The following is a 288,358-nucleotide window of genomic DNA, read 5'->3' as shown; positions in this document are numbered from 1 at the left end:
CCCTTTCTGGGTAGCTGGCACCACTCTGTGGCAGAATCTCAAGCAACACTTATAGGGCAATATATATATGGGCATGTTGTAGGTAAGGGGGTCTCAGCAGCCTTTATTAGTGTCCATCAGCGTATTTGTGCCCAGTGCGGACAGCCTACTTGTGTCTTGCGTTGTAAAGGTACGGAGGTCATTAATAGGTTTAGGGCTGTTTGCTGCACTAGGACTTTGTAGCTTTGTTCAGTTGTGTGCTTCCTGCAGCGTTACCTTTTTTTAGCTGCAAAACAAAACACTTTCTCCTTTCTCAGTGTCAATGTCTGGTTTGATATTTAAGTGGCAGCGCCTTGTTAAAAGACAGGGTAGTGGGGGGTACGTGAGCTAGTATGTATGTTCATGTGCAGCATTCTGCACAATAAAATAAGCATTGTTCTTTGTGTGCTGTGCAGTAAGATTCAGTGTTATCTGGACTGGTGCTGTGCATGTGTAGATTTAGTTGCAGTGTAGCTACAGGAAAATTGTAGCTCTGTGTTGTATAATAGAAGGTAACAGATCTAGTATCATCCTGATTCTTGGTACAGCTTAAAGTAAATAAACGCACCTGCGGTGTAATGTAAGCCCCCTTAGGCCATGTGCAGCATTAGGCCAGCTCCCTGCGGGTTCTTGGAAAGCTGCTTGCTGTAGGAGTATTAGGGCCCCCTCATCTCCTCGCCATATTTTGTGGAGAGGTCCCCGCCAGGGTAGTGAAATGTGTTACACATTCCAATAACGATGGAAAGATTTCAAAGGCAAACTTGCATTTTGCCTATGGAGCCTTCCGATGATAACTCAACATTTTCCGGACTTTTGTTGTAATTTGATTTGAAGTAGGAAAAGCTGTGCAGAATTGTAGACAATCACATTCACATTTGAAGCAATTGAATGTGCCTTCTGTCTTTTTTTGTTTGTTAATTGACAGTTATGTCTACTGTTGATGGTGATGTTCACATGTGAAGCAATTGAATTTGCCTTCTGTGGGTTTTCAGATTGCTTAGGTGCAACATTTCCAGAGTTTCAGGTTACTCTACAATTTACACACTACAGTAACTGTTGAACATATCAAATGCAGTATAATTTGGGACCGTTTTTAATGTGTTTAAATAGTTCAAGACCACACGTTCACAATTGCTTTATAAACCTCCTTCCTTTTTCAAATTTGCTCTGAAATGCACAATTTGCCACTGTATTCCTCAAAATTTTCTCTGGGGGAGAAACCCCAAACACCCTTTCTGTTGGTCATCCTTGCGCGCTTCGCAAGCTTGCGATGTAAGACTCAAACGCAACATTTTTTACTCCCTGCCACTTTCAAATGTCACCAGCCGCCACTGCTTTGAGATATATAGCGATTTTGTAGGTGCCAGCATGTATCTCATTAGCTCTCCTCCAGTCGCAGAAGCTCTACTTCCAAAATTAAAACTGTGCCCCGAACCAAAGAAGGATATAACATGTTCGCCATGTTGACCACTCAACTTCCAGCACACAGGCAAGTCATAGAGAGTTGCCTCTACACTCATGGAACACACCGAGGTCATGTGTGGTCATCCTGTGGGCTTTCTCAATACGAATCTATGAAAAGTGTGGTGCAGTATGACAAATAAGGCATGCATGATATGACACCCCAAATAAGCACTGAGAATACTATTCCACACTTCTAAAAGAACGAAAAAAGGGGAAACATACCACTGCACAACTTAGCACGTTATTCGTTCGTCGTCACTAAGCAACCCGAATTGACACTATCAAATGCTGAAGCACCCACACACCAGCAGTCTTGCGTTATGTCCCTGTTCATTATTAATTGTACACGTCAGTCAGCGACGATTTACAGCATGGGCAAAGGGGGCTATTGCCTTAGCACCACATTCCAACGTCCCTTCTGCTGAATTTTCATTGTTGCGCCAAGAATGGCAGCTCTGATGTGGGGTTTATTTTTTATTATGAATATCCAGCAATTAAAGCTCCAACTTCAAGCGCTGTGTGCCTGTCTGTGTTTTATTTTGAACTGGAATTCCACCTAAAATATTTCTTTTGCAAGACAAAAAATATAGCTCCCAAACTGTTTCATCAATGCTTGCTCACGTTTGGTGCCTTTTTGGCAACAAACAGAGACACTGGGCAGCTTCAGCTTTCAGCTGTTTTTGTATTTAACCACTACTCAAAGTTATAAAAAAATGTTTTACTATTATTTGACATCAAGATAGCTTGAATTAGCTGGAACACATAACAAATGCAAATTTGTTTCCAACAGTGGGTGGGCCCAGCAATATGACTTGCCCCTCCCCACATAACATGTTAGGATGGCGCTGACTTCAGTCTGGCATTCAGTGTCAGGACAGGGAGTGGGGAAGGAGGAGGTACCACCGAGGGGTTCAGAGGCACACAGCACCCCACCTTCTCAGCCTCCTCCTTGGCCTGCAGCATCCATAAACTAGGCAGTGCCTTATATTTAACGAAGCAAATGTTCATTTCCCGACAACCTTCTGTTTTAATGGTATGGGCGGTATGCATGGAACTATTGACTATTCCCTTCCCTTAAATGCGGACATCGTGGCTGTAAACGAACAGGTCGATTTATGTAAGAGTGTTTATTCTGCCCAAGCCCTGTCTTAGCAAAGTTAAGACATTATTTACACAGAGGCTTAAGCGCAGGCGGCAGCCGCGTGCTCCCCACGTGTCGGTGACAATAAAGCCCTATTTCGAAGCGAGGCGCGCGGAGCTCTGCTAATTACCTCTGTGTGCGGATGGCTTAGCTCACGAGGGTTTAGGGTCTGGTCTGTTAGGGGGCTTCTAACGACGTGGCGTGTCAAGCAGTAAAGAAGATTGTGCCAGAAGGTTCCAGAAAAGCCACATTCCCCTTAATCTGGCTTTTGTTTCCCATCGTTACAGAAAACACAAAGATCCCCGACCGCTGGTTCCATGTACCCCTAGTTCTAAGCCATTACACTTAGTATCAAAACATAATAAAACCGAGCACAAATGCTTGCTTATGCACACACTTCTCATTTACACGCTTAAACAATCATTGGCAAAGCTAATAGAGCTATCTACTTGCTATTTAAAATTGTATATTTATTGTCGATAGATATATCTATTGCATAAACACTTCAATGAGTGATCCACATTATGCAAAGAACTACCACGTTTGATCTAGGGCCTGCATTATGCAACCGGTGACCACCATCATTGCTTCATTCCTACGCCCACTATCAAATCCTTCCACCTGACTGACATGTTAGGACTGTGTCGTGGAAACTCAGGTAATCCCACTCAGAAACCGAAGAGAGCTCTCAGCTTAGTACTAAACAATTGGCTTTGAGATGTAACTAGTCCAAAGAAGAAATCCTTTCATGTGAAGACTGAAACAAATATCAACCTACAGCCATCTGACCCAACAAGTAAAGTCGTGCACCACCTGCGAACTCAAGAGCATCATGGACTTCAACCTATCCATAGTTTCTGAAGTAAAGCATGTAATGTAAATCATCTTCTACATTATGCATACCCTACTGCAAATTATTCCACAATGGGGATGCTGCAGAAGCGCCAAGCTACAACCTTCTTTGGCCTGTCAAGACTAGACTATGTAGATGAACATGGGGAATATACTCTCTGATGATGCCAGAACTCAAAAGAGTCCTTAACGCCATGGGAAAATAACTTCTACCCATCTACCTATGTGACCACCTCTCAACAGTCTAGGGATGTCTTCTGGGAAAGATAAGGAATACTTAAGAAAATCTGAAATTCAGGAGTGCTCTGAATCCATGGCTCATCTCAAGATGAGTCAACAAAGACTAGACTGAGCAATGTTACATTCTAAAAAGACAAGAAAAGACAGAACCCAATATGATTCTGGCCCAACACAGTAAAACATCACCCTAAGGACAGGAGGCACAACCACATGTGTAACTATCTCTCACTCTCCTTTGCTACACTTGACACCATAACTCTTCCACAAAGATGAAACTCTATTGCAGCATATTTCTCTATCCTTACACTAGCTATTTATAGCGATAAGCCTATGTGTCCCGCCTTTCACATCTTTCACTTACCTACACACCAAGACACTTCATAAAAAGAAGACAAAAGCTCAACTGTGGCTCTCACACACAACATGAAAAAACTGTTGACGAAAACCACATGACAAGCATGCACGTCCGCCAACTAAACACTCCCAAAGAGCAACGTGCTGCTCTTCTAGAAATTAACTTCATTTTAAGTACAATCATACTGCATAATACAGTACATGCCAGCTTGTCAGTATGAATACATGGAAGAGCATGGATGCACCTTGCAGAACACATGGAATAACACTACTAAGCAACCGAAGATCAATGGAAAAGTCTGCCATTTTCATAACTAGCGAAACTAGGGACACAGGAGCAATAGCTTTTACATTGAGTGTGACTTTAATCTCACCATTATGCAATGAGTACTTCTAGGTGTCATCCTTTTATGCCATGATACACAACATTCCTCTCTCAAAGAATGTACCACCAGAGTCAGGAGCCAGACTATTGAATCTTGGCATACGCCAACCTGCGAAACAGAGATCCATAAGATATGCAACCTCACTAAGTACTACGGTACAAGTGATATCAAGTGAATCTTCCAGATGTGTGTAAGGTGTTTAATGGCAAATGAAAACAGCATGTGGCAAGTCACTTCAGTCTGCCGAGGTTCTGACTTAGTGGCACAACAGCAGCTAGGGAGAATGTTATGGCAGACATATTGTCATAATATCATAAGCTACATGCCTGAGAACTTGTTGTAGGGGAAAATAAATCGTCACATAAGACCTGTTGCTTGATTAAAAGGATATTTAATAAGAGCTACAGAGATAAGCTGATGTTCCCATAAAAGCTAACAGGAAAACTGATCTGACAAACAGCATACATGGAATACAAGTGACGCAAGAATCTAAATGGGACATTCACATTAAAGGGAAAGACCCTACACAGGTGATAAGTGAATACAACATATCCTCTTCCCTTCACTCTTTAAGAAAACAATTTTATGTACAACCTAATAAAATAAAGATGATAAAACAAATAAATTACATATCAATATAATACAACAACAAAAAACAAAGTCCTTAACAAATAAGAACATCATGGATAGTCACACAAGTAATCTTTTAAATAACCAGGAGGACGCCTGCATCTCTGGTTAAAATGATCTCTATTTGGATGTTCTCCGTTAAATAAGGTGACAAAACCATTATGAACAGATTTAACTTTAAATGGGCCCCTGAACTTTGTCAAACCACACCCGATGCGTCCCGGTTTAACCTTCACTAAATCATTTACCGATATTTTGCTAATCCTTTCTTTGTTACCTTCCACTAACGCACTATCATTTCTTAAATTCGCCAATCCAATGCAATCCTTCATCCATGTCGGCATGAGTTTAGTACCAGCAGAACGTCCTCTCATCATCCTGGAGGGAACTTTCCCCGAAATACTATTCTCAGTGGTGCGGTAAGCCTACACCAATTCCACTACCAGTCGACACAGCCATTTGTATTGTACCTTTCGCCATTCGATTTGCCCTCTCCACAATACCATTCCCTTGTGGGTTATACAAAGAAGTCCTACAATGAACAACTCCACAATACCTCAAATACTTGACCATCTTATCAGATGTCAATTGTGTTCCATTGTCCGTTATCAGCTTCACTGGGAAACCCTCTTCCCTACAAATTTCTGACATCAACCTAATGGTACACCTGGTAGTTATCTCTCTACAAAACTTCACAGTCAACCACTTTGAGGTAACATCGATCATCACAAGTGCAAATTTCAAATCTAAACCTAATCCATTAAACGGTCCTATAAAATCCATACACACCGTATGCCAAGCTATTCCTGGATCATCTATCTTCCCAAATGTAGCCTGACTACTACCCACTTTCAACCTTTTCTCACTTTCGAAACACTCGAAACACCTTTCAACCCACTCTGTAATCTGTTGATCCATTGCCGGCCACCAAAAATACTCCCTCACACTCTTTTTTGTAAGGGACTGACCAAGGTGCCCTTCATGTGCTAACTTGAACAGGGCAAATCTTAAGTCCTGTGGCGGAACAAACTTATCTTCCTTCATCACAATATTTTCATCTTTATCTAAAATTGACAGGTCATCCAAGACCTTCAAGTATGGCCTAACAGCAACTGGAAGCGTGCTCTCACGCCTCGTGCCCTTAACAATCAATTCTTTTACACACCTCATAGACTCATCTTTTGCCATACCCTCATTCCACTGTGTCCTCCCTATTGCACCACGACATAACTCCACAATCTCGTCAGCAGCTGCAACAGATCCCTCACATTGAGATAACTCCACACTAGATTTATCTACCTCATACCACGGCAATGGTAGCTTAGACAAACCATCCACTTGTGCATTCTTCCATCCAGGAACATAATCAATCTTATAAATAAATTCCTGCATCCTTGCTGCCAATCTTGCCAACCTCGCAGAACCTTTCCCTGCACCACCCGGTGACAAAATCCTCAATAAAGGTTTATGGTCAGTTTGAAGTTTGAATTGAAAACCCCATAAGTACATTCTGAAGTACTCGCAACCCCAGGCAGCTGCCAATGCCTCCCTTTCAATTATTGAATATTTCCGCTCAGAACTAGTAAGAGATCTCGATGCAAATGCTACTGTCTTAATCTCAGTGCCATGTTCTTGTGCTAACACTGCCCCTATACCGACTGCACTAGCATCCACAGTCAGTACTGATTTCAATTTTGTATCAAACGGAGTAAGAATGTTTGCTTCACATATCTCACGCTTAATATCCTGGAAAACCTTTACTTGCTCCTCTTCCCACTGGAACTTGCAACCCCTTCTTAACAATTTCCTAATACCCTCAGTTTTGTCTGCAAAGTTACGTACAAATTTTGCGTAATATTCTATCAGACCCAAGAACGATCTTAATTGGTCTCTATGAACAGGTGTAGGAGCCTTTCTTATGGATTCCAATAAATCTCTCTTTGGTCTTACACCATCTTCTGAAAGAGTGTAACCCAGGTATTCCACCTCCCTCACACCAAATACACATTTTTCTTTCCTCAAGGTTAATCCTGCACTCAAGATCATATTGTGATGCTCCATTGTTTCCCCAAACAACAAAACATTGTCCTGAAAATACACAACATTGTCCAACCCCTTCAATACTGTACCCATCATACGCTGGAAAACTCCTGCGGCAGACGCCAATCCAAATGACATCCGCCTAAATTGGAACACGCCTTCAGGAGTTATAAATGCAGTCAACTGTTTTGATTCTTCATGCAAGCTGATCTGATGGTGCGCACTGCGTAAGTCTAATTTCGTAAAGAACTTTCCCCCCTTTAACATCAAAACCAATTTGTTGATATTCGGTAACGGAAAGTTATCTACAATTATATTCTGATTAAGCGTGCGTAAATCCACACAGAATCTGTATTTTATGTCTGATTTGGTCGTGATAACCCCTGGCGAAATCCAGTTCAATGTTTCAATTTGTTCGATCTCACCTTGCTCTAACATCTCACACAACATCTTCTTCACTTCTACTCTTGCTATTATGGGTACTTTCCTCGCCTTGTGTTGCATTGGGACTGCATCCGGTTTGAGGACAATTTTGTGCACATACTCCTTCAATTCACCAATCTCCTCCTTGAATAAACTAGTCATTCCTTCCACATTTGACTCAGTTGTCATCTCACTCACCACCATAACCTTGTCTTTTGCCCTGGGATTAATTGTAATGTGTAAGTCGTACTGATGACCCCACCCCAAAATCGGTGGTCCTGATTGAGCTACATATACCTTCCCCTTCAGTACTCTTCCTTTACAAACAATGTCTGCTAACATATATCCAATTATATCTATTCTCTCTCCTTGGTAACCACTTGAATTTATGTCTTTTGGTTCCAAAATTATATCTGGCCAATTCCGCTTAAACAAGTACTCTGGAATAATTGTCCAAAATGAACCCGAATCGACCATCAACTCAGTATCCTTCCCATTGATAACAAACATAGCACTTGGTCTCTTCCTCCTCCCTGGCTCCATTTCCGACTCCTCATCACCTATGCACAATATTTTTTTCTTACCCTCAACACTGCACTCTGAGACTTCACTCACACCCTCTCCTTGAACAACAGCTATTTTCGTTTTACCACTAGACTTACACATTTTATAGAAGTGGCCTTTCTTTCCACATTTCTTGCATTCCTTGTCAATAGCAAAACATTTCTTATAATCAGCTGTGTGATATGTGCTTCCACACCTAGTGCACATTCTTCCCATACTTCTATACTGATCTGAGTTATTGAATACACTATATTTCTTACCACTTTTCTCACCCTTTTCACCGCTCTTTTTACTATCTACAATGGCTACCTCTTCTTCATTTTCCACACAAGACACATTCTCTTTCACCTTCTCCTTCCTTTCCATCTTCCTCATGCATGCATCGGACTCTTCCACCACCTTTGCTATTTCTATCGCACTTTTTAGAGAAGGGTTCTTTGCCGCCCACAGTTTCTCCTGCATCTTCTTATTTCTGCATTGTACTATCAGCTGGTCCCTAATCATCTCATCTCTAATTGTCCCAAAGTTACATTTTATCGACAGCTCTCTCAAACGTGTCACAAATTGGTCAACCATTTCATCTTGTCTCTGTGGGTGTGTATAAAATGTGGGTCTTGCCATAACAATATTCACCTCCTTTGAATACTGTTTTTTTAGTCTTGCCTTTGCTTCAAGGCATACATTCGAGATATTTCTCCCTTCAGCATTCGTGCCTGTAGGTAAAAACTTAAATGCGTGCTGCCCCTCTTTCCCTAACGTGCTCAACAATAATGCCTTTTTCCTTGCTGCGCTGAAGTTTTTCCCATCCAAGGCTTCTATGTAATTTTCGAATATCTCAATCCATTCGTCCCACTCTATCGGCGGATCTCCACTCTGTTGTAGGAATAATGGAGGTGTAATTACATTGAGATTCTCCATTTTGTTCTATTTTCCCTTAATAGTCTTAAAATACAACGAGTTCAATGTTCTAGTCGTGTTACATCAACTTCTCTCGCATTAGTTGATTCTTTGTATTTTCAGATATCTCATTTGCTTACTGCCCGTTACAATATCCTGAATACAAATTGTTCACTGCGCTTTATAATATCGTGAAAGCAAAGCTAAGTTCTCCACACACCGTCAGTCTTACCGATCTCACACCGCTGTTTTTATCCAACCTTTCCTCTTGATTCCTCTTCAAGTAGCCTTCCGTTGCTTTCTTTTTTTCTGCACCTCGGACTCGATCCAGCGTCGCCTAGCAACCCTTTGTTATTTCAATATGGCTGCCACGTTGTGCGTAACACGTCAATCTGTAAACTCTGCTTAACGTTGTCTTCGTCACTTCGCTACTTCCGACCCTGCTCAGTGACGCTCTCACCTTCTACAATGGCGCTGTTGGGTTCTACTCTTCGTCGCTGTCCTCACGCTCGAGAACACGTCTATGCCCCAACCGACTCCTAAGGTAGCATCTTCTGAATCTTTCAAAAGTAAACACCTGACTCCCACATTATGCTTCAATTACAAATAATGCTTTTAAAGTGAGTCACTTTTCTCTTCACAAGTACCTTAAGCTTTTGGCACGCATTTTCTTTTCTTCAATTTCGTCAATTTCTAAACATCCGTTTTCGATTATTTCTTCCTTTGAAGTATAATGTCTTTCACTCGTGTGCCTTAATTTCCTTTCAGACACTTCTCTTCTCTTTTCATCATACACCAAGCATTTCCTTACTCTCCCTTCTTTTTTTTCAATTTTCACGCTTTGTTCCATCAGCTGGTTTTCTTTTAACACACTCTGTGCTCAATTTCCCTGTTAGCCATCGTCGCCATGTGTTGTAGGGGAAGATAAATCGTCACATAAGACCTGTTGCTTGATTAAAAGGATATTTAATAAGAGCTACAGAGATAAGCTGATGTTCCCATAAAAGCTAACAGGAAAACTGATCTGACAAACAGCATACATGGAATACAAGTGACGCAAGAATCTAAATGGAACATTCATATTAAAGGGAAAGACCCTACACAGGTGATAAGTGAATACAACAGAACTCATAACTCTAAATACTACGCTTTCCCCTTACTACTCCCAGGAAACAGATACAAGGGTGGCTCCTCCACAATGGTGGAGCATTGCCCCACTGTCTCAGATCCAGCAAGTGAAACTAAAGTGATATCTTAGTATTGTTTTATTTTTCATTTGCTGGCTCTGAGTTTGCTTGTGTAGCGAGGGGCGGCCAAGAGCATGGGAGGGGTGAGGAGGAGTGCTATGTGCACTAATAACACCACATGTGTGTTTGGCCAGCCCTCTCAGGCCGGCCAAACACACATTCCCACTTAGCTTTCTCCAGTCTGGCTGCATTGAGCGACTGGGTTGGAAAAACCTCACAGACTCCCTTTCCTGAGCAGATTGTCTTTTCAGCCCACTCAGGCCAATCCCCCCACTGCTCAAATATGAGAGCAATGTGGGGATTGGATGGGAGTCTGATGCCTTCTCAGGGACTGCAGGAACTGCAGCAGAGGAGCTTGAGGCAGACGGCAGCACAAGGTAAGTGTTGATTTTTATCATTAACCCCATCCCCCCACCACACACTCCCTCCCTGCTGGCCCGAATCACCCCCTCCGTGCTTCCCGCTGCCCCCCGTTTCCCCCTGCACCTGCCCTGACGGTATTTTATTGTGTCAGTCACCACTGACCAAATAACAGAATTCAGAAAGGCATTTCACACAAAAATTGAAAAATAACTATCAATAAGCTTAAGCAGTATACAGTGCAGCTGGAACAGTCTTACTGCAACACCACCATATTTTCTTCTCCATCCTCACCTCCAACACTCTTACCATCCCTATATTTCAAACACTCAATCAATCAGGGGATTTATCAAGCGCACTACTCACTCGTAAGGGTCTCAAGGCACTGGGGGTTTTGGCAGGCGGTGTTTCGGGCAGCTCCGAGGTCATCCGAAGAGCCAGGTCTTAAGGTCTTCTCTGATGGCTTGGAGGTTGGGCCTTCGTCTGATTCTGAGGGGGAGTTTGTTCCAGATCTTTCATTTTTTTCAGTCTTCACTTATTCCACCCAAAACCTTAATCTACGTTAATAATTGTTCATTTTGCAGATAAGTCTCAGCTCAAGGAAGACTAAGAATCCCTTTCTCACTTTTCCAAGTTTCTGTATCGCACACTGTATCCCACCTGGAAATCTTTACACTTAGCACTCACTCGTCAATCACATTAATTGTATTTCTGTTTCTTGCTCATGAATTTACTTCTATTCTCACCAGTCTCATCAAAGCCTCCAAGCTTCAGAAAAGCTCAATTTAATTCTATCCGTTCTCTCTCTTATCAAACACAAAGGATCTCACCTTTAGAATGTTCTGTGGTCCTGTGTCACACCTCACACTGGCAATCAACTTAGTTTGCTAACTGCAACCTGCACTTGATAACTCTGCTCATCTGTTCCACTAGCCAGTTTCCCCAGGGGGTTATACAAGGCTGTTGTTGAGGCCTAATAGCTCTGTACCTGACATTCATCAACCAAGCACTACTGCACTCTAATATCAGTTTTTAATTCTTCATTATAAGCTTCACTGCAGAAACACCTCCACAAAATCCTCTCACTCTACCACAATTTACTTCGAACACAAACTCCTTCTTTGTCTATCTAGAAGATATCTACCAATCCAAAACAATCTGACTTTTTTCATCCAGTATCTCTACTGGATCCATCATAACCACATCGATTTTGCAACACAGTTTCTCGAGTTGTCAACGTGTTTTATCACTACAATTGCATGCAACATATTCCATCACCTTCAGCTCTGCATCAGTGTCTTCCCATGGACACCAACATAATTCTCTCAGCCTCCTGATTGTGACTTTCCGGGTAAGATTTCTGCATGCATCTCACTACAGTTAGGAATGCAAGCTTGTAATAAAGCCATACTTCCTAAATAACATCACTGAACATGTCCTTGACTACATTTAACTGTCAGACTCCCCGCACTCTTAGCTCCAATCCTAAACTAACCACATCCCCACTTTACCTAATTTTCCTGCCTACCTGTAAAGCCATTTGTGGTATTCTGCTTTACAGATAGCCACCTCTGGGCTTTACAAGAGCGGCCTAATTATATTTGTTCACTAATTCTTCTGCCTTTTTTTTAATCTGTCCTTCTCAAGTGCACTCAGTACACCTAATAGATGCTCTTTCCTGCACTCAATCTACTACAAAAATGTTTTCCTGAAGGCTGATAAACCAACAAATCATCCTAGGCATACTCAAACTGGAGACCTTAATGGTAAATAAATGGTTTACAAATTATTGTCGTTGTATCTGTGGAAATGCATATAGTCCTAAAACATGGTTAATGCTTCTTACTCTATAACAGATCACACTTTTTCCATCTCTTTGAGTGTCAGCAATTTAAAGGAAATTATTATCTCCCCAACGTGGTGGACCTGGCTATACCCTGTACCAAAATATGCACACTAGGATCAAATTCACAGAGACAACTGTCAACAGACTATATATAGATCAAAAAGTATTCAAGCATTGGCTCCAATGTTCTCCCTTTGGTATTGTCAAAGTCTTTCTGACACTCTATACTTTTCTTAAACCTAAACAATTTCTTCAAAAATGCTTTCCAATGAGTAGTTTTGCCAGCAAATTCTTCACAAAATTAATAACGCCACTCACCAATTTCTTTCTTAGCTTTATACCCAGTTCATTAAACATATGACATAAATAAAACACACTCATCTGTTAGTACAACAACCCAATTTTTTAAAAGCCAAGTGAATGTGAGCATCCTGTTCTTCGGTCACACAAATACATTATAATACATTTAAATACTGTGGCTGAAAGACAAAATGGCATTCACTGAACTTGATAGATGGGATTGAGGGGATTCAGCTTTCAGCTTTCTTTCCACTTGGAAAATCTTACTCATTCTCACCTAGGTCTAGTAGCAGGTCTAGGTAATACCATAACCCTTAGTACATTGGAATATTGCAATGGCCAATATGGTGGTCTTCTAGAAAAACAACTTTTTTCTCAAATACAAGGAAGGCCAGCCTAAGACCCCCTCACCCAGATCTTCAAAATTACTGCCTTTCAAATAATGTTTAAAAGCTTTGTTTGACTCACAGAGGCATTAGGTGAAAAAACCCTTAATATGGTAAACAACACAAATGGCATTTGACAGCTGGCAAGGACATCATTGACTTTCTCATCATTAACCTGCACATGAAATGATCATTACTGGTTTTGCCATCATCCATCTGCACAGGAAGTGTCATCACTGGCTGGCCACCAAAACTGTCTTCACTTAATGGCAGCCACAGTGTGGATGCACTGCTGGTGCACCAAAGGCATGCAAAAGGCAAGCCCGTTTGCACCTATTGACCTCCCACCCACACCCTGCACCAGGACCCAACATCAGCCATCACTGCTGTCACTCCTCGCAGCCCAACCCTCAAGATGCATTCTTCTGCACCTACTGTCATTTCACATGCACCCTACTGTACCCACCTCACTCACCCCTGCACTTCACATACCCAAGACACTCAACACACATGACCACACACCCATTATCCCGACTATGCCGCACACCGCCCTGTCCTGCATACTCCTCCACACACCCTCCTACACTAAACATGGCACTTACATTTGGGATCTGCTACATGACTGCTCACTGGACCTGCTCTTCCTGACCAAAACCTAACTGACTACTGCGTCAGTTCCTTTCATTGCCACTGCAAACCCCCTAGATATAAGTTCACAAGACAGGGCAGGACAAACAGACCCAGAGGTGGATTGGCTATCATCTTCAAATAATTAATCCAATGCTCCAACATATTAGAAAGCATTACCAGAAACATAAAACGCTTTACCTTCAAACTCCTAAGGACTGCCAACTACACCCTGAGACACGACCTTGTCTTCCGCCTGCCAGGACCATGCGTCAACTTAGCAGAATAATCACAAACATAATCTCGCTGGTGATCATGGACTCCAGCACCTTCATCCTTCTCAGTGACCTCAACTTTGGGGAGTGGATGTGGCCTTATGGCCAGAGCTGCTGACTTTGGAGTTGGGGAACCAGGTTCAAGCCTCGGTGTCTGCTCAGCATCCTGTGATTCTGGGCAATTCACTTAATCTCCCAGTGCCTAGCAAAAATGATTGCGTCCTTATGTAACTTAACTGGTGCTCATATAAAGCATTCTAATACCTTCAGGTTGAGTTTGCGCAATATAAGTCTGCAAAAAAAAACACCTGAAAGACCTGGCCAATCAAAACACGACCATCCTCCTCTAGGATCTGTTCAACCTCAGACTCTCCCAGTGAGTGGAAGTCCCCAAACACAACACCAGACATCTACTGGATTCCATCTTCACCAGCTTCAGCAAAATCATAGTAGACAAGCCCACACTGATTGCCTGGTCTGACCACTCCCATGCCAACTTCAGCATACCCATTCCAAACCAACACAAAACACCATAGCCAAATCTTCATGAAAGGACTGTAACATGATGTCAAAAGCATTTCAACTTCCAAACTTCTACACCACCAGCCTAGACACAATAACCACCTCCCCAAATCTATCTGCAATGCCTGGATCACTGCCTGCACAGGCACCCGGGCTCCTCTCAAAGCCAACAAACCCACAAGAACCAACCCTCAAGCAAGCTGGCTCAAGAAAGACATCAGGATCACTACACACCACAGCAAGCAACTTGAATGCAGATGGAGACAAAATCTGGATGACACCAACAAGTCTGCCTTAGACGCTACTATCACAAAATGCTCCACACTCACAGACAGCATCGAAAGCAGCACCAACAGCGCCAAGGAAATCTTGCCATAGTAAAAGACTTAATAACACCACTAGAAAGCTCCACCAGTCAACCCCCTACCAGGACCTCTGCATCCAACTGTCCCTATTCTTTAGCAGCAAGATCACTAGCATCGATGACCGTTTCGAGCCCCAATCAGACCTTTCCACGTGTGCACATGTGACCCTCGGTCTAGGTCCACTCTCTCCCCACAGCTCCGCTGTGCCGTCTCTTGCTTCCAGACCCGACCTCCTCCTTGGGAGGTTCGAGGCTGCTGCCTGCTCCTGCGCCTGCTGCATGCTGCATGCTGCAACTGGGACCAGACTGCCTGCAACCACCGTAACCGCTCTCAGCCATTTTTTTTCTTAATTTTTTTCCTGTTGTGCCACTGTTATTGTGCCCATCTGTGTCTTGCTCTAATTCCACCACTGTTTTTATTTTCTCATGCCTGCCTGTTCCTTTTGTCATTTGCCACTGCTGCCCCTGTGGCCCCTCCCCCTCCAGAATTCCCCCGCTCCCACCTCCCAGCCTCTCCTCCCTCCCACCTACCCTGCCGAAGGCATGCCAAAGACAAGCCCGTCTGTGCCCGTCCGTGTCCTGACCGCAGCCAGCACCAGGAACCCTGGACCTCCCTCTACCCATCGCTATGACACCACCACCCTCCTCACACTCAACCCTGGAAGACTTAGAGAATGCCGTTTAGAAAGACTGGACTGCACACACCGGGTTACGTGTACTTTTGCTCTGAAATAAGCTAGACGTTGTATTATATTATATTAAATTTCCAGAGAAGCCTTATTTGATGTTATTCTTTTTTTTATTTTTATTCAGAAATTCTATTTTTTTCTCTTTTTTCTTTTTTTCTCAGTACAAAAAGAGGTGCGTTGATATATTTACATTCATTTTGATATTTCAAACACACATTTACTTCATGGATATATGATTTTTTTTAAAAAGAAGACATTTCAGACATGATATGACAACTAATATGACTATTTACAATAATTAACCAATTATGATTTCCATATATAAATACAGCAAATATTCCTTTCCAACGCGTTTCGGCTAGTCGCCTCCCTCAGGAAATCTGTATTTTCAATTATTGCAAGACCTTCATACTACAATAATAAGAAATAATAGTTTAGTGCTTCATCCGCAGACTGTTAGTCTGCTAACAACGTCCAACAATTGCTTTTCCTATTATTTAATCGCATTTTATCTCTCAATTATTTACATTTCCTACTATACAGAGGCCTTCACCTGCTGTGCTAAATTGCACTTCATACATTTGTGTTTTTTTTGGTCCATAAAATTATACAGTTATTAACAATTTATACAATTTTCTCATCCTTGTTATATACATATATACAATATTTACACCAATTTCATAATCTGTCATACTTATAATGCTTGCAGATGGGAGCTTAAATTGGGTAAGGGACATAGTTCTTATTCTATGAGACTATGGTAGGGGAGGGATTTAAGTCTTTGCAAATCAAGGGAGAGACATATACATAGAGAGGAGCCAAGAATTGTCGTGTTCTTGTTCATAGGTTAGCTGACACCGACATATCTTAAGGATATAAATCCTGTAGGTGTCATAACTGCAATCTTTCTGATAACCATCTTATGCCCAAAATGCTTTTTGCGTTTAGGATGTGCCAATTGGCACATATGCATTGCCTAATTCTTTCATTAATCATAGTATGTTTAGTTATGAATATTAGTTGGGAAATGCTTTTTACTTCTTTTGGTCGGAGCAAGCTCTGACGATCATAAAAACGTGCCCGTTTGTAAGAATCTCTAATTATTTTTTTGGGATATCCTCTGGACTCAAACTTAGCTCTCATGTTTGTTGCTTTGGTATCATAATCTAGAATGCTGGTACAGTTACGCCTGAGTCTTAAAAACTCTCCAAATGGCACACTATTTTTCTGTGTATGCGGGTGATAACTATCATAATGGAGAAGTGTGTTTCTCGCAGTTGGTTTGACAAACAAGTCAACAACTAGATGGCCCTCTTGATGTTTAATTACTACATCAAGATAGTTGACTTGTTCCCTGTCCATAGTATGTGTAAATCTGATGTTGTTATCACATGCATTTATCCATAAAAGAAAGTCTTCCAACGTGTCCTCATTATCTGTCCAGATAAAGAACACGTCGTCTATATATCTAGACCAATTAACAACAGTTTCAAAAAAAGGCGCAATTTCATTAAATACAAACTGATTTTCGAAGTATGACATGTATATATTTGCAATAGTGGGGGCACAAGAAGCCCCCATACTGACTCCTTGTTGTTGTTTATATACTGTGCCATTAAATTCAAAAACATTTTCATTTAAGACAATTTTAAGGCATTCTAGAACAAATACCGTGGGACATTGAATTTTATATTTTTGGATAAACCAATGTGTCGCATGTAATGCTCCCATAATCGGAATATTGCTGTACAATGCCTCAATATCCATTGTAACCAGAATTTGAGATGTATTGCAATACTGCATATTCTCCACCAGGTTTATAATTTGCCTTGTATCTTGTACATAACCTGGGATCTGTGACACATGTGGACACAAAATTGCGTCTATATATTTTGCCAAAGGTTCTGTCACTGAGCCAATGGTAGTCACAATTGGTCTCAGTGGAGGGTCTTCAGTGTTTTTATGTATCTTTGGTATGCCATAGATACTTGGCAGTTTGGGATTGGCTACATTAAGGTATTCACATTCTTTTTTGCATATTTCTCCATCTCTGAGCGCCTTATTTGTTAGCTTTCTAATTTTAGTTTTTGTCTGAGTGGTAGGGTCATTGGTTAAAGGAGCATAAAAACGATTATCTTGTAACATCTCTTCCATCTTTGACACATATTGTGTTGTTTCATACACTACGATACCACCTCCTTTGTCACATGTTTTGACAGTAATACTTTTGTTCTCTTTAATCACATTCATGGCTTTATATTCCTCATTTGTTAAGTTGAACGGGGTTTTAGATACATATTTTGTAATGTTAGTGAATTTCTCATTCATAACCTGTTCAAATATCGCCACTTGAGGTGGTACTTGGTCAAGGGTAGGAGTGAATATTGATTGCGGCCTTAATCCTGATAGGTTAGTTTCCTCTATTCTTTCTTCTTTATTGTTAAAGAAGAATCTTAACCTTATTTTTCTTAGAAAGGTCTGCAGGTCTCTAAAAAGATCAAATTTATTCAAACCTGAATGTGGGGCGAACGATAAGCCTTTTGCTAAGACTGAGATGGTATCTGATGATAGTGTATGATTTGTCAAATTGAATATGGGTAACTGATTTAATTCCTCCAATACCGGTTGTTTCTTGTTTCCAGATATTGGTCGTAGCCCATCTGTTGATGTGCTGGGTACTGATAATCCTGTTGTGGAGGACCTTGGAACCGGTGTTGGTTTTGAGGCCTCCAGTTGGTGCGTCTCGATGGGCGCTGACCTAAAAAAGGACGTCTTCCCTGATATCTGGGATTTGGTCTACCACGTTGGTATCCTCCATCATATTGAGCTCCTTCACTGTCAGACCCAGAAGATTCTGAGAATGTGTTAACCTTTTTTCCATATCTATTATGCCTGTTATCCCAATTGTCCACTCCATCTTCATTGCCGGCATAATAGTTGTCAGAAAGATAAGGATATGTTGTCTCTTTTTTAAAAAACTTTATATCTTTCTGTAATTTGTCTGTTTTTCTTTTTACTAGGTAGTCTGTATAGGAATTGAGATCTTTTTCTATTTCATCTAGTGTCTTTTTTACATCCTCCACTATACCAGACGTCTTGATCTTATCTTCTAATTCCGCAATTTCCTTAGCTAGTTCTTCCAGAATACCTTTTGATGTTTCAACTATTAACATCATGTAGTCCCTGGAGCACCGGTTAGATATTAAAGACCAGCGCTCCAGGAACTCTTTGATGTGTGCAAAAAGACCTGGGATATTTCGTACTCTTAAACCTTGTGGTATTACTCCGGCCTTCAAATACTGGAGCATGAAATGGCCATGTTGTTCAATCCTTTTGAGTTTTTTTCTTAGTCCGAGTAATGTATTAACATCCTGATTTTTATCTTGGCCTGATGTTGTAGATTCTCCAAACGAGACTGAACTTCCCACCATATTAGCATATTGTTCGTCAGTAAAACCAAACGTGGATAGTTTGGCCATGTTACACAAATTATGTTTATAACTAAAAGAAAGATGAGATTCCTATTAAAAAATAAGTTATATTATTTTGTACACAAATGTTAGATTGCAACCAGCCCTGCAGGCAAGACCAGCTAGTAAGCAGGGAGATTCAATGTGAAAAAGTGCACATCTTTTTTGACAATTGTCAAAAAAGAGATTGCGCTGATGTATCTATATTTGACCCCTCACAGACCTGCCGCGAGTATAGTTATTTAGAAAATTTGGGGCCCCTGCCTTAACGGATAAACCCTAGCAAGGTGGAATACTGTTTAGAAAGACTGGACTGCACACACCGGGTTACGTGTACTTTTGCTCTGAAATAAGCTAGACGTTGTATTATATTATATTAAATTTCCAGAGAAGCCTTATTTGATGTTATTCTTTTTTTTTTTTTTATTCAGAAATTCTATTTTTTTCTCTTTTTTCTTTTTTTCTCAGTACAAAAAGAGGTGCATTGATATATTTACATTCATTTTGATATTTCTTAGACTTAGAGAATGCCAACAGACCTCGCCGAACATGACTCATGGGCAGTTCTCATGCCTCCACTGCCGCCAGCCCCTCACCGCCACCTGGCCTCCAATCTGCTGATGCCAACACCTGTGACACCCTAAAATGCATTCTCCTCAATGTACGCTCTGGAAATCTGGAACCTACTCGACTCTTTCTCGCCCAACATCGCATTTTTCACAGAGACCTGGACCAATGCATCCTCCGCCCCGACTTCAGCACCGCCATCCCAGGCGGATACAAGATCCTGAGGAAAGACCCCCCAACCACCTAGGAGGGGGCCTCGCCATCGCTCACAAGAGCACCCTCTCAAGCAAAACCTTCCCCTCCGCCGAACACCTGCACTTCCATATCCAGACCAACTCCAAAGCCACACTCCGCGGAACCATCGTCTACAGACCCCTTGGCCCCCGAACACATTTCACCACCTCCATCACTGACTTCATTGCTCCCCAGGGCATCGCCTCAACAAATTACATACTCATTGGAGACCTAAACTCCCACCTCCACAACCCCAACTCCACTATCCTTCATGACAACCTCGCCAGCATCGGACTTAAACAACTCGTCAACACACCGACCCACAGAGCAGGACACACCCTCAACCCCATTTTTGTGGCAGAAAACAGCGTCCAATTCAGCCACACAACACAGCCGCCATGAACATACCACCACTGCGTACACTTAGCCATCAACAAACCCAAGGCACCCAAACCAGCCCCACGGCCACCACGAAGGAACTGGCGCAAGGTTACCGACAAGCAACATCACTCCACCCTCACCCGAGACAGCCACACCTGGGCACCCGACGCAAATGACACATCCAGAGAACTCCATACCTGGATCTCCAACTGTGCAGTCGAGCTCTCCCGCTACGCAACCCCGACAGAAAGACGCCTAGTTCCTCACCGCTCTCCAAGAAGCCAGACGCACCTGTAGATGCCTGGAGAAGAACTGGAGAAACACCAAGACAACCGAAAACCACACTACCTACAAGGACGCCACGACAGTCTACCACAACCAGATCAGAGCCACCAAGAGGAACTTCATCCACAACAAAATCCTGGTCAACTTCACCAACTCCAAGGAACTGTTCAGTGTCATTCAAGAATTCACCAAACCACGCAGCGAAGCCACAGACATCACCCCATCCCAAGATCTCTGCGACAAGCTTGGAACCTATTTCCACCTCAATATCAAAAACCTCTTCGACAACTTAATCGACCATCAACCAGGCGCCACAAATGGCCCCCGCCCCCCAGAAACACCACCCAGTCCACCATCTCCAATTGGACAGTGATCACGGCCGAAGACACCGCCTCTACCATGAAAAGCATCCAGTTGGGGGCCCCCACCAACCCCTGCCCCCCTCACATCTACCACAGAGCCATGGCTGCCATCGCACTCGAACTACAATGCACCATAAACACCACCTTCAAAACAGGCATCTTCCCAGATGACTGGAAGTGCGCAGAAGTCAGACCCCTGCTCAAGAAGCCAACAGCTGACCCCACTGACCTAAAAAATTATAGACCCATCTCGCTCCTCCCCTTCGCAGCCAACGTTGCAGAGAAAACAGTAAACAGGAAACTCACACGATTCATTGAAGAGAACGCCATCCTAGACCCATCCCAATCTGGATTCCGAAACAACCACAGCACAGAGACTGCCCTACTCACGGCCACAGACAACATCTGCACACTCCTGGACAAAGGGCACTCCACAGCCCTCATCCTACCTGACCTATCATCGGCCTTCGACACCGTCTCCCACCGCACACTAGTCGCCAGATTACATGACGCAGGCATACAAGGAACAGCCCTGGACTGGATCAGATCATTCCTCACCGGGAGAAACCAAAGGATTACACTCCCACCCTTCCTCTCCGACCCCACAAAAATCACCTGCGGAGTCCCACAGGGCACATCACTGGGCCTCACCCTGTTCAACATCTACATGGCCCCCCTCGCAGCCATCTTCCGACAACATGGCCTCAACATCGTATCCTATGCCGACGACACCCAGCTCATCCTCTCCTTCACCAAAGATCCCACCATTGCCTAACTCATCTACAGCTGCCTGAAGCTCAACGCTGATAAGACAGAAGTCCTTGTCCTTGGTACCACCTCTTCTGCATGGGACAGCACCTGGTGGACGACTGCCCTCAGAAGCCCACCTACCCCCTTAGACCACTCCAAGAACCTTGGCATCATACTCGACTCATCACTCACCATAAATGACAGGTCAACGCCGTCACCTCCAGCTGCTTCAACACTCTCCGCATCCTCCACAAGACTTTCAAGTGGATTCCCCCTGAGTCAAGGAAGACAGTCACCTACGCACTCATCACCAGCAGACTTGACTATGGAAACGCACTGTACACCGGCATCAACAAGTCCCTACTCCACAAACCCCAGACAATACAGAACACCGCCACAAGGCTCGCCTTGGCATCCCCGACCTGAACACATCAGCCAACACCTATTAAGTCTCCACTTGCTCCCCGTGGAGAAAAGAGTCACTTTCAAAATCCTTACTCACACCTAAAAATGTCTACACAACAATGGACCCAAATACCTCAATGACAGAATCAACTTCCACGTACCCAAAAAAACCTCTGATATTCCAAACTCGCACTGGCCGAAACCTCACGCACCCACAGAGCCAGAGCAGGCGGAAGATCCTTCTCTCACATTGCAGCCTAGACCTGGAATGAGCTACTATCAGACATCAGATGCACTCCCTCCCTGAATACCTTCAGGAAGATCCTCAAGACCTGGCTCTTTGGCTAAACAGATGTGTGGACCCCCCTCAGCACCTTGAGACCCTCACGGGCGAGTAGCGCGCTTACAATTCCCTGATTGATTGCAGCCCTCCTGCCCATCTGAGCCAAAACCCAGAGGACTGCCCTGACAACCTGTTCCACCACCCCCCTAAGCCCATACAGTCGATGCACTCTGGAGCACCATTGAACCAATGCCCTCACCACGTCTTCATCAAAGTACTGGACCCTATCAGCACAGCCCTCACCCCGCTCCTGAATGACTCAATCATCACAGCCACCTACCTGGATGCCCAACACCATGCCACAGGGCTCCACCTCCTCAAGAAACCCTCAGTAGATCTGAAGACGCTAGCCAACTACCAGCCTTTCTCCTGACTACTCTACCCAGATAAATTAATGGAAACAATGATAAGCAAACCCCTAGCTACCCACCCACCTTAACAACAACCACCTACTTGATGCCACTCAATTGGGATTCAGGCCCAACTACAATACAGAGTCTCCCTTCATCAATGCCATGGATGACATTCAGATGACCATATACAGAGGCTACACTGGGGCCCTCACCCTACTGGACCTTTCTACAGCCTTCAACAACATCTTCCAGTACATCCTTATCCAATGATTGCATGAAACCAGCATCCAAGGACCTGCCCCTCTCTGGATTTGTACCTTCCTTCAGCCTGGCCCCCTTCATTTCAGATGGCGCTAACCTCATCTCCAGAGTTCCACAAGGATAGTCACTCAGTGCCAACCTGTTCAATGCCTGCATGACTTCTCTCACCAGCATCACCTGTGTCCAAAAAATCAACATCCTATCCCATACTGATGACGCCCAGTTCATATTCTCCCACTCTGATAAGATGGTAAATACCCAGACCAATTTCTCAGCCTGCAAGACCATGTCACAACCATGATTTGTAAGCTCTCCAAACCCATTCATAAAAGCTCATATGTGTCTTATGAGCAGAAAGCCGCTTCCCAGAGTAACCATAATTGGACCTTGAAAGGGAGTGCATGGAGTCGTGAGTTTATGGTTCTCAATATCAGATGTCTTCATGAGGCTGAGTTAGAGTGCTAGTGACCAGGAAAGCATTTAAAGTGAGCTGCGAGTAAACCTCAAAACAACACTATGCTACTGTAAAATACCAGATTGTGAATGGGGAGACATATAGAAATGGTTGCACACGATTTGAAAATCCAAGCAACCATCTTGGATCACTGGCCTATAAATACCATGCCTTAAAAGCCACACCATTGCTGGGCAACGGTGCACCTGTCTAGTCAAGAATTACTGCGGAAACATGTACTTACCTGAATCTTCAGCAAAGTCATTGTAGTGGGAGAAATCCTCAAACACTCCCTGCTATACAAATCCTGAAAGATAAGAGAGAAGAATTCAAGGTAAGTAACATTTTCTTCCCAAACTGTAAAGAATAACATGGCATTCAACACATTTTAAAGTCAAACGTCTTTTACAAAAACAATTCAACAGATACAGCAAATTTAATTTGTTTGGAAAGCAAAAAAACTTTGAGGATAAGATTATTAAAGACAATTAATCTCAAATCTAAAAACTCAGCATGTACTCAAAAATACTGTGAGGTAAATGTAGAGTAAGAAATTCAATGTATGAGTGACAAGAAAGAACATTCCTCTCAAGTAAGTTGAGTCAAAACTTCAAGGCAATGTTCTCTTTCAACAACACAATAGACTCAAAAGAGAGAGTGTGAGACCTAGAGGGCAGAGGAACTGAACAATACTAAGAAAGGTTGAAGATTTAGAAATAGGTCTCACAGTGCCTTGAGTGGCTTGAAAGGGGTAGGCTTGATGTTTGTATTCCTTGAGAACTAAATCTTGGATATAATCTTTTTGAACTACTTAAGATAGCTGCAGCGTTCAGAAAGTTCATGCAAGTTGTATAGATAGAGGCGCCTGCCAGTATGAATCAATACCTCAAGCAAGTTTTATTCTTTCTGTTTCTCTTCCAATTTCCCTCGTCCCTTCAGTTTTCCCCTTGAGCGAATGGCTATGTTCATTCTCTCAGTGGAACATAGTAGGGCATTGGGGTCAAGGCAAAGTGTATCGCCCCTGTGGGGTCAGACTAACGTTAGTCAAAGATTCAGTGTTGTAAGTTCAATCTGAAAGGTTATTGCCGTGGCAGACTAAATTCACGAGATGGATGAAAACCAGTGGCGTCAACACAGACAAGAAGGATGTAATAATCTTCAGCAAAGATACTTTGCACTGGGACTCCACCTGGTGGTCCACTGAACTCAGCCCACACCCCTCCCAGCAACCCATGCCAAGAACTTCAGAATAGTAATTAAGACCAACTCACCATGACCATCCAGTTTCCATCTTCTGCTTCCACACACTCAAGATGCTTAAGAAGATCTTCAAATGGCTACCAAACAACACTCCCAGAAAAGTCACCCATGCCCTCATCACTAGTAAGCTGGCCTCTGGCAACTCACTCTATGCTGGAATCAATGCTCAACTGAGCAGGAGACTTTAGACTATGCAAAACTGAGCAGCCAGGCTCACCCACTTTCTCCCACCCACTTTCTCCTACCCTGCTTCACATCACCCCACACCTCAAAGAGCTTTCCTTGCTCCCAATCCACCAACGATCACTCTTTAAACTGGTCGTGCACACATACAAAGCCTTACACAACATTGGCCCCAACATCCTCAACAAATGCCCATACTTCTACTAACCTACCAGACACCTCCGCTCACCCGGACTCCTACTCACAGACACCACCCGAATACCTAAAATCAGATTTGACAATCGTGCATTATCCTACCTCACTCTCAAAACCTGGAATTACCTGCCCATGTACATTAGAGCTTCCCTTCAGTTGTTAATTTCTGCATCCACGCCAAGATACCCTGCCGGGTTATATGTGCTCTATACAAATGTATAAAACATAACTAGCCCTTACACCTAGCCTCAAAAGGGTTTCAGTTCCAGCAAGCTAAACAAAACCTCTACAAGATACAGCAAAATAATCAGTATTATTGGTAACCACAAGTCACAGAACTATGAGCCTGGAAACCTCTAGAAGCTACCCTCAAAAGAATAATCTCAAATTCAGAAAGGAGACAAAGATATATTTTATGTGATGATGTCTACTAAATATAAAAGGATGTAATATATATATCCAGGTCAAGATATTATGACACCCAATTGAAGTTATCCTTGCATAGTAATCGCACAATTATGACTTTTCCCGAACCTTGAGGCTTTCTCATAGTACTGTACCGTTATAGAAACCCCTTATTGAATAAGGTAACATAAGATACTTTATAGTATAGATGTTTTATTAAATGCCTAAAGATGATGATGTTGGGCAGTGCAAAGCAGTATTTTTGAGGAAGAGTTTTTTTACTGCTATTCAATAAGTCATACATCATGGTGGCTATGTATGCAAAAGCAAGGTGATTTCCCTGAATATCATTATTAAAACCAAAAACTGTTAAACACATTTTCCTCTGTGTAACACTGTGGTATAATAAAGGAAAGACAACCATTCAGGTCTGCTCTGAGTTTATCACAATTTAAGGCAGATTAAATTCAACAGTAAGCTTAGTTTTAGTGGTAAAAGCGGTAATTTCTTGATTCTGCCATAGTAAAATTGTAGTATAATAATTTAGTTGGTACATCACACCTATCTTTTTAACCTGTGACAATGTAAGAGAAGGCCAAAGAACGATATTATGTGAAGTTGGACTAATGACATATGCCACATTCGAAGTGTCATATACCAAGAGAATGTAGTAGTCTTCAACTTTTCCATTTACTTGTTCCCTATACTTTACAACAGGGAGATTTCTATCCCGACTGAAGATTCTCCCACTTGTAAAATGCAGAGAAAAGCAAAAACATTTACTAAACCTGAAAACAAAATTGTTAAAATATTTTTATATTTTAGAAATATTATTTTAAATATTTTTCATATCATTATTTTGAAAGTAGAACTAAAAAGACAATGCTACAGCACTAGTAATTTATTTTTGAATTACAAATGGAATTATTTTAAATACATTAAATCAAATTAAAATTATTTTTCTGAAGTTTAAATTCAAAAATAAATTTTCACGCAAAGTAAAAGAAATATGTGTTTATTTTGCATTAATAATGACTAAAAGTGTTGTATGGAACTAACTAATTGATAATCTAATTATATAGTATGATAGTAGTCTAAATGTAATCTTCAGTTTGTTTTTACTAAAAAAAAATATATTTTATAATTATATAATAAATATGTATAATTTTTTATAACTTTTACATTAAATTATATTTATTTATATTTTGAACTATTTATATTAATTTAAATAATTTTGCATTATTTCCTATGGTGATTTATATTAAGTCCGTACCTCCATTTATTTCTATGGGAGGCTGTTGCACTGCTTCCTGTGGTTGGTCATGTGTTGTGCTGGTCAGACTTCAGTTCTGAGATGGATTAATTTATTACAGTTTTCGGGTCCGTTTTGACTGTAGCAGTTTTACAAGGGCAGTTTGTAAACAGCAATAGTGAACTTGCTCTTTTGAGCGTTGGTGCATGTCCTGCCCTAACACCTGCCCTAAACCACCATTAATCCCTCCTTACTCCTTTCTAAACATCTCCCCTTTGGTACAAAGTGCCTGATTTAGATCTTGGTGGATGGGTTATTCCGTCACACCGGTGACAGATATCCGGTCTGCCGAAATATAAATGTCACTATATCCTATGGGATTTATATTTCAGCGAAAACGATATCCGTCACCGTTGTGATGGAGTAATCCATCCGCCAAGATCTAAATAAGGCCCTAAGTCTTCCCCATTTTCCAGACACTCCCTTTTGTCTCTCTCACATTTACCACTAAAATCTATACTTACATCTGCAGAGACTCATCAGGCCAGGAGAAGATCTCAGCACAGAAAATGATAGGGAGGCGGAGACAGAAACTCCACAGGTAGGTTTGTGAATAGAATTGTGTAGAACGTGTGTAGTACTATTTATTGTACTATTGTACTGCTATAAAAAGTACTACAAAATGCAGTGGATAGTCCCCAAAGTTATTGGAGAGACATTTTCATAAAAGAGCACTTTATCACTCAATCAGAGATCTATCAAATGGGAAGGCCTGTAGCACTGCATGTTCGCGTTGTGCCTTGCACTTTCTGTATTGATGAATAAATCACACAACAATGAAGGATCAAAGTGGTAGGACACAAAGAAGGCAAACTTCATATAGTACTGTGCTGGCAGTCGTTGTTCACTTTCATTGAATATTTTATGCCAATTCCACACCAAATCACATTGAACAAGTAAACTTCCAAAATGTGCATTGGTGTTTGTGAATGAAACACGGAACCCCTTGCAAAGTGCAACCATTATTTAATTAACCGATTTAAGCTCACTGAAATGCACATTAAATCAGTTCAAGCTGTTTGATGTTCAACTATATTGAAGCATGGAAGGCTACGGAAGAGATGAAGGAGCGAGGTTTTGCAGTAAACATTGAGATTCTGTTTTGCAAACAAATACCTCACCAACGGCCACATGCATCAATGTTGCCGTTTGTGAATCCTTAATTGCGAAAATTAAGGAAACGCAATTAAGGATTCGCAAACGGCAATGCATGAATAATTCGCATTTTTTTTGCGATTCGGTATTTTTCCTTAATTGCGAATCACAATTTGCGAATCGCAATTAAGGAAAACCCTTCCCATTGATTCCTATGGGCCAAGAGGCCCATAGGAATCAATGGGAAGGCATTTACAATTTGCGATTTTCAATTTGCGAATCGTAAATTGAAAATGCAACTTCAAGGGTGCGGGGGGGGGTCCAAAGAACCCCTCCCTGCACCCTTGAAATTAAACTTAAGTGCAATTTACACACACACATGTCCCAAGGACATGTGTGTGTGTAAAATGCAACTTTCAAAAATGCATTTTTGTGCATGTTTGACGGTTTTCGGTAAATTAGCACGAGGTTCAACCTCATGCTAATTTACCACTTCCAAATTGCTAATTCGCAATTTAAAAATGATCATGCATTGCATTTCAGAAATCTGAAATTGCGATTTCTGAAATGCAATCGCAATTTTAGAAATCGAAACAGGATTGCGATTCCTAAAATTGCGAAATACATGATGCATTCCAATTTTGATAATTGCATTCGCAAACGGCCGAAAATTGCGATTCGCACCGTTCGCGAATGCAATTATCGTTGATGCATGTGCCTGTATATACTTAAATAAGAAATTGATAAAGGCGTCCTAAATGTCATCGTTTTGCACAATATACCCTTTCATGACAATGTTTCCGTTAAAGAGTGTTAATACTTCTCTTTTGGGAGAGAGAACTCTTACAACATTGCCCTTTTTGTTTAAGAAGTAGCGAAGGTGTTCACTACGGCTGTGTTATTTAGTACTAGCATATTGGAATAAGGTGTTCAACCGCCTAAAATGAAAACTAAGTTGAGTATTCTTATGTTTCTGTTTCAAATTTCCACTACCAAAATTACTCCAATTCAAAGAAATGCTTCATGTGAAGAGTAGTAGGTCTATACATTTTCTGCTTTCTTCTTGTAATTATTTTATGTCCATCATTTGCTTATAGGTGTGTGTGCCCTGTTCACTTGAGAGGTTAGCAGAAGATTATTCTTTTTAACAAGATGCTAAAGCAGTAAGGGTGAAAATCTTATTAAAAAGATATACCACAACACCTCGAACACATTTTAACCACAAAAACAAGAGTAATTGCCTCGTTGTGACTCACATGTGCACAAAACGGCCATCATTAGACATATGATTCTCAGATGTTGAAACACGAAGTGAGACAGTAACCAACTAATAAGCCACCTTGGGCATTGCTGGTGCTTCCTTCTGTTCGGATGGAGGATTTGGGCAATCATTACATTGGAAGTGATGGCAGATGAGGACACAGAACCCTTGGAGTGACGCAGCTAACATGTCAATTCTTGCATTATGACCTTGGCCGCTGTACCTCATTAATAAGCATTCTGTCAATTATTGCCTTCAGCGTGGCTTCATTAGTACTAAGCTAAAACTGCCCACGTTTGCAGTTTGTGGATTGTCTCACAAAATGTGTATTTGGGATGCAAATGAAAATAATTTATATGCATTCTATAAAAACAGCAAAGTTGTTGATCCCACTATATATGCAGATCCATAATGCCATGTCTTTCTGCCTCCACCTTATAATATACAATTATCCCTTAGGGTAACCTTTGTAACGCTGACTTACCTTAGTATTGCAATTATTGTTCCAACCAGTGATTCACTACCAAAATTCTGGCAGAGATTTGGACTTTTCATGCACATTCTTTTTGAAGGAGATGTTCTCCCTTGCTACATTTGTCTGGACACATAACTGCAATCCAATGTCACTGTTTCAAGCAGACAAGAAGAGAAAAAAAAGTGAATTAGTTGCTTCACGGCATATAGTTTGACAAATGCACAACCGTCTAATATATTTCATTTTAGCTCGCTGCCTTAGAAAAGAGATTGTTATAAAAAGCCCCATTCTGACTGCCTAGTTTATGACTTGATTCATGAAGCGTCAATTAAGAAACACTGAACATAGAAGTCGAATAGAAAAATGTTTGTACTCTTCAATTGTGAATGCAAAATACACATTTTATTTTCCTCCCTTTCAAATTAAATGCAAAACACACATTTTCCTTTCCTTAGTGTAAATAAAGGATGCAAACGGGAACATGTTTTAATGCTAAGCACAATGAACCCGACTCACAGAGGTACATTTCCACATGTAGACCTACTCAGGTGTGGATCAACACCTACACCCAGGTGTTACTCTTCACTATTTTCCAATTTACCATTTGTAAGTGGTGATTTTCGCCTTATGAGTGCAAAGTTACTACAACTATATTTTCCCCTATTAGTGAAGAACTCCACCACTGAGGTGGAGATCTCCCTATTTGAAAGTATGGAGAAATGTAATAAAATGTATTCATTTTAAATATATCTATCCATATCTGTATATGTAGATACAGATATATCCATAGACATAGAGCAAGAGGATTCACATTAACACCTCAAAATTAAATCTATATCAAATTATAAAATAATTTAATATATTAATTTAATTATAAATATCACATTAAAACAAAAGGTTAAAAAATACCCACCCTCACTAACATTTTACATTTTTATCTAATTTGTGCTAACCATAGTTAAAAGTTATGTATGTAAATCCTTTTTATATTTTTAAAAATAAATGAAAAGGCTTAATTTAATGTTTTCATTTTTGGATGAAATAAACTCTATTCTTAAATTTGACAAAAAAGTCAAATAAATCATTAATTATATTTACTTTGATATCCCACATACACATGTATGCACACACACACACACACTCAGGTATAATTTAAATGTTAAAGTGATTTAACTTAATGTAATTTTAATTCCTATGGGGTGTTAGTTTAATTCTCTGCCACCACTTTTTGTTATGGGAGTGTGTGTTGCAGTGGCAGTGGTTGACTAACTCAAAGGCTGAGGTGGAGTACATTTAAGTCTGTTTTGACTATTCAAGCTGTAGTAACTTTAGAAAGGTGCAAAGTCCTCATTACGTTTTGCTTTAAACTGCCCATTTTTTGAGTAATTATTCCCCATTCTTTCACCACGCCCCAAGCCCCACTATAATTTACTACAAAATAGTACAGCTAGGTGTGCGGAGATCTCCTCCACCAGATAGACATATTCGAACAAAAACGACAGGAGAGGTGAAGGTGGAGATCTCCTTGTGAATTGCATTTCGTAGTAAATAAGTAGTATTAAAAATATATAATTTGTGGATTGGGCCCAATGTTTCCTTGCTCATTTAAATGCACAACATATCCTAATTCTAAACACGATATCAATGCAAAATCTTAGAATGTGCCTCTTCTTAAAATTTGCCTTTCTTCTCTATTATTTGCCCATCACCTCAATTTAGTTAAAAACCTCCTTTATCCACAGATATCTTGTGCCTCCCTCTACTTATTGTTACTTGAGTATTGGCAGCGCATGTGAAATTTGTACCCCCCCATGTTCCCACTCTCAGTTGTTTATTATACAACTGTTGTAACTTTATTTTCATCAAGTTGCCATATCAATGAAAGATGGCGGCATCTGATTTTCAGGATGTCCAAATTTGATAATTTTATTAAACGAACATGAAAAGAAGTAATCTGCAGTGTCAGTACGTCTGCTGAAAATCTGGCATGAACTGGCCATTCTAGACCAATGTTGGAACCCATTGATGTAGGGCATCCGTTTTGTGTTGGAAATGTCGCACAGCCTCACTAGAATGGATAACAAACAGGTTGCTTTCTGATTATACAATGTTAGGCGTCAGGCTGGACTAACTATTTGCATGGTTTCATGAGGACATTTTGTTCCATCCAATTGCAAGTCTTTCAGCAGGCATATAAATTATATGCAGAAGTGCCGTTTGGAAAACCTGAAATTCAGGTTCACTGAATTTGGACGTCCAGTGTCACTCAGGGGCTATGGTTTGAAGGGTGCAGGTCTGATGTTGTGGTTGCCTCTTTGGTTCGATGGATTATAGTGAACTGGAATTGTTTCTTCTTCTGAGCCGGCTGTTCAAAAGAGACAAGTATTCAAACAATTGTTTATCCTGTGTATTAACACTGGATATGGTACCAGAAAATGATGTATTTCCTGTTGCTTTATGTAATTTCCTGTTGATACTAGATGTGTTTATTGGCTGGTATAGCTGTGGAAATATATGCAGTTCTGTGGGTAACAAAAAATAATTGGAATGGATACATTTCCAGGTGCTGTGGTCAAATTTACCAGACAGTATTGATACTTCTGGGAGCAATTCTACCAGCCTTAATTACCACCTCACTCCTAACTGGACCATAACTGGCAACCTAACTTAATCTTTGCATTAATGAAACCAAGAACAGTCATATTTACTGTTTGACTATTTGGTAACACTATTTTGGTCTAAAGCTCAATACTCTTTCACTGTACAACAATAAGGACCATATAACTAAGCCAGAGTGTGGTGCTTGCATTAATATAAGCAAGTTGGGAGTTTCAGTGCAGAAAAAACACAGATCCCATGCATCAACCCTGCAAAGTGATCTGCAATGTTTAATCAAAGTTACACATTTTATTTAAATAACACAAGCCCAGAGCAAGCGCAAAAATCATGGCTAACTTCATCAGTAAAATATAAAGAAGCTGAAGACAATACTCCTCACATTGAGCAGCAGCAGTAGTGATTGCTATTCTGTGACAGTCTACACCTATGTCAACATCATAAAAGAAAACAGATAAACGAGATGATTTCCAGACACAGGGTTACACACCATGATCCAAGAGATGAAGACATCATCACATTTTACAAGCTTAATTAAGATATGATAATTGCTGTGTTGGACATAAACGGGACACACTTTAGAGCCCACTATTCTCGGATCATATGCCATGCCACCTCATGAGAAGCTCTTGGCAGTACTACACCTACTTGTTTCTGGGTCATTGCTTATCTCATGTGCCTAAGTAGCAGGCATATCAAATAATGCAATCTGTATTTCTGCAATCTGTTCTGGGGCCATACTGAAAATAACAACATAGCCCCTCTGTTTCGAAATACCTGTACATGGACAGGCACAGGTTAAGCAAGGATTGTATCAACTAGTTTAATTTCAAAATGAACTAAATGAAGTGGATTGAACCAGTGTAAATGTATGCTCACCAACAGCCACTGCTCACCTCTATAGCAATTGCAAGTACACCTGCATGATTAATGTGCAGGACATAGAAAAATTCCAGCTCCTGTTTCACCAATGTTGTCGCAAAGTACTTTGGGAGTGCTCATGACTCCAACATCTTCTGCCACTTCACCATGAATCATCAGTTTAAGAGCAGGATTTTGTAGAGATAACCTACTGCTTGGGAAGTCTACAAGGTATCTCTAATGTTTCCGTGATGTAATGTTACATATGAGTGTTAAAATGATACTCATTCAAAACAGTACCATATAAAGCCATGCTTTGTGTGGCTTTCATGATTAGTTGTGCGTTAAATGTCTTTGGTTAATTGTGTTCCATTTCAGAGAGGACCTGGCTCGGCTGTTTGGACTGAACTGTTTCCATTGGGGCAGGACTAACACTGATGTGCATATGACTGGGTCTATTCTAAAATGACATGGTGGGCAAAAGAATAACAGGTTAGAATGCTAGCCCAAGTGGTTAGACTAATTATTAACCTTCCTTCCATCACCTTTTAAGTGTATGTTTACTCATGTTGTACACATAAATAGTTTTTAAATTGCACAAGTATTCAATGCATGTTTAACAAGCATGATCAACTTATAATATGCTAAAAAAATAACCATCATTTTTATAAAATTATAAACACTTGTGTTCATTTTTCTTTAAACACAGTATTTAAAATATTATTTATTATGCTCTTATTCACACACTGTGATTGTTTAATCCTATTTGTAAAGTATTTCTTTAAAAGTACAATTCCTACATTTTTATTGTTAACAATGTTTTAAAACAAAATTGAATCCTGACCATACTTTACTCTTAATTTTATGGTTTCCTATGTAACAATTTATTGTAGTTTAAGTACCATGATCGTAATCAATATTATTGATTTACAATGACAGCACTTAATTATACATATAAATCTGGACACCTGGTATTTTACATGTTTTGTCTTTCAAAAAAGTATCATCCATTAAATAAATTGTATGTTGCATTATGTACTGCATGTAAGCTACATAAAACTAAACATCTTCATAGAAATGGTCAAACTTTAAAAAAATCATATTCTGTTTAGAGTCAATATTAATTTTGAACATAATTGAATTTATCTATTTACTAGACATTATTTTATCATGTTTAATATATACTATTCATCATGTCATTTTGAAATTAATTTATCACAATCAGTACCAATTAATAAAATATAACTCAATTTTAACAATAGGTGACTAGGGCTGTGCCCTTCGCTCATTGATCATGATGCCATTTCGTAATTCAAAGACTTCTTCACAGGTGAACTGCAATTTTTCTCATAAAACAAGATCCTTCTTAGAAATACCATTTGGAATATTTAAAGTCTTGTTTTTCTTGCCTTGAAATTGCCTGCAAGATGATTGTAGGGGAAGCAATACTACACAACATTGGCTGTGCAAGGGTCATCATTTTGTATGATAGTTGGCTTATTGATATGGTTGCAGTGTAATAGGGAAAGGATTGTACTAAATACAAATTGGTTTATTACACTTTTTAAAGGATTCATTTTTTGTAAAAACATTTTATATGTAACATTACATTTTAATGATACCTTTTTGACAAAAAGGATAATTCAAATAAAAGTATAAATAAATATTGGTGCATGCCCTCTATCAAACAAACAACACCCTAATACAACATTTTTTGAACTTACTAATGATATTACAAAAACAAAGGTATCCAATGGTATATATGCTGCAGGGAAAGAGAATGATCATTCCAGCTCCAAATACAAATGAGAAGTGAACAAGAGGTGGACAAAGCACTGGAAGTAACCTGCTGGACATGAAGTTGGAGTCTCTGGAGCACTTTCTCCTTATTGGAAAAAAGTAAAATTAAAAAGGGCTCCTCACACAAAAAACCAACATGAACGGTCCATTTGAGAAGTTTTTTAACTCCAAATTGTATTTTTAAGGAGATTTAGTCGCTTCTCGAGAAAAGAATCTTCTCTAGGCTCAACCGTGCATGCTTACGACAAGTGCCTGGGGGTTCGCTGGATCGGCCTAATGATGTGCTAGTGGCTGCAAAATCTTGTGTGAGCTCACAGGCGTCTTGAGAATCTCGTAGGTGTTCGCAAGCGCTCCTCTAGCCTCATTGCACTCCAAATGTGCACTAAATGATGTTACAAGCGCACCAATGAAACTAAAAGTCCACTTAATTGCAGAGTTTATCTGTAACTCCGCTGAATGCAGAGTTGCTGAATTCACCAAGGTCCGTGAACAGAGCATAGTTTTATGAAGAGGCCAACTTTTAATCCTACAATGGACTCTTTATGGCATAGTTGCCATAAAAGATATAAAATGTATGCACGTCTGTCAAACAGTGTTTGGACAAAATATTCGTTAAAAAATATAAGGAGGCAGAAATATTGGAAAATAAATATTGTGATACACAAATATTGTGATGCACAGATACTGTTGACAAGAAAATTGTTTTGGAGGTAAGTAATATCATTTTAAATATTATTGAAATTACAATTATCGTTTTCCATAATATAGTGTTTAAAAATCTCGCTTTTTAAATAATTTTAATGTATTTTAGATGATATATTACTTTGTGTGTGTTACTATTGTTTATCTAAAGGTTACGTTTTTAGAAATAGCTTGTAATTTTAAGTCATTTAGAAAGTTTTTATGTCATTTTTTTATAGTCATTTATAGTGTCTTAGCAGGTTGTTGGGGTTTTAGGGTGAAAGGGAGGGAATTAATTAGTTATTAATCATAAACTATTTAATACATTGTATTTAATTATATGGCTGATATTCATTATGTAAATTTCAGGACTTGGCCCTTTTTGACTAAAGTTCCCTAAACTTTTAGCTTTCCCCCAGACCTTTTTTCTGACATGGTGTTGCCAACTTAGATGCTTTGGGTACTTTGCCACTGCTGATAAGTGTCAAAGTGCAGGTGTTCCCTGAGTAAAGTATAATGGTAATTGATTGTCCATTATTGGTGTGGTTGCTTTACGAGTAAAGTCCCTAGTTAAGTGCACTATGTATGCCAGGGCTGGTAATACAAATGCTACTAGTGGGCCTGCAGCACTAATTGTGCCACCCAAACCAGTAGCCTTGAAGAGGCAACTCAGGGCTGCCATTGCAGTGCCTGCGCACGGTTTGTAAAACTGCCATGTTGTTGTGACAAGTGCACCCACTTGACAGACCTTACCTTTCCCTCTCTATGGACAACAGACTCCCCTATGGTAGGTCCAAGGTACCCCCTGGGCAGGTTGAAGTGCAAGTGAAAGGTAGGACATGTACTGACAGTGAAATAATCTCCATTTTATTTTTCACTTGAAAGGCCATCTTGCCCATAGGACAGAATGGGGAGGCTGTGTAATATGTTTTCCAGCCTATCCAAAGGCTTAAGATGGAGAGGTGAAGTTTAGTATGCCTCAACTCACAATGTAATAACACATCTTTCTATGTAGGTAGTTTTTGCATTATGTGTTTATAAGCCACTCTTCTAGAAGTGGCTGGGTTTTTGTGCTCTAACATTTCTGTGTGTCTCTCCCTAGTTGTGGATTGACTGTCTGGATTTAAAAGCGATAGGATTTTGGGAAAGTCTTGACTCAGGGCAGGAGGTGAGACAGCAACAGTCTGACCTGCATCTGGAGTGTAGGGGGAGGAATAGCCCTTAGAGGTGAAGGGGCCTCGGTTGCAGCCGTAAAACAATTGCCCCATCTCCTGCTGAGTGACTGAGAATCCAGACCCTCACCAATCAAAGGAAGAAGGTGTCACTGGCAGGGATGCACCCAGAACTGGTTTGAACAGGGGTCAGTGCCCCCCTGAACACAAAGACTTCAAAGCCATTGAGGGGTATAACTATGAGAGCTGAAGCCCCTAAACTTTGGAGAATGGCTTGATCAAGTTTGAACAAGACTGCAGCTACTTCGTGGGCAAGAGGAACCTTTTCCAAGGAAGAAACAACTGAAGAGACTGAAGGAAAGGACTGATCCTTGCTGTGTGATCTGGGGCTGGCCTGCAGTTTGCTGTTTAACCACAAAGAGGCTAAAGGGACTTTGCTGTGCTGTGTCCCCCTGCTTGAAAGGACTTTGCTGTGGTATGTCCTGAGGTAACGTATCCCCAAGGGCCCGAGGTGAGCTAGTTCCCTGTTGTGGAAACATAGGAACACAAACGTTTCCAAGAGAGTCTCAGCATTGCTGTGTGTGTGTGTTTTTTGCAGCCTGAGACCCTCATAAGGTGTGCCATGTGATTGTGGACACCTGGAGTCCAAGCAAAGCTCAGGAACACTGTGTGCGAGTGCTTTTTTGCAGCCTGAAGTCTTCGTGAGGATCGTCCTGTTAACGTGTGTACCGTAATCCAAGTGAGTCTCAGCGATACTGTGTACGTGTGCTTTGTTCAGCCTGAGACCTTCCTGAGGATTGCCTTGTTAACGTGCACACCCGGAATCCAAGTGAGTCTCAGCGACGATGGGTGCGTGTGCTTGGTGCAGCCTGACACCTTCGTGAGGATTGCCTTGTTATCGTGCACCCGGAATCCAAGTGAGTCTCAGCGAAGCTGTGTGCGTGTGCTTGGTGCAGCCTGAGACCTTCGTGAGGATTGCCTTGTTATCGTGCACCCAGAGCTAAAGTGAGTCTCTGCAACGCTGTGTGCGTGTTCCTTGTGCAGCCTGAGACCTTCGTGAGGAGTGCCCTTGATCGTGCATCCGAAGCTCAAGGGAGTCTTAGCGACACTGTGCGTCTGTGCCCTGTGGCAGCCTGAGTTCTTCATAGCAGTAGCGGCACGGACCGGCATCCCCGCTGTTGCCAATTGACAAAGTTTGCATCGGAGGCCCAAGTCACTGGAGGAGGAGAGGGAAGTCACACCCCCAGGTATCGTGTGTCGACGCCTGGGGCGGGGGGCAGGTCGGGAGGGAGACGCTCTCGGCCTCTCTTTCTCATTCTGGCAGCACGAGCCTCTGCTTCGGCTTGTATCGCGGCCCGTACTGGCCAAGGGAGTGGCAGTACTGGGACTGGAGTGCATAGCTGTACTTTTTGTTGTACCATATCCATGTTGGGGACATCTCTAGAACTACTGGCGAACTTCGTGAAACTCACTTGTTTTCCTGGGGGCGTTTAAAACCCTGAGCCCGCTTTTTCACCGGACCCGCTGCCCTTTGTTGCTGTGCCCGCTCACCCCCCGCCGCCGCAACTCCACAAACATCAGTGCGGCCGCTGTGTGGGGGAGAGCTCGTGGGGCAGAAAACTACAATCCCCAGCAGCACTTGCGGCCGGAAGCCGCATACGGGGAAATCGCGCCAGAAGGTGCATAAATCTCCGCATCATTCCTCGTGTCGCGGGAGCGCGCGGGAGCGTCCCGGGCAAAGGGCGGGCCGTCTGAGGCAGTCTGAGGTCGACAGAGGCAGGGCTGGGCCACCCCACTGATACCTACCATGGGTAAGAGAAAGCAGTTATTCCGGGGAGTACATGAAGGTAAAAATGCAAAGATACCTAGGAAATCTGAATCAGTAATTTCATACTTGACCTCAGCTGTGGGGGTTTTAACCAAAGAAATCGTGAGTGCTGAGAAAGAACTAGGGTTGGGTCCTGTTGACATTGAGCCAGCACTAGAAACAGACCACAGCCCGAGTGTCCCGTTGGAACCAACAATCGTGATTTTAAAACCCCCCTCTATAGTTGAGTCCTCGAATGTCCCTCTAAGATCTCCACACCCTCCCCTTCTCCAAGAGGACACATCCCTATTGGTTTCACCACCAAAGCACACGCGCAAGTGTAGGTCAATGATAAAACCATCTAGGAGGAAAAATGCAACGGGTAAGGCTTTAAATCCGGACGCCAGCATAAGGGACCACGTTTGCAAAATTGTCGAGAACTTATTTTCATCAAGACTTGAACCCGCACTGGTGGCCATTGCGAAAGACATTGTGGACACATTGAAAGTATGTGTAGCGGGACTATTGAGCAAATGTGAAAAAATTGATGCTTTTTTTAAACAACAGTCAGGTCAAAAGGGGATTTTGGTCCACTCTCAAAACTTAATCACTAATGTGCCCACGGTCAATATGATGAATAAGGCCCCAGAAGCCTTAAGGGATAGAAGCCCGGTAATAGTGGGACCCCGGGGTGGGTGGGGACCCATGAGGGTTGGCAGAGTGCATATTAACCCTGGAGATAGTAACTGGATAAATAATAGTTTAGACGGTCTCAGGCCGGTTCCTTATAGGGACAGTTATCTGGAGTTGCCCCCGGAGGCTGCCCCGTTAGTGGCTGTCTTTACAGGAGTCCCCCTAGTAAGGGCTGGCTTAAATGAAACAACCCATGACCTCATGTTATTGGCTAAGCAATGGTGTTCTCAGTTTAGTAGCGGAGGAACAGACATCACGAGTACTGTCATCATGGCAAGGAGGGTTAGTTGGGTTGGGCGATGTTTAAAATCTATTCCAGGGGACTGCGTGGTGGTAAATTTTAACAACCAGGCCAGTGCTGAGAGATTGTTCTGGGATGCCTCAGTCCTGACGAACAAGGGCATTAGACCACTCCCCCTTGGGATTTTTTATCCACCAATTAGGCCAGCCAGGATAATAGGTAAGCCTCTGGTGTCACATTGGGAAGATCCCCCTTGTAGCAGTCAGCGGACGGTATCTCACCAGGCTAATACTATCTCACAGCAAAGGACCACACAGGAGCTGTCACGATGGGTGGAAAGGGGTCCCTCTAGCAATTCCCCAGTCCTTCAGCATGGTGGGTTACCCACAGTAGAGATAGGTCTATCTAAACGTTTCTCTCCCCTGTCCCCTATGGAGTCGAACGATTGACTACCTTCCAGACTGGCAGTAGAGAGGGCGGAGGTAGGAGACCCTTATGTAAATTTTTGACCTGGAATGTGGCGGTTATTAGATCTAAAGGCACAGATCCTATCTGGCTGGAGTATATTAGGCAGCACGATATTCTTGCCCTCCAGGAAACCTGGGACATTTCGCCCGGTTTTTTACTGGACGGTTACCTTAGTTTCTCCACACCAGCTGTTCCTGGGACAGCGGGAAGACCCAAAGGGGGTTTGCTTGTCCTTTTTTCGCTTAATTTGGCAGGTGTTTTTAAAAAACTTGAAACTGATTCAAAGAACTTCCTAATAATTGAATGGATTGTCTCTGATCAGCAGAAATTTTTACTAATTAACTTTTATAACTCTAGGGATGGCTCATTTCAAAACGAGCACCTTAGTGCTTTGGACCTTTTTTTGTCAGCCTACAATCAGTAGCAGTCTTCCGCCCCATAGGTGGTACTTCTGGGAGATTTTAATATACACCCTTGTTCGTGGGACTGTTATAGTGACGAGCATGGAGGGTCACCCGGCGAGGGGGTTCCCCATTTCGAGCATAGCAAAGAGGGAGAGGCCCTTGAGGCTCTCCTCTCCAACATGAATTTATTTGTACCAGCTATTGGTGAGGGAGAGGAGAGAGCCCCTACCTTTCTAGGGCGAGGTGCAAACTCAGTTATCGATTATATCTTCTTATCCCCTGTTGTTCTGGCCAAAACAATAGCCCATAGAGTAGTCACTTCAACTTTCAGCGACCACAACCCGGGTTTGCTGGAGGTCGATCTTGATGTCCTTAGGGAGCAAAATGATTCAACAAGGGGAGGGGCGCCTAGGTACCTATCGACCACTGACCAGGGGAGACGGATTAAATGGAATAGGGTCGTCCCTGAAGCTTTTTTCGAGGACCTCGCAACTAAAACTGAGGCCAACTTGGCTATCTGCTTGGATGGAACTGCTGCAGGAGCCCACGTTGTGGAAGCTTATGTAACGGTGTGCAAGCAGATTGCCAAAGATCTAGAGGTTGGCGTTAGTACACAATCGAGGAGGACCTTTAAATGGTTCGATAATAACTGTTCAAAGACTCATGGCGCCTTACTCAAGGCACTTTAAAACAGGCAGAGGAATAGAGCCCTAATAGCCCACCTCCGTAAGGAGTACAAAACTGCCATTGGCTCACGCAAACGCCACATTAAGGAGGAGGCTTGGGAAAATCTACAATCCGCTGACGTGATAAGGGACAGCAGGAAATTCTGGGCCATTGCTAATCAGCCGTTCTTCTCGGAACAGGAGAACCTAGATACGGATTGCATGATCCCTGATGATAGCTGGCTCCAACATTTCAAGAGCATTTATGACATAGATCAGAGGGGATCAACGCCCGCCCTCACAGCTACAGCACAGCATGCTATGCCGCTCAGGTTCTACTTGGCCGAGGTAGAAAGGGCGATCAGAGAGACAACTAGACATAAGGCTCCAGGACCGGACGGGGTACCCGCAGATTTGTATATCATGTATCCACAGTTTTGGGCAAAGATTTTGACCAATGTGTTTAATGCGGTACCAACAGCTGGTTTTCCATCCTCTTGGTCCTCTTCTGTGATAGTCCCTATTTTTAAGAAGGGGAATAGAGTGGACCCCTCCTGTTATAAGCCGATCTCATTGCTAGACTCTGCCGTTAAAATCTTGGGCAGAGTCATTCTTCAGAGAGTGGGGGATTGGCTTACAGACAGGGGGGTGCTCTCTAACCTCCAGTATGGTTTTAGAGAACATAGAGGCACCATGGACCAATGTTTAAATCTACACCTCATCATAAGCAAATACGCAGTCGCCAGGGAGGGATTTTTATATTTGGGTTTCATGGACCTATCTTCGGCATTTGATTTAGTTACCCGTTCAAAATTATGGTTTATTTTGCTTGAGATCGGTTTAGATGCATCTTTGGTAAATTATTTAAGTGATCTTCACCAGGAACTCTCTGCCTCTGTTAGGGTCATGAGGGAAGGCCGGTGTACTGGGCAATTCAGATCCAGAAGGGGGGGTCAGACAAGGCTGCATACTGGCCCCTCTTCTTTTTATGATCTACATTAACGCCCTCGAAAAATCTCTGGGCTTGGCTACACTGGACACTCCGCATATAGGGGGATTGGGTATCCCGGTCCTCCTGTTCGCAAATGACGCCGTTCTACTTGCGCGCACGGGCCTGGGCTTACAGAGGCTGTTGGACCACTTTGGCAGCTTCATGGAGGCCCTGGACTTGAAAGTTAACATCTCAAAATCCCATGTAATGGTGGCCGGCGCACGGAGTAAGAACACGAAGGTTAAAACCTTCAGGTGCAATGGCAAGGAACTGACGAGGGTGCCTTTCTTCTCCTTCCTGGGAGTCCTCTTTGATGAGAAGGGTAATTGGGGTCCCCAGATGAAGCTAAAGAGCAATGTAGTAGTAAGATCTACAACGGCTCTCCTGAATTTCTCTAAGAGATTGGGAGCTAGACCCATGGAGGCCATGCTAAAGATCTATAAATCCAAGTGCTTGGGGATCGCTTCTTATGGTGCGGCTATTTGGGGCTATGTAGCTCCGAACAAAACACAAATTGCTGAAAACAGGTTTCTTAGATCTCTCCTGTCACTACCGCACTCGTCTCCTACATTCTCAATACACTCTGAAGTAGGCCTGGGTTATGTTACGGATCACCTAAAAATGGCTCCGCTGATTTGTTGGGCAAAAACTTGGCTGAACGAAGAGATTACACTTAACCACCTGGTCTTAAAGGATTGTGTAGCCCTTGAGAAGGCAGATAGGGTCCCATGGTTGGTGTATGTTAGAGCGGCATGCGCCAGGCTGGGTCGGCCAGAATTGTTTTCATCGCCACAGGGCATTACGAAGGAGGATATAGGGTGGATCAAACACAACTTTCGTAATATGTTGGAGGCGGAAAGGGAGGAGCAGGAGCTGAGAAAACCAGTGGTGAGAAGCATTTATTGTCTATCAATTTCCCCATTTATTGAACCGTATCTGAAGTGTGTCACAAGCCCTTCCACCACTTCTTATTGGTCAGATTTCGGTTCAATCTTATTTACCTTACGTTGGGTACATTTTCTAAATGGGGGAAACCTGAAGATGCAGCTCCATGTTCTTGTGATAATTTTTCCACACAGGACACACTTCATTTGGTAATGTTCTGTGAGCATTATTGAAACGCGCGTAAAAAAAATGTAAATCCAATCTTGCGCGAGGCTGGATTTGTACAAGTAAGGCCTGCTCTCACGTATTTACAAATGCTTAGTTCTGTCCAGGTCATTTATAGTGTGGCCAGCTTTTTGGCGGCCGCGGCCCGGGTAAACAAAAGAAGACTCCTTTAAATATAATTATCCATTGGGTTCAAAAGGGGATGATGATTTTATCTGGAATTACCCAATGATGCACTTTATATTAGATACATTAACCGCTGGTTAAGGGATTTTTTATACTGTATATGATGTATTTAATGAATTTCAGACCGTGTACATATGAATTGTAATAATCGAATGCTCATTTTATTCTTTTATATTTTTTAATGCGTGGAGGTACATGTTCCTTGTATTGTCTTTTATGATTTTAATTAATCGAAATAAAGAATTTTTGACTGACTGACAGAGGCTAACTGTGAGTCAGCACGAGTGGTGGAGAGACCGCCTAAAGCACCTTGATCGGGACTGGAGTGTATTACACATTGCATTGTTTCTGCATAACGAACTACCTGATTAGTGTATTACACATTGCACTGTTTCTGCATAACGAACTACCTGATTAGTGTATTACGCATTGAATTGTTTCTGCATAACGAACTACCTGATTAGTGAACCACACATGGTATTATTTCTGCATAACGAACTACCTGATTGTCGTATGGCGCATTGAATTGTTTCCGCATAATGAACTTCCTGATTAGTGTATTACGCATTGCAGTATTCCTGCATATCTATCTACCTGATTTGTGTATTACGCATTGCATTATTTCGGCATAATGAAGCACCTGGTTGTTGTGTTACGCATTGCATTATTCCTACATTGCAAAGTGCCTGATTGTTGCGTTGCGAACTGCATAACCTGGTATTAGGACTACAGTGGAATGTTTAGAAACTCTAGACCTCTGAGGCGGAAGCCGGAGGTGTTCTAACTCGCATTTTTTTAAAAACTGTTTGATTTGTGTTGTATTCTTATTTTAAAACTTTGCACCTTACCCAGAGCTTTTCTCTGTCTTTTACCGCCAAGCAGGCACCCCACAAACAGCGGATCTAGCGCTGCTCTGTGGGAAAGATCACACGGCCGCCATCGCTGCGGAAACGCGAGGCCACGCCCACCCATCAGGCCACGCCCACCCTCTAACCTATGAAAGACGCTGACTGCTAGCGCGTCCATTAGAAACTCTAGACCTCTGAGGCGGAAGCCGGAGGTGTTCTAACTCGCATTTTTAAAAAAAACATGTTTGATTTGTGTTGTATTCTTATTTTAAAACTTTGCACCTTACCCAGAGCTTTTCTCTGTCTTTTACCGCCAAGCAGGCACCCCACAATCTAGCGCTGCTCTGTGGGAAAGATCACACGGCCGCCATCGCTGCGGAAATGCGAGGCCACGCCCACCCGTCAGGCCACGCCCACCCTCTAACCTATGAAAGACGCTGACTGCTAGCGCGTCCATTAGAAACTCTAGACCTCTGAGGCGGAAGCCAGAGGTGTTCTAACTCGCATTTTTTAAAAAACTGTTTGATTTGTGTTGTATTCTTATTTTAAAACTTTGCACCTTACCCAGAGCTTTTCTCTGTCTTTTACCGCCAAGCAGGCACCCCACAATCTAGCGCTGCTCTGTGGGAAAGATCACACGGCCGCCATCGCTGCGGAAACGCGAGGCCACGCCCACCCTCTAACCTATGAAAGACGCTGACTGCTAGCACGTCCATTAGAAACTCTAGACCTCTGAGGGGGAAGCCGGAGGTGTTCTAACTCGCATTTTTAAAAAAACTGTTTGATTTGTGTTGTATTCTTATTTTAAAACTTTGCACCTTACCCAGAGCTTTTCTCTGTCTTTTACCGCCAAGCAGGCACCCCACAATCTAGCCCTGCTCTGTGGGAAAGATCACACGGCCGCCATCGCTGCGGAAACGCGAGGCCACGCCCACCCGTCAGGCCACGCCCACCCTCTAACCTATGAAAGACGCTGACTGCTAGCGCGTCCATTAGAAACTCTAGACCTCTGAGGCGGAAGCCGGAGGTGTTCTAACTCGCATTTTTTTTAAAACTGTTTGATTTGTGTTGTATTCTTATTTTAAAACTTTGCACCTTACCCAGAGCTTTTCTCTGTCTTTTACCGCCAAGCAGGCACCCCACAAACAGCGGATCTAGCGCTGCTCTGTGGGAAAGATCACACGGCCGCCATCGCTGCGGAAACGCGAGGCCACGCCCACCCATCAGGCCACACCCACCCCCTCTCTCCCTAAATGTGCCTCCCACGCAAGCGCAGCGGACGAGCGCAGCGGGAGCGCCGTTTGCGCGCCGAAGGCGCGCCTAAGGCAAGCCCGTCTGTGCCCGTCCGCGCCTGGCCCGTACCTAGGGCCAGCCCCCCTGCCTGTCCGGCTGTCTCTGGCCACACGTGCTGGACCAGATCCCAGCTTCTCCTCCTAAAACCCATTACTTGCCCTTCCACTACACGATGTAGCCCCGATTACTTGGAGGATGCCTCTTTCCACTGCCTTCAATGTAATTTTATGCTCCCGCCTTTGAGCCTTCGCCCCTCTCCCTGCCTCAGCCTGCCGAAACGCCTGTCCCACCCCCTGACGCTGAAAGCAGGTCTGGTTAACTGCCGTTCTTTGCCCCGCCATGCCAACGAGATATGGACGTCAATAATCTCTGACGCCTGGGATATCCTGTTCCTTACCGAGTCTTGGCTCACAGATACCTCCACTCCTGATATCTATCTTGCTACCCCGCCGGGCTATATCTTAAAGGGCATCAATCGTGCAGGGGGCAAATCAGGAGGTGGTCTGGCCATCATCCTAAAATCCCACCTCAATTTGTCCATCACCAAATTGACGAACATCGGGATGATTGAAGCTATGTACTTCACTATCTCGGATACCACGGCAGTAATTTTGCCGGGTACATTAGTTTACAACCCTCCTACTGCCTCAACTCTTTCTCTAACGGCACTTACCCACCTGTTGGCGGATCTCTCCCTCAAACACCAACATTTCCTGGCGCTAGGAGACTTCAACCTCCACGTGGATAATTCTCTCTGCTCGAAAGCTAACAACCTGCTAGAAACAATGCAGAGTCTGAACTTACTTCAGTTAGTCAAAGGCCCTACACACACAGCTGGGCACACCCTTGATCTAATCTTTGCTAACTTCTCAAACATCACAGTCTTTCCTTCCCTCCCTCTCACCTGGTCTGACCATCATCTTGTCCCTTTTAATCTTGAGCTAAGTTCGAAACCCGCCCCTTCTGTCCTCAGGAAAGAGCTGGGGAGAAAGTGGCATAAAGTCACCTGTGCCTCCTTGGACCCCTTATTCTACTTTCAATCGGACCCTCTTTCCAGTGATATTGATGGAAATGTTTCCAAACTCAATTCTGCATTGCTCCGTGCCATCGACTCCATCGCCCCTCTCAAATCCATATCCTCCGCTAGAACCCGCCCCTCTGCCCCTTGGTTCTCTACTACCCTCCGCGAGGAAAAAAGCAGATGCAAACTACTTGAACGCAAGTGGCAGCAGAACTACGACCCTGAAGCCAAAGCTATCTACAAAACCGCTCTGAAAAAATTTCTTAAACAAAAAAAAGCCACCATGAGAGATTACTTCTCATTACAAATTTCCAACGCTAAAAACTCCTCAAAAACCCTCTTTAATATTGTCAAAGAATTTATTAATCCCCCCGCTAGGGCCACGCAGACCCCCTCCAGCCAGGCACTATGCGATGGACTCTCGAACTACTTCCTTGAAAAAATTAACAAAATATGTACCTCATTCCCTACTGAGGTATCCCCCTTGATTCCCCATGTAAGGGCCCCGGAATCCGCCTCCCTGCAGTCCTATAACGAGCTGACTCTTGAGACCACATTCAGGCTATTCACCCAATGCAGATCTGGTTCCCCTTCCGACCCAATCCCTGCTAAGATCATGGGTGACCTAGCCCCCTCACTGGCCAACCCCTTTCTATCCATCTGGAATGCCTCCCTCCATCATGGCATCTTCCCAACTACGTGGAAGGAAGCACTGCTGGTCCCCATTTTGAAAAAGCCTGATGCCGATCCTACTGAATTCTCCAATTATCGCCCCATCTCCCTCCTCCCCAAACCCGCAAAAATCTTGGAAAAGGCCGTGCAGCTGCAACTAACAGAGCATCTGGAAGACAACTCCCTGCTACACGATTCCCAATCCGGATTTAGAGCAGGTTTCAGCACTGAGACTGCTCTTCTGGAAGTGGCTGAGACTATTCGTGAGTGTGTGGATAAGGGCGAGGAGGCCATGCTGGTCCTCCTCGACCTATCCGCCGCGTTTGATACGGTCTCCCACAAAATCCTACTAAACCGTCTCAAGCAGGTCGGAATCGGTGGCTCCGCACTTGCCTGGATTGAATCCTTTCTTACTGGCAGAACTCAGAAGGTGATGCTTAAGCCGTTTAAATCAGAGGGTAAACCCCTGCTGTGTGGTGTTCCGCAGGGCTCTGCCCTGAGCCCTCTGTTTTTTAACGTTTATCTCGCACCCTTGGCCGCAGTGGTGGAGTCTTGTGGAGTCAGAGTGGTCTCTTACGCTGATGATACTCAGCTGATCTTCTCCTTTAGAGACCACTCGGACTCCACCTTTGCCAACTTCCGCCAATGTCTGGACAACATCTGTGACTGGATGACCAACAATCACCTAAGACTGAATGCTGACAAGACAGAAGTCCTGTTTTTTAACCAGAAAAACCCTATTTCCCCCACCCTGTGGTGGCCCACAGCACTTGACCCTTCGCCCAACCCTGTCCAATCAGCACGTAACCTGGGCTATCAGTTCGATGACTCACTTTCATGCAAAGCACAAGTCAATAAGGTCACCTCTGCCTGCTTCACGAAGCTGCGCATGATCAAGAAGATCTTTCCCTACCTCCCCTTGGACGCCCGCCGAACTATCACTCAGGCCCTCATTACTTCTCACCTAGATTACGCCAACAGCTTATACGCCGGCGCACCTCAATATCTGATCGATCGGCTTCAGATCGTTCAGAATGCGGCGGCTAGGCTGATCGGAAATATCCCCTACCGTCAGTCAGTTGCCGCCTATCGCAAAGAGCTCCACTGGCTTCCCATTGCAAGCCGCATTCAATTTAAGATCCTTACCCTCGCCTTCTGAGCTATTAACGGCCTTGGACCTAGTTACCTAAAAAAGCGAGTGTCAATATCTCAATCTGTCAGATCACTTAGATCTAACAACTTACGCCTTCTGATTGCACCTCGCTTTCGACGTTCCAGAATGGGCGGCAGAGGGTTCAGCGTAATCACTGCTAAACTATGGAACTGCCTCCCAATCGACCTCAGGTTCTGCCCGTCTGAATCCATCTTCCGTGCTAAATTAAAAACCTGGCTGTTCTCCAGATTATGATTTCTGTCTGGTAACAAGCTTATTCCACCCCTCCTCCCTTGAGGTTCTGTTTCTAGCGCCGGGACACCCCTCCGGGGGTAGCTGCGCGCTGTATAAACTACTTAAATAAAATAAAAATAGAAGTGCTCATTAATATCCCTAGAACTGACAAGGGCTGGCCCGCCTAACAACCACCCAGGAGGAATATTACACATACTCATATGTTGGATTTATATTGTGTGGTCTTATCGTATATGTATACTTGTTTTTATAAAACTTGTGTGGAGTTCATTTGTGGTGTCATCATTGGGTTGTTGTGATCATGGTTGCAAATACTTTACACATTTGCCTTGAAGATAAGCCTGCCTGCTCGTGCCAAGCTACCAAGGGGGTGAGCAGGGGCTATCTCAAAAGGTGTCCTTCCTTTCCCTGACGTGGAAACGAGGGTCCGTATTTGACCTAAGGTACCTACCTCAGCCAACCAGGGATCCCAGGTCTAACATAAATTATGTAATATTGATATCTTTTCATTATATGTTATTTGTGGGATGTTAGGTTTTTAGGGGTATATGGTGGGAAATTATTTAAGTCATAATTAATTAGAAATTCATTATTAATTGTTAAATCAAAACTTAAATTCTTTTAATTATTTAAATTATGGAAAACGTATGTATTTTAGTTGTGGGCTGCTAGATTTGTAGGGGTCTAGGCTGGGACGGCAATTGGGTAAAAATTAATCAACAATTAATTATTATTTAATTATTTAATTCATTTAAAATACAAAAAATATGCAATTGCACATTTTGAACTATATTTTTGGTGTGGGCTGTTAGGTTTGTACGGGTAAAGGATGGGAAATTAATTAATTAATTAATAATTGAATAACAATTAATGAATAATTGATATGTAATGTGTTTGAAGTGAAGTACTTTCCCTCCTTTTTTTAGACTGCAGTAGGAAGAGTAAAATTAACCTCTTTGGAATTCAACACTTTCCCTTTTGTTGCACTCTTTGGAGTGGAAATAGTAAATCTCACCCTTCCAACATCCAGCGCTTTTCCCACTGTTTCACTGACTGGAGTGGGAATAGTAATTTACCCCTCCAAAGTCCAATACTGCCCTTACTAATGCACTGTTTGGAATGGGAATAGTACATTTAGCCCCCCCCCCCTATAATTCAACTTTTTACCCCTCTAAAGGCTAGCACTTACCCTACTGTTGTGCTGTTTGGAGTGGCAATCGACGTTTTCACTCCTCCGAAATCCAACATTTTATCTGATGTTGAACAGACTGGAGTGGGAATAGTAAATTTTACCCCTAAAAAGTTCAACACTTTCCCTACTGTTGCACAGACTAAAGTGGGAATAGTAAATTTTACTCCTCTGAAATCCATTGTTTCCCTATTGTTGGCCTATTTTCAGTGAGAATATTAATTGTAACCCATCCAAAGTTCAACATTTTTCCTACTGTTGTTTTGTTGGGAGTGGTAATAGTAAATTTTAGCCCTCGAAGTCCAACACTTTCCCTACCATTGCATAAACTAGAGTGGGAATAGTATATGTAATATTCTTAGACTCCAGTAGTTTTCATACTGTTGGTTAAATAGTTCACAGGATTAATTGTTTTACTCTTTTATATTTTACATTATTTGTAAATGTATTTTAATGTTTATACAAATGTTTGTACATTTGTAATCTTCAATTTGTAATGTTTTATTTATTATTATTTTTAAATATTTTTATGGCTTCATTGTGTATGTATATATATATATATGAGTGTGTATACATATATATATATATAGATATATATATACAAATATATATATAATATACATATATATATATACATACATAGATAGATAGATAGATAGATAGATAGATAGATAGATAGATAGATAGATAGATAGATAGATAGATAGATAGATAGATAGATAGATAGATAGATAGATAGATAGATAAACGCACAGTTTCCTCAAACATAGATACGCTCAGACACTTCTACAGTTGCATAGTCACGGATGGCTTCTCCCACCACCCATAGTAAAATAAGAAAATTAAACATTAAATTGGGTCAATCAACACATTGCCTTTGCAAATATGTTAAAAATGAGCTCCATATTGTCATTATCTGTAAAATATAAGAGTCTAAGCAACTGGAGGCACTAATACTGAATACAATTGTTTCCTGTACCTTGTGTGCATTCAAGACTTATCCATGTAATTGTATAATGGTTATGATTCATAATTCATTGAAATTCAATAGTTAAAAAAGCAATGGTTAACAAAACATTAACAATACAATACGTAAGAATCGGCAGACAATATGTAAAAGTATACAGAACTGTACCTGCTGTGTGCCCACAACTGTGTTTGTTTGCAGGTTACACCCTGGAAACTATACCGCTAGTTCTGCTGATAGCTGGCTTTGGTGATATTAACATGAGCCGTCATATTGGATGTAGTACAAGTGTTTCACCGGTGGAGAAATATATAATAGTACAGACACTCTATATACTGTCAGTGAGAATGAATGCCTCCCCATTGAAGCTCCTTGATCACAAGTCTTTGCCACCATTACTACTGGCTAATAGTCAAACCCATGTGGGCAGAGCAACTGGCTAACAATCTAGCCCAAGTAGGCAAAACGAAAAAGGTCTCTGACAAATGTCACTCTTTCATAAATGAATCAATTACGAAACACATGATCTAAGTCCAAGAATGCGATTTTAGTCTCTCCAGATCAAATTGGAGCATGCCGTGATATCACTAAGGTTTACTGTAGAAAAGGCCCAACAGGGCATGTTGGGTCGCTAGCCAGAGAAACTCTCAAAACCTTTAAAATTCCATGATTGTTGAAAACGCTTGCTTTGGCAAAGTGCCATGACTGAAGTGAAAAAAGAATATATAGTGATTAAAAGGTTAATTAAAAAACACTCAAGAAGCTTACAGGTGGAAAACATTCAGTAATAAACCAATTTAAAAATATCCATTAATTTAAGAGCACTGTAATTTCTTCCTCTGAGTTCAGGCCTTGAAGAGTTACAGCATCAAAATCCAAAATGTACCTGGATTCAAGTTTGCACTGTGCATTTTATCTGTCATGCCTCTTGCTATTGGGCCTGAAAGTATCTATTACCACAAAGCAGAGTAGATTGTCATTGCTGAAGTGAGTGTTGGTAAAATGCCTGGCTACAGGGTATTGATGGTCATTGTGTCTTATCGCTCTCAAGTGTTGTAGTATATGTTCCTTAGCTTTGTGTATAGTGCTCCCTATGTACAATAAATTGCAGGGGCAGATGAGACAATATACACAGAAGTAGGTATTACAAGTAGTGCACTTTATGATATCCAATTGCCTGGATGTATTGGGAATATGGGGATTGGAGTCACTGTTGCTGTTAATGCATGCCTTACAGTTCTTACAAACAGACGGAACCACCCGCTGTATTCTGGGCATGGTGTCAGTAATGAGATTCTGGCTTAAGGTATCTTTCAGTGAGTGGTTGCATCCGAATGTGATTTGAGGTGAGTTAGCCACAAATGTGTTGAGTGTGTCATCTGTTTGATAGCACATGCTAATGTTTAGAGCTAATTCTCCTCACATTGTGTGCTTGATTTGAAAAAGTAGTGATACATCTCACAGGGCTCTACGCACTACTAGGGGGTTTTGCACTAGGACATAACAGACTCTGTCTCCTAACTTGATCTACCCTCATTTTGGCTAGTCTGACAATCATGGCTGGGAATCTCTTTCTATGAACCAAGTTTGCAGTACTTTGGTCTCTAGTTCAAAGGCGTGGGTGCACTGAAATTACTCTTTGCTTTCAAGAGCTCACCATAAAGTATGCTGTGGACTAGATTTGTAGGATGTGTGCTGGTTGCAAAAAGGAGACCATTGCCGGCTCCAAGCTTGCGAAACAGTTTGGTTTCTAATCTACCCTTCGCTACAAAGACCTCCACATCTAGTCATTCAACACTTTTCTTACTTATGTTACCTGTGTAGTGTAAGTTATAGTCCTTGGTATTAAGGTTCTCAATCACAAGGTTTGAAGTTTTGATTTGTTCAGCATTATGTCCATCATTGTCCGTTTTTTCCTTTGTTGCTCTAAGTGGGAAGAGTATGGCCATATGTTGGCCCAGTGGTCACTGTGCCACTGTCGGGAGCCTGCGATTAATTTTTTTAAATAATTTAGGTGGGGTGTGCGACCCCATCGCGATTTCCGCCAAAATTATTTTAAAAATGCTTTTTTGGGCCCTGAGGGTCCTTGTAGGACCCCTGAGCAGGCCTAGGGGGACAGGGTGTTTCTACTCTGCCCCCTTTTATTGTTTTTTAACCTCTTTTTTCTGTTTTCTTGTGACTCGGTTCTACTGAGTCACAAGATGGTTGCCAACACTTCCTGGTTTGGAGTGTTGGCAGCCAATCAGCAGTCAGCTCGTGCTCGGGAGAAGTCGCAACTCCTCCTTGGTGCTCATATATCGATATTTTTTATTTTTTATTTTCTCAGGAACTACTGAACGGATTTACACCATATAAAAAAAGGGCCCTTTCTGAACCAAGGGCTACCTTTTTGCCAAATTTGGTGTAATTCCGTTCAGCAGTTCGGGCTGTAGCCTGTTCCAATTTTTCCAAAGGAAATTAACATAGGGAAAACGCATTTTGGGACCCCCCTTTTTTCTCGGCCCCCGCTTGACGAATCACCCCGAAACTTCCAAAATAGGAGCTGGCCAGAGCGGGCCATTAATTTCGAAAGTTTCGCAAAGATTCGTCAACCGGCACCAAAGATATTGGGAAAAGAAAAAACGCTATTTGAATAGAAACGAGATCCTAACTATAACTAACTACTGGCTACCGCCAGTAGGTGATATATATATGTATATACTTTTTCACAGAATTCTCCTCCCTACCCACCAACACAGTGGCACAGCATACATTCTCACCATCCAGGAGATATTATGCAATTTCCAATTTTATTATGTGTTCAACAATGTGTATAGGGAGTTACCCTTTCTGGCAGGAAAAGGATTGGGTCAACAATCTAACAAAAAGAGGGTTCCTTCTCCTGGGAGTAAATAATGCTTAAGATCCCAACTGGGGGATGATTTGCAATAAAGGAATGGGTTGCAGTGTTACGCTGATTACCAAATTTACATCTCAATATGTATGGACCATAAAGATATCATTAAAACCATGAGGCATACTTGTTAGTTAAAACATTTTCATACATTTATTAGAATAAGTAATCTTAGGTAGTAGTATGTACAAATCATATACACAATTTTAATCACACATTTAAAAAAGGTTTTCCAAGGAATAATTAAAAAACATTTAAAACTTCACTAATTTGGTACTTAAACATAAACATTACATAATCATATTCATAAAACAAAAAATTGTTACAAGAGCGAAATTGTCGACGCGGCGTTTCGGTGCTTTTTTTCTATTCTGCACCTTCTTCAAGGACTCGTTCACAGCTTAATATTTTCCAGGTTTAGTCTTTCCTGGTTTCGTTGTTATAGGTATTTCTGAGCACGTATCCCTCTGCTCATGTTGCTTTCATTCTTTACTACTTGTTTCTGTGATGTGTTGAAAAACTTTCCTCGGGTTTTGAAGAAAATGGATCAACTTCAATCCGATCCTATTTCCTTGATCGTTGTAGTAGTAGGGGGGACGCCTCTGGGAGCTACCTTATGCTATTCCGTCCACCACTTTCACTCTGTGTAGACAGGAATCTTTTAAGCGGTTAACTCTTGCATGTATTCATCATGGAATCAAGGGTCACTTTCTTTAAGCTTTTTTTAAAATTTAGCTGTTCACTTTATAGCTTTATAGCTTGGGAGGAAGAGGACGCCACGCAGATCAGCTACCAGCTATAAAGTGAAGAGCTAAATTTAGAAAAAGCTTAAAGAAAGTGACCCTTGATTCCATGATGAATATATATATATATATATATATATATATATATATATATATATATATATATATATATATATAGAGAGAGAGAGAGAGAGAGAGAGAGAGAGAGAGAGTGACATAAGTAATATTATTTATTTTACTTTATGTTAATTGTAATAATATTTTACATTAGAACAAATGTATACATATATATATTTTCATAATAATACATTTAAAATGTAAAACAATTAAGATAGTGTAAAATAAATATTTTAACTATTATATGTATATTTTCATAGTAAAACATTGAAAATATAGATATAATATAATGTAAAATAAATATTTGTATTGATTGTGTTAAACAATAGGTATATATTTTTTATAAATATAAACATATATATGTGTTTGTGTGTTTATATAAGTTCACATTTATGTATACTATTTAAAATTAGTGACATGTATTTAATTTACATTCTATCACAATTATATATTAATGTATTCAACATTTACTACTTTAAACGCTATATTTAAAAATCCATAGTTTGCTCTATTTGTGGGCAACATTAGTGTCAATTATATTTTTTCTGATATATTTTTCCTTTTCAATATAAGTATAGGATTATGAAGTTTTGGTACACAATATTTTTGGCACAATGCTTTTGTCAACGATATGTTTTACCACAATATTGTGTTAGTGATCCCTGTCAAACATCCAGATTTCTCAGATTATTTAAACAGTGAGCCTTTCACCATAAGGTAGATGACGTTAGGTACCAATTGTAAAAAAGGGTGAGTTGGAACTGTGTTGTGTTTTCAAATTAACAAATACGAAATTATATTACTTTGCTTCTATCATTTCACATTTAATTATTTTAGACCATCTTTCACCCATTGCCATTGCCAACAGTCACTGTAACTTTGTATTTCATTTCGTGTTTTCTCTACAAGTAGTAATAGATCAAAGGTCATTTTTATTTTATGAGTTCTTAAACAGAAAGTTGTTCACTTGTATACTCGGAAACCATCTGAAAGCACCGACTCTCTAACACTATGCAATTAACAGGCAAATATTTGTTCTTGCCTGATCCCAAAAGACAAGCATTCATATCCTGATCATTGATAGCAGAGAAAAACATTAAGGGCCACATTACGAGTGGCCCGTAAAAATCCACTTTATTTCTCTGTCCTGGAATTACCTTTACCCAGAGTCCCAATAATATTTGGGCTGGAGAAATAACCGAGATTATAAGATTTTGGCGAATAATGTGGAAATCATTGTTTTTGCCCTGAATCATTCATGTTTTTCCCTGATGTTTTTCATGAAGATTTCATAGATGGGGCTGGGGGTAATGCCATTCAAATATTAAGCTTTTGCTCCCAATACTGTAATTATCAGTGTTCATCTTTTTGGAGACTGCAGTAAGGGACAGATGTAAGACCGTTTTTTTGCGGTTGGAAATGGAAAATTGACCCATTTGCACTCGCAAAAAAGGGTAGTGCTATTTACAAACACTATTATGCGAGTCTGTGACTTGAAAAATAGTCTTTGTGTGTCACTATTAGGAAGGGGCATGCCAAGGGTGTCCCTAATAGCGAGTGAGACTGATATGTACCATTGTTTTGGGACCACAATTGGGGGTGCAAAACACTCGCAGTTTACCGCCTACTTCAAGTAGGTGGTAAGCAACTCGCAAATGGGAGGGGTCCCCAGGCGACCCCTGCCCCTTTGTGAATGTATGCAAAAATATTTTTTAAGAGGAGGCAGTAGTTCTAAGGACTAATGCATAAGCTTAAAAAATTAAACAGAAACGTTTAATTTTTCTTTTTTAAATGCATCCCGTTTTCCTTTAAGGAAAAGGGGATGCATTCTTTTTTTTAAAACCTGCTTTATGAGAAAGCAGTCACAGACATGGTGGTCTGCTGACCCCAGCAGGCCACCATCCCTGCGAGTGCTGCCCATTCCTAATGCTGATTATTGATGAGGCAGATCATTTACGACCCCATTAGGAATCCAAACAGTGTCTGAGACACTGTTGTACATTCCATTTTGCAAGCTACTAATTGCATGTCGCAAAATGTGACAATTTGCTTCTCGCAAAAGGGAATGGTCGTACATCTGGCCCTAAGTTTCTTAATGTAGGCACATTTCTGACTGTCAGGAATCACTTATGTCCTTTATGTAATGTTTCTCCTTCTGGGAGTTTTGGTCTTTCTATAGATCCTGAGAAAGTTGAATGATGATGAACAGGGTGTCTCATTCAGAGAAAGGAAACATGAATGAATGAATGAAAACATTTGTAGACCGCAGCTTTCCCTCCGGGGAGCATGATGGTGCTAATGTGGAAAAATGAGATAGGAGAGCAGCTGAGCGTTCTACCAAATCAAACGAGTGAAAACACTAGGTTTTCTGGGGCTACAAAGATCCAGGTTTTCAGGAGTTTCTTAAAAATAGATTCTGACTGAGAGAGTCGTAGATGGGTAGGTAAAGAGTTCCATGCTTTAGTCCCTAGGTCTGCCATCAATTTGCCCCCTCTGGATGCTAAATAAAAGCTGGGTGGAAGTTTTCCGATGATGATCTTAGTAGGCGCTGAGTCACATACGGTTTGATTCTGGTTCTGAGGGATTTAGGTCCTGATGACTTGAAGGTGGTGTGTGAAGCGAGCAACATTGAACCACATCGACCATGATGCATGAGGTTATTCAGCTGTGACGTGTCAGCATTGTGCTCCAAATCCCTTTGACTGTTTAAGATGGCTCCCGTGGGCCGTGAGCTGACGAGCTCTGTGAGCACCTGCGCGCTGAGAGTGGCACTAACCCTGAGGAAACTGCGGCAGCACGTCCAGCGACCTATGAACATTTTCCCCACTGATGAAAGAGGAATCTAGAAACACGTGTCTGGGGATACACTTGAACAGAATACTGGTACTGGCACTGGCCAACAAACTGTGAGAACTGTGTGTGAAGCGAGCAACATTGAACCACATCGACCATGATGCATGAGGTTATTCAGCTGTGACGTGTCAGCAGGGTGCTCCAAATCCCTTTGACTGTTTAAGATGGCTCCCGTGGGCCGTGAGCTGACGAGCTCTGTGAGCACCTGCACGCTGAGAGTGGCACTAACCCTGAGGAAACTGCGGCAGCACGTCCAGCGACCTATGAAAATTTTCCCCACTGATGAAAGAGGAATCTAGAAACACGTGTCTGGGGATACACTTGAAAAGAATACTAGTACTGGCACTGGCCAACAAACTGTGAGAACTGTGTGTGAAGCGAGCAACATTGAACCACATCGACCATGATGCATGAGGTTATTCAGCTGTGACGTGTCAGCAGGGTGCTCCAAATCCCTTTGACTGTTTAAGATGGCTCCCGTGGGCCGTGAGCTGACGAGCTCTGTGAGCACCTGCGCGCTGAGAGTGGCACTAACCCTGAGGAAACTGTGGCAGCACGTCCAGCGACCTATGAACATTTTCCCCACTGATGAAAGAGGAATCTAGAAGCACGTGTCTGTGGATACACTTGAAAAGAATACTGGTACTGGCACTGGCCAACAAACTGTGAGAACTGTGTGTGAAGCGAGCAACATTGAACCACATCGACCATGATGCATGAGGTTATTCAGCTGTGACGTGTCAGCAGGGTGCTCCAAATCCCTTTGACTGTTTAAGATGGCTCCCGTGGGCCGTGAGGTGACGAGCTCTGTGAGCACCTGCGCGCTGAGAGTGGCACTAACCCTGAGGAAACTGCGGCAGCACGTCCAGCGACCTATGAACATTTTCCCCACTGATGAAAGAGGAATCTAGAAACACGTGTCTGGGGATACACTTGAAAAGAACACTGGTACTGGCACTGGCCAACAAACTGTGAGAACTGTGTGTGAAGCGAGCAACATTGAACCACATCGACCATGATGCATGAGGTTATTCAGCTGTGACGTGTCAGCAGGGTGCTCCAAATCCCTTTGACTGTTTAAGATGGCTCCCGTGGGCCGTGAGCTGACGAGCTCTGTGAGCACCTGCGCGCTGAGAGTGGCACTAACCCTGAGGAAACTGCGGCAGCACGTCCAGCGACCTATGAACATTTTCCCCACTGATGAGGAATCTAGAAACACGTGTCTGGGGATACACTTGAAAAGAATACTGGTACTGGCACTGGCCAACAAACTGTGAGAACTGTGTGTGAAGCGAGCAACATTGAACCACATCGACCATGATGCATGAGGTTATTCAGCTGTGACGTGTCAGCAGGGTGCTCCAAATCCCTTTGACTGTTTAAGATGGCTCCCGTGGGCCGTGAGCTGACGAGCTCTGTGAGCATCTGCGCGCTGAGAGTGGCACTAACCCTGAGGAAACTGCGGCAGCACGTCCAGCGACCTATGAACATTTTCCCCACTGATGAAAGAGGAATCTAGAAACACGTGTCTGGAGATACACTTGAAAAGAATACTGGTACTGGCACTGGCCAACAAACTGTGAGAACTGTGTGTGAAGCGAGCAACATTGAACCACATCGACCATGATGCATGAGGTTATTCAGCTGTGACGTGTCAGCAGGGTGCTCCAAATCCCTTTGACTGTTTAAGATGGCTCCCGTGGGCCGTGAGCTGACGAGCTCTGTGAGCACCTGCGCGCTGAGAGTGGCACTAACCCTGAGGAAACTGCGGCAGCACGTCCAGCGACCTATGAACATTTTCCCCACTGATGAAAGAGGAATCTAGAAACACGTGTCTGGGGATACACTTGAAAAGAATACTGGTACTGGCACTGGCCAACAAACTGTGAGAACTGTGTGTGAAGCGAGCAACATTGAACCACATCGACCATGATGCATGAGGTTATTCAGCTGTGACGTGTCAGCAGGGTGCTCCAAATCCCTTTGACTGTTTAAGATGGCTCCCGTGGGCCGTGAGCTGACGAGCTCTGTGAGCACCTGCGCGCTGAGAGTGGCACTAACCCTGAGGAAACTGCGGCAGCACGTCCAGTGACCTATGAACATTTTCCCCACTGATGAAAGAGGAATCTAGAAGCACGTGTCTGTGGATACACTTGAAAAGAATACTGGTACTGGCACTGGCCAACAAACTGTGAGAACTGTGTGTGAAGCGAGCAACATTGAACCACATCGACCATGATGCATGAGGTTATTCAGCTGTGACGTGTCAGCAGGGTGCTCCAAATCCCTTTGACTGTTTAAGATGGCTCCCGTGGGCCGTGAGCTGACGAGCTCTGTGAGCACCTGCGCGCTGAGAGTGGCACTAACCCTGAGGAAACTGCGGCAGCACGTCCAGCGACCTATGAACATTTTCCCCACTGATGAAAGAGGAATCTAGAAGCACGTGTCTGTGGATACACTTGAAAAGAATACTGGTACTGGCACTGGCCATCAAACTGTGAGAACTGTGTGTGAAGCGAGCAACATTGAACCACATCGACCATGATGCATGAGGTTATTCAGCTGTGACGTGTCAGCAGGGTGCTCCAAATTCCTTTGACTGTTTAAGATGGCTCCCGTGGGCCGTGAGCTGACGAGCTCTGTGAGCACCTGCGCGCTGAGAGTGGCACTAACCCTGAGGAAACTGCGGCAGCACGTCCAGCGACCTATGAACATTTTCCCCACTGATGAAAGAGGAATCTAGAAACACGTGTCTGGGGATACACTTGAAAAGAATACTGGTACTGGCACTGGCCAACAAACTGTGAGAACTGTGTGTGAAGCGAGCAACATTGAACCACATCGACCATGATGCATGAGGTTATTCAGCTGTGACGTGTCAGCAGGGTGCTCCAAATCCCTTTGACTGTTTAAGATGGCTCCCGTGGGCCGTGAGCTGACGAGCTCTGTGAGCACCTGCGCGCTGAGAGTGGCACTAACCCTGAGGAAACTGCGGCAGCACGTCCAGCGACCTATGAACATTTTCCCCACTGATGAGGAATCTAGAAGCACGTGTCTGTGGATACACTTGAAAAGAATACTGGTACTGGCACTGGCCAACAAACTGTGAGAACTGTGTGTGAAGCGAGCAACATTGAACCACATCGACCATGATGCATGAGGTTATTCAGCTGTGACGTGTCAGCAGGGTGTTCCAAATCCCTTTGACTGTTTAAGATGGCTCCCGTGGGCCGTGAGCTGACGAGCTCTCTGAGCACCTGCGCGCTGAGAGTGGCACTAACCCTGAGGAAACTGCGGCAGCACGTCCAGCGACCTATGACCATTTTCCCCACTGATGAAAGAGGAATCTAGAAGCACGTGTCTGTGGATACACTTGAAAAGAATACTGGTACTGGCACTGGCAAACAAACTGTGAGAACTGTGTGTGAAGCGAGCAACATTGAACCACATCGACCATGATGCATGAGGTTATTCAGCTGTGACGTGTCAGCAGGGTGCTCCAAATCCCTTTGACTGTTTAAGATGGCTCCCGTGGGCCGTGAGCTGATGAGCTCTGTGAGCACCTGCGCGCTGAGAGTGGCACTAACCCTGAGGAAACTGCGGCAGCACGTCCAGCGACCTATGAACATTTTCCCCACTGATGAAAGAGGAATCTAGAAACACGTGTCTGGGGATACACTTGAAAAGAATACTGGTACTGGCACTGGCCAACAAACTGTGAGAACTGTGTGTGAAGCGAGCAACATTGAACCACATCGACCATGATGCATGAGGTTATTCAGCTGTGACGTGTCAGCAGGGTGCTCCAAATCCCTTTGACTGTTTAAGATGGCTCCCGTGGGCCGTGAGCTGATGAGCTCTGTGAGCACCTGCGCGCTGAGAGTGGCACTAACCCTGAGGAAACTGCGGCAGCACGTCCAGCGACCTATGAACATTTTCCCCACTGATGAAAGAGGAATCTAGAAACACGTGTCTGGGGATACACTTGAAAAGAATACTGGTACTGGCACTGGCCAACAAACTGTGAGAACTGTGTGTGAAGCGAGCAACATTGAACCACATCGACCATGATGCATGAGGTTATTCAGCTGTGACGTGTCAGAAGGGTGCTCCAAATCCCTTTGACTGTTTAAGATGGCTTCCGTGGGCCGTGAGCTGACGAGCTCTGTGAGCACCTGCTCGCTGAGAGTGGCACTAACCCTGAGGAAACTGCGGCAGCACGTCCAGCGACCTATGAACATTTTCCCCACTGATGAAAGAGGAATCTAGAAACACGTGTCTGGGGATACACTTGAAAAGAATACTGGTACTGGCACTGGCCAACAAACTGTGAGAACTGTGTGTGAAGCGAGCAACATTGATCCACATCGACCATGATGCATGAGGTTATTCAGCTGTGACGTGTCAGCAGGGTGCTCCAAATCCCTTTGACTGTTTAAGATGGCTCCCGTGGGCCGTGAGCTGACGAGCTCTGTGAGCACCTGCGCGCTGAGAGTGGCACTAACCCTGAGGAAACTGCGGCAGCACGTCCAGCGACCTATGAACATTTTCCCCACTGATGAAAGAGGAATCTAGAAACACGTGTCTGGGGATACACTTGAAAAGAATACTGGTACTGGCACTGGCCAACAAACTGTGAGAACTGTGTGTGAAGCGAGCAACATTGAACCACATCGACCATGATGCAAGAGGTTATTCAGCTGTGACGTGTCAGCAGGGTGCTCCAAATCCCTTTGACTGTTTAAGATGGCTCCCGTGGGCCGTGAGCTGACGAGCTCTGTGAGCACCTGCGCGCTGAGAGTGGCACTAACCCTGAGGAAACTGCGGCAGCACGTCCAGCGACCTATGAACATTTTCCCCACTGATGAAAGAGGAATCTAGAAACACGTGTCTGGGGATACACTTGAAAAGAATACTGGTACTGGCACTGGCCAACAAACTGTGAGAACTGTGTGTGAAGCGAGCAACATTGAACCACATCGACCATGATGCATGAGGTTATTCAGCTGTGACGTGTCAGCAGGGTGCTCCAAATCTGTAGGAGAGTAGGGTCTGCAATCCTATGATCACCCAGATTTTTGCTTTTTGCTGCACTGGTTTACGACTTTCCCTGGCTGTGGGCCTGCTAATCAGACCCACAGCCTAGCTGTTCTCTCTATCCAAATTGTACTCAGGTACTGAATTGGCCCTGGGCCCTCTCCAAGTCCCTGTACCCAGGGCTGAGGTGCACCCAGAAGTCTCCCAGGGGCTGAAGCATGTATTGTGCCACCCCTGGATTGACTAACTAAAACTGACACAACTGGCTGCACGACAGCTGGGGCAAGGTGGTGTACTCACCCTTTGCTTTAGATATAGTATACCTATATCTAACCCTAAATTGGACACACAGATCTCCTATCAGTCACTCCTATGGCAGGCCTTAACAATCCTGAAGGCAGAGTGCTTGGAATCGTGTGAGATGGTGCTCTGGCATGAGCTGAGCCTGTCTGCGGCTTTCGGGAACCATCCCTTAGCCGTTTCCATGATATCGCATACCATATACTCTTAAGTGCATTATAATCCTCGCGGTTATGTGCCAACTCTGGTATCGCTTTATCAAAACATGTCGAGTAAGGTGTCATACGAATTGGAATACTAACCCCTCGCCAATTCTGGCGACGGGGTTAGCATTCCACCCTTCTAGAGGGACACGACATGTATGTAACCCCTAACCCCGGTTAAAGTCAGACAGAGCCTTAGCATCCACAAAATGGATGCTGCCACCGAGACACAAGTCTGCCCTCCTGCTGCTGGGAGTCCTCCCAGAGCAGGAGATAAGGACAAAGGGTTTCCTGCCAGGGGCGGTGCCAGCACCGTCCCAGACAGGGTTTTGTGTATTGTAGGTAGGCAGGGCTTTAGAGGAAGGTGACTGCACGTGGCACCCCGGTGCTCACTGTGCATAGGCTGGCTGGAACCAGTTCCAGGGTCACTCCAGACCCTGTGCTGGGGAAAAGCCCGCCAAGGAAGTGGGTGTAACCACCCCCCTCCTAGTCCCACCCATAGGGCAGGACTTAGTCGTGTGCCAGCCCCTTTTTACAGGATAAAGGTAGAGACTGGCCCCCTTCCAAATCAGATCATCTTTGAATCCTGAAACTACTTTCTGCGAAAGGAACTCAAGACTTCTTCCTAAGATTTCTCCCTTGTGACTAAGGAGTAGTCACCCTGCATCCGCAGGCACCATCTAAGAACACTGCGGTCTGCTGCAAGTCCTTCCTCCGGAATCCGACTGCCCAGCTCGACGAGAACCGGCTTCCCTGGCACCTCTGACCTCTACCCACCTCTACAGCCCAGCTGAGAACCGTGGGTGCGACGAGACCTCAAGGGACCGGCCATCTGCAAGACTGCACGACTTCTTTCCAGCAAGCCCGCCGAGTGAATTCCTGGTGAGTGCTTTGGGGTCCGAGAAGCCCCCACCCTGAGCAGCTCCAGCACCGAAGAGCAGCCCCCCAGCATCTCCACGATCTGCGTGGGGCCCTTCTGCTTTTTACTGCTCACCGCGTTGTTTGGCTACTAGCCCGCTGGCTTGTGGCCTTCCTGACGACGCCCGACGACATTTCTGCTGCTGGTCTGGTTGCTCCAGACTGGCCCTTGCTTCCCTCCATCGGAGAAGTACCCTGGACCCTCCTGGTCCACTCAAGACGCCATTTTAGGTCCACCGCGTGGGCCTTGCATTTGCCAAGACTTGTTGCCCAATCCTGGGTCCAGCGACATCGACAGCAAGAACCTTCGTGGGACAGCTCGCACCTCCATCCTGGTCGCCGACAACGCCTCCTGGTCCGAGAGACTGCAGAGCCCAGCAGCGCCCACTCACCTGACTGCGGTGACTTCGCCCGGTGCCATCCTGGTGCCCACTTAATCACTGGCTAGTGATTCAAGAACTTGGTCCCCTCTGCTTTCAGGTTTTCTTCTTCCTTGATCCAGGCTTGGATCCATCGAACTTTTCTTCACTGGTCGCCTGCCAGCAACTTCTTCCTTCCAGGCTCCTGGTCCGGCAACGAGATCCCCGACGTCTTTTCAGACCTATGCAGCTGCAGCCCCTGGGCTAGGTAACTTCGGCACTTCGGTGTCCCAGCATAGCCTCACTATCCTAGGGTCAGGATCCACTGTCGTTTTCTTCCTACCAGGTCGGGTTCGCCCGTGAACACTAACTTTGCCTTTACTAGCCTCCATAGACTTTGTCCCGCATCCCGCGTGAGAGTGCACACTCTGCACCCGAGTCCCCTGGGTCTCCTAGTAGTAATCTAACGATTCCCTAGTCCAGTCCTAGCGATTCCAAAGCCTATTAGAACTGTTACTTACCTGCTAGTAATTCGCATTCCACTTTTAAAGTATATGGTTTTTCGTGCCCCTCGGGCATTTGTGTATAACGTGCTAACTTAAGTATTTTCGTAAGAGTTTTGTTGTGTGCCTAGCACCCTGTCCTCATAAAGAGTACAGGGTTGTTGTGATTCTAATAAATACACTGTTTATTTTCATAACACTTGTGTGGTGTCCTTTCACTGGGTGTTCAAGGGGTAATGTGATGGTAAAACAGCTGGCTTAACACGCCCTCTAGAGTCTTAGCCTTAGACTGCTCGTATCCATGCTACTAGGATAGCTGGTCTATAAGGTTGACTTACAACCAATCATCAATAAGGGTTGTTTGGACTGATATATAGTGATCACTAGAATAGTGAACACTGCACATCAGGCCAACTTCTCACATTGGTGGCAGCGGTGGGATTTGAGCTTGCTGTTGTTTTACCACACATGCCCTAAGAATATCTTGTGAAAGATCACATAAGTACTAAAGGTACATATAACTTAGCTTAGAATACTCTGAGTTCTACTGAACCAGCTGTTGTAGCTCCTAGGGCCTAGCACACCCTAAACTACAACTCTAGCAAGGGATCAGTAGGCAAACATATAGTGTAGGTAAGTGCACCACTTACACCTCACTAGAAAAGCATGTCGACTCAGGGGGACTCTACTGAGACTCCCCTGGTCAGTGTTGACCCTCCACAGGTCACTTCAAGATATGCAGCTCTCAGTTTTCAGGAGATGAGACAAATCTGTGTCTCCAGGAAACTGAAGCAGGGGTCTAACCCCACCACTCCCTTTCTGATAGGTCTCTTAGAGACATATGATGCCAGAAAGCTTTCTCAGTTACATGAGAACATGCCAGCCTTAGAGGGAACCTCTGGGGATCCAGATCTCCACAACACTGATTCAGCAGTTGAGGAGGAGGATCAGGAGGTACTCTCTGGGGATGAGGTAGACAAGGGTCTTGAGGTAGTCAGAAGGCTAACTAGGACCAACTTAGACTTACTTGGGCCTGGATCTGGGGGACCCCCAGTACTAACCCGAAGTGGGCCTAACCTTGGAGTTAGGAGAGATAGATCTCTTTCTAGGGACTCCAATAGATCTCTGCACTCTAATGCCTCTTCTCAGGGGAGAAGGAATCCTCCACAGAGGAGAGTTACTTCCCCTCAGAGAAGGGAGCATGAGGCTAGGATGAGACAAGCTGAACTGAGGATTGAAAGGGAAGAAATTGCCCTGGCCAAAGAGAAGCTTGCCCTGGCAAGAGAGCAGCAGATGAGTGGGCTAGCTCCCACTGGTGGCAGCAATCTCCCAAGAGATAGAGAGAAGGGTTTAGATACTAAACACCTGACTAAAATAGTGCCCCCCTTTAAGCAAGGGGATGATATCCAGAAATGGATGGCTGCTCTGGAGAGGGCCTGCACTGTGCAGGGCATTCCCCAGAGTCAGTGGGCAGCTATACTGTGGCTCTCCTTTGATGGTAAAGGTAGAGATAAGCTCCTCACTACAAGAGTGGAGGATGCTAACAATTACCAGGTCCTGAAGAATACACTGGTTGATGGGTTTGGTTTAACCACTGAGCAGTACAGGTTGCTGTTCAGAGACACCCAGAAAACTCAGTCTCAGGACTGGTCTGATTTTGTGGATTGTGCCACTAAGGCTTTGGAGGGCTGGTTGCTGGGTAGCAAGGTTACAGATTACACAGGATTGTATAATCTAATGATGAGAGAACAAATTTTGAACAATTGTCAGAACCAGTTGCTGCACCAGCACCTTGTTGATTCAGATCTGACCTCTCCCCAAGAATTGGGAAAGAAGGCAGACAAATGGGTCAGGACAAGGATCAAGCAGAACCAGAACCAGAACCAGGGTGGTCAGAAGAAAGCAGACCAGAAGGGTAATGTTAAGAATGAGCAAAATGACCAGAAGTCTTCACCAGGTCCCCAACAAACCAAAGAGGGTGGGGGTCAGGCTTCCCAGAAGAAGAAGACTCAAGAAGGCCAGTCAAAAAGGTGGTGCCAGTACTGCAAAAGTAAATCTCACTGGTTTAGTGAGTGCACCAAAAGAGGAGGACAAACTCCTGCCACTACAGCTCCTAAAGCAACTGCACCCCCTAGTACAGTCAGTAGTGGTAGTGTCACTCCCAAGGCATTAGTTGGGTTAACCTTGGGTACTGAGGGGTCTGACAACTTAGTTGGCACACTCACTCAGGCTGTCCTTGTCTGTACAGGGGATATGGATATGTCCCCTGAAATAAGTCCCAATACTTTGGGCAAATACAGGCAGACACCTTTGATTAATGGCAAAATGGCTCAGGCCTATAGGGACACTTGTGCCAGTGTCACCATGGTGACACCTAACTTTGTGGACCCTGGACAGATCATGCCAGGTACTGATTTCCTGGTGACCAATGCCAGCAATGTCACTACTAGTCATAGTGTGGCAATTGTGGCTTTCTCCTGGGGTGGAGTGAAGGGACAAAAGAAAGTTGTAGTCAGTTCAGACCTCCCAGTTGATTGTTTGTTGGGCAATGATTTGGAGTCATCGCAATGGTCAGAAGTGGAGCAGAGGACTCACATGGAGATGTTAGGCTTGCCAGCACATGTGCTTGCTGTGACTAGGTCACAGGCCAGAAGATGCCCCACTGAACAGGTGCTGGATCCTGAAATTATGGACCAGACACCTCCCAAGAAGAAGAGCAGTAAGGGTAAGGCTTTGCCTTCCCCCTTGCCCCAGGTTGAGGATCAAGTCTCTGAGGAGGCTGATCTAGAAGAGCTGAGGGAAACTGAGCCTAATGAGCTTGAACTTGATCAAGTTGAGTTTCTGGGCTCAGGGGGACCCTCCAGAGCAGACCTGGGGAAGGAACAGTTGAGCTGCCCTTCCCTTGAACCCCTCAGACAGCAGGCTGCTGCTGAGGCTGCAGGGAATGCCACAGGTGCCCACAGGGTATACTGGGAAGATGGACTCCTGTACTCTGAGTCAAGAGACCCCAAGCCTGGTGCAACCAGGAGGCTGGTCATCCCCTTGTCTCTGAGAGGTTTCCTTCTCACCTTGGCCCATGAGATTCCCCTTGCAGGTCATTTAGGTCAGACAAAGACTTGGGACAGGCTTGTCTCACACTTTCACTGGCCCCACATGAATGAGAATACCAAGGAGTTTTGTCGCTCATGTGTCACTTGCCAAGCCAGTGGTAAGTCAGGTGGCACAACAAAGGCCCCCCTCATACCACTACCTGTGGTGGGGGTTCCCTTTGAAAGAGTGGGGATTGACATTGTTGGTCCAATGGAACCCCAGACAGCATCAGGACACAAGTTTATACTGGTGGTGGTGGACCATGCCACCAGGTATCCTGAGGCTATTCCCCTTAGGACCACTACAGCCCCTGTAGTGGCAAGAGCCCTAGTTGGAGTGTTCTCCAGAGTGGGTTTCCCTAAGGAAGTCGTTTCTGACAGAGGTACAAACTTCATGTCAGAATATCTGACTGCCATGTGGAAAGAGTGTGGTGTGAACTACAAGTTCACCACACCCTATCATCCACAATGCAATGGGCTTGTTGAGAGATTCAACAGGACCCTGAAAGGGATGATTCATGGACTACCTGAAACTCTTAGGAGAAGATGGGATGTCCTGATCCCCTGATCCCCTGCCTCTTGTTTGCTTACAGAGAGGTCCCACAGAAGGGGGTTGGCTACAGCCCTTTTGAGCTTCTGTATGGGCATCCTGTAAGAGGACCCCTGTGTTTGGTGAAGGAAGGATGGGAGAGACCTCTCAAAAAGCCTGCAACCAACATAGTGGACTATGTACTTGGTCTCCGCTCCAGGATGGCTGAGTATATGGAGAAGGCATCTAAAAACCTTGAGGCCAGCCAGGAACTTCAAAAAGCTTGGCATGACCAAAAGGCTGTACTGACTGTGTACCAGCCAGGACAGAAGGTGTGGGTGCTGGAGCCAGTGGCCCCAGCAGCTCTGAAAGACAAATGGTCTGGGCCCCACACCATCATTGAGCAAAAGGGAGAGGTTACCTACTTGGTGGACCTTGGAACTCCCAGGAGCCCTCTCAGAGTGCTCCATGTTAACAGGCTCAAGGCATATGTTGACAGGAAGGACATGAGCTTGCTCATGGCCACAGATGAGGGACAGGAGGAAGAGAGTGACCCTCTCCCAGACCTGCTCACTCAGAATCCTGATGATGGATCAGTTGATGGTGTTGTCTTTTGTGGCAGCCTCACTGAACATCAGCAACAGGATTGCAGGCAAGTCTTGCAATCCTTCAGACATATGTTCTCTCTGACACCCAGCCAAACTGATTGGTGTACCCATGATGTTGACACTGGAGACAGTCTGCCTGTCAAGAGTAAAATCTACAGACAGCCTGATCATGTTAGAGACTGCATCAAAACTGAAGTGCAGAAAATGTTGGAGCTGGGAGTCATTGAGCCCTCAGATAGCCCTTGGGCTAGCCCAGTAGTTCTAGTGCCAAAGCCTCACACCCAGGGTGGTAAGAGAGAGATGAGGTTTTGCGTAGACTACAGAGGCCTCAATGCAGTCACTAAGACTGATGCCCACCCAATACCAAGAGCAGATGAGCTTATAGATAGATTGGCTTCTGCCAACTTCTTAAGCACATTTGATTTGACAGCTGGGTATTGGCAAATCAGGTTAGCTGAGGAAGCCAAACCTAAGACAGCATTTTCTACCCCTGGAGGGCATTATCAATTTGTGGTAATGCCCTTTGGACTGAAAAATGCACCTGCCACCTTCCAAAGGTTGGTGAATCAAGTCCTCACTGGGCTGGATGACTTCTGTGCAGCTTATCTTGACGATATTGCTGTCTTTAGCTCCACCTGGGAGGATCACCTGGTCCACCTGAGGAAAGTGTTAGAGGCCCTGCAAAAGGCAGGCCTCACTATCAAGGCCACAAAGTGCCAGATAGGGCAGTCACAGGTTGTATACCTGGGCCACCTTGTAGGTGGAGGCCAGGTTCAGCCACTGGAGAGTAAGATACAGGCCATCAAGGACTGGACTCCTCCAATCACCCAGACTCAGGTTCGAGCTTTCTTGGGCCTGACTGGGTACTATAGGAAGTTTGTCAGAAATTATGGGTCCATAGTGACCCCCCTTAATGACCTGACAAGCAAGAAGATACCAAAGAAAGTTCAGTGGACAGCAAGCTGTCAGAAAGCATTCAATGACCTAAAGCAGGCCATGTGCACAGCACCTATCCTCAAGAGTCCAGATTACTCCAAGCCATTCATTGTCCAAACAGATGCTTCTGAGTTGGGTGTGGGAGCTGTTCTGTCTCAACTGAATTTTGATGGTAATGATCAGCCTATTGCTTTCATTAGTAGAAGGTTGACACCCAGAGAGAAAAATTGGTCAGCTATTGAGAGGGAGGCCTTTGCTGTGGTCTGGGCCCTGAAGAAGCTGAGGGCCTACTTGTTTGGCACTCACTTCACCATTCAGACAGACCATAAGCCCCTCTTGTGGCTAAATCAGATGAAGGGTGAAAACCCCAAACTGCTTAGGTGGTCCATTTCCCTACAGGGGATGGATTTTACAGTGGAGCATAGACCTGGGACTGATCACAGCAATGCTGATGGGCTCTCCAAGTATTTCCACTTAGAGCAAGAAGACTCACCTGGTCAAGGTTAGTTTATTGTCCCAAAGTTTGGGGGGGGTCATGTAGGAGAGTAGGGTCTGCAATCCTATGATCACCCAGATTTTTGCTTTTTGCTGCACTGGTTTACGACTTTCCCTGGCTGTGGGCCTGCTAATCAGACCCACAGCCTAGCTGTTCTCTCTATCCAAATTGTACTCAGGTACTGAATTGGCCCTGGGCCCTCTCCAAGTCCCTGTACCCAGGGCTGAGGTGCACCCAGAAGTCTCCCAGGGGCTGAAGCATGTATTGTGCCACCCCTGGATTGACTAACTAAAACTGACACAACTGGCTGCACGACAGCTGGGGCAAGGTGGTGTACTCACCCTTTGCTTTAGATATAGTATACCTATATCTAACCCTAAAATGGACACACAGATCTCCTATCAGTCACTCCTATGGCAGGCCTTAACAATCCTGAAGGCAGAGTGCTTGGAATCGTGTGAGATGGTGCTCTGGCATGAGCTGAGCCTGTCTGCGGCTTTCGGGAACCATACCTTAGCCGTTTCCATGATATCGCATACCATATACTCTTAAGTGCATTATAATCCTCGCGGTTATGTGCCAACTCTGGTATCGCTTTATCAAAACATGTCGAGTAAGGTGTCATACGAATTGGAATACTAACCCCTCGCCAATTCTGGCGACGGGGTTAGCATTCCACCCTTCTAGAGGGACACGACATGTATGTAACCCCTAACCCCGGTTAAAGTCAGACAGAGCCTTAACATCCACAAAACGGATGCTGCCACCGAGACACAAGTCTGCCCTCCTGCTGCTGGGAGTCCTCCCAGAGCAGGAGATAAGGACAAAGGGTTTCCTGCCAGGGGCGGTGCCAGCACCGTCCCAGACAGGGTTTTGTGTATTGTAGGTAGGCAGGGCTTTAGAGGAAGGTGACTGCACGTGGCACCCCGGTGCTCACTGTGCATAGGCTGGCTGGAACCAGTTCCAGGGTCACTCCAGACCCTGTGCTGGGGAAAAGCCCGCCAAGGAAGTGGGTGTAACCACCCCCCTCCTAGTCCCACCCATAGGGCAGGACTTAGTCGCGTGCCAGCCCCTTTTTACAGGATAAAGGTAGAGACTGGCCCCCTTCCAAATCAGATCATCTTTGAATCCTGAAACTACTTTCTGCGAAAGGAACTCAAGACTTCTTCCTAAGATTTCTCCCTTGTGACTAAGGAGTAGTCACCCTGCATCCGCAGGCACCATCTAAGAACACTGCGGTCTGCTGCAAGTCCTTCCTCCGGAATCCGACTGCCCAGCTCGACGAGAACCGGCTTCCCTGGCACCTCTGACCTCTACCCACCTCTACAGCCCAGCTGAGAACCGTGGGTGCGACGAGACCTCAAGGGACCGGCCATCTGCAAGACTGCACGACTTCTTTCCAGCAAGCCCGCCGAGTGAATTCCTGGTGAGTGCTTTGGGGTCCGAGAAGCCCCCACCCTGAGCAGCTCCAGCACCGAAGAGCAGCCCCCCAGCATCTCCACGATCTGCGTGGGGCCCTTCTGCTTTTTACTGCTCACCGCGTTGTTTGGCTACTAGCCCGCTGGCTTGTGGCCTTCCTGACGACGCCCGACGACATTTCTGCTGCTGGTCTGGTTGCTCCAGACTGGCCCTTGCTTCCCTCCATCGGAGAAGTACCCTGGACCCTCCTGGTCCACTCAAGACGCCATTTTAGGTCCACCGCGTGGGCCTTGCATTTGCCAAGACTTGTTGCCCAATCCTGGGTCCAGCGACGTCGACAGCAAGAACCTTCGTGGGACAGCTCGCACCTCCATCCTGGTCGCCGACAACGCCTCCTGGTCCGAGAGACTGCAGAGCCCAGCAGCGCCCACTCACCTGACTGCGGTGACTTCGCCAGGTGCCATCCTGGTGCCCACTTAATCACTGGCTAGTGATTCAAGAACTTGGTCCCCTCTGCTTTCAGGTTTTCTTCTTCCTTGATCCAGGCTTGGATCCATCGAACTTTTCTTCACTGGTCGCCTGCCAGCAACTTCTTCCTTCCAGGCTCCTGGTCCGGCAACGAGATCCCCGACGTCTTTTCAGACCTATGCAGCTGCAGCCCCTGGGCTAGGTAACTTCGGCACTTCGGTGTCCCAGCATAGCCTCACTATCCTAGGGTCAGGATCCACTGTCGTTTTCTTCCTACCAGGTCGGGTTCGCCCGTGAACACTAACTTTGCCTTTACTAGCCTCCATAGACTTTGTCCCGCATCCCGCGTGAGAGTGCACACTCTGCACCCGAGTCCCCTGGGTCTCCTAGTAGTAATCTAATGATTCCCTAGTCCAGTCCTAGCGATTCCAAAGCCTATTAGAACTGTTACTTACCTGCTAGTAATTCGCATTCCACTTTTAAAGTATATGGTTTTTCGTGCCCCTCGGGCATTTGTGTATAACGTGCTAACTTAAGTATTTTCGTAAGAGTTTTGTTGTGTGCCTAGCACCCTGTCCTCATAAAGAGTACAGGGTTGTTGTGATTCTAATAAATACACTGTTTATTTTCATAACACTTGTGTGGTGTCCTTTCACTGGGTGTTCAAGGGGTAATGTGATGGTAAAACAGCTGGCTTAACACGCCCTCTAGAGTCTTAGCCTTAGACTGCTCGTATCCATGCTACTAGGATAGCTGGTCTATAAGGTTGACTTACAACCAATCATCAATAAGGGTTGTTTGGACTGATATATAGTGATCACTAGAATAGTGAACACTGCACATCAGGCCAACTTCTCACAAAATCCCTTTGACTTGAAGGTTCTGTAAGTGATTACCAAGATCTTAAAGGGAATCCTTTTGTGTACTTGGCAGTCAGTGTAGGAATTTCAGAGCTGCTGACGCTGAAGTCCCTCGAGGCAATTTTAGTACCAGAAGGACTGCTGTGTGTTGTACTATCTGTAAATCTATCAGGACAGCCTTATAGGAGCCTGCGTACAAGTTGTTGCAGTAATCTAGATGGGACAGGATTAGGGCTACTGCAAGTGTCTTTCTAGCTGCACTTGGTGACAGATCGGAAAACTTTTAAAGAAACTTTATCAGGTGGAAATATGTGCCGGCTGCAGCGAGAGCTTGTTGATGGAAGGATAGTGAGGTATTGAATTTTATGGCACTTTATGTTATGCACATTTGTATTGCGCACAGCTGCCCCAGCTAAGGGGCGTCCTGGCGCATGGCAGGCAATGTGCAACAGTTAGCAGAAACACAACACAGATAAAAAAGAATTTATTTAAAAAGGAAAGTTTTCGGGGGCGTGGCTAGCAGCCAACATGGCGACAGCTTAGTTTGAGAGCTCCTTCGGGCACTGCGAAATAATCATTAATCCGGCACATAAATCCGGGTCAGCAACCGCCTAAAGCGGCGGCGGTCGGGTCCGGGGTCGGAGCGGATCCACCAGGTGAAATTCTGGAGGCCGCCGAGGTACGGAACCCGCCGGACCAAATCCTGACATGAGAGACCTGTTGCCGGAGGAGAAGCACCGGCCTTGCGTGCCCCACGAGCCCCGGCGGAAGTGGGACCGGACCGGCTTGAGGACGGGGACGCTGCCCGGAGACCCGCTGGGGACTCGCACTCAGCGAAAACTGCCACCGGAGCAGCGGAGGTGCCATCTGCCCAGTACCGGGGTACAGTAAACCCCACTCCGCCTGCTGGTGTTGGCGTGGGGCGGCGGCAGGGAAAAGAAATCCACGGGGGTGAAGGAGAGCCGAGAGGGCCACGAGACGCGGAGAGGCGGTGAGCCCCCCCCCCCCCCCCTCCGGCCACATTGTGCGGGACGTCTGCGGGACCCGGCAGGAGAGCCTCACCTGACTTAGCCTCCCGTGCATCTGCTTGTGCGGGCGGGCGGTGAGCCGACAGCAAAGGAGTCTGGTGCCCCCGGGGGACGGCTCATAAACCCATTGTACCGCGTATGACAGCGGTGCATACAAACAGCGCCCAACGACCCTGGCACACTGGCAGATGGACTGGCGGTCCTGACCCGCTCCTGATACTGCGGCCTCACAGTGGGGGGCACCCTGCTGGGCCCTTGCCCTCCTTTCTAACCGCGACGCTCTATTCGCGCGTTGAGGAGCCTGAGTGTATCTAGTGTGGTGCTCGGCCTGGCTGCGTGCGGCCTGGGCCCTTGCCGGCTCTACCAACGTGCCACCCACTGCGGTGTTTGCGATTACCACCCTCCTGTACACGGCACGACCTCTGCCTGCCAGCAACGCGGTATTCTGCCCACCGGACATAGTGGATGAGGACAGCGAAGCCTTTCAGACGGCAAGAACACTCGGACGCACGGATGCCCGCCGGTGATATCCTGCACTAAAGTGCTTGCGCTGAGGGGACTGGAATATATTGTCGGACTGCACCCCCGCCGGCGGCCCCCTGACGTACATATCGGGAGGAGAAACGCTACCCTTCAGTGATCCGCAGCGGGCGAGGAGGAGGACCCGAAATCCTCGAGTCTCGACGCCATGGCGGGCAAGGGCACCAGGAGTGGGTCTACTACGCAGGTCAGACTGGAAAAATTTGCTTACAGCCAACACGGGCAGGCTCAGCACGGTGGGCGCAACTCCACGGGGGCCACCCCGGCGACGGAAGGGTCCGCGAAAATAACGTTGGAGGACATTATGAACACCCTTACGGAGGTCAAGGCAACTGTGGGCTCCATTTCCTCTGAAGTCACGCTCCTACGTGCAGACTTTCACAAAATGGCTGAAAGAGTGTCCCAGGTGGAGGTAGTCACGAAATCACTGATAGAAGACACGTCCGAACTTCAGATTGCCATGGAACACATGGGCAAAGTCACCAAACTCCTGCAAGACAAGTTGGACGACCAAGAAGGGCGTTCACGAAGAAATAACGTGCGTATCCTTGGTCTTCCGGAATCAGAAGGGAAGGGGGCCATGGACCTCTACGTCGAAGACCTCATCAAGAACAAGCTGAAACCTAAAGGACTATCCCACTTTTTTTCGGTGGAAAGAGCACACAGGGTTCCGGGCGGGCCCCCTAAGCAGGGGGCGACGCCGAGGCCTGTGTTGGCGAGACTCTTCAATTTTAGAGACAGGGATGCGGTCCTGCAAGCAGCGAGGGTCTCCCCGTCTGTTAAGATTCAGAATGCGACATTATCCTTCTTTCCGGACTACACGGCGGAGGTGGCCAGACGCCGCAAATCGTTCACGGAGGTGAAGAAAGCACTGCGGGACAGAGAATTGCCGTATTCCATGCTGTTCCCCGCCAAGCTACGGGTAGTGGCTGATGGAAAGACGTGGTTCTTCGATAAGCCGGAGACTGCTCACGACTGGCTGGAGGGCTGGCGACAGGTGGGACAGCGTCATCGTCCACGCAAAGATCGGACTATTCATCGGAACGTCACGCCATTGGAAGACAAGACCGACCCCCCGCCTCACCGCGAGGACACGGCAGCAATGGAGTCCGACTCGACACAAGATCCGCTGACCCAGGGCGACCAACACTGATCTGGAGATTGTCTGTGCAGGAGATGGCCTGGGGATGCCGCGTAGGACCTTGGACTTACTGCCGCTGAGTAAGGTGGACACACTTAGTGCCTGAGGGGGCCTCACCAACCCCACGAGCAAGTAAGATAGTTGGGGAAGGACTAAAGCACTCTGCGAAGTTGGGGATACGGGCGGGTTTCGGTCCGTGGAGCAGGGGAGCAGGGAGGGGGGATGGGGTTAATGTTTTACTGTTTACATTTTTTATATTGTTCATCACTCACCTCGCACATTCTGATACCACCCTAGGCCATGGCATGCTCCTCGTTCTCATCACGCTGGTCACCGACACATTGCTAACAACAATCTCGCAACGATCTCATGGCTAACTTACTTCAGACTCCACCCGCTGGGAATGCCACGGTAACGGTGGGAGTGCCCCCTCTGCGCATGCTCACATGGAACGTCAGGGGGTTGGGTGACAAAATAAAGAGGGGCCTGGTACTGCAGGCTATTAAGCGGCGGAGCCCAGATGTGGTTCTGCTCCAGGAAACGCACCTTACGGGGGCGACATGCAAAGCGCTTGATCGACGCGGATACAAGATGGCGACACATGCAGATTTTACTTCAGGATCCAGGGGAAATGGGATACTACTGAAAAAGTCATCACCCTTTATACTCACACACCATGCGACAGACGACCGGGGATGCTTCGCAGCGATACATGGCCAATGGGAGGGTAGACCGCTTAATGTGGTATCAGTATACATTCCCCCGGCACTACACTCCGTGACATTGCCTGCACTGGGTAAATTCCTGCTGGACCTCCCTGAGGGTGACACGATCATTGGGGGGGATCTGAATGCCGTCGTAGACCCTGCGTTAGACGCCTTTCCCACTAGGACCCGCTCAAGGGGACTTTCACCTCTTCCTGAGTTTTTAGATGCATTGGGCATTGTGGATGTATGGCGACATTTACACCCCACAGCGACTCAGTACACCTTTTACTCCGCAGTCCACAATAGCCTATCTCGCATTGACTACTTCCTGTTCCTGGGGGGGGGGTTGGGCACGGTTGACACGATCGAAATTTTACCCAGGGGCGTATCTGACCACTCACCAGTCACGCTCACCCTTACTACTGGAGAACAGAAATGCGCAAGGCTCTACCCCATTTATCCGAATTATCTGAAGGTCCCTAAATTGAGACGGAAATTGAAATTAGCGACGACACAATACTTTGCGGAGAATAGTGGCTCGGTGACCTCCCCGTCGATTCTATGGGAGGCCTACAAGGCCGTCCTGCGAGGGGCAGCGATAGCAGCCATTACGGGACACAAGCGTGATTCCCGGAAGGAGCTCACAGAGCTCCAATTGGCACTCCACGTTGCCAACACGGCGCACATGGCGAACCCTTCCCCGGAGGCGACACACGCGTTAAAGTTGCGGCAACAGCAGTACCAGACCCACCTGAGAACGACCGAACAGGGCTACTTAGCGAACACTAAACATAGAATTTATGAAGTAGGCGACAAGGCAGGGAAGATGCTGGCATGGTTAGATAGGAGGGAGGGAGGCGCGAGAGGAATTCAGAGACTCATTAATACTGACGGCCAGGTACTAACACACCCAGAGGACATGGCGCAGGCTTTGGCATGTCACTTTCACACCATATACACACCAGAGCATGTTGTCACTGCTCAAATGGCGGCGGCGGCGCTGGTGGACATTCCCCTCCCCGGCATACCGCCAGAGGCTGCACAGGAGTTAGAGGCAGACCCTTCAGAAGAGGAAATCCAATTGGCGATACATTCACTACAATCAGGCAAGGCACTGGGTCCTAACGGGCTTCCGGTGGAATGGTATAAATCGATGGCCTCGGAACTTAGTGGTCCCCTGCTGGCCATGTATCTGGACAGTAGGGAACGGGCCGAACTGCCACTGGATCAACGCACGGCCACGATCGTAGCTATACCTAAACCAGGTAAACCCCCGGAAGACTGTGCCTCATATCGCCCGATCTCATTATTAAATGTGGAAGCCAAAATACTGGCTAAACTTCTGGCCACCCGCCTGATGCCACACCTGAGTGCCCTGATCCATCCCGACCAATCAGGCTTTCTACCCCATAGGAGCACGGCACTGAACCTCAGGAGAGTTCATGGGGTAATGGCGAGATCACACCTTCTCACTGAGAGGGCAGTGATCCTTTCCCTAGATGCGAAAATGGCTTTCGACCTAGTGGAATGGGAGTACCTCTTCGAGGTGCTCGCACATATGGGCTTTGGGTCAAAATTTATCGCCTGGATACGTCTACTTTATACTAACCCAGTGGCGCAAGTGGTGTCTAATGGTCACGTCTCGCCGGCGTTCCCGTTGAGCAGAGGTACCAGGCAGGGGTGCCCTTTGTCACCCCTGCTTTTCGCATTGGTACTCGAGCCTTTAGCTCTCCTGCACAGACACACACCCTTGTTTCGAGGCATTCAATGGGAGGAGGGGTGGGAAGACAAGGTCTCCCTATATGCCGACGATATGCTCATTTACATGGTCGACCCTGATAACGGCATCCCAGCCCTTCTGGACATTTGCAACACACATGGGGCGACTTCGGGCTATACCCTTAATTGGTCGAAATCAGTGATCTACCTCTTGAAGGGACCGGCGCCGAGACTGCCGGTCGATTGCCCTTTAGCAGAACCGGTGACCTCCTTCAGGTACCTGGGCATTGTCATTGTACATTCTGAAACAGATTTCTTCGCTAGCAACCTAAAACCGCCTCTGGACCGCCTTGCGAGCTGATGTTAAGCACTGGGCAACCCTGCCCCTCACCCTCTTGGGACGCGCAGCCTTATTCAAGATGATGGCACTCCCCAGATTTCTGTATGTACTGGAAAACACCCCGCATCTTGTCCCTCCGCGATACTTCACACAGATCGCGGCATTGGTCTCCGCTCTCCTCTGGAGCAATGGTACGGCGCGAATAGCCTACGACAAATTGGTAAAAAGTTGGTATGAGGGGGGAATCGCACTTCCCAACATTCAGGTGTATTACTGGGCGGCTCAGCTTAAAATAATTAACCAGTGGGTTCACGCCCCGAGAAACGACCCAGCGTACAGGGCTGATTGGGCACAATTAGGAGCAGACTCCATGTTGTCGGTACTGTATAATAAACCAAGGCTTAAACATCTGCACGGCCCGACACGACACACAGCAGCCCTCTGGCATACAGCACAGGCACGACTGGGCTAGACAGGCAGAATTACCAAAATGACGCCACTGTGGGACACGAAGTCATTGGGGAACCTTAGAACATGCAAGGGATTCACACAGTGGGACCTCATAGGTATCTCCACGGTGGGGGACCTTTGGGACAATGACACAGTGATACCATTCTCGCAACTTCAACAGCAATATGATCTCAGACCCACTGAAACGTTTCGCTATGTCCAAATTAGACACGCACTGCTACAAGCGGTCCCGCAGGGCACTGCACTGCCGGACTCCTCGCCACTTGAGGACAGGCTATTAACAGAATATATGCAGCAGAGCGCCACGTCCCTCACCTACAAAAAGCTAATCAACAACTTAAAAGACCCCACGACAAAACTTAAGGAACGCTGGGAGGGTGAGATAGGTATGATGGATGAATCGGAGTGGAATGAGGCCTTGGCTTCTCCAAGGGAAATAGGCATTTCGGCCAAATTTAGACTGGTGCAACTAAAAATCTTGCATCGCATCTACTACACCAGGACACTACTCCACAAAATACACAGAGCGCCCACTCCCTTTTGCTTGAGGGGTTGCGGGGAGTAGGGAACACTGTTCCACACACTCTGGGACTGCCCGAAAATACGGGGATACTGGACACGGGTAATGCGCACCATATCCCAGACACTTCGGGTTTCCACTGTGACAGACCCGCGTAAGTGCCTTCTAAACATTTGGGACCCCAATGACCTGAACAGATATGGCATCATCTGGGCCACACTTGCCATGACAGTAGCGAAACGTGATATTGCACAGAAGTGGGGGGCTCCGGACGTGCCCACAGTGGAAGGTTGGGCTGAACACATGGACGTCCTAATGGTCACGGAAAGAGCTGTGTATGTCCTTCGAGCAGCCCCCAGGAAATGGAACAAGGTGTGGACAGACTGGAATGTTTACAGGGGGGAAATCTGTGAGCCCTTGCCGGAGGATGATGACCTAGATTCTGAGGAGGAGGGGGAGTGATAGATGAGACTAGAGATTTATGCTTTTCAGTACTAATTGTACCGGCGTGATGGGAGGATGGCACTGAGTTCAGACACAAGGGCAAAGAAGCGTGATTGGCTGAGGAGAAGTATGCGACCTAATTAGAAGTGATGAAACTAAGTTGGGATATGGGGGGGGATATGTTTCTTGAAAGTTACTAGACAATTTCATAGGTTGGGCATCGTGACACTGCTACGTGACAAGTTAAGCACTATTGGTAATATATATTGATGTACGGAACTCCATCGGCGAGGATTGGGCAGACAGATTAAGATTGTGTTGTAACGAGATTGCTACCGCCAATGGTTCCAGGTTGATGTTATGCAAACGTAAATGTGACAAATGTATGCATCATTCTCACTGATTGCACCACCTTTATGTTAATAAAAGATTTATAAAAAAAAAAAAAGGAAAGTTTTCAATGCTTTGCGGAAGGCCAAAAGGTCATCCAATAGCCGCAAGTCCGCTGGGAGGGAATTCCAAAGTTCAGCCGCCCTGACCCGGAAAGAGCGACCACCAACCCGACACAGCCTGTATCGGGGGACCACAGCGAGCGCTTGACTTCCCGATCTCAGAGCGCGGGAAGGAACATACCACGACAGGAGATCAGCAAGAATTGGCGGACCTACTCCCCTCAAGATCTTAAACGCCAAGCACAACACCTTAAACTGGATGCGTGATTTGATGGGGAGCCAGTGCAGAGATCTCAAGACTCCCGAGACAGAACTCGTTCGGGGTAGGCCAACAATGGCTCTCGCCGCGGCATTCTGCGCTTTACCAATTATGACATTTATTGCCTGTTCATGAGTTTAAGTGTTATTTATTACATATGATAAATGACGATACCACGAGGTATATTATTTATTGGGTGTGATAAATAGCACCTATTGTGAGTTTGTGGGGAGTAACATGCAGATTTTGGTGCTTAACGCACCAAAATGTACTTGAGACAGTAAATGCTATATTCTTTTCCCCGTTAAATTTTGGCAGGTTCAACCTGCTGAAATGTTACAAATGTTGAGGTACTTAATGCATGCGATAGCTATCAGATGACTTTAAACTTGTACTTCTGACCCATGCGTAAACAGGTGTTAACGACCCATTCGTAATCAGCCCTTAGTCACCGTTGGTAAAGATTGCTGAGTAAACAGAATATGTACCTGTTTCAATGCTAAGAACACCCTGCACATTGGTCAAAAACTTTTGCATGTGATTTCTCATTATTTAGCAAAGAGCTATAAACCAGATGCAAAAGAGACAACTGATTCTCGGCACCATTTATATTTGTAAAAGGGTATCTTTACATTGATTACAGTAGAATGTTTTGCATAGTTCCTCAGAAAATGATGATTTAGATTTCAAGTGTTGATTAGACGTTTAATTATAAATGCTTGAAATTTCAGAGAATTGGGGCAATCCATGTAACATAGGCAATGTGATCAGTCATATGGCAACAAAGGTTTGGGAAGAAGCTTGATCTGTGATTATGTCATGAACTATCAAAACTCTCAGGGCACACCAGTCACTGGGAGGTTCCTGGTGCTCAAGAATTCAGATTTTGGAAAAAATAAGAAGTCAGATTGGTGCTCACAGCTATTCTGCTGTATCTTATTTAAATAAAGTACAAATCGTGCTAAGATCATGGAGCCAATAAGCAACATATGCGTGTAAAGTTTATGTGCAAGAAAGTTTTTGAGTGAGGTAGATCGGTAATGTCTTTGTACTATGAAGAAGGCTCATTACATTAAAGGGTCTATAACACAGTTCTGTCTAAGCTTGCATGTTATTCAGTTTATGGGCAGCTCTGCAACCAGTAGACTCTTGCATGTAAGACACTAACTAAACCAACGCTATGGCTATCCCTTGGGCTTCAGTGAGGCACCATTAACAGGCAGTTGCCCGGTCTATCGTCACCTACTGAGCTCCTTATATTGCTCTACTAGATGTCTTTGTTCCTCAAAGCGTCACCGTGCCCAGGTTCCGATAGTTAAGTAGGACAAGGCTGGTGGACATTCATTCAAATACCTGCCTACGTATTCGTGGAACTTCCTTCCTCCCCAGTTGCAATCCTTCCTTAAGAAAATGGGATTTTGCAAACTTCTTAAAACGAGGCTCTTTTAAAAATAAGTTTGAAAATGTGCTTTTTATATATGTTTATTTTTGGTGAGGTGCCATAAGTCTATTTTCTGCTGGTTCTTTTAGCACTGTGAAACACTGGTTAAGGTAGCCATGCTCTTTGTACATCCTATATATAGAAACAAATAGGCGCAGATATCCTCTCTCTTGAATCAATTCACAAACACTGAAAATAAACTAAATATAGTTTCAAGAGGGCAGATTGTCTAATACTCCCACTTGTGGCCATAGATCAAACTGCACATAATCAGTTGAGCTATGTAGCTACTCACCACCAGATAAAACAGAAATTATTAATCTCAACTTGCTTCATATAACCTAAAGCATTCAGTAGTGAAATCAAATTCATTTTGGGTCACTGACCCTCCAGCAAATCCACTCATCACTTTAAGGTCTTTAATCTAAAACAGACCCTGGTGAATGTGAGGAGAGAATGATTAGCTTGAATCACAAGAATCCTCATTATATATCAGATTACATCACTAAAGCCCATCCGAAGGTCTGAAATATCAATAGAATGGAATACATTACGCAGATGAAATGGCAATGTGAGCTGTCATCTAAAATAAAGGAAGGCTTTAGAGCAGTGGGCCTGGTGCGGCTGCACTGGCGTGCTGACCTGTGGAGGGGACACTGTGTTTAAAAATAGCTTATGATTGGAGAGACGAGAGGCACTTTTGCCCTGTGGTAGTGAGAGAATCCGAGGAGGCAGTCATGGGGTGTGAGGGTGGCAAAAATGATTGTCGCACCCGGCGCCAGCAGAGCTAAAGCCCGCCCTGTCTAAAACAATAAATAAATGAAATCTATTTCTGTAATTCGCGATCAGGAGAAAACATATGTGCTTATATACTTGATCTGACTTCCAGTGCCAAAAAAAGTGCTTACTGTCAAATCACTTAACAAGTCCCACCATCTGTGACAAAAGACAGAAAAACAAACACCATCCGCAGAGCGCATATATATTAGCAACCTTGTTCAAATCAAAACCATTTAATCCAAAAACCTCAAACTGACTGCATCAAATATTAATTTCACATATATACTGCTAAACTGAAAGTCAGCAAATGCCCATTGCATTGAAATCTTTAACCTCATAACTGACCATGATCTTAACTCAATCTTCTTCATAGAATCAAGGTTAAACAATCATTCCAGTTCCCTCCTAGAACCACCAAGATACACAATCATACTACAAAATCTTCATCAGCTGCTCACCCTTTCCATTCATACAGTTTGCAAAATGCTTGACCTCATATTTGACAACTCCTACACCACCTGCTGCCATCCTTGTGTTGCCATAGATTGGTTTGACCAGTTTGCTGCCCCAGTTCACATTCACACTCATTCTGACTCCAAATCCTAAAAACTCATAAAAACCAGGACATTCATTTCTGCTCAGAATAAGCTTTCCCTTTCTGCTCTCCAAGAGTACAGCTCTCCCAAACCCACATGTGATCTGTCCATGAATGTCGAAGAGGCGATTTTTTAATAAGAGGGAATCCTTTCAACAACAGGGGATTACTTGGATCACTGACAACTTAATAAATCTTGCCCAGACCAAGTCAACCATGGTTCTCACAATCAATACCCTAACAAAAACACTATATGGAAAACAGAAAATTAATACAGAACAAAACTACTCCAACTACTCTCTAAGCTAAGGAAACTATGAAAATATAAACTAAGCATTTGCACCTCAATGTCCACCTACATTCAAGGGAAAATATGGTCCTCCCCCAATGTCACATGCTTGCAGTTCTCACAGTCTCTTCCCAAACGTAGATCACCTCATAAAAATGAGAAACGTGAAAAATGCCTTAGTAATTTCACAGAGAAAATTTGAATGATAGGGTATAACTTTAAGGAGACCATTTCACTGGGACTCTTTCTATTCCAACACAGCAGAAGAGCTTGCACAGTCAAAGGCCTAAGACCTGCAAATACCTGCAAAGATCTAAGACTTGCAAACTACTTCTCCAATACAGTACTATCCAACATAATCAAGACAATTTTTACATTATTCAAGACATACGGCTTGGTCTGATAAAGGCTTCCCAAGAATAAGGCACGTTCCCAATTTCTTCAGAAATAGACACATCACACACATAATGAAAAATATAATTTGTGATCCCACCTAAATGTCAATATATGGCCTGGAACACAACCTTCCAAAGCTAGAGAGAGCTACTGAAAAACATTTACTGTCCAATTAAACAATTTCATTTCCGAAGAACACCTATTGGCCAGGTATCAATCAGGAGTTAGTGCTGGTGTCAGCATCAAGACATGCTGTGCACCACATTCTCAACACATGTAAGTCATGCTTAATTGTGCTGCTTAACCTTTTGGAAGACTTTGATGCTACAGATCACAGAAGACTTCTGCAGACACCCCAACATCACATTCATTTTCAGCATAAGGTCCTAGCTAGTTAAAATTCTTCCTGAGCAATAGATCTCAACTGGTGAAGATGGAAGCTCACACTTCCTTCACCACCAAAAAGATATGAGACGCTTCTGAGGTGTCAATTCTAACACACATTATTAAGTCTGTTCAGGGAGCCGCTAAGTTTGATCTTAAATAACTCTTATAAAGCCCTGCACCAACAAGCTGATTACACCCAACCATATTTAAAAAGATAGACAATAGTTAATATTGACTCCCTAAGCCACTGTCTCTAATACAAACACGAATTTGAGAGAATTTCCTTCATCTGAATCCACAGAAAACAAAATGCCTTCTTCTCTCAAAATCTCTCAAGAGAAACTTTGACTTCAATTTTTACGCCCCCTTAACGCTGGAGAGTTTTTCAGCAACATCAGCCCCAAGTGCCAGATCCTTAGGCCTCACCTTACACTCAACTCTCTGATTTGTAACATAGCAATAAGGTGGCAAAAGCAGGTAACTCTCATCTCCATACCCTGTAACCAGTGGTGTAGCTGGGGGGGTGGGGGGGGCGAGGTGGTGGTACGCCCCGGCGGCACTCTTTTTTGGAGCAACTGAGTTGAGCAAGTTGTGCCTGTCGACTACCACCATCCCCTGATAATGAGTTGGCCATCGGCCGCCAACCCCCCCCCAACAAGGAGTGCATCTGCCACAACCCCCCTCGGTGGCAGTAGGTCTAAATACGCCACTGCCTGCAACCCTGAAGAAAAGTCATCAACTTATCTCCCCAGACCATATTAAGACAGCCCTTTTCTTGCTAGTCAGTTTGAGACGAGACTTCAGAAACTCCATGTTAGATTGAGCATGATCAACATTGAATTCTATCCTTGAAGGTGTATCACACACTACTGCTAGGCAGGTTAGTCTGACAGCAAAAGTAACCAGATGATCCCATGTTACTCCACCTGCATTGGCTCTGCATTCCAACTAAGGCTGGGTGAATAATTCTGTTCTGCCGTAGAAATGAGTGGAATTTTGGTGACACCATGTTACTCTTCTAACGTAGAGCTCTGGCCAAATTACGCTAATTGCTGTGTGGCAGAAGTTCTTCTTATGCGTGGGTCCAGGATGGTAAGTTGGTGAGTGTGAGCGAGATTTGGCGCTCCCTAGCATGATTTCCAGCTGTTAGGAGGACACCTGGCAAGGTTTTTCTAATGCAGGCTTTTGCGACCGTTTGCGGTCAGACTGCTGCCAGTCAAATAGAAAATCTATTCGAGTGGCATCAAAATCAACTTGAGTAGCTGCACCCTCGGGCGCTCTGCATGGTGCCATTTGTGCAGATTTTTCAGTGTGGAACGTGTTTCCAGTGCTAAAAAATAGTGCAGCACAGTGTGACTTTTTTCACCTATTGGCAGAACACTGCGAAACTCGCTGACTTTCTATGTAACTCTGCAGAATTCCACAAGTTCCACCTACCCCTAATTACAACCAGAATCAATTTAAAATCGGCTGAATTGTGCATACCTATTATCTTTGCCAATTCAAGGGACTTAAGCCCAGAAGTCTTTACCCCTGTTTTCAGAACATTGACACCGTTTGCCACCTTTAAGAAATGACACGAAGGTCTTGTCTTCAGCCAGTCCTTCCTTAAGTAAGTCAGAAAATGATTTTTATACTCTACAGCAAATATGAAATTATTCCAACATGTTCTTGTTATAAACACTTAAATGCCCTTACCATATGCTCAAAGACGGCCTACATAAAGATTCACTTTAGACACTGTAGAGTCTCTAAACTGGCTATATAGAGATCCAAGAAATCAGGCACCATATTACATTAACATAAAGAATATGGGCCTGATTTAGAGTTTGGAAGATATAATACTCCATTACAAACATGACAGATATCTCATCCGCTATCTTAGAAGTGCATTTAATCCTTTTTTTTTAAATATTTTATTGAATTTTATTAGGTACCTGGTACAGATCATTAAATACAGTATACAATAAGCATAAAACCACTATACATGTATCAAATCGTTAAAAAAATCATTACAGATGTAGGAGATACAGATAAAAAAACAGATATGGATTATATAATATTTCAAGGATTACAGATAGTATAGCAATGAGGCTAAAGGCAAGAGTCTCTCCAGGTTTTTAGCGGGGCCCATAGTTTTAAACCTAATTCTCTAGTTCTTCTACCTCTTCCCCTGTAGAGGGCAGACTCTATATTATGAATCCCTAACAGGCGAGAGAGCCACATCTGGAAGGACGGGGCCGCAATATCCTTCCAACCTGCTGCCAGAATAATCTGGAGTATAGCCACAGAGATAAATACAAACGCTTCTTCGTCCTTATTCAGATTGCTCTGAGAGAATCCGGATGATGGGGCAAGATGGCAGCTGCTTAGCAGGCTGACAGCCGAGCTAGTGGCAGTGGCGTCAGGCTCGAGTACATGACCCGAACGATAGCCGAGCCGAGCCGAGCGCACATGATGGAGTAGTTCTACGGATGGAGGACTTTTGATTTATGATGATCGTGCCCTGATTGTGCAGCACCTACCCCCGTGTCCGTCTCCTCTTGCCTGCTCTCATCTCGTCTCACCGATCACCGCTCACCGCTCACCGCTCATCACTTAGCGGTCATTGCTCCGCATCATTGTGTATCTTAACTCTTCGCTCCTCATTGTTCACAGCTTGTTCACTGCTTGTCTCTCTTCCGCTCCCAATTGCTCCTGATGCTCCTGATGCTTGTAGGAGCGAGGCAGTTATTTTGACAGAGACTCTGGAAGGTTTGCTTCACGGCGGCTGTCACTCGCACGCTCGATCGTCTGGTGCTGGCCGGCGTGATTGGCAGCGGAGGCGGCAGAGGCGAGGAGGCAACAGAGATGCCTCCAAAAGTGTTATCAGCAGCGGCTTCAAGGGCGGCAGCGGCAGCCCGCAAGGCCCGTGTGGAGGGGGCAGTGGAGGCAGCGGTGTTTGCTGGAAGTCCCTCACCGCGATCACCGCGATCAGGAAGGATGCTCTCCACGGATCCTGATCAAGATCCAGTTCTACTGACACCGCCAGTGCCACCTAGAAGAGGGAGGGGCGGAGCCTCATCCAAGGATCGGCCAGCAGGACCCTGAGGAGTTGAAATCCTGCAGAGGACGAGGGCATCCAAAGATCCTGCAAAGAACACGAAATCTGGGCAGGACAGTGGCGCTGGCGCTGAGATTAATGAGGACATCCCCCCGAGTGATGAGGTAAGCCAGGCTGCCATGAAGGGGGCTCTTCTCCAAGGCGATGTTGGTCTCTCCCCCACCCCCTTCTCCCTATCCCTACCTCTGTGACTCCAGTGACTCCAGTGACTGTCCCCAGTAAGGAATCCGAAAGGCCCACTCAACTGAGTAGTTTGTCCACCTCAGCAGGGTTTTCAAATGAAGGCAGTATGGAGGGAGAGGAGAGGAGGGTAAGGAGTGTGAGGGGGACATTGGCCGGACCTCTGTGAATGCTGCACAAGGCAGACCAGGGGGGTGGACTACTGGACATTTCCAGCCCAAAAACTCAGATAACCCTGGGAAATCCGATAAATCCCCGCTACCGGCCTCCACCAGGTGCAACTAGACCCGGTAATGACCACAGCATCCAAATCGGCCCATCATTGGGATGAGCGAAGGAATAAGAATAAGGATAGGGGTAAACTGGAGCAAGAGGAGCCAGAGGAGGGAAAAGAGGAGAAGGAGCCTAGTCACTATTTTTATTTTCTATCTGAAGGAGCTGAAAGGTCTGATGATAGAATAAGCACATTGCAAGGGGGAAGTAGTTTAGATTCAAATGGACAAGACAGCAATGACGAAACCCCTAAAACAGCTGTAAAATCTGCACAGAATGGGCTGCAGAACAGGGGGCTTTTACCAAGGGCAGAAGAGAGTTGTCCCAGGATAATTGTCCAGCTACCCCCATGCTAAGAGCTAAAGAGGTACATTTAGCAGAGGAAGGCGTACCATCGACACTAGACGTAATACATCAGGCCATTTGGCCCGTAGAGAAGAAACTAGGCAAGATAGCTGGAAGACACAAGCTGGGATGAGAAAAATGCAGGGCGTTGTAAGCAAGCTGTCAAAGGCATTTTCAAATATGGGTGATAGAGTTTCGAATCTGGAGGAAAGATTGTTGCAACAGAAGCTGATGTGTCCAAGGCCACATATATGGCAGAGGCACATTCCGCACAGATTAGAGACATCCAGTGGAAACTCGAAGAGTCCGAAAACAGGCAGAGACTTAATAATCTTCGAGTAGTAGGAGTACAGGAAGGTCTCGAAGGATCTGACGCTAGGCGATATGCAATTGATCTCTTCAAAGGGGCCTTTCCTGAATTGTCAGAATGGAATTGGGCAGCTGAGATCCAAAGGGCACACCGCATTCCGCTGAAACTTCGAACACCGGCTAAGGTCGGGGATAGACCTCGGGCCCTACTCATCTTTTTTGGGAACTTTCTCTTGCGGCAGGCGATCTATGAAAAGGCAAGACCGGACGCCAAAAGATCAAGCGGAGGGGTCTCATTCTTTGTCCGCCCTGACTTTTGTCATGTAACAGTGGAGAGACGCTGGCGGCTAAGACAGCTCATCAAACCATTCCAGGACAAGAAAATACAGGTGTTTTTGGTCAATCCAGCGCAATTGAAAGTAATAAATAATGGATCTGTTCTATATTTCGCATCAGAGATCAAGGCTAAAGAATATCTGGACAAATTGGACAAATAAAGAGGTAGTCCTATCATAAGTCCTGTAAAAAAAGTAGTGATCAGAGGGCACATGCATCATTCGTTTTTGCATTCGCAAACGGTGCGATTTGCAGAAATCGGCCGTTTGCGAATGCAAAATTGAATTTTGGGATGCATCAATGTTAAAGTCCAATTCGCAAATTAAGGAATCGCAATATTGTTTGCGATTTCTAAATTAAATCGCAAAAAATAAGGAATCGCAATTTCAATACAAAAAAGTGCATGCATGAAAAATCGCAATTTGCGATTTTCTTAGAAATCGCAAATTGCAATTCTTATTTTTAGAAGAGGTCTGAGCTGGTGGTATTTTTTTTTTCTAACAGTGAATCAGGTGAAAGGGATTAGAAAGGCATATAAGGGGAACACCAATTCATCTTACATACATTCACTATGGCTGCAGTCGTTGTAGTTGCACGTAGGATGAGGTTGAGAGCTGCTGCTAGGAGGAGTGAAATAATTTTTAGATTGCGCATAACTTTATTAGGGCAGACAGAGCCTGAGATATATGATAAGTATAGGCTCAATGGTGATTCTATTTTATAGTTGATTGCAGATTTGGACCCAATTTTGCAGAAGCAGACACGTAGCACCCAAGTCATTCCTACTCATGTTCAGGTACTTTGTTCGCTCCACCTTCTTGCCTCGGGGTCTTTCCAGGGTGTCATAGTAATTGCTGGTGGGGTCTCCCAGAGTTCACTGTCTAGGTTTTTTAATACTTTTCTAGATGCTATGTTGCAAAGGATAAGGTATTACATTACTTTCCCTACAACTGCGCAGGAATCGCTTCAAACCAAGTTAGACTTCTACAACTTGACACATTTCCCACATGTCATAGGCTGCATAGATGGCACACATATTCCTATTTGTCCTGCTTCTGACAATGAGTACATTTTCCGCAATCGGAAATGTTACCATTCTCTCAACATTCAAGCTATATGTAACTCCAAAACTATTATCACTGATCTAGTTGCTAGCTTCCCTGGAAGTGCCCATGACTCCTACATTTTTAGACACAGTGCTATTCATGGTAGACTGCTGGCTGGAGAATTTGGGGATGGTTATTTGCTTGGTAAGTGATTTTTATTGAAATAAATTTAAGTAGTGAAATAATACTTTCCATTAACACTAATAGCTTGTATTCCACCTTTTCATGTACTGTAGGTGATAGTGCTTATGGTGTCAGATCATCCATACTCACACCCTATCTGACTCCTACTACTCGCAAAGAGCAACAGTACAACCATGCCCATATTTCAACACACAATGTCATTGAAAGAACTTTTGGAGTTATGAAATCTAGATTTCGCATACTACATAAAACAGGAGGTGCCTTACAATATCGCCCTGAAGTTTGCTGTAAGATTGTTGCAACATGTGCCATGCTGCACAACGTAGCAACTAAGAGAGGACTTGAATTGGATTTTGAGGATGTCTTGCAAAACAATGACAACCAACCCCAACAGCCCCAAGCCAGAATACATGGACCAGACGCTGCAGAGGGATGGAGAAGGAGGGCAGAGATCACACAACATTACTTTTAACACAGGTATGACACTTACAATGCTTATATTTTGGTGACATGTTCTGTTTATTAAGGTTAATTTGAAATTAATTGAAAAAAAAATGTAGACATCATAATGGCTCTTGGATAAAGTAAAGTTACATGTATTGAGTTATTGTAAACTTTTGAAAAGCATAAATCTTATGATGACAAATGTATCATGTCACTTTTGGAAACATGCTATTTCCTTCTACCTCTCACCCCTAAGGCTTTACTTGTGACATTGGCAGTGGCCTTGGTCATGCTGGTTCCTTTGCCACTTTTCCTATTGCTGCGACTACTACTCCCTTGCTCTGCTATATCTGCCCCACCATAATTGACCTCCCCTTCCACAGGCATTTCACTATTTCTCACAACTTGCATGTTATTTGTTAAAGTCATAAGTGAGGACATTCCTCTGGAAACATCATCACAGCACTTTCTCAGGCCCTTCTGCATGGCAACTACATTCTTGATAAGCTGCGCTGTGCTCATGCACATTCTATTCATTGCCCTACTACATGATTGCATAGAGATGAATGACCGATTTGACCTTTTTGACTGTAATAAATATTGTGCCTGCATTGTTGCACACATGGAATCCATGGAAGCTACTATTCGGTCCAGTTTTTGAGAGGACACCATATGTGCATTTTCCATGAGTGCAGATATTTGTGATAAACTTCTACTAATGACACTGAAATCAACACTCATGTTACTCATTTTTCTTTTAATGACCCTAATGTCTTTTCCTTGCACACGCTGAATTTTTAAAAGCTTCAATTCTACCACACTGGCACTGGTGTCATCATCATTATTTGATCTGCGCTGCCCATGACGTGTCCTGCGCCTAAATAATTGCTGCAGTCTATGACGCCTGCCAAGCTGTCTTTGCGGAGGAGCAGGGTTTTCTGGAGTATCTTGGACTTGAATAATATCATTTTGTGGTACATCGCTGTCTGACTCTGGAAGTTGACGTACTCTGTGACGTGGATTACTTCTCTGGACTGTTGGTGAGGATGCTTCAGAATGATTTTCAACTGAATTAAGCAAATCCTCAGTAAAACACTCAGCAAAGTCAATGAAATGTGTGTCCAGGTCTGCATCTATGGTTAAAAGAGTGCAAAAATGTGGTTACTATGTGTGAAATGTACTTTATGTTGCATTAAATAAAGTACTTCATTTGTATATTCAATACATGTTTACAGCCTACTTTGGTTGCCTATTACTACATTTATTTTTTTGTTTTTAAAAAACACAATTAACAAATGTTTTCTGCATATGTCAAGAAGAAACTACAAGTACCATGATGCATTGCAGCTACTATGAAAAGTAGTATTGCACACACATCCATAGGTAAAACATTGAAGCAGATGGTGAAACAAACCAACATCACTTATGATGTAGTTTGGAATGGCCAGCAGAGACCAACATTACATCTAAAAACACAGAAAGCATCTTTACCTTGAGAAGTTCCTGGTAGCTCTGATGTGTCAATGTCTATTAATCCAATCACCGCTTCTGTGGAAAGGGTTCCTTCAACAAGGTCCTCAAGGGGTGTAGTTGGCTGGTCTTTGGGAGGTCCTCCACCAGTCCTTCTGGCAGTCTTAATGCGGGTCGCAATTCTTTCTTTTGTGCGACTGCGCAGATCATACCATCTTTTTTGCAGGTTGGTGATGTCTCTGTGTGCTACGCCTACTGCATTAACCTTGGCTTGTATTGCCAGCCAAAGTTTCCTTTTCACCCCTTCAGGCACCTTAAGGGACTGTTTGCCAAACAACTGAACCTGTCTCCCTGTGACCTCTTCTATTGGAATCTCTAACTCCTGGTCACTACATTTCACTTTTCTTTTCCATGCATGCTGCTCTTTAGACAAATTTTCTGGATCCATTACTTCAGAAGTAAACACAGGCTCCTCCACTACCAACAGGCGCAGCTCCAACTGCCAGAAGTCTCTCCTGCAGTTCAAATGCTGAATCAGGTGCATTTGATTGCTTCACTAGCTTCCTGGCAGTAATTGTATTGAGATGCATCATGTGTGCGATCTCGCTATTTGCAAATTCGCAAAAATGCGAATTCGCAAATAAGAATTCGGATTTTTATACGATTCGGTAAAAATTGCGATTTTTACCGAATCGCATAAAAAATGCGAAAAAAATGATGCATTCCATTTTGCGATTCCTTATTTGCGATTCCCTAAATTTTGCAAATAAAGAATCGCAAAATGTACCGATGATGCATGTGGCCGCAGGTCTCAGGGCTTTTTTTTTTTTTGGTTCTTTAGTGCAATGAGCAATGCACGATGACTCTTTTGTTCTGGTAGGCATTGGTGGGGGATGAGGGATGGTGGTGGGGGGGACATGAGGGGATGAGGGGATGAGAAATTAGGTTTATGTCTGTATATTTATAATACTTGTAGCAAGTCACGGGATCAGGTGGGGACAAGGGAGCAGAACCGCCTATTCAGTAGATATCTGCGTAGAGTTCTCTCTTTTTGGTTAGGCTTGTCAATGTTTCTCACTGTCTTTGATAAGTAAGGGTCTTGGTAGGATGATTTATGCAAGTCGAGTTAGCCACTGCCCACTATCTCAGCATTCATCACATGCTCGGACCACCGTCTGAACATCCCAGTGGGGTGGAAGGGTGTCGTAAGGTAGGGATGATGTGTGGGGTTGGGGGTGGGGGAGGGTTTGAGGGGGGTGGACAGTCCAATGAAGGGGAGAAAAAAGTGTACCTGGTACGTTGGTTTGTATTTTTTGACCGCTATGCCTTTAGTTTCAGCATTATACAGTTTTGTAAGGAGGAGCATGTTGGTTATTCGTGTACTAAGTAGCAATGGGGAAGCTTAAGATATGCTCTATCAATGTGGGAGGGCTGAACGATTGGTCCAAAAGGCAAAGATTGGGATATCTAGCAAAAATGAATCAGTTAGACCTAATTTGTTTACAAGAAACACACTTACCGTGGGCCAAAAAACATCTATTAAGTTTTAAAGGCTTTGATCTGTTGGTATGCCCCTCTCAGACATCTACTATAAGGGGGTGGCTATACTGGGGGAATCATGTCTGGGGGGATTGATCGTTCCCTAGCAGATCCTGGGGGCGTTGGGCAATTGCCAAATTAAAGATCGGGATTACGCTGTGTGCAATCTATGGATCTAATCAAGATGACCCGGAAATATTTAATAATTTGGAAATAGAATTAGCGAATTGGGCTTCTCCTATGATTTGCTGCGGAGATTTTAATATCTCTGCTGATCTCGGTGGTGGGGACGGGACAAGTAGGTATAAGGGTAGCAAGCCCGGGGTCTACAAAGCCCTGTGTTCCCTGATTGGGTCGTACAGTCTAATAGATGTTTGGGGACACAAAGAGCAACTTGACCCAGGGTATATATATTTCTCACACCCGCATAAGAAATATTCGAAACTTGATTATTTTCTAATCTCATCGTCAGAAGTGTCGGGTGTGGATTAAAAAACTTCCTAAACTTATTTCGGACCACAACCCCCTCGTCTTAATCTACGATGTTGAGAAAGCCCCAAAAATTAGATCCAGATAGACATTCGAGAGAAGACTTTTGGCCAATCCCAAATTCATAGAGCACTTGAAAGAATGGGTTGTAGAGTTCTTCGATGCAAACAGGTTTAGTGCCTCCCGTAATTGCGTCTGGGACGCCTTTAAATCAAGTCTTAGGGGGGAGACATATAGCTTTTCTGCTAGGCAGAGGAAAACTGACCGTGAAGAACATGATGAACTCGTCAGGCAGCTAATGAAGGCTGCAGAGCAACTTAGTGAAATTAGATGTGGAAATGAGACCGTTCAAAGTGTACATAAAATTATGACCATTAAGGCTGACCTGAACAAATGGATTCCTCAGAGACATGCAGACGAATATCATGTGCATAGGGGTGGAATGTATGAAACAGGGGAGTTTATAGAACCCAAAACAATAGAGGAAGTGCAGAGGTGTTGACAGAATCACCCTCCAAACTGATTTACATAAACAAAGAGATTCTATCAATGTGTGGTGATATACTTGTTTTATTTGTTTTTTGGTGGTGAAAAAATCGTGAAAATACTCTCTCTTAGGGTGGTAAAGATGAGAGCGCAATGTGCTTTTTAAAATACCCCTCACACACTAAAAAAATCCAGTAGTGTCATGCTTCATCATTGGGGTCTTCCCGTCCCTCTACGGGGCGGGGCGTGCTACGACCTGACCGGCTACGCGGGAGCACTAATATGGTGACAGGACTATGTGATGGTGCAAGGTGGGTGGTGTCAGTGAAGTGTAGGGACCTAACAATGTGTGGGAATACAAAAGTTAAAAATCCTCTGGCTAGTGGAAAAAAACAATTTATTCACTTCCCTAGCTGGGGACGTTAAGAAGGGGGTTTTGGGGTTGAGCCGATCGCTACAACCTGGTCTACATGTTTCGTAGGCAGTCCCCTACTGCCTACTCATCAGGACCTTCTACTGGTCCCTACTGGAACTAAGCTCAGTTGCTAAGTGTTGTCAGCCTGTCTTCCTACAAACTAGCAGTAAAAATCCACTGTTAGTTTATGCTTCAGGGCATGAGCTGGCCCCAGGGAAGCAAAAAATAAAAAAAGAAGATGACCTGAATGTGGTCTCTGTAAAGAAAATAGGAAAAAAGAAAAACACAGATATTTACATTTGTAGCTGTGGTTTTTGCGCTTTCGTCATTGTTTGCGCCACAATTCCACTCATCATGTCCATTCACCCATTACACAAAGAATAAACTTAAGACTTTATGGACAGAGTGATGGTTCAATCTGCCATCCCCTGGCTGTCCGTGAGTAACGCCGAACAGAGGAGAAAAAACACACAGATGTTCATAATAGTAGCTGTGGTTTATCTCTGCGCTTTCATTATTATCTGCGCCACAATTCCGCTCATCATATTTCATTTGCCCATTGCCTAACGCCAAAACTCAAGACTTTATGGACAGAGTGATGGTTCAATCTGCCATCCCCTGCCTGTTCGTGAAAATCACCGAACATTGTGGTGCCCCTTGTAATTAGGGCTGTTTCAATCTCCACACACACACACTCTCATGACTCAATGCATACAGCGACATCTCACAGGGTTAAAAACGAGGAACCCGATTTCTCGTACTGGTCTTAAAATTAGTCATTGATTCAATAAAAGCCCCCAGAAAACGGGGCACACCCCTACTTATGAATGATTAATGATACATACTGCTGTGGCAAGCGTGATATGCCCCATGAGCTGACAATCGGTAGGAAATCACCGCGGCGCTCTGAAAGAAAGAGAACCACGCCCTTAGCGTTTTAAACCAACACACTCTGCGAGGAGTGAAAATCATATCTCAAAACCCACTTGTTTTGAGACCTTGGGTAAAAGTCTTTAACTTACATTGTCCGCATAGTCCCTAAGTCTTACTTCTACCCGTGTTGCCGCTCTGCAGAATGCTCGCGTGTGGGGAGCCGGGGATCATTTAAGCTTCACTGCGCGCTGGTGACGGTCTCCCAAACCACTAGCGCGCTACCCAAAATGGCCGCCCGTAATGGAACGCCGGAGTGCATATTACGGAAGTCTTCCTTCCATTTCCATTATTACTCGAATTTGGCCAGCACTTTGCGAATCCTTAAGCAATAATTATTATTGATGGGATCGCTTTTATAAATTATGACAATGATGATTCTACAGCCATTTGAATTGTGTGAAGGCCATATTAATGTAAATTGGTCGAATTATTAAAGACCTGGATTGAGATATTGGTACGCTTTGCCAAATGCGGGGAACAGGTACAATTAGTAGATGGACTTCAGCCCTAAATGTTTTTGCAGGTTTTTCCCGGGATTGGAGAAAACATGATTGGGTATACAGGCTGAACAGCGGAGTTGGCTGATAGCATGGGCTATGGAAGACATAGTTATTCTGGGGTTTGAAGTGTGACCACTGTGAGGGTGTTGTACATAGTGGTCAAACCGCAGTTACGCTGTGTTTCAAAAGGGGTGGTCTCCGCATGTAAGAAGTTCTAGTGACATTGTGGGACCTATGTTTTCAAATTGGCCACGGATAGGGGTGGTGCCTCAGGGAGGGTGGGGGTTACTTAGGGGTACGGGAGTTCTATAACTGACCCCATGGAATTTCATCGTTCAACCCATGTTTGTTGGACTGGACACGAAAAACCCATCTCTGTTCCTTTTCCAAGAGATGTTTTTCGTTGTCAATCTGTTCAATTACAGTCCACAGTATGTCTTCAGGTTTGTGACCACTCTCTAAGAAATGGTTTGTTAGTTTGGTGCTGGACTTTTTGCACTTGATTGTGCTTTTGTGTTCACCTATTCTCAACTTCACCGCCCTGCTCGTCATGCCGATGTATTCGAGTTTGCAGGGACAGGTGATGAGATACACAACATTGGAACTATTACAGTTACTGAATGTTCTTTGTTCCCATGTTGTCCCGTTGTTGAAGGTCAGTTTCTTGCTTTTTCTGGTCAGACAGCATACCTTGCATCCGCCGCACGGGTAGTGCCCTTGTACAAAGTTTGGATTGCCAATGTTGTTCACCTTGTTGGCCTTGGGTCTGGTGTGTACCAATATGTCCCTGACACTCTGTGCTCTTTTGTGCGAGAACATAGGTTTTGGAATTTCCAGACCCCCACTATTAAGAATCTTCCAATTCTTGTTAATAATTTTACTCACTTGGTCAGAGTTGGTGTTATACGTGGTCACACATATTGGTCTCCGCTCTTCCACTTTTTTTACTTTTTCTTCCAGGAGGCTCTCTCTACAATTGTTCCTTGCTCTCTTGTAGGCTTGATCAATGATCTTTGGGGGGTAATTCCTCATTTGCAACTTTTTCCGCAGGTCTTCTGACTGAGATTTAAAATTGGCAACTTCCGTACAGTTCCTACGGAGTCGCAAGAACTGGCCGTAGGGTAGGTTGTCCCTCAAGTGTCTCGGATGAAAGCTCTGATACATCAAGAGACAGTTTTTGGAGGTGCTCTTAAAATGGGTTGTTGTCATCAATCTGCCATTTTTAGGGAAGATGTTCAGATCCAGGAATACCAGATTGGTTTTTGTTGTGACGCTGGTAAATTTGAGGAATTCATCCTGATAGTTGAGCCATGTCAGGAACTGTTGGGCGCTCTTATCATCTCCATCCCAGATGATAAGGATGTCATCAATGTACCTCTTCCAGGTCAAGATCTTTTGCCGGAATGGGTTGCTGATGCTCAGTATCTTCGTTTCCTCCAGGTGGTGAACATAGAGACCAGCTATGCTTGGAGCAAATGTGCTTCCCATGCTGGTCCCATGCTTTTGGAGGTACAGAGTGCCGTTGTACTCAAAGAAATTCTCCTTGAGGGCCAAAGCACAGCATTCCATCACCACGTTTCGTGGGGTTTGGTACTCCCAATCGTCTGCGAAGAGGACATCTTCAATTATTGCCAGTGTTTCGTTATGAGGCAAGCTCGTATATAAGCTTTCCACATCACAGCTAATTAATAGCTGTGTATTGGGGTCAAATGACACCTCCTCGAGCAGATTAAGCACATCCTTTGTGTCTCTGAGGTATGTTGATGTGCTTTGTACCATGGGTCTTAGGAATGCGTCCGCAAACCTAGAGACTGGTTCGAGGACTGACCCAATCCCCGATACAATCGGTCTTCCCGGTGGATTCTCAAGGTCCTTGTGGATCTTGGGTAAGATGTACAGGTAAGGGATCCTTGGGTTTTTTTGACACAAAAATTCCCCTTCTTTATTGGTAATCCAGTCGTGCGACAGTGCCTCCTCTACCATTGTAACAATGTCTCTTGATGTATCAGAGCTTTCATCCGAGACACTTGAGGGACAACCTACCCTACGGCCAGTTCTTGCGACTCCGTAGGAACTGTACGGAAGTTGCCAATTTTAAATCTCAGTCAGAAGACCTGCGGAAAAAGTTGCAAATGAGGAATTACCCCCCAAAGATCATTGATCAAGCCTACAAGAGAGCAAGGAATAATTGTAGAGAGAGCCTCCTGGAAGAAAAAGTAAAAAAAGTGGAAGAGCGGAGACCAATATGTGTGACCACGTATAACACCAACTCTGACCAAGTGAGTAAAATTATTAACAAGAATTGGAAGATTCTTAATAGTGGGGTCTGGAAATTCCAAAACCTATGTTCTCGCACAAAAGAGCACAGAGTGTCAGGGACATATTGGTACACACCAGACCCAAGGCCAACAAGGTGAACAACATTGGCAATCCAAACTTTGTACAAGGGCACTACCCGTGCGGCGGATGCAAGGTATGCTGTCTGACCAGAAAAAGCAAGAAACTGACCTTCAACAACGGGACAACATGGGAACAAAGAACATTCAGTAACTGTAATAGTTCCAATGTTGTGTATCTCATCACCTGTCCCTGCAAACTCGAATACATCGGCATGACGAGCAGGGCGGTGAAGTTGAGAATAGGTGAACACAAAAGCACAATCAAGTGCAAAAAGTCCAGCACCAAACTAACAAACCATTTCTTAGAGAGTGGTCACAAACCTGAAGACATACTGTGGACTGTAATTGAACAGATTGACAACGAAAAACATCTCTTGGAAAAGGAACAGAGATGGGTTTTTCGTGTCCAGTCCAACAAACATGGGTTGAACGATGAAATTCCATGGGGTCAGTTATAGAACTCCCGTACCCCTAAGTAACCCCCACCCTCCCTGAGGCACCACCCCTATCCGTGGCCAATTTGAAAACATAGGTCCCACAATGTCACTAGAACTTCTTACATGCGGAGACCACCCCTTTTGAAACACAGCGTAACTGCGGTTTGACCACTATGTACAACACCCTCACAGTGGTCACACTTCAAACCCCAGAATAACTATGTCTTCCATAGCCCATGCTATCAGCCAACTCCGCTGTTCAGCCTGTATACCCAATCATGTTTTCTCCAATCCCGGGAAAAACCTGCAAAAACATTTAGGGCTGAAGTCCATCTACTAATTGTACCTGTTCCCCGCATTTGGCAAAGCGTACCAATATCTCAATCCAGGTCTTTAATAATTCGACCAATTTACATTAATATGGCCTTCACACAATTCAAATGGCTGTAGAATCATCATTGTCATAATTTATAAAAGCGATCCCATCAATAATAATTATTGCTTAAGGATTCGCAAAGTGCTGGCCAAATTCGAGTAATAATGGAAATGGAAGGAAGACTTCCGTAATATGCACTCCGGCGTTCCATTACGGGCGGCCATTTTGGGTAGCGCGCTAGTGTTTTGGGAGACCGTCACCAGCGCGCAGTGAAGCTTAAATGATCCCCGGCTCCCCACACGCGAGCATTCTGCAGAGCGGCAACACGGGTAGAAGTAAGACTTAGGGACTATGCGGACAATGTAAGTTATAGACTTTTACCCAAGGTCTCAAAACAAGTGGGTTTTGAGATATGATTTTCACTCCTCGCAGAGTGTGTTGGTTTAAAACGCTAAGGGCGTGGTTCTCTTTCTTTCAGAGCGCCGCGGTGATTTCCTACCGATTGTCAGCTCATGGGGCATCTCACGCTTGCCACAGCAGTATGTATCATTAATCATTCATAAGTAGGGGTGTGCCCCGTTTTCTGGGGGCTTTTATTGAATCAATGACTAATTTTAAGACCAGTACGAGAAATCGGGTTCCTCGTTTTTAACCCTGTGAGATGTCGCTGTATGCATTGAGTCATGAGAGTGTGTGTGTGTGGAGATTGAAACAGCCCTAATTACAAGGGGCACCACAATGTTCGGTGATTTTCACGAACAGGCAGGGGATGGCAGATTGAACCATCACTCTGTCCATAAAGTCTTGAGTTTTGGCTTTAGGCAATGGGCAAATGAAATATGATGAGCGGAATTGTGGCGCAGATAATAATGAAAGCGCAGAGATAAACCACAGCTACTATTATGAACATCTGTGTGTTTTTTCTCCTCTGTTCGGCGTTACTCACGGACAGCCAGGGGATGGCAGATTGAACCATCACTCTGTCCATAAAGTCTTAAGTTTATTCTTTGTGTAATGGGTGAATGGACATGATGAGTGGAATTGTGGCGCAAACAATGACGAAAGCGCAAAAACCACAGCTACAAATGTAAATATCTGTGTTTTTCTTTTTTCCTATTTTCTTTACAAAGACCACATTCAGGTCATCTTCTTTTTTTATTTTTTGCTTCCCTGGGGCCAGCTCATGCCCTGAAGCATAAACTAACAGTGGATTTTTACTGCTAGTTTGTAGGAAGACAGGCTGACAACACTTAGCAACTGAGCTTAGTTCCAGTAGGGACCAGTAGAAGGTCCTGATGAGTAGGCAGTAGGGGACTGCCTACGAAACATGTAGACCAGGTTGTAGCGATCGGCTCAACCCCAAAACCCCCTTCTTAACGTCCCCAGCTAGGGAAGTGAATAAATTGTTTTTTTCCACTAGCCAGAGGATTTTTAACTTTTGTATTCCCACACATTGTTAGGTCCCTACACTTCACTGACACCACCCACCTTGCACCATCACATAGTCCTGTCACCATATTAGTGCTCCCGCGTAGCCGGTCAGATCGTAGCACGCCCCGCCCCGTAGAGGGACGGGAAGACCCCAATGATGAAGCATGACACTACTGGATTTTTTTCGTGTGTGAGGGGTATTTTAAAAAGCACATTGCGCTCTCATCTTTACCACCCTAAGAGAGAGTATTTTCACGATTTTTTCACCACCAAAAAACAAATAAAACAAGTATATCACCACACATTGATAGAGTTTATAGAACCAGCTGATATCCGCAGGGTGTTTAAATATTTCTATCAGCATTTGTATACCGAGGAGGATAGGCCTGCATTGGGTGGACGGGATGGCTTGATAGGATGAGGGGAAGATGATTTTGGCCATAAACTATAAGAACAAGATAAATTAATGCTCGAGTCTGACATGACTAGGAGCGAATTGGAAAGGGAAGGCTACAGGGCCAGATAATATTCCTATTGAGGTATACAAGTGCCTGCAGGATATTTTGACGCCATTTATGTTGGATCTATTCAATGGCGTAATCTGCTCTGGAGCTGTGCCGCGCTCCTGGAAAAGTACAAATATTGTTGTTTTTCATAAAAAGGGCAAGGTCATGGAAGATCCAGGCTCCTATCGCCCAATATCCCTCATAAACGCAGACACTAAAATCTATTCGAAGGTCTTGGCCAAGAGGTTGGGGGGATCATTGGCAGTCTAGTCTCGCCATGGCAGCACGGGTTTGTACAGGGTTTCGACACCACTGATCACATCAGGCGGGCGATCGTGTTATTCGACGCCCAGGCTGCCGTGGGGGGACGGATTGCAATGATCCTCCTCAACGCGGAAAAGGCCTTCGATCGGGTCACCTGGAGCTATCTATGGGGGATATTGGAGTGGAGGGGCTTTGGACCCAATATCTTGAGGGCTATAAGGGCCATGTATGTCAATCTAGTAGCAAGAGTCCAATTAATGGGAGACAGCTCTGAGGAGATAATCATATCGCGGGGGACTCGACAGGGATGTCCCTGCTCCCCGATGCTATTTGCTTTATACATAGACCCGTTGGTTAGGAAGATTTTAGGCTGTGAGATTATTAATCCTGTGGTGTGAAAGGGGTTTGAAACCAAGCTTATGGCGTATGCAGATGATCTTGCAATAACAACGCCAGACCCAGAGCAGGCTATGGCGGCCCTTGTAGAGATCACCTCGTATTTTGGTCAATATTCAGGATACCATCTCAATGAATCGAAAACCCAGATAATCTGTTCGAACAATATACAAAAGAAGGATGGCAGATATATGGAATCAGCAGTCTTTTTGGGGGTTAGGATAAACTCCAAGGTAGATTCAATTGTTAATGATAACCACTTGCCGGTACTAAAGACCATCGCGGCAGAGCTAAAAAGAATCAACGGTGTACATCTTTCTTTAATAGGAAGAGTTAACGTCATTAAGACGACCATGTTCCCCAAGCTACTGTACCTCTTTTGTACCATTCCCTTGGTTGTCGGTGAGGAAGTGCTAAGGTCTTTAGAAGCAGCCTTTGCGAATTTCATCTCGCAATACGGCAAAATTAGACGGTCTATGAAATATCTATCACAACCATTGGACAATGGGGGGCTAGCGGCTCCTAATATAAGATTTTATATTTTGAGCTGTCTCTTTATCCAGATGGCTATTTTATTAGATGGCACTCAAAATACATCTGTTCATCCATTAGGGGTAAAATACCCACCCTCCATTTTTTAGTTGCTTTTAGGCAAGGAAACTACCAGTGTACTTTTACGCAAAATGGATAAGCGTTATTATAACAAAAAACAATATAAGTTATTGGAAAGTGTTTGGCAGGTTTGGAAGGGTATACAGAAGCTTCTGGGAATTCCCAAAATTAATTATTATACCGCACTTTGGAATTCTAGCTGGTTTCCGTATTTGAGTATTGATAGTCTTTGGGGTTTGTGGGAGGGACAAGGAATCAGAAGAGTTGGAGACTTGTATTCTGGCGATAGAATGCTGAGCTTTAATGAAATTCTGAGGAAATATCAAATCCCCCCTGCACAAGGATTTAAATTTCTGCAGTTACAACAAACACTACGGTATCTAGGATTAGGACACCTATCTCTCCAGGGGGTAAAAACATCGTGGTGGAATATATTAGAGGTGGGGGGGGCAAAATTAATCCTATATATAAAGTTCTAATCTCAACCCTACAGAATGATATTAATAAAATGGAATCAGCTTGGATGGCCAAACTAGGGGATCCTGCGGTTGATCTAGTAATGACGCTGGATTTGGCCGGGAAATGGTTCCGCTCTACGAATTTGAAAGCCCAGCATTATAAGACGATATTCAACCTATATTTTACCCCTGCTAAGCTATTTGGGTGGGGTAAGAGGGAAGATTATAAATGTCCTAGATGTACTGAGGAAGCAGCTGATTCAGTCCACATGTTTTATTTTTGTCATAAGCTATCAGAGATTCACATTAATATCCAGAAATTTCGGGAGGAGCTGCTAGGTATAGGGATCAGCCTATCCCCTATGCTAATGATTCTTGGTTTTGACAGTAAATTAAATCTGAATAAGGAAGTACATTTAATCCTATGACACTTGTAATACAGCGGACAGGATATCCATCACTTTTTTGACGGAGGATCCCACCAAAAAAAACTCACGATCATGCCCTATGTGTATTGACCCTCACTCTTTTTCCCCCGTAACATGCCTAGGTGCAGTGACTTAAGTCAAGATAAGATAACACTCTGGTCACTCACTCAAAACCCAAAGTTCTTCCCACTGGGCCACACTGCAAGCCATCAGTTTTCTAACCAGAGCATAGCATGCTGTCTGTCCAGTCGTCTACTTCAGCAACCCAAGATGACCAGGGCCGATGTTAAGCAAGTGACTTCCATGCTCTCCATTGGATGTATGACGTTAGAACGCATACATTGACAACGGGTACCTTTACAACGCGTTCGTAACAACGAAAGTTGTTACCACGCATTGCGCTGGGGGGCGCAAAATTGATTAATTTAATTTACTATTCCAACACCAGTCCCCGTGGATAGTAGGGAAGGTGTTGGGATAGTAAATTAAATCATTTACTATCCTTGAGCACCCCCCAGTGCAATGCGTGGTAACAACTTTCGTTGTTACGCCCGCGTTGTAAAGGTATTCCGTGGTAATGCTTGCGTTCTAAATGCTGCATACCTCTCCATTACAGTGTCAAAGAAATTTACTTGAGTGGGCAACACTATCCAATCTATCTCACTGGGCCCTAGTTTAAAATGGACAGCCTTCCATCACAGTAATAGATTGGGGATGCTCTGCTCAAAAATAGAATAAGTCCTGGCAAGAGACAAACCCACTCTCCATCATGCAAGCAATTCTGCAACTAATATCAGGTTAAGCTGAATGCCTAGATTCTGTATCAGGGTTGGAAGGGATAGAAGGGGGTAGGGTGAGGATGTCAGAGATTAAGTCTGTTTGGTACTTGTTGTGTTTACGTATGTTTCAATGTACATTTGGATGGCAGTAATGCCCTGTACAGCTGTTTAGCCTTTGGTCTTGTATTGGACATTTTCTTTTAAATTGAGACCTGCTTTAAAGCACCTACTTAAAAATACATACTTCAGTCATCCAGGGTATCGAAGTCAAGCATGCAACACAGTACCACACTGGCACAATGGAATGTCACATGTGGTTACACACTAGTCCATATTATGTGAATGTGGCTTTACATTACAAATGTGAAACTGTGCTTGTGACTGGGTCTAACCTAAGGTGGCATAGTAGGCAAAGGAACAATGGGTGGAATGCTACCGCCAGCAATTCTCATGAGTTAGACTAACTGCAAGCATTCCACCCATCACTTTTTGTGTTTGATGTACCAGGACCCACAGCAGCTGCTGTTAGACTGTATCAAGCCCCTGCTAAGGAGTCTGCCTAATAATATCCAAAAGACAGCTCCTGATGATTTAAAAAATGTATGTCAGATATTAGCTGTCAGCTTAAAGGATTCTGATGTGGATATTTTAGAGAAGTAAGCTGAAAGGATGAGTAGCGACAATACTAAAACAGGGAATACGTCTGTATGTGAAACAATACAGCTCCTGCATGGCAAAGCTAAGATTGACCCACATCTTTATTTAGCTTACAAATTACTACTGCGTGTAGCAGTTATTGTTGCCAGCAATGAGCGCAATTGTAAACCACTAATACTGGAAGAGAATTCCCTTTGATCCCAGAGGAAAAATTATTATATCATTTTGACACAAATGTCATTGATGAGCTTAACTTGCATAGTTTAGCTTCAAAAAGGAGCAATTTAAAGATGCATATATTTGAATATAAAGTCCTACATTTGTATGGATCCTAACCACAGACCATGCTTTGCTTTTCAAACCAGTTTCACATTTTATGATTTTAGTTCTCTAACAGTTACAACTTTGGATAGGTACATCTTAAAAGTTTATCAATTCAAAGAGAAATTGATGCACAGAATGCTACTAATATTACATAAACTGATGTATAATGACGACAAGCAAGGTGAATGTGGATACTCAACATATAAAGGTTTTAGTAGCTCCAGACAAGTGCAAAAGAATCATTATAATTGGTTTAATTAATCAGGTAAATACTGTTAATATCTGACTCTACTTCCATACTGCTGTGCTACAAAAAGAAAATATTTTGTTGTAGTGTACTGCAGTTTGAAAATAAATAATAGACGCTCTCAGTCCTGTGCTAACTTGTGTTGTGGCTTATCACTCTGTATATGTCAGTGCTACCTAGAATGACCTTGGTTTTTCTAAAGACTCACTTCTAATGGCCCTAGAACTATCGTACCCTAGTGCAGAATCCTCACTGCATCTCTAACTTTTTCATTTGAGTACACCACATTGCCAGCTGGGAACTCACAGACCGACACCTCCTAAAATTATTGTTGGGTCTGGCCCTCTCTGCAGGGTCGCCCAAAACGTTTTCCATTTTTCCCTCCACTTTTTGCTGAATTCTTTTTTGTTCACCTTAGCACTCTGCGCACTCTACCACTGCTAACCAGTGTTAAAGTGCGTGTGCTCTCTCCTTTAAACATTTTGAAAAAAAGCGGGGTTTGGCCCATAGGGATGGAGGACAGGTAGGGCCTACTATACTGAAAAAAATGCAAATTTACCTGACCCACCAATTAATAGGTTAAATTAATAATACAAACAAATAAACGAAACTTAATACGTTTACCTGGGCAATCACTTTTGGCTATTTAATTTTGATTTTTACTCTTTTAAATTTCACACAAAGAAGAACACATCATCTACTAAACAGACAATCTCCTTTTTACAAAAACATCAAAACATAATACATCAAAGACTCCACATAAATGTGTCACAAGTGCAATCATATAAATACAAAAAAAGGAAGTGCAACAATAAAAAGACAATTATTCTATCAAAAATCAGTTGATATGTACAGGATAAATACACATTTGATTGTAAACAAATTCAACAACTCAAAGGTCTCCTAAACTTAGAGAACGGATGGTTTTGGTACTATAAGTGTCCCAGAGTTTTTAACTGCCACTTATATCAAAAGCCTGTTATATAGCTCCTATATATCCTTATATCGTGTTAAGTTAGCATAGGTACATTTGAGATTTAAACGCCATTTTTCCTTTCTTGCAACTTCTGCACACGACCCTTAATTGTTGACTTAGCTTTCAACCTAGTTGTTTGCCGTGGTGTATGTGAGAATAATATGTTATTGCTCTGATATCAGTTTTGTTTAATAAACCATGTCTGCACGGAGAGTGCTGAAGTTTCAGGAGCAACACGATATGGAATTGTTATGAGGTCTGATCTCCACGCCTTCATAGTCATAACACAAGTGCAGCCTTTGCCAACTTGGGCTTGAGGCGGGATTGATATTGCTTTGCACGAGAATGGTTAACACACTTGATGCGGTGCACATGCAGAGAGAGCTGGTGTATGCTGATGTGATTCCTTCATGCTAGGACACTAAGGTATGGGCCAGCCCTAAAACAACCCAAAGAGACCTTCTTAGCTAATAATATAATATATGTGTTAGGGAGGGTGAGATATAAGTGTTGTTAACTCTTATTCATTACAGCATGTTAACATGCTGTCACCATTCGCTTTTTATGTCTTAGTAACTATGCTGATAATTTTGATACTGATAATAAGTATACTTGTATTATCTAAGATACTGCGCCTGAGAGGACGGCATTAGTAAATAAACATTTCAAATGCACATGTGTCTTCTTTACTCCATGTTCTGGTTTGTAATGATAAATATAACGAAAGAGTGTTCATGAGTCCCACGTACCCTGAGGTACTGTAAGTTCATGTTCTGGTTTGTCTAAACATTGGGAGTTTGATATGTCCAATGAGACACTGTAGCTAGCTCGGTAAGGGGTGAGTTGGTTGCTAAGGTAAGTTTTGGGACACCCTAATTTGCCGAGGTTCCACTCCTCTGTGCACAGTTCTGTGTGAGTACAGAAACCCTGCAACATGGCGCCCAACGGTTTCGGTGGTCTTATATCATGACACTCGAGTAGTTTATCGTTCATGCCTTAACCCCTTCACATCCGTTTCCGGAAAACGGGGTGTCGGTGAAACCTACCTATTTTTTGAAATAGGTCTTTATTCAAGCTTGATTCTTTCTTAAACGGTTTCTTTGAATTACTACCCAGTTGTGCTACAAAGTATTCTTTGTGTGTTCTTGTTTCCAGTGTTGTCATGGCGGCGGTGGCTATTGCGCAGCATAGTCGCGTAGCGGTACGCAACCATCTTCAGACGTACCAGGTCCCGGTAGATGGGATGGCTGTGATTTTCGTGGTATGTGCAGATCCGGCGTTTCCTTACGAGTTGTTTTACTCTTGGGTTACGTTTCCGGCTGTGGATGCTAATTCTGGTTTGTTCCACTCCTACACTGCCTCGGATGTCCCGGCTGTATATACGCCGTACAGGGCATTGGAAATACCTATTGATCATTGGCAGCATCGAGTTTGGTTTGATGGCGCCCTCCCCCACTCTTTGTCCGCTGCGAGGTTAGGGCCACTCTCAATTCCAGGTACAAATTGGCCTGCGTTGGGCGGCTTTACCCCGCACCCGAATCACGGGGCTTGTACCCTAGCAGAAATACGCAGGCTACATGTTCTTTCCATTTCCGTGATTCGTGCTTTAGTGCAATACATCGGTCGACATCTTCCTGGTGGTCCCCAGGGGGGTGCGGCCGCTCCCATGGAACGAGGCGGAATGCGTCTCAATCCAGTGATGGTTAATTCGGTTTTTGGTGCGCGTCCAGTTGACAACGATGACTTCCCATTCTGGCTAGCAGAGAAGTTTGATCAACTGGAGGCGGTTTTTCCGAATTCTACTCCTGCTGATAAACATAGAATGTTAACGATTACTCTACCGAAGGATATTACTCCTGAACTTGCTGACTGTGAAAGCTGGGGAAAAACATTTGCGGCAGTTTATACAAGGTGCTTCGGCACCCCGTCTATGACTGCCCTGCCTGAAATCATTAGACGTGTTCAGAATGATCACGGTCCAGAGGCAGCGGTTGAATTGGGTATGCGCCTGTGTGGTTCTTTTGAGATTGTAAGTGATCTCATTCTCTCCAATGTTAAAGGTGATGCAGTTAATTTTCAGGTGTCGAATGCTTTGGCTGCTCTGCCCGATGCCGACAAACCCCGCCAGTTAGCGAGGATTGTGGTGGCCGCTTATAAGACAATTGGCCGCACAAGTAGAGGTCTGAAATATTTTCCAGTAAAGGAGAAAAAACAACCTCAAGGACAATCTGCAGTGACAGATGTCCAGCCCAAGTCTAAAAAACAAAATTGGCCTAAGAAACAGACACAGGGGAGGAAGAATACACAGACTCAGGATTCTTTTCCTGCAGTACAAGCACCTGCGCCGACTGAAAAAGTTTATGATTTGCGCGATCGCGCGATGATTAAATCACCTGATCGTTTTCAGGGTTCTGATCAACGCTCTCCTCGTTCCTTTCAGGACACATCGGCCCCGAAGACCGGTGGAGGAGGAGGGGGTGGACGTGGACGTGGTGGCCAACAAGGACGTGGTCAGTCCCGCCAGACGGACGGCGCAGTGAAGCAGGAGGATTCTACGCCTAGGCGTCCGCAGTTTGCGAAAAAGAAAGTCGCAGCCTTAACAGCGCATCGATATGCCACAGATAGTGAGAACGCGGCTTCGGAATCTGACGTGGGCTCTGACCTTGCTGGACAGCGCGGCGGAGATAACCATAGTCAGAGAGGCGCTGCGTCCACTACTGAGGGTGACAGCGACTGATGTCTACGTTGTGATAGAAACAGCGGATACGAGACTTGCTCCCCCTGAAAGACTATATGAAATTGTCCTGTTAATTGAAGGTGACATACAGCGTACCGTTAAAGGTGTATTTTGGGAGAATCTGTCTTCTACATATGATATTTTACTTTCGGAGGCTGACTGGCCCCCACCTTTTGTGCTCGCGGCGCCGCGAGGGGAGGAGGTGATCCTACCCAGTTTCGCGAACACTGTCTCGAAAGAGCATGCGCAGCATTTTGCTGAAGAGTGGGCTCGGGCTCTCGCGCCGGCTCTATACCGTAACCAATGTGGTTGGGATAGATTGTCGCCTTGCCACGAAATTCCGTTGCGGTCTCAGCCGCAGCCTCAACCTCAATATCCCATTCGGCGTGAAGCTAAATCTTCCGTCGCGGAAATCCTTGAACAATTGGAATATCAGGGAGTTATTGAAACGTGTGTGTCACCGATGAATAATCCCCTTTTTACTGTGAACAAACCTGACGGATCATATCGTTTGGTTTTGGATTACCGGCATTTAAACTCGCATTGCCGTAACTGTGCTGTACAGAATACCCACGGCTCTGCCCTAGTGGATAGTCTCGTGCGTAAGCGTTTCAAGACAACGCTTGACATATCCAATGGTTTTTATGCCCACAGATTGGACAGCTTTAGCTCCCAATGGACCAGTTTTACGAGCGCTGGAGTCCAAAAGCAATTCCGGCGTCTTCCAATGGGCTATAAGAATAGTCCTGGTATATTTACCGCTCGCATTGTCTCTATTCTGGAGGCACTCGACCCTGATGCTTTTTCGTATGTGGATGACATATATCTCACAGACGACGATATTTGGGAGCATCTGTGTCGTGTAAATTCTGTTATTTGCAACTTCGCTGACATGGGTTACAAATTTAACTTTGCAAAATCGCACATTGCTGAACACACAGTGTTGTTTTTGGGCTATGAGCTCAACAATGAAGGTAGAGGTTTGGCTCCTCACTTCTTAGAGAAGTGCGCACAATTGCGCGCTCCTACAACACTGAAAAAATTACAATCTTTACTGGGCTTTTTGAATTTCGGCAGAACTTACATTCCGGAATATGCCCAGCGTATCAAGCCTTTGTATGCTTTGATACAACCAACTTTCTCAAAATCATGCTGGCTGCCTGAGAATTCAGCCATTTTGCAATCCTTGCAGGCTGATCTGCTCGCTTCTAAATATTTACTGACTCGTGATAACCACACCAACCTGGTAATAAGAATAATTCCTGGGACGGTGGGTTTCACATACCTCACTTTTAATGAAGGTGACACAGTACCTATTGCTTACAAGTCACACTTGTACACTTCGGCTGAGATGCGGTTTCCCACAGTGGAAAAGGTTTTAACTGCTGTACAGATGGCAATTCTAAAAGAACGAGCACTGTCTCAGGGGAAACGCATGCTAGTGGTAACACCCTGTCCTCACTTGGAGGCAGTCACGAAAGCCAGTGTACCGAATTCGAAAGCTTTGCACCCTCGGTGGATTCAGTGGGCTGCGTCATTGTCATCCACGGATGTCATGTTTATTTTTGACGCTTCCTTACGGTCGCAGGAGTACTTGCAGTATGAATTCGTTCATCCTGCTCCTCTGGCTATGCGACCTTTGGAGGACTTCCATTGCATCATTTACACTGATGGGTCGGCGCAGGTTGCGCATGGCTCTAAACATGCCTACGTTTCCGCATGCGCCATTGTGGTCGGTGCTATGTTGAATGATGAGTTCGTTTCCAGGGAAGTGCACACGTTGCCCCTGGGCGATTGCACCGCACAATTGGCGGAGCTTCGTGCTCTCTTACTAGCTTTGGAGTACGCAGATCCAAGTGTTACTACTCTAATTGTAAGTGATTCTTACTACTGTGTCCAGTCTTACAATGAAAACTTGTTCTTTTGGATTCAAAATGATTTTCATGATTCCAAGGGTAGCACAATAAAACATAAAATGATCTGGGTTCGAGTGGCAGAGCTTAAGGCTAAGTTGCCACTCGTTTTTGTTATTCATACTCTCGGTCATCAGCGCGTAGGAGTTCACGCTGTTGGCAACTCGCTTGCTGATGAAGCAGCGAAATCAGCAGTATCTACATACTTAGTTGCAGCAGTTACTAGGTCTAAAACCAAGATTGATAGCGACATCTTGGCAGCGATTGCTGCCTCTGAGAAGGGAAGTAAACATCCTGCGGGATTCCCTTCGAAGTATAAATACCACTTAAGTCCCGAAAAGGTTCCTTTTGTGACAATTCATGATGTTGGGGAACGGCTGATTCCCAACTCGGATCGCAGAGCAGACTTGATTACAGCGGCTCATGAAGGTGTGGCGTCTGCGCATGCGGGCGTCTCGGCCACTGTAACTCAATTACAACTACGTTTCTGGTGGCGGGGACTGTACAAACAGACGCGTGATTATGTCCTTCTTTGTGACATATGCCAGCAGATTAAACCTTCAACTGCTACGCGTCCGCCACAGACTCAGTTGTACATTTCTAATAAACCGCTAGGCTGTGTTTATTTAGATCACTGCGGTCCTTTTTCATCTGATACTGCGTATAAGTACATCTTAGTAGCAGTTGACTCATGCACACGCTTTGTGTGGGTATGGCCACATCGCAGCGCTGATTCACGGACTGTCATTAGAGATTTGCGTATCTTTATAGGGATTTTTGCCTGTGGTACCTTCCATTCGGATCAGGGTCCGGCTTTCGCCTCTAAGGCGTATAAGGATGCCATGACTTCGATGGGGGTCCAAGTCAAGTTTTCGTCACCCTACAGACCTGAGGGTAATAGTGTAGTTGAACGAATGAACCGTGATTTAAAGCAATCTTTGACAGCCCGAGTTATAGGCACTGGCAGAAACTGGCTGGCTCACCTCTATGGCGTGCAGCGTGCTCTTAATAATCTCCCTAGAAGGTCTCTGGGTGGGCGGACCCCATACGAAATGCTCTTTGGCATCAAGATGTACGTCCCTGACCTTGACGGTCTAGACTCTGTGGTTCGCGCCATTTCCTTTGACGCAGATGAACATTGCAATGTTTTACAGAATCTACAAAAGACCAGAGACAGTCTTGCAAAGGAACATTTGCCCTCCACATCGGATGATGCGTTGCAGATCCCGGTAGTTGGCTGGCTACCCCAAGTTGGAGAACTGGTTCGAGAGAAGATCGACAACAAGAAAGAGTTTGGTCCCTCCTATCGAGCTCCAGTCCCAGTGCTTGGAGTGAAGGGCACAAGAACAGTCATTTTACCACCACTTCCAGGTCGTAAGGAAAACAGGTTTATTTCTATTGACAAAGTCAAGATACACAGAGTGGCCGATTCTTCTTAGCATGACACCAGCTGTTTCCTGTCCTTCAATTGTGAGAAATTCAATTATGCCCACTGCTTCTAATAATGAACCTGAAGTGGCCATCGAATTACCTGCTGTTTCCAGTCCATTATTAAATAATTTACCCGGAACTAACATTGATGAGACAGACTATACATACCCCACTGATTTGTCCATGCCTGACCTGCAAGCTCGTTTAGCCACGGAATCCAGATTTTCTTTTGACTCTGCTTCCCTTGCCTCGAAAAAACCCTCTCAAATTGCGGTATATGCTAGCCTGTTTAAAAAACATTTTTTGATACCTCCTTGGATATACATTTGGCTGGTCCTTTTTTCGGTTTACCTTTTTATGTCAATTGGTTTTGTGTTTTATTTTTTTCGAATTATGAATGGACACTATGTCGAGGAGAGAACTTGCATTACTCATTTAAATGGAACTTTGGCCCCACTTTCCTCTTCACATTCTACACACAGATTAAAAAGAGACTTGACTTTGGTTAACATCACAGCATGGCCTGTTCTGGATGGAATCGCGTGGGATGCAGTTCGTTTTCAGATTCATGGCCCAACGGAAGTCGTTAATGTTCCTAATGTACTAAGAGTTAATATGGGGGATGTGGTGAAACAAAACATTCGTTCTGATGATTGGGATGTTAATGCTGTGGAAAGTTTGTTTTCTGATTTGAAATACTATGCTGCTTTTGATGCTGAGGATTTATATTTAGAATCTGCTAATTATGGTGAATTGTTCTGTTATCAACATTATGGCAATCACTTCTTACACAAAACATCTTCCCGAAGGGATGCTGTTAATTTTACTCAGTGGGAACATTGCCCAGCACCTACACAAGGGAGTTCAGAAACGTTTCTTAAAAAGTATACTTATTTCACTGACTTTAATCAGTCCAATCCCGAGTCCTTTTATTTTAAATTTCACAAACAGCCACTGTCCAAGGTTAGACTTACCGATACAAAATTGTTGTATTCGAAGGCCTTCCTAGATCAATTAGTTACTGGGGGCTATGAGTTATGGAAGGAAACCATAGACCGTAAATCGGTTTGGGGTTCAAGGGCCTGGCAGGTACGAGGCACTGAGGCTTTGCACCGTGCATGTCTCATCCCGAATCATATGTTGTTTTTAAATGAAACCATTTCCCAGACCACATGCTTTGGATTGGCTACATCTAAAAGGTTAAACACCCCGTCTTTCCCGGAGTTGGAGGAATTTGAGAATTGGAGTAATTTTACTCAATTGTCCATTAAAGATATACAGGCTCTGCTTCTTAATTCCTCCTTTAACATTTCCAGTATGAATCCCAATGATTGGCTGCTTTGGCACCGTAGTGCTGATTCTTGCCAAAAAAGATTTTTAAATATAACTGACGGTTTTAAGACTGTTAGATCTGATCCCCGGTTTGATTTGAGTCATACTGTCACCTCTTACTCTGTGGGCAAGTTGTGTCAGGCTTGGCTGAAACATTCAACTTTACCTGCGGTTAAGTATCACCTTTCCAAACTGAATGCAGACGTGGATTTGAATGATTTCATTAAAGGCCCAGCTAGTGGCAGGTCGAAAAGGTGGTTATATGGGGTTTACAATGAAATTTGGAAACTCTCACAGATTGAGGCTGCTTCACGCCTTAGGGCTATTGATCAGGCGAATCTTGAGAAAGTGCTTGCAGTTGTTGACAATAGCATTAATGTGCTTTCCTCTAGAATTTACACATTAGATAATATTGTGTCGTCTGTTGTAGATATTGTGCATGATGAAGTGTCAGTATTATACCATGGTCAAAATCAATTACGGTCAATCATGCAGTTTGCATGGACACTTCAGACTCTGAAAATGGGTAAAGTTCCCTGGGGATACATGAACGTTTCCTCTTTATTTGCACCGTTTAATTTGACAGACAAACAACGCTTGCTTTCAATGCGTGATGCTTCCTTTTCTATGCTACATATTGAAAGGTTGGAATCTTTACCTTTTTCTGTGGCAGAAGCCACTGCTGCTACGTGGCTTATCCACGGTTTAATAACACTGCCTTTTGCTTTATATAAGTTTTCAAATTGCATGAAATATGTGCCAATAGGTCGTTTTGAACCCTTAGGTAGCGGTTTTCTTCATGAGGTCTGGTCACTCCCATACACATACAGATGTTTCAAGGATGAACAAGAAGTTTATCTAACAGGGGATGAGTGTACTGAGACGCCTGATCATTCTTTAATGTGCAGACACATACAGTTACACGGTTCATGTAACAAGGACCGACCGAATATGGCTTGCGTTTTACAGGGCACGCCAGTTCCTGCTATCATCCCCACGTTTAAATTGTTAGAGAATGGTAGTTATTTAATGCTCAATAATGAAATCTGTTGTGGGTTAATTAAAGGTATAGCTTTCATAGTAACAGTAAGTGAGCGAGTTATTTGCTGCAGAAATGTTCTTTATCCTCCCACACGTGAACATAGGGAGTCTTCCATTTGGCCACAGATACCGACCTTGGGAGCAGAATTCAGCGGCATGGCTAGAATAAGAGCTCTATTGTCCCAGAAAGAGGTGGCCTTGAGCTCGGCCCGTGAAACTTTCGTGCTTCACATTGCTAACACGCGTACGGAGGTTCAGGCTCTTTTAAATACTGATTTGCCTTTGCATTTCGGAGCCATGGTTCGTTCTATCTTTAACGCATCCTCCACAACGGGCCTAGCACATTTTTTTAAAGTTGTTAGCGGTGGTCTCGTGACTTCCTTTGAGAAGATTTTTGGAGTCATCCCTGCCTTCTTCCATTCTATTTTTTCATCCTTATTTGGAGGGTTCCCGTTTTTACTTGCTTTAGCGGCTGGCGCTTTGGTGGTTTTTTGCCTTTTTAAATATGGATGCCCTTCCTGTGCAAGACCACGCTCAACTGCTACTGACGCGGTTTCGCAACCGCATGCTTGATTATTATGGCACACTGCCGTTGGCGACTCTAAGCACGGCGTTTGGATTATCTTTTCGGTTCTCCTATTTCACCTGTGTCCAGCCTGTATTTCGCTGCCTGACCTGTGATTTCCTTTGGGCCATTGATTTGTGTCTCTGCGGACCGATATCTTCTGACGTCGATTTTGATCAACTGATGAGTCCTATCATTGCTCACGAGTTGGTTTGTTCTGACGAAAGGATTATGGCCTTGGCGGTGGCACATGGACTAATGGGTCCCTGGGATGTGTTGTCGGCAGCGCAAAATTTCTTGGAACGAAGTTTTCTTGAGAACCCACCGAGCTGTCCTCTGATGGTTATAGAGGATCCGGTGCTGGGAGATCACGTATGTTCCTTTCATCTTTTAAATTGGATGGCTGAACTGTTTTCGGATGAGGACAGTGACTTCCTCCTGGAGGCTGTTGCAGCTTACTTTTCATATACAGTCTTATCATAAACAATGCCTCGAATTGACATGCTGATTAATAGCATTTCCTTGATTTTATTGACTTTTGGTCAAGACATTTTATTTTTTGCTTGCCTATTGGCTTGAGCCACATTATAATTGTGGGCTATTTTTTAGCATTAGTTTTTATAATTGAATTTTTATTCATGCTCATTTATTGTTGGATTCTGCTCTCATGTGATGGCACTTCTGTTGTCTTATTTAGTCCGTTCTCGGATCATGGGGGGGTGTTATATAGCTCCTATATATCCTTATATCGTGTTAAGTTAGCATAGGTACATTTGAGATTTAAACGCCATTTTTCCTTTCTTGCAACTTCTGCACACGACGCGTTTCGAGTCCTGGTTTTTTGAATTGCTGTACTCTCATCAGGGCAGGATAAATCCTTTCTAAATGATCGACTGTTTGTGCCAAAAACATAAAACAAAAATGAATTTTAGTGTGCTTCCCACTATTTCCTAAACGCTCTTTTTTCTCTATTAAGCTAAGGGTCTGCCCACATACCTGCATGGTGCCAAACTTGGTTTGTAGGCTTTGCTTCATAATGTGTACTCAGTCAGTAAATGCCACTCTGCAACAGAATATCAAGTTCTAAGTACTAGTATATATGAGGTATAATTCTTCCATTGCATATGAATATTACGTGGAAAAAGGGTTACCTTTAGTTCTGTTATTGTGTGGCACAGCTTTACAGTCCACTGGTGCTCGCTATTTGTCTGGTCAGGGTGCTATGGTCTTTACAGTCTGAAAAACAGAATGAATTTGACGGTTTTTAACCATGTGTCTATATCTTTCAAACGGACGTGTTATGCGTTCATCTCATGCTCAAGCTACTTACTCGTGAATCAGTCACAAATCAGCTGCCGGTCATACGTTTCGCCATTGCCAGTCTGTTCTATTTTCAATCTGTAAGACAACCGGGGGCGAAATTTTACTTAATGCGAAGGCGGAATTTTACTTAATGCGAACACGGAAAGACATTGTGTGTCACGCACTTTCAGATTGCATTCAGCGAACGGCTCACCTTTTAGGAAATGTAGTGGTTTATGATTTTCACCAGTTCCGCGAAGGAAGACAAACCGTCAAGGACGTCTCCCTCCTGGGATACCGGGTTATGTGAACACGTGGCGCAGGGGGCGGAGCATGAAGGAACGACCTGGTTGCATTCAAACATGGTGCATTATGGAGGTTGTATTTTCAATCGCAATGCGAACGAACGAATAAATCAATTTGCCTCAAATCAAAATATCTTCTAAGAATTTTGAAATGTCAGCACGAAAGATTTATTGTAAGAATGTGGATTAATTAATTAGACCAAGCCCTTGAGCAATTTCAACAGAGTTATACTCTATTCAATTCACTCATACAGTTAAGTCCTCTATTAATGCTGTCAAATTTCATGATCAGATAAGCCTCTTTGCGTAGCAGTGCACTTTCAATACAGGGAGAGCGATGCCTAGGATCAATCGCAGACAGGATGGTCCATTTGAAGTCATTCTCGCTATGATTTACAGACAGGAAGTGTTCAACCATAGGGGCGGACACGACCTTTCTCTTGATCCTTGATCTGTGTTGTGTTATTCTCATATTGACTTGTTGGCATGTTTTACCAATATATATTCTGTTGCATGGGCATAAAACTGCGTAAACAACATTTTTTGTTTTGCAATTTGTAAAGTTGTTGTGTCTCCATGTGTCTCCATTATGGTTAAAAACATCCCCTTCCAACGTCGAGGGACAGGCAACACAATTACCACATTTGTGGTGCCCCACAATGGGTTTTAAATTCCATTGTGTTATTAGGTCACTCTTGGGTTTCGGGATGTAACTATCAGCTCTGATTAGCTGTTGGCCTAGACTTAAGTTCTTTTTCATTGCAAAAATCGGTGTAGACATTGGGTGTTCTAGATTCTCTAATAGATGCCAGTTTTTTAGAATGATTTGTCTAAACTTGTTAGTATGAGGCCCGTAGGTTGTCACACACACAAGTTTGTCCAAATCCGTCTTGATTTTTTTCTGCAACAAGGATTCCCTAGGGGTGAATCTAGCTCTCTTCTTGGAGTGTTTCAACAATTTTTTAGGATAACCCCTCCACTCCATCTCTTTACAAAAGGATTCCGCATGAGTATCAAACTCCGCTAGTTCAGTACAATTCCTTCTAATCCGCTGTAGTTGTCCATACGGAAGATTTTCTTTTAAACACTGTGGGTGTGAGCTGTTATAGTAGAGAATGGTATTTCTGTCAGTCTCCTTTTTATACAACAATGTGATTAGTTTTTGATCATCGCAACTGACTGAAACATCAAGGAATGTCATCTTAGTTTTGCTGGACTGTATACAGAATTTTATGTCGTTGTGTCTTGTGTTGATCCATCCAAAGAATTGGTCTAGCTCAGACTGGCTCCCCTGCCACAGGAACCAGACGTCGTCAATGTACCTCAACCACTGTAGTATGTTCCTTGAGAAGGGGTTACTGTTGTATATAAACCTCTCTTCATATTGGGCCATAAACAGCACGGCCATTTCTGGTGCATAAGGACAGCCCATGGCTGTCCCCTTGACCTGTACAAAAAGCTAATTCTCAAACTTGAAGTAGTTCCTTCTAAGTGATATTTCAGCCAGTGAGATGATGAATGATGTGGGGACCCTATGTGGTCTCTCTCTAGACTCCAAGTAAAATTCCATCACTTCCAGGGCTTCATCCTGGGGGATTTGGGTATATAAGGATGTTACATCCAGTGTGGCCATAATTTGTGTGTCTTCATTGTATTGTATGCCCTCCACTTTTGTTGTGTCTCTGAAATATGATTTCACACCTAACAGAAACGGTTTCAAGAAGAAATCAATGTATTTTGAGGCTGGCTCCAACACAGAGTCACAGCCCAAGACTATAGGTCTCCCAGGAGGCGACAGGCTATTTTTATGTATTTTGGGCAAGAAGTATAACAAAGGGGTTCTTGGTTGTTTTTTATTCAGAAACTCAAACTCCTTGGGGCCCAGAAAGCCTTGGTCCAAAGCCACTTTAGTTATTTTGCCAATCTTATCCTGTATCTCATACACGGGATCTTCTCTGACTGGTCTGTACCAATCACGATTTTCAACATGTAATTTGCCTTCAGTCAAATACATGGGGCGGGGCCAGATGACTACGGCACCGCCCTTGTCTGCATGTTTTATGACAATTGAGGTGTCCGCTTTGAGGTCTCGGATTGCTGTTACTTGTCCCCTGCTTATGTTATTTTTTACAAAATGTTGGGTTTTCTCCAATTTTGTTATAGAGGAAAGAACTGCCTGCTCGAAGGCATAGATTTGCTTCGGGATGTTTACAGTAGGAGTGAATTTGGACTTGATTTTGAGGCCAGTTGTCTCATTACTCGAGACCACTTCTGACCCTGCAAAATGGGATTTAAGCCTGATTTTGCGACAGAACTCCAAAGCCTCTAACTTCATTTTGGTGAAATCAGTTTGTCTACTAGGGACAAATTTTAGCCCTAAGCTGAGAATCTTTGTCTCGTCCGCTGTAAGCTGTTTGTCAGAAAGATTAACTATAGTAGAGTGATCTAGTTCTTGTAGTACCTGTTGCATGTTCTCCTTTAAGCAGACATGGTAGAATTGGTTTACACCTGTTTGGCATACTTAATTCGCCTTTAAGTACCTATTAAAGGGGTAACCATATATCATTGTAAATTAATTGCTACAAGTAGGCCTGTAGCACTTACTGTGCCCCCCATTTAAGGAGCACCTTAAACATGTCCCAGGCCTGCCACTTAAGCCTGAATGCAGTTTTAAACTGCCATGTCGACTTGGCATTTCAAGAGCCTTGCCAAGCATTAAACTCCTCTTTTATTACATATAAGTCACCCCTAGGGTAGGCCCTAGGCAGCCCATAAGGCAGGGTGCTGTGTAATTGAAAGTTTGGACACGTACTTTTAAGTTTTACATGTTCTGGTAGTGAAAAACACCTAAATTAATGTTTTAGCACTGTAAGGCCTACCCCTCCGTTAGGATAACATTGGAGATACTATTTTACATTTCATAAGCTGTAATTCCCGATTGGGAGCAGGTAGCTATTTCGTGTTTGGTGTTTTTTTAATCTTAATGAAAACCCTATTTCATGGTAAAGTTGGGTTTTGACTACAATTTCGAAAATGCTGCTTTTAGAAAGTGGTACAAAAGGGGGTGGTGATGGACCGAGCATCTGAATCAATCAAACAACCGGTCCTCGGAAGCTTGTTTCCGGTCCAGGGAAGGCATGGCTTGGCAGTTCGGGCTGGACTGTTCCCATGAGGCACAGGGTCAGACTGATTTGCATATGGCCATGTCTGAACTGGGGTGGCAGAGTGGGCTAAAGAACGGTGTTGGATTAAACCCAGATCTTTTGACTGGGTGTGAGTGTTCTATTGGTTCAGATGCTCCGTCCATTACCACCCCCTTCTGTACCGCTTTGAGAAAGATGGCATTTTTCCCACCCTTAACCCTTTTGTGCCTGTAGCCTGACTTGGGTCACATGACTGGGTGTAACTGACAGTTAGACTTTGTGATTTCCTCCAGACAGTCAAACCATAGAGGTATTAGGTGTGCCTTGATGGGCCGTCTGCTGGTAGGATGAGGGGGCAGAACTGAGCACAGCCCCACTTGCAACAGAATAGGATGTGCTCTGCCCTCTCACAAAGTACCTTGAATTCTCCCATTGTCACTTTGGCCAGCTTAGAGCCAGGGCAGGAGAGTCAGAAAAATCCATGCACTTTAAAGCCACTGTCTAGAAGCTTCTCCTGCCTTCAGGGCATCAGGGTAAGTAGGACCTTAGACATCAACTCTTTAGTACACTTCTGGAACTGTGGATACTATGTAAGGAAGAAAGACTACTGTGATCCTAAAAGGTTTGCAACTCTGCTGGACTGCTGACCTGCTGCTGCTTTGCAGAATTGCTGCCTTTTTACCATGTTGCCCTCTTGCCTATTGAAGAAGGACTGGATTGCAACTTGAATCCGGAAACTCCTGAGTGATGCCAAAGGGCTGTTTTGCTGGCTTCCTGATCTGGGCCTCAGGGACACAAAAGGCTCCCTTCACCTTGGACCCATACCTGAACCAAGCCAGAGTGAGTACAGACCCTTCAAATGGTGCCTCACCAGTATTCGACCCTTGGAAGGGATGCTAAATGTGGCCAGATAGCCAAAATCCAAAAGTGGAACCTTAGGGCTAAAAGCTGCTCTGAGAACCAGCAAGAGACCTGCACCAACCTGCTCGCATATCCGCCAGAGGTTCATCGCTGGTCAGGTTGGCTTTGCGTTCTTCTCCACAGCAGTAAATCAGTTTTAAGCAATCCTTCACCAAAGTGATAACTGGCCTCGTTGAAATGTCTTCGGCTACGGCCCTCTGCCTCATCCAGCTGGAGATTTTCGATTTCATTTCAGAGACTAAGTCAAAGCATACAAAGATGCTCCCTTCTTGGACACCTCCTGCATCCTTGCCTCACTGAGGTTTACCTCCTTAGAACGTTTTTCTCAGAAATTCTTATAAGTCCGAAGGTAAGCACTGTCAGGGCCCAATACACTTTTTGGATTCAAATTACCCTTCATTGCGGTCAGCCATACTTTTCGAATTTGACCCGGTCTTGCACGCCTATATGTCCACGGTTGCCACTTTAATCTTTTAAGCTCTGGATTTTATTAAACACATTAAAATTCATAACTCTAGTTCTACCGATTAGATTTTGTTGTTTTCATGTCAAATAATTTACTAAAATTTTCTCTATTTTCCTGAATTGATTTGGGATTTTTCTTGTGTTCTCTTTTTACTTTATTACTGTTAATGTTCTGCATAAATACTTTACACATTGCCTTTAAGTTAAGCCGAACTGCTTTTTGTGCACAGCTACCAGGCTTAAGCACAAGGTAGCATAGTGACTTTTTGCGGTTCAACCTGCAAGGGATTGTGGCAGTTGCTTGACCATGGGTCACACCACAGTCAACCAATAACCCAATTTCTCACATTGGTGCTCAGGGGTATGGATCGTGACTTGTGTCTGTGCAGTGCCATACAGTGATTTGTGTAATACAAAATCCCAGGTAAATAATTTGATACCAACTCAAGCCTTTTTTTAAATTATCCTTAGTCTCCATTGGCTGTTTTTAATTTGTCTAAATTAGGTAACCTTATCCTCCTCTACTACCATGGAGTTGGAGCTGATCAATGTTGACAACCTCACTAGGTCACTAGCCTCAAAGGCTTTGTAGGGATAGGAGGGCTGAATGTGGGCAGGAAAGCTTCCAAAGTGGGTCTTCAGACAACCATTCGGGCCAATGAGGAAGTCAAGAGGTTGCAAGCAGCAACAGTGGAGGGTGACCAGAGGAGGACTTGGACTTGAATGAGGATTAGGATCTAGAAAAGGATCCTGATCTACCGGAAGGGGCCCACAACCCACCAGAGAAGAACAATGATGCCCGGGATGGGGCAAAGAGCAGGGTGTCTTCTAAAGACCTGTCATCAAAAGATTAGAGGACAGGAGGGAGGACAGGAAGCTCAAGCTGGAGATAGCCAAGTTAAAACTGGAGGCTGAAAAAGAGAAAAGTCTTAGGGGGAGAGAGGCTTGGCAAAGAAGAATGCAGAGGCTGAGAGTACCTTAGCTTGAGAGAAACTATTGATGGAGCATGAGAAAAACATAAGGAAGCTGGAGCTAAAGTTAAGGTAACATGCAGGACCCAACAGTGATGGTGACAGCATACCGACAATTTCTGCTGGAGAGGTGAGAGTCCACATACTCCAGAAGCTGGTGCCTAACTATGTGGTAGGAGATGAAATAGACAAGTGGTTTGTTGCATATAAAGTTGCACTCAGGGTACACAAGATACCAGAGGAATACCCAGGGGGTAGCTTGTCGAAACACACGCCCACAGTGGGTAGGAATTTCTTTTTACACTAGGGAAAGAGGATCAAACAATGTATGCTCCTGAGAAACCAACACTTGTTGCTAAGTTTCTGTTGTCCCCTGAGAAGTACCATGAGAGGTTCGGGGTCAGACACAAACTCCCAAACCAGTCCTGAGTGAACTTCCTAGATTATGCCAGCAAGGCACTGAAGAGCTGGGTGATGGACAGTAAAGTGGTTGGTTTTACTGAGCTGTACACCCTAATTTTGAGTGAGCTCATGCTTAATATCAATTGTACAGAGCTGTACCAACACCTAGTCGATAGCAGGCTTACTGATCCCAAGAAGCTTGCTGAAGAGGCGGTCCTCTGGGTCAGCCTCAGAGTGTCCAAAAAGGTACCTGGGAATGACCCCAAGAAGGGTGCTTCAAGTTCCCCCCAGCAGAGTGAGGGGGAGGTCAAGGAGACACATGCCATTTCCAGGCTAAGGGGGAAGGAAAGGATCCCCATGCCCCTTCAGAAAAGGAGGGAGGTTCTGGTGGGCGATGGCCCAGAGCGCCCCACTACCAGCCTGCTGCTTTGATTGTTCTCAGCTAGAACACAAGATGAAAGACTCTGTCTCCCTCTGCTGGGACTTCCACAGGGGTGGCCAATTTGGCCTTAGTGGTAGAAAGTCCCCAGGGGCAAGAAGTAGATCATGACCTAATCTCCTTTAGTTGGGGGTTGAACTTAGAGGAGAGGCTGGTGTTACCTGAGGATGGAGGTCTTCACATTGAGAAAGTGACAGGTGAATGGGGTCCACTGCTCTGAGGGACACTGGGGCCAGCCAGACCATGGTAGTGGAAAGGCCGGTTTGCCCAGAGCAGTGCATCGGTCAGGTGAGTAGGGTAGCTCAGTCCCAGGGGCAGGCCTTTGCCCACCCCATGGCCCCGGTATTCCTCGAGTTGGGAGGGGAGGTGACCAAGAGAAGGGTCATAGTTAGTTCCCAGATGCCCATAGACTGTATTCTGGGGAATGAGTTACAACTGGTAAAAGAAGAGCTAGGAAAGGCAGTCAGAAGGTTGCCTAACACCTGGTCTAAGGGGTGGAATGGTCCACTCACTTAATTTGCCACGGTGGTTGTGTCTGCCTACTAGGTTGCATCTGTGAGCATAATAGAGTTAGGTATTGCACAGATGGCTCTACGGGTGAGGAGTCATGAGTCAGTTCAGTGGCTCGGGAGAGTATAGACACAGAGATTTAACTGAATTCAGGAGGCATAGACCAGGCACAGGCTTCTGCAGTAGAGGGACAATGTCCATGTTCTATCACATAAAAAGGGATATCCATCAAGGAAGTGATTAGTCTCCCCTGGGTTGAGGCTTGAGGGGGTTTGTGTTGTACCTGGCCCTCTCTGCAGGGTCACCCCCAAGCTTATTGCCTTTTCCCCTTCACTTTGTGCTGAATTTGTTTTTGCTAGCCTTAGGCCTCTGTGCACTATACCACTCCTAACCAGTGCTGAAGGGCTTGTGCTCTCGCCTTAAAATATGGAAGAATTTGTTTACACCTGCTTGGAATATTTAGTTCACTTGGGGGTCCCTAGTAAAGTGGTATACCATATACCCAGGGCCTGTAAATTAAATGCTACCAGTGGGCCGCCAGCAGTTATTGTCACACCCATTTTATTAGAACCTTAAAACATGTCCCAGGCCTCACTGCTGCCTGACTGCAGTTTTATAATGCATTGTCAACTTGGCATTTCAACCCTCTTGCTAAGCCTTAAACTCCCCTTTTATTACTTAGAAGTCACCACTAAGATAGGCCCTATGTAGGCCAGAAGGCAGGGTACTGTGCTATTGAAAGGTTGTACATCTGCTTTTAAAGTTGTACATGTCCTGGTATTGAAAAACTCCTAAATGTGTCTTTCACTACCGTGAAGCCTAGCCCTCCCATAGGCTAACTTTGGGTATTCCTTATTACATTTAATAAGCTGTCAATTCCAATTGGGGGCAGGTAGCTATGTCAAATCTGGTGTCTTTGGAATTGTAATGAAAAGCTCTATTTATTGGCAAAGTTTTTTTTTATTACAATTTTGAAAAAACACTTTTAGAAAGTTGCCATTTTTCTGTCCTGAGCACTTTTGTGCATGTAGCCTGCCTTGGGTCACATGACTAAGGGTAACTAAGAGACTTTGTGAATTCCTACCAGACAGTCACGCAATAAAGGGATTAGGTGTGCATTGGTGGGCCAACTGCTGGCAGGTTGAGCCACAGCCCCACTTGGAACTGGATAGGGACTTCCCTGCCCTCAGACAAAGGTCCTAACATGTACCCATTGTCACTGTAGACAGCTTGGAGCCAGGGCAGAGGAGTCGGAAAATTCCATGCACTTCATAGCCATTGTCTAGAAGCTTCTCCGACCTTCCAGAACCAGGCATCAGGGTATAAATGTAGGGCCACAGACACCAAATCTTTATACACTTCTGAAACTATGGATACTCTGCCAGGAAGAAGGCTTGCTGTGCTGCTAAGAGGACTTCCACTTTGCTGGACTGTTGACCGGCAGTGCTGCCTTACTGAATTGCTGCCTTTCTGCTCAGCCACCCTATTGTCTAGGGTAGAAGTACTGGACTTGTATCTTGAACCCAGAACCTCCAGGGTGACTCCAAAGGGCTAGTTTCCTGGTTTCCTGATCTGGGCCTCAAACGGCTCCCTTCACCTTAGACCCACACCTGAACCCAGCCTGAGTGAGTCTTGACCCTTCTAGTGTTGCCTCACCAGTCCAGGACACTTGGAAGTGGTGCTGAAGGTGACCAGATAGCCAAAATCCAAAGGTGTGAAACATTTTGGCTAGAAACTTCTCTGAAAACCATGAGGCGACCGGGATCAACCTTCTCGCCTATCCGCCTGAGGTGCATTGCCAGTTGGGTTGACTTTGTGGCTTCTCCCACTACGTTCTTCTCTGCAGCAGTAAATCTGTTTCAGCAGCTCTTCACCATAGAGGTATCCAGTCTTGTGGAAATGTCTTCGGCTACAGCTCTCTGCCTTATCTGACTGGAGATTTTCAACTTCCATTTCAATGACTAAGTCGAGCATAGAAATCTTCACCACTACTTCGACCCAAGGATATCTAACAACAACGCTCCCTTTTCACACCTTCTGCAGCCTTGCCCTGCTGAACTAGATGTCTGTGTTTGCTACTTTGATCTTTTAGGCACTAGATTTTACTAAAAACTTTAAAAATCCATAACTCCTGTTGTACAGATTGTTGTTGCTTTGTTGTTGAATAATTTACTAAAATTGATTCTATTTTTCTAAATTGGTTCGGGACTTTCCTGTGTTGTGTTTTCATTTTATTACTCTTTGTGTGCTTCATAAATACTTTATACATTGCCTCTAATTTTAGCCTAACTATTTGAACTGCTTTTTGTGCCAAGTTACCCAGGGGTAAGCAGAGGTTAATTTAGTGACTTTTTGTGGTTCAGCCTGCAAGGGATTGTGATTGTTGCTTGAACAGGGCTCACACCACAGTCAACCAACATCCTAGTTCCTCATAATTATTTACAAAGCTACACTCTTTTTCCACCACAGCTAATATGTACCATATGGGTGAGTGTCACTGGCTCCAAACAGCTGTAACCATTCATCTAGTAGCGGCTGCTACAAAACTAGGGTGGTGGGACAGGGAGGGTGGGGGAAGTAGGGGGAATAAAAAAGGACAAAAACATACTTACCTGAGTACTGCCGGCCAGCGCCTCTCCTCTGAACTCTTCATCTTCTTTCTGGAACCTCCATCTGGAAGCACCTGTGCTCCCAGGTTCCCCTAAGCCAATCACAACGCTGCAATATAGCGGTGTGATTGTTCTGAATGCCATGGTTTGGTGCTGATGTAGGAATGGGAACCTGGGCATGTTCTCTACCCAGGCTATACAATGCAGCTGGTGGAGAACATGTCAAGTGCGCAAGGCGGTTTGGTCGGCCACCACTTCTCCACCTGCAGTGCTCTAGCATCATGGAGCCCAGCCCTTCCCTCAGGAAATGAACTGAGCCACTGCAGTAGGAAAAATAAAATGCTAATAATGTTGCGTTATTGTCATTTTGTCTTTCCGTTTTGAACTGTTCAGAGAGCAGTAGGGACGACGCTCCTCCACCTTAGCAGAGAAGCCGTCCCTGCAGTTATCGATCAACAGAGCATCTAAGTTACCCATCCCAACACTATAATGCACACAGCATAACTCCAAGGCCATATAGTTGGCTGAGTTGGCTAAGCACTGACATCTCAACAGGACATTTCTTTCCTCACATAAATGCCGGTCCCAAAGTAAACAATGCACCTTATCTAGACCACACCAGAATTTAACACAAAACCCTCAGCACCATTCGTATATATTTGGCTAAATGTTGCTTCTCAAACAGTATGAACGTTGCATGCTGGAGAATGGACAACAGTTCAGCCTTATACAACAAAACAAACAGCACACACATTCATTAAGAACATACATTATAGTAATACAAAGCAGGATCTAACACATTTTCCTCTCACTGAACCAATACCAACTGTCATTAAATAATAGATTGAACAGATGTCAATGCAAATTGTGCTGGCACTTACTCACAGCAGCACAAACCCTATCACAGGCATGTCCCTCCAGTAAGACCTCATAGCACTGTAGAGGATGCAGTCAGTATTCTTTTAATTTCTTTATCCAATATTAATTTTCACTTTAAAATACTGAACAGCCTTCAATGAGGTAAGCTCTGCCCATTTTAACAGTACGGTTCCATGTTTACTGAGGTAACATCTTGTCATTATGTTATGTTATGTTAAGGCCGTACTTTTAGAGCGCACGGCTACCCCAGGGGGTGTCCCGGCGCTTTGGCAAAGAGGCCTGAAGTCCAAGAACACAAAGGCGGAAAACGCTACAGTCACAGTGATTACGCGGAAAAGAGCATGGTCTTCAGCTCTTTCCTGAAAGCTAAGAGGCTGTTAGCTTTGCGGAGGGAGAGAGGGAGCTCATTCCAAAGGCACGCTGCCATATATTGGAAGGACCGTCCTCCCATCCGAACTCGTTTGACAATGGGCACCTCCATTTTAGCCAAATCAGCTGACCGCAACATCCTCCGTGGCACATAGAAAGCAGTACGCTTTCTGATGTAGTTGGGACCTACATAATGAAGGGCTTTGAACGCCAGCGTGAGAATTTTGAACCTGATTCTTTTAAAAATAGGTAGCCAACGCAACCTATTTAAAAGCAGAGAAGCACCGGCTCTCCTTGGCAGGCCAAATATGGCTCGGGCCGCCGAGTTTTGAACAATTTGCAGTCTGGCCAGAAGATACTTGGGCAGGCCTGCAAAAAGCGCGTTTGCGTAATCCAACCGTGACCCCACTAGTGCCTGGACTATAGTCTTTCGATATTGCAGGGACAGCAGTGGCAGAAATTTCCTCATGACATTTCAAGCACATTATAGTTTTTCTTTTAGTTGGAGCTAAGTGCTGTTAGTTGGTGCTGATTTTGCATGATGCAGAACATTTCTAACAGCAAAATACTCATGTGCCTGGTTTCTAGCAAGAGACCAGACAAGAGGCCCCTGCAGTCACATGTTTCAATGACACGAACACACAGATGTGCGCTTTTTGTAAAGTCCCTTAGGTTTATGTTGGGTGCAGTTATTGCATTGTTGTGCCTTTTTTCAATTTTGAATTTGCCAATAAAATACGCGAATTTTTTTTTATGGCTAATGTCTTTTCATTTTTAAACCGTACAGTTGAATTTTCAGAGAGATGACCTCGTGACATAATGAGATTTCTAAATGGTAGAGTACCTGTTTCCTATAAAAGGACCAACCCCCTTTGCCTATCACTGGCCCCGACAATCACAGAATGGAACGTACTGATATTCACAGACCAATCTCAATGGCACTGGCCAGCATACCTGTCAGTGAGAAACCCCAGAACTGTTCATGTGCTCTATGGCCACTCACATGACAGAAGTGCACTTAAAAAAGATGGGGATCATAACAGTATATATAGTGAAGATGTATTTTTAAATTGTATTCACAACAGAGTACCAGAGGGTCAATAAAAAGACAGGCTAGTTAGTGAAGACAGAACGGGTGTAGCGCTCCCACTATCCATATGATTTCGGGGTAAATGCTAAAGAACATATATATGTGTATATATGTATATATCTCTATGCCAGATCAAAATAAGTATCTGGTCTCTGGCTCCCATCAGTCACCACTCGGAACCGCCCTTCATCATTTGGGGCCCCGAGGACCAACACTGTACCACTGTATATAGTGAAGATGTATTTTTAAATTGGCCATCCAACAGCACAGTATAGGGCATCAGTGTGACGTGGACAGGTTTTCTTAAATTAGGCATCAGTGTAAGTCAGTGTAAGTCAGGTGTAAAAAAGCTGGGCGCACTCTCATCCTTTATATGTGTAGTATTTGTATAGCGTGAATCAGGGACGGACTGGGCTATCGGGCAACCAGGCAGTGCTGGAGGGGCTACTCTTTCAGGTCAGTGTGTGGACCATGGTTTAGCTGGTTGTGGGCCTAGTTGATGGTCTGCTGGGCAGTTTTTTACTGTTGATTTTCCTGCAAGCTCAAATCCATGCAGTCCTCCATAACTTGCAAAATACGTATGCATCGTGTCTTTACAAGTTCAAAACTGCCCCAGTTTGCAAATATGAGACATTTTTAGCTTTATAATTCACTAATCTTGGCCACTTTTATTTTGGTGCCTGGGTCTATACAGTGGCGGCTGGTAAGGGATGGTAGCCGGGGGCAGGGAAGGTGGGTTGGGTTTAGGCAATACAAAAAATAAATATTACATGCTGTTCGCCGTTACCGCCGCTGTCACTGTTGCCCCCGCCGTTGCCATCCGCCGCCTCTCCTCACAGGATCAGGAAGCACCCAGGCTTCCAGATCTCCCTAACCAATCACGATACTATTGATAACTGGGTTGTGATTGGTCTGAGTGCCGTTGTTCAGCACTCAGAGAGGGAAAGGGAGCCTGGGCATGTTCTCCACCCAGGCTGTAATGCAGCCTGGTTGGACAAAAATTTAAAGTGCGCATGACTGTTTGGTCGGTCCGAGCTGGCCGGCCAAGCATTCATGCGCACTTTAGGTGCATGACCAGTCACTCCTCCTCCCTGACGTCATGGGACCCCAGCCCTGCCCTAAACTGGCACAACTGGAATACCAAAAATAAAATGATAACATAAGTTTTATTTTTTGCATTGCACTGCTATTGAGCAGTGGGGCGACGCTTCACCACCTTGGCGGAGGAGCCGCTACTGGGTCAATATTCAGTCCCAGTCCGGCCCTGATGTGAAGTACCAAAGGGCAACGGATTGCTGTCCCGGGTCAAAGGCAAAGATATAATCAACAAGTGATTGAAAGGGATGGCTGAGCTCCGAGTGCGGAAGTGTATGATTGCAAAGCTTTGAGTTGTGTACTTCACAGAGGTGTGTCTTCAGCTCTTTCTTACAGTGAAGCAGGGATGTCTTTCATATTCATGTCTTGTCTGACTAGCACCGCTAGGCAGGTGGCTGCCAACATTTTTAACCTAGATTGTAGATGGGGGTGAAGTATCACCCAACCAGGTCGGTTGCTGTTTAACCTACTGATTTACTGCGGAATGTTCAAACAATTTTAAGAAAGCAGAGGTTAGGCCTTCGTTCCTCTATTGTTTAATGCGTCCGCAATCGCCCTCATTTTACTGTAAGAGCTGAGTATCTGCTTCTGGATTTTAGTTTTCTGGCGGAATCTGGTGGTTTGATGCTCATAAAAGGATTACTTTTTAACACTGACTTACTTACCACTGAGTGAGCGTGGGGGTAATGCTTGTTTTAAGCCGGTTGAAGGAAGGTAATTAACTGCTTCTTTGAACTCTACCTCGATTAACAGGATTAGAGAAATAATTCAATAACATATTTCTCGATTCTTTGAATGCTGCTCAAGCTCACTTTGCACTGGAGATGTTATGATCCGCTTTGGTACACGAATTAAGTTTGTTAGCATGTAGTGAAGGGAACAAAAAAGACAAAGGATCCTCGAAAATACCAGTCACTCATTAAAACAGTGTTATAATTGCTTCTAGTATCAGACTGTTAATTTTTTTTCAGATGTTCCAGGGCTTCGTCCTGCTTGTCTACCAAGAGTGTCTGCAGACCGCAGTCTGCTTGTTAATGCCAACAAATATTTTAAGGAAAATTACATCATTTTTAATGCCTGCAGATTTCAGCAGGGAATAGGTAAGAAGTGTTTCAGAATTGCTTTAAACTGTTTTATATTAATGGGTTTTATGGAACTGAGCTGTTACCGTATTTCACATAAACAAGTTGCAAATGCAGTTTTCTGGTTTCTTCATAACCTTATCTGGTGTTTTTTCTCAGCCACCACTGTATGTCCTGCAGCGAATTAAAAGTAGTGTGTATTTTTTGATAGAGTAATGACTATACTGTTGGTGCATTTAGCCTAATTGCTCTTGGCTATAAATGTCTATATAAAAATGTTGCACCGAATTTGATTTTGAAAATAATTGCAGCTGCAACTGGCAGTCTTCTTTCTTGAATCAATATTCAAATGAGTTTTCATCACATGGAACAGTGACTTCTAACAAGTGCGGGCTCTGGTGCCAAACCATGGTTTATAGAAACTGGCACTGTTGCTGCAAATAAGATATTGAAACAACAATTACCGTATTTTCCGGCGTATAAGACGACCGGGTGTATAAGACGACCCCCTACTTTGCTTGATAAAATGTAGGTTTTGTGCTATACTCGCCGCATAAGACTACCCCCACTTCCAGAGCAGTCCAACGCAGTCCTGCATAGTTGGCTCGTACTTTGTACGCTTTTGTAACCTGCACACTTATCACTTTTTTCTCCAGGAATGTACCAATTGCTACCTCATGTATTTTGGTTGCTCACTATTGTCACTTTTGATCCATGTAACTTAACGTTTGCTTTTGTAATTTGTTCATTTGTAATTGTTCCTCTTGTATCAATACTGTTCCTACTGTAAAGCGCTCTGACACCTGATGGGAAAAACAGCAAGCAGCCCCTGGATGGAAAATCTGTCATAAGTAACAGTACAATTCAGGGGAAGAGGAGCGCCACCCCTGTCACGGTTGCTGAGAGTAGCAGTTCAACCTTTCAGCACTGTGAGGTCAAGTACAGGAGTATTAAAGCTGGCAGAACTAAAAGTAAAGTCCGCGCTCTGTAAGAAACGCATGAAAACATACGTCAAATTTGGCACCCGGCGTATAAGACGACCCCCGACTTTCCAGAACATTTTAAGGGGTTAAAAAGTCGTCTTATACGCCGGAAAATACGGTACATTATTCACTGAATGTGCCTGTGGTAGTAAAACTAAATCTATTAAGGATCAGTGCTTGGTCCTGTCTGTAGTTTCTCGATACAGTGGAGACAATTTATGTTTTTACAGGTAACAATACAATATTCGTCTGTAAAACATCATATTTGTATGTATGGACTTGTAGGTGGATTTTGTAGAGCAGAGACCCCAACAGGACAATTGAGTGCTGAACAAGGGCGGAAGACCTTATTTACAAGTCAAGATCGTTTACAGGGTGTCAGTGGGTAGTGAATCCAATCGTGGGAAGATGTAGTGATATTTTAAGAGGTGGGTCTTTAGCACCTTGCTAAATTGCAGATGTAATATTTGTGGGGTGTTGTTACATATCCTGACAACGTAGATGGAGATGCTTTCCACCTGCTTTTCTTTTTTTATGTGCATTTTCTTGTTTCTATTTTGAGGATTCCCTGGATTCTGGTATGGTGCTGCTCCCTTAACATAGTTTATTTCTCTCCCAGGGATAGAGCCTGGGATGTTGGTGTTGATGTCCTTGCATGTGGTGTAGCTTATCTTGAAGATGATACAGGCTTGAAGGGGGAACTCTGTAATTGCAACAGGTTTGGAGTGATATTTCCACACTTTTTTAGGCCTTGGATGAAAAGTGCTGCTGCATTCAGGATGCCTTTTGCGGAGCAAGTGTAGTACCAGGGAGGCTGCAAAGAGAGGCACTGCATCCATCTAGGTGGAAGATGACTAAGGCCTTCACTGTTAGGATTTCACTGTCTTCGGTAGGGAGAGTTGGTTCTATGCTGTCTTGGTTTTCTCTGCACTGTTCTATGAAGAAGAGGTCAATGCCAAGGATGAAGTCAGGCTTGAATTTTTTTTATTGTTTTGTTACTTTTCGTGAAAAGGAGGAATTATGTATTTGTTGGGTGAAGTTTTGGATAAGTGCTAGACATACCGTTCTGAATGAGATTGAGGCAGCTTTTGAGTCAATGGATAACACGAGAATTGTAGACTTTCAGGTACAGTGGTGTGTTGTTAGCCTATTGATAAATCTTGATGTTGATTTCAGTAAATATGGTGCCAAAGTGTTATACGTAGAGGATGAAGATGATGGGGGACAGGGTGGGACCCTGAAGCATTCAACAGGAGACAGATAGTTTCTGGGATCTTGAAATTCCCATCTGGGTGAAATGGTGGCAGGTGGTAAGGTAAGTATTAGAAATGGGGGTCTCTAGTTGGCAGAGATATGTACCTTTGTCCAAATAGAGGCCCTTGCTAGTCAGGGTAAGGGCGATACACTCCTAAAATAACCCCTGCTCACCCCCCTTTCTTGCTTGACACGAGCAGACAGGCTTATCTCAGTGGCAGTGTGTAAAGCATTTGTGAACACATACAGTAATACAGTGAAAACACTACAAATGGACATCACACCAGTTTAGAAAAAGAAGTAATCTTTATCTAAACCAACACAAGACCAAACGACAAAAATCCACAATACAGTATTAAAAATAAGGCTTCCAATTGGTAGAAATAGTTCAGTTCAATGTAAGTTGTAAATGCGACACTTTTCTGACAAAGTACCTTGGATGCGTCACGCAAAACAAAGAAAATGGCCGCAGGGAAGGTGATGCATCAGGTCCTTAGGTCCTTACACTCAGGTGAGGTGATGCGTCGGTTCCTTACTGCAGCGCAGGGGAGGTGATGCGTCGATTCCTTACTGCATGGGGAGTTGATGTGTCTGTTTCTTTTTGCAGCCCCCAACGATGCGACAGTCTTGGCGCATCGCTGGAATGTGTCGATCCGGTACAATGCGTGGTTTCGTCCAGCCGCACAGAAGGCTTGCATCGGGATCAGTGAGGCGATCTCGGACTTCAGAGATCGTTGCACCCAATGCGTCGTGGGGCAATTTCTCGAGCCGCGGCAGGCGCTGTGACAGTTTCTTCGGCGATGCATCGGAAGCAGGTACAGATGTGTCACGCTTATTCGATGTTGCGTCGATTTACCAGCTCCCGGCGACAAACAGTCTCCAGAGGTCCTAAACAGCAACAGGCACCTCTTTGCAGGTTGGAATTCCCAGCAAAGAAATTCAGGAGAGCTGGCGGGGAAGTCTTTGTGTCCCTCAGACTTCAGAACAGGAGACACGCTCAGTTTCAAGCCCTTGGAGATTTTCCTCAAGATGAAAAAGAAAACAGCAAAGTCCTTTTCTCCTTTTCTTGGCAGCAAGCAGCCACTGCAGGCCAACCCCAAACAGCAAACAGCACAGTGGCAGTATTCCTCCTCAGTTTATCGGTCTCTTCTCCTTGGCAAAGGTTCCTCTTGATTTCCCAAAAGTGTTCGAAAAGTCTGGGGTCTGGGCCCCTCTTTTTATACACCAAAATCCTTTGTTCTCTGAAGGCAGAGAGTGTCTGTACCTGGCCAAAACCAGCTCTTTCCTTACTGGTGCAGCTTCCTGACAGGAGGTGGAGACAGCATTGTTGAAGTCAGACCAGGCCCATTCAGGTGAAAAGGATATCTCCTCCCCCTACTCTAAATGCAGCCCAGGTTCATTCAGCTCAGCCCTGACTCATCAGACTTCTGGAGCCACAGCCCCTCTCCAGCCCCTGTCATCTAAAATCCAGACATGCAATACACAAACCTAGCAGAGGCACATTGGATGCTTAGGCAAGAAAATATCTACAGTCTAAAAGTGGTATTTTCAAACGCGGAATGAAAACGTCACCCTCACTAAAAGATGCACTTTAACATTCTGAGTTCAGGCATACTAAACTTTATTTTTCTACCTTGTTCCTTGGGCCAGTTATGTTTATAAGATGTTATAAACATACTCCCCTTTCTGTCCTATGGGAACAGGTAGGCTTGCAATAGTGAAAAACGAAATTGGCAATAGTTTACTATCAGGACATGCCACACACACCAGGGCATGTCCTACCTTTTACATACATTGCACCCTGCCCACAGGGGTACCTTAGGCCTACCTTAGGGGTGGCCAACATGTAGAAAAGGGAAGGTTTAGAGACTGGCAAGCGTGAGTCGACATGGCAGTCCCAGACTGCACACAGGCTCTGCAATGGCAGGCCAGAGTTACATTTTACAGGCTACTTCTGTGGGTGGCACAATCAGTGCTGCAGCCCACTAGCAGCATTTGATTTACAGGCCCTGGGCACACACAGTGCACTATACTAGGATCTGACAAATAAACCAAATATGACATTCATGGAATCACTCATCCATAATAACAATTTACAAAGGGAGCACTCGCACTTTGGCACTGAACAGCAGTGGCAAAGTGCCCAAAGCATCTAAACAACCAAAACGGAGTCCAACACACAGCAAAATCATCAGAGGCCAAAGCAAAAATGGAAGGGAGACCCACGCCAAAGGGGCCAGGTCTATCAGTAAGAAATCAACCATTAAAGGACAAGAGAAGCCCTTGTGCTTTTACAGCATATGGATTAGAATCTTATCATGAACTGTGTCAAATGTTTCAGAGAGATGAAAAAGTACCAGGAGGCAGACATTATTCCTGTTGGTGATCAGGAGGATGTTGTACACTATGTGAAGGGTGTCAATCTGTGTGCTGCAGTGAAGTTTGAAAACAGTTTATTAACCCTGTAGGGCGTTATTCTTGCTGATCTGACCTACCTGAATAAAGAATCAGATTTAATACATCAGTAACTATCAGTAAGATAGCTCAATGAATTAAGCACCCCATCTCCTTGTTCGATATAGTGAGTTCAATTAAGCAGGGTAAAATTAATACCTATTAGATAAAATGCTACAAGACTGTAACATAGTCACTATTTAAAATAAGCACTAACAAAGTCCATAAAAGTGAGAAGGTGTGTTGAGTAACTGATAGGTTTGGGTGAGTGGTTGAACGTGAGAATTAGTTAATGAAAGAATCAGCGGCGTTGGTAGAACAAAAGCGTTTGTTGACCCCGCGGCAGCTGTATGTAAGAACCGGAGGTGCTGGCGATTCCTGAGGCCGCCACAAGTAAGAGGTAGGAGCAGAGGGATGGTGGGCCCTCGCCAAAAGTGCCCCACCCCCGCCCACTCCCTTGCTACGCCACTTGTGAATGGAGGGATGAGTGATTGCACAAATCCAATGTGATGTGTATGCTTTTTTACCATTTCAATGCCTGTAAGAATCAAGAAGCCTCTTTTTAAAATGGCTACCTTGTTTAATGGAATAATGTGGATGGTGCCTATCAGTCTCTCTCCAACTGGTACCCGGGTTGAAAGGCTTTGTTACAACTGCATGGGGGTGGTAGGTTAGCGAGCACCTGGGCTCAGCTATTCAGACCATACCCAGCTCAAGTCACTGTGCCAGAATACGCAGACAAGCGCCCAAGCCCTGTCACTGAGAGGGACCTGCAAAGTTGAGGCTGCAGCATAATTCCAAATAAGGGCCTGTTTAGCGAGCACTGCAGGGTAGAAAAGAAAACACGTGCACTTCCCATTTACCATATATGCATATATATATATGTATATATATATATATATATATATATATATATATATATATATATATATATATATATATATATATAAATGTGTGTGTGTGTGTGTATAAACACAGGATTAGCTTAGTGCTATCCATGCCGAACGAGAAAGGGTCAAAGTCTTTTGTCATTTCTACAGCAAAGTGTCTAAGCATAGGATTAGCACAGTGCCATCCATGCCGAGCTGTAAAATAACAAAGCCTTTTACCACTCCAGGTACAGTATTACAGCTTTGGATTGGTAAAATACCATCCAAGCCAACCTGGAATGAAGAAAAGCAACCCCTGGCAGGTGTTTCACTAATATTATAGTTCCTCAGAGAGGTTTAGCTTTGTCCTGACACAAAGAGGCTGTCCTGGCTCTATAAGGGCATAAACAGAGGAAGATGGGAAATGGATGTGTTAGTAACCGTGGGAGATCAGGCAAGTTCTCAGAAGCTCTCGGAACACTGCATAATTGGAGAAAGCCCTAATAGAGACTAAGAAAATTCAGTTGTTTGCTCACAATTACCTTTGGCAAGTGAAAGAAGTAGAGATGAATGGTTTCAATGTGTTGATTAAGAAGATAAGTGTGGAACAAATTTCGAAAGTAGAGAAGACACCTATTATAGTATGCTAGGTGGCAGATGCAAAGATCGTTGAACAAGATCCATTTCTCAAAAGTATCCAGTGCAGTTTGGGTAATGATAATTACGCACTTATATAGAGCACGACTACCCGGAGGCATCTCGAGGCAGCCCGAGACCCGCTGAGGCGGGAATTGAACCCTGGTCCCGGCCAGACTACTGCATCAGGGTCTGCCGCTCTAACCATTGAGCCACACTTCTCTACCAATGAAACAACCATGATCTCCTAGGAAGATTGCAGAGGGCAAGGGCAAGAGCGTTCCGTGTTGTGTGTGACTTGTAGTTAAGTGATAGTGGCCTTTGGCAGGTCCAGGGAGCGTAAGTTACCATAGTTAAGGCTACACATAATTATGGATTGAAAGACAGTTTTACTGCAGTTCTTATGTAGAAGAGGGTGAATTTTGTATACTAGGCATATTTAGTAAACACAGGAGGCAAGATGCAAGCACTTTGTGTAGAAGGAAATATTGCCTGGTTGAACCAAACAGCAAGGAAAATCAGCATGATTGGCACTTCACATTACACCAGAGGGCACTGCTTCTTTCTACCGCTCAAGTAGATATTCTACTCGAGTGGCAGCTTCCTCAACGCGAGGGGCAGATTTCTCAACACCAGGGGTCTTGACCTGCAGCAACCGCCTGCATTGAGAAATCACGTCGGGTGAAGGTCTAGCGTGCAATTTTTCTCACTGGTACTCACCAACTTACCGCTGGCAAGCTGTGAGAGAGAAAAAGCTCCACTACGCTTCACTAGGAGGAGTTTTGCAGAGCTCCTCACTCTGTGCGAAGTGGGCAAACCTCCGCCAACTCTGTCAGCAAAGCGGAATTCTTTGCCCACCCCCATAAAAGTGTCATGCATGCTTAATTGTGGAGGAGAGAAAGGTAAGGACTTAATGGCAATCATTTGAGATAAAATGCATGGGGTATGAGACGCACCATTTCTGGCTCTAGGCCTGGTCATTCATTAATGTGAATAGGTGAGCTTGCCCCAAGCACGCCTCAAGTGTGCTTGCAACACCCTTGCTGCATGCATCCAATGTACCAGCCCCTGCTTTAAAATAACAAACTAACCCAAAAGACAATGACTGGGGGGCAGGCAACCCCAATTAGAAGAAAACTAAATGATTGGCAAAACAAAATAGTTTCAAATGAAGGGAGCACCAAGCAACATTGGTTCAATGCCATTTCGATTTTTTATTGAGCCTACACCAGCATCTCAGTCAGTCAGTCAAACATCTTTGTTCGGCTTAAATGACAGCCATAAAAGAACAGATAAAAACATTATTTAGCAATGATAAGCATAATACAATTTCAACCAACCTAATTAATACCCGGGATTTCATTTTCCAACAATATTACGGAGTCGGACTGCAGAGGAGATATACTTACAAACCATAAAACAAGTGAATTCATTGTTTAAAAGAAGTAGATGGCATAATGGAGGTTTACATTTGCTAATGTTTAAAAATCTTGATACGGGTTTTAAAAAAGTGCGTCTCGGATTAAGGTACAGTTTACAAAAAAACAAAGTGCAAAGTGCTCTGTGCAGAAATTGAATTACATGGACACAGGTCTAGTTTGGCATCGCAATATACATCAAGTGGTTACGAAACCAATAAATGAGCAATACCCATCCTAAACCTAATCAGATAAAACATTTTTGCTTGTTTAAAATAAAAAGAGAGATAAGATTCAATTCACGGGAAGCTAATTAACAATGAATGCTCTACAACCCTTTTTTTGGTCATTTCTTGGCTATCTCTTGCAAGCTTCAAAAATAAAAAAAATCACTTTTCAACTTGGCTTTAGGAATTGCAGCTATGTTTCCAGAACTACTAAAGCAATCCTGGAATCCCATTTTCTTCACTTTATCTTGCAAATAAGAGAGTCAGGGATTTTATTTTGCATGGTCCAGTTTCAAACAGTCTAAAATTGTATCTCGATTCAGTGCTGGTTCCTCTTTTACCCAGATGCTGTGCCAAAGCATCAAAGGTGCAAGTTGAATACCAAAGATAATGGTATTACACCTAATTCATGATGGCACATTGTCGCAGGGGTACTTTTAGGTAGTGTTAACACACGTTTTAACATTATATTCTCTACTCTCTGGAAGCCCGAAGTGTTAGTACATCCCCAAACTCCGGCGCCATATAGAGTGACTGTGCAGGTTCGTGCTTTATAGATGTCAATAATTGCTTTTATTGGGCGTGAGCCTAATTTTTTTGTAAATCTAAAAATGGCCTCCATGTTTTTATTAAAGCCCCTAATCCTGGCATTGACTAGGTGGGACCAAGATTTTTTTTCATTAAAAAGTATTCCTAAATATGAGAAAGTTGGCACGTGACATAATGTTTCATTCTTTTTGTAAAAGGTTTTCATTTTAGATGGGGCTTTACCTGCTACCATGACGTGTGATTTTGCAACATTTGTTTTTAAACCGAGGTCACTCATAAAATCGTTAAAACTGGTTAAAAGCATTTGTATTCCCACCCCAGTTCTCGACATTAGGTCGCAATCGTCCACATATAACAAGGCTGGTAAAGCCCTACGGCCTATTGTGGGTGAGTCTGCATTTCCTATACTGATGTGTTTTTCCAAATCATTTATATATATGCAGAATAGGAAAGGGGCGAGTACGCATCCCTGTCTCACCCCGCAATCCATCTTTATAGGTGGGGTGAGCTCACCTGCAACACCATACTGTACTCTGCCTGTAACTCCCTGTTGCATTGCGGCTAAAAAGTGGCCAATGGATGGATCAATGCCCATAAGCATCATTTTCTCCCACAGTTTCCCCCTCTGCACCCAGTTGAAGGTGGACGTTAGGTCCATAAACCCAAGGTATAAGGACCCAGGCTTAGCCATGGTGTATTTGCCAACTACCAGGTGCAGATTAAGGCACTGTTCTACAGTGCCCAGGCCTTTCCTAAATCCATATTGGACAGCGGACAACTTCCCGTTGGCTATTATCCATGTCTCCAATCTCTCCAGTATTACGCGTCCCATAATCTTACAAGTACTATCAATTAGAGAGATCAGTCAATAACATTTAGGATCCGACCTATCTCCCTTTTTAAATATAGGGACTAATATAACTGATCTCCATGTCACCGGAGGGCCCTGGGCCGCATAGCATCTTAATATGTTTATTAGTAACTGTTGCCACAGGGGGATATTTTCAAAAAATAAATCCATGGGTATACCATCCGGCCCTGGGGCCTTATTCTTTACAGTCTGGGAAAGCACCAGATTTACCTCATCTAGAGTTGGAGGTTCCAGGGGAAACGCCACATGTTGGAAATGGTCACCACGTTGCATCTCAGTGCTATTACTATAGAGTCAAGAGAAGTGTTTTTCCCACATTTCAGGCATGATGTTGCCATTTTTTGTATCACCAAAATACTCTGCATTCACAATTTTCCCAAAGAATTTGGGGTCTTTTCTCTGGGATGCCAGATGTAAGTTGCCCCAAGTTTCTTGCCTGGTCTCCATTTTGCGTTTCTCCAACGCACACTTATAATCTATGCGCGTCTGTCTCACTCCTACATTATCTCATGGTTCAGTTTTAAAAATCTTAACTAGTTTATTATGTAGTTGTGAACATTCCCTGTTGAACAACCTTTCTTTTTTCTGTGTTCTATTCGGCTGGTTCTTAGTTAGGAGTACCTTTATTGTCTCAGTTTTTGCCTAATATGATTTAATCATAGATGAGACGCTTACATTTTCTTCCAGGCAATCCAGTATTTGTGTAAGGTTTCTATTTATAATCTCCTTCAAAACAAGGTCTTGATTGACAGTGGACCACTTCCGGGTTAGCCTCTTATTTTTGGTGTAAGATAAGAGAACTGCTTTAGCTGATGTAATAAGTGAATCTGATAGGAATGCTAATCTTAATGTTAGCGGGTAATGGTCACTGAAATGTATTTTAGGTATGTTAAAAACCAGAGAATGAGAGTTAAAAAAGTCAGGATGATAAAATCAATCAGCGTCCCCTGGCCTCTTCCCACATATGTCACCACGTCAGAATTTAAGAGCTCAATGAGATCTAAAGTAAAAAAAAGTGAGAATTTTGACAATACAGAATTCAAAATGCCCCCCAGGGATTGCGCTCAAAATGGTAACCACCCACCGAATCCCTTACTGAATAGTGACATACCTCACGTTTAGACAGTGGGCACAATTTACAATTAAAATCACCCTCGCCCCCAAAGTATTACATAGTCCATTTTTATCTCCTCAATGTGCTTTGTAAGTGCTATTTCCAATTCCTGGGCATTAGTGGTATTTGCACTATTAAAATGATTATGATAAAAATTAATAGCCACAAGGGTCACATTTTCCTTATACAGAATATTCATAATCTGGAAATGCGGGGATTCCAGCTGCATTTTCCTAACTCTACCATTTAGCGTTGTGAAGATTAAGGTTAATAGACCTCCTTTATTATGACCACCCACAGATGGCCTAGCTGGTGTATGAATAGATTAAAAACCATTTATGTGGACTGTATCACGCGTCCAAGTTTCCTACAGACAAACTATACTAAATTTGCTAACAAACTCTGCCCGATCTTTGATACCTAGTTTATTTGACAGACCCGCTACATTCCAGAAAAGACTGCCATGTGCAATTACGTTGGTATCGGGGGTGTCAGAGGTGTCTTTACTCTCTACACAGCCTGTATCTATTACACCACTGTCTGCTGTTATCACATTAGTTAGTGCATTAGAGTTCAGAGCACCAGTTGGTAAAACAGCACGGCGAGCTGGCAAAGAATCTGATATACCATCATTAAGTAAGTTGACAGGGTTAAACCCTATTGGGTATGTCGGGTCTAATGAACATTCCCGATTTGGTTGACAAGACTCATTTAAAATTTTAGTGTTAAGAATTAACTATGAAGTTACTGCTAGGACATGGTAACTATCTCTTTCTATACCTGCTAAGGCCTGCAAGGGGGTTAAGTTAGAATTTAGAACACCAGACTACCTCAGCAGCTGATCATTCAGCCAGTCCACTTGTTCTAGGGGAGAACATGGGTTAAAAGTTGGTATGATGAATTGAATTTGAATTTGAATTTAAAAAGCTTATATAGCGCATCGTACACCATTGCGGTTTCTTGGCGCTTTAACGGCTTGCAACAACCTAGTAAATGGACCATTTAGAGTGGGAAGGCCTGAGTAAACAAAAAGGTTTTCAGGCCCTTGCGAAAGGCAGAATATTGTTTAGAACTTCGAAGGTGGTCCGGCAAGGAGTTCCAGAATACCGGAGCTAGGAAGGAGAAATTTTTCCTAGTAAAACGAGGGACTTGAAGTAGGGACCGATCCGACGAACGAAGTTGTCTGACGGGAACGTAGTTGGTTAAAAGTGATGAAATGAAGGCCGGAGCAGATCCCTGTCTTGCCTGAAAGACCATGCACCCCATCTTAAAAAGTGAGCGTTGCCGGACAGGCAGCCAGTGTAGTTCCTTCAAAAGAGGTGTAGAATGATGGGACCGGGGAAGGCCATACACCAGCCGGGCTGCTTGGTTCTGCACCAGCTGAAGTTTGCGGAGGCTGTATGCCGGAATGCCGTTGTAAAGGGCATTGGCATAGTCTAGCCGGGAGATGACCAGGGCAGACATAATGAGTTTAAGTGCCAACGGGGAAAAGAAGCGGGACACAATACGGATAGTTCGAAGCATAAGAAAACAAGAAGAGACAACAGCAGCAACCTGTGAGTGAAGGGTGAGCTGGTGATTAATTTTTATACCCAAAGGGGAGGGATACCAAGAGTGAGGGGCCAAAAGGAAGAGTTCCAGGGACTGGAGGAGCCACCAGTAAGCACCAACTCGGTTTTGTCCGGATTGAGCTTCAGATGGTTGTGGCTCATCCAGTCCCTGATAAAAATCATAATAGACTGAAAATTGGAAATAGCGTGAGGAGAAGAAGACAGGTCAAAGACCAGCTGGAGGTCATCCGCATAGTTATACACCGCGACCTCCAGCTGTTGAAGTGCAAAGATCAGAGGGTAGATATAAAGATTAAACAATAAGGGAGAAAGAGAGGAACCTTGGGGAACACCACAAGTGATCTTCAAAGGGTCTGCCATGAACTCTCCCAGCCGGACCGCCTGTGTCCGATCCCGCAGGAAGGACGAGAGCCACACTAGTGCTGACCCCCCGATTCCCGCCGCTCCGATACGTGAAAGCAAGATGGAATGATCCACCGTATCGAAAGCGGCAGAGAGATCGAGGAGCACCAGGGCTTGATGTTTATTTTGGTCCCGACCCTCCCTGAGGGTGTTTAGGACTGACACCACCACAGACTCAGTCGAGTGTTTGGGGCGGAAACCAGCCTGGCAGGACGCCAAGCCTCCCGTGGCCTCAACATGGGTGCTAAGCACCGAGGCAACATGCCGCTCAAGCACCTTGCTCAAGAATGGCAGCAAGGAGATGGGCCGGTAGTTCGAAGAAATTGCAGGGTCGGCCCCTGGTTTTTTCAGAATGGGCACAATGGTTGCCACTTTAAGGGCCGGGGTCACAACTCCCTGAGAGAGGGAACTATTTAGGAAAATAATCGGGGGCTGTGCGCAGACCGAGAAAATCTGCTGCAAAATACGAGCCGGGCAGATGTCAGCTGGTGAGCCCGACTTAACTTTCAGCAGAGTTTCCCGGAACCCGATTTCCGTGATAGGAGGAATTGATGTTAGGCTAAGCGGCAAGGCTGGTGGGCAAGGGTCAACATAAGAAGCAGATGGAGGGGAAATGTTGTTTTTAATATTAAGCACTTTATCAATAAAGTAAGAATTTAATGAGTCGCAGAGGGTCTGAGTAGGAAGGGGTTTCGATGTACTCCTATCTGAGAAGGCTAACTCCTTAACTATCGAGAAAATTTCTCGTGGTTGGTTCTCAGCTGCTAAAATTTTTGATGAAAACTAAGTAATTTTCGTTTCAACAATCAGTTTCTTATAGTCCTGCCGTAGTGTTAAGTAGCGACTTTTCAGAAGGGGGCAATATTCCCTTCTCCACAATCTTTCAGCGCGCCGAAGGGACGATTTTTTATCTTTAAGGTTAGTGTCAAACCATCTGTTTGCCTCCTTGGGTCTTTTAATTGAAATCCGGCGTAGGGGCGCCGCTGGGTCGCAGCCTTCCTTAAGCCAGGTATCAATCCCAGTGACTTGTGCTGACGAAGGTAAACCATCTAAGTCAGGCACAGTGGCTAGGAGAAAAGATGATAACGAGGTCAAGTCGACCCGGTTCCAGTTCCTGGCCCAGACGTTCTTTTCCCGCGGACACCTGGGTGGTAAGCTAAGATGGAGGGTAAAGAAAATGATGGCATGATCGGACCAAGGACAAGGAGACACTGCTACTGAGGAGATAGAATAGTTAAGGGACCAGACTTGGTCGAGCACGTGTCCACCGATATGAGTGGGCGCCTGAACACGGGAGATAAAATTTAGAGACTGAAGGAAATCAGAGAACTGTTTCGAGGCCTGACATTCAGACGGATCATCAGGCCAGTAGTTGAAGTCCCCCAATATCAGGAGGGAGGCATGATTAACCGTCAACGTGGCTACTAGGTCTTGAAAAGCTGTCGTGAAGTGAGGGGTATTCTGAGGGGGACGGTAGGTAAGTAAACAAATCAGAGGAGGGGAGAAAGTATTAGACCGAGCTACCAGATGCTCAACAGAGTCAATGAAGGCAGATGGAAGTAACTGAAAGTTGTACTCAGTTTTGGCGATAATCGCCACACCGCCTCCTTTTTTCCCAGCAGGGCGGTCTGCTCGAAGAGCCACATAGGTAAGGGGGAGAGCCGCTAACAGAGCGGGGAGTGACGAGTCACCGAACCACGTCTCTGTTAAGCACAATATATCTGGCTTCTGGGTGTCAAGCAAAATGAATAGGTCCTGGTGATGTTTTACCGCTGACCTTGTATTCAACAAAATAAAGGACAGCGAGGAAGGAGGGGAAGGCGGGGAAGGGCAGGGCATTGGAGTAGCGGGGGTGAGGCCAAGAGTTGCAATCTTACTAATGATGACAGGCGAAAGTAGCCACTCACCTTGTAGGAGCTTCAAGCTAGCCGGGGAATAGGTAGTAAGGGGAGCAGAGTGACATGCCCCTAGCCCCGGCCGGCCGCGGACGGGCGCAGACGGGCTTAACTCAGGCGCAACTCCGGCGCGCCTCCGTCGCGCCCGCTGCACTCGTCCACTGCGCTGACACATGAGGTCCGACTAAGTAACCCGTGACCAGAGTGGGCGGGGTCAACAGGGCGGGTAGGGCGGGGAGATTAAAATTACATAAACAAACAAGAAAATCGCCGCTATTGTTCAGCGGAAGAGCTAAGGCCAAAGGCTTGCACTCAGCCTCAGAAAAAAGTAAGTGTAACTATTTAAAAATGTCGCTAGCCGTCAGCGAGCCCGTCCTCTGCCACCGGACAGCTCGAGTTAGGCAGGCGAGTCAATGCAGCAGCTAAGTAACCCGTGACCAGAGTGGGCGGGGTCAACAGGGCGGGTAGGGCGGGGAGATTAAAATTACATAAACAAACAAGAAAATCGCCGCTATTGTTCAGAGGAAGAGCTAAGGCCAAAGGCTTGCACTCAGCCTCAGAAAAAAGTAAGTGTAACTATTTAAAAATGTCGCTAGCCGTCAGCGAGCCCGTCCTCTGCCACCGGACAGCTCGAGTTAGGCAGGCGAGTCAATGCAGCAGCTAAGTAACCCGTGACCAGAGTGGGCGGGGTCAACAGGGCGGGTAGGGCGGGGAGATTAAAATTACATAAACAAACAAGAAAATCGCCGCTATTGTTCAGCGGAAGAGCTAAGGCCAAAGGCTTGCACTCAGCCTCAGAAAAAAGTAAGTGTAACTATTTAAAAATGTCGCTAGCCGTCAGCGAGCCCGTCCTCTGCCACCGGACAGCTCGAGTTAGGCAGGCGAGTCAATGCAGCAGCTAAGTAACCCGTGACCAGAGTGGGCGGGGTCAACAGGGCGGGTAGGGCGGGGAGATTAAAATTACATAAAGAAACAAGAAAATCGCCGCTATTGTTCAGCGGAAGAGCTAAGGCCAAAGGCTTGCACTCAGCCTCAGAAAAAAGTAAGTGTAACTATTTAAAAATGTCGCTAGCCGTCAGCGAGCCCGTCCTCTGCCACCGGACAGCTCGAGTTAGGCAGGCGAGTCAATGCAGCAGCTAAGTAACCCGTGACCAGAGTGGGCGGGGTCAACAGGGCGGGTAGGGCGGGGAGATTAAAATTACATAAACAAACAAGAAAATCGCCGCTATTGTTCAGCGGAAGAGCTAAGGCCAAAGGCTTGCACTCAGCCTCAGAAAAAAGTAAGTGTAACTATTTAAAAATGTCGCTAGCCGTCAGCGAGCCCGTCCTCTGCCACCGGACAGCTCGAGTATTACGGAGCGAATACGTTTTAAATTGCGAGTGTGCATGCCTATACCCTCGTTTAACAACGGCCTATAGAAATATCCAAGTGGTACAGCTTCAATAGTGCCCCCCTAGAATGCTACTCCAGAGGAGTCTATCCGTGAGCCAATGTACAAAATCTCAGTCCCTAAAATTTACAACAATGCAGTCTCCTATGTAAGTTTTTGTCTGAGAGCTCACCCATGAGACACGTTCTACATTGTGAATTTTGTGGTTTAAAACATCACATCCTGTTCATTCTAAATTTTTCGCCAACCAATGGACATTTTATTTTTAAACTGTTTCCAATCTTCTATCTTGCTGTTAGGCAAGGGTGGGACATTTTTGAGAACAATAACATAGGGGGTGACTTCGGAGATAGGTAGAGTGTTATCAGACTTCTGTTGGTACCAGCTGAGTGGGCATTATGATTTCTACCATTGAAATTAATATAACTTTTTGTCACATTTGCCGTTAAGGGTTCCAGCCCTGCTTTCTCCAGGTGGTTTAATGAATGCGTTGCAATCTCAGAGTTATTAACAGAACCAACTGCTGGAATTGATGTCTGAGGAGGTGGAGGAGGATGGGAAATGCCCAAATTTGTAGTCACAACAGAATTCATCGTAGACTCTGTGCCTGCAGTGGCCTACAAAATACTCGAGCCAATGAATATTTTTAATGAGACATCGATGCTGTTTAATACCCCTACCAGGGGATCTAAAATCGATTTTATGATGACCTCCACTGAGCTCAAGTAATGTTTGGTTAACGCATTATCCCCCGTTTGGTCAATGTTGGTGGGGTCCTTGACAGTGCTCATTGCTCGAGTTGTTGGCTTACATGGCATAGCCATAGTTTTCTTTCATGTCGCTAAGGGCAGTGTATCTTTCTTGGCTTTCCCACAATCCTTAGATTTTTTAGGTGGCCGTGGGCAGATAGTGTTAATGAATCCCCCCTCCTGGATGGTGCCAGTGTTGGCTTCATCTCTGCTAGCTTCCAGACTAATAGATAGAATATCTTCAGATGTTTTATCATGCTCACATGCAATTTCCATTGTACTCCCAATTTGCAATGCTCATTGTGTTCCCCCAGTCTCTCCTCTACTGACTCTATTTCACTTGTAATAGCCCCCATCGCTATTGTTAAAAAGTTAGTTATTGATGAAGTTAGCGGCCTAGCTTTGGTTGTCAGAACAGTTTTTCTTTTCCCCATCTTCTTACCTTTTTGAACTTGCTTTCCCAGAGGAACTGGCTGTGCTAGGGGCTCTCAGCAGACGCACCTCTCTCTGTTGTTAGGCGACCAAGGGCCCTGGCCCAGGTTGGCCTCGTGCTGTAGGGTGACCAACCGTCCGTAAATTTCACGGACAGTCCGTAATTTCGGCCGTCTGTCCGTTGTCCGTGAAGGATTCTTTAACGGACGCCATTTGTCCGTAATTTTAACTGTTCGCACAACCGGCACAGGTGGCCCCGCCTCCCTCCTTGACTCCAATGCTGTTAAGGTCGAGTGTAACTCCGATGCTGTATGAAAGCTCAGCTTCCCAGCAGCATTGGAGAGGCACAGTGGGATCGCAACCCTCACACCTCCAGCCCTTGACTAGCTGTTAAGAGGTGCTTGAAGGTGACTGAGAGGGAGGGGCTGCGGCTTCAGGAGCAGGGGTGTCTGTTCAGATGCAAACAGCACTGAATGCATCTTGTATCTGCAATTGGTATGACACATTCCCTTTCTGCCTAGGGCCCCAAACATCCTAGAACCGACCCTGATTACACAGAGGCAGCACGTGGATCTTTTCACAGAGCCTAATTACTGTCACTAAATTGTAAACAAACCTCCATTCTTCAAACATGCAGTCTATATTGTAATAAAATTAAGAAATGGCACAATCGCACCCACACTGATTAACAAAGTATGGAGGACAATCAGTTACATCAGTTCTCTTGGAGTATCTCCTTTCAGTACTGTACATCAGTGTGGGGGGAGGGGGCAAAACTAACATTTTGGAAACAGAGCCTGTCTTCTTGTTGTCTTGTCCAGGAGGGGGTAAGGAGCCCTCCCCCACCCTGGAAGAGACCAATATGATACTAGAATACTGCATACCCATCCCTGTGCCCACCCTGGTGGATCCTGTTCTCCCCAAGTGTGGCTCCTGCCCGCCCCCTCCCCTAGCCTGTGATGGCTCCTGTCCCGCCCTGTGGTGGCTCCTGCCCCACCCCCGCCTATGGTGGCTCCTGTCCCCCCCTTACCCTCCCCCCCCCCGCCCGCCTGTGATGGCTCCTGTGCCCTCCTGTGGTGGATCCTGTCTCTGCCCTGGGTGGCTTCTGTCCCAGTCCTGGAATGGCTCCTGCAGCAAGGGTGAAGTTCTTGATGGGCCTCTTCTCAAAAAGGCTCAGCTCAAAATTAATATGAAAAGGTGGGTGAGTGAGTAAGTGAAGGGATGGCTGGATGAATTAGTGAAAGGGTGAATGGATGAAAAAAAGATTGAATAGATGGATAATGGGAGAGGATGGATGGATTGATGAGTGAGTGGAAGGATGTAAGAGAGAAAATGAAAATAGCTGTATGTATGGGTGGAAGGGTAGTTGGATGGGTAAAAGGGTGGATGGATGAGTGAAAGGATGGATGAGTGAAACGGTGGATGGATTGATGAATTGATAAGTGCAAGGGCGAATAGATGGACGGATGAGTGAAAGGGTGGATGTAAGGATGGATGAGTGAGTGAAAGGGAAGGTAGATGGACAAAATGATGAATAGATGAGTGAAGGAGTGAAAGGATAAATGGATGAGAGAAAGGATGGATAAGTGATAGGGTCAATGATGGATTCATGAGCGGATTAGTAGATGGATGGATGGGTGGGTGGATGGAAGGATTGCTAAGTGAAAGAGTCGATGGAGAGAGAAAGGGAGGATGATGGATGACTGAAAGGGTGGATGGGTGGAAGGATGAGTGACTGGGTGGATGGATGAGTAAGTGAAAGGATGGCTGGATGGGTGAAAGGGTAAATGGCTGGATGGATGAGTGAATGGATGGATGATAAGAAGAGTGGATGGATGAGTGTACAGATGGATAGGGTGAAAGGGCGGATGGATGGAAAATGGATGGATGAGTGAAAGGATGGATGAAGGGATGGATGAGTGAAATGATAGATGGAAGGATACATGATGGATAGGTTTGCAAATGGCTGAATAGGTTTAGATATCACTGGACTTACTTATATACAATTGCACAATCTCTGGTGTGTCTGTAAAACTTATCCAATTGTCCTGAAGTTTTGTCCGGAATTTTGACCTCCTGTCCTGAATTTGTGTCCTGAATTTTGACCCTTTGTCCTGAATTTTTACACTCGCCATCCTGAATTTGCACCAATGCCAGTTGGTCACCCTACCGTGCTGTCGCAGACGGGCGCTGATGGACCCGCCCTTGGCCCAGGCTTGACCCGGGCGCGTCCCGTGCTGCGGGAGGCCACGGCCACATAAGTGCGCCTGCTGATGCACAGAAAGCGCGCTGGCGCCTCCTAGTGCAAGGGCTGCTGGAAGCTGTGGTCTGGTCCCCCCGGCAGTGCTGGAAAAGTGCACTGTGCTTTACTGTGGGGTGTGACAACACCCGAAGGGCTCCTGCTCCTGCCCTGTTGAAAGTGGGCTGTGCGTAGAAAAAAGTCTGTCACCGGCTGCTAGAGGCTCCCGCCCCCCGGGAGCCCGCGGCCGCTTAAGTGCACCTGCTGATTCACAGAAAGCGCGCTGGCACCTCCTGGCGCAAGGGTTGCTGGAATTTGTGGTCCGGTCCCCCGGTGGAGATGAAAAAGTACACTGTGCTTTCCTGTGGGGTGTGACAACCCCGAAGGGCTCTTGCTCCTGCCCTGCTGAAAGTGCGCTGTGTGTAGAAAAAGGTCTGTCACCAGGTGACAGACTTTTTTCTACACACCAGCATCTACTTTAAGACGCCTTGCTCGAGTGATATGACTGCATGGGAGTGGTGCATTGTCTGACTGTGAAAATCTCCTTTCATAAATCACAGTTGTAGCAGCGAAAGGGTGCGAGGAAGGCAATACAAATGGAGCCCAGCATCCGTAATGTTGGGAACCCAAGCGGTGCTTTTCACAAACATATGTCAGGAGACCTCTGCATTGGCCTCCCCTGTCTTTTCTGTGTATAAACGTCTGTCACTGTGACAGAGATCCACCTACACAAAAGTATATTAATTTGTAGTAACTGTGAGGAGGCGCTAGGGGGCGCACAGCGAGATGGCTGCCTGAGCAGCAGCTCCGCCGGGCGATCGTCCACTTAGCGTGATTTCGCCGGTGTCGCCCCGGCCTGCCGCTCCCTGAGCACATCACCAGATGGGGGAAGACCTGCTGCGCTACATGTGAGGCGGCGGGCGCCCCACAGAGCGAGGATTGCCGACGTACTCGCCGTGAAAAGCGGAGACGCTTTGGAGTGCCTGACAAAATGGCCGACACTATGGGACAAGCGCACACCTAACGGGATGCCGGCGAGATGCGATCGACCCTCCACACCGCCTACAACGCGGCTAGGGTAAGACTGTGCACTGCAAGACATTCCGGGGCCCTTATCATGCGCCCCCAGGCTGCGGGGCGCCTAGACCCTTTGAAATGGCGCAATTGACTTTGCCTGACAAGATGGCGGCGGTCAGCGCGAATCGGCGCGAATATTAGCAGCCCATTACACAGCGCACTTGGGCCCAAACCCTGCGGGACTGCCGGTTTCCTTGCCAAACTACGCTGAGACCTGTAGGGCGACTGTGCTGGCGTGCACGGTTTGCATACCGCGTTGGAGGAGCAGTGCAGGTTGGGCACAGCAAGCAGACGTGTAGCCCACTGCACACTCGTGCCACCCTGGTGTGCGGTGAGAACTGGGAGCCAACGGCCATAGTGCACTGCCGCAGGTCGTCGCAAATACACTACGACCGCGTGGCCAATTGCTGGACGTGCTAAGAAGCGCTTGTGGGTGGCTGGGCCTCTTGCGAGTAACCACGTTCCCACTGATTCTCTCCCCTTCGTGGCTCTGTGGAGAAGCTTAGCGCAAGGTTGTCATACACCTTGTGGGGATCACCACGGCGACGGCGGCAAGAGTCACGAGGGCATCGGGGCCCGCAAGTAAGAAGACAGTGTGCCCGGCCGCCGCCATGGGTAAACCGGACAAGCAACAACAGAAACTGCCGTTCGAGGCCAGAAAAGCGCAGAAGCCCACAGAGGATGGGATGGAAGATGGCGAGAATACAGGGCCCAGCAACAACATCGAAAAGATTTTATTGGCTATCCAGTCCAATTTGCAGGACATAAATGGGAAGCTGGATAATCTAACATGCAGAATGGACAACATGGCGGCGCGGCAGGAGAAGCATGGCGAGCGACTGGACGAGGCCGAAACGAGAATATCTGCGGTCGAAGATGAGGCGCGTGCCTCCACCTCCAAGTGCGCTGGTATGGAACGACTCCTGGAAGTGATCAAGGCGAAGGAGGAGGATTTGGAAGCGCGTTCAAGGCGCAACAACGTCCGAATCACGGGCCTGCCGGAGTCCACCAACACAGGGCGGATGGAGTCCTACGTGGAAACGCTCTGTAAAGACCTGTTCGGAGCTGAGGCCTTATCACCACTTTTCATCGTGGAGCGGGCACATAGGTCACTGGCCCCAAGGCCACCTCCTGGCGCCCGGCCGAGGCCAATTGTGGCGCGCATCCTCAACTACCGCGACAGGGACACGATCCTTCGACTGGCAAGAGAAAAAGGAGAGATACAGCATCAAGGAAACTCATTAGAGTTTTATCCAGATCACACGGTCGCGGTCCAGCAGGCGCGGAAAGAATACACCAACGTCAAGGCCAAACTACGAGACCTGAACATTGTGTACTCAATGATGTATCCGGCACGCCTCAGGGTGGTGTGGAAGGAGAAAGCGATTATCCTGGCGACTCCGAAGGCAGCACAAGAATTTGTTAAGAAGGTGCAGCGCGAAATGAGAGACGACGTGCAAAATGAACGGCAGCATGAATCGGACTGAAGACATCGGGTTGCCCCATGTCGACCAGCGGTGAGTTCCTTTCCTGTCAACTTATGAGCGTTCTAGCATGGCGACTGTTGTCTGCATTGGTAGGCCCAGCCTGGCGCAAATCTCCTGAGTGAGGAGCCGAGATACTGGTGCAGTAAGACCTGCATGGCTGGCTGGCACGGACCCGTTGGGGCACTGATACTGCTGCTCAACTGTGTGGGGTGATACGGACTATGGATTGTAGACACTCTGCGCTGCCAGCCCCCCCCATTGTGCTGCACTAACTAACGTTGGCGAGGACAATTGGAGCATTGGGGAGGTCTGTACTGTGAAGCATGGTTCGCACATTGTGGACCACAGGACCTCGTGTATGTAAGCTGCCTACTAGGCTCCCACTCTTGGGCGCATCAAACTGCCGCTGTCTTTGCTGTTTCCGATATGCGGTGAATGGGGGTCGGCGGCCGGGGGGGGGCGGAGGACTGTATTGTTTACTGTTGGCCTTATGACATCACGGTGTGAAGGGCTTTTCCTGGGAATGTGTCTGTTCTACAGCGCTGTTGATGTGTCGTTGGGGGGCGGTGGGGGGGTGGCGGCGGTTGAACACTTGCATTGCATTCATTATAGTTTGTCTAGTGTCGCCCACACCCGTCCATCGGGTGGAGAGTTGTGCCTCCAGCGGACCTCCGTGAGGGTATAACCCAATCAGAGTTCAGAGCTGAGCACTGTAGTTATGGTTCTGAGTTTAAGGGAATGGTGCACTGCAAGGGTAAGGCTTCGGCAGGTTGGGGTTGCTGGAGTGGGTGGGATAAGGGGTGGGGGGTTGCCTACATGTATGAATGGACCGTCAGGGTACGATATACATCTCCTGTTTTGTGGTTCCCCGATGGTTCAGACTGCTGTTGTACAATTCGGTGCTCCTAAGAAGGGGACGCTGGTACTTCCAACACAGCTGACAAAGGTGGCGCTGTCATGTATTGTATTGATCAAACTTGATGGGTTCGAGGGTGGCGGGTAGGAGCAGCTTGAACATTATTACTTGGAATATTAGAGGGTTCTCACAGCCTCGTAAAATTAGACAGATCTTTGCAAGCCTGACTAGATGGAATGTGGACATAGCGTTTCTACAAGAGTCACACCTAGCACCACATTCACACGCTCAGTTGGGGTCGAAGTGGGCGGAGGCAGTCCACAGAGCTTCATACTCTTCCTACTCCAGGGGGGTGGTCATATTGATTAAGCGTGGGGTGGGTTTTGAGACTCAGACAGTGACACAAGATCCAGCTGGGAGATATGTGTTAGTATCAGGTACACTAAGAGGCCAGCGAGTGACGTTGTTGAATGTATACGGTCCAAACACGGACGCCCCGGAGTTCTTTAGGGAAGTATGGGATCACTTGCAGAAACACAATAGCGAACACATACTATGCGGGGGTGACTGGAACTTGACCCTCCGAGATGGGTTGGACCGTTCTTCTAACTCATTGGAACAACACAAACAGTCACGCCTAATGGTGGGTCACATGATGAAAGACATGGGTTTAGCAGATCTCTGGAGGCTGAAACATGCGGATGCATCTGGGGCCACGCACATAACAGCTTCACATAATAGCTGGTCCAGACTGGATTACTGGCTGGGCACCAAGGACCTAGCGCTGTGGGTACGTCACTTGCAGGTGTTGCCCCGCACACTTTCTGATCACAATCCCGTCCTGCTACAGTTGGATATCCCACGTTATGCACCCCCCCCCTTCCAATGGCGTTTCAATTCACGAGCCCTCACTGACACGGTATATGCGGATACCGTACGAACAGCGATAAGGGATTATTTTGCAATTAATGAGCATTCGACTGATGACCCATGCCTCCTTTGGGAGGCTTTCAAAGCCACGATCAGAGGGGTCTGTATTAGCACCACTGTAGGGGTTCTCAAGGATATCAGGGGCCAAATCCGCAGATGCGAGCAGCGGATGAGAGACCTGGAGTCCCTATATGAGGCCACTAACGATGTCTCGCATCTGGCTGAACTGCATGTCATCCACACTGAGCACGCAGACTTTCTTGAATCTGAAATGAAGTACCTGAATCGCACGCATGTGGCTAGAGCCTTTGGGGAGGGGGGTAGGCCTGGGGCTGTGCTGGCTCGGAAGATATGTGAGGGCCGTGGTCCGGCTACTATACTCAGGGTGAAGTCCAGAGAGGGGGAGCCACAAACGCATGCTGCGGATATATTGAAATGTTTTGTGGACTCATTTGGGTCACTCTACCAATCCCAACCTACGGCCTCAGCAGAAGACACGTATGACTACTTGCACGATGTAGCCATTGGCTGGCTGTCGGATGCGCATAGGGAGTACTTAGCCAGGCCTATCACGGCGGAAGAGGTGACCGAGGTAATAGGCTCGCTGCCAAATGGTAAAGCGCCAGGCCCGGATGGGTATACCTCGGAATTTTATAAACAATATGCAGATATTGTCGCACCGCACCTGGTGGAAATGTACGGCACCTCCTTTGAAAAGGAGCTGCTCCCCCCCACACTGCGCGAAGCAATGATCATCGCTCTCCTTAAACCATCTAAAGATCCGGAGGAGTGCGACTCATACCGACCACTGTCACTGATCAATGTGGACTCTAAAATACTAGCGAAGCTTATAGCGCAACGGCTATCTCCTCTGATGACCAGGCTGGTCCTGCCGGACCAGTCTGGCTTCATACCCTCCAGATCGACCACGCACAACACTAGATCCCTGTTTGCACTCTCACACTACCTGCAGCCCTCGGTCAAGGCGGTGGCGGTCATGCTTGACGCTGCAAAGGCGTTTGACTCCATCGAGTGGCGATATATGCTCACCGTCCTGAATAGAATGGGGTTTCCTAGGAGATTTGTGCAATGGGTCTCCTTACTGTACACGAAGCCTTGTGCAAGGATTAGAATCAATGGTTATGTCTCGGATCAATTTGCTATTGAGCGAGGGACGAGGCAAGGCTGCCCGCTCTCGCCCCTATTATTCGCTCTGGCGCTGGAGCCTTTGGCTTGTCTGATAAGACAGAACTATAAAGAATCGGCGTTAAACTTCATAGCCAGGCCGCTTCACATATCGTTGTATGCGGACGATATGTTACTCTATGTCCGTGACCCTGAGACTCATCTGAACTCACTACTCAGGGAATACATCAGATTCGGAGGTCACTCAGGGCTGGCTATAAATTGGGCCAAATCCTCTATAATACCCCTCACTGACACTACATCCCAGTTTACGGTGGACTTCCCGCTAGAATGGCAACAAGACCCGGTCAGATACCTGGGAATAATGTACCATAGAGACCCAGAAGAGGTACTGCGGGCAAACTACGGTGTGGTACTCTCCAGGCTGGAGGATAGTGTCCAGAGATGGATACATTTGCCCCTCTCGCTGGCTGACAGGATAGCTATTGTCAAGATGAACGTGCTGCCCAAATTATTATACCTCTTTAATAACGTCCCGATTACACCACCACAGGCTATATTCCGCCGCATTAACTCCTTGGTTAGGACCCTGATATGGGCTGGCAAACAGGCACGTGTGGATCTGCAAACTCTTACACTCCCCTTTGCACAGGGTGGTTTCAGCGTGCCCGACTTTCTCCTATACTACCTCTGTGCACAGGCGCAATACGCGGCGTATTGGTACCATGCGGTCCCGTACATCACACATGCGGCTATTGAGGAGAGTGATGCGCATCCTATTCCCCTTTCAGCGATTATTTCACACACACGTCCACCGCTGCATACTAGGGATATTAACACAGTGGACACCACGGTCAAAGCATGGCACAGGCTGGGACAGCTGGCTCATAAAACCCCACTGTACGCGCCGGCCATGTCATTACACCATCATCAGGAGCTGTCAGTCACTAGGGAGAGTGTCGGAATGTCCCTGCTAAGTAGGGCTGGCATTGACAAGATGGGGGATGTGTTTCAGGGGGGCACGTTTGTGGGCCTAGACCAGTTAGGTTACATCCAGAACCAGACTCCCATGTTTCACTTTACATATTACAGGCTCACAAGGGCTTTGAGGGAACACTATCCGACGTTTCCATTGGAACCCGAATGCCTTACACCACTACAACTATTGATCACAACTACCGATTTATCGCACCTGGTTTCTAGACTCTATTCAGCCGCACAGGCCGAGTTAGCGGGACACGCATTGAAAGCCAAGGGGCGATGGGATACACTGTTAGACACCCCATTGACAGACGACGAATGGGCTGGCACCTGTGCACTGACTCAACTTCTGACACCCAATGGTAATTTAAGAATCATACATTTTAAATTCCTTCACCAACTCTACTACACGCCGACAAAACTGCTTAGATATGGGTTGCAGGAGGAAGATAGGTGCAAAAGGTGCAACAGAGAGGGAGCGGGCTTCGCTCACCTGGCATGGGACTGCGCCACAATAGCGAGTTACTGGGTGGAGGTCACCGCAACGTTGTCTATCATTTTGGAGGAAGAGGTGAGATGCACACCCAAAGTCTGTCTGCTAGGGATAGTGCCGCAGTTCAGGGCGTTGAAACGCAAGTTCTGTGTCATAGCCTTGTTGTTGGCGAAGCGACAGGTGGCGCAATGCTGGCACAGTCGCAAGGTGCCGAAGGTAAAAACATGGTTGCATGACATGTCCACTTGCCGGGATAAGCTACAAACATACGAGGAGCTACTACCGGCGAAATCTAGGCCCAAGAGTATTTGGGGTTATTTAGAGGAGTACCTCGCTTCCATACAGGATGAGGAAGAGAACCGACCATTGGATTGAATTGATTGGGGTACTGTGTAGGTAAACAACACATACACGAGTCATGTACCGGCCGGAACCTAAGGGGAACTGTGACTACCATACTAACGGAAGTTTGATATGTACGGATAGCACTTTACGGTCTAAGTTGGGGAAAGTTGTTCTTTTGTTCACTGTTGAAAACGAATGTGAAAAAAAAAGTGAGACTCATTTCATTTACCAGCTAGTAGCCATATGTGGGTCGTACGTAAGAACTCTGATTCACACTGTAACGCTGATTATACACGACGTACTATCCTATGTTGGCTGCAGATATTTACGTAGCGAGCCGGCCCCAGGGTTGTAGGCTCATGCTGTGTCAACTGCTATGTGTTAATAAAGGTCTTGCGGAAAAAAAAAAAAAAAAAAAAAAAAATTTGTAGTAACTGTAAGAGGGTCAAAAAATGAGTGGTGGAAATCAGACATAAACTAAAGGGACTATTGGAATTCACAAAATATACTTCTAAAGCTACTATAGCCCTACACATTGTGATGCATTGCCTGACTATCAGACACTCCCTTTCTCCAATCACAGGAGTGGCAAGGAAAGGCAACAAGGAAGCAAATACAAATGGATCCCAGGGTCTTTAACATCATGGACCCAAGCAGCTGCCCAACTACTGGGAACTAAAAAGTAGCAAACTCAAAGAACTCAATAAAAAATAAAAATGGCAATCAAGCAATTAGACTCTATTTCATTATAATAAGAAATTAACACAAAAGACAATGACATGAGGGGCAGGTAACCCCAACTAAAAAGCCTGTAACAATTTGTGCCCCTGCACAACCAGTACCCAAGCCATCCTGAACGGAATTTACAACTACAAAGGAATCAAATATGAGCTGACTAACATATGGATGACATTACAATCAATGGTTGAGGGGGATGACCTCAAAATCCAAGTTGGACCTATAAATGAGGATCAAAAATATGCTGGTGCACCAATTGGCTTTACTTGCATGCTGTACTATGTAAAATACTACAGTAGTAGTAGTCACATACCACAAAGTTCAATTCACAAACCTCAGTCTGGAGATCTCCGGTTCGGCCTCTCCTATCTTTTCTGTGTGGAGATCTGTCACTGTTTCAGAGATCTCCACACACATAAGCATATTATTTTGTGGTAAATGTAAGAGGATCCAGAGGGAGTGGTGGAAAACTAGGTAATAATTCGTCAAAAAGGAAATTTAAAGAGGACTTTTTGAGGAACAAACTAATAGAAACACACGCCCACAAAAGAGACCATTGCAATTCACAAAATGTACTTCCAAAGTTACTATAGCCCTAAAAATACCTAAACAACGCTCCCATCCTTGGAGTAAGTCAAGAACCACACTTGCACAACCACTGTTACTAAAACACACTCTTGCCGAAAACATTATTAATATAGCACCTCACATGAACTATTTTTAAATTAATTCAATTCGTTCAAATTTTAAATTAAAAATATCTTTTTACTTATAATATGTACAGTTATTGTTTAGTCGTTTTAAATTTTTAATTTAACAATTAACTCAATTAAAAAATAAATAAAGCTTGTAAACTTTTTAAAAAAATGAATAAGTATTTAAAGTAATCCCATAACTTTTAGCAATGAAATAAAAATAAAAATGTTAGTGAGGTAGGGTTATTTCCAAAATACTTTTGTAGAAATTAATAGTTATGTTTTCAATTCATAAATATTTCAATTTTTCGTTAGTATTAAATACAAATTTCATTTGATGAGTTTATGTACTGCAACGTTTCATTCTATAAGTAAGTAGGTTAAAGGACCTCCTAAAAAATGTGAATAAAATGACAATAGAACTTAGGTTACTCAGTTGTGTTTTCTCGACTCACTCCTTCATGACTGGGTGGTCACCACAACCTCCAGGGAATTATTTATTCAGGTCAGCATCAAAATATACAGTTTACATCAATGGATATATTGGCTATATATTAAATTAATATTCCTTTCACACGGCTGGCAGGGTGAGGCAAGGCAATAGATAACGCGGGTGGGTTTCTGCCATGATATTACGGTTAAATGTAAATGGGCTTAGCTTCAAGCATGCCAGAGTAACATGGACTGGCAAACCTGCAGATGATGGCGATTCGCAGTATTTATGGGTGACAACATGGCCAGATGCTCGATACTTTATAGCTGCAGCTTCAAAACCTTTTATCTGAAGATGATTAGTCACTGTTGCAAATTTAGTTTGAATTATTCTTTGGATTTAGGAAGACTTAGTCTTTCCCCAGTGTGGTGTGTAAATATGAACGTGTTGTGATACACATGTGATAGATCTCTGCTGCTTTAAACCTCGAAGTAGGGAATCTTCGATTTTAGAGCACATCTCCCTGTGCTTAGGTGGAAGACACAAGAGTAAAGTCTTTGAACACCCACATGCAGTACCTGAGACTAAGGGCCTTATTACCATAGCGGTCGGGCAACCACCAACAGGCCATCGGTGGCGGTCCGACTGCCGACAGCCCTTCAGTCTGACCGCCAGATTACAATCCCAGCAGTTGGACCCACAGAGGTCGGGGGAAAAGACCGCTGCCTCTGCAAGAATCAGTGATACCAAGAGGCCGGCAGTAGGAATTGCATTCCGGAATGGCAGCGGTGCTGAGGCAGGCACAGCCACCGGTATTACGATATCCCTTTCCGACAGCCTTTTCATGTCGAGAAGACCACCATGAAAAGGCCATCCGAAACACAATTTGGGGGCTCCAAACAGTGCACCTGTCCATCAAGTGCCACTGTAATATGCAGTCCTGCAACTCACCTGCATGCATCGCGTGCCATGCACAACATGGTGCATAGCACACTGTCCATGGACGTGCATGAGGTGCTCCTTATAATGGCAGCTTGTGCTGAGGCCCTTTTCCTTGGCCACAGCATAAACCTCCCTGATAAGTATGGCAGTCACATCGTAAAGTGGCAGTCGGACTGCCACCTACTTGTCGGGTGGTTTCTTGACCACCACAATAGCGGGCGGTAGTTCAACTGACCGCCGTCATAATCGGCCCCTAAAAGTAATGATAACAAAATAAATATAAATTACTGTACTTATATTGGAGCTTAAATAAATATGTTACAAGATGTGGAAAAGTAAAACTAAAAAAGCACCCTCTTCAAACTCACCCTCACCTATAGAACACTGCGCAATCAAGGCCCCGCACACCTAAACAGCTACATCAACTTCCACACCCCAAACAGACACCCCTGCTCTGCCAAGCTCCTGCTTGCCCAGGATTCTCTAACCAGAAGATCCAGAGCCTGAGGTTGCGTCTGCTCTTACCTTGCTCCTAAATCCTGTAATGACCTTCTGCAACACATTAGTTACATTAGATCTTCCACCGTCCTCCTAGAACTTTGCAAGAAAAACTGACTTTTTAATTACTATACAGTCCGGGCAGCTTGACCGCCCCTTTTTTAGGTGGCAGGATACCCCCACGCCCCAGGTGATCCGAGTGCCATATAAATCTTCATAATATAATACATAAGCAAGAAATATATTTACAAAATGCAGCTAGGCATTCTGCTGAGGACGTCCATCATGGTGACTGTTCCATCAGTCCCATTACCAAGACAGGGTCTGGGCTCACTGGCAATAAGGACAAGCCTCACAATCAATATCTACAAACCAACACGAGCACCAATATTGCCTAACTATTTCCACAATGGATCAAGACAATGATCTCTCGAATTACCGAAAAAAAACAGTAACTCTCAGGGATAGTATTTCTCCGGATTTAATCCAATACTTTTTTATTCTTTTTGCATCAAAAGAGCCATATAAATGAGCAATTTTTCATGTTAAACGTACAAACTGTTTTAACTCCACATCACATAAAAATAGACAATTTCTTACAATCTACCAACTTTCATACAGACACTCATACACGACACAACATTAATATATAAACACACACAAAGTTTCTGGAACTATACAAAATTATTTACAATTTCCTGATATTTGAAAACATAGCATTGGAAAAAACAAATGAAAAATTCTGGTGTTTTGGTAATCAAATGTGGTATTCCTAATGCTGGATAGGGGGGTCTACGCGTTTCGATAACCCCTTTGTATGGGGAAATCTCATCAGGACCGGGAGCCTGTAAATGAAGGACAAAACACAAATCAGCCTATGGAGAGCCATACCTCTGGCAATACAGTGAGAGGGGGAGGAGAACCTAATCCTACCTCTTAGGTGCTCGGTTTTCTTTAGGTGAAACTGTAATGAAAACGAAACCTCTTTTAAATTCTATTCACCAAGAGATTTGAACTTTTAAAGGTAACAGACTCATACGTGCAATACTCACATAAGTTAACCCATATTGCGGATTGGCAGGAAGGGTGGAGTTGGAAATCTGTGAAAATAGAGCGTGTTATCAGAGCTTTGCGGGGTTTCATTTGCAGGCTCTTTCGTTATTTTTCGAGGGACATTGTTGGTTGGGGTCCACTTACTTAGTTAGGGCGAGTGTGGCAGCCGGACTTCGGTTCCGGGTCTGGTTAGCGTGTTTTTGCTTGGAATCACTGGAAAGGAAGAGGGGTGGAGACTCGCGTCAGGTCTCCACCCTTCCTGCCAATCCGCAATATGGGTTAACTTATGTGAGTATTGCACGTATGAGTCTGTTACCTTTAAAAGTTCAAATCTCTTGGTGAATAGAATTTAAAAGAGGTTTCGTTTTCATTACAGTTTCACCTAAAGAAAACCGAGCACCTAAGAGGTAGGATTAGGTTCTCCTCCCCCTCTCACTGTAGTGCCAGAGGTATGGCTCTCCATAGGCTGATTTGTGTTTTGTCCTTCATTTACAGGCTCCCGGTCCTGATGAGATTTCCCCATACGAAGGGGTTATCGAAACGCGTAGACCCCCCTATCCAGCATTAGGAATACCACATTTGATTACCAAAATACCAGAATTTTTCATTTGTTTTTTCCAATGCTATGTTTTCAAATATCAGGAAATTGTAAATAATTTTGTATAGTTCCAGAAACTTTGTGTGTGTTTATATATTAATGTTGTGTCGTGTATGAGTGTCTGTATGAAAGTTGGTAGATTGTAAGAAATTGTCTATTTTTATGTGATGTGGAGTTAAAACAGTTTGTACGTTTAACATGAAAAATTGCTCATTTATATGGCTCTTTTGATGCAAAAAGAATAAAAAAGTATTGGATTAAATCCGGAGAAATACTATCCCTGAGAGTTACTGTTTTGTTTCGGTAATTCGAGAGATCATTGTCTTGATCCATTGTGGAAATAGTTAGGCAATATTGGTGCTCGTGTTGGTTTGTAGATATTGATTGTGAGGCTTGTCCTTATTGCCAGTGAGCCCAGACCCTGTCTTGGTAATGGTACTTTAGCAGAAGGCGTTCTGCGAGGTAGTTTCAGGTCCTCAAGGGAACCTTTGAAATTTGGTGTTCTAAAGTTTTTGTGTTGGTTTATAATTACGTGTTGTAAGTTTTCTGTTGATTTTCTGTTATTGAGTGACGCACAGTATGTCTGTTGAACAAACATTTGCCTATAGCGAAGAGCATATCAAAAATCTGTTGGAGAAACCGCCCCTGTTCACTTCAGTGACCTTAAGTACATCTGCTAGGAACCAAAACGAAACAGATAAACTCTTAAGGTTAAAGAAAAAACAAATTCGCACAGACTTGCATGGCCATTTCCTCCTCCAGCACTTAAGAGCTGGTACAATACCAGGAGGCCTGCAGATAAAAAATATCCCAGTGATATTTACAGACGACCCGGTATACAAAAAGGGATACAGTTTTATCGAGACTAAGTGCAGCCGAGACCTCATGGTCCTAACGGTAGAGACAGCACAAAGACTTTCACTACAACAACTTGAAGAAATCAAAACCTTGGAGACCGAGATACAGCAAAATCAATTGATCACGGATGCAAAAACATTGCTTGAAAAGGTGGAAAAGGATATCTTAGAGTTTAAGGACTATACTATTAACCAAAAGGAAAATCAGTTTCAAAAAGATAAAAAGAATTTCAATCTGGAAAAAACTTATCCATACTTGCAAACGGATTTCTATTCCAGACCGGACTCAAGGAAATATCTAGGGGAATACCAAGGACGATCTAACAACAAATTCATTTCCTTCTCAGACACCTCATCTGCATCAAGCAGTAGTGAGGGTGAGAGTGACAATCAAAGAAGAGGCGCTAATAAAAGAGGAGCACAACAGCCAGGTCCATCTTCGGCACCTTTTTTAGGAAGAGGCCAACCACAAAACAGAGCCCGCCCACGGTACAATCAGCCATGGGAGATGTCGACTCGGAGGCAGAACTACAAGAATTGGTAGTGTCTCCGGTCTTCAATTTGTCAAATAAAATTCTCACATCAGCAGAAATTAGTATTTTGGAGAAAGGGCTCTCCTTTGTTCCTACACGACCTACCAATTTTGTGAAACTTAAAATGGAGGCACTGGAATTCTGTCGTAAAATCAAATTGAAATCCTTCTTTTCACAAACAACGTTTAATCTATCAATAGAAGTGACGGGACTGAGAAAAAAGTCATCATTTTGCCCACCAGGAAATAAAGTTGCAAAAGAAATCCTAACCTTCGAAAAAACCATCCTATCGGCTATAACAAAAATGGAAGGTAAACGGAACTGGACCAAGTTTAACATCTCACAAGCAGAAAGAGGCGCCTTAGAAAATCTAAAAAAGGACACGACAGTTATAATAAAACAGGCGGACAAAGGCGGCTCAATTGTCGTATGGGACACTGACAAATACATAACAGAAGTGATGAGTCAGCTCAACAACCCTAGGTGCTACAGAAAAGTACAGAAGGACCCTACTACAGAACTGCAACAACAACTTAACCCTATTCTGGAGAAAGGCCTTATCGATGGAATCATTGGAAAGAAGGAGTTTGAGTACCTGAAATGTAATAGTCCACGAATACCCCTGTTTTATGTCCTACCCAAAATCCATAAGGACATAAACGCCCCACCCGGAAGACCAATCATTTCCGGCTGTGAGTCACTATTCGAATCAGTATCAAAGTATGTCGACCACTTTTTGAAACCTTTTATGACCGAAGTAAAATCATTCCTCCGGGACACTGCTGATTTTATTAATAAACTCCCGACAATTCCTTTTGAGCAGAACAAAGACATCTTAGTGACCATGGATGTGTGTTCACTGTATACACAGATCTCCCAGAGTGATGGCCTAGATGCCATCCAACATTACTTGGATCAAAGACCTAGACCCACCAGAGTTCCATCAGAATTTATAATGCAGTTAGCGTCACTGGCTTTGAAGAAGAATTACTTCAATTTCAATGGAGAGTTCTTCTTCCAGACGAGCGGAGTAGCAATGGGTTGTCCATTCGCTCCCGAAATGGCCGTACTCTTTATGTCATTATATGAAGAGAAATTTGTGTACCATTCTAACCCATTCTCAGAACAAATTACCAGCTGGAGTCGATATATCGACGACATTTTCCTGACTTGGAAAGGGAATGAAGAAGACCTAAAGAAATTTCACGAATGGCTCAACTCTAGAACAGAGGAAATAAAATTCAGTATGAGTTTCTCGAAAATAAAGATGCCATTTCTCGATGTCGAGGTGTATCCCACCGATGAAGGTTTGGTCACCACACTGTTCAAAAAACCGACAGACAGAAATAAGGCCTTACATTTCAAAAGCAATCATCCGCGTAATCTAAGAGAGAACCTCCCGTTCGGCCAGTACCTCCGGATTAAAAGAAACTGCCATTTTAAAGATGAATATATTTTTCACGCTAACAACCTGACAGACAATCTAGCTCAAAGAGGGTACCCAAAAAAACTACTAAAAAGAACAATGAAGAGAGTCTGGTGGATCCCACGAGACACGCTTCTAGTTAAAAAAGAAAAACCAACCCTTAACAGGATCGTCTGTGTGTCTACATTTTGTCAAAACTCTAATCTGTTTAAGAAAACCATCCTACAAAATTGGCACTTGGTAGAGAACATTGATGAGGCATTAAAAGAAAAACCACTTTTTGCCTTCAAGAAAGACCAAAGTATAGCCAATCACTTGGTCCGAGCGGCCATAAAAAAGAAAACACCAACACTTGGCACAATGTTAGGACTGCCCCCAATTCTAGGCCATCACAAATGCGGCTCGTGCATTTGCTGTGCAAGCACGGAAGAAGGGAATCTTTTTGAACACAAACAGCAATTTTGGAGACATGACAAATTCACAAATTGCAAGTCGAGATATGTAATATATGGTATTACATGTCCATGTGAAAAATTATACATCGGAAAAACGAGCCAGGAGGTCAGGTGTCGCATCACACAACATAAATCACGGATTAAAAAGATTGTGACGACGGCGCCATTGGTAAATCATTGGACAAAACACGGCCACTCGCTAGACGATTTAAAATGGACCGTGATTGCCAAGATTGAAAGGGAATCCAGAGGCGGTGATATAGAAGAAAAACTATCACGCCAGGAAGCTCTGCTAATCATGAAGTTTAATACGGCAACAAGCGGTTTAAATGAATTCTCAGAGATCTACCGCTTGTAAATACTTGAGACGCTATTTATAGTGATACTGCAAACACCACTTGCCCCACGCACTGTCTGTCGCCTCCGTGCCAGACCTAGAGGTCGTCTGCACAAAGTCCGATTCAACGCTATCCCGCTTTCGTTTCACCACGTAAAGCATTTCGTTGCCATGACAATTGACAACTAAAACCACAACCCCCAGAATTCCATCAACCAGGAAGTGTTTCAAAAGCAATAGACGCGAGAGGAACGAGACCGACTAGTTGGTGAGAGCCTCGGCACAGAATGACGGCTGCCGAATAGTGTGGACTCCAGATTAATCCAGCGCGAGCAATTACAAAAGGTAAAATACAAGCACAATTATGTAAAAACGGAGCAAACATTAGGTGAGGACCTAGACCTGACGCGAGTCTCCACCCCTCTTCCTTTCCAGTGATTCCAAGCAAAAACACGCTAACCAGACCCGGAACCGAAGTCCGGCTGCCACACTCGCCCTAACTAAGTAAGTGGACCCCAACCAACAATGTCCCTCGAAAAATAACGAAAGAGCCTGCAAATAAAACCCTGCAAAGCTCTGATAACACGCTCTATTTTTACAGATTTCCAACTCCACCCTTCCTGCCAATCCGCAATATGGGTTAACTTATGTGAGTATTGCACGTATGAGTCTGTTACCTTTAAAAGTTCAAATCTCTTGGTGAATAGAATTTAAAAGAGGTTTCGTTTTCATTACAGTTTCACCTAAAGAAAACCGAGCACCTAAGAGGTAGGATTAGGTTCTCCTCCCCCTCTCACTGTAGTGCCAGAGGTATGGCTCTCCATAGGCTGATTTGTGTTTTGTCCTTCATTTACAGGCTCCCGGTCCTGATGAGATTTCCCCATACGAAGGGGTTATCGAAACGCGTAGACCCCCATATCCAGCATTAGGAATACCACATTTGATTACCAAAATACCAGAATTTTTCATTTGTTTTTTCCAATGCTATGTTTTCAAATATCAGGAAATTGTAAATAATTTTGTATAGTTCCAGAAACTTTGTGTGTGTTTATATATTAATGTTGTGTCGTGTATGAGTGTCTGTATGAAAGTTGGTAGATTGTAAGAAATTGTCTATTTTTATGTGATGTGGAGTTAAAACAGTTTGTACGTTTAACATGAAAAATTGCTCATTTATATGGCTCTTTTGATGCAAAAAGAATAAAAAAGTATTGGATTAAATCCGGAGAAATACTATCCCTGAGAGTTACTGTTTTGTTTCGGTAATTCGAGAGATCATTGTCTTGATCCATTGTGGAAATAGTTAGGCAATATTGGTGCTCGTGTTGGTTTGTAGATGTTCCATCAGTCCATCAGGAAAGCAATGTATGCCAGGTAGAACCTCTGTGCAGAGTCCTGCATGCATGGTTCTGCATCTCCCCAATCCTGCTCTCTCCCATGAAAATGTTATGCTTTTCCCACAGAAACCAACTCCAGAGCCACTCTAACATAATCATAGTGGCAGTCCATTGCAAATACTGGGTCACAGCATACTTAATGTCAGTAAGTGGATTATAAATTGGGGTGGATGGAAGTGCACCACAAGAAATAATGTCACTATTCTTGTTAGGTCCAGTAAAGGTTTCAGTAATTTAAACCTGAGCTCAACCCTTTTAGCTAAGGCACAGAGCAGACAAGGTTAATGTAAGAAAATGTGTAAAGAATTTAGAAGTACCAAAACAATTTAAAGGTCAAAAGGACAACACAATAAAAATGCCACTCCAGTTTATAAACACTGAAAGAAATGAATGAATAAAGACACAAAAATGATAAAAATCCAATAAGGGGAACGCTAGATATGAATTGTTTAAGTTTAACATGAAAATAGCACCAAAAAGCGTTAAGTCATCTTGTTTTTTCTTGACCAGTACCTAGGCATGATTTAAGTCTGACCACAATAGAGCACAGATCAAATACAGAAATCAGGTTCGACCAGATCAAAAGTTTCACCTTCGGACTTAGGGCATGATTACGATGCCGGTCGGACCAGCTTCCGTGGTCCTTTCAAGGGCAGTCGGACCGTTGAAGGTGTCTTCGGAAGCAGTCGGTCTGACCACCGGATTGCGATGCATGAATAGTGTACTCCGACTGACCACTGAAAGACTGCCAAGTCGGACAGCTTTCCTCCGACCACCAAGATGGCATTCGGAGATGGACTCCATCCATAGAGCTGAACAGAGATCTCCGACCACCATCCAGATTACTATGTGGGTATCCGGCGACTGGACCGTGGTGGTCCGACTGTCTGCCTCGAGTCATCGGAAACTAGGCATTTGGGTTGCATACTCACCTCAATCCGCTTTTCTCCAGCAGTCTCCACCATAGATCCTTTCCTTCAGGTCCCCCCTACAATTCAGAAGCTCAACCCCGATGCCAACGATCCTGTGAGCACCAGAATCCAGGTAACTCCTTCTGCGGTATGTATCCCCATTGACTGTACTGTGCACATTCTGCCACACTCCAGAAATGGGGTACGGGGTGCACAAGGCATATACCCACATATGTCATGCTTGTGTGTACAGTTAACATGTTTTCTGTAAGTTTGTATATGCATTTGCAGCAACGTATTCAGGAGTATGTGATCCGCTGTAGCTGTGACGTGACCACTGCAGTAGCAGTTGTTGCATCATAATACGGTAGAGGGAAACTTCCCGGTCTCAGTGGTCAGAATGGGCCCTTGAAGAAGGCGGTCAGATGGTTGGTTCGACCGGCATTGTAACCAGAACCTTAATCTCTAAAATGGAAGTGAAAAATCCTAAGCTGGACACAGCAGCAGGCTTTGGTTGAGAAGGGCTTCATGAGGTCTGACATCTGTCAAATGAGATTGTGGTGAAGCCATTGCCTTTTGGCAAGAAAGCTCTGAGAAGGAAACATTCAAAATTGGCGTCCAAGGAAGGTCCCTCACCAGTCAGATACTTTTGGGGAGGAGCAAATTGACAGGACACAAATCGACTACAATATAGACCATGTATTTGTTTTACTTCAGAGTCAGGTCAAATGAAGCCAACTCCTAGAGAAGGCCTAAGGTAGAGAGAGAAGTTTTGTAAAGGGTTGTGTGAACTTTTAACTACCGCTCCACTCCACATTGTTACTCTATTTGTTGTCAGTCTTGCAGTCTACAAACCTTCTTGTTTATATGGAGATGGAGAAATGTGCATAATTTACCCGCGTATGACGTAATTATGCACTAAGTGTGCCTTGCCCAAAACTGTTCCATAACCATGTAGGAAGAAAGCATCTCATTTGTGGTACCCCATGCTAAATGGTTTCTGTGCATGGGGAAACTAACAGGATGTTTTAATGATCCAAGATTCAAGTAACCCCTATATAGCTTGTGACAAATCTCTGCTTGAACAGGCCCACAAGTCAAAACTTTTTTTCTGTTTCTACCTATTGTCCAAATAGGAACACTGTCATCATGCCAGCAGTAATAAGTTCTACATTTTCTAACCTTAAACAAAGCTGAGGGTAGATTTGTCTATTTTGATTCAACTCCAAAGCCATGTGCACAGAGGAAATTAGCAAACATGCTGCTAAACAGGACATCAAACATGACAAAAAATGTCCTAATGGGAAAATTCCAGCAACCTTAACAAACCTAGATTTCCCACAGCCTTTAGGCATAGATAGTCATGACAGTACTAACAAACACACAGACATGCCATTGGAGGGCGAGATGAGTTTGTTTCCTTGAGCCTTGTAAGGATAGGATGAAAAGAAGTATAATACAGGACCTGCCCAATGAAAGTTGGAAAGACTGTGAGGTGAGGACAGCAGTTGTGGGAGGGCAATGAGTACCAGCATATGACTTTATCGTAGATCTAAGAAACATGAAAATGCACAAGAAAAAAGGATAAGCTATGTTTCTGTGGAAACAAGCCGACCCAAGATAGTAGACAGTGTGGGAGAAGCAAGCCTCCTCAGAAGCTGTAAGAGACAGTGTATTAGACAAAAAGAATAGCAACTGATCCAATAACCCTGTAGCTCTGAGATATATATTAAGTAAAAAACTGAGAAAGAGGTAAAGATGGGTAGAGAGAATAAATCAGAGATGGAACTAGGGAGAGTAAAAGGACTAACCCACAAAGGGCAAACTGGAAAGTCCATTAAAAGTGGCACTTTCCAAAGTTTGTTAACCAAGTCAACTACACACAAAAGGAGTTTCCAATAAGCCTTTAGTTCTTGCGCATTTGACAGCTATGATCTGATAATCATTTTCTTTTTAGGCATATTATCCTTAAGAGCAATTTCAACAGTCCCCCCAAGAAGGGAAGCTCCCAAAGTGATTTTCTTACCATATTGAGTTCAGACCTATAAATACGAAGGAAGCAATCACAGGAGTAAAACAGGGTCACTTGTGACATGGTGAAATTAGTAAAACATGAATTAAGGTTCTAACGGGCATACGGAATGCCATGTGGGAATTGTCTCTTATGAAGAAAAGAACATCCTTGATTTATTAAAAGATGAAAGGAATATCATCATCATGAGAATGCCTAAACTGGAGCCAGGGAATCACTGAGGAATACAACTCTCAAAAGGTTTAAAACATAAAGCTGTCAACTGAGGTGGTTAGGGCCTAAGACATCAGTATTAAAGAATGGGACCACGTAAATGAATATTCACTTCTTAATTACAGAAAAAGCAACCTCATTGGATGTCTGAGAAGAACCATTCAACTAAGAAAAACTAACTTAACCCTCAAAATAATGATCAGTTTCCACTCCATACTAACAGCTGAATTCAGCCTCATGATGTTTCACACAGATGTGAAGTACCTTCCGATCACCTAAAGCATCCAATGAAACATATGGCATAGGGTTCACTACATTGCTGTCTTTTCATGAATGTGGCTGTCCACTTTTTCACCTCGGATACTCAAAATATCAGTTAGCCCTCGAGTCAAATCCTTAACACTATTATATTATCATTTCCCTCATGGGAGTGAATCAAATGGAATTCATGTTTGCTAGAATTCTTATTTTTCTTAATCATTTTAGATACAGTTATATTCTTTTTCTTAATGTACTGCTGTGTAATTTGATAGTTCTAATCTATTTCAAATTTTGGGCTCATTTGTTTATAGGAGGCCTGGGATACTTTTAATACTTTTTTTATTTGGCTGTTTAGTTACTTTTATCTGCCTACAGTCCCTACCTCCTCTGGGCAGGTAAAATGAGGCTTAATGATTCTCAGGTCTCTTTCCCTAGTGGGACATTGGTATGGGATTATCACAGGTTCTGCTGATTTACAGGTGGTGGTATTTTGTCCTCCTGTTGCTAATTGTGTGCTGATATTACATTGTCACAATGTTGATTCACCAGGTAGTAACCTAAAACATATGTACTTCTTACACACCTTTTTGTAGGATCAGAGTGATAAAAGCTCCTCTCTTGTCTCCTACAATCTTCTAGGAGATGTTAATGTTCATCTATATAAGGGTACAACTAGGGTGCCTCATGACCCTATTATTTGTTTAAGAGACAAGGTCTTGTACATAGAACATTTAGGCCAAGGGAAATTTATAGATTCCGTAATTAATGAGTTCAATCTTTCACTATCTTTTGATATGATTGGTTCCTGTCCTGAGCTCCTTGTCCCACCCACCTTTACAAGCCAAGGATGTTCCACAGCAATACATTTCATTTTTTTTAACTACCTCCCTGAGAAATATTATAAAGTCCTTTGAAATACCCAGCCTAGGCTTTAGTGATCATAATCCCATATTGTGTACATTAGATTGGCCTACAAAAGTCTTCCTTGTCAGGGGAGGAGACTTCTAAAACCTTTAGATAGGGGTTGGCATCTGATATGTGTTGAGGTAGAAGTGGCAGATTTTAATTCTAAACTTTTTTATTCTAGGGCTCCAGGCCTTAAAAACTTTCGTAGTGAGGATTTGACTGACTCATGTATACTTAGTTCTTCTATTTCTATTTCTAGAGAGATTGCTTACATGCTGAGTGTTCTAGTCAACGCTTGAATGCTCCGCTAATGAAAGTGTGTAAAGCTTCACCTAGGGATCGAAACATGGTCTCTCTCTGCTGGCATTATCAGGTGGAGGTTAAAAATCAACAGAAGACCCTTAAATATTGTGCTTGGTTTCAACTCCATCAGGCTAGTTGTCCATCTAATAGCTCAATATTTTGCTCAATTGTCAATAGACCACTTTTTTCTCAATCTGGAGAGGGCTCATCGTCCTGTCACCCGGGGCCTGGGTTTACCATTGTATGGCCATGTATAATTGTCCAGAGCTAGATATGCTCCTTGACCTACATCACAGTTGGTGGGTGCTTCAAATATTGTTTTTTCACTTGATGAGGTGCAGGAGTCAATCAGTCAGCTGTACAAGAGAAATGCTCCGGCACCTGAGGGCAATTTGGCAGATCTGTTTGTTTCAGAACCTCATGTCTGGGCTTCTCCCCTCACCCTGGTTATTAATGCATCAATAAAAGGGGGTAATCCGTCAACCTGGTTGAAATCAATTATACTGCCAATTTTTTAATAAAGTGATAGCTCTAACTCTGGTTGCTATAGACCAATTTCTTTGATTGACTCTGTTGCCAAAGTTATAGGGAGGGTGCTCTTGAATAGATGTATGACCTGGGCTGATAAAAACATTGGGCCCGATTCACAAAAGTAATATGAGACAAAATCCTAACTTTATTGCTTATGGTATTCACAAAAGGCATTTAGGAGTAGTAAAGTTAGGATTTTGTCTTGTTTGTCTTAAGTTTTGGTCTTAAGGAAAAATCCTAACTTTAGTTAAACTTATGTTAAATTTAAGTTAGAATTTTGTCTTAAGACCAAAACTTAAGACAAAATCCTAACAAGGTTCAGGATGAGTCAGTTACATTATCAGTTGGCAATACCTAAAGGGTGGAACTCTGTTAAGAATTTTGGGGCCAGATGTATTAAGGCGTTTTGTGTTCGCAAACGGGCCGATTTGCAGAATCGTTCCGTTTGCAAATCCAAAAATGCCTTTTGAAATGTATGAAACTTTTGGCATTCACATTATGGGTAATCACAATTTTTAGCTATTACCTAAATTGCGAATGCAGTTATGGAATCGCAATTCACGATTCCCTAAATGCAATTCATGTAGCAATCGCTAAATGCAAATTTGCATTTAGGAATCACAAATTACCCCCAACTTCAAGTTGATGGTGATTTGCGATTCCTTTGCAAAGTACACAAAAGTGCATTTTTCAAAGTGCCATGTGGCGTGCACACATGCCCTTAGGGCATGTGTGCACCATATGTGCCAGATATACAAAGCACTCTTGCAATTGAAACCTATATGATTAAAAAAAAATCACAAGCTTAGTGACTGCAAAATGTGGTTTCTTCTATTTGCTAAACATATTTTGCGAGTCAGAAAACTCTTTCCAACTTGCAAAATGGGTTTTGAGATCCATTCCGAATCTCATTTAGGAGTGGCCATGAAAGGGGCACCTCCTCCTAATTGAGAGGTGCATGCAAGCAGGTAGGTAACAATTGTTTGCAATTGCAATTACTTTAAGGAACACAGGTTGCTTTAAAAAAAAAGTGTCCTGTTAAGAATGACAACACTGGGATGGTAGATGGCTGTTTCTTACAAGCAGCCATCCCTATTTGTAACCAATCACATAGGGTTGCATATAGTTACCTGCTTAATTAATATTCATTAGGCAAATAGTATTGAGACCCCTTGTGACTTGAGATTTTGCAAGGCAACCTATTAGTACATAGGTTACATTGCAAAATCAGAGAAGTCGCAGTCAGTGCAGGGCTGGCATTAATGTGGTGAGAACTGTGCCACCGCACCGGTCGCTGACTTCGGAAGGCACCGTTTTCGCAAGTATGTTATCATTTTAAAAGCACCTGCTGCCACGTTCCTTGTCTCTAGCAATTTCCAGGTAACAATAAAAATGTCAAGTTAACTCCGGTGATTAATGTTCTTCCTGAACAAAGATCTGGAGTTTTCTCTAGTGACAGTTTTGACTCATCATATTGTAGAGCAGATGCTTAATATGCCTGCTGCAGAGAACGTGTACCATGCAGGTCACAAAGTGCATATAATGTAGTTAGTTCAGTGGGTTAATGTTTTTGTCAGAGAGATCCTTTTGTTACTTGCAGTTTATAGATTAAAATCCTAATATAGAACAGTTAGCTATTAGCTGTCAACAAGGAGCTGCATGCAAACTGCAAGTTATAGGTCTGAGTTATGATTTTTCCCCATTCCCATTATCCTAATGTTGTAAAAAGGGTTCATGTGGGTAGAAATGCTTTCTTATTAATAAACACAATCCCCAGCCATGGTGTTACATTTTAAATTCCGTGTTTATGCTTCTCTAGACCAAGCACTCTTACTATGCTGTCTACAGGTATGGTTGACATGTGACTCCTACTCCTTGTAGTCCTCTGTTTTATGTAACATGTGAAAGGGCGAGATTTTGATCGATACCTTATATCTATTGATCCAAACCTCGATCTGGTCGACTGAACCTTTGTTGCCTGTCTGTAAGGAAAGAAAGTGCACCTATTTCCAAGTTAGTTCACCCAAGAAAGGACTCTACTCCCAAAGATCACAAACAACTTCTAGCTTTCAAAAGTTTATTGTAAAGAAATGATAAGCTGCAAATACAAGCATCTCAGAATGAGATTCACGAGATACACAGGTCCAATTACATACATGTGCTCTCGAAAAGCCCTCAGACGAGCAACAGAAATCACTAACACAAGTTCTAAGAATAATAAAGCTATCAGCATTGACGCATATCTCTCCTTCATTTAGGTTGGAGGAAAACGCAAAGGTTAGGCTGTCCCTACCCTGCTCTAGATGGTATCCCTACTTAACCAAATCCCCACCTAACAAAGGTGTCAGCAGTGAATGACCCCCAAGGGAAGTCACTCACTCTAAGTCTCTTGGTGAAAACCTATAGTTCTCCAGTCATGACCCCTCTCTGCCTACCCATCCGCTCTCTAAAGGGTCCTCAGGTATCTGCTCTAACTCCACCCAGGGGTGCTGTCCCTAATACAAAACAGTCAACAACATTTGAGACGCCCCTTGCGGAACGCCCCTCACGTGGTGCAACTTCTGGCTTTTTCCATGATGCTTTGTCTTGGGCCTCATACGTTATAGTTGACCTTGCTTCTCAGACTCTTCTCCGGCCCGCTGATACCCCTCAAACATTCCAGAACCCTCCTCCATGTCTGGGCCGTCTACTGAACAGGCCTCTATTCATTCATTTATAATTGGATCCCCCCTCTTCCTTTGCAGACAGATATCTGTAGCCAAGAACCCAACTCTCATATTCTTCTAAAAAGAAAAAGGCTTGCAACATTTCTCAGCCCAGACATGTACGTATAAATCAATGCTAAAACATTTCAGGCCTATAATAATTCTCATTATGATTATAGCATTCAACTTCTTCATTTAATTAAAACATGTTAATACTCTTATTCTATTATTATGTAAACATTTCTATAAATCATGGCCTATTTAATGCAATGACCAAAAACCTTAATACTATCTGTGTCGTGAAAAGAACCACCTTCCCTTTCCCTCCAGCTCTGGCCCTGAGGCCTACCACATTCTGCGTTTAACCGCATACCATCTTATGTTTTAACAGCTTCACGACATGCAATTCAAAATAAACACATCTAATAAAATCATATAATGTCACACATTTCTGTATTAGTTCCACTTCTACTTAAATCTCTACATTAGCTATACATTCAGAATATAATTGCAGATACTATTAGCACTCATGGCATTTCTCCTCATGATTTGTGCTTACTACAGGTAAGTGTGATGTACTCATACATTTAAGTCAGTTTGCGCTCTCTCAGTTCCCCCCTTTGATGACCTCTCGGGGTCATCACTAACATTTAAACTGCAGTTATTGCTGGCATTCTCTGCGCTTCCAGAGCCCTCAGACTCCTGTACTGATTATCTTGTATGGCAGCCAATCTCTGCAGCTGCTCTCTTTGGGCCCTTTCTGACCTTCTTGCTCTGTACCATTTGAATACCCTCACCAATCCCCACAATATTATCCCACAGATCAATATTATGATGATAGGCTTTAGAATATACCATACAAAGCTTTTGCCTAAGGTGGAAAACCACCCTCCAACTGTACTCATTCCGTGGCCCACCTTTTCCCAGACATTTTCTCTACTCAAGTCTTCAATCTCTTTGTGAATACTAGTTATGTTCCTAATAACTTTCTCAAGGGGCTTCGAATTGTCTGGAATGTAAGTGCAACATTCCTGGACCTTCAAAGCCTTACAGACTCCGCCCTCTTTTGCTAATAGGACATCTAAAGCAAGTCGGTTTTGAAGAACCATAGCCCTTATCGATTGCATCTCTCCTTCTACCAGCATTAAGGACTGAGCAGTGCTGGCAGACAACCTGTCGACAACTGTTGCCAGTCGTCTAATTTTAACATCATTAAGGATTACTCCCAAAAGAGGGAACATAGCTCCAAAGACATCTCCAACCATTTCTGCATCGCCTACATCTCTCCTTCCCCTCGAAGATGTCTTGCCCTCAATGATCACTAAGTCTTGTGCATGATATATTTTGGGGAAGACAATTGCCAAGTAACATGATCCATACCAGTTGTCAGGTAGTCTCACGTAGGCATTTCTTCCACATACAAAATACACATTTGGAATCACTTGCATTCCCTTTAGGAAATCCTTAGTGTAGTACTCTAAATTAAAAGCATGCTCACAGTCAACTTCACCCACGTATACATTTTCATAATACGTTTTGGCTCGGTGAAGACATAGCTTTCCTCTCTTCGCTTTATCTAAAGCTATTGGACCACTACTACCCTTTCTCTTGTGTGACTTCTCTTCCTCGGTCCAATCTGTTTTCCACTGTCCTGATTTTTTCAAAATCTTTTGTCTCCTGTAACGATCATCCACCTGCCCTATGAACTTCTTCTCGACTTCTGACACCTTGCATGTCAGGTTATTTCTACGGGCATGTGAAGTATCTAAGGTAATCCAAGGAATGAAGAACTTGGCCAATCTGTCTTCACTCTTCCAGTAGTCCCATTTGTTCATCTGCTTATAATTTGGGACTTCTGGCAACACTGAATCATAATTAGAGAAATAGTATTCAAAACTATCTCTCTCATAAAATATACTAAGCAATAAGCTACATGTAATGCCATATGTCAGCGGGAGGTGATGGTATCTAATACCCTCGTCTACAGATGCCGGCAACTGCATGCAGACATAACAATCCTTAACCTCCATGGCATCCACGTATTCATACAAGAGTTTAGCATAAGCATTTGACCTAAAGTCTCCTTGGGACTCGTCTACATGTAACCTGCGGGCTTCTGCAGCCAATAACGCTTTCTCTTGAGTGTTTTCCCTTTTCTCACCTGCAACAGTAGGTGTAAGTGTTACTACAGAATTCGCATCAGTTACCTTTACCTCCTCCTCATGTCCCTTTACATAAGAAATTGTTACCACTAAAGCTATTAATATTATCACTCCTACTATTAGTGTACCTATTATACATTTAGCTCTTCGGTTCTGGGTGCCGGCCTCCATTTCGTCAGACAATATAGCTCTCTCTTATCTTAGCAAAAAGTTCTTTTCCTCTCGTTCCTTTACAGTCTCTTTTCAATCCTTTTGTCTTTAGAATCCACACAACTGGAGGCTGACAACCTTCTTCGCAAAAGTTCTTTAACAGTTCAAAAAAGACAACCCTAGCCCTTCTCCATCAACTCAAGGGAAGTTCCCTAAAATTCTCTGCTTCCTGGGCGCTAGGTAATCTTCTTTTTCTGCTTGTTTTATTTACAAAGTTCTTTAACAGTCTACTATCAGATTTGTGGTTGCAGCTTCAATAGCATAGTTCAGTATTTCCAAACGAAGATTGTGCTCTTCATGTGCTGTTATCGTTGTACCAAAGTCGGGGAATTGCAATTCTGAAAGGAACATGTGTTTTAACTTGCTGAGGCGGGGAGGTCTGGGGAGCATGAATGTTAGTGACCCTTCTTGTTCGACACCGGGTACCAACAGTCTTATTTCCACGGTGATAATGGGCTCAGAACTGGACACCACCACCGCTCGGATCCTCCCTGTCTCCGGTTTCACAGACATTTGTCGCCAGATATGTCCACTCAGGTGTGGAGTATCTTCTGTTAGGCACACGCACTCTTCTTGACCTTCTTCGGTCCGGTGCTTCAGCGCCCTGAGCACCTTCTTCTGGGTCTGAGTCTTCTGATATCGGAGGAAGGGTTGCCTCTGGAGTTGACCTCAGGCTAGAGCTCCTTCTTTGCGGCCAATTAGCTTCTCCACGTGCCCTTCTACTCCTTCTCCTTCTGGTCTGTTCTCGCTCTCTTTCAGACCTGTCAGGGTCAGACTCGTACTCCCAGCTGCTTTCTCCTTCTGTAGCGTCGTCTGTTTCGCTGTTGTACTGACCGTCCTCAGCTGGGTCAGACTCGTTCCCTGCTTCCGCTGGCACCTCTACAGCTTGGCTAGCCCCCTCTATGGCTTCTCGGTCCTCTGCTGGACGTCTATCCGAGAGAGGAGCTGTTCCTTCCAGAGGTGCTGGAACCCTTCGCGTATGTGACGCGTGGATCCAATTGGGCAGGCCTCCCACCTTCACAGCAGTGTTCGTGATCAGGATGACCTGGAAGGGTCCACGCCAACGAATATCCAAGCAGCTTCTTCTCACATGTTTCTTCACCAGGACCCAGTCCCCAGGATACAGGTCATGGCAAGGGCCCTGGCACGCTGGAACCTCGGCAGCCTGCACCTGAAGGGACACAGAACGCATGGCGTCAGACAGCCCCTTACAATAGTCCAGGATCATATCATCTGTGATATTTAACAGTGCAGTAGCTGGGACAGATGGCAGCCTCATTGCTCTCCCCATTAACACCTCATGTGGTGACAACCCTGTCCTTCTGTCTGGGGTACTACGAAGGCTCATGAGGACCAATGGCAGGGCGTCAGGCCAACTCAGGGTCGTTGAGGAACAAACTTTTGCTATTCTGGACTTGATCGTGCCATTGATCTGCTCCACAATTCCTGAGGCTTCTGGTCGGTAACTGCAATGTAACTTTTGGTCGATATTTAACGCTACACAGACCATCTTCACAAGCTCGCTGTTAAAATGTGTTCCCCTATCTGATTCCAAAAAGGCCGGCACCCCGAAGCGAGGAATGATTTCCCTGAGCAGTAACTTGGCCACTGTGAGGGTGTCGCACCTACGTGTAGGGTATGCCTCAACCCATCTGGAGAACACACAAACTATCACCAAGACATAGCGGAGGCGGTTGCACCTTGGCATTTCAATGAAATCTATCTGCATTCGATTGAATGGACCTCCAGACCTTCCTATGTGACTTAGTGCAACTGGTGTTCTTTTCCCTACGTTCAGCTGCTGGCAGGTCACACAACGCTGGCACACTGCTTCTGCTGCTATTCTAAACTTAGGATTGTACCAAGTCTGTCTAAACACTCTCAGCATAGCATCTCTCCCTAAGTGTACGGGACCATGTATGAGTCTAGCCATTGGACTCACCATCTCATTGGGCAACACTGCTCTGCCGTCTGCTGAGACCCAAAAATGGGTCTCACCCATTACACATCCTGCCTTTTCCCATGTTTCTTTTTCAGAATCTGGAGCATTTTCTTGCATGGTTGACAGTTCATCCCAAGTATCAACAGTTTCCAGTATCATGGCTAATTCAGTTCTTACATTTATTCCACCCACATCCACCTCTGTGAAAGAGTAACCTTGTTCCGCGCAATACCGCGCAACTTCATCAGCATATCTATTGCCTTTCGAAACAAAGTCCTCATTTCTGGTATGTGCGGTGCACTTTACAACTGCGATACTTGCTGGGCATTGCAATGCCTCTAACAACAGGCGCACAAACTCTCCATTGCGAATGGGAGAGCCTGAAGAAGTCATGAACCCTCTTTGAGACCATAACTGCCCGTAATCATGAACTACCCCAAACCCGTATTGGCTGTCGGTGTATATGGTGACTCGAATTTGATTGCTTGCCAAGCAAGCACGTGTCAGGGCAATAATCTCGGCTACCTGAGCGGAGTGTACTCCTTCCAGGCACCCAGCTTCCACAACTCCAGTAATTGTACATACAGCATAAGCTGCTCTCAACTGCCCAACTTCGTCTCTTACACATGAGCCATCGACAAAGAAAATTTCATCTGGGTCAGTCAGTGGCTCATCCACAATGTCGGGTCTGGGTTTGGTGCATAGTTCAGTCACATCAAGACAGTCATGGTCTGTATATTCATCATCATCCTCAATATCATTTGGAAGTGGCATCAAGGTAGCAGGGTTCAAAACAGAGCATCTCTTGAGGGTCACATTCTCTGCAGCAAGAATAACTTGCTCATAGCGCGTGAGCCTGCTATTGGTCAGATGCTGTGTTTTGGTCCTGGTCATCAACAGTTCAACAGAATGTGGCACGCACACCTCTAACGGGTGCCCCATGACAATATTTTCACATCTCTCAATGCTGACACCCGTTGCAGCAACGGATTTGAGACATCCGGGCAACGCTGCGGCTACTGGGTCTAAAGTAGCCGAGAAATAAGCAACTGGTCTACGGGCATTCCCATGGATTTGGACCAACACAGACAACGCGCAACCTTCTCTCTCACAACAGTAAAGAAAAAATTGTTTATTGTAATCAGGCATTCCCAATGCCGGAGCACGACACAGGTCCTCTCTCAGCTGTAGGAACGCCATCAAACAGTCTTTGTCCCATGGTACCGGATCACTCACCTCTTTGTGCGTCAGTTTTTGCAAGGGCTTTGCTTTCAGTGAAAAGTTCACGATCCACTGTCGGCAATAACCCACCATCCCTAGGAACATCCTGACCTCTCTCTGAGTCCTAGGCGCATTCATTTTCATGATCGCCTCTATCCTGTCTGGTGACACCTTTCGTTTGCCTTTCTCAATTCTGTGTCCCAAATACTGCACTTCTGTCAGGCAGTACTGCAATTTTCCCGGGGATACCTTGTGCCCATTGGCAGCTAGGTGATTTAACAAAGCAATGGAGTCTTCCCTGCAAGCTTCTTCTGTTTCTGACGCCACAAGGAGGTCGTCTATGTACTGGACCAGAACTGACTTCTGGGGCAGCACTAGACTTTCAAGATTTCTCTTCAAAAGCTGGTTAAAGATCGATGGGCTCTCTGTATACCCCTGAGGGATACGACACCATGTTAGGACGCGATTTTCCAGCTTAAATGCGAAAAGAAAATGGCTTTCTTCGTCCAGAGGGATCGAAAAGAAAGCCTGGCAAAGATCGATCACAGTGAACCACTCAGCTTGGAATGGAATCTGAAACAGTATCACTGATGGATTCGGTACCACTGGACAACATGAAACGACTATGTTATTAATCTTTCGCAGGTCCTGTACTATCCGAAATTTCCCATTTGGTTTCTGCAGACCCATAATCGGGGAGTTGCATGGACTACCCACGATTTCTTTCAGTATTCCCTGTTTAATCATGGACTCGATCACGGGTTTTATGCCTGCAATCGTTTCTGGAGTCAATTTATATTGGGGTGTTCTTGGGAACTCAGCATGCGGTTTCACTACAATTTTCACTGGGTCCACCCCTTTGACCAATCCAATCTCTTCCCCAGTGAAATCCCATACTTCTGGTGCCACTGTCTCTCTCAAGTCCCAGGGGAGCTCATCTACTGTCAAAGTAGGGTACAGCTCCACGCATATTCTTGAGTTTGCAACTTTGAAATCTGCGTCATCATCATTGGTCAATACCTCCACTCCCTGAGGTGTACAGTATATAGTACAATTCAATTTACACAACAGGTCTCTTCCTAGCAGACACACAGGACTTGAATCGCAAACCACAAACTGGTGCTCATCGCTGTACTTCCCTATTTTCACCTGTACCGGTTCTGTCAATTGGCTGGTTATTCTCCTGTTTGCGACCCCTACCACCTGTATGGTCTCTCCAGACATGGGCAGGTCTGGAACTGCAGCTGATCTGATCGTGGATCTAGTGGCTCCTGTGTCCACCAGAAATGTCGTAGGGCACCCTGCTACTTCTGCTTCAACATAGGGTCCCCTCTGATCTACCTCCAAGGCTGCCCCGAGGGTGCAGTCTTCTCTCTCCACTCTCTGTCCGGTTAATGGGTCCACATAATAGCACTCTTCCCCTTCCACAAACAGGGGCATTTGTCTATAGGTCTTACCCATACTCCCTACTCGAGGAGGTTGCGGGAACTGGGCTCGGGGAGGAGCCCCCCCCCCTTTGAGCACCTTTCCTTGGTATGGCGTTACCCCTCTTGTAGGCGCGCTCTGGACCTCTTCCTCCTCTATCTCTTGTTCTCCTATCTCTACATTGTAGGGGCACTCGCGTTTCCAATGCCCCACCTCGTTACACTGGTGGCACCTAGTCGTTTTCTTCAAGGCAGCTATATCTATTCTGGGTCTAAAGGTGGAACTCTCCTCATTGCCCTTGTTCTGACTGTACTGCTTCTTTCCTCCTGTACCTGTTCCTTGCTGCTGTTGCTGTTGTCCCCCCTTCCCTGCTGCCTGCATCTGTACCACCATCAACTTTTCTTTTAGTTTCTTAGCCTTAGAGTCTATCTCATCACAGCAGTACCTGGCATATCTCAGTATTTCGTCTAGGGGTTTAGTTTGCCAACAAATCGAGTGTTGCTGAATCATTAAACTAATATCCGGTCTCAGTCCCAGGACGAACTTGGACACAAATTGCCCTATGTCTTTTGGATCCATTACATCCAAGCCGCTATACTGTTTAAACGCCTTCAGCAATCTCTCGTAATACTCGTGGACTGTCTCTTTGGGTTCCTGTCTTGTTCGGTCTATTCTGACCCAATCTATGTCTTGCATTGGCACTTTCTCTTTCAGCCAAGTCATCACTCTCTCGTATTTTGCCATCACAATCTCGGACGGCCCATTAGTCTTGGCATCTCTCTCTGGCTCCGTTATGGGCCACTCAGCGCTAACCTTGCATGCTGTCCACAGATCGCCTGGTACTACAATGTCAAACAGTGTGTTCAGATCTATCCAAAGGACCTTTGAGATTTTTACAAATCTCTCCACTTGCTTGTACCACTCCACTGGGCTTTCACGTAATTTGGGGAAAGAGGTGGTAAAAGCAGCTAAATCTCCCCTACTCCAAGGGACATGTACATAATTCCCATTTGCAACTTCACGCAAAGGGTAAGCTTCTACTCCCTGCTGTCCTGGTGTCATACCAATCATGCTTCTCCTGCCGGTCCCTTTCTTGGACCACCTCTCTTCCCACTTATCTAGTGCCCTCCATGTCCTTATTCCAGTAATCAGTTCCCTTATGTGTGTTTTCAGCCCAATCGTTCTCCTCTCATCTAGGTCTCGATCTGAGTAATGTAGCCTGTGGTTACCCTGTAATGCTTTGGTTCTTGACAAGTCCACCATATATTTGCCTGCTAGTTCGACTAACTTCTCATGGACTGCTCTCGCTTTTCGAGTAATGTCTTTTGCCATATACAGTATTTCATCCTGTTCATACATTTCCATTCTTTCTAAAGGCAGGGTACCATCTACCATGTCATCCAGGTCTGACCTTAAACTGGAGACATCGAGTCTCTTGGCTTTTATCTCAGCTCGCAATATGTCTTTCGAAGGGGGCTCACTGGTCTCCCTACCATCCCAACTTCGAGCTCTGCGTTTGGGCTCGGGAGAGTTAATGGGTGGTCTCCCTCGCTCCCATCTCTCCAGGTCCCATGCTCGGCCATCCGATCTAGGAAGGTGATGGAACACGGGCCTGTTACCCCCCACTCTCTCTCTGCCCACTCTCTTCTTCTTCCCTCCTCTCACCGCACACCTCTCTGTTATTTTCCCTCTGTTCGCTACTCTCTCTTTGCCTCGTATTGCTCAGTACCCGATACGATCCTTCCTGGTTCCCCATATTCCCTGGGCTGCGCTCATTGCCGTCATCACAGGGACTATGGTGCGACCTCTCACAACTCCCATTCAATTCTCTGGTGCCAGGTACACAGTGTGGACACTTAAAGCTGTTTCTGTACTCTTGTGCTCTCCTCTCCCCTTCACTGAGTATTGGGCGCGCCACCCCTTCACTCCCGGGGCCCCCGTTTTCCAGGTCTGTTCTACCTCCACTCCGGGCCCAATGGGTGACTCCCCTACTCCCTCTACAGTCCCACTCCGGGCTACTCTCCCCAGCCCCGCAGTGAGTCCGTGCTCTGCTGTCCTGACTTTCCCTTTCAGCTCCGCAGCATTGATGCTCTTTTGAGCCTTCACTGCCTCATCCCACTGCTTCATGTACTCATTTAGCTCTTGAAAGGATTTTCGTCCAGATCCCCTCAGATCCATTGGCCATCTAGGGCCCCCAGGATCTCCTCCTGGGTCCCCTGCTGTGTGCATCGGTGTACTCCACTCTCTGGGTATCGGCATCTGACTTGGGGAATTAGTGGTATCGTTCCTCCTTGCCTTCTCTGCTCTTTCTCTGTCTTTCCGTACCCGTTCTTCCCCTCTTGCTCTCTCCTGGTCCATATATCGATATTATAGGACCTATGGTGACAGGTACCTGTAGTGCATCTGGTAATGGGTAGGATGTGGCGCTTTCCGTTTCCGGCGCTCTTTGTACCACAAACCTCCCGACTACCTGTTGCACCTGACTAGGCTGGGACAGCTCTTTCTTTGGCTCAGGATCCCACTCTGAACTGGGAAGCGGTCTATGCTCTCCTGCATTGCCCCCCTTTTCTCCTTCCGTATTCTCGACCTCTCCCCCTGCTCTATTATACGGGGGTGGCCTGTCCGTCAATAATCTGTTTATCAGGCTGTCCTCTGTTTCGCTCTCATCATCTTCTTCTATGGGGCTTTTATTTACTGGCGCCTCTAACACTGGGTACAGTTTATTTATTTCCAAATTATGCACTCTCCATCTTTTAGCATCCGCATCCCACCTGGCATCCTGTACTGCCCTTACCGATCGTTTCACCCTTTCTTGTCGTCTGTTCATATTCTTTTCATGCGCTGCCCTAAGCCATGCATCAAGAGCTTCAAACTGGGTTGGTCTAGGCAAGGGTCTCATTGAGGTCATGACTGATTTTAATCGATGTAACACCTCTAATCTGAACGTCCCGTACTTCGGGAACGTCAGTTCCTCATTTCCTTCAGTAATCTTACTCCACTCTGATATCCAAAGGATCGTATGCAACCCAACATTTACTGCCATGTAACGAGCTGGCGTACCCTCCGGCGGGGCTTCTTCCCCTTCATACGATCCCCGCTTCTCTTTTTTAAACACTGCTTTCAGCCATTTAAAACACTTCATAATTATGCGCACAAAATCCAGCCTCGCTACTCTGTTTACTTCCTGATGACAATCCACCAATCCTGTCGCGGCTTTGCTAGCTTGGCCTATCACAGCGCGGTCTTTCTCCTGTCGGCCAATCACGTCGCGACACCACCTGACGTCACTTTTCTCCGCTTCGCAGCAGCACCCCTCCTTTCTCAACTCGTCTCCCGGTTATGCATGCGTCCCATTCATACACCGAAAAATGACTACTTCCGACCAAGCGGTCACTTCTCTCGACTGTACGTCCACAGTCTATCTGTAATTGTCAACACAACTGACGAGATGTCTATCGTCTCTCTGATAGGTTGCTTACACACACAGTAACTTCCGACCAGCGTCCGTTACTCACGCACTCACTCTTACGTTCCCCCTATCTCGGTCTCTCGGGTGATCAATGGTACCTCATGACCCCCTTCACACTAGTTGACAATTACTCTGGGTGTCCGATACACCCGAACCACTTAAGCTCTCCTTGAACTTAAGATTTCCACCGGTTGCGCGCGCTCACAACCTGTTCCACAGTCACTCTACAGACATTCAACTCCGCCAGACATTACAACATAGATACAATACAAAACACCGCAATCTAACACGCATAACCCTTTATACTCACTCTCGACCGATACTGCTGCTTTTTCTGTCTCACGTCATCCGGATCTTCTCCAGCGGGCTGTTCTTCCAATCATCGATCTCTAGGGGCCTTGGGGTAAGCTAACCTGGCCTAGGTCACCGTCCTCAAGAAGGCAACCATCCTCTATAGCTACCAACTGAAAGGGCGAGATTTTGATCGATACCTTATATCTATTGATCCAAACCTCGATCTGGTCGACTGAACCTTTGTTGCCTGTCTGTAAGGAAAGAAAGTGCACCTATTTCCAAGTTAGTTCACCCAAGAAAGGACTCTACTCCCAAAGATCACAAACAACTTCTAGCTTTCAAAAGTTTATTGTAAAGAAATGATAAGCTGCAAATACAAGCATCTCAGAATGAGATTCACGAGATACACAGGTCCAATTACATACATGTGCTCTCGAAAAGCCCTCAGACGAGCAACAGAAATCACTAACACAAGTTCTAAGAATAATAAAGCTATCAGCATTGACGCATATCTCTCCTTCATTTAGGTTGGAGGAAAACGCAAAGGTTAGGCTGTCCCTACCCTGCTCTAGATGGTATCCCTACTTAACCAAATCCCCACCTAACAAAGGTGTCAGCAGTGAATGACCCCCAAGGGAAGTCACTCACTCTAAGTCTCTTGGTGAAAACCTATAGTTCTCCAGTCATGACCCCTCTCTGCCTACCCATCCGCTCTCTAAAGGGTCCTCAGGTATCTGCTCTAACTCCACCCAGGGGTGCTGTCCCTAATACAAAACAGTCAACAACATTTGAGACGCCCCTTGCGGAACGCCCCTCACGTGGTGCAACTTCTGGCTTTTTCCATGATGCTTTGTCTTGGGCCTCATACGTTATAGTTGACCTTGCTTCTCAGACTCTTCTCCGGCCCGCTGATACCCCTCAAACATTCCAGAACCCTCCTCCATGTCTGGGCCGTCTACTGAACAGGCCTCTATTCATTCATTTATAATTGGATCCCCCCTCTTCCTTTGCAGACAGATATCTGTAGCCAAGAACCCAACTCTCATATTCTTCTAAAAAGAAAAAGGCTTGCAACATTTCTCAGCCCAGACATGTACGTATAAATCAATGCTAAAACATTTCAGGCCTATAATAATTCTCATTATGATTATAGCATTCAACTTCTTCATTTAATTAAAACATGTTAATACTCTTATTCTATTATTATGTAAACATTTCTATAAATCATGGCCTATTTAATGCAATGACCAAAAACCTTAATACTATCTGTGTCGTGAAAAGAACCACCTTCCCTTTCCCTCCAGCTCTGGCCCTGAGGCCTACCACATTCTGCGTTTAACCGCATACCATCTTATGTTTTAACAGCTTCACGACATGCAATTCAAAATAAACACATCTAATAAAATCATATAATGTCACACATTTCTGTATTAGTTCCACTTCTACTTAAATCTCTACATTAGCTATACATTCAGAATATAATTGCAGATACTATTAGCACTCATGGCATTTCTCCTCATGATTTGTGCTTACTACAGGTAAGTGTGATGTACTCATACATTTAAGTCAGTTTGCGCTCTCTCACATGTCCTATACATTGGTTTCCACACATATGATTCATTGTCTCTGTGTAATGTGTGTGTGATGTAAGGTGCTCTGACACCCTACACTGGTATGAGTGGCACTATATAACAAAAGAAATGCATATGAGAGAGAGGGAGTGGTAATGGATACTTAAGAGGCACTGATAAAGGGTGGTGGTGAGGGAATCTGTGGAACGGGAGGTCATCGGGGGCGCCAACAAACATTGTGGCATGGGGCGCCACCAGCACTAAAGCTGGCCCTACGTCAATGCACAATTTACAACCACTTTTTGGGCCCTGTCTCTTAGTACACCAGACCCTAACTCTTGTTTTCACTGCCCTGTACCACACACACTGATAGTAAGACACTCTCCAGCCTCTACCTGGCCCTGCTTCTCCTTTACTTAACTGGTGAGGAAGACTTCTTGCAGGTTTATTTCCAGCCCCTTCGATTGTTTTACAGCGTAGCTAGTATTCCACGGCTGGCTGGGAGGAGGAAGACTGCTGGGATTATCAGCTATCTTGCCGATACCGTCACATTAATGAGAGATGGCAGATTCCGCCTAATGTGCATTAGCCACACCGAGACATCCCACGCTTCTGACACTGATGATTGCATCCATGATTTATATGCACGGCCGTCATTTTTCGGTATAAATCCATAAGCCGCACGATCATTACTCACCCTCATTAACAGGATCTTCAATCTCGGCTCAAGAGGGAGGGAAAGTGCCGGTGACATTAATAAAGTATACAAGCTCCCGCAGCCATCAATCCTGGAAGCATTATTACATTGTGTAGCCACAAGTTCATCGCCCGCCTAATAAAAATGAATCACTAGACATGAACTGCTTCAAATCTCTCCCGCCCATTGGAGGGCGTCAAGATAATAAAAATTTAAAGTGTATACTAGGCAGGTCCTCTGAAAGGGGCATACATATCTGATTCCTTATGAAGACCGCTGGACACCTGAGGGCAGATTTATGAAGGCCTTGCGCCGCCGGTGCGTCACTTTTTCCCATGTTAAAAGTGACGCACCGGCGGCGCAAGGCCTTCATAAATCTGCCCCCTAATTTTCAGACATTTTCAGTAGGTGAGACAGGCCCAACAGTTTGAGTGGAAATGCTGCAAAGGGTCACTTGGCCAGATATACGGGACCTAGGTTAAGAGCAGGCATTATATACCCAGAAACAGATCTGCTTGAGGCCAGAGACTATCTGTTGTTTGCTGACATTGCAACACATGCACAGGTGGATAGACTGTGACGCCTGTTGTGTTCTTAAGTTAGCACCCCCTGTCTCTCTCTCTCCCTCTCCCCTGCTTGACCCCTCCTTTACATTACATCACCAGCTGGAATGTTGACAGCTTGAAGTTCCATTCTAACAGTTAGTACCCCTCCAACTGTCATATGTCATTCGCTCTGAGGCACACACACACACACACACACACCACTCCTGTTTATGGTGTGTTGTCCATGAAACTTAAATAAAAGACCTATGTTATGTTACTGCTTTGTTACTGTAGTTTTATATAGCGCAAATCACCACTGGTCTCTAAGCGCTTTTTCAAACAGAAAGAAACACAACACAGAGCTATCGGTGACGCGCCCGCCACCCAGTTGGCAATTTACGTTAGATATGTCTTCTTTTTAAACAGATGAGTTTTTAACGCCTTTCTAAAGGGTAGCAGCATTGGCTCCCCTTGCAAAGTTGCCGGAAGCTCGTTCCAGATTTGAGGGAGGAGGACCGACAGAGCTCTCCCTCCCTTAGATCTGAGATTGAATCTCAAAGGGGTTAGTTTGCAGGATTCAGAGGAGCGCAAGGTTCTGCCCGGCACATACTTCCTCAGACGATCTTTGATATATTTGGGAGCCCCTCCATAGATAGCTTTATGGGCTATGCAGAGGCACTTGAATTGCACTCGGTGCTCAATGGGACCTACACTAACTATCTCTGCTTCCAGAGTTATATCTCAACAGCGCAACACCGTGCCTCTGGGAATGATCACGGTAATACAATGCCATCGGCATGAGAACATGTTTTTTTTCCTCTTCCCTTGAAAAGACTAAACCACTCCCCTTCGAGCTGGTGTCCAAGACCTTTTGAGGATCACATCTGCATGCCTGGTAAAGCTGCTACCTCACAAAGATTTACCTGACAGTGAGGTGTGGGGGTCCTGCCTGTTTGAAGATGCTAAATAGCAGCATGACTTTATTGGGTAAATAAATGAAAGCCTCCCCCCTATGATCTTTAACACACAGCGTCTCTTTGGTGTGAGCGAGGCATACTTCTCAACTCAACCTCGTTCTGAGGCGGTCGCCATACTTGGACTCTGGTTGGAGCCCATGCTTGGTATCCCTCTGAAAACATTTCTCCACCTCCAAAATGTTAATTTCTAAAAATGTCAGAGGGATCACCATCTAAAAATCACACTACCTAACCGTCCTTAGAGATTCAAAAAGTTAGGAAGTATTTGGTGAAGTTTCACCTCCATCATCTAAAACAGGCTTCTCCAACGTGTAGCTCGTAAGATACTGGTAGCTCTCCAGCTACCTCTGAGTAGCTCTCCTGTGTGCAGTCAGGCCCTTCTAAATTGGAAGCTTTTGTTTCGTTGTATTATTATATTGATATTAAAATTGTTAACTGTGTAATTAATATGAAAATGTATGTATTTTCAGAACCATAATTTTCAAAATATATTTAAAACTAATATTTGAATGATTAATCATGCAGCATTGGGAGACTTATTACTAATATTATTACCTTGGTGCCAGAGGGCATTGTAGATGTGGCTGTTATATATAACTCTTGTAGAGGCATTCCAAGTTTTCTAAGTCTTTTTTACATTTCTTCTGGCAATTCTCTATTGAAGTGATCATGGCTGCTAAACTTGCATATGGTAGCCACTAATGTAATCTTGTTTGATGTGTACAACACTAATAATATTCGTGGCTCTAGATGATTTTCATTGAACACAAGTGGCTCTGGTGAGTGAAAAGGCTGGAGAACTAAAAGATGTTTCTTGCTAATTGTATTACTATTGAAGTTGTTATATAGCGCATAGCTGCCTGTAAGGTTTCCCAGCGCTTGAGGACAGGTATCAGTAGCCTAAGAACGTGACCTAAAATCACCAAGTTGTGAGCTTCTTGCAGAAGGAGGTTAGAGAAAAGGCAGCCTCTGACTTAGGGAGGGTGTTCCTCATCTTGGGGCCCAGAAAAAAAATGAGTGACCACCCATTCAAGAGCATCTGACTTTGGGCACTGAGAAGAGGGGCTGGTTACTGGAGTGCAATGTGCTGGAAGGATGAGAGGGCACAATCAGATTTTGTAGGCATTGTGGTCCTGAATGAAGCTTGATTTTGTACATGAAGCAGAGAGCCTTGAAGTTGATGCATGTGTCCACTGTGAGCCAGTGGAGATCATGAAGGAGACCATACATAGAAAGGTATTTGGGGATCCGAAATAAGAGCCTAGCTTCAGCGTTTTGAACCATCTGAAGTTATCCAATTACGGCCTTATCTGACCCCAGATATAAGATGTTACCATAACTTACCCTAGATGGTATCATGGCCCAGATAACGGTTCTCTGAGTGGAGAAGGAAAGTATCCATAGGATCTTTGTGAGCCATTTCACCATGGCAAAGCTGGGAGATGCAACCTTGGCTACTTGTGGCTTAATTACCAAGGTGGAATCTAGCTAGAAACTTATGATCTTTTCCATGCTGGCAAGTTCGGAGAGTGTGCCCAGAGTGGAAGGCCAGTGTTGAGGACCCCAGAGCTGAGGGTTCTTACCCAGCATCAGAGCCTCCATCATGTCACCATTTAATCTTAGGGAGTTAGCATACATCTAAATGGGTTTAAAAGTAGGGTTTATCCCAGAAGAATACTAAATGAGTTGTATGTCCTATGGGTAATTTTAAAATGTATCATCTTTTATTTACATGCGCATATAAAAATGCAGTCATTTTATTGGCAGTGTCATGAGGATTTTTAAAAATCCATAAGCAGTACTTGGGTAAAAGTTTCTCTCCTGCATAGACAGATAACCGGTTTGGGTGAATTGGAAAGTTGGCGCTTTAATGTTGAAGCATGCGTACTACAAACAGTGGGGCACTGTTCTGGGGAATTTAGATGGCACAATAGTCTTGGGTTTAGCATTCCTTGTGGTATTCTGTCCTCCTGGCACTCTCAGTACCTCAAAAGATCAAGCATAGGTCATACAATATGAGATTAGATTTAATGTCAGTATTTTGGTGCAGATACAACAGGCATTTCTGTTTTCATTGCGTGTCATGATGAAACGTATGCCTTTCCAGTGATCCGCATAGCTCTCTGTTCCACCTGTGACTGGGTTTGAGGTCTACTGGTATTCTAAAAAATATACTGGATGGTAAAATATTGTTTGACGTCTGCCATTGGCACTGATTGTGCACCGACTACTCCATAGCTGACAAGAACGACTTCATTAATTAGTTCATTCTTTATTTTCAAACATGACAAAAATATTGAACAAAGCGTTATCTGGTAAAAAAGTTTCATTTCGAAAAAAGGAGACATACAGATGATCGCAAATATGGGCTTTGAATCTCTTATTGGGTGTATTCCAGATTGAGACACATGGACACATAGGAAACCTCGAAATTAGCTTTTGTTCAGTGACTAAATTCAGCCTCTTAGACCTTGACAAAAAGGAACAGAGTACATAGAGTGAAATTGTTGGTTTTGTAGCACTCCAGGTTTCAAAGAACGAAAAAGATGTGAACATTGCATTATCATTAGTGTTGAATAAACACAACTGAAATGCCGAGCCTGTTTAATCTAAACCAGATTTGAAAGGAGGGGAAGTTATCAAATGGATTAGTCCACAGAAACTCAGTGCTACAGCACCAAGGTCTTTGCTTAAGTTTCTCAGAATCACAAAGTACCTTAAGGTTAGTCAACATCTCTCTGGAGGGCGGAAGTAAGCCCGGAGTTATGACACAAGCATTTGTTCAGTCACTTGACCCAAAACTTTCAACTATCTACAGAGCCATAGCATGTTTGAAAATCCTGGCTAAGGTCATAGAAAATCATTGTCTGGATTTCCACCTCAGGGGCAGGACTGCAACACTCTACTTCTGCCTGAAGTGATATGCTACACATTATAGCTTAAAGTGACATATACTTTTGGCCCTACAGAGCATAAGTGAAGGTATTGTCATATTGTTACAACTGTGCGCTGGCAAACGTCCTACACACTTTAGAAGATTCCACAGTCCTTACTTAGTTCTAATGCTTCTTGAAAGGTTCTTCAAGAATCAGCTCTATCCCCAACACTGTAAATTCCAGTACACAGTACGCCATTACTAACCATCATAACCCCTGGGTTGGATATATGAAAGAGCGCTGGGGTGCCCCTTTTACAGGATGGTTTCCCTCACCCACCTGAAGGTGGCATGCTGCTTCAGAGGGTAACATCTTTCCATTACGAATCTGGTCATAATGCGGGCTACAACCCCCTCTCTAAGAGAGGAGAGCTCAGGGATGTTTTTGTGAGAAAAGAGGTATCCTAAAACCCTTAGAAGAGCAGGGTGTGGTGGAGGGAGCAAAAAGGAGAAATGTGTGTGAGGTAAAACTAACGCTGAGGAACTCCAAAACAATGTTTAATGGGGTGTCTAGAGGTTAGGATTAAAACAAAAAATATTATGACAGGGGGTTATTAAACCTGTCACAGGACAGTGGTGGTCGACAGCCTTGTACCTTCTGTAGAGGTGTAGTGGCTTTCTTCAGGACCGACAAAAAAGAACAAGGTGGAGTGAATTCTCCCCACATGCAAGCAGATAGTGAAAATACAACACCAGTGGATGGAGTGTTTCGTCACTTCAAAATGTAGGGTCCACTGGTCAATGTATTTACCCGTAATTACAGGTAACACCTTGACCTCGGCGCAAAACTCGAGCGGGTATCTAGGTCCTCACGGACCCGATGCAGCGGGCTCTGATTCGCACCTCCGAAGATGCTTATATAAATGCCGTAACAAATAAATATTACAATTTTCGACATATCCTGTTTTATCCACATTATGTCAAAAAGCCTATTGTATGTGCCAAATCAACTACGTCAACTGCATCCCAAGACCTTCCTCAGTGTTCCAGAGTCCCAGACCCATTACTGTCATCTTGATTACTGTAGGGCTCATACCTCAGGAGACCTTGTGTCCTACTACAAATACTAAATGGATATTAGCATCGGGACCGGCAGAGTTACGGAAGTAGTTTCCGGGCAAAGAGTACTTTCCACAAAAAGGACAAGTGCCTTGCTCACGAGGCAGCAGGGGCAGATTCTAGGGAGCAGGAAATCAAGGTAAGACTCAACCCTCCAATTAGTTCTTCCAATTCGAAGGTTGGGGAAAGGTTACGTTTTTTCGCCCACAATTTGGCTGCCATAAAAAAGGATTTTTGGGTGTTACAAACTGTAAAAGGTTTCAAAACACAGTTTTGTCAGGTTCCTTACCAAAAGCTTCAGCCACTGGAGTTATCCTTAGATCAGGAACAATCAACAATGGTAGATAGAGTTTAAAGACAAATTTTGCTCAAAGGGGCAATTTGCATGGTCACAGACTCAGAGAAGGGATTTATAAGTACTGTTTTCCTAGTGAAGAAGGAGGACAATGGTTGCTGTCCCGGAATAAACTTGAAGGAACTGAAAAATGGAAGGGATCCATCTTTTGTGAGCCATTTTACAAGAAAAAGACTGGCTTGTGAAGTTGGATCTCAAAGACACCTACTTCACAATTCCTATGGATCTAGATTCTCAGAAGTATTTACGGCTCAGTTGGAGATATATATTTTACCAGTTTTCCTGTCTTCCCTTTTATTCTGTCATCACCCCCCCCCCCGGTGCTTCGCCAAAGTCTTCTGCCAAGTAGTTCTTTCTTGAGAAAGAGAGGAATACACCTACTGCTTTATCTAGACAGCATGTTACTGATGTCCCAGAATCAGGGAGAATTGCTAAAGCACAGGAATTGGTCAACAGATCTCTTACAAGCTTTGGGGTTCATTATCAATGTGGAGAAGTCAATCATGGTTCCTACACAGAACTTGGAATTTCTGGGTTTTCAGGTGGATACCAATATGACACAGTTTTGTCTCCCTCCCCAAAAATTGTCAAAGATCAAGAAGGAGACAGCTCATATTCTAGCAAAGGAAGTGGTGACTTTGAGCGGTCTGGCAAGAGTGGTAGGACTTTTGCCATCCTCAATTCAGGCCCTTTCCCCAGGACCGTTGCATTAGAGCGCTCTTCTGAGACTGAAATCCATGGGTTTTAGGAAAGGTCTGTGGTACCCAGATACAATTCTTCTGTCCGAGGAGGCTCGAGAGGACCTTCAATGGTGGTTGAGCAATCTGGACAGCTGGAAGTCCAAGGCAGTATTTGGGAATGTCCCAGAATTTACTATAGAGTCGGATGCAAGCAACCTTGGTTGGGGTGCGAGATTAGGAGAGATATAAACTGGGGGGAGGAGGATGGTCCAGGGAGAAACTCTCCTTAGACATAAATTGCTTGGAGATGTTGACAGGTCTGAACGCTTTGGTCCATTCAAACAAACAGCGTAGTTTTGATCCGAATGGACAATTTCACCGCAGTATCCAATATCAATCGTCTATGGGGCGCAACATCAAAACAACTTGCAGAACTAGCCAGAAAATTTGGTATTTTTGTTGGAATCAGAAAATTCTTTTGAAAGCAGAGTTTATCACGGTTCATCAGAACAAGAGAGCAGTTTGAAACTCAACATTTTTTAGGGGTTCCAGTGACAGGAAATTAGTCCACTGTTTCTGCAAATGATTCAGAACCTGTTGGGGGCTTTTCAGTTTTCAGATAGATCTGTTTGCCAGCAGACTGGCTTTTCAGGTAGATCGGTATTACAGTTGGAGGTGGGATCCCAAGGCATTGGCAATGGATGCTTTGCTACAGACTTGGAACGGAGACAATTGCTATCCGTTCCCTCCATTTGCACTGATCCAGAGGGTATTATTAAAAGTAGGAGTAAATGATGCAGCATTATTCTGGTAACTTCATTTTGGAGCACGTAAGTGTGGTTCCTTGGAGTAATGAAGCTAGCTGTGGAAGTTCCCCGCATGATACCAGGGACTCCATGGGGCATATTCTCAAGGAGTTATCGCAGAGTTAACAGCACTTTATCGCAGCCAAAGAGGCAATAAATGTATTGCCCCATTCACAAACTGGTGCTAACAGCCCATAGCACCAGTTTACCCGTGATAGCAGCCGCAAAAAACATCACCACAGATGACCCTGGCAACTATCGCTAATGAGATGCAGAGTAGGCGTTCCCGTGCCAAAAGCCACAACAACACCACGTCGCAACATTCTCAATGACCAGACAGATCGGCGAAAAGACCATGAAACATGCGATAAGGCAAGTTAGCTGCAGTAAAGTAACACCTGCCCTGACCTGGAGTAAAGCCGGACGGCAGCCTGCACCACAAAAGGGAGCCCATGCCAGAGCCACACCAGAAGAACAACAGATGCCATGGAGCCACTGAACATGCGGGCTAAACACCTAAGAGGGCCACAACACCCACCGCCGCCACCCCCAGGACCCCAAACCCCCCGGACACCCACCGCCCCCCTGGACCAACACTGAGGCAGCGCAGACAAAGACAGCAACCCCAGAAAATGCACCTACCTCAACCCAACACCAGAGAATGTCATTGCCCACTACATGCTCAAAGGGACAACCCACCTCCGAATCCTGACCACCATTTTGCACAGGCGGATGGTACCAACACAGCGGACAACCAACATCCCACCTCAGCCAAAGCTGCTGACCGTGATGCACCTGTTGGCCTCTGGAACCCTTCAACTAACAACTGCCCGAGTCGGAGGAGTCACACCGCCAGGCCAATCCAAGTCCCAACGGTCATGGATGACACCATCAGCTTGGTACCCCACTATCTATACTTCCCACACACTGTGCATGAACAGCCAGAGACCAAGCAAGGCATCTACACCACAGCTGGCTTCACACATGTGTCAGGGGGCAATTGACTGCACACATGTCCTACTAGTGGCCCCTACCAACACTGCACACAATAAGCTCAACAGAAAGCACATGTATCCCACCAATGTGCAGGCACTAGTGGACCACCGGGGAATTGCCGCCAGCCACCCAGGCAGTGTGCATGAGTCATACACCTCCGACGGTCCATCATCAACCTGCGCTACCAGGATGACACCCACGGAAATGCACTGCTCGTTGACCAATACCAAATGCAAACACCACACACCTTAACGCCACAATCATGCAACTCACAAAACAGGAAATGCACACGACACAAGCTCACATTCAACATGCACACCCACCAGACACGACAGCACAACTCACTGTGGGAACGTGGCCCAACCATGTACATTAGCCATCAACAACATGGCACCTCAGCCACACAATAGCAGCATGTCGGAAGAGGTGGGGACCAGGCATGTGCAAAGGAGGCAAGTGACCGATGAAAGAGAATGTACACAATGCCGAGTGTGGTGTGGATGTGATGGCCAGACTGGGGTATGCAGACCACACACACATATCCATGTCGACACACACCGCTAGTGTTTGGAGTGTAGTGGACAGTGGACGCAACCATGTCACCCCAGCCAGTGGTGAAGATCGCGGGAATGTAGCTTGTTACATTCCCCCCGTAAGCGTGAGCCAAGTGGGCTAGCCCGGCGTACGCCGGGCCAGCATAGGGGCGTGAATAAAAAGCCCATAACTCTGGGCGTGGTTCTCTTCTAGAATGCCCAATGTCTCTGCCAGGGCGGCACCTCTCCCCCCGCCATGAGGCTGATGCCGTCACCATGAGCAGGGTTGCCTGCAATCCTGTGCGCCTGCTGCACCCCGGGACACTGATCCATGAACCTGTCTTACCGGCCCCTGCGCATCCAGGCCTCAATGCCCACCTGCCGACACTGGCATGTGTTAAAGAGGGCCCAACACGTGCCGGTGCATGCTTCAAGCCCGATGCCGTGACCTTGGCAACCTGCTACGACCATCACAGCTTCCGCGAGCAAGGTGCACAGTACTCCTTTCTCGTTTACGTTCTCTGCCGGATGACACAGCAGACTAGTAGGGCACACCTTTGGAATTGAGTCTTGATTACACCATTGCAGAGCACTTTAATTATGGCTGTGTGTATGTCACTGTACTCGCTTCGATGTGGTGCCACCAGGTCTTATCAGTGCATCACAATCGCAAGTTTTTGTGGGCCAACGCGGACTATTGCCCTCGGCCTACACTGCGCTCGAGTAGGCCACACAATTGGAACTGAGCATCGATTTTTCAAAGGCAGAGTGCTTATCATTGCACACAAGGAGAAGCCTAAGAGGATGACACATTGCATTTGGGAGGAAAAAATGATCCTCGTTACGGAGGTGATCGAATACTACAGACAACTGCACTGGTGTCACTAACTCTGAGCATCGCAAGCCTATGACACATGGCTGTGGGCCACTGCTGAACGCTGCCTCCAGCCTACACTGCGGTCCAGTAGGTCACAGAGTCTTGATTTAGCAATGGCGGAGTTCATAAGAGGGTACCCACATCATCGCAGACTGCATGCCCTCTCAGCCCCGGTGCCACTAAGTCTGTTCCCCGACATTCATGGACACGCTCTTGCCGAACATTGGTGGTGTCTGAGTCTATGGACTATGGGGTCATTTTCATCCTCATGTAGCTGATACCGAATTGGTGGCGGCAATGAGGCTGTGGCACTCCACTCCTCCATTTGCTGCTTCGGGATAGCATCAGACCTCTGCATCATGCCCTGGAGGACACCTTCCACTGTCCCCTGCAACCCTCCACCACATTCACCTTCGACATCAATGAGGACCCGTTCAGTCTGCGTGGCCCTACCTCAGTGGACCACAAGTCACTGTCCCGTGGTGGGGTGCCAGTGCCAGCCGCTGTGCATCCGGGACCACAAACTCTGTGCTGCTCAAGTCAGGGACCCTGTCTGAATGAATATTGGATGATCTCTGTGACAATGGTCTTGGGCTCATCGATGAGGTGTATGTGGCCCTGCACTGTCCACTGCCTCCAGCCTCAACTGCGGTCCACCAAGGCTCACACATCAAATGAGTCCTGCCCGGATGTCGCATCACCGCAGGAGGCACATGCCACCATCGCCAGGGCCAACTCCAACCACCATCTGCCAGAGTCGAAACAATGGTACTGGCAGACTAACGGAGTTGCTCACACCTGACGTGGATGCCATCATCTGCCTGAACCCCTGCTCAGCACTCCAGGTGCCACTGACTCAGTGCACCGCAACCCATGGAGCGTTGCTGATTGAGTTTTGAGCTGTGGAGACCCGCAGCAATGTCACCTCAAACAGTATGAGAGACCTGGGATGTTGATGAGGAAGATGATGCAGGTCTAACACACCCCACTGCATCTGCATCAGGAATATCCTGAATGGACAGAATCCTAGTCATTTTCATCACATGAGCGCGCTCAGCTCTAGTGCCCCCACCTCAGTGCACTGCAACTCACGGGCACTTCTGTTTGCTTGTTGGGTGACCTCTGTACTTGCTCCGGCTCCCTCCATGTTGCTCAGCAGTTGACTCTGTTATGCAGATGTTTTCAGTTTCCGTTGCACTGGTGTCCACTATTCAAGTTATTGCCAGCACCAAGGACTCTGTGCGGGCTGGCTTACACTCACCCCACACACATCCAGCACAGGCGTCACTGTACATGTGGCCCTGCCAATAAAGGGTCGGGTGCACGTGCCCGTAGCCAGTTCAACATAATATCTGCATATGTCCCTGAGGTCCTGTTATATGCATGAGGCCCTGGGCCCTACGACATTACATTGTGCTGTGTACAGCGGGCGCAGATATGCCACCGCATGCAGGATTGGAGCTTGAACATGTAGCTTTGTCGTCACCCACTCAATTCGTAAGGGGAGTGGCCTGGGACGTCGTGCGCAGAGCCAACGTGGGTGTGTGACTGATATTTGCATGCCCCTGGGCGTAGTTCTGTACTGGGAATGTGCATCTGCATGTGTCTCTATGGCAGTGTGGATCTCCTTTGTGGGGTGTAGGTGGTCCCTGAAGGATAATACACACCCACGTATGTGATCTAATTCACCCGCACCTGTTTGGCCACCTCCTTTTGGCGTTCTGACACCTGGCATTGGGGTGCCATGTGTGGGTCGGTGAAGTGTTATGAGCCAGCCATGCTTGCGGGTGCTTCCTGCTGTCTGGTCTGTTGCAGGTTCTGTGTTCTCCTCTAAGTAGCTTGGCTGCCCTGGTCCTGGTGGTGGGTTGCGTGGGATGTCCATGGGCTCTTGTAGGGCGTCGGTGTCGAAGGTGTGGTGGTCCTCTCCAGCATCACTGATGTGTGGTCTTCTGTGTTCTGCTGGATGTTGGCGCATTGTTCTTGTTTACATGTAGACTGTATGACAATGTACATTGTGACTGTTTGGGAGGTGCAGGATTTGGATGCGGGACCGTGTACATTTGGACTACATGACAGATGACAGGTTGTACTCGTACATTTCCATTTCACAGTTTTCAGCTCTGTCAGATGTAGTCGGCCTGTTTCTGCACGTGTGCGAAGCCAGTTGTGTCCTCTGTTCTGCAGTGTCGGGTTTGTGCATTGTACCACATTGTCTTCAATGTGGGTGTGCTTTTCTTGCAATGTGTGTGTGCTGGAGTATGCCACAGGGATCAGTATCATGATCCAGGGTCATTGTGGGTGTGCAGTGTGCTACACCTCGTTGTGCATGTGTGCCATTGTGCCCATTTCCCCTCGTCCATCCCCCCAGTCCCTGGTCATTACTCACCCTGTTGATGTTGTGTCAAGTCCTTGTGAGCTGTGTCCGTACTCCCTAGTCCTTGCACCGTCTCCACACTGATGACTGTGGCCTCCATTTCCTCCAGCTCCTCCTGTGGCGCAGGACTCCCACATCCTGTCGCCATTGCTGCCTTCCTGTTGGCAGCGGTTTGGTGCCTGGTGGTTTAAATGATCACATAATGCCAGCGCCTCTTGGCCTTCTTGATTAGCCTCCTCGACACTCCGACTGCATTCCCAGTGGTCTACTTGTGGGTCAGTTGATGGTAGTGTTCTGTCACCTCCGTGACGCTGATCTGGTTTTGCGGCGGACTGCACCCTGTCTTCCTCTCCCTCTTCTCCTTTCGCTATCGCTGGTTTTCGCAGCTTTTTGTACCACGATTGGCCTCATTGCAGGATTTATTGCATTCACGTTTCGCATTTTTGCGGCGTGGTGTTGATTTTAACACAGACATTTGACGCGTTATCTGGAGACTATCGCATGGAACCCCGTGTTGAGAATGCTTCGTTAACACTGCGTAATTTTCCCGCAATAGACTGCGATGTTGGAAGTTGCGTTAAGTTACTTTTGCAATGGTTATCAGGAAAGGCAAAAAACCTATTTGATAAGTCATGGGCACCAGGTATCAGAAAAAGATACACAGGAGTATGGAGAAAGTGGTGTAATTGATGCTTGGAAAGGAATTTGGATCCCGTTGAGGCCCCTCCAGTAGAAGTAACCAATTCCCACGCAGAGTTGTTCTTGTCAGGCCTGTCTTACACAACTGTTAACTGTTACAGATCAGGTGTTTCAGCAGAGCATTCAGTAGTGAATGATGTTGCTATTGGTAGTGATCCTTTGATCCGCAGACTAATGAAGGGAATAAAGCTTAGGCTTCCACTTAGAGCTAGGTATGATAACGTATGCAATGTTAATGCCATTTTTGACCTGATTGACTCCTGGCCTGATAATTTCTATCTTTCCAGGAGCCAGATATCACAGGAATGGGCAACCTTACTTTTTCTATTATCTTTGAAAAGACTCTCGAATCTTAAGGCATTAGAGGTTTGTAATAAGTTTTATTCCCAAGATGGGGTCCACTTTGAGATCTGGAAGTGGGCCAAAACCATGTGTGAAACACCTTTTACAACGTTTTCAATGGCTGTAAAAAAGTGTGTGTGGTAAGTTGCATGAAAGTTCTGAACAAACTATGCTGGAATTTAGACCGTATGGTTAGGATCTGCTATTACTTTCATATGTTAAACCCTATAGGGAAGTTTCTATAGCTACTATTTCACGATGGGTGAGGTCAGTGATGTCTAAGGCAGGAATTGATTTATCCAAGTTCGGAGCTCACTCTTCTTGGGGTGCAATGGCCAGTAAGGTTTTTTGAGCAGGTGGTACACTTTCAAACATACTGCAAACAGAAGATTGGTCAAGTGCTAACACATTTGCAAGCTCTTATGTTAAGCCAGTGGAGCATGTGAGAAGTGTGGCGCTGGGGAACTTTAAGCATGCATAATGGTAGCCTCCAGTCTTGTAATGAAATGGCAAATATCCAATTACCATACAGAGATAATCTTGATTTCATTAAAGACAGTGGAGGCTAACATTATCAGACCCACCACTCCCATTTAATTATTTTACTGTGGTGTATTTGAAGTAGTTGTTTACCGTGATTTATTGTGATTATACAATTAGTTTGGTGTTTTTCCTTATAGAGGTAAATGATTATTTACTTTTGAATTATTTTGTGGGTGATATCACTTGGTTTCTTCTTTTTCAGATAATTCTTTTCAGTAAGAATTCTTCTGATTCAAACCAATGGAGTATCATTTGTTTTATCGCAGCCTTAAGTGGAAGATGCATAGTGACATGGAATTATGTATTGTATTGAATATTCTAAGAGGAAATGTTTTATTTATGATGTTGTTTAGGTTCTAGAAAGGGCTGCATGCTGGGACAGTAGTAAAATGCCATTGCATAATGTCAGCCTCTGCTGTCATAAATGAAATCAAGATTCTCTCTGGATGTTAATTGGAGGTTCGCCAGTCCAACACCCATTACTGCAATCTTGATTACTGTAGAGGACATACCTCAGAAGACCTTATGTCCTACTACAAATACTACATGAAGATCTATGTTTTATGGCCTTTCCATATTTCAAATGCTTCTGTACAACCATCAGATGCCAAAGCCGATCGTTCTGTAATATAGTGCCACCGGCCAGAAAGATCCCCCAAATTGTTTACTTTATTTAACAAGGACAAGCATATTAATGGGGCTGTTTCTGAACACAAACACCCTTCAACCCGTACCATACACTATTGTGGCAAGATCCTGACCAACACCTATGCCAACTCAATCCATGGCTTATTGGTACTTCAGGATCTTTCTGACTTCTGTCTACATTCCTAACCCAGGTTTGAAAAAATTTACAGGCCACTACTGGCGTCTCAAGAATTAAGACCAGTTCTTCTGTGAAGTCCTGACTAATTAGAGTCCAGAGAAAATTTTAAGGACCCCCTCACCTTCCCACATGCCTCCCCGAGCCACATGATCCTCTCTCACTGAAATGTGGATGTGCATTAGCTTAAGAATAGGCTCTTGTGGCCTTTTTCTCTCCCCTCTCATCCAAATTGAATTTCTTGCCATTGGCAATGGTCCCCATAATATGTTCATCATGGGGGAACCCTAAGGCACAAGTGGTTACTAGTAGCGAGATCAGAACTTTGCAAAGAAAATTGAGAATGGGAAACCTGCTAGCATTCAGCCTTTGCCTTTATTATTTTTCCATTTCTATTTCATTAATCCTCTACTGAACATGTGTAGCTATATGTTAGCTTAGGCTGATGATGCTTAATGTTCTTCATGTAAGGTTAGAGCCGGATGAAATTTCCACCCAGGGATATTACCTGAAAAGAAATATAAATAGTAAAAATGGATGCAGCTCAGCTAAAGAAAAAGACTCACACAAAATGACAAACAATAAGCCATCCATTGCCATGGCATCCCTGATTCTGTAAGGGCAGGCCACCACTGTCCATAGAAAAATGTTGGGCACCCACTCAGACTACACAAAATCTTGATCCTAATATTTAATTCCTTATTTTTCCAAGATACAGTGCAAATGTTGCTTGTTCCATCATAAACTCCAAAGAACTTTCACACCATTGGCAAGAGAGTTCTGAACTTTGTCATGCTTTTGGCTTCTCAAGAAGAAACAATGACACAGGAATTGTGTACATGTGTCCTGGCTAGATTCTAAATGTAAATCCCTTGAAAGAACCTGGAGGAAACATTATCATGATGCAGATAAAGTGGCTTATAAAAAAGCCCTTAAGGAATACCACAAAGTAATTTGTGCTGAGTTCTTTACACATAAAATCTCTCAGTCCCAAAATTGCTCCAAAACACTTTTTAAGGTGGTAAAAGAACTATCCGGTGCAGATACTCAGACTACTCCTCTTGCTCTCACGGGTGCCCAGTGTGAAGAAGTCACCCTCTACTTTAATGATAAAGTCGATCAAATACACTCTGCACTGCTCAGTAAACACCCTTAATCTTTCCTTCCGGAGTCGGGGGCCTCCATCACTATCAAACCGGAGTCTGCTGGACCAGGATCACTCGATAAAAGTTCCTCTTCCAAAAGATTGGAAACCTGGACCCTCCTGGAACCTAGTTCCTTTGGCCACTTATTGGCAAACATGAAATCGGGGTCTCCCTGTGATGTACTCCCCTTCCATGTGATCAACCAACTGTATGCGTCCATACTCTCTATATTTATGGATCTCATGAACGCCTCCTTGTAGGAGGGCACTGTACCTCGGGAATGGAAACATGCTATGGTCCTCCCTCTGTTGAAGGAAGCCAATGCCAACCCTATTAAGCCATCTAATATCCATCCCATTTCGCTGCTCCCGGTCTTTTCCAAAATTCTGGAAAAACATATAAATGACCAGTTGTGGAATCCCACAATATTCTCCACTCCTCTCAATCAGGTTTCAAAGCTGGTTTCTCTACTGAGTCAACTCTCCTTGGAGTTACAGAAATTATAAGACTCAAGCTGGATGAAGGTGAAACTGTAGCCCTTATCTTATCAGACCTTAGCGCCGCATTCGATACAGTGTATCAATCCATCTTGCTAAGAGCCTTTCAAGTGACAGGCTTAACTGGAGTAGCCTTAAAGTGGATTGGATCGTTCTTAGCTGACCGAACCTTTCAGGTCTTCGCGGCATCAGTGAACTCTACCTCCTACCCATCCCCTTCTGGAGTCCCTCATGGGTCGGTGCTGAGCCCTCTGCTATTTAATATATATGTCCATCCTTTTGCTTATGTTGTGGAAGAGGCTGGTCTCTCCCTTTTTTTCTATGCTGATGACACTCAGATAATATTTTCATTTTCCTCGGTTAATGGGTTGGACCACTCAGCTGTTCAATGACTGAGGTTATGATTTTAGGGAAGAAACATGATCTGTGGGGCCTTCAGCATTGGCCCCCTGAAATGGGTGCACTGCCTCTGCCGGTACACCATGTCCATAATTTGGGTTTCATCATTGACAAGCATCTTTCTATAATTCAGCAAGTTGTTAGGATATCTGCCATCTGATTTACTATTTTAAAATGGCTGAAAAAAATTCTATGAATGATTCCCCTCTCTGCCCAGAAAACGGTAGTCATGCCCTTGTTACCTCTAGGCTGGATTACGGCAATGTTCTCTAACTGGGCTCAAATAAAGCTTTAATACAAAGACTTTGAGTGGTGCAGGATACGGCTGGCAGATTATTGTGTCAAGCGCCAAAATATTCATCAGTCTCTAATTTGCTTAGCGGCCTTCGTTGGCTGGCGGTGGAGAATCATATAAAAGTTAAAGCCCGCTGCTACATGTGTAAAATCAAAACTGGAGTGACCTCCATATACTTACAAAAGCTAGTTCAGTGCTACCAACCCCCGCGTCTTCTGCGCTCTACCCATCAGAAGAGGTTCTCAGACTCGAAATTCAAATTCTCCCGCATGCGCTGTCGGTCCTTCTCTTATTTAGGACCTACCTTGTGGAACTCTTTACTGGTCTCACTATGTGAGAAAACCGTCTATGGCTTATTCTGCAAAAACATGAAGACTTGTCTCTTCAATTCTTAGACCTTTCTGCTAGCTCTCTGCTCTCCTATCTGGCCGGCGCTGGGAAACCCCTTGGGGTAGCCGTGCCCCTTACAAAATCAAATTCATATTCAAACCTTGGCCTCTTTAGGACATCAGGAGATTATTACTGTATGCCGTAAAAGGAATGCTGAATTACCAGTGGCTTGCATGACCTTTTCTTCCCACTAAAGGCCATATGTACAACCATATTTTGTAGTCGCAAACTTGAAATCTGGCCGTTTGCGACCACAAAATTGGTCTGACCCATGTACAAACCCTGTTTTGCGAGTCGGCAACCTAATACTGACTCGCAAAATAGGATTTGCGACTCGCTAATAGGAAGGGGTGTGCCAGGGGCGTCCCTTCCTAATAGTGAGTCTTATTTAAATGTATGATTGTTTTGCTACTGCAATTGCGGTCACAAAACACTTGCAGTTTACCACCTACGTCAAGCAGGTGGGAAGCCACTCGCAAATGGGAAGTGGTCCCCAAGGAACACCTTCCCATTTCTGAGTGTGTGTGAAAATATTTTTTAAGACCTGGCAGTGGTCTCACAGACCACCACCTACTCTTAAATATTGAAAGAGAACTTTCATTTTTCTTTTTTAAATGCATCCCGTTTTCCTTCGAGGAAAATGGGCTGCATTAAAAAAAATGCTTTATTTAAAAAGCAGTCACAGACATGGTGATCTGCTGTCCCCAATAGGGCACCATCCCTAGGAGTGCTAGCCATTCCTAACAGGGTCGCAAATCGCACCTGCCTCATGAATATTAATGAGGCAGGCAATTTGTGACCCCATTAGGAATCACAAACAGTGTCTGAGACACTGTTGTAAATTCATTTTGCGAGTCACAAAAAGATGCAATTTGCGACTCACAAATTGATAGGTCCGTACATCTGGCCCAAATTGTCTTATTTAACCCTCTGGCACATGGAGAGGTAGAGGAGAGATATTACTTACTGCTACAAAAGATTGTTTATAAAGTTAGGGTTTGGAAATATGGACTAACATCACCAACTCTGCCTGGCAGTCCCTGTCTATGTCACTGCACCTGCTACAGTGCATTTCATGGCCACTTTCTCCTTCTAGAAAATCGTTGACCTCGAAGTCTGCATCCGTCAGACTAGCAAATCGAGATTACTAGAACTAGTACCGTACTGTCTGAGCAACCACTTGCAGCACTACATTCCCATAGCACAGACTGTACAGAACAGGCAACACGTGCAACATCAGTTGCAGTCTATTATGTAATGAGAAGTTCCCTGCTCTTTCTGTGGTGCAAGGTACCTGTACAACTTTTCTCCAGGCTACAGCACCATGCGCTGGTAAGGGTTAGTTCAACCAGGTACTCACAGAGAGTGTGGGATTCGGTTCTCACCCATGTCTCCTGAATATCTGCACCAGTTTCTGGTCCAAAGTGACAAAAAGCTCTATTTACCTTCACCCACTTGGAATATCCTTTCTTCATCTCACAAACCACAACGGCTGCAAGGAGAACCATATTTCCATTTTCTCAAGATACAGTGCCTAATATCTGGCAGATGGTGCAGAAGTTGTATGTTCTCAGTGCTATTGACTGAAAGAGAGTGTATGGAGGCCTGCTTCCCTGTTTCATGATTGCTGCACTGGAGCTCACCACAGAGATACAGCATCTGTGAAGAAATGTTACAGTGAGAGGACTCAGTGGCTTCTTCCCTAGGCTGTATAGGAAGTGCCATTACAGTTTGAGGAAAATAATCCAATCAACATTGTAGAATTTATATTTCCGGATCATGAATCACGGAGCCTGCAGGTGGAGACTCTTTAAGGGTCTGTATACATTTTGGATTGCCATGGCAACATTCAATATGCATATTCATTGCACTCTGCAGACTATTGCACTCAAGTGCTTTTTTCTGTTCAACTGCCCAGGGATTTACTCCTAAGAAGTTCCCTCCTCAATTCTTTCGTAATTTCCTGCTGAATCCCCAAGTAATGGTCATAACTACCCACATAATAAAGCAAAAGGTCATCAATGGAAGGTTCGTACCTTCCATTTCAGGCACAGTGCCAAGCCCATCCTAGTCACAGCCAGTGGTCAACGTGGGAGGGATCTGAGGGGTACGATGTGCCCATATTTTTTCTTTTTAAGAAAAAACATTCCCCTACTTTTTGTGAGAAGACAACAATTCCGGGAGAGCAAATTCCGAGAGTTGAGATGCTTCTGTCAGGAAGTCTAGTGTGCGCCTACCGTATCGTTAGGAAGGGAACTACACATCCCAGAAGGCGGTTGGTGGTAGGAGTGGCCTTTTATACCAGTGGACGCACATACAAACCGGTGTGCGTAATTCTTATTGGTTTGTTTGTTTTCTCTCTGCAGATAGAGTACAGTGGCTGCTGGAAGCCACCCTTCTTATGCTACTTGTTCGCGCTTGATGAAGCACGCCGGATTCCTGAACTCCTGAGGTCTATGGCCGGGAGTCGTTGCTCTGGTGAGTAAGAACCAGGATTCCAGAAACTGAGGGGCCGATGTAGGTAATTTTTTTTTACCGGTTCATAAATACCGACTCATATCGAATCGGTATTTATGAACCGGAAACCCAAATGTAGGTAATAATCCGGTAAAAAATACCGAATCGGTATCAATCGGTATTGAAACTAGGTAATATCCAAGTCGGTAACACCCATACAACCCTATGGCCTTCCAGTCCCATAGGAATGAATGGGAGACACCGAATCGGAATTTACCGATTCGGTAAATACCAATTCGATAAATACCAAATCGGTAAATACCGATTCGGTAAATTCTGATCTCGAAAATTCGAATACATGACATGTGAGCCTGTGCACCAATCAGGGACACACACCACACCCCACAACAAAGCATCTGAGAGATCAACCAATCAGGTGCAAGTACCACACCCCAGTACCTGGAGGTGGCCACACCCATGCAGGTGCAGAGCAACAGAACTGCAGAGAGAGCTGGAGGGGAGACAGAGGAGCAGGCTGGACTGAGACCAGCAGAGAAACAGCATGGAGTCCCAGGAGGCACAAAAGGATGGAGGGAACAGAAAGAGGAAGGTTAAATTCAGCCCAACAGAGCTCCAGGTGCCTGTGGAGGAGGTTGTGCAGCACTACAGCCAGCTGTTTGGGAGACAGTCTCTGCAAGTAGCTGAGTCTGTCAAGAGGAACACCTGGCTGGCAATGCAGGGCAAGGTCAATGCCCTAGGAGTGACCCATCGAGAAATTGACGACATGAAGAAGAGGTGGTATGATCTGAGGATCACCACCAAAAAAAAACTAGCCACCCAGAGGAAGGAATCAGCAGCAACCGGTGGGGGGAAGTGCCGTTCCCCAAGCCTCACCGACCTGGAGCAACTCGTCGAATCCACCATGGAGCCTGAGAGCATACATGGGATCGAGGATGTTGATAGCTGAGCCAGAGCTGCAAGTAAGAAAGGTAAGATGCATGGACATGTACCCCACCCATTCCCAGGCCCCCTCCCCGATGTGGGTGAATCACTCACAATCCAGCACACATGACTGTAGTCCCCAGCAAAGCATCATGGTAGTTGTAGTCATAGGTACATACATCAAAGCTGCCAACACCGAACCCTGCATGCCATGCCACACTCCCCATACACAAACAGTCTAGGCAAATGAAAATGTGTGTTAGGAATCTGTGTTGGGTAAACACGCAGCTGATCATTGTCCATGTCTGTTCACAGGAGAGTCATCGCGCAGAGCAGCGCTGGGAGGGGAGTGTAGTGGCACAACAACGTCTACGAGGGAGAAGGCCAAAGACACAGCTGGACCTAGCACTGTCCCTCAGGATACAACCACACCCCAGGCACCCACAGCAATGGAGCACGATACCACTGCTCAGCCACTCTCGCCCCTGCTGCTCAGCCAGCACCTGCAGAAGCCACAACACCCAGCTCAGGGTCCCCTGTGCTTGTGAGGCCAAGGAGGCAGGACGTACCACCTTTAAGGATCCTGGAGAGCTCCGATGAGGAAGTGGTAGAGGCTCCTAGACCTAGTACACCAACAATGGCTGGCCACGCTGGACAACTTGGGTCACTAGGATGTGGCCGTGCAGGTGACCGTGTCCGTAGGGCACGAGAGCAGGATGAGGGGCAGGATGTGCAGGGGGTCTTCGCTGGGCTTGATGCCACAATGGTCAAAGTCCAGCGTATGCAGGCCAAAGGCATCATGGCAGTGCACCGGTAGGTGCGCATCCTGAATACCAGGATGTCGGACATCGATCGGGGGATAGGTGCCATGGCAAAGGGAATGGAGGCCATGGGCAAAGGGATGGAGGCAATGGGCAAAGGAATGGAGTCCATGGCGGAGGGGTGAGGGAAATGGGGGTGCGCATGGGCACCCTCTGTGACAGGCTTGAAAGTGACCACGAAGAGAGGCGCAGGTATAGGCGCGAGGTCAGGCTGCTCAATCAGTCGATTAACCGGTTGGCAACTTATACCACCCTGCAGTGTCGCCGCTCTGTTAATCTGCAAACTGACATTGTACACTGCTGCAGTGACTTGTCCCGGGGGATGGGGAGGGTGACCTCAGCAATGGAGGCAATGCTGACACAGCTGACAGCCACAGGTGGCAACATGGTTGTTGGGGACACTGAGGAGTCCACGAGCAGGAGTGGGTCCAGCACGCCTGTTCAGGACATTCGTAGGAGCACCAGACTCCATGCTGATGACACCGGCACCAGTGCGCATGTAGACCCCCAGCCCCGTGCCTCGCAAAACATCATGCGTAAGCGCAAGCATTGAGAGACATATTGAACACAGGACAGGTTAAAGTGAAAGCAACTTTGGCCAACCATTGTGCAAAGTGCATTTAATTTGAGATATGTTTTTTTGGAAGGTGCAGTTGTGTACATTAAAGTGAGTGTTCCAAACACTGGACATGGCTGTGTGTCATCGCTCAATTAGAAGTATCTGTTGGTGATTTCAGCGCGTCGCAGTCGACCATCTGTTGCTGGTGCTGCTCCTGCTGCATTGTGATCTGCTTGTACTGTCCCATCATCAATGTCCTCATGATATGTCAGTTCTATCTCTGTGCCCTCCTTGGTGGCAAGATTGTGCAGCATGGCGCTGGTCGCAATAATCTTGCAACAGATAATTGGCGTGTACGGACGTGCACCTCCACTCTTATGGAGGCACCTAAATCTACTTTTCAGCAGCCCAAATGTACGTCCACCACGCAACGTGTTGTTCTCTGTGCCACGTTATAACGCCTTTCACTCCAGGTGGATGGGTTCAGGTAGGGGGTGAGCACAAATGACCGCAGGGCATATGCACTGTCACCTGGGTGGGGAAGGATAATTTGATTAGTCACGTACTCAGGTGTGCACCTTCTGCATGAACTGTCAGGGTGTCTCACACATACTTACCCAGCAGGTATCCATCACCAAAATCACCAGCCCCAAGGCGTCTGTATATCCCACTGTTGGTGAATATGTAGGAGTCGTGGGTACTCCCAGGATATTTGGCTACAATGTCCGTTATCATGTTGCTAGCGTTGCAGATCACCTGCACATTGATTGAATGTGTGGACTTCCGGTTTCTGTATATGTGCTCAGTTGCTGCAGGTGGGCATAGTGGGATGTGCGTCCCATCGATACAGCCGATGATGTGCGGGAACTGTGCAAGTTGATAGAACTCTGTTTTTGTCCTTGCTAGTTCTGCAGGTGTATCAGGGAACTCAATGTAGTGCTCCATCCTCTGCATCATGGCGTTTAGGAATTTTCTGAAGAAGCGTGACAGGCAGCTCTGGGACACTCCACCTACAGAGGCTATCACAAGCTGGTAGCTCCCAGAGGCAAGAAGGTATAGGCAGCACAGCACCTGTACATGGGGTGGGATGGCGTGTGCTCTTGGGGTTGGGTGTTCCAGATATGGGTGGAGGTCCCTGATCAAGTCCAGGATGGTTCTGGGGTGGAGTCGGTACCTTTGCAGGACCTCTTCTTCAGTGAGTTGGAAGAGGGTGATCCTCTGCCTATATACCTGCTCCTCCCTTAGCCAGACCCTCTCTCCTGCTGCGTGTATCCGTAGCCGCTTTGCATTAACGTGGAAAGCCGCCATTGTGGGTGTACAGTTGCATTTTGGAAGCTTCTTATATATCCTGTTTCTGGTTTCCACCTGCTTCAAATCCATGTTAAATACCGACTCTTAAATACCGAATTTCACGAAATTCGGTATTTCCTGACTTTGCTACATCTCAAATGGCCTTTTTTACCACTTCTTATTTACCGACTCGGTAAATATGAATCCGGTATTTACCGATTCGGTAACTTACCATTTCTTATTTACCGATTCGGAGAATATGAATTCGGTAAATTCCGAATCGTGTAATACCGATTCGGTGTCTTACCGACTGGTATTTACCGATTCGGTACGTTTTTCGTGACATACATCTCAATGCACTTATACCGGTCGGTAATGGCCGAATTTACCGATTTTCGGCTGTTACTGACCGGTATTTGGCTACCTACATCGGGCCCGAGTGAGTTCCAGACCGCTAAACATGTCATTTTTGCCGGAGTGTCTGCGTCCCTGAAAGAAATGTAAATGTGGGCAACTGGTCAATCTGCAAATGGAAAGGGTGCTTGGAAGCTGGTATTTGCTTTATTTGATTGAATCGCCTAACTCTTCCTCATGACACAGGTTATTCTTTCTGTGAAGTACTGGGTTTTTCGGAACCGGTAACCCAGCGGTGCCAGGGACAACACCCTATGACTTCGAGTCCTTCCTGTTTCAGACTACAGAAACAGAGAGTCTTCTAGGTGAAGTCAAAGATCGAGTTTATTGGCTGCAACCAAGTAACAGGCGTCCTAGAAGTACAACATGGTGTATATTCTCAGGAGACTGCTCAATCTTACAAAGCCAGCCTTCTCTTTTTATACAAAATATTATGCTTCAGGCAAACATTCCTTATTTTACAGTTGACCATTCACATATTTTCAATACAAAGAAAAAGCAGAGTCATGATGACAAGCCCATATTTCAGTTTGTTCAGCCCACAATCAATTACCCGGCAAGGCCCAGTATTTTCATCAGATATCGACGAAACCCCAATAAAAACGGGCGCCTCCTCCTCGTAAAGCAAGTCATAAAGAAAGAAACAGAGGCAGGTGTGTGTAAGATTAGGAAGGGTTTGTGTGTGATGAAGGGTTTATGGCATGTTGTGCCTTGGAACTATCTCGACCGGCCACTGGGAGAGGAACTGACCAAACCGGTTTGGCCTTGGGCAGTGGAGTCAGCTTGCCCAGGTCGTGCAGGAGTCAGCAAAGGTGTACGTGTCCTTCAGGCTCGTTTTTGGCCTTAGTCACCGGCCTATGTGAGGGCAATCACAAAATGGCTGCCATATACAAAATGGAACCCGAGGGTTCAGGACGGAATCTGTAATTTCAGGGTTAAATCGTCACTCGAGTATGACGAAAATGCTTGTGCATAGTATACCAGCCATTCTCGGTCTGCTGATATCAAAATCATCATGATATGACGATGTTTATAATATAGGTCCAAAATTTCCAGTACCACAGACCCTCCTTTTGCCCTTACATAGGCAATAACCTATACTCATGCTAATCTGAGTCCAGGTCTATATTCATAAAGTCATTGAGATGTTGCTGTAGCATCATCCTATTACTTAGCTCGTCCCTCGATACAGGTTTCCTTACACATGATGTAGCACAGAGGCCACATAGTGCAGGAGCACACTGTACACACAGACAGAACAGGAAAAGAATGGCTAAGATTATCCCAATGACCATCAGAATTTTCCATCCCCAGGCGGATATCAGTTCCCAGAACCATCCCATCAACGACCAATCTCCTTTATCCACATGAATAGATTCGGAAATTTTATGCAGTTTTGAAATGGCCTGGTACACTGTTGGAGCGTTATCTGGAATGAAAACACAGCAACTCGATTGGATCACTCTACATACCCCACCTCGGTCTGCAAGTATGACGTCTAACGCAACCCTGTTCTGAAGGGTCATAAGACGATCCGACTGGAGCTCAGCGGTCAAGTTACTAAGGGCACCGGCAGTTTCATCTACGGTGGATTCAACCACCCTCGTCAATTGCCTTATGTTCCTGCTGTTAACCATGGGTCCCCAAAACGGCAGAAAACCCTTCATAAAGTCTCCAAATTCTTGTCCTGCAGTGTCTTCTTTACTGAAGACACCTCTAAATATCCTGGTCCTATGGTAATCTGCCGCAGCTGTGTAGGTGGGAGGCAACAGGAAAGAAACAAAGCATGTGCCCGAAAAGTCAGGGGGCAACCATGTATAGGCTCTATCATGGCAGATGAAATAGGTACCCTTAGCTGCTAAGAACGAAGGGGAAGTCTGAGACGTAAAAACATATGTCTCAGTGCAGATGCTTTTCCCTAACTGAGCTCTGGGATTCTTGTCAGTACCTTGCAGACATAGGTGACCCTGATGGGGTACAATCCAAATCGGGGAAGATCTCTTAGCTTGCTGTTTCTCACTCAGGGTAACTCCATATCCGGTCACGTTCCATCCTATATATACTAGTGTCTCATCTCTCGGGATAGTCTCATAGGAAGTATCTTCCCTAATCATGTCTACTATACCCCTAACTAGAGCACTATTCTTAGGATTATCTTTCACAGAACGTAGGGGGTAGACTTCATGTGCGTAGATGAACATTGTTCTGTATGCCCACACAGAACCATTATGGCTGAAAGGCAGGACCAGATAAGGGATACCTTTATCCGTTGTGTGAGGCATAAGACCACACACCCAACAGTTAGTCGTGTTCATTACTAGTTGGTGTTGGTGCAAAAGCTGAACGAAGGAATTATTAATAAACTCTAATCTCCTAGCGGATTCATGTTCAGGAAGAGGTTGAAAAGAATGTGAGGAAACAGTAGAAGGAGGAGGTATGGGCGATGTAGTGGGTGCAAATGTCACTCGAAAAGAGAATAAAATATATCCTATAAAAAACATCATTACACTGAACAACATAAAAATGCATAATATCAAAAAGCGTTTCTTGGTCATCATTCTACATATTTTGGTTCTAAAGTTCATTGTTTAGGCAGGTCTCTCCATCTCGAAAAACTCCATCCTCTCTAAATGCTGCTCGCGATGGTAGGGTGTTCTATGCTTAGGAATGCTTCTGTCAGTCCAGGGCAACTCCCTTAGACCAACCAGAACTGTCGACCTAACGTCTTCAGCTGCACTCCAAAGACTTTGGGCAACCGCGACCCTACAGCTGAACCCGGATGGTGGTTCGAAAAACAAAAATAAAAAGTTTCTCAGATGGGAGAGCTGCGCTTTCAAAAATAGCGAAGTGTTTATTTGTCCATAGCTCTCGGCCTCAGGTTATAGCGTCTTTTTCCAGGTAATGTCTGGTCTTGAAACAGCAGTTCAGGCTCTGCCGTGTCCAATTGAATTGACGGTGGCACAGCTCCTTGCAAAAGATTGTCACTTTCCTGTTCAGTAATTGTTCCTTTTATGCGTGCATCACTGAAAGGTAGAAAACGAGGCACAGTCTCAGTCTCAGAGTCAGCAACACCCTCCTGGACCCACCGGTCGTACGGCAGAGGCAAAGGGACCCTCTTACAGTGTACGCCGTGGATCCAGTTCTTTTTCCCTTCCACTCGTCCGGCTGATCTTGTTGATAACAGGACTAGGTAGGGGCCTGTCCAGCGGGGCTGATCATTCTTTGTTCGCTGGAAATTCTTCACCAAAATCCATGAGCCAGGATCTATGATGTGACCTGGATCTTCAGAAACCTGAGGCAGAGTATTGTGAACCTGTTGGTGTAAAACACGCAATTTAGCCGTCAATTCGAACAAATAGTCAAGCAGTACAGGGTGTTCGATCTCATTGAATTTTGTCGGCCTTGGCACTCCCCATATGTTGGCCGGACGGCCGAACACAATTTCATAGGGACTAAGTCCCACTCGCGAATGCACAGTCATTCTGGTTGATAGGAGTGCTAAAGGCAGAGCATCAGGCAATTTAAGACTGGAGCTTGCTTGAATCTTGGCCAATTTTAGTTTTAATGTGCCATTGTAGCACTCTACTAGTCCAGCTGATTGGGGGTGATTTGCAGCGTGGAATTTCTGTTGGATGCCTAGCCCTTCACATACTTTCTTCATCACTCGACCCACAAATTCACTCCCATTGTCACTCCAGACCATTCTCGGCATTCCAAACCTAGGGAAAAATTCTTTGACAAGGGCTTTAGCTGTGGATAAGGCAGTGTTGTCCTTTAAGGGATATGCTTCTACCCATCTCGAAAAGGCACAAACAACAACGAGTACGTATTTCAAATTGTTGCACCTTTCCATGTGGATGAAATCTAGCTGTAAAACCTCGAACGGGTACGTTGGAGGCGCAAAATGACCAGCTGGAGTTGGGGTTCCCCTACCAGGATTGTATTTCAAGCACACCATGCAATTCTTGACTACATTCTCTGCGCATTTTGGGATTCTAGCATTTTGCCACACTGGAGCCAACAACTTACAAATCCCTTTCACACTGATGTGAGCCATTCCATGGGCCATTGTAACCACTGCAAGCACATACGCATCGGGTAACAACCATCGCTGATGCTCTGACAATTCAACCTAACCACCATTTGCATCCAATTTACCCGTACTCTCTCTCCACACACTCAATTCTTTCTCTGTAGCTTCAGCTTGAATAGACTTCACACTCTCTATCGTGTCTTCACACATTCCAATGTCACCAACCCATCTCGCAGGGCCTGCAACATACATTCGACTCATCACATCCCTTGCTGTTTCTTTTGCAATTTCATCAGCAAATGCATCGCCACAACCAACATCATCAGTAACCTTCTTGTGTGCACTGCATTTCACAATCGCAACTTGCAATGGCAAGGTAAGTGACTCAAGGAGCTCATTCACCAACTGACCATGCTGTATCTTAGCTCCATGCGAAGTCAGAAATCCACGTTCTTTCCACAATCGTCCAAAACTATGTGCCACACGAATGCATACTGGCTGTCAGTATATATGGTCACTTTCATTCCTTTTGATAACACACATGCTCTTGTAAGTGCAATCAACTCTGCTGCTTGAGCTGAATTATGTGGGATACGTGCAGCTTCAACAATCGTGTGCAAAGTCATAACAGCATATGCCGCAGTCGTATCACCATTCGGAAGCTTGAAACATGAACCATCCACCCATAAGGTACCATCACACTTCACAAGAGGAGTGTCCTGAAGATCTACTCTCCCTTTCGTTTCTTCTTCTGTTCTGAGAAAACAATCATGCTGTTCAGAAGCATCTGTCTCTGTTACAATTGGCAACAACGTAGCTGGATTCAATGTGTTGCATCTCTTTATGTGTACATGACTCGCTAAAAGTGTCAACTCATAACCTGACAATCGAGCACTAGTTAAGTGCTGTGTCTTGGTCCTTTTTAACAACGTGTCCACTGCATGTAGGACCATCACAACCAATGTATTATTCATGACTAAACCAGCAGATTGCCGAATAGAAACGGCTGCTGCCGCTGTGGCTCTCAAGCAACTTGGTAATGCTTTAGCTACCGGGTCCAAAGTTGACGAAAAATACGCGCATGGACGCTGTTTGTCTCCGAACAACTGTGTCAACACTGACAATGCACAACCTTCTTTCTCATGGACATACAATGTAAAGGGCTTACTGTAGTCGGGGGTACCCAACACAGGAGCCGAACATAATGCATTGCGCAATTTGGAAAAACTTTTCTGACACTCTTCAGACCATGGGAGGGGATGCGGTGTATCTTTACAAGTCAATGCCACCAAATGTTTCCTCAGTATCTGCAGCGACGAGCAAATCATCAACGTACTGAATAAGGGTAGCGCCATCAGGTAAAACAATTGTGTCAAGCAGTGCTTTTAAAGCTTAACTATATATCGATGGACTTTCACAGTAGTCCTGGGAGCGCGTTTGAAGCGGAAGCTTCGACCTCCTAAACTGAAGCCGAAAATATCCCTACTCTCCTCGGCATTTGGGATGCTGAAGAAAGCATTCTTCAAGTCGATCACCGAGAACCAAGTCGCAGAAGCTGGAATCATAGTCAATAGGGCCGTGATATCAGGGACAACTGGAAATTGTGGCACAACGATTTTGTTCACTTCTCTAAGATCAATCACGAATCTGTAAACAGGTGGCTGAGAAGGGTCAGTACGCTTTAAAACAGGCAGAACAGGACTATTGCAAACGTTGCCTCTTGTCTCTTCAATTACATCCGTTTCAATCAAATCATAAATGATCGCTAGCAACGCTTTTTCACCTTCACTAGAGATCTTGTATTGGGGAATGCGTGGCATTTTAACATTGGCTTTCAATGTCACAACATATGGCGGTATTTCCAAAAGACCCACATCATTAGGACCAGTGGCCCAAAGAATATCAGGAAGAAACGACAATTCTGTCGGAAGTTTATCCTTCGACAAATACATTGGGGAGACAACTCTCTTACCTAGTGTAAGTTGCACTCCTGAAGGAGAACAATACAATGTCGCATACAATCTTTTCAACAAATCTAATCCCAACAAGTTTTCACCACAACCTGTTGTCAGAATAAGGGGTGCTTCGAATTCACAAGGTCCAACAGAAAGGGACATAGGACTAGAAATCGGGTTTCTAACCGGGGCGCCAGAAAAACCTACTAAAACATTCATTTCGCCAGACAAAGGTGCGCCAGGGAGTTTAGAGTGCATAATAGAACTCTTTGTAGCACCAGTATCCAACAGAAAAGGCTCTGACACACCTGATGTAATCACCTCAACGTAAGGTCCACTCTGATCTACTGGAACTGAAACAACTCCCTCTCTTTGTTTATGGCTGTCCTAGCAATCATTGCCTTCCATATTCTCATCTTCTGCACAGTAGTCATCAGCATAGTACTGAGCCGTCCTACCAGACGCATTATTCTGCTGATCAAAACTATTCATTGAGTTCTGTGGCGGAAAAGATCGCCCGTTCTGTAGGAAATTTCCACGTCCTCTACCTCTAGGCGCTTGTGGAGTACCTCGACCTCGTGCGCTAGAAACACCATTCGTACGCTGTAATAAAGCAGGGCAGCTACTTTTAAAAAGGCCCTCTTCTTTACAATATGCACACTGATTAGGGCCTACAGGAAAACGTTGTTGAGGATATTTGGTCCTTTGCATGTTTCTCTGAAACTGTTGAGGCTGCTGATAGTTACTCTGACCACCACGAGGCGGGTACGCCTGCTGTAAAAGAACCTTTGTTTTTAACTCTTTTGTTTTCTTGTCTGCTCTATCCTTCTCATCTTTATCCCTATTTTCGTAGTACTAGGCAGTAGCCAATATCTGTGCTGAAGAGGAAACGGCCCAAGAACTCTCTGAATCTTTCAATTTTTTACACAACTCGGGAAGCAAATTATGCACGAACTTGTCAACGAACAACCGTTGACCACCTTCTGTACTCATATCTTGACCACTGTGGTCGATAAACGTTTCTTCGAACCTGGTGAAGAAATCAGACACTGTTTCATCTTTCTTCTGCTTACACGCAGACAATTTGTCCCAATTCACTCACATCTCAGGCATTAAAGTCTTCATGTAAGTAATTATCCTACCAGGGAGGTCTGCCACTAAAGGTTCGGGTTTAGCACCACCAACTTGTCTGCCATCAGCAGCAGCAATATTAACCCATGTATCACCTAACTCCTGATCATGATCCGCATGACGAATCTTCCCCATAAAGGCTGTGGACCAACATTTTCAAACAACATGTCTATATCCGCTAAATTCATAATGCATGAGCCTGCAGTCTATGACAATTCCTTGTAAAACCCTGCAGGATTTTTACGGGGATCAGGCAAAGTCTGCTTAAGGGCCAAAACTTCAGCTCGCTTCCAAGGAACATGTACCCACACACGCTGAAAATGTGCGGGAATAGCTGGGGGGTTGTTATTCAGACCAGCAGCTACTTCTTCCTTCCATACTGGAGGTACTTCTCTCATGGGATATTGTCTTGCTTTCCTCCTAACAGAGGAATCATGCTCAAACAATGACCGAGAAATACCCTCACTCCTAAACGACAATAATGTCGCAACTGCTTTCTCAATATCGGGACCCACAATTGTGCCTTTTGCAAACTCGAACCGTACATGACACAACTCAGGCGGATTGGGCTCCAAATCATTCTCCTCTAAATCCTCACAAAGAAAAGTACACATTTTATCAAAAACTTACCTCTGCTTTGGTGCTTCCCACTGATGGAAGACATCCATAACAGACTCTAGCTCATATCTCGTCGGGTCAGTAACCCATTTATGTGCCAAATAATCCAATGTTTCCCGCTCTCTAGAGTCAGGTAGTTGACTACGCAACTGTTTGCGGGTTGAAACAGGGGTCATACTAGATGCCGCAAATAGAGGATATAGGAGATTAGCGACAGTGTCAGTCATTCTCTGTCGAACAGAAGGAGAAGTCGACGAGAGAACGGGAGGAAAAACAGGGTGAGGCAAGGTAGATGCAGATGCAGACGCAGATGCGGTATCAGGAGGAATACCAGAAAAGGTAGTCGATGTAGTAGGCAAGATCGTAGGAATTACAGGGAGAGCAGGTAGCAAGGTTGGCGGCCCTTGAGGAGGCTGTGCCATAGGAGTAGGAGCCAACTGAAGAGGAGCTGGCGGTTGTGGAAGAACTTGAGGCACAACAATCGGGTGTTGCACAACTAAAGGTTGCGGAGGTGCTGTAGCACTCTGCGCATAAGGGGGTGGCGAACTCAATAAGTGTGACATTAGGGGGTCTTTTTCAAGTTCTTTTGCTGCATCTTGCTGAAGAGGCGGCAAAACTGGATAACATTTATCAATTGCCATTTTACGTTGCCTGTGCAACTGTTCACTTGCCTGTTCTTCCTCATCATCTTTATATTGCATAGCAGCTTGCATTATCGAAATACCCTTTTCTCTTTTAATCTTTTTAGCTAATTTAATTTCTTTCTGTTTGGCTTCCTTTCGCCATAGGCGGAAAGAGTCAAACATCGCCGGCCGGGCTTTCTTCTTAAAAAGTCTAACCTCTAGATTATCTAAAATCTCTGTGTCAAAACTACCATATTGGGGCCATTTTGAAACACCATCCTTTCTGGTGTATCGAATCCATACTTCACTATATGTGATTGGACCTACGCCATGTTTCACATAGAGCTCATAGGTTGGAGTTCCAATCGGAGGAACCGGACACGAGTCCTCCAATCGGGAATCCCTATTACAACCAAGACAAAACAAGTTTCCAAGTCTGCTAAGACCAGGCATCTTCGCTCTATAGTCTAGCTTCAAACTTCAAAGGATTATCGAATACGATATTCTTGTGAATACACGAGTCCCTCGGCTTTGGTACTTGCAAGTTCGAAATCAAAGATCCCAAGGGGATACCCAAACTAAGAACAAAACTAAGGACTGGGAGACGCTCCACTTATACTTAACTGAGGTATCGATGACGTCACCAGAAGACTCGTCTATCGTTTCGCTCTACCAATCATCAAGGGTCCAAAACAGGGCGATAGTCAGGGCAGCAGTCCTTCGTAGCCGTCGGGAAGCGGGGAATCTCGCAGCAAAGACTTTCGGACCACGTCGACATGCAGGGGTCGATGAAGTGGCGGCCTTCCTCCAGAATTTTCACACGAAGCTCCTCACGAACCTCTGGCTTGGACCGGTACCGCTGAAATCGCCCCACTTTGGGCGCCAACTGAAGTACTGGGTTTTTCGGAACCGGTAACCCAGCGGTGCCAGGGACAACACCCGATGACTTCGAGTCCTTCCTGTTTCAGACTACAGAAACACAGAGTCTTCTAGGTGAAGTCAAAGATCGAGTTTATTGGCTGCAACCAAGTAACAGGCGTCCTAGAAGTACAACACGGTGTATATTCTCAGGAGACTGCTCAATCTTACAAAGCCAGCCTTCTCTTTTTATACAAAATATTATGCTTCAGGCAAACATTCCTTATTTTACAGTGGACCATTCACATATTTTCAATACAAAGAAAAAGCAGAGTCATGATGACAAGCCCATATTTCAGTTTGTTCAGCCCACAATCAATTACCCGGCAAGGCCCAGTATTTTCATCAGATATCGACGAAACCCCAATAAAAACGGGCGCCTCCTCCTCGTAAAGCAAGTCATAAAGAAAGAAACAGAGGCAGGTGTGTGTAAGATTAGGAAGGGTTTGTGTGTGATGAAGGGTTTATGGCATGTTGTGCCTTGATACTATCTCGACCGGCCACTGGGAGAGGAACTGCCTAAACAGGTTTGGCCTTGGGCAGTGGAGTCAGCTTGCCCAGGTCGTGCAGGAGTCAGCAAAGGTGTACGTGTCCTTCAGGCTCGTTTTTGGCCTTAGTCACCGGCCTATGTGAGGGCAATCACAAAATGGCTGCCATATACAAAATGAAACCCGAGGGTTCAGGACGGAATCTCTAATTTCAGGGTTAAATCGTCACTCGAGTATGACGAAAATGCTTGTGCATAGTATACCAGCCATTCTCGGTCTGCTGATATCAAAATCGTCATGATATGACGATGTTTATAATACAGGTCCAAAGTTTCCAGTACCACATCTGCATGGTATTCACTTAAATATTCACAGTGCTTTCTGTCGCAGACTGGGACCTCCTAGTGTTAAACATACACGAGTCACTATTCTCCACTGCTCCAACCAAGATTCAATGCTCTCCTGTTGCACTGACCTCTACAGTGCATTAACTAATAGAGGTTTCATAATGTATGAAAGTGGATTTCCCAATGATGAACTTAACTTGCATTTAATATTCATATAAGCTGTGTGTTATTTTATATATAACTACCTGAAGGTGAAAGAACGAAAATAGTTACAGAATATTTTTTTTAGCCACACCTTTGATCCCACCCCCATCCCTTGCTCACAGCATCACAGTTCCCATGCTTTTTCGAATGCACTTTGACCGATCGTCACAGTCCTAGACGATATTTGCCTCGTAGCAAATGGCAGCAATGCCCTGATATAGTTACACTGTTGGTGTATTTTGAAGTTGTCGACCATGGGAACTTGCAAGACATATTAACAACAATTGGGGAGGTAGAGGTTGTATGAGGGCTTGTCCTCCACAATATCATGCTACAAAACCAAAAAGAGTCACTCTGACCAACGTGAATTATGCTCTTTTCTTCTTAACCTTCCAATGTTTTTATTGGATGAAAAATACATTTCTTTATATTACTCTCACCCACCAGAGTTACCCCTAGGTGGCATGCTTCATCATAGGGTTCTTCCCAGTCTGCTGCGGAATGGTTCGTGCTACGACCTACGGATAAGTGGGAGCACTAATAGTTTTATAACATGATGAGAAGTAAATAGGAGTGGGGTGCGTCTGGAATAAGAGATTTAAAAATACCTGGCTAGTAGGAAAATACATTTTTATTAGCACCTCTAACCGGTATGGTTAAAAGGATGGGAAAAGAAGAAATACTCTGGGGTGATGTCCCTGGGTTTCTTTGGCCAACTAGTTTCAAGCCCTACCCCAAGGCTTTTCTTCAGGACCTAGGAAGGCTAATCCCTGATGTCACTCCTTTTGTCTTAAAATTCACTACATTATGGTATGATAACAGAAAAGAAGTATATACATTAATATATACATATAAATACATACAGCACCTAGTTGATCTGATTCTTGGAAAACTGCAAAGGTACATAGGGGAGAGAGGAAAACATGGCCCTGTAGTCATATTGCATATGCTTATATATTACACCATTGTGGGGAATCGTGATATATTTTCCGCTAAAAAGTGAGAAAATCATGCGGAGCTATGCAGTTTATGTGAACCATGAAAAATAAAATCTGTTTTCAAAAATCTAGTGACACCATAAAGCATTGAAGTGCAGGACATAGGATATACACTCATATCTATCTTTAAAGACATCAAATATTAAGGTAAAAAGAAAAGGTTACATACATAAATAGTCAGCCTAATTTAGGCACCATGAGTCCAAATGGGGAAGAGGGAAGCCTGTAGTCACACTCTAGTTCAGAGAGAAAAACATTATGTCAAGGAGGTGAGTTAGCAATGAAAAACAAACGAGGGCGGGGGCTTGCATTGACTTAATTGCTCAAGGATGCTCCCTTACTCTAAGGTACACGCCTGTGGCACCGAAGGTGATGGCGGGCGGGGCTCACTGAGATTAAATCATCCCTGAGCTGGGCTACCGTCGACGTCCTCATGTCGTCAGGAAACTAGGACGCCGACCTGAGCAAAATGGCCATTCGCAATGGGCCGAGCTACTTGGTGCGCGTTCTCACAGTCATGGGTTCACGTCCTCAGTCGGCCATGTCGCTGTACTGGATTGGTGGTTTGGCAAGGTTTAATGGATTAAAAGTTACAAAATGCGTGATTTTGGCAAGGTTTTGTTTGTTTTTATCCCCACTAGCGGTTAACGTGCAGATAGATACGCTAACACCAACAAAATGTATTTACACATTAATAAGGAACCGAAATAAGTCTGGTGTGGCTAAGAATGAAGATTTTGAAAAAACTATCAGTCCTGCTTAGGTAGATACATAGTTAGAAATGCTGGTATGGATGTAAAGCATGGTACAATGGATGACTCTTATGCAGAATGCTATGTGTAGCGGTGGTCATAGAACACCTTTTAAGGTACAGATGGTGGAAAATCATGTGAATTGGCCCCAGGAAATATTTTTGTTGAGACCTCCTATGTGTGTCTTAAGCCTAAAGACCCATCTTTGCTGTTTCTCGAACAACTGTGATTTGTGGCTCAATTGTTCAATAATCACCTATTTTAGGTCACAAACTCTCAAAGAACTCAATAGAACACTGAATGAATTTGAGGCTTCATTAAAACAGAGCAAATTTCATATGCTCGAAAAGGACACCAGTAGGTTTTGCCATGAATGGGTGAACCCATACATCAGAGAGGACTATGTCCCCTCAGAAAGGAATCCCAGGTACAACACAGACAGTGATCAATCAGATACTAGGTCAGACTGCTCAGGCTCCAATACAGGAACCGGAGGCGTAACAATAGAAGGGGATATGGATGTGGACAAGGCAGCTATTGGGGACCGTATCAGGGTCCCTTACCATATCCTGAACCAATCTATTATGGCCCAGTACCACCACACATGCCTCAGCTTTCCTCTTTAAATACTTGGGACACACAGCCTACACCTTTTAGGAACTATCCCTAGGGTCCCTATGAGCCTTTTTCAGGATCAAACCAGAGATGACAGGGAGGTAGAATGAGAAAGAGAACTCAGATCGAGTGGGCTCCATAATAGGACCAAACCAGAGACTTAGCCAGGAGCATGACAAGCTCGAACAGCGATCCACCTGGTCCAAGCAACCGACCAGTTTAATTGCAAATCTAACCAACCTCACTCTCACCCAACCCCAGATCGAAGTCCTTGAGAAAGGTCTGGGTTTTATTCCTACAGCTAACCTGGCTAAATGTAAACTAAGCTGTGAGGTCAATGAATTCATAAGGAAATTGAAGCTTAAAGCCTTTTTTTCTGTCAAACCAAATGATGGTGATTCACAATGAGTCACTGGCCTGAGACTAAAATCATACTATACCTGCCCCCCTACCCTATTACGGGCATCACAGAGATTTTTGCCTGTGAGACAATAAACACCTTCTTCAACACAACCAGAGAACAGACGCTGGCAATCAGACAGCTGTACGAGAAAAAACACTTGGTGATAAAACCTTGCCGATAGAGGTGAGGCCGTGGTCATCCAAACAGCAGAGGCATCCCAGTCAGAATGCTTTTGTCAACCCCTGACACGCGGAACTCTGAAATCCTAACTCGAGACCCCACTGAATCACTCAGAATACACATAGTAAGCATGACCAAGGAAGCTCTAGCATATGATTGGATATCCAGAAAAGAAAGTGAGCTTCTGGTAAACAATAATCCAGTCACCCCCTATTTCTGCACCATTCCAAAAATACAGAAGAGTTTGGAGAATCCTCCAGGATGACCTATCATGTCTGGGATAGGCTCAATTCTAGAACCCTTATCCAGGTTTGCAGATGCCTTCCTAAGACACATTATACAAAGCACAGACACATACCTTAAAGACACCAAGGATGCGCTGAGACTCCTACAAGATAAAACCTTTTGACCTCGACAAACAACTACTAAAAGGGCTGGACATCGAGAATGTATATACCAGTCTCCCTCACACACAGACTCTCAACATTATCGAGGAAGTACTTTTTGAAATAGACTGGGAGTACCAAACTAGGTGCAATGTAGTCATTGAATACTGCAAATGGGCACTAATAGAACATTTCTTTAGATTCAAGGATACTTTGTATTTACAAAAACATGAGACCAGCCTCAGCAGTACATTTGCGCCCAGCCTGGCAGGTCTCTACATACACTACTTCTAGACACTCAAAATCCTATGCACACGCAACCCATATATCAAGCATATCCCACTTTGGAAATGTTATAGTGATTAAGTTTTGGCAGGGTGAAGAAAAAATGGCTAATGAGTTTCTGCTCTGGCTTAACAGACAAAATGAACGATTGAAATTCACACACACAGTATCCAAAACTGATTTGGTCTTCCTTGATTTAAAAATGTTCCCAGAGGCAGGATCTCTAAAAACTACAACACATTTCAAACCTACAGCAAAAAACTGTTTACTCCATTTGACAGTTTTCATCCAAGACACCTCAGGGAAAACCTCCCCTTCTGCCACTTCTTGAGACTTAGACGTAACTTTACCAAACTGAGCGACTACAAAAGGCAGGTGGAAGACCTTGCTTCTAAGCTAAAAGCCCGAAACTAACATCACAAAATTGTTTCTAAAGCAATGCAACAAGCCAGAAACAACCACAGGGAGGTATTACTTGAAATCCCCCCACCAAAAGACTGGGAAGACCGACCCATATGCATTTCCATCTACAGAATTGCTTCCAATCAAGTAAGCAAAATTGTCAATAAGCATTGGCACATACTGAATAGAGGAACCACCAGCTTTCCCAAACCCATGTTCTGGCACAGAAGGGGCCGCAGCCTAAGAGACATGTTGGTATATACACACGACCACACAAAAACAAAGAAACAAGATCCAATCAAGGCTTTATCATCCCGATAAAAGGACACCACCCTTGCGGTAACTGCAGCGTCTGCCACTTGACTAAGGCAGAAAGAATGCTCACATACAATAACAACATTACATGGGAGCTGCGACATTTCACCAACTGCAACTCCCAATCAGTGATATACATGATCACATGCTCGTGTGACCTACATTACATAGGGATGACCACACAGAAAGTGAAAACTAGAATCTGTGAACACAGCAGCAATCTGTGATGCGGTTGTGCTACCACAAAGATGTCTGCTCACTACATTGAGCATAAACACACCTCCAGTGACAGAAAATGGGTGATCATTGAACAATTGAGCGAAGAATAAAATTTGTTCGAGAAAAAGCAACGATGGGTCTTTAGAATTAAGACACTCGTAGGAGGTCTCAACAAAAATATTCCCTGGGGCCAATTCACATGATTTTCCGCCATCAGTACCATATATGGTGTTCTGTGCATCATCCATTGTTAGTGCTCCCAAGTATCCATAGGTCGTAGCACGCCCCATCCCGCAGCGGAATGGGAAGAATGCTATAATGAAGGATGCAACCAAGGGGTAACCCTGGTGGGTAAGTGTTTTATAAAGAAATCTATTTTTCATCCTATAAAAACATCAGGAGGATAAGAAGAAAACTTGCAGGACAGACATTGGGAACCTGGGATGGGGAGGTTAGTATCAGGTGGCTATCCTAATCTCTTGCTGGATGCACCTCTGCAGTGCATGCATTCAGTTGTGGGTTCCCTCAGGGGTCTTCCATTTCTGTATTAAGTACTAACCTCTACTATGAGCTTCTGGAATGATTCTTCCATTACCATAGCTTCTTTATCATGTATGCTGATAACATATATCCTCCTTTCTTTGGAGAGGGATAAAGTTGTCAGCTCTCGCATTCAAGAAATACACAGGTCAGAGATTAGATGGGAGGCCAATGCTTAAGATGATGTTTGATCAAATTGATTTAATTGTGTAAGATGGAAGAGCTGACCTATAGACAGCTAATTTCTACTCTAGGGCTCAAGAACAGGGTATGTAGCAACTGCTATAACCTACCTGACCCTTTCTGCGCCCTTCTTTCCTTCCTGCCTTCCCTGAGTAAAACCAATAGCCCTTACATTTGGCAACACCAACTCCGACTGAGTGCCCAAAACTATAATCAATTTCTCTCCAATACTGTTACAAAAACATGCCCTTACTCTTTTTTTGCACACTACATGCGATAACCACACATTGGCTCAAAGTTGTGAAGTGTCAAAGTTCCAGATTCAACAACAGAAATACTCTTTTCTTGGGTATTTGATGAGTCAGCTGCAGGTACTGCTGAATGCTACAACTGTTACTCTGAGTGGGGCTTCTAAATTCTGACATGAGACTTGTTTGCCTCAGAAGCTGCACTGGCTTCCCATGTGTCTCATCTGTCATAGCCCATTCTTTGCTCTGTTTAGCTACCCTTTGCTTTTCTAATCTTCTCCTTCAGACTTTACTGACACTCTTATGAAGATATTTTCCTGATCTTTCTTTCTTCCTCCTCCTTTGACTCTTAAAAAATACTGGGCCCTATTCACAAAGGTAAATTTACATGTAGCGATGTACTTATGTCTAAATGTACTCTTGCTCTTTGTGGCAACTTTACTACTTGTGGCTGGTCACCATTTCAAAGTGTAAAGTTACTACAAAAAGTAGACTTGCATGTCCAATCAACTGAGCATAGGGAGTGGGGGGGGGGCAAATGTACGAGTGTAAAGTAGGGGTGGGCGGAATTTGCGTAATCGCGTTACGCAAATCTCCGCGAAATGATAAAAATTCTCCGCGAACACGCAAAAATTCTGCAAATACGCGGAATTGCTTCTTCGCGATGTTTTTTCCTGTTCGCAATTGCTGTTTGCATGCTGGAGAACAAATATCTTGCGAACCCGCATTTTGAGAATGCTAACAAGCAAAGAATTCCGCGAAGTTGCGGAACGCAGAATTTTGGGCAATTATGCGTTCTCCGCGGAACGCAAAATTACCCAAATTCAGCGAACGGAACGGAATTTACCACCCAGGCCTAGTGTAAAGCCACTACTTGCAACTTTTTACATGCGGGTAGAGAGTGGTCTCTGCTACTAGAGATCTCCCCCTGGTAAAGAATAGGAAGCATAGGGAAAAATTTTAAAATGCATTAAATGCAAAATAATTTAGTAAAATATTTTCCTGTCGCATGTTAATAAAAAATAATGTTAAAAGTATATTACAAATGAATTCATTTAAATATATTTAATGAATGTACAATTATTTATTTACAGGCTTATTTTTTTTTTAAATCACACCTACTGAAAGAAATGTATTTTTTATCTGTATTAAAACTTTTCAATAATTACACATTACTCTAATATTATCAATGGATTTTGTCCCAGACAGCGTCAGTTTGAATAATAGTGGCAATTTGAAGGAAGAACAGACGAAGGGGGAGAGTGTTGAAGTTGTCACTGGGTTGAAAACGCCTGGGATAGAAAATAGCTTGACAGACTGGGCAGATGAATTAAGCCCGAATAGATACCAGGTTTTAGAGATGGAGGATGTAATTCAAGAGAATCAAGATATAACAGATATCAAGCAGGAGTTAGGGCAGGAAGCTAATATGGCACCCACTAGCTTAGTGGAAAGCGAACCCCCTTTGACAGAAGAATCAGGCACTAGAGAGGAAGTGGAGGGTGTGGGGAGGGCTAGTGAGAGTTTATTTGAGGCTGAAAATCTAGATACTACGGTTATAGCCCTCTTAAGAAAACTTGACTTGGATGTACATAAGGGGTTTGAAGAGTCAAAAGCAAATCAGGAGGGGATCAGGGAGGTATGTGGAATTTTGGAGGCTAAGTTTGATGATTTGAGCAAGCGTACAGAAGCTCTCGAATTAGGAGTTCAGGAGATTAGAGACAAGGTAGAGGAAAACAGCAAGGAATTGGAAGAGATTAGATCCAGGGAGAGGGTACATGAAGATAGGCTGGAAAGATTGGAGAACATGCAACGGAGAAATAATCTAAAAATTTTGAAATTGCCAGAAGGGAAAGAAGGTGAAAATATAAAGGGCTATATTGTCCATTTATTGAAAACAGAGCTACAGATAGAAGAAACAGGGGAGGAGATCTCGCTGGATATTCAGAGAATACATCGTGATCCCTTCAGATTAAACCCAAATCGCTCAAAACCCAGAAGGATCTTGATTAACTTCCTGACATATAGCTTAAAGGAAAAACTTCTGGTCGCGGCTTTGAAAAAAGGAGCTTTGATGGTAGATAACTCTAGAGTTGAGGTCAGGTCAGACCTTTCGGTGGTAACAGCAAACAGACAATGGGAGCTGGGCAAAAGGATAGAGCCATTAAGAAGTATGGGAGCTACTGTGCAACAAAAATTTCCGGCCTTTTTAAAAGTCATGTGGAAGAACAGAATGCACACTTTTAGGTTTGTTGAGGATGTTGATGCTTTTTTGGATCAATGTCAGGCTGGACTTGTGTAACTGGGGATGGCTCTAAATGAATGGGTATCCATTGGACGCATAGAGGCTTAAATTCCATGTATAAGAAAATAGTAAAGAAACGCCATACCTCCCACGGGTACTCAAAGGCCTTGGTAGGGCCTAAGGAAGCTGGTTGGGTTTTCCGGGGAGGGGGAATTGGGGGGAACCGGGAGGAAGGCAGGGGAGGGGGCGGGAGAGAGGGGAGCAGGGAAAGAAAAATTAAAAAAGGTTCTCATGCGCTATTTTTTCACCTGGGTGTCAGTGAGCTCCGAGGGGATATGTGACGATGGGGGGCAGTGTTGCAGAGCTGATCTTGACTTCGTGGAATGTAAACGGTTTAAGAGTGAGGTCCAGGAGGGATTTGATAATGAAGTATTTAAGGGATCTTCCAGCACATATTATGATCCTACAGGAGACTCATTTAACTGGGGAAGAGAGCAAGAGATATTTTTCATCACAGCGATGGCTGCAGCATGTCTTTTACACTCCACAATCGGCGGTAACAAAAGGGATTGCAGTGCTGGTAAGACAGGGGATTGATTGTACCATTGAGGGGGAGGTAGCTGACACTAAAGGAAGATGGCTGATTGTTACCATGAAAATTAGTAACCTTGTATATAATATCATAGGGTATTACGGTCCAAATCAGGACGATGTGGGGCCTTTGGATGAATTAATCAAAGAGATGGTAGGCCTTACAGGTAATATCATTCTTGCCGGAGATTTTAACACGGTACTGGATCATAAACTGGACCGATCTTCAAACAATAGGGCGCAGGTAAATAGCAAAATGTCAAAAAGGGTTAAAGGGGTAATGGATCAGTTCGGTTTATGCGATGTGTGGAGACAAAGGTCAGGTCAAGCACTAGGCTATACCTATTATAATAAAAAATACCGTCACAGATCACGGATCGATTACATTTTAATAGATTTAAGGTTGTTGGGGAGAGCGAAACAGATCCTTCATGTTGGGGTACATCTCTCAGACCATTCAGCAGTTACCCTAGTGGTCAGGACAGGGGTGAGCGATTTGGGTTCGGTCTGGAGGTTGGATCGAACCATATTATATGACTCTGGGTTGATAGAGAATCTCAGGCAGGAATTAGATGGATTTGTAGAACATAATGTGGGGTCAGCGGATATTGAGGTTGTTTGGGAGGCTTGTAAAGCTTTTCTCCGAGGGAGATTGGGAGCTCTGGCAGCTAGTAAAAGAAGAGCATATTTTGGCAGGATAGAATCTCTGGAAAAAGAGGTCCGTCAGAAGGAGAGAGAGCTAGTGGAGTCAATGAGTGGCGAGACTAAAGAAAAGATTGTTCAAGATTTGGAAGAACTAAAAAGAGAAATTGTTGCAGTGGTTTCTTACAGGGTTAGGGAAAAATACGAGGCTATTCAATTAGCGCATTTCGAGTATGGTGAGGTGTCAAGTAAACTACTAGCCTGGAAAACTAGGAGTGAGCGGGTACGTAGCATAATTAAAGAAGTGAAAGATGGTGAACAAGGACAATTTGTCACTGATACAAAGGATATTGCGGAGGCTTTTTACAGATATTTTGAAGAGGTGTACAGGGAGGACCTTGTTCCAGCTAAACATGCAATAGACAATTGGGTGAAGGTCTTAAAACCATTGACAGAAGAGCTCCAGGAACTATTAGATGAAGATATAACATTGGGAGAAGTTGAGAGGGCTATAAGCAATGTGAAAAAAGGGAAAGCGCCAGGACCAGATGGGCTTCCTGCCGAGGTCTACAGGGCAGTGGCAACGAGTGTAGCACCCTTATTAACAAAGCTTTTTAACGACATTTTTCTAGGCAAAGCAGCTCTCCCAGCGTCATGGAATGAGGCAAATATCATTGTTATTCCTAAACCTGGGAAATCACCAAAATATATGGACTCTTACAGGCCGATTTTGCTGTTAAATTGCGATTATAAGCTCTTTGCCAAGATCCTGGCAGATAGGCTGGCTAGAGCTGCCCCCCACCTAATACACACAGATCAGAAGGGGTTTATTAAAGGGAGGTATTTAAAGGAGTTAACATTTTCCCTTATAGGTAGTATAGATGCAGCAGCTACATATAATCTTCCCCTGGCGGTGATTGCTTTGGACGCCGCCAAGGCATTTGATCGTGTTAATTGGGTGTATTTGAAAGAGTTAATAGCCCATATACAGATCGGGGTCAACTTTGGTTCGGTCTTGACACGGCTATATCAGTCACCCACGTCGAGGGTATTAGTAAATGGGAATTTAACCCCACCAATAAAAGTAATGAGGGGCACAAGGCAGGGGTGCCCTTTATCTCCTCTCTTGTGCGATCTCTATATAGAACCTTTGGCGTGTCGAATAAGAGAGGCAGAGTTGATCCCTTCTTTTGAGTTTCAGGGTTGGGCCAGAAAGATTGGGCTATATGCGGACGATATAGTTATTTTAACCCCTAAACTACATCAATCACTAAGCTGCATAGAAACTATAACGAAGGAATTTGGTGAGGTTTCCGGATATCGCCTAAATAGGGATAAAACTGAGATTATGACCTGGAACTTAAATGCAGGAGACACAGGATGCAAAACAGAGATAAGATATCTAGGGGTGCAAATAACACAGAACATCAAGGATCTTACCAAAGTAAATATTGCTAAAGTAAGGAAAGAAATTTCTCACGCCATGAAAGGCTGGTCGCATTTACCGCTAACACTATATGGCCGAATCAACCTTGTGAAAATGATGGTGCTACCCAAGTTGACTTTTCTCTTTGACTCTATCCCACTTATGTTCGAGAGGGAGGAGATTAAGAAGCTGCAAAGTGAGATTGGGTCTTTTATCTGGGCATCTAAAGGATCACGTTTATCCTGGAAAAAATGAGGAGGAAACTTTTGAAAGGAGGTCTGGCAGCTCCAGATCTACAGATTTACTCTTGGGCTTTTTTGTTAAAGAACTGCAGAATGCTTTTGGGAACCCCAGGGAGTTCAGACATTGGCATATTACTTTCAGCATTGTTAAGAACGGAGAAGACCAATCAGAACGCTTTTATGTACAAATTTGCTGACCCGAAATACTTTAAGAAAATAAGGTTAAAGGTTTTGAAAGATCTGGCTATGCTATGGTATAGAGTTAGGAGGGTAACAAAGATACCATATTTTAGTGCAATGGCACCAATTTGGGATACGCCGGGAGCTCCGAGTTGGACTGAAGATGCTTTGGCAACACCATTAAAAATAGCAGGTCCTCAGAGATAGGGGGATCTGTTTTTAGAAGGGAATTTGGTACCATGGAGCTTCTGTGAACAGAAGTGGGGCAATAAGTTTTCTAAATTTAAGTTCCTGCAGATACAAAGCTGGGCTGCAGGGAAGAAAAATTTACTTGGGCACTATAATGCTTTTGAAGAGAAACTTGCTCTGGATACTTTGATTAAAAAAGAGGTGGCGATGTGGTATTGGTCGATAGTGGACCTTGAAGATGGACCCTTCGTATTGCCAGAGACCCTGTGGGGAGAGTGCTTGCCGAGGATCGCGACAGAGGATATATGGCAAGTATCTATGTTGATTCTATACAAGGTGGTTAAACCTGCAAATTTAAGGAGAAACCACTTGTTCACTCTCCACAGGGCGTATTGGACACCAAAAAAACTGGCGAAATTCAAAGATGGCGGTACAGTGAGGTGTTCCAAATGCAACAGTCCGAACGAAGACGACCTACACATGTTTGTTACATGCCCAGGGATAGAAGAATTCTGGAAAGCAGTGAGTAAATGCTTGTCCACTGCATTGGCCCAACAATTGGAGGTAAGCCCTGAACTTGTTATGACAGGAATGGCAGACCTACAAGGTAAGGGCTACAACGATAAAGTGAAGTTGCTGTTTTATGGTATCTTGGTTGCTCGAAGGGAAATTTGCAGAATGTGGATATCTGTGGTCCCTCCGTCTGAGCTGACTTGGTTAAGGGCTATGAGAGCTATAGCAAAGCTAGATTTGGCTGGTCGGAATAAGAAGAGATGCAAATTTTGGACTCCGTTCTTACAACACTATGGGTGATGGTGGGGATGACAAAGATAAAAACTTAGAGGGAATAATAGTCCTATGATTAAGCTTTTCTAGAATCTCGGTGGGAGTCCTGTTGTAAGGAGGAAGGGCGAACAAGATACAAGGTGCTCCTTAACAACACTACGCTTGCTATATGAGATGAAACACCCCAGGGCGGATCCACGACAATATCAGGTGAGGAAAGGCACATGAGGACAACACAAAAAAAAATAAATAAATAAATAAATAATTACACATTATATATTGGGTTAATTGTAATTAATTTACACTTTTTTGACAAAATATTAAGTTACATTTATATTTACATTATAAAACTTTTATTAAAAATTTAATAAAATAAACTGAAGATATTTTTAAAACCTGATATAACAAAATTATTTTTATCTTTATTTCCTATGTTTTTTTTCTAAGTCTCTGCCTCTATTATTTCTATGGAAGGGTGTTGCAGTACCTGTAAGCTGCCATGCATGGTGCTGGATTCACTCCAGATCAGAGCTCCATCTACGGCTGTTGTGGGAGCTTTTTGACTGTAGTAACTACATAAGTGCAGTTTGTGAATAGCAATGTGCTTACTCTTTTCTCTTTTGTGGGTGGGTGTTTGTCCCTCGCTTAACTCTTCCTAACCCTCTCTTAACCCCTCCTTACCCCTCCCTAAACCATTCCTAATATTCTAGTAGGGATTCCCCAGAGTAGTACTACTGTAGTACCACAAAACATACTGCAAAGTGCAGTTTGGGAATATAGGAGCATATTATCAAGGGGGTTTATCTCCGCTTTTTTGGCTTTAAAAGCCAAGAAAGCGGAGATAAAATTAAATCCCTATTACCTAGCTGTCGCTAACACCAGTTAGCGACAGCTAGTAGGAGATAGCGACCATCTTGGGCCCCACCTTGCATGTCAGTGATATTTATCACTAATGACATGCAAAGTGGGCGTGCCAAGATGTTAGCGACTGGAAACAGTCGCTAACATCGCTATCTCCTATTACCAACTTATGGAGATATTCGCGCTAAGCGCGAATAACTCCAAAAGCTAACACCTGCCCTGAGCAGTTCTTAGCCATGTTATCCAATGGGAAGTGGATAACATGGCTAAGAGCATTAGCTCGATAATGCATGAATATCGCTGACTTTTCAGCGATATTCATGCATTGCAGCCGATTTTTATCGCATTTGTGATAAACCTTGGTAATACAGGAATGGCAGACCTACAAGGTAAGGGCTACAACGATAAAGTGAAGTTGCTGTTTTATGGTATCTTGGTTGCTCGAAGGGAAATTTGCAGAATGTGGATATCTGTGGTCCCTCCGTCTGAGCTGACTTGGTTAAGGGCTATGAGAGCTATAGCAAAGCTAGATTTGGCTGGTCGGAATAAGAAGAGATGCAAATTTTGGACTCCGTTCTTACAACACTATGGGTGATGGTGGGGATGACAAAGATAAAAACTTAGAGGGAATAATAGTCCTATGATTAAGCTTTTCTAGAATCTCGGTGGGAGTCCTGTTGTAAGGAGGAAGGGCGAACAAGATACAAGGTGCTCCTTAACAACACTACGCTTGCTATATGAGATGAAACACCCCAGGGCGGATCCACGACAATATCGGGTGAGGAGAGGCACATGAGGACAAGACAAAAAAAAAAAAAATAATAATAATTACACATTATATATTGGGTTAATTGTAATTAATTTACAATTTTTTGACAAAATATTAAGTTACATTTATATTTACATTATAAAACTTTTATTAAAAATTGAATAAAATAAACTGAAGATATTTTTTAAACCTGATATAACAAAATTATTTTTATCTTTATTTCCTATGTTTTTTTTCTAAGTCTCTGCCTCTATTATTTCTATGGAAGGGTGTTGCAGTACCTGTAAGCTGCCATGCATGGTGCTGGATTCACTCCAGATCAGAGCTCCATCTACGGCTGTTGTGGGAGCTTTTTGACTGTAGTAACTACATAAGTGCAGTTTGTGAATAGCAATGTGCTTACTCTTTTCTCTTTTGTGGGTGGGTGTTTGTCCCTCGCTTAACTCTTCCTAACCCTCTCTTAACCCCTCCTTAGCCCTCCCTAAACCATTCCTAATATTCTAGTAGGGATTCCCCAGAGTAGTACTACTGTAGTACCACAAAACATACTGCAAAGTGCAGTTTGGGAATATAGGAGCATATTATCAAGGGGGTTTATCTCCGCTTTTTTGGCTTTAAAAGCCAAGAAAGCGGAGATAAAATTAAATCCCTATTACCTAGCTGTCGCTAACACCAGTTAGCGACAGCTAGTAGGAGATAGCAACCATCTTGGGCCCCACCTTGCATGTCAGTGATATTTATCACTAATGACATGCAAAGTGGGCGTGCCAAGATGTTAGCGACTGGAAACAGTCGCTAACATCGCTATCTCCTATTACCAACTTATGGAGATATTCGCGCTAAGCGCGAATACCTCCAAAAGCTAACACCTGCCCTGAGCAGTTCTTAGCCATGTTATCCAATGGGAAGTGGATAACATGGCTAAGAGCATTAGCTCGATAATGCATGAATATCGCTGACTTTTCAGCGATATTCATGCATTGCAGCCGATTTTTATCGCATTTGTGATAAACCTTGGTAATACCAAGGTTTATTTGCGATAAAAATCGCCGCAGCACAGCGGTAAAATTTTGTCTCTAACCAAGCAATAGCGATAATTATCGCTATTGCTTGGTAATATGCCCCACAGTCTTTAGGTACCTATCTGTCTTTTGTCCAGTCTCTGATGTCCCCTTAATCCTTCCAACTTAAACCAAATACAAATGAGACCCTTTTATTGCTTTAGTCCTTCTGCTGACTCAATTACCCTCTTATCAAATGTGGGTAATATTGGAATTATCGTTGACTCCTCTATTTCCTTTTATAAACTAATTTCCTCTACGACCCCTTTGGGTCAACTTTAACACTTTAAGCAAAATCCATGCATTAGTTCCTGTTTGTACTTTCATTTCCCCCAATCTTGAGCATTGCTTCTCTCTTCTTGTTAGCACCTTGCTTCTCCTTCTGCTATGGTATGCTTTATAGCTGTGTTATGGGTACTTACATAGCTTTTTACATACCCCTTACACCTAAAGTACTTTTTGGTGGTCTGGTTGCATTCATTTTTTAGTGTGCTTTCAGAGTGTTGTCCTAGCTCAAGAGCAGTGAAGCTCTAAAATATGATTCATGATTGCATACAAGGAGTTAGAATCTTGCCCCTCAGTACTGTTTTCAATTATGCTTTTGATATTATCTTTTACTGCCCTCATTCTGCCTCCCTCTCCATCATTGCTTCTATTCAATAGCTTCTGCTCCCTTCAGATACTTTCTTTATTTCATTTATGTAACTTTGAAATTACTTCTTGCCCCTATCTCTCACCTCCATTGTTTGTCTTTAGCTTCCCACTGGTACTATTTGGTTTGCTTCACAAATTATTTTTGCCCTTCCTCTATCTGTGTATTTCAATATCACTTTTTGCCCTTAAGTATTTTAATTCTATTTCTAATAACTGTGACCCTAACTCTGCAAAGTTTAATGGCTAATTTTTTCTCACTTTGTCTTCTAGCTTGTTTAAATAGGTTTCTCTTTGTAGTTTCCTTTGAATGTTTGTGCTGGCTTTATTTTTTTGTACAGTGCTTTGTTTAAAGCACTATAAAAATTCAACAAAATGAAATGAAAGGTAATACAACATTGGTGAACTCTTCATGAAGGAACTAGCCATCTCCTGTCTCTCTTCATCTTCTCAATATCCTTGTTCTATCTAGACCCTACATCCAACATGCTCTTTAACAGCACAGCTCAGCATGTAGCAGAAGGTGGCCTTCATTTATAGACTGACTTGGCACACTGATTTTCTACAGGAGGAGATGTAGCTTAATGGCCAGAGATGCTGACATTGGAACTGGATAACCAACTTTGAGTTCTGTGTCAGCTCCACATCCTGTAATTCTGGACAAATTACTTCATCTCCCTGTGCCTTAAAGAAAAAAAAGGTTTGAACTTGTGTAATGTAATCGGGTGCTCATGTAGAGAGCTCCAATGCCTTAGAACAAATTTGAACTGCACTTGTCTGGCAGTATCTGCTCACTGCAAATAAATATACATCTCCACGCCTCTGTGAAACATTTCATGTTTCAGTGATAAAAGCTTTGACATCTTCACCTAAGCTTCTGTCAGTTACTCCAACAATATCTTCATCTGTGACCTCGGTCTTCCAGGAGATGCCACCTCCAATTATATGAAAGAAAACTTCCTCAATATTGGGGACACTGCCAATATCACACAACACCTCATGCCTCCAACTAATACCAAAGGCAAGATCCTTGACTTTGTCTTTTTTTCCATGCTGACCCTCAGTTACATCCGTCCACCATGCAAAAACTGAACAAGACACACTGCCATTCCTTTCTTTCCCCCACCACTAAATCATCTCACCCTAGCCAGTCTGGGCCCCCCAATCAACAACACTCCTACTTCAAAATGTACTTCATTTGTATTTCAGCAACTTTGATGCTATATCAAACATGTTTGTATTTGTCAATAGAACTACAGTGGGTACACACTTCAAATCATTCACAGGAATCCCCTTATCCAAATCTTAGTGATCAGGTCTGTGGTACTCACAGGCACTCATGGACAACAATTAATCTATCAAAATAACAGAGACGAAATGTCAAGACCACAACTCCTGAAAAACAGTGAGGCCTTGAAACCCCTCTGTATGATATAACAACTGCTCATTTCAAAAGCCAGAGCAAACTACTGCACAACCACCATTAACGCATCCTCCAATCAAAGTAGAGCTCTCTTCAAGCCCATTATGCATTGCATCAACTCCACACTAGGCATCTGTAAGAGATAAATCCAAAAACAAGTACCAAATCCTCAACAGCTTTTTCAAGGAGAATTGACAAATTAGGAAACATGTGAATTAATAATGACAATGTTCCATCAGCCATTGCCAGTAGGAAGCTACTACTTCCTACGTGACCTCACTTTAGTACCCTCACCAACAGCAACCTCTCAAGGCTCCTCAATTCCTTCAACACCACATCATTTAAAGATGACAACCCCCTGACATCAATAGTAAAGTAGTCTATACCAACACCTCTCTCACCCAAGACGCCTTCCCCAGCACCTTACAGATCTTCCCTTTTCTGAAGAAGACTACCTTCAAGTTTGAAAATCTCACACACTATTGCCAGTAACACACCTTCCTTTTATGTTTAAAATTATCAAGAAGATAGTTGCTAACTAGCTGCATGAGAGATTTAAAACCAACGTCTTCCTACAGGACAACCAGGTAAAACAGGGCAACAAAGCAGCACAACTCCAGGACCATGTACAGTCTTCTGCAACTTCATGGCCTCCCTCACCATAGGCTCCAACAACTAAATTTTTCTCAAAAACCCCAACTTCCATCTTGACAGCCACAATCATATCAACACTGCCAACCTCCTCGACATCATTACCAGCATCAGACTCACCCAACTCGTCCACGACCCCATGCACACCGCAGGCCAAACCTAGACCCCATCTTCACCACCAGCGACTGCATCGGGTACAGCCACACCTTGAAACTCACCTGGACAGACTACTCCATTGTTCAATTCAACATCACCAGCTCACAGACTTCCACCCTCAGTCTGCCCAACGTCCCTCATCACAGCTAGAGGAAAGTCTCAAAGAACACATTGATCAACGCCCTCAACACCACCCACCCCATCTCCTCCAGCAGTCTAGACCAGAATGTCAGAAACCTCGGTAACTGGATCATCAACTGCACCAACAGCATTGCTCCCATCACCCACAACACCCACAGAAGGTCCACCAAGCAGGCTTGCTGGTACACTAAATAGCTCAGAACCACTAAATGAGACTCTAAATAACTGGAAAGGAAATGTTGCACTAACAAGGGCACATCCAACAAGACCGCCTTCAAGAAAGCCCTCAACCTCTACCACAGACAGTTGTGAGAATTGGAAACAAGGCCTCACGCATTGAATTAAGCTCCAATAACCACAAAGGATTCTTTAACATTGTCAAAGAAATCTCCAACCCCTTAGCTATAATAAAAAATATTACCCTCTCACAGGAACTCTGCGACAACCTTGCAAACTTCTTCCACAACAAGATAACCAGCATATACAGAATCTTCAAAGACAGCCCAACACAACTACACTGCTACCACCACAGACATCCGACTAACCGAAAGTATCCAGGTCACCCCACTGGACACCGCCTCTATCATGAACTTGATCCACTCAGGGCCCCCAACTGACACATGCCCTCACCACATGTTCAAGCTTGGCAAAGCCAGAATCAGTCATGTATTCACCACCTTGTTCAACACCTCAGTTGCTACGGTTATCTTCCCTGAGGACTGGGTACACGTAGAAGTCAATGCCTTACTAAAGGAACCATCAGCAGACCCCAGCAGACTCAATGGCTACTGACCAATCTCTCTGCTTCCGGTCAAAGTGTAAGAAAAAGCCATCAACCAGCAACTCTCCTCACATTGAGAATGAAACCTCCTACTCGACTCGTCCCAATCCGGATTACGCAGCAACCACAGCACTGAGACAGCCGCCACTGTGGCTACCGACAACATCTGAGTCCTACTCAACTGAGGAGGGACTGTAGCTCTGATCTTTCTAGACATCTCAACAGCTTTTGATACAGTCTCCCACCTCACACTTATCACAAGTTTGCACCACATAGGCATCCAAGGAACCGCTCTCAGATGGATCACCTCTTTCTACACCAGAAGAACACAAAAAGTCGGCCTTCCCTGCTTCCCCGCTTCACCTATGAACCCAAGGAAATCATCTAAGGAGTACCCCAAGGATTTTCAGTCAGCCCCACCCTCTTCAACACTTATATGACAGCTCTAGCCAGCATCGCTAAAACCCACGAACTAAACATCATATCTTATGCCGATGACACACAACTCGTCCTCGCCCTCTCTGAAGACACCACCAATACCAACACCAACATCCACAATTGCATGACAGATGCCAGGAAAGACAACTGCCTGAAACTCAACATGGACAAGACAGAAGTACTGATTTTTTTTTATACAAAATCTCCCCATGGGATGCAACCTGGCGCCCCTCAGAACTAGGCCTGGGAGGAGCTTGCAGATTTCTGCTACACAGAATTCTGCAGAGCACTCCAATAACTCAGTGGAATTCCACGAACAGGTGGAGATGCTCAACGTGCCTGTTCGTGCTATATTTTGTACGTTCGGCAGCGTGGTGCGTGTTTTCTTTTTTCTATTCATGGTGTTGGGGCCTGTTTCTTGTTTCGCCCTTAATCTTTTCAATCCTCCCCCATCTAACTCATCCCCCTCATTTTCCTTTATTGTATTAGAGTGTGGTTTTGTGTTTATGTATTTTACGTTTTTCTCATTTTGTTTGTGTTGTTCGTGACATTTGTCTACTTTTTTTTAGTTTTCCCTTTAAGTTTTTCCTTTTTCCTTTCTTCCTTCTCCTATTTTTTTTTGTTCTTTTTGGGACCACCCAGTGTCATGGCAGAGCAGGGCAAAAAGAGGAGTGACAACGCCAGGTTGGCTATTAGCTGCACACCTTGCGGTTGTCATCGCCTCCAAGTGGTACAGCCGGCATTGTTTTTTCGGAGGTGGAGGTGGCTGCACTACTTTTTTATGGCTGCACCACCTCCACTCCATGCTGGCAGCAGGCCTGGCAGCAGATACGGCCTCTGAGAGCGTTGACTGCTATGGGGAGGGTGCGGCAGTGTGTGTGCCGGAGTTCTGGGGTCCAGCACACCCAGCAGCCATTAACACACTGGTGTGCTGACATCCTGGACCGGGAACATACCTGCTAGGTGTGGAGGTTGCGGAACTCGGTGAGTAACTATTTGTTTTGTTCTTTCTATGCTAATTTATTTTTTACCAAATTGCAAGCTGCTCACACTCAGAGGTAAGTTAAGCTTACGTTACAAATAGTATGTGATCCAGCCTGATGCTCGGGCGCTACCTAATCGCACTCACTGGCGCTCGCTTGGGCTAATTATTTAAGAATTCATGCAGACTCCTCTGTCCTGTCACTAAGATAGTGGCAATATTATCAGTGAGTTAGCACTCTCTGTGCCTTTCTTTATGTAGCTCGTAAAGTCCCGGGCAATCTCCCAGTGATGTGTAGTATGCATTTGTGCATTGAAAAAAAATTAGATTGAGTTAGCTCGTCAAAGGGGGTTATGATTGAGATTGAGAAGCAAAGATCATTCATCACAATGCATTAGTAGTCCCAAAAATGTAGTTTAGTACATTTGGAATAGGGCTTAGGTTTAGGAAATTAGGAATAGGTCAACTTGATACTAGCAGTAGTATAGGCGATCTGATATATAAAAGTACAATGTTACTGTCTTTGCCTGTTAAATATTTTTTGGGATATTATTCACTGTACCACTTATCTTTCTTATTTTATCGCCTTTATTTTTTACATCAGCATCCAGTGACAAGAAGAGGGCTAGCAGCATGGGGCGGGTCAGAAAACAGGGGTGCCACCACCAGTGGTGTAGTTGGTGAAAGTTTCACCTCCATTACTAACACTAGTGCTGATGCTGAAGCTGATGAATCTGCTGGCCCCAGTAAGTCAGCATGTTAATATTATTATTATTATTACTTTTAACGTTCTACATTTATCATCAATACTTTAACCTTGTTTTTTTTTACTGTGTCTGTCACCTAATTCTTTTTTCCCCAACTCCTCTTCGTACTACTTCTACCTAAAGCTCGTCAAATTCTTGCTATCTTTGGATTATCCTAGTTATTTTCTATATTTCAAATTTCTGTTGTTGACTTACTCCTGTCTGTAGCTTCCTTTCTGCTGCTTTATCAGTAAGCTTTCACTCTCCGCTTATACATCTTGTGGACTGGTACTGTAAGACTAAGAGAATCGATTTTAGGACAGGTACTCTAATGTTAAAATTGCATGTCCAAGTAAGCCATTCTTTTTCTTCGCATGTTCTTTAAGAAGGCTTTCTTTTTTTGCTCATGTCTGAACAATAAAACTAGAGAGTGGCCATGGTCATGGGTGGACCCGCCCAATGTTGTGTATGCATCCATTTATACAGTAGCAGTATACCAGCAATTTTGATGACAGTGCAGCATGGCTGGAAACTAGTATGAGGACAGCCCCAATGCATTTGCCAACCAAGACCATACGTCTTTCATTGACAAATTACTATTCCTCCCCTTCATTGATCGCCAATGACTCAAGAGTCATCATAGCTCTGCCCCTCCACTACAAAAAATTTTTGGCTGGCTGACTACCTGTCTTTTCAAATTTTGCCATGTTATATGTGCCTACGTGTTCCCCATGTTATGTCATATGTGCATGATCGATATGCATGTATTCCCCTCTGATCAATTAAAGACTCAATTACAGTTGTGTCCATCTCTAGTACGTCAGTTTCCAGTTCTCGTGAATACAACGAGTATTAGGCCTATGTAAAGCTATGTTGCCACGTTTTACAGTGTGCACGTTAATTCATTGAATTATACCCGTTTCTAGGCCTCAAAAGGGCCCGGACTCAGATTCAGCTCCTGTTGCCTGAACCCTCGCCGAGGAGCGATACAGCCCCCACCTGTATCCCTGACCCTTCACTTACTTCCTGCCTCACAGTGCCCGGCTCGGCCTGGCTCTGCCTGCCAGTCCGCCAAGAGTATGTTATGATTCTAGTTATCAGTCCAGCCCTCCTTCTCTGCATTCCTAAGCTACTGAATCGCATCAATAATTTCCGTCATGGTCTAGCCTTTATGTCTCCATGTAAGAGAAATACTGTATTCATATTCATAGAATATTCCTCACACACACACTACATGTAGAATAATGCATGCACCAGTCTTAGTGTCTGTTAGCCTTTGCCCTGATAACTTCTGGATTCTATCAACATGTTCTCTAAACACGAGATACTAGATAGGCTTTAGGTACATGTCGCTCTGACACTCAAGACTTTCGTCTCCTCTTCTAGCACAGAAGTCATAGCCCCCCAGTTCTCCCTAGTAACACGTCATTGTCAGTTTGCGCGCACCACTAGGTTAGAGGTCCCAGCTGCTCAGGTAGCCCCCTCCATGTTTCCGCCCCATTTATGACATATTCTGTTACGTTTGCATCACATGTCTATGTATACGCCCTGTACACACCTCTTGTTACACCTACTTACTGCCTTATCTTTCGCGACTGCTACAAACTCCGCCTACTGCTACGCCTACTGTATTGAATTCAATGTATTTTGTTTAACTATATAAACCAATGTACTGTTATTAAAAGTCATGCGCATCATTCCCAGACCCTGCCCGGCAGCTGTCGGGCCCTTGCCATCCTATTCCCGTACAGGCTGTCCTGTTCCAGTCCTTTATGCTTAATTAAAGCCTGTCAACTCTAGCTACCTCGTATCTTGACTCTTATTTATTGAGCTATCTGTTATATTGTATCCAGTCAAAAATAGAACCGGTAATTAATTATTTATTTACCACATAATGGCGCCCGAATAGGGACTTGCCCTTTCCCCACGCGCCGGAGAAGCCACGCAGGCCCCCTGATCCTCTGCAGCCGTGACGGAACCATACCGTGCACGTGCAGATATTTCTGCTTCAAGTATCCCTCAGGCCCACGGAGGAGACGGAGGTTGCGGTCCAGCGTCCAGACGAGGCGGTGGAGGAACGCGGCGAGTCCCGACCAGAGCCCAAGCCGAGAGTCCAAGGTCCGAGGTATCCGGAGGCCCACCTGTAACTGAAGTCCGAAGTTCGTCCGTCCGTCGTCGTAGCAGTCCAGTCCAGTCCGAGGCCTTCCGTTCTTGCTGCCCGGTGAGTACCGTTGCTGGGGTAGTATCTAGACAGGGTCAAGTAATTTGTCTCTGGTCCGTGGGTTTGGGTACACAGATCCAACACGAAGTGTCCACTTAGGTGGATGCGGGTCCTGACGTGTCTCTTTTATGGGACCGGTAAGTTTCGTACTGTTTCAGCAGTGCATCTAGTCTGTTCTAGTAAGTCCTGTTCTCGAGAAAATTCATGTGTTCTGTTCTCAGTATTTCAGGTAGTATCTTGTCCGAACTGTTATTTTAAATGTTATTCCATGTGTTTTCAATGTCGTGGTATGAATGAATTGTTCTTTCAAGTAATTATTGTGTTCATTGTATATAGTATTGTGTCTAGACTCCAGCCTAGTTATGCCTCTGTTCTCTAAGTTACGTCAGTTAAAAACTAGAAAAGGTCTGCTCGAGGAAGCAGTTCCTGTCCCGCCTAGGGACAGTCCAGGTCATTTTATGTATCATAAGCATGGCATAAGTGCCATATTATATCTAGACTTATGGGTGGAGTACACCAAGGAATTAGAGGAAAAGTATAGATGGCCCGTATCGGGTACATGGGATGCCGAGTGCATCATGCGAGCAGAAGAAGCATTATAGAAAAAGAAAGCCAGACAGTCCCAGAAAGACGCCATCGAGTTATGGCGCAAAGAATCTCACAGGAGAACAGAGAAAGAAATCAGAAAGTCAGAATTAAGTAAAGAATCCTCTGAAAGAGCCCAAGAAAGGGAATTAATCGAAATAGGTGAACGAGTTAAAGCCGAACAGTCAGACAGACAGAGAAATGCCCTCATTAAGGGTATGTATCCTCTTCTTGCCGAGGGCTTGCCGAAAGCAACCCCGGAAGCACCATGTAATTTTCCGCCGCCATTAGTTCCGATTAAGCTACGTCACAAACCGACCGCAGCTGATATTTTTCTCTCGTCCTATTTGGACGACACAGTTCCAGAATATGCAAATCCCGCTCCGCCAGCTCCTGTAAATAACGTAATTCCTGTTCCTCCAGCCACCGGGGCACCTGTTACAGCACCTGTTACGGTACCCCCGGTCCAGCCCGTAGTACAAGTACCGGCTACATCGGTCACTCTGCCAGCACGAAGAGTATCAGTCGACGATTCCAGTTTAGGGGCCGCGGGGGGAGGTCCTCCTGGTACCCCGCCGCCACACAAACGTGTAACATTAGTCGAGTTACATGAACGTGCGTTACAGCGTACGCCCAAATATCAGTCCGTTGCAGATATCAAGCGAGCTCTTACCGAATGCCGTTATGATCCGGTCCCAGGCGATGATAATATGGTTATATATTCATTGCGTGTAAGACGGGTGACCGAGTATTTGGACACCCTACCGAATATGAAAGAAGATCTAGACAGAATATATCGTTTCATCCGTACAGGAGACGATCCAGAAAGTATTGGCGAAATCATGTCTTTAAGGAAAGCTGAGACCCAGCTCATGCTGTTAAAGTTTCTAATCAATTGCTTAATAAGGGAACAAGATTGTCCGACTAAAGATCCGACCGAAATGAAAGTTCTGACAAGGTAGAGTGATAATATAGCTGAGGGTAGACACAAGACACTCAGTAGTATAGAAAGTATGTACAAGAAAATTCGTAAGGAAATAATAAGGTTACACGACAATCGTAAAGCACAAGTAAACGAGAAAGAAAGTAACTCAGATACCGAAGAAGTAGAAGACGAGAATACCGCAAGAATAGCGTATGTAGGTAAATCTAGATTTCCAGACCGACATTCACGCCTAGAACACAAGAAAGTTTTTCATCCTCCAGCACCAGAACAAGGTTCTCTGGAACAAGTATTTCAAGCTACCGATCACATTCTGAAATCACGTATCGGTTATAGTGAACTTAGTACTATGCATGAACAAGAACTAGCCCGATCGGCAGTTCGATGGATTACTGATTCTACCACTTTTCCAGACGAAATAGTGGCACAAATGTTTCTGAAACTGCCCCCAGCCGAGCAGCGACTGGTGGGTATGTATATGATCCAGCACCTCATTACACTGTATGAGGGTCAACATTCTGATCCAGGTCCGTTACATGATGTCCTGAACGAGTTACTCCAGTATAAATGGAAAGGTCTAGGTACCGATTTAATTAGTGTCATTCTAGAACAGCGCCACAAATATAGAACGTTTCTGAATCCGCATTTCGTTCACGTCTCACCTCCAGAAAGTAAACCATTTTACATAGATAGACAGCATCCGTTACGAGAAGTACACCCAGTTAGGACAGCGGGTGGCGATCTAGAACGAGTATTTGTTTACACTCCTATTACAAAGATGGAACTCTTGGAGATGAAGAAATTAATTCCCTGTCATGACAAAGATCCAGCAGGGTTCCATCGAGAATTAAAAGACATGCTCCGTATGGGAGAATATACGTATCCAGATATTATTAAAATGCTAAAAGTCCTGTTGCCCGCAGGGGTATATGAGAAACTCAAGGAAAAGGAAGGGGAGGTGGGAGAGAAAAAGATAGATTGGACAGCTCTAGAAGCTGAAGATAATGCACGTGTACCAGGTACCGGTCTTGGAGATAAATGTAAAGAATTACCAGAGTTATTGATTCAGGTTTTGCCTAGGTTATTAGCCACGAAAAAGGAAGACTGGGATGCCATCTCAGCTTGTAAACAGAAACCAGACGAAGATACTAGTGATTTTTATTCTAGATTCGAGAAATGTTTTATCATTAACAGTGGTTTGAGGACAGGTAGCGAGTCATACCCTCATCTTTTTGTTACTAAACTAGTCGAGAATTCAAGCCCACCAGTTAAAAATCGAGTTTTGAAAGTCGAAAGTACTTGGCAAGCTAATACCCCGTCCCAAATGCTCCAAATGCTCCAGTATCACCAGAATAGAATCAGGGAAGAGCAAGAACACGAAAGGAGACGTATGAAAGACACGAAAATGAAAGTACTAGTTGCACAATCTGTTCCACAAGACAGTCAGAAAAGGGGTCCGAATCAAGCCAGTCATCCTGCAGCTCCCGTTAAAGGGACATGCAATTATTGTAAACAGCCAGGTCATTTCATAAACGAATGTGCAGTTCTGAAACACAACATAGCCACTGGTAAGACTAAAGAAAGACCACGTCCGCCCAGACAAGAACAAGTTTCACAGACTTCTCAGTCACCACAGAATGCACCACAGCCAGTTCCAGCATCACAGCCTATTGCTGCAACACAGCATGTTACACAGCAGATGTACCAGTATGCCCAGACAGAGTATCCAGAGTATCAACAGTATTCATGAAACAGCCTAGAGAGGGAGGTAGGCTTGCCTCTCATCGAGATACCTGTAGATCAAGAGGGTCCCTATGTACACAGTCAAGTATTAGGGAAAGACAGAAAGTTTTTGATTGATACAGGGGCAAGTAGGACTACTATCAGTCATGACGAGGTTCCAGGGGCTCCGCTCTCAGGCTCTAGAAATGTTTCCCTTGGATTTTCAGGAAAGCCTATTGTTAACGAGATATCAAAGCCAGTTACTCTAGAAGTTGGTCCATTGTCCCGAACTACTGATTTGTTACTTACGAAATCATGTCCAGAAAATTTGTTAGGCATTAAAACATTGAAGGAATTAGGTGCAGTAATATGTTGCTCCCCAGAGGGAGTTCGTTTGTTTTTGCGTGACTTCAAAGGTCACTATGTATTACGAGATTTTGATCCAAGATTGTCCAATGTACCGCAACATTTATGGGCGCAAGGTCCAACAGATGTAGGTTTTATGCAAATCACACCCCATCGTGTGACCCTCAAGCAAGGTGTAGTCTTGCCACGAATCAGACAGTACAGATTGCCACCTGAGGCTGTAACAGCCTTATCCAAAATTATTGACGAGCTTATTGCTCAAGGAGTGGTTGTAGAAACTGACTCCAATGTATGTAATTCTCCTATCATTCCAGTCATGAAACGTACAGATCCAAATGCACCTCCAGTATATCGATTAGTGATTGACCTGCGAGAACTTAATAAATGTATCATTCCCCAGTATCCAGTAGTCCCAGATATTTCATCCCTATTGACAGCTATTGATTCTGAAGCTACATTTCTTACGGTAATAGACCTCAAGAATGCATTTTTCAGTGTTCCGATTCATCTAGATAGCCAGTACCTTTTCGGTTTTTGTTTAAATGGAAGGAGCTATAAATTCACACGAGCTCCTCAAGGTTTCACAGAAAGTCCTAGCATTTACAGTCAAGCACTTAAAAGACAACTAGACAATATTCACATGCCAACAGACACTGCCCTGCTCCAGTATGTCGATGATCTACTGATCACAGCCCGTTCTGAGCGTGACTGCGAGCGAGCATCACTTACCGTTCTGTATTTCCTAGCCGAGATGGGGCACAAGGTGTCCCCTTCGAAGCTTCAGTTCTGTGTCCAGCAAGTGATCTACTTAGGCCACTTACTGTCCAAGTGGGGTAGGCAGTTGACACCTGATCGTATCCAGTTAATAGCGAGTCTTCCACAGCCTAAGACACAGAAGGAGGTACGAGCTTTTATTGGCCTCACTTCTTACTGCAGACAATGGATTCCTCAGTATGCATTTCTAGCCAAGCCACTGATACAGTTAACGACACAGGAGGCAGCCGTATCGACTGTCCTCCCTTGGACATCTGAACATACACTTAGTTTTAATGAATTAAAGAAAGCCTTATGCCAAGCACCTGTTCTAGCTACACCGAACTACAGTAAGCCTTTTACACTTTTTGTCACAGAACGTGATGGTACTGCATTATCTGTTCTCACACAAGATCAAGCAGGACAGTACAAGCCCTGTGCTTATTTTTCGAGCACATTAGATCCAGTAGCCCAGGCTTTGCCTGCGTGCCTCAAGTCAGTTGCAGCCACAGCTCTAGCTATCAGACAAAGTGATTCCATAGTATTAGGACACTCCCTGACAGTACAAGTTCCACACTCCGTGGAAGTTCTTTTAAACCGAACACAGACACAGCATTTGACCATTGCACGTTTAACAGGTTATGAACTGACACTGTTCCAGCCACACATAGAAATCAGACGCTGCAACGTTCTGAATCCTGCTACACTGTAACCATCAGTTACTTCAAATCCTGCCACACATGACTGTGTGGAAGTCATTAACACTATGACTAAGCCAAGACAAGACCTGACAGACATTGCATTACCTAATCCCGACCTGACACTTTATGTGGATGGTTCATGTATGAGAACCAGTACAGGAGAACTAGTAGCCGCATATGCAGTGACTACTGAAACTGAAGTTATTGAAACACATCGTATTGACACCCTGTCTGCTCAAGCAGCAGAGCTAGTTGCTCTGACCCAAGCCTGCATACGTGCCAAGAACCTGAAAGTAAACATATATACAGACTCACGTTACGCATTCGGAGTTGTACACGACTTTGGAGTGCTCTGGCAGGAGAGAGGTTTCATGACTTCTCATGGAACCAAGATTCAGCATGGTCTCCTCATTCAAGCTCTGTTAGATGCAATACATTTACCGACAGCTATCGCTATCATGAAGTGCAAGGCACATACGAAAGTTACTGACATCATTTCCCAAGGTAATGATCTAGCAGATCGAACAGCCAAGCTTACAGCTCAGACACCAGACATTCCAGTTAACACAACACTGACACACACTCCAGATCCGACTACTTGTATGACAGTTAAGGACCCTACACAAGATGTCATAGACATACAGTTACATGCTACTCCTGAAGAAATCAAGAAATGGTCCGAACAAGGAGGGGTCCAGACAGATCAGGGATGGGTGACGAAGGGAAAAGCCACATGGTTTCTCCCCGACTCCATGGTTCAAGTCATTATCAATACCGCACATAGTCCAGCACATTTAGGAGAAAAAGCCATGTTAGACAGTATACAGAACCTTTGGTTCAACAAGCACTTACGAGCTGCAGCCAAGCAGAAAGTCCGTACTTGTATGATATGTTGCCAGTTCAATCCAGGTAAAAGTGTCCCGGTGGAACAAGGTGGATTCCAACCTCCTGACCACCCTTTTGAAGTCCTCCAGATGGATTATATTCAGATGGAGCGATGTCGAGGTTTCAAGTATGTTCTTGTAGTTGTATGCGCTTTGTCCAGGTGGACAGAAGCATATCCAGTTCCAGACTACACAGCAGCGACCACTGCCAAGCAGTTGGTTCGTGAATTCTTTCCCCGCTATGGACTCCCTAGGGTCGTGTATTCTGATAACGGCCAGCCATTCTCCTCTGAGCTCATGAAACATGTTTCCCTTTTGTTAGGGTACCAGTGGAAGTTCCATTGTGTACGCCATCCAGAAGCAGCCGGTCTCGTAGAGAGACATAATCAAACCCTGAAAATCCGTATTGCTAAGACATGTAAAGAGAAAGGTGTAGACTGGTTAGTAGCTCTGCCAGTCGCTCTATTTTATATGCGCATGGTTGCACATTCCAGATCAGGTCTGTCCCCTTACGAGGTCGTATTCGGCCGCCCCCCGAACATGTGGGGTACACCTAGACCCCGAAGTATTACCGATGTTTCCAGTAATATGTTGACAGATTACCTAGCTTCCTTGATGTCTGCCCTACACTCTTGTTGTTCACAGGTTGCCGCCGCATTTCCAGACAATACCGAGGTGAAACCGCATGAAATCGTTCCAGGATGTTTTGTACTTGTGAGGAACTTTGATCGTTCAAGTCCGCTGGAGCCCCGTTGGAAGCAACCTCAACTAGTCCTTCTGACCACCCGCACGGCCGTGAAGTTGGAAGGCCGCAAAGGCTGGGTGCACCTGTCCCACGTCAAGAAATTCCATGGATGTCACATAAAAACATTGGACTGCCAGAATTCTAAAGACTGCCCTATTTTCAAGGACTGTCCCGCTACAAACTTTGAGTCCAAGCCTCCCCTGTTAGAGGAAACTCCGCAGCAGGAGTATAAAAAGAAGCTCCGGTCTAGTAAAATAAGTCAGCCAGTTTAATTGTCTAAGTCCCCCTCGGGTGAAACGGTTAGACAGGTATCTGACATGTATGAGATAGACCCCCATAGTGAGAGAGTTAGTCGAAACTCTATCAGATGTATCGTTTTTCTAAGTTTTCTATTGTTTCTAAGTTTGATGGTTACCTGCACAAGTTATGCATTTCATTTATGTTTTCCAATTTCTCATGTAAATAAGTTTCCTAATGCTACAGTAGAGCACACGTTTAGTGATCTGCCTCCTCACGAGTTATCCTATCGTCTTGCTATGAGAAATAACACGTTCATCAGAATGTTACACTATTCACACCAGACCAGCAATGCCACTAATTGTTGGGTGTGTGGTCGACTCCCCCCTTTCCAGACACCGAAGGGAGTTCTGCCACTCTTTCCTTATCCGTTTTCACATAATGGTTCGTGTGGAGTATGGTCCATGTTAACGTCATCTTCAAATGATATGTCCCTTCTGAATAGAACATGTTTCCCAGACAAGCAAGGTCTCCCCCATAGAACAGGGTTAGATCTAGAAAATGAAGTTTATAATTTAGGTAATTATTCTTCGAATTTTATGGTCCTGAATGTTCAGTCTGATACTACTCCAGACTTACCTGCTATTTCAGTACTACCAGTCAAAGGCGAATTATGTGTCAGAAAGAATGGTTCCGCACATGTAGGACATAGTGATTGTACTACTACTGTCGAGTATAGTGACAGTGGGAAATCTATTTTCAAAGCCTCACGTCATTCTTATTTTGTGTGTGGTCAGACCGCATATGTTCATCTGCCCCTCGATTGGGATGGAACATGTTATATTGCCTTCCTACTGCCACCAGTTTTTCTAGCCCCATCTGATTATCATAGAAACACACATCTAGTACACGTTAGACATAGACGAGAGATCGAGTCCCCAATTGTCGATCAAACTGAAACTACTCTAGAACAATATCAAGATTTCAATAAAGGTTTCTTCTTCTTTATAGGACCTATCCAGAATAGTAAGCTAATACGTAGATTAACCAGAACCCTTGAAGCAGTATTGAATGAGACTACTTCTGCTCTAGGTAACTTAACCGAAGAGCAATCTGCTATGAGATTTGTCGTGCTCCAAAATCGTCTCGTTCTTGACGTCATACTGGCCGATAGAGGAGGAGCATGTAGAGTCATCGGATCTAGTTGCTGCATTTTCATTCCTAATAACGCGCCGTCTGTTTATTCAGCTATAACCAGACTTCATAAAATTGCCCATCAGTTACACCAGAATCCAGGCACCTGGACATGGTCCGGTTGGCTCTGGAGTATCATATCTGCTTGGGGATGGAAAGTATTGTCATTCCTAGGTATTGCAGTAACGATCATATTCAGTTGCTGCCTCTGTATACAATGTGGCCCTGCGATTTGCGGCATGTGCGCTACCTCTTGTATTCCTAGTCCTAAAACCCGTTCCAAGACAATTCGAGACGAGCAAATGATGCTGTATGAAATGATAGATGGTATCATGAATATAGATGTTTCCTGATGGAAACGTAGGGCACAAGGAGGGAATGTGGAAAAGTAAATTTTGCCATGTTATATGTGCCTACGTGTTCCCCATGTTATGTCATATGTGCATGATCGATATGCATGTATTCCCCTCTGATCAATTAAAGACTCAATTACAGTTGTGTCCATCTCTAGTACGTCAGTTTCCAGTTCTCGTGAATACAACGAGTATTAGGCCTATGTAAAGCTATGTTGCCACGTTTTACAGTGTGCACGTTAATTCATTGAATTATACCCGTTTCTAGGCCTCAAAAGGGCCCGGACTCAGATTCAGCTCCTGTTGCCTGAACCCTCGCTGAGGAGCGATACAGCCCCCACCTGTATCCCTGACCCTTCACTTACTTCCTGCCTCACAGTGCCCGGCTCGGCCTGGCTCTGCCTGCCAGTCCGCCAAGAGTATGTTATGATTCTAGTTATCAGTCCAGCCCTCCTTCTCTGCATTCCTAAGCTACTGAATCGCATCAATAATTTCCGTCATGGTCTAGCCTTTATGTCTCCATGTAAGAGAAATACTGTATTCATATTCATAGAATATTCCTCACACACACACTACATGTAGAATAATGCATGCACCAGTCTTAGTGTCTGTTAGCCTTTGCCCTGATAACTTCTGGATTCTATCAACATGTTCTCTAAACACGAGATACTAGATAGGCTTTAGGTACATGTCGCTCTGACACTCCAGACTTTCGTCTCCTCTTCTAGCACAGAAGTCATAGCCCCCCAGTTCTCCCTAGTAACACGTCATTGTCAGTTTGCGCGCACCACTAGGTTAGAGGTCCCAGCTGCTCAGGTAGCCCCCTCCATGTTTCCGCCCCATTTATGACATATTCTGTTACGTTTGCATCACATGTCTATGTATACGCCCTGTACACACCTCTTGTTACACCTACTTACTGCCTTATCTTTCGCGACTGCTACAAACTCCGCCTACTGCTACGCCTACTGTATTGAATTCAATGTATTTTGTTTAACTATATAAACCAATGTACTGTTATTAAAAGTCATGCGCATCATTCCCAGACCCTGCCCGGCAGCTGTCGGGCCCTTGCCATCCTATTCCCGTACAGGCTGTCCTGTTCCAGTCCTTTATGCTTAATTAAAGCCTGTCAACTCTAGCTACCTCGTATCTTGACTCTTATTTATTGAGCTATCTGTTATATTGTATCCAGTCAAAAATAGAACCGGTAATTAATTATTTATTTACCACACACTGCCAACAAACAAAATGCCCAACATGATATTTTTGATTGAAGAGATTGTAAACCAAACTGTAGAGATGTATTGTGTTTGAATTTTGTTAAAATAAGGGGAGGCGTAGCTGCCATCTAAAATGTGTAATGTTTTTTCTAGCAGCACAGACCTTTGCCGGGATCAGCGACAGTGTCAGCGGGGCAGACGCAGTGGCAGTCAAAGGAGGAGTCCCAGCAGTGGTAGAGACGGGTGGTGGTAAGTCACATTGCTTGCTTATTGACAAGTACTAGCATAATCACTGCAAGTGTGTCGTGACCCCACTGTAGCAGCTACAGCGGGGTAGAGTTAATGGCCCTTTCTATCTGCAACTCATCAGACAAAAGCTCATAAATGAACACTAAAAATGATGGGTTGTTGGAAAATGAAAAAAAAGGATGGAAGGAGAAAGGATGGGTGAAATGCTGTATGAGTGAAAGGATGCGTGGGTGAGTGAAGGTGAGAAGATGCATAGGTGGGTGATAGGATGTATGGGTGGCCGAAGGATGGGTATATGGAGGAAGGGATGCTTGACTGGGTGAGTGAAACAGATGATGAATTAAAGAAATTCTCCTTGGGTGGGTCAAAGAAGGATAGGTGAAAGGGTAAAAGGATGTTTGGTTGGGTAAATGGATATATTAGTGAAAGGATGGTTGAGAGCAGTGTATAGGTGAATGTTGAATGGATGTATATACATGGAGGGGTGATTTTAAATAGTGAAAGACTGGATGAGAGAATGTAAAGCTTAATGGTGGGTATCAAAGAGTGCAGAATACTGGAACAATAAAATGATGAATGGATAATTGCTTGAATGGAGAAAAAAGAAGATCTTCTGGAGAGCAGCATGGACGCCTATTTTGTTTTACTTAGAATGATTTTTACCACCTTTTGGTTCACAGTGGGGAGGCATTTGAATGTACTACCTTGACTCACTGTATTTGTTAAGTGAGGCAGATATGTTTCCCATGCATCAAATCCCTTCAGATGGTATTTTGTCAATGCCACCCATGACCTAACTGCTGCATAGTTCAGTTTGGCACTGCAGTGTTGGGTGTTCCAAGTGTGTCTGCTTCAATTAATGTGGAATTTACAAAGTTTTCAATGCATGGCAAAGTGAAAACAAAAGGTGTTTCCCCTGTCTTCCAGTGCCCACTCAGTCCCTTTCTAGTACTTCAGTCCTTTGTTCTTTCCTATGTTCTGCCCCAGCCTGCCCAAAAAAATGAAAAATTCAATTTTGGGATGCACCACATCTTTCTGTCCAAGTGATTTATATATGTCATGGCTTCCATAATAGATTTACGCCTGCTCAAATGTTTCCCTTTCAACGTTTGTCCACTACAGTCACTGATTGAGCCAAAGCTTAGGCACATGATGAATATCAGTGACACCCCACTAGTATTCTGTTGTAAAACGTTGTCTTACTTATCCAGCCTAACCCCTCTAACTTACCCTGTAGTCAAGTAACTTAATTTTGGCTTTTCATATTGTCAAGCAAATGCTTTTGTTGGAAATAATTACAAATGGTGTTGGAAATCGAGGCCAGGGAGTAAAGTGGGACTAAGGGCTCGGTGTACTACGCTTTTTTCAGCTCACAGAATCAGGCTGTTTGTGAGCTAAAAGAAGCATTTTTTTGTGTACAAAGCCCTATTTGTGATTCAGCAAGCTATTACCGAATCAGAAATTGGGTTTGTGAGTTGCTATTAGGAATGGGCATGTCAAGGTTGTCTCTTCTTAGTAACAAGTCAAAGTGCATGTATGAATGCTTTGCAACCTGAATGCAGTCGAAAAACATTCATACTTTACCGACTCCGGGATGGAGGTGGCAATCCATTCGCAAATGGGAAGGGGTCCTTAAGAGACTCCTTCCCCATGGTGAATGTGGGAGCCAATATTTTTTAAGAGCAGTGGTAGAGACGGGTGGTGGTAAGTCACATTGCTTGCTTATTGACAAGTACTAGCATAATCACTGCAAGTGTGTCGTGACCCCACTGTAGCAGCTACAGCGGGGTAGAGTTAATGGCCCTTTCTATCTGCAACTCATCAGACAAAAGCTCATAAATGAACACTAAAAATGATGGGTTGTTGGAAAATGAAAAAAAAGGATGGAAGGAGAAAGGATGGGTGAAATGCTGTATGAGTGAAAGGATGCGTGGGTGAGTGAAGGTGAGAAGATGCATAGGTGGGTGATAGGATGTATGGGTGGCCGAAGGATGGGTATATGGAGGAAGGGATGCTTGACTGGGTGAGTGAAACAGATGATGAATTAAAGAAATTCTCCTTGGGTGGGTCAAAGAAGGATAGGTGAAAGGGTAAAAGGATGTTTGGTTGGGTAAATGGATATATTAGTGAAAGGATGGTTGAGAGCAGTGTATAGGTGAATGGTGAATGGATGGATATATATGGAGGGGTGATTTTAAATAGTGAAAGACTGGATGAGAGAATGTAAAGCTTAATGGTGGGTATCAAAGAGTGCAGAATACTGGAACAATAAAATGATGAATGGATAATTGCTTGAATGGAGAAAAAAGAAGATCTTCTGGAGAGCAGCATGGACGCCTATTTTGTTTTACTTAGAATGATTTTTACCACCTTTTGGTTCACAGTGGGGAGGCATTTGAATGTACTACCTTGACTCACTGTATTTGTTAAGTGAGGCAGATATGTTTCCCATGCATCAAATCCCTTCAGATGGTATTTTGTCAATGCCACCCATGACCTAACTGCTGCATAGTTCAGTTTGGCACTGCAGTGTTGGGTGTTCCAAGTGTGTCTGCTTCAATTAATGTGGAATTTACAAAGTTTTCAATGCATGGCAAAGTGAAAACAAAAGGTGTTTCCCCTGTCTTCCAGTGCCCACTCAGTCCCTTTCTAGTACTTCAGTCCTTTGTTCTTTCCTATGTTCTGCCCCAGCCTGCCCAAAAAAATGAAAAATTCAATCTTGGGATGCGCCACATCTTTCTGTCCAAGTGATTTATATATGTCATGGCTTCCATAATAGATTTACGCCTGCTCAAATGTTTCCCTTTCAACGTTTGTCCACTACAGTCACTGATTGAGCCAAAGCTTAGGCACATGATGAATATCAGTGACACCCCACTAGTATTCTGTTGTAAAACGTTGTCTTACTTATCCAGCCTAACCCCTCTAACTTACCCTGTAGTCAAGTAACTTAATTTTGGCTTTTCATATTGTCAAGCAAATGCTTTTGTTGGAAATAATTACAAATGGTGTTGGAAATCGAGGCCACGGAGTAAAGTGGGACTAAGGGCTCGGTGTACTACGCTTTTTTCAGCTCACAGAATCAAGCTGTTTGTGAGCTAAAAGAAGCATTTTTTTGTGTACAAAGCCCTATTTGTGATTCAGCAAGCTATTACCGAATCAGAAATTGGGTTTGTGAGTTGCTATTAGGAATGGGCATGTCAAGGTTGTCTCTTCTTAGTAACAAGTCAAAGTGCATGTATGAATGCTTTGCAACCTGAATGCAGTCGAAAAACATTCATACTTTACCGACTCCGGGATGGAGGTGGCAATCCATTCGCAAATGGGAAGGGGTCCTTAAGAGACTCCTTCCCCATGGTGAATGTGGGAGCCAATATTTTTTAACAGCAGGTAGTGGTCCTTCCTTTAAGGAAAAGCAGCTGTATTTCAAAATAAAAAAACTGCATTATTTAAAAAGCAGTCACAGACATGATGGTCTGCTGACACTAGCTGGCCACTTTCCCTGTGAGTGCCAACCATTCCCAATGGGTCACAGATTTCATCCTGCCCCATGAATATTAATGAGGCAGGTCCCTTGTGACCCATTAGGAATCGCAAACAGTGTAAAACACTGTTGTACATAGATGGTTACGATTTACCTAATAGCGAATCACAAGAATTCGCTACTAGGAAATCGCTAATGGAAGTCTATGTACATCTGGCCCTTAGTGCCTTGAGTTTTTGCAAATGAGATAGTCTGTGATGAATGTGCCAAATACAATCTATATATCCCTTTCCTTAATCTTTTCCCTGAATTGCAGGGCATCATTTTTTCCACCATATAACTATGGCTCAGGATATCACCAATTAAATCTATACCTGGTGTGTGGCATTGTATCATTATTATTCATCTGCCTTGGATTCACAGTAAAATTGGCATTTTGGAGAAGAGCAGGGCCACTGGGATAAGATAATTGTCCATTACAGCTGCCCCAGCAGCAGACTGCAGAGTAGCAAAGTAGCAACTGCCAACGCACTAGCTAGCATGCCTCCATTAATTTAGCACAACAAGAATATTTGCACGCCATAGTGCATAATGTCGTACTTATTAATGAGAGATTATTTATTTGTATTTCTACACACAAAGTGTCTGTTTATTTGCATACTAGGAAACCCTTTTAATGAAAAAATAACAGTTTATTTTTAAACAGGTGTGCTGTTATTCTGCCTTAATTCCATTTAGCCATTTTCAGCTATATGTGAGGCATGTGTCGGTAAAAAATGGTTGTGATTCTAATCACATCAAGTTCATAACTACCCTAGGGGATCAGCAATGTACTGCTAATGTGTTATTATATCTTTTTTTAAAGAAGTGCTTTGCACAGAGTATTGTTTACAATTTGTCTTTTCTTTCCTGATATAGCTACTCCTGCTAGTCAACAACCTACAGGGCAGGAGATAGCTGCCCGGCTGTGGCAGGAGAGGTTGAAGGCCATACGAGACAAATTCCTGCACCTGGTGGCCCCTGAGGAGGAAGAAGAGGAGGCAGCTGCTACTGACCAGGGCCCAAGCCAGTCAACAGTGCCTCCAGCCTTCCGGCAAGAACAATGCCATCGCCACCGGCAGCTGCCCATCACATCAGCACTGCTGCCCCTCTTGCACTCAAACCGCACTTTCCAATGCTACATCATGCGGAGGATGGCATGCATCGAAAGCAGACCAGCAGACACGGAGGGGTATCTCAAACAGCTTCTGGCCTACATGTAGTGTAGTACTCTCTTTATTTAGCCATTTATTTATATTTTCTTTGGTTGGAGGGATTTGTAGGTGGAGCAAGAGGGAATGATGGGAGTTGGGACTGCGACTGTTTCTTGGACTTTTTTGTTGCACATTTTGGACTTTGGTTGTGGGTGATGGAGACTTGTTTTGGGAGAGGGGTGGGCCTGTTGTGGGTGGAAGGGTTGGTTTTTATTGTTAAAGAAGGGAATTTAATATTTATTTTACTTTATTTATGCCTTAAATCTATTTTTGGGTGTTTTGCTTAGCACTGCTGCCTTTTAGTGCAGCCTGTTTTTTTTTAAAAAAGTGAATACCATATAGTATCCTAGTCCTACTACCCTCTGTAACTATATTGACTACTAGGGTGGCATTGCCACTGTGTACATTACAACAACGTTCTATAGTTCTCTTATTCAGTAGATGAAGTGAAGGCTGCTACCTCTCTCACTGTCCTTAATTCAGGGTTTCCCAAGGTGCGATATAATGGGGGTGGTAATAGAAGCAGGTTAGCGTGTTAACATGGAAGGAACCAAAAGCGAGGTCCCACTCTCACTTAGGTGAACTTCAACTGTAGGATTAATCAAAGTATTACTCATCACAGGCAACTAGATTGAAAGAAAACACAGAGTTAGTGGGTTTTTATATTATTATATCATCATCATAAGTTTAGAAAGACTGAGACCAGAATACCAACATGACATAACAAAGAAGACCCGATATAACAAAAACTAGCAATAGTAACTTCTTCCGAACAATGTGGAACTAGTGTCTAAAACTTATGTAGTAAATTGTCAACATTTACGAGTTTGGAGGAGTTGAGTCAGAGTCAGGAATGGGCAATGTTAAGCGTTTATGCAAAACAAGGCCTGTAGGATGATGTTGACAAATTATGTTCTTCCATATCTGAAATATGGATCACTTTTATTCGTGGGTAGGTAACATAAAATGGGGTCGGCGTGGGCTATTGCCCAGGTAATAGAAGATCCTGCAGTGAGTTGGTGTCACTTATACCACTTCTGCTCCAACACCTGTGTGATCTATTTATGGTGGGAATTAAGTCATGTCTCAATAAATCACACAGCCCATCGGAAGAAGGTTAGGGGTTCGATGAATGGATAGGAAAGGGGATCTGGGTAAAGGTGTGAAAAAGACAAGCACTACAGAATGACTCAATATTCATTGGGCGATGAGCAGCGCATCATCAATCTGTTGTGGCGGGGAATGAAGGCATGAGTATGACACAGTTCAGTGAAATGCATTGCAAACAGAAACAGTTGTTAAGTCCCAGAGGCTCAAGTTATTTATATATCGAAATGTTCTGCTATCTAGGTTTGAAAAATAGTATACAAATTATGGAAGAGTGAGGTGAACTGACACAGTTCTAAAAAATGATTCTCAAAAGAAAAAAAAATACTGTATTGCCAAATTGGGTGGTGCATATGCATTCTTCTTGGATTGTCTGACAATCTTGGGTGCCTGGCTGTAGCGGTCCAGGAAGGTAAGCAGGAGTGTTATGGAGTTTTGCCTTTTGTGCAAGAGAAGAGAAGGCCTGTGGATTGTAAAACAGAAATGATATTGTAGAGTCAAGAAGGAAAGAACAGAAGGTAAGTGACCCAAGACGACTCAGAGAAGTAGAGCAAGGGCAAAGCCTGCTGCAATCAATCATTTTATGACTCATGTTCGATCTATTATTTGAGAAGTGAGGGGAAATTACAAACAATCACAGACAAGTGGCTGCATGTCCCGGGCTGATCAATCTCACAACTGTCATTATAACATTTAGATGAGTGCATGCATAATGTGATGACATGACATATCTGTCTCCAGTTACTTACAAAAGGCCTCCCACCTGACCACATAATAGAGGAGTTCCAAGTTTGAGCCAGCACACACATACTCAGCAGCACTGCATTTCCCAATCAATGCATCTCTCACCATTCCACAGAGATGAGAAGGCCTCTTACAGTCATCGTCATGTTGGTTTCCCTGAAATTGATAACTTCCTTTATCTGGCTATTTTTGAGGTAATCCCGCCGTGAGTTCTTCCATTATTCTCTTGAGTCTGAGTAACAAATCTGTCCAATTCAGTTCAGACTCCTGACTTAAATAAGAAGGATCAACCTGTAGTGCAACGCTGTTGATGAACAAGAAGAGAACAATTGAGTAATTTTTCTGTGTAGATTTGTGTTTGGTATTAAACGGTCTAGAAAGGTCTTTTTTGAATGTTAAATTGTGAACCAGTTATCAAAACAAAAAAGAAACAGGGTGGACCCTGCAAGCAAATCTCTCTAAGTGTGAAAGGGGAAGGGCCAATCAACTTCGGGAAAATATACACCCATCATGCCACAAACATTGCAAATCATCACAATCAAGTTTACAAATTAAAGTAGCACACACTCCCTCACTATCTCCCACCATACGACTCATCACTCACAATCACTCATTGGTGCAATATATTATTTACCTGTGCTAATCCAAGAATGGTGGTACACAATTTTTGATCCTCTTTGATGCATGCAACACACATTGGGGCCATCTTTGTGAATCAAATGTTCTTGGGCACTCCTGCTGGGGGATGAAAAAAGGATAGGCACATGGTGAAGGCAAGCTTAGCCTCTCTAATATCCTTCAAATGAATGCGGAGGCTTCTCCACTGCACACTGGTTCAACTCCAATCTAGCTATACATGTGCTAGAGCAATGGGGCTATATAAGTCAGTCACGCACAAACAATTTATCTTTTTCTTTTTTTTGCAAAGCAATTAGGCAATAAAAGTTTTATAGTGGCATACTCAGTCAGGGAAATGGAGTTCATCCTCAAACTGAAGTGGTTCGCGCAGAAGATGGTCAGTAAACACACTCTGATCTGAGTCTGACCAATCACCCTCATTCTCCTCCTGTGGTTTTTCAGAAATGGTGTACTTCAGTGGTATAAAATGTTGGTTTATTTTAATCATGAGCAATCTCTCCATGTTTTAAAGATAAAACTAGTCATTCTCACTGTGACAACTGCACCAGCTGCACTGAAGACATGCTCAGCAGGCTACTGGACATGCCAGATACTTTATTGCTATCCTGCTGAGCTGTGGACATTGGTTCATCTTTGCATACCAATATACTAATGATTTTTGATCCACATTGACCTCTCTTGGGTCATCAGATAATCATTGAAAATCCTATCAATGGTCATTGGTGCTGCCACTTGCCCGACCTGTTTTACCCTCACCTCAGCACTGGACTTCAGTCCTGCAATTTGATACCAAGTCACTGCAGAAGTTGTAGACGATTCTTCTGTTCCTATTGGTTTTGCTGCCGCCAGTGTTCTTCTCGCTGGTATTGGCTGCAATGAGACAACAAGACTGCCCTGTCTAGAAGTTGAAGGTAGCACCCCAGAACTTCTTTCTGTGAGTGGGACTATATGTCCAAGCTGTTCTTCTTCCAGGACTCTGGCTCCCTCAACAATCCACTCCTTGTATTCTGAAACATCACCTTCTGAAAAAGGAGTGAAAGTGGCCAGTATCTTTTTGTAATGTGTATCCAGTATTGTGCCACAGATATACTCTTTGGAGGACATAATGTCTCTTTGCAGCCTTGTATTCTCAGTCAAGTGAAGGATTAAGATCGAAATCAAAGCATAAGTATCTTTGTATTCATCACCCACAGCTGTGAAACTGCCAGACATGTTTTTAACTGCTCCTTTCACAGATACAACAATGGGATAGCTCGGCCCTTCATACTGTCCTGCTTTCTGACTTCCCGTGTGAAAACCTCAAAAGGAAGACACATCTCTGTCAGGCATTCAACTAGGTTCTATTTGTGCATCCCAATGGTCATGCTTTTAGTTACATGTCCTCCTCTTTGCATGACATACTCATTGATTCGTTTGTACTGCTCAGACATTGTAACACGTAATAGGTTGAGTCCCATTGTTAGAAATGGCCCTTTTTGCAGGGTGATCCCCAAACTTTTTGCTTCTTCCTCCTCTTTTTTTCCTGACTTGTTTGTTTTGGTTCTAGGACTCTGGGCACTTTACCACTGCTAATCAGTACTAAAGAGCATAAGCTGTCTGTGTAAATTGTGTTATGGATTGGTGTTTCCATGATTGAATGTTCGATTTACTTGTTAGTCCCTAGTAAAGTGCACTGATTGTGCCAAGTCCTGTACATCAAATGCTTCTAGTGGGCCTACAGCACTGATTGTGCCACCCACGTGTGAATCCCTAAAAAGGTACCTCAGACCTGCCATTGCAGAGTTTGTGTGCAGTTTGTAACTGTCATGTCGACTTGGCCCGTGCACACACAGGCCAGTCCCTAACCTTCCCTTTCCTTACATGTCAGGCACCCCTAAGGTATGCCCAAAGTACCCATGTGGACCGGGTACCGTGTATGTGAAAGGTAGGACATGCCCTGTGTGTGTGGCATGTCCTGATAGTGAATTACAGCCCATTTCGTTTTTCACTATTGCAAGGCTACCTGTTCCCCATAGGACAGAATGGGAAGTTTATTTATATCATCTTATAAACATAACTGGCCCTGGGAACTAGGTGGGAAAATAACATTTAGTATGCCTGAACTCAGAATCTAACAATGCATCTTTTAGTACATTCTGCGTTTGAATATACCACTTTTAGGAAGTAGGTATTTTCTTGCTCAGTCACTCCGTTTGCCTCTGCGGGAATGTGGATTGCCTGTCTGGGTTTTGGACGACAGATGACTAGGAAGCAAGGGTGGCTCCCCATAGTCTAGGTAGGTCAGGGAATGGCTGAATAGATCTGGGCTGCGATGAGGGAAGAGGGAAGAGATTTCCTTGCACCTCAAAGGGTCTGGTCTGCCTCTGACAATGCTGTCTCCACCCCCTGCCGGAAAATCACACCAGAGAAGGCAGAACTGGTTCTGGCAAGCCACAGACATCCTCTGCCTAGAGGATCAAAGGATTTTTGGATACAAATACTGGGGCCCAGACCCTGGAACTTTAGAACTCTTTTGAATCAAGAAGACTGCCAAGAAGAAGAGCTGGAGAAGCTGTGAGGAGGGACCACCAATTTGCTGTGTGCTTTGCTGTGTTGGCCTACAGTGGCTGCTTCTGTCTTGGGCAGTGAAAGGACTGGACTGAACTTTCTGCAATCTACTTTTGTGAGTTTCTCCAAGGGCTTGAGGTAGAGCTTGCCTGTTCAAGAAGTCTCAGGAACAGCGAAGACTTCAAGCTCTTCTGCCCTCAGCACTGGGGACTGTGTGTTTTGTGCTGGGACAGAAAAAAAGCAACTCAACGACGTCTACGATGCCGCTGCAGACTCCGTGTCCCAATGGCACCGCAGAGGGCACCACCGCAACCTGGTCTCACCGACGATGCCTGCTGATGCCGCCACGGAGCCGCTGCTCACACCGCGATCTGTGGGAACCGTACTCCATAGCACCTTGCTTCACACCGAAGCCTGGATACCGCAGAGAGCACCGCCGCAACGCCATACCACAACCCTGGTCTCACTGACGATGCCTGCTGACGCCACCACCGAGCTGCTGCTCGCACCGTGACCTGTGGCCACAGCACTCCGCACCGCCATGCTTCACGCCGAAGTCTGGGCACCACAGAGAGCACCACCCCAATGCCGCAGCACTGCAACGCCACACCACTACCCTGGTCTGACCGACGACGCCTGCTGGCACCGCCACCAAGCCGTTGCTCGCACCCTGACCTGTGGGCACCGCACTCCGCACCGCCTCACTTCACAACGACAACTTGGCCTCCCCTATACCACCACCCCATGCCAAAATCAACGCCACTGCTTGCATCATGGTTCGAGGGCACCGCTCGTAAAGTTACACGAGGCACCGCCATCATACCGCAAAGCAGCCTTGGCCTACCGACGCCAGCACCATCGACTATAGTTCGTCAGCCGAGGACAGCGCTTCAGCAACGACGACGCCGCTGCTAGCAGCGTGATCTGCCAGCACCGCGACAAGCACCGCCTTCATCTCGCACTGCGACCCTGGTCTCACTGAGGACGCCATCTACCCAAAAAAAACAAATTGTAATTTAATCCAATGCCATCCTTGGTCTAAATGATGTTTCAATGCAACAGACACCACAGAAACTGTTGTTTAATGCACCCATGACTAGTTCTGGGCCTATTGGCTGGGTGGCTCATTGGCAGACTAGGCCACATAGTACATAATATATTAAAAACATGGAGAAACTGTACAACATTTTTCCTTTATAAAAGAAGAAATATTGAATGCAATTAATTTAAAAAACGAAAAAAGTACAAATAAATCCAGGGGCATGCCCTTGGTAAAACAAGCAACACCCTTATACACCAGTTGTTTAACTTACTTTTGAAATCTCAAATAGAAATTGCTTAAATCCAATGGTATATATGCAGCAGACACAGAGAGTGATCCATCGGGCTCCAAATCCAAAGGAAAAGTGACCAGGATATGGACAAAGCACTGGGTGGGCCTGGTGGTCAGGAACAGAAAATTGGAGACTCTGGGGCACTTCTTGTTGAAAAAAAAGTCAAATAAAATAAGGCTCCCTACACTAACAAACAACTTGAATGGTACGTTAGAGAAGAACATTCAATCAAAAACATATTTTCGAGTAAATTTAGTGGCTTCTTTAGGAGAAAATAGGCTCAAGGATGCAGCCACAGTCGTTGCCGCTCTCTTGTGCTTCTTGTCATGAAACAAAAAGGCACCGAATGTCACCGGCGCAGCCTAAAGCTGTGATAGCAGCCGGCAAGTCTTTCGAATGCTCGCGGGCAGTCTGTCTGCAAGTCTCACTGGTGCTAACAGGAGGCTGACAAGTCTTGCTGGCACTCACAAACAATCAGCAAGAATCATTGCGCTCACCAGTGCACGCAAAAACATGACTCGAGCGCGCCAACCGAAAACAAATTCCAGCATGAAGCGCAGTGCGGAGTTTATAAGGAACTCGACGTTCCCCGCAGAAAGCAGAGTTCCCAAATTCTGCATGCGGAGCCGGATTTTACACCCAGGCCTACTCAGAACTTGAACTTACTCTGGCCCCCACTGACCTCACTAGGAAACTAGGCATCATTATGGACAACAAGCTAATCATGATGACTCGGGCCAAATCCATCTCCCTCTTCTGCTTCTTCATCCTCTGCATGCTTTGTAAGATATTCAAATGGCTACCCCAAAGCTCAAGACACACCATCACCCAGGCCCTAATCACTAGCACACAGGACTACTCTCTCACCTCCAATGACGACTATAGACTATACAGAACACTTCAGCCAGACTTGTCCTGGATCTCCCTAGATGAACCCAATCACTCTCTACCCACTGGCTCCGTGTACAGAAAAGATGCCAGATCAGGCTCCTGACCCATGCATAGAAGGCCCTACATAACTGCAGACCTGTCTACTTGACCCACTGCCTGAACTTCCATCAGCCCACCAGACACCACCTCTATGCATCCCTTCCTTTAACCCTGACCCCCCTTCATCCATTGTAGCAGATGAGGAGGTCCCTCTTCTCATATCTAGCAGTTAAGACATGGAACAAGCTATCCTTTTATCTATGGGCCTCTCCATCTCCTCCAGAGTTCCGAAAGTGCTCTTCAAATGTACTGATTGAATGATTGAGAGACATAGCTACCACTAATTGCCAAATGCCCTCATCTTATAAACGATTTAATGGCAACATTTTGCAGTGATTCACCACCCCAATCTATACCAGCTCATCCAAATAGGCAGCTCATGTCAGATAGTATTCTTGTGACTTGCAGCACACTCCAAAGGTGTATCAAGTCATTTTCAACCTTTACATTTAGCTGGACACCATTGGCTAGCAAGAATATCAAGATCCATCAATCGACATATAACACACAGATCTTTTGGAATGTCTTCGAAAGAGGAAAATACAAAAAATTAAAAATAGAAATATTGGGTGGCGTTTCAAATGACAACTGTAACTCTACCCCCTTGTTAATGTCACAACCAATACTAGATATCCCAGCTTTAAGGTCACCAGAAGATTCCATGTCACAATGGCACCATTTTCAAGTGTTTAACTTTCATCTACAAGCGCAAAGGATTTTGAGTGTCGCCCTGGTTCACCCAAACTAACCCAATTTGACCAAATTTCAAGATTAGAAGCATAGTCCTGGGTACACGTTCATGGGGTAATATACTTGGTTTGTAAAGTCTCGCAATCTTAGAGAATAATCTGTGAGGTAGACGGGTATATTTCTTAGGTTTCTTTTTTTCCTTATTTGAAAAAAAAACACAACCAGCCAACAAGTGTTTTGTCACAAAGGGAACATGTACTGTGTCTTCTTCAGGGCTGTAATGGAAGATGTGTAAGATCTGTGTAGTCGCTCTGCCGGTGATAATTCTGACCTGGCTGGTCTGAAGCAAGTAAAATGTAAATGTAAATGTTTGTATTTTATATAGCGCACTTCTACCCGGAGGCCTCGTAGCGCTGTATTCATACCGCTGCGGAACCCATCCTGGCTTTCCTGTGAAATGTCCACTCCTGGGCACCCCCAAGGTGAAGCCAGGCATCCACAACGCTGCTGGGGCCGTTGTGGAGATTAAGCAAGCTATTGCCCAGAGTCACAGAGTGGGACCCATGATTAGACTAGGCACCGAGGCGAGAAATATCAGGTCCGGGGAAATTGAGCCCAAGACCCGCCGAGGCGGGAATCGAACCCTGGTCCCGGGCCAGACCTCTGCATCAGGGTCTGCCGCTCTAACCATTGAGCCACACTTCTCCACTCTGCCGCTCTAACCATTGAGCCACACTTCTCCACAACTTCTCTAAAAGCGTGACAAAGTTTAGTAGGGGATCAGCCTGTGTATGGTGCAGCAGCTGTCTCCTCACACCTCTAAAGGGAGTCCACTCAAAAGGGTTCCCAACTGGACCTCACTCCCTCCAATGCTCTCCTCTTCCTTACAGGGAACACTGATCTTGGCAAGCAGGCAGGCGCTGGTGCTCCAGGCACCAGGGCAGGTGGTCTTGGATTCTTAGCAGGATTTTACATTACACAGCTGGGAGACTGGCAGGCCTTGGCCCCCAGTCCTGGTCACAGATAAACATCTTGCAGTTTCTCCTACTCGCACAGCCCAGCTGGCTACTTGACTGTTGACAATTTTTGGGGGTCTTAAGCTCCTCATCTGATTGCTCATTTCAAATATCAAATATGACTTAGAGTCTCAGTCTTTCAAGTTTATGTTAGCGGTCTGCTTCCTTTTGAAGTAATCACTCCTCTGCCCTCCCTTCCTCTTAAAAACAGCCTGTCACACCAGCAGCAACTCCAAATCTGATAACCCCACAACACAGGCTATGAGAGCCATGACCAATCACAGGCACACACACACCCAGAACATTCATTCAACATGCATGCACTACACAGCACTGTATCCTTCATGCTCTGTACCACTCACAGGCACATCTACACCCATCACATACATTTAACATGCACACACTGCACAGCACAACATCCTTTATGTATTGTGCCACTCACAAGCACATACACCCAGCTCATGCATTTAATGTTATGCACAGCACTACATGCATTATGTCTTGTACCACTCACAGGCATTTAACGTGTACTCACTGTGCAGTACTGCAATATCCCTGTATTGTTCTCTTCTCCAGCACACATACACTCATGCACCGGTACACTACTCATGTGCCCTGCAGCACTTCCCACCAAACCGATGTAGGCCAAGGGTGAGTTAAGCACACAGCAGGACAACTTTAAATGAGTGAGCCTCTAGGCCTCATTCCAGTGACACAGGTTAAAAAGTACCAGTTCACTCTTACCTATCACTACACGGTATGCTGCTACCACTGCGTTAATAATTTTCAATTCCTGAAAAGGCAGCAGCCTTTCACCACTATAAGGTCCCACTTTGGGCACCCCTCCTAGTCCGACAAGACTGCAATCCATAAGACAGGTCTATGTCATGGTGCACATGCATGATCCGTGTTTGTCTATGACAATAAAAATCATTATGAGGGATCCAGACATCAGTACAGTTGGGGCACTCAGGGAAGTGGTGCATGTCTATTGCCATGCACAGTATTTTTGGTCCCAATAAATATATTGATAAAGTTATTCTCAAAATTCTGTAGCAGTAGAACATCTTCTAAAATTCTCTTCAACAGCGATTAATCCACAAAGGTTATGCCACAAAAAGATACAAAAATTCAATGACTCAAAAAAGAAACAAGCCATCCATGAAACAAATCCATCCAGTAACCAAAAAAACTCTGAAAATATTATTTTTTTAAATGTACTATATACTGCAAATAGGAAAATAAAAGCAATTACTTTAAAACGATAGATATAATAGGTAGTGTTACAAAAACCTTGATTGAAATCTTCATCTTTCGTGTTGCAAAAAAATCAACAAATCGATTCTCACCCCATCCAAAAACCACACTTTCACTTAAACAAACACTAAATAAAACATATTATCAACCTTACCTGAATAAACATTCTAATACACACAATACCTATAAGACTACTAATACTATCACAAGTAGTCAAACACAAATATGTACCTAAACCTGAGAAATCTACATCTAAACATAAAACCATTGCCAGACCTCAAATACCATAAAACTTCCCACCCAAGACCTTAACAAACTAATAAAATATAACTTTATGTGAACCTTAAGTAACCCGAAGAGCCACAATCCAACCTCCATCCTCTCCCTGCTGCTAAGTGAAGCAAAAAAAAAGACTACAATTAACTACACGTACTAAAGAAAATGGTAGTGAATGATTTAAATAATGTTTTTAAATAGTAAGAACAATCTTAAATATACATGAAAATCTATATAGAAAATGTAGAATGTATGTATAGTTATATATGTTGCAAAACAAAAACCAAGACTATCAAACATTTCTCTCATGATTCCCATTCGCAGCCCATCGAGTTCCATTATTTCTAGCTATTTGCCCTATGCTTTAACGCCTTAACCACAGCGTTTTTTTTGCCGCGGTGCGGGCGTTCTATTAGGTGGGCGGGGCTCCGTCGGCCAAATGGGTTAAACCCTGCAGCTATCTTTTACTCAACTCTTCCGAATTGCATTAATATATATGTATTGTGCCTTGTGCTTTTAGTGCCACACCTTGCTTTCCTTATTTTAAGTTGTGCCTTATTTTTTTATATTACATGGATGGCTTTCTTTGAAATGTCTCATAGCCCTTGCTGAACATGTGACGTCACTTGTGAGCAGGCTAAGCTGACTGCTTCTTACATGGAGCACCAGTCCTAGAATTATGTTACTGCCGTACCACAGTATTTGCAAAAACCTTGTGTGATTTTGACAAAGCCCGGTGGCCATGATGTCCGCAGTCAGTATTTAAACCATGCCCATCCTACAGTTTACTCTTTGCCTTGAGACCCTGGGAGGAGTCTGTCCTTCTTTTTAACCCGTGCTAACCTGCTTACTTTTTTTTTTTTTTTTGAGTTTTTTTTTGAGTTTTATATAGCGCGAACTTGAACCGAACCGAATCAGTTATCAGAGCGCTTTACATAGCACCAGTTACGTTACATGAGGACACACTTTCTTTTTTTTTTTTTTTTTTTTTTTTTTTAGGCACGGGGAGATTAAGTGATTTGCCCAGAATCACAGGGGGTTTTTGGCGTTGTTACCGAGACTCGAACTAAGTTCCCCAGGTCCGAGGTCGAGCGCCTTAGCCGTTAGGCCAACCCCTCTCCCCTAACTTGATTTCCAAGGATGAAGATCCTAGGTGACTCATGGAATCTCCTGCATGATTCTCCAGATGGTAAATCCAGAAGCTGTGAAAGAAAAAGTAATGACAGAACATGCAAGGTGACTCAGGTGCTCCTACAGTTATTTTCAATGGCTTTGCAACTACAGGACTAAAAAAGAGTATCACAAATTGAATTCTATGGACTAGTGACTCAAACTAACCAACTAACATTAAGGAAAATAAAATAAATACAAAATAAACTCCATAAAAAATAACACTACCTGCAAATAAAAATTGTAAGAAAACTAAATGTTAATCTAAATAATAATCATAACAAATAATAATACATAACAAATGAAAAATAATGTTTGGATTTATGTAAATATAGTAAAATGTTATCCCATACATTTGTTAAATTAAAAAAAGCAAAAATATACCAAAAATCTACAAAGACTAAAACGTATCATTAAGAAAATAAATATTGGCACATTAAATTCAGTGTTTAAAAATCCAATGTTAAAATTCATTGTCATTCAAAATCAAATATTTTAAAATATCATTTTAATTTAAAATATTTTAACATATAATATTACAAATATTGAAAGAATAAGAAACACAAAACATTATTATATGCCGTAGAGAATTCCAATAGAAGTCCATGTTCACACCAGAACATGGGCTTCTATGGGAATTCTCAAGGGCATATTATCAAGCCCATTATTGCCGTTTCAGAGTCAAAGTTTGCACATTTCCACTTAGGCAAAATGGACACACGTATTCCCCTAAAACAATAACTGAACTTTTTGGGGTCGATTCCGTTTTGGGAAAAAAAAACGTCCGTACGATTTGTATCCGGAGCCCTCTCCGTACGAATCGTACCCGTCCGTCCGAGTCGCGAAGTACGATCCGTATTCCGCGATTTGTAGGTTTTACAAGGCTGAAACCGTGAACTGTACGACTCGTACACATACCGTATGACTCGTACACATGCCGTACGACCCGACGAGTACGATCTGGACCGGGGTATGAGGACGCGATTCGTACGGTCCACATCTGATAAGGGTGAGTCGTACGGAAAAGCACACAAACACATACACACGGTACGGTCCGTACCCCCCATAATCGCAGGGGTACTCACCGTACCCCTGCGATCATGGGGTGTAAGAGCCGTACCCCATTGTACGATCGGTGTACGAGCCGTACCCCATTGTACGATCGGTGTACGAGCCGTACACCCATCGTACAATGGGGGTACGGCTCGTACACCGATCGTACAATGGGGGTACGGCTCGTACACCGATCGTACATGGGGTACGGCTTGTACACCGATCGTACAATGGGGGTATGGCTCGTACACCGATCGTACATGGGGTACGGCTCGTACACCGATCATACAATGGGGGTACGGCTCGTACACCGATCGTACAATGGGGGTACGGCTCGTACACCGATCGTACATGGGGTACGGCTCATACACCGATCGTATAATGGGGTACAGCTCGTACACCAATCGTACAATGGGGGTACGGCTCGTACACCGATCGTACAATGGGGGTACGGATCGTACACCGATCGTACATGGGGTATGGCTCATACACCGATCGTGCAATGGGGGTACGGCTCGTAAACCAATTGTACAATGGGGGTACGGCTCGTACACCGATCGTACAATGGGGGTACGGCTCGTACACCGATCATACAATGGGGGTACGGCTCGTACACCGATCTTACATGGGGTATGGCTCGTACACCGATCATACAATGGGGGTACGGCTCGTACACCAATCGTACAATGGGGGTACGGCTCATACACCCCATGATCGCAGGGGTACGGTGCGTACCCCTGCGATCATGGGGGGTATGCACCGTACCCGGGGGGACCGTTCCGTACCTGTTTCCGCGCGAATTCTGCTTTTACGGCTGTTTTCAGCTCCCGTAGAAAAAGGGTCGTACGGTGCGTACCCGACACGTATCGTACTTGCTGGGTCATAAAAACTAGCCGCGAACCGTACAGATGTCGCGTAAAGCGGGTTCCGAGGGAGAATCGTACGGAGATTAGAGTCGTACGGTGTCTTGTACGACTCGTACGGAGTACGGCTCCTGGTACGAATCGTACTTCGTCGTACGTACGGGACGTTTACAGGTACGATTCGTACGGGGAAAAAACGCTCTGTACAACGATTCGGAGCGCTTTTTACCGGATCGGAATCGACCCCTTTATGTCTAAATTCTTACATTTGGACAACTAAAAACTCTTCTCTGTAACCGTAGCCTATGAGATGTTCAGCTGAGCAGAGTTGACAACATTAAATTACGGATCATTTACAGGCATAAATTCAGAGCTCAGAAGGACCTAGTTTAGTATCCATTTGGAAGTTCAACGGCGCAGGTGAGGTGTGGGAGAAGTGCATTTTTAACTGCCACTGACGGATAACTGAAACAATATCGAGGTCAAGAATATCGAGTTACAAAAATATCGAGGTAAAAATATAGAATATCAAAATATCGACCTTCTATCTCCAAACAGGTAAGTACAAAAATATTGAATCAAAAATATCGATGTAAAAAATATAGTTAGTCAAAATATCGAATTTTTTAAAATGCTTTAAATTAATTAAAAATGTATTAAATAATAAATATAATTAACTTAAACATACTTAAAATACTTAAATAACCTTAAAATTAATAAATAATTAATGTAAGTAAAAAATAAATAATACAAATTGATTTGTTAATACACATATATATATAAACGCAATATTAATAAAAGAAATTACAATATTTTTACCGTAGGATAGCGGAAAGGGTAAAATTTACTATCACCACTCCAGTGAGTGCAACAGTAGGGAAGAAAGCGTTGGATAGCGTAGGGGTAAAAATTACTATTCCCACTCCAGAGAGTGCAACAGTAGAGAAAGCGTTGGATAGCGTAGGGGTAAAATTTACTATTCCCACTCCAGAGAGTGCAATAGTAGAGAAAGTATTGGATAGCGTAGGGGTAAAAATGACTATTCCCACTCCAGAGAGTGCAACAGTAGAGAAAGCGTTGGATAGCGTAGGGGTAAAAATTACTATTCCCACTCGACAGAGTGCAACAGTAGGGAAAGCGTTGGATAGCGTGGGGGTAAAAATTACTATTCCCACTCCAAAGAGTGCAACTGTAGGGAAAGTGGTGGATAGCGTAGGGGTAAAACTTACGATTCCCACTCCAAAGAGTGCAACAGTAGGGAAAGCATTGGATAGCGTATGGGTAAAAATAACTATTCCCACTCCAAAGAGTGCAACAGTAGGGAAAGCGTTGGATAGCGTAGGGGTAAAAATTACTATTCACACTCCAGAGAGTGCAACAGTAGGGAAAGTAAATACTTCATATATGAATTAAAATAAATTAAATATTAATACCAAATACAAATGAATTAAAAGTAATTAACAATTTTATATAATATAATAATTAATAAATTAAAAATACGATTTTTTTTACAAATAATTACCTATTAATACAAATTATTTACCAATTACCAATTAATTAATTAACAATGAAAAATGATTAAAAATTACAACAAAACAAAACCAATAAATAACTAACAATATTTAAATATTTACAATTAAATTACTTCCCACCCTATTCCCCTATAAACCCACAACACGCTACAGAAAATACATTAATAAAATGTACATAATTATCAATTAATCAATTAATTAAAATTAATTTCCAATTATATTTTAATTAATTACCAATTAAAAATTTAAATATCAATGAATTCAAAATAAATACCAATAAATACATTTAAAATTTTAAATAATTATATTTAAATTACTTCCCTCCCTATTCCCCTATAAACCCACATAATTAACATAATTATCAATTAATAAATTAATTAAAATAATTATCAACTATATATTTTAATTAATTACCAATTAATTATTAATTAACAATTACTTAAAAATAAGTACCAAAAAATAAATTAACATATTTAATTAATAATAATTAAATTACTTCCCACCCTATTCCCCTATAAACCCACAACCCGCTACAGAAAATACATTAATAAAATTAACATAATTATCAATTAATCAATTAATTAAAATAATTACCAATTATATTGTAATTAATTACCAATTAATTATTAATTAACAATTAATTCAAAATAACTACCAATAAATAGATTAACATATTTAATTAATTATAATTAAATGACTTCCCACCCTATTCCCCTATAAACCCACAACCCGCTACAGAATTATATTACGCAAAAATTAAATACCATAAAATTAAATAATTAAAATAAATTATAAAATAAATATACACTTTTCACACATATACTAACATAAAAATACTTTAAAAAATTAATATTAACTTACTTACCTCAAATTCGATATTTTTGTTGTCTATATTCTGTCATTCTATCTTTTTGTTGTCTATATTCTGTCCATTCGATATTTTGTCCATTCTATATTTTTGATTCGATATTAATGCTGTTCTATTCGATATTTTTGTAGTCTATATTCTGTCCATTCGATATTGTGTCCATTCTATATTTTTATCTCGATATTAATGTAACTCGATATTAAAAACTCGATATTTTGAGTGTATACCGCCACTGATATTGTAATAAGCTATAACAGATCAAATAAGAACATCTTCCTCATAAATGCCTCTCAATATTACCATTTACTGAATGAAAACATCGCACCGAACCATGCTGCATTGATTGGAATTGGAAACAGACAATTTCAATTAATACACAACAGCTCCACCCAGCAACGATTTTCTGCAAGCTGGATATCCCAGTAGATGATTGATGGCAGGGGCATTACCACTGACAACCCACATAACAGCTATGTAACTAATTTATTTCTGACTTTTAGCATGATGGCACACCAACTCCCAAACTGATGAGCGGTTGACCCTCTGGACAGTAATTCCAAGGATTCTGTTTTGTCCTAGGAAGGTGTAGAGTATCATATAGTTAGTTATCAATTACCCAAGTCTTTCTCTCATGGTGACAAGAGCAGGGATTGTTAGTTTTGCATGAAAAGCCCAGCGTCTTAAATTGTGCTGCCCATCTAGTGCTACATACTCTTAGTAGAAACGCTACAGTGATTCCTCAGACACACAAAACGTAAAATGTAACTTAAAGAGACACTATAAAGCAATTATCTTTATTTATTTATCTAGAAGTTATAAGAAATTTCCCGTTCGCCCCAGGCTGAAAAAAACCTTAATTTCTTGCCGTCAGTGTGTGTGTTTCATGACATGAAACACAGCTTCAAATAAAAGCGTAAATCACTGGTTTGATCCACAAAAGGTGGAAAGAAGCGAAAAGTGAAGAAGTAAATGGCACATAAAAGCATTTTAAAAGAAACGATCCAAGGCAATTAACAGCACAGACAATACATTTTGAACATGATAATTCAGTTCTCATCAGGGTTCTAATGCTTACTTAGTTCTTTTGTATTTCCTTTTGGGATACCGGCATAGAAATGATCTGCGAATAAGCTTTATCAATAAATATGCTTTAATATAAGGTGAGATTGCATGCCATTTGTATGTGTTTTAATTTTAGATAAAAATGCAATCGTTTTACTGTGATCCCGTGCTTGATTTTTGAGCTAAAGATAAATTAATCAGTGTCATCACTCATGACTGCAAGAACTACTCCAAAATGAAGAATCCACTCCTTCTGGTGCTGCATGTCCAATTACATGCAAATCTGATCAAAGCAGGGGAGCATAGAATCCTGAGGATAAGGATTCGGGGCCTTATTTATGAAGGCCTTGTGACACTTTTGTGCCACCGGTGCGTCACTTTTCGTAAACAGTGCGCCATGTTGCAGCATATTTACAAGGTGATGCATCTAGGCAGATGCATCACCCTGTAAACCCCTGCGCCACATTATACCTGCATCAGGTATAATATATGCAGGGTGGGCGTTCCCACGTAAAAAGGGTAGTCGTAGAATTGTCGCAGTCAAATCTATGAGATTTCACTGCAACATTTCTAGGATGTCACTGGCGTAAGGGTGACAGTGCAATGGGACTAGGCCTAGCCCATGCATTGCTGGAATTGCATCATGCTTGCAACACAACTTCAGTAATGCGTGACTTTTGCGCCAACAGATTTGTCAAGAATCCTGACGTATCTGTCATTCCTTGCGGCATAGAGCGCCGTACATTAAATACTTGTCGCAAGGAGGGCGCAGTGAAAATTGTTGCATCGCTGTGTTATCGCAACGATGCGACAATTTTCATTAATGTGGCCCTCAATCTATGAACTACCTTGTGTTGTTTCGCATTTTTTTTTAAAGATAGTTTCGTTTGTTTTGATAATGCTGTTTGTTCAGTAGATAAAGAGAGCAGCCCGTATCAGGTGAGAGACAAAAACAAAAAATTGCCTAAATCTTTGTCAAATTGTGCGCACTGCTTGATTTGTGCCGGTGCTGGGGACTAAACCTTATTCTTCAGCATCAGATTTTGACCCAGAACAAAAGCGAAAAAGTCAAAAAAGGAAGAATGAAGAAGACACGAGTGCATAAAGAGACAGAAAGCTACGGCGATGATCGCAGGAGAAATGAGGAGGAATCAAAAATAGCCCTGGTGTTCTGCAACCCCTGCACTGGTCACCACCAGACTCCTAAGAAAAGAAAATGTTTGTGATCTCATTGTTTTAAAAAAATTATGCACTGATTCTCAGTTGCTTTTGTCCTCATTTACATTTTCCAAATGAGAAAATGTTTCTCGCGACCACTGACGGATTTATGAAAACAATACACGTTCTGGCAAGGCTCAGTTGAAGAGCAGATGTGTTTCTGAAACCTTCTATCCTCCACTGAAGCCTCACGTGTCTGTATCTGTATCAACGCATGCAAGGGGTAGGGTATATTAACAGCCACCAGTTTATCTATAATATCACTTGTATGGCACATGCTACCCCTGGGATGGGCCTCTAGGCTTCGGGCATCGGAAGTCTAGAAGAGGTGCGTTTTTAGAGCAGCACGGAATTCTGCAAAATTTGCTGGAAACGTAATGTTTGCTGCAGAGAATTCCAAACAGAGAGACCCAGTACAGAAGAGGCCTGCTCTCTCTCGTGTGAGTTGGATGCTCGAAACCATATGATATTCTATGCTTGACTTCGCAGGTAGGGAAATAGGTAAAGATGAGGTTGATAAAGATATTATGGGCTAAATTATTCATGCAGCTAATGATCCATCATGCCAGTTTAAAGTTGACCCTGTGATGGCTGGTAGCCAGTTGAGTGCACAACTAGCTAATGTAACATGGTCCCTTTTCCATAAAACCAGGACGAGGCATTCGCTGGCATGTTGCACCCTTTTGAGCCGTAGAACCTGCATAGAGATGGTTGCAGTTGTCCAGTCTGGATTTAATGTCCGCCCTACCACAACGGCTCTACGCAAGGTGGACAAGAGAGGTAATATCAGTCTCAAGTTAGTGAAGGCACGGTAGTAATATCTAATTAGTGAGCTAATCTGGAAAGAGAGTTTATTGCTGTCATAATAACACTGCCTCTCCGACAGAAGAAAATAGGTGCTTATTTTGCAGATAAAACGACACCACCAAACATCGGATGAGGGGGCATCATCTCACACCCACTGTCATTCTCGTCTTTCTCGTCATTTATTTCCACAGGAGAGAGAATGTTCTAACATGGACATTCTAAGGGCAACAAGAGGAGAGGAGAAATATGATGGCAAATGAACATAGTGTACAAGTACTTATTATCTATATATATATGACATGCAAAGATATTTGCACATATCCGTTATCTAAAAAGATAACTCAAAGGTTTCCAACCACAGTGGTGTGATCGCATTTTGACCCAGAACGCTTGGCATATTTAAGTGATAGCAAGCTAGAGTTCCCCTTAGACTGTGACTGTGAATGACTTTGTAGCTTTGTCGCTCAATTTGAGGACTAATTATTTCGGTAGGAGATATCAGGGTTATAGGCAAAGGACTGACATCTTTGGCATGTCCAGGTAGGCCATCAGAAATACTGCTTCTCACATAAAATGATCCTGGACATAGTCTCAAACTGGGAGCAGGAGCTTGATTTGGCAATGCCATACTCCCAGGCTATCCTTGCCCATGTCAAAATACTGGCTACATTCCATTTCATGGCCACTGAGCCTTTTCGGGGGTTACTTCTAACAATGAAGGCACCTCACAGGCAAGCCAATGTTGAAGCTTGCATTTGGTAAAGAGATGCATCAAGAGAAAAGAGAATTAGTTTATTCTCATGCCACAGTGACCGGAGGAAAGGCGAAGGGTGGAAAGGGAAATGTATGAATCTGCCTACTTCCCAGGTGTCATGGATGCCATTGATGGCACAAGCCACTTCCTTTCAGGAGCACCTATTCCTCAATAGACACCTATGTCACTTCATCAACATGCAGCACTCTGTGGTACCAGGAGCTGTGTATGCCACCTTTCTTGGAAGCACACACAACCACTACATCCTCCATCAACACGTGAAATGGTTGTTGAGATTTTGGTGGCATGCGGCTCATAGGTAAATTGTAACTCCTCACACTGGGACTGTATGTGTATATGGGGATGTCACCTCAAAATATTTAGTCATCACCCACTACAACACAATAGATACACATAATGCTTTTCCTTCACACCATGTATGGCTAAAGTTTACAGTACAGTACAGTACATTTAGAATGGAAGCACATTTTAAGAAATATCCCATCTTCGTTTTAGGTGATGCTGTATACACCCTTCTATCATTCAACCTCATTACCTCAATATAGGTACAATAGCGTACACACATGTATATGAGCCATTATTGAATGGACTTTTGGTATCCTTAAATCATGCTTCAGACGTCTTGACCATACAGTGTGGTGCTACTGTATTTCACTGAAGGTGTGTGCAAGACAGTAATAACTTCACCTGCCTATTGCACAACACTGCCATGCAGTAAGACTTACCTATAGATATTACTCCTGTTCTAAGGTAGTATCCCAATTCTGCGGATAGGATACAGAACAAAGGTGGGGGTATGCAGTTGCAGCATCAACTAGTTGACCTATTTTTCCCTTAAGACCTAGTTTGTTTGCTGCATTTATGTGGTTTGATAGTACCTAATCAATGATGACTGATGGACTATTACCACGTCCACACATATCATCCTGAGACAACAATGTCAGTACCATAATGTCACAGTCATATCTGCTAGCCTCTATTTAGTAATACAAATAGATCTCCCTTTCACACTTATTCCATCATATTTACCTTTTAACACTGAAGTAAAATCATTCACATAATACGCACAACTATGTACGCATAACTTAACACCTTAAATCATCTCACAATCTACTCGTTGTTGTAAATACTTTATTCGACAAAAATCATCATAAAAGTGCAAACATACATACATACAAACAGAAAACATAAAAAGAAAAAAACAATCTGTCCCAAAGTACAACAACAAGGATATATCAAAACTGAAAAGTGAATTAATAAAGCTAGCTAATTAATTCAGCGGATTTTTGGATCACCAAGTAATCTAGAGCGAATTGACCAAGCCCCCGCTAAATATTTTGCGACCCCACAAAAAATATACATTGAGGCAGTATTAGTTGACATAATGCGTAGGGCTGCTCTATGATCATTCACGCCCATGGATTTGCAGACCGGTTTCAGCCATTTATTCCTAACATGTGTATAAGCTGAACATGCAAATAAAAAGTGCCCCAGGGATTCTTTCGGGCAGCTACAACCTGGACAATTTAGATTTATCTTTTCCATACCTTTCCAACCTGCCGTGGTCTCATTAACAGGCAAAGATCCGTATCTAAATTTCAAAAACAAAGTCCTATCTCTAGGTTTTTGGATAAAATCCAAAAAGGGTTCAATTTTACGCCCTACTTTATGCTCTAGAAACTTAATTGTCAGGGGGCCAAAATTTGAATTAGCATGTATCTTGGAGTCTACCCATTCCCAGTATAGCTTTTTAACTTCTAATTTGGAGGGTGGGCATTGTGAAGACCAAGATTCCCCCAGGCCTAACGAGTATACTAACACCTTAAGGTTGCTAAGCCACTTTATTTTGTTGTTAACATTAAGGGCAATAAGCTCGTCCAGGACTCGAGCGTAGTCTTTTAATTCTTCAGTCCTACGTAATCGTACCCAAAATAATAGGGGTCTAAGATGGACTTTATCAGCTATACATTTCATGCCCATGTCGAAAAATAGTGGTAACAGTGGAGTTGACACGGGGAGTGATACCAATTCTCGAATAAACTTATTCTCAATGACGGTCAGGGCTCTAGAGTTTACTGCGCCCCATATTTCTGAACCGTAGACAGCCGATGCTACAGCCTTGCCCTCATAAACTGAAAGGGCTGGAGCAACAGGTCTACTGGTGGACTGGCGTTGATTTTTGATTATAGCGCCAGAGACCCTTTTAAGATTGAGTATCATTTTAGACATATGCGGTCCCCAGGACATGTTGTTGGATAGCCTAACACCCAAGTAATCAAATTCGTTCACAACCTCGAGCGGGGACCCGAAGAGTGAAATGTGTACATTCCTAGACTTTCATTTTAACGAGAATACCATTAGCTTTGTTTTTGAGGTATTTATTGTTAAGCCTCGCTCTCTGCAAAAGAGCGAAAAGCGGTCAAGCAATTTCTGGAGACCCGACGGGGTCTTGGACATCAGAAGGGTATCGTCCGCAAAGAGGAGTGTAGGGGTCTTCTCACCGGCAAGGACGGGAGCATCCGCTGGGATCTCCCTCAAATGGTCCACCACCCCATTTATGAAGAGGGAGAACAGCGTAGGTGCCATCACACACCCCTGCCGTACTCCTCTATTGACCGGAACCCTCTCAGTCAATTGCCCTTGGCTTCCCCAACGAATCCTTGCAAAATTGTCCTCATGGAGCTTAATAATAAATTGCAGAAGATAATTGGGGAAGCCCATTTCCAGTAGAACTTCCCACAGTTTAGATCGAGGAATGACATCAAAAGCGGTTTTCAGATCGATGAAAGCCAGGTACAGACTACCTTTGTTTATGGATACTGACTTCCAATAAACCGCACAAAACCGGAACACCTGGTCTATTGCACCCACATTCTGTCTAAACCCTGCCTGGAAATGAGTCAATATCTCATCTTCCATGACCCATGTCTCGATTCTATTTACAATGACCCTGCCAACTACCTTTTGTATAGTATCAATTAAACTAATTGGCCTATAGTTGGCAGGGTCCTCTCTATTACCTTTTTTGTATATTGTGATTACCTCCGCCCCTTTCCAGGAGTCCGGGACGGGAAACCCCTGTTGAATTAAGTTCATTAAGCTAGCTATAAAACTTGCCCAAACCAAAGGGTCATGGGCTAATAGGTCTCCAGGCAGACCGTCAGGCCCAGGTGCTTTACCGGGTCGGATTTTAGAGATAGCATCTTTGACCTCTCTTACCTCAAAGGGAATTATTTCTGATGCAATTTCTCTTCTTAAAACAGGGAAAATTTCTAGAGCAAGATGAGCTTGGGTCTCATCTTCGCAATATAATTTTAAAAAATGAGCGTGCCATTGCTGGGCGTTTATATGGTTTAAAATAGGATCCACTCCCCTACGATCTAAAAGATTAATTAGTTTCCAAAAGGAGACAGAATTCTTATCCCAAGCAGCTGTTTTAAGTTTCTGCCAATGGTCTTCCTCCCAATTCTTTTTTGAAGATGCCAATGTTTTCCTATAGTTCCCCCTTGCTAATCTTACTGCTCCGGTGTCTTTTAGTTTTATAGCACGTGCAATTTCCTTTCTCTTTTCCCTACAATCAACAGTATACCAAGGCTTCGTTTTTATTTTAAGCTTCTCAGCAGGTTGCTTCCCCTTCGACTTTTTTTAAAAAACCTTACCTATTTTAACTACAGATCTTGATAGTGAGTTAAAAATAATGGGCCATGGGTGTTTGAAGAAGCCAGATTCAGCATTATTTCTGACAAAGTGGAAGATTCCGCTAAGACCAATTCCCTAATGTGCAGAAGAACCTCCTCCTCTAGCTTGATCACCTCCCATCTCAATTTCCTATTGCAATTGGATGGGATAGCCTCCTTAGTGATTAAATTTGTACATAAGGACTCACTATGTCCATTAGACCAGTTAATTGCCATACATAGAGGATTATGGTCGCTATCTATGGTCTGCTTAATCTCCATGTCTATAAGTTTGGACCAGGAATCAAGATCTAAGAAGATATAATCAATTCGTGATGGGGAGAGAATCCTATTGTATGTCATCGCCCCATTGCGATCGGAGGTGGTCCGGCCATTTAGAGCTCTAAGGTTATGTGCCGAGGCTAGAGCATTCAACTGTATAGCTCTTGGATACCATTTCTTAATGGGTGCTAAATCCAAAGTGGGGACGGAGTACTTCCAATCTTCCGCATTCCAACCTAGAATATCCTCATCATCCAGAGGTTCGAAAGTACAATTAAAATCGCCACCCACCAAAATTTTTGATCCCGGAGCTATATCTAATAGCTCGGAGTCCAATAGCTCAATTGTAGGGGAAATTTGACAGCCCTGCAATCCCCTTGCATAAATACAAAAAATATGTATTTTATCCCCCTTTAAACTTTGCAACGAGATGTGCAATAAATCATCTGAGGGAGTGCTATACACATTTACAGCATAGTTGAGCTTAACTTTCACCCATATATGAAGGCCACCAGATGGGCGGCCTTTCCCTGAGGAGACAGCCGGGACATAATACGTGGAATACCCATTTTTATACTGGGGAGACCGACACCATGTTTCCTGGAACAAACATATATCGAATAGTTCGATAAAGTTGTTCCAATCCGGAATTTCAAGCTTTTTTTTGAGCCCTGCTATGTTCCACGACAGAATATTTAAAGAGGAGCCGTCTAGAGTCGGGACAGTTATTACATTGGATGGAGGAATATCCATTTCAGAGCCCGTAAGCTCACCAATTTCAGGAACCAACTCGTCCTGCCTATTTTTACCTACTTTGTCCACCAGACATTCTATCTTTTCCCCCGTAACAGCTTCTTCCGTATCATTAGGATTACAAGGATCAACTAACAAGGTTTCAGACCTAGGATTATCAGTTGTTTGGTAACCCTCGGTCGCTTCTATCATAGTGACTTCTAGAGCAGATGGTTCTATGATATCCTTTGTTGGTGTTTCTTCTAAAGTGATAGCTAGACGTCAATCTACATTTTCCAGCCCACTGTAGCGGTTATAACAGGGTACAAACGGGGGAATGAATTGGGGACCTGGCCATACTCTGTTGGGGGGATTAGGACCATTCCGCGGCCTACTCAATCCTCTCGAAACTACACTCCACCCTTCATTGGCACCACTGTCCCACTGGCTTAATGTATTGTGATGATAGTTTCCAGACCAGGACCCAGCTGGCTGGATGGAATCCTGGGAATAGCTTTCCCTTATGGGATGTGTTAAATTTCTCCCGGGCCCCTGATTTGGATTGAGCATTTGCCAATGATCCCCTTTTGTTCCTCTTCCTATGTTATTTTGGCCTCTCAGCCAACTCCACCTGTTACCACGATGGTCTGGGACCATGTAGAAATAGGATAAGGGTTTGGCTGAAATTGAGAAGTTGGTAGTACGCGGGGGTCCTGTAGAAATAAATTCTACCACACCCGAATCCTCAAAGGACACAACAACACAGTCCCCCTGTATACTTTTTTTATTCTCCCCCACCCAGGGTGCTCTCTCAACCATAAGAATTTTACTATTAATATTTGGCGGTGGAGGGTAAATCACAATCTACTCCCTGTAACAGATATCCCACTCTACAATTATTTTTAGCATCTTCTGCATGTGAGATGGTGACCTCTACATCTGGAGTGGAGACTCCATATGTGAGGCGGAGACCTCTGAATGCGGGGCAGGGACCTCTATTTCAGGGTGGGCATCTACGAACAAGAAATTACATGCAGCAGGTTGGCCATTTTCTTGTCACTGACTACGAATTTGCTAAATGTACATAATTCGCTTTTGTGTAAATACTTTGAATTTCTGAAAAATTATGCGAAATGAGGTTATATTACACATAATTATGTGAAATGCAAGATCAGCATTTGGTGCTACATTTTAGAGCAAATCTATCCTACTGTCCATTTTGGACACAAGGACACATTTCATGCAAAAAATAATGTACACAACACAAGCACCACAAACATCAGTCACTCACTTCCTGGTCTTTTGTGTAGTGCGCATGAGCTTGCTCTGTATTCGTAATTTCTGGAAATTCACATAAGGACCGTAACGTGCAATTAACAAAGTTATATGAAATGATGCCCAAATAACAGAAGTTGCCCTGTCCTTATTTTGCGCCACGCTCACACCACAACACCATTCTCTTCCATCCTCCTGCTCCTTAGGAAAGCTAACCCCCCAAAATGGCTGAGGGAGAAGAAGAAAAGATTTGCAGATGTACAAATGAAGAATTATCTATTATTTGTGAGGCGATTCTCCAAAATGAACCTCTGCTCCCCCTTATGGGGATCCAGAGACCCAGCTAAGTATTGCATTGAGGGTCCAAAAATGGAAAGATACTGGCACGTGCTTCATATCCAAAAAGGGAAGCAAGCAATGGGTTCAGTTTCGGCCCTGGGCCCAGATCAAAGACTATTACTTGATTGGCCTGAACCCAAAGCTACATATGCAGCACACAGGAAGACATAAATGCACAGGAGAGTGCTGAGAATAGCTTGGCCAACCCTTAACATTCAATATGCGTTTTATAGAATTTCAATAGAGGCCCAGGTTAGATGTCCTGCACATCTAACCTGGGCTTCTATTGGAATTCTATAATGCATATTAGCAAGCCCAATTATCACCGTTTTAACGGCAGTTTCCTGCCGCTAAAACAGCGATAATTTTAACGAGGTTCTTGCTAATATGCCCAAAAGTCTCTAGATCCTTTATCAAAGGCCTTCCCAAAGTCCATGAGCAGAAGGGCCAGTGGGAAATGCAGATGTTGAACCATTGTTATTGCGTACACTCTCCTAATGTTGGGTCTAGTTGACCTATTGTCCATGAAATTACTTTAGCTTATGAATATGGGGTATTGTATGATTAGGGTTAGTCAGTTGCCTAGGACCTTAGCCAGTATTTTAGATTTGCTATTCATTAAGGCGATTGGTCCGCAGGAGGTGCATCCCTCTGCAGGTTTGTCTTGCTTCAAGATCAATGCTAGGATTTTTAAACCTACATTTTTAACTGCATATGTTGAAGAATGATTTTCATGTATATTGTTCATATTATTTCCTTTTCTACATGGCATTGGTCCCTGACTTATTTTACAATTTGCCCACTCCCTCCAAGTTCCCTTCTCATCAAAATGCTATTTATTTCCTTTTGACCAAATCCCAGGACTCTATGTATTATTTTGAGTTATGAATATAATATATATAGTTTCATGCAATAATATGAAGAATAAAAAACAACTTGAAAGTTATCTTTATCTCCTTGGAATACATATTTGTTGATTAACTCATAATTCAATTGCTGTCCTGATTATGAAACATGTAGGACTACAGATGGTGTTGATCACTTTATATTTATTTGCACCAGCAACAATGAAAATGTTAGAAGCCACATGAAAACATACATGGTTTTAGCTTAGATTTCATGTTTTATTTTTAATAGTGCTACCACATGACTTTTTAACGCTTGTCGATTTGTGAATTGCGCATACAAATGTTACTTTAACTTTGTTTTTGAGTCAGTGTGTTAACTGATTAGTGAAAAGGAAATGTGAAGGTTATTTACTGGGAGAGTTGTCTACGACTGCCTACGTGATACTGGCTGTTAATCTGGTTGTGAGTCTGGTTGTGATGGTGCTTTTGGTGATAGTGGTTAAATGATGGTCCTCCTCCTACTGATGATCATGAGCACAGTGTCCCCAGTACCGGCAAGAAGTTGAAATTTAAAAAATACATAAAATTACGTTTGTCCTCAATACTTTTATAGACTAGTTTCACAAAACAGATCTGAACTAAATCAACGTTTAGTTAGTATCATGGGAGTCCTTTGAACCACTGCTCTTTTTGGTTGCGGTTGGTAAGGTATCCTCTGGTATAGCAACTGGAGGAGAGATTAATGTGAAAGGAATGAAAAAGAGTTAGTACCCAGGGGATAACAGTGTTAGTAGACACAAATGGTGTCAATAGAGAGAGACATAATATTTAGATGACCAATAGACAATAAAAATATACATTAATATTAAAGTGACATTTGAAATGACAAAGTAAAGATGCTGAGAAAGAAAAAACAATGAGATATAGTACTAAACATCAGATGTTCTCAGACTTACCCGATTGACAGTTGGTGGAGGGAAGAATTGCTGCTGTCAAGATGTCCCTGAATATCCTCTGTGGACTTGGTTGCA

Source organism: Lissotriton helveticus, chromosome 4_1 (genome assembly GCF_964261635.1).
Source record: "Lissotriton helveticus chromosome 4_1, aLisHel1.1, whole genome shotgun sequence".
Taxonomy (NCBI): domain Eukaryota; kingdom Metazoa; phylum Chordata; class Amphibia; order Caudata; family Salamandridae; genus Lissotriton; species Lissotriton helveticus.
This window is presented reverse-complemented; position numbering follows the sequence as displayed.